At 45.3% G+C, this 288,358-nt stretch overlaps 4 protein-coding genes across 5 annotated transcripts; 2 read left to right on the plus strand and 2 right to left on the minus strand.

Moving 5' to 3' along the window:
• Positions 1 to 61,380: 61,380 nt before the first annotated feature.
• On the plus strand, positions 61,381 to 72,280 carry CFAP161 (cilia and flagella associated protein 161; the record flags this gene model as incomplete). The annotated part of the gene is made up of 7 exons (XM_082618705.1): positions 61,381 to 61,449; positions 62,511 to 62,600; positions 63,127 to 63,359; positions 64,588 to 64,672; positions 67,552 to 67,710; positions 71,453 to 71,526; positions 71,927 to 72,280. 7 exons carry the CDS (start codon positions 61,381 to 61,383, stop codon positions 72,159 to 72,161), a joined length of 945 nt encoding a protein of 314 aa, XP_082474831.1. The 3' UTR covers positions 72,162 to 72,280.
• Positions 72,281 to 105,568: 33,288 nt separating this feature from the next.
• On the plus strand, positions 105,569 to 213,451 carry IL16 (interleukin 16). Of its 2 annotated transcripts, XM_082618481.1 has the most exons (19): positions 105,569 to 105,702; positions 140,629 to 141,041; positions 167,847 to 167,955; positions 173,683 to 173,825; positions 176,172 to 176,282; positions 179,770 to 179,884; positions 185,240 to 185,313; positions 186,571 to 186,787; positions 189,936 to 190,053; positions 192,209 to 192,341; positions 195,222 to 195,309; positions 196,034 to 196,494; positions 200,030 to 200,180; positions 202,764 to 203,862; positions 205,629 to 205,797; positions 207,868 to 207,969; positions 210,233 to 210,491; positions 210,721 to 210,852; positions 212,984 to 213,451. In XM_082618481.1, exons 1-19 carry the CDS (start codon positions 105,663 to 105,665, stop codon positions 213,175 to 213,177), a joined length of 4,128 nt encoding a protein of 1,375 aa, XP_082474607.1. In that variant the 5' UTR covers positions 105,569 to 105,662; the 3' UTR covers positions 213,178 to 213,451. The 2 variants fall into 2 exon arrangements, with proteins under 2 accessions (XP_082474607.1, XP_082474606.1); XM_082618480.1 differs by lacking the exons at positions 105,569 to 105,702; positions 140,629 to 141,041; positions 167,847 to 167,955; ... (6 more) ...; positions 192,209 to 192,341; positions 195,222 to 195,309 and having other exon boundaries at positions 196,041 to 196,494; positions 210,724 to 210,852.
• Positions 213,452 to 217,330: 3,879 nt separating this feature from the next.
• Positions 217,331 to 228,338, minus strand: STARD5 (StAR related lipid transfer domain containing 5). Its single transcript, XM_082618173.1, has 6 exons — positions 228,219 to 228,338; positions 227,489 to 227,538; positions 227,003 to 227,135; positions 223,803 to 223,920; positions 222,856 to 222,949; positions 217,331 to 218,277 (listed from the first exon to the last, which is right to left on the minus strand). The coding sequence occupies exons 1-6, from the start codon at positions 228,315 to 228,317 to the stop codon at positions 218,130 to 218,132; spliced, it is 642 nt and encodes a 213-aa protein (XP_082474299.1). The 5' UTR covers positions 228,318 to 228,338; the 3' UTR covers positions 217,331 to 218,129.
• An 8,405-nt stretch (positions 228,339 to 236,743) lies between these two features.
• Positions 236,744 to 282,334, minus strand: TMC3 (transmembrane channel like 3; the record flags this gene model as incomplete). The annotated part of the gene is made up of 22 exons (XM_082618840.1): positions 282,243 to 282,334; positions 280,860 to 281,006; positions 276,884 to 276,959; positions 270,124 to 270,205; positions 267,312 to 267,418; positions 266,196 to 266,294; positions 265,957 to 266,099; positions 263,301 to 263,448; positions 262,552 to 262,595; positions 258,584 to 258,731; positions 257,101 to 257,210; positions 254,281 to 254,359; positions 252,667 to 252,912; positions 251,688 to 251,816; positions 251,323 to 251,390; positions 249,393 to 249,521; positions 247,332 to 247,442; positions 246,232 to 246,357; positions 245,524 to 245,606; positions 243,353 to 243,391; positions 241,214 to 241,463; positions 236,744 to 237,563 (listed from the first exon to the last, which is right to left on the minus strand). The coding sequence occupies exons 1-22, from the start codon at positions 282,329 to 282,331 to the stop codon at positions 236,744 to 236,746; spliced, it is 3,273 nt and encodes a 1,090-aa protein (XP_082474966.1). The 5' UTR covers positions 282,332 to 282,334.
• Positions 282,335 to 288,358: the final 6,024 nt, after the last annotated feature.

The following is a 288,358-nucleotide window of genomic DNA, read 5'->3' on the forward strand; positions in this document are numbered from 1 at the left end:
GGTAGACACAGACACAGGTTTGAGAGAATCCCAAAGCTATTTGCAGCTTCCCAGGCCATGACCTGGACAATCCCAAGCCCTTTAAGACGCCCCCCCTAGTTCCCCAAATCCAATGACATATGAACATCTGGTCATATATAAGATGTATAGCAAATGTTCCAGAAGCCTCAGTGCAGTTCTAAGCTTTAAAAACTTCAGAAGTATAAATTTAACAAATGTATCAAAGAGATGTAATGATTTACAGATGTAATGATTTAAATTTCATTTACACTTAATGAATTTGTGAATTTGGAACAATACATTTTAAAGTTAGAAATTAGAAAAAAAAAAGAGAGAGAGATTGGTCCTTCCTGCAGCTGGTAAGCATTGACTGAAACAAAAAATTTTAAATGCATTGTTCCAAATTCACAAAACTAAAAAGGTTTAAAGGAAACTTAATTAAAAATTCAGATTTTTTGGGGGGGGAGAGGGGTACCTTTGCAGCATTTATTTACACTTCTGATATGATAAAAGCTTAACACTGCACTAAGACTTTGGGAACACTGTATCAGAAGGCAGTTTCTCATCTCTCATCCTGAAGTTATGTTGCAGTCTGTGTCTGCAGTCTGTTGCAGCCCTGTGTACAGGGCTGGTTGCTGTGTGTTGCTTATCAGTGATCCACCAGGACTCTGAACTTTAAAATTCTATAATTACCGCCAAAGCCTCATACGTATGTGGGCTTTTTGTTTCTCTGGCTTTTTTGTTTTTTGTTTTATAAATTTTGGGTTGTTTTGTAACTTCTTATAAGAACTCTGAGTGCTAGGTAAACCTATTCCCATAGTGAGGCAAAGGACCTTTCGGGTTTGTTTCTTAACCGAGGAAGCTTTAAAAAATACAAAAATACAACGAACCCCTGTCACCCAACTTCTATCTCCATGATCACTTTTCCTTTTTCGGTTTTTTGCTAAAGTGTTCAAAGCTAATCCTAAATGTGAGATAAGTGAAGTTTTGTTGGGCTTAAGAAGACAGCTTCAACTGGGGAAGTAGAATCAAATAGCGTAAGGATAATTGGCAGGGAGAGAGAGACAGAGACAGGGACAGAAAGAGCAAGGGAGGGGGAGAGGCAGGCAGCAGACTGAAATAGAAGAGCATCTAGAATGAGATCACTATATTTATCCCTGTGCTCCTCTCCTGCCCCACTTCCAGTTTTCTCTACTTCCCATCTACTTTGTTCTTTGCTTTGAAACATCAATGACCTGGGTGACCAGAGGCATCTCTAAGCAGAGGACTTTCTATTAGAGTAAAACAAAAGGGAGTCTGCACCCTTTCCCACCTCCTCTTCCTCCCTCCCTCCCTCCTGTCCGCCTCCCCTGCAAGTTCACAGTCTCGCTGCCAGTCCTTCAAAGGACTGGGTGGCTTCCTTCTCCTTTTCTGCACAGAAGGAACTTGACTCTTAGTCCTGGAATGCAGCCATTTTTCCTTTGCTAACAAGGCTTGGGAACACGGAGGGAAAGGAAGGGATAGAGAGAAAGGGATCTGTTATTCCTTAGGGACACCTCACCCTGGAACAGCATTTCCCCGACTCTCGTTCTATAAATGTCTAGAATTTTGAGTAATGAAACTAGGATTTCCACAAATAAAGATCCTCAAATTAGTGTGCGTCATATTTATAATAAATATTGGCCTATTAAAAACTCTGAGATGATTTACAATGATATAACTTGATGTAACTCTGCCTTATCCACTTTAGTAGCAGAACTTTTTTTAGATTACCTATTAATATCTGAAGGGATACTAGCATTGTATAACGTGCAGTTTGGGGAAGGCTGAATGTCCTGAAATTATTCCTTCTAATCTGAAATCACAGGACGGGATATATTGCCTCTCCTAGCTTGTTGAGGGATAGCTCATTCCGTTTGGAGAGTCAGGGGTGATGGAATATCAGAAAGAGAGTCAGAGCAACTAAGGGGATGGCAGGGTCAGGCTAGCAGGAGAACACGTGGTTCCCGAGGGCCATTGTGGCTACTGGTTAATGCCGGCAAAGTTATCAGACAAAACAGAAAGAAGGGGTTACCTGGGTCCTGGGTGGCAGCTCTAGAGCTCATGTAAGATCCTTTAGAGACCTGAGATAGGGCCATGCAGGCCATTATTGGTGGTTTAGGGCACAGGCTTCTCAGCTAGGGTGACCTCAGACCTGCTCCTAGAGCAAAGACAACGTCATTCCTGAAAAAGGAATACAAAGACTGCCAGCCCAAGGGAGTTACTCATTGGCCCAGGAGTTAGAAAAGCAAAAGGAAAAATAATCCAACATTTATATATGTACGTAATAATTATTTTTACAACAAGCATCATCTTTAAAGAACTATCTCTTTACCTTTGCCAAATGTTTTTAAAGTAAAAGGCAGTCTCAAAAGACAGCTCAACGTTTAAGTGATTGCATTGCTCACTTTTAGTACTTTCAAACTATGTCTTTCCCATAGATCTGAACTTTGATTCATCCTCAGAATTTTGTAAACACCACTCTGTTCCTCGCTACATAATTTGTTTTCTTTTAAAAGCCTAGATTCTAAAAAAAGAATAGATAAATAAAGCCTAGATTCTTATAGAAAAATTAAGAAAAAATTGAAAACCTATTAAACTTTTAATTTTAAAATAATTATAAGTTCACAGGGAGTTGCTAAAATAGTATATAAACTACCGTGTGTCCTTCACGCAGCTTCCCCCAATGGTGACATCTTTTATAACTATAGTACAATATCAAAACAGGACATCAACATTGCTACAATGCTGTTAACTAGACTGCACACCTTATTCAGTCAGCAGTTTTTATATGCATTTGTGTGTGTGTGCGCAGTTCTTTGCAATTTTAGATTAGACTCCAATGTTTGACAAACCCTTTCCTTCCTTTGAGCCCTGTAATCGTTGCTTGAGTTCAGATCTCAGTGTTTCTCGCGTGGAGGATTCCAGTTATCCCAGCATCCTCTACACTTCCCTGTACTCTCTCTCACCTATCATATACTCTCCTGGCAGAATTATTTTTCCAAACTATAAACCCCATTTATCTTCCTGCTTTAAAGCTTTCAAGAACTCCCCGTTCTTCCAAAGGTAAAATCTAAACTGATTTCTGATTTTGCCCTTGGATGTCTCTCCCTGGCTCTGTCTCTCTCTCACTCATAATCTGCACTCCAGTCTCACTCCTTGCTGCATTCTCATTAGGTCTGTGCCTTCGCACAGGCTCTTCCTCCATCCTGGAGTGCGCTTCTTGCCTTTGTGCATCTGAAAAATTCCAACTGCTCCATCAAGATTTGCTCAAATGGTACCTCTTTCTGCAAACCTTCCTCTTCTTTGCTCCCATAACTTGCTTTTCTTGCCTCTTGATTCAGCACTTCTTGCATAGCTGTTATACTCATGTAGGTATATGTCAAGAATATATTCAAGCCATAGACTCCTGACTATAAAAAGTGGCTTAAACTAGTGGGGGTTCTTTTTTCATAATAAGATATGCAAAAGCAGGCAGTTCATGGATGGGAAGTACATGCAACAATGTCGTCAGGAACGTGGAGATTTTCTAAATGACTCCACCATCCCCAGAATCTGGCTTGTCCCCTCTTCCTCACAAGGTGGCTGCTACATCTTGCCTACATTCCAGACAGGAAGCAAAAAAGTTGTGTCTGTATCTTTTCATACAATGGCAAATGCTTTTCCAGAACACTGTTCAACAGACTTTTGTTTATATTTCATTGACCTTAACTGTATTACATAGCCATTTCTAGCTAGAAGGAAGGGTTAGATGAGTGAGTACTTAGCTCCCCAATCTCTATAGCAGAGGAAGGCAAAGGGAGAAAAGAGTTGGAATTAGGTGTATAGTGAGTCAACCTACGAAACAGTACCCCCAGTAGACTAAGGACCATCTCCCAGAAGACAGGAATATTCTATTAATTTTTGGCCTGAATCCCTAGTGCCTAGAACAGTATTTGCCCTTGGAATACACTTATTCGAACTCTCACAAGTATTTGAATGAACACATGCATGCAACATACCAAGGATTAAGGAAAACATTTAAGAGTTGTCTTTTTTTTTTTTTAATCAGGCAAAGAAGGTTGTTTCCCATCCAGCAATCTAATGCAATGCAATGCACAGGTATACAAGCGCGAAGGGGCGAGGATTTGTGCTATAAGGAAGAGTTCCAGCAGCAGTCAGGGCATAAAGTCTCAGGTCCATTCTCTGCCTTTCTCTGTAGGTTACTGTGTCTTACTAGTGGGAGGAAAAAGGAAGGCAGATTATAGGGCAAAGTCAACAACGTTTTGGAGTATCCAGTGAGGGTTAGAAGCATGGAGGAGGAAGGAGAAGAGTCAACTCAGAGACGGGGAGCAAGCCTAGGAACTGGCATGAAACACTGGACATTTCTTTCTCTACATTTCAATTCCCTTTCGTTACCCAAGCTCTTCAGTAAAATGAACCTCGCATATACAGCCCTATGAGGTGGTGCTATGGGGGCCGCTGGGGTGAGACTCTAAGGGAAGGTTGGGGTTCCCACATCAACCTCCAGAAGGCCAGCATGGTGGTAGTAACACTGCATGGACATAGATAAACCTGAACTTGCTGGGGCTGGACCAACTGTGAAGAGAATGATGGCCAACAGCAGCAGTGACAGAAGCAGGATGGTGCACCCTGCCAAAGGGATGACTGAGGACCAGACTTGGGACTTATGGCAAGCCCTATCATGCCAAAATACATTGAAGAAGGGAGTCTCTGGCATGGGGAGGAGGGGTGGAAAGAGGGATGCTAGAATTCAGCTCTGCATCGTGACCTTCAGCAAGTTATCATCTAAACCCCACAGGACCTATATCCTAGGGTTATTGTGAGGAGTGGATGAGAAAATGCATGAGAGACACTTAGAATACATTTTGTGCTCAAGAGTTACAACTACTGTCTTGGAAATACCTTAGAAAGTTCTACTCCTGTTCGTACCCTCATTATAAACAAGGGGAAACTGAATGAAAAAGGTGTAAAGGTACAGCAAAATATTACCGCAGTACTCTAGGATAGCTCTGTATTAGCTCGTATCATATTATTCAAAAATTATTTTTGTATCAGTTTCCGCCACTAAGACCATTATGTGGAGGTAGAGGGCTGGCTAAGCCATCTGGTATACCCGACATGCACAGCACAGTGCACAGCACACAGAATCGTCCAACAAAAGTTTGTGGAACTGCATTGTCACACAGCTAACCTCTTCACACTGCCTCTCTTACTGACGTGACCTCTCCCCAACCTCCAACCTCCCTTCTGGCCATTTGGAGTGTCCTGGGAGCCCTGGAGCTGGCGCTTTCATTAAACAAGGACTTCCAAGGGACAACCACCCTTTCCCTTCCTGTCCATTCTTGGGCAAGCCAGAAATTCTCAGTTCACAACAGGAAACCAATAGCTTTGTGCTATCAGAAGACATTTCCTTCACAGCACAAAACGTCTGAGTAATAATTTTGAGCCAGGCTTCACCCATTTCCTGTGGAAGGAGGCAAATGTGCCTATCCCTGTCCTGCAGAGCCCTTGCCTTCCAGTCCTGCAATGATGCAATGCCTTTTGCACTGGGAAGATGGGCCTCTCTTTTCCCTTTGCCACACCAGATCCAGCATCCTGTCTAGCAGACTCATTTGGGACGGTTTTTCAACATTCATGCAAAACAAAGTCACTGTGACTAATTTGTACTGTTGCCTGAGTAGGCTTCATAGGCAGCTTTGGGAGTAAAAACTCCTGGTGTAAAGAAAGTCATCGCTGGGACTTCCCTGGTGGCACAGTGGTTAAGAACCAGCCTGCCAATGGAGGGGACACGGGTTCGAGCCCTGGTCTGGGAAGATACCACATGCCGTGGAGCAACTAAGCCCATGTGCCACAGCTACTGAGCAGGCGCTTTAGAGCCCAGGAGCCACAACTGTGGAGCCCGTGTGCCACAACTACTGAAGCCCGCGTGCCTAGAGCCCATGCTCCGCAACAAGAGAAGCCACTGCAATGAGAAGCCTGCACACCGCCACAAAGAGTAGCCCCCGCTCACGGCAACTAGAGAAAGCCCGCGCACAGCAACAAAGACCCAGCACAGCCAAAAATAAATAAATAAAATAAATAAATAATAAAAAAAGAAAAAAGAAAAGAAAGTCAATTCTTTCTCTGAAAGTCAAGATCCAGTTTGGCAACCAGGAATTCACAGATGTTGGAGGCCATGAAACGTCTGTGGAACTGATTCTCAGTAGCTCCCTTATTACGGATTTGGTCTGTAGGGGAAAGTGACCATTAGACTGTGGGGTAGAAATTAGCTTTGTTCATCCCACTGTCTCGGGGCAGGGGTTAGAGCACCTGGCACAGATGACACTGTATAGTCTAAAACTACTAAAAGAGAAGACTCTAGTCCTCCTTTGTGATCACATTAGATCTTTTAATATTAAGGCTGGAAGAGTTGAGACATTCTTGTTCAGTTGCCCCCATTTTACAAAAGGGAACACTGAGGCCTGAAAAGGAAGATAACTTCCCCAAAGCTGCAGAGCAAATCAGTGGCCAAACCAGGTTAGAATTCAGGTTTCTTCATTTTCAGGACCATGGCATCCCCAAAGATGAATATTTGTTTGTTTGTTTTGTTTTGTGGTACGCGGGCCTCTCACTGTTGTGGCCTCTCCCATTGCGGAGCACGGGCTCCGGACGCGCAGGCTCAGAGGCCATGGTTCACGGGCCCAGCCGCTCCGCGGCACGTGGGATCTTCCCGGACCGGGGCACGAACCCGTATCCCCTGCATCGGCAGGCGGACTCTCAACCACTGCGCCACCAGGGAAGCCCCAAAGATGAATATTTTGAATCCCTTTCTTCTAATACTGTCTTACAAACTTCTTATGTGGACACCAGGGCTCACCTACGAGGTAACAGAACTCTGCATGTTTCTAAAAGGAAAAGCCAGCAGGAGCTCCCAGGTTCTAGAGAGAATTTAGACCAACCTCTTTCTTCCCACATCATCTTAGGCAGGAATCGAAGGAGCAGTGGTATGACTCTGGGCCTCTTCTGAGCATCCCTCGCTGGAGATATTTAATGTTTCCTAGGAAGTGCTAATGACAAGGGTAGTTATCAGTGAGCTCACCTGGTAGAAGGTGACCCTGTCAGAAGGCAGTTGAAGCATCCCTCCTGTCCTGATAGCAGTGGTTCACCACACTGATGGGGGCTCAAGTTGGAAAGACAGAGCAGGAGCGTCGAGCAGCCCATTTATTTGTGCTAAAATCAGCAATGGAAACACTTAGCATAGATGGCGAGGATGCAGAACCTGTAGAAATCAATTGACTTAAAGAAGCACATTGGGGCTTCCCTGGTGGCGCAGTGGTTGAGAGTCCACCTGCCGATGCAGGGGACACGGGTTCGTGTCCCGGTCCGGGAAGATCCCACATGCCGTGGAGCATCTGGGCCCGTGAGCCATGGCTGCTGAGCCTGCACGTCCGGAGCCTGTGCTCCGCAACAGGAGAGGCCACAACAGTGAGAGGCCCGCGTACCGCAAAAAAAAAAAAAAAAAAAAAAAAGAAGCACATTGGGCAGTGCAAAAGCCAAGGCTAAAAGTCCATGATAAGTTCCCTGAAGCAAAAAGGGGATGTCCCACACCTGGTGGGACAGTGATGGTATAGAACGCACAGGCGATCATATGGACTAGATCAGAACCATTCTTCCCAGACTGGTTACAGGTTCTCACCGGTCCCCTAGGGGAAGAAGCTTGTGCCATGGTTGGATATAGGTATGTACATACATTTTCTCTAGTTTTCAGTTCATACAGTGGGCTTCACCATTGTCTTTCTTCTTTTTTTTTGGCTGCGCTGCGAGGCATGTGGGATCTTAGTTCCCCAACCAGGGATTGAACCTGTGCCCCCTGCAGTGGGTTTCACCATTTTCAACATGTGTTTTTGCCTTTACATAAAGTCCAGAGATAAACGCCCATCCAGGTATTATTATTGATAAATACTTCATCAAGCAGGTTCCCAAGAGGGAACGAATGGAACACTCAAATTTGGATCATTTGAGGAGGATTTGATAAAGGGAGTGATTATATAGGGGTGGAGGTTAGGGGAGTGGTGCAGTGATCTGGGGCTTATACAGTTCAAAGGGACAAGGAAAGGGATCAGTCACAGGAATTGGAGGGAGAGGGTCTTATACAGAAGATGCTTTGAGAGGAGCAATGACTTTTGGTCAAGAGACACAGTCAATTGCAGGCAAGTTCAAAGGGAGAAACCTGGAGTACAAATACACTGACCTCACTCTCTTCCTGGGGTCTCCCACTGGCCAAACCCCACAGGAAGGTAGAGGGCCAGGGGGCATATTGATGCAGTGCATACAACTCAGCTTCCTGGCCACAGATGAGGGTGGGGAAGGGTGGAGGTCAGATCAGAAAGGCCAACAGGGGCTTCCCTGGTGGCACAGTGGGTAAGACTCCATGCTCCCAATGCAGGGGGCCTGGGTTCGATCCCCGATCAGGGAACTAGATCCCACATGCATGCCACAATTGAGTTTGCATGCCACAATTAAGGAGCCCACCTACCACAACTAAGGAGCCCATGTGCCACAACTGGGGAGACCGCCTGCCGCAACTAAGACCCAGTGCAACTAAAGCAATAAATTAAAAAAAAAATTAAAAAAAAAAAAGAAGAGCCAACAAGAGGCCTCTGGCATGATCACTTGGACTGGACAGTCTCTAGCTGACACTGGCTATTAGCTGTGACATCTGCCATGCCTACAAGTCTTTTAGGGAGATTTGTGCAAGAAGGATGAGGCCAGACATGTTTCCCTTATTTTCAGTGAGGACCTTGGACCCAAATCCCTCTGTGGACCCTGGGGCCCTGGCGAGCTACCCAGGCCCACATGTGAGCCATAGAACTCTCCTGGCTCCTCTTCCCTAAGCCAGAAGTAAATAAAGGCTGAGTAGCCTCTTTGGCCCCTTTCCCCAAGGCCCACACCCTAATCTTGGCCCTTGATATCCAAGGGTGAGAAGAGGCAAGGCAGAACAAGGAGAAACATCTCATTAAGGGGAAGAGAGTGTTTCATCCTAAAGTTTGGAGCAGCTGGCCTAAGCCGCCCACTGCTGTTCTTTCCTGGGGTGGGACCCCTCCCAGGTGGGAGACAGCCCCAGGCCTGTCACACTCCAGGTGCACCAGAGTCAACTTCTCCAGCGTGGAAAGCCCAAGAGAAAGACCAGGTCATTACAGAAAGTTAAAAAAAAGAAAAAAGATTGAGCTAGTTTTATAAATTATAAAAGTAATACATGCTTGTGGTAAAATTTTCGAAATTAAAAATACAAATGGTCTAAAACAGAAAGAAAACTTTTGCCTCTCCATCCTCCCGTGCCCAAGGCCCACTCACCATCCTCATTTCTTAGAGTTTAAAACTGTCCTAGGTTCTTATGTGTCCTTCTGTAACTTTATATATGATTTAAAAAGTTTTAAACATTGGCAGGATCACGTTATACACGCTCTCCTGCATATTGTTTTGTTTCATTTTAGGCACCCGACCGATATCTAGGCTGCTGTTAAGCTGCTAGAACTATAGTCACTTTCTTTCTTTCTAAATTAATTAATTAATTGATTGATTGATTTTGGCTGCGCTGGGTCTTTGTTGCAGCGCGTGGGCTCTCTAGTTGCGGCGCACGGGCTCTCTAGTTGTGGCGTGCGGGCTTAGTTGCGGTATGTGGGATCTTAGTTCCCTGACCAGGGATCGAACCCGGGCCCCCTGCATTGGGAGCGTGGAGTCTTAACCACTGTGCCACCAGGGAAGTCCCCCTAGAGTCACTTTCTGAAGATGGTCCAGTCTTGCTGATGTCAGGACTGCTGTGGTCCCCACTTCCTCATGTGGTCATCCACTAGCACCTTCTTCCTCTAGCTGACCTCCGTGGGTCTTTATTCTTTGGAACTGAAGAAAGCCCCATTGATAGAAATTCTTATGAATCTTCCATCATCAGGTACAATCCATTTGCTTACCTACTCAATCCACAAGCTTGAATGTTTGCTATGGTTCAACCACTCTTCTAGACAAGGGGACTATGGAGTTAAATAAAGCATAGTCCCTGCTCTGGGCTTTGTCTGAGGAGGGAACCAGACAAGTACGGATGACTCTAATCCAGTGTGACAGATGACTTGATAGTTGCTCTGAGTGGTCTATCACTATCTTAGTGATAGTGAATAAGATAATATGAAAAACCAGATGTTGGGTACCTTATCTAGGTTGGGGAGGAAATCAAGGAAGGCTTACTGGTAGAGGTGATTCTCTGAGTTTTCTCTTAAAAAAGTAAATAAGAATCAGCTGCAACAGGGAAGCGGTGGAAGGGGCAGCCCTGATAAAGGGGTCAGCAGGAGCACAGGCCTGGAAGCAAGAAGCAAACCTATTGATGTTGGAACATAGTGTGTGAACTCGAAAATAGCAAAAATGCGTTAGAGAGGTAGGCAGGGGCCAGATCACAGTGGATGTTATAGGTCATGGTAAAGAATTTGCATTCTAACTAGTAGGTAATGAGGGTGATATTTAAGGATTTTCTGCAAAATAAAAAAATAATAATAAAATAAACATAATGGTCAATATATTAGTCAAGGCAGACTTAGGTTATCCTATAGTAACAAATTAACCCTGACCAAGTCCCAGGGAGGTAACACGACAAAGGTTTACTTTCTGTTCTTGCCACTTGTCCAGAAAAGATCATCTGGGGGCTCTGTGCCATACAGTCACTCAGGGATCTAGGTAAAAAGAGGCACCGTTGTCTCGTAGCAACACCATTTGGAACATGGTGGTGACACTGACAGGGAAAGAACAACTAGGCTTTTCAATGCCTGGAGCTGGAGCTGACTCGCATTCCTTTGACTCCCATTTTAAGAATTAAAACTAGTCACATAACGCTGCCCCCTCAACTGCTGAGAAATCACAGAGGAGCAAATGGAACAAGGAGGAGAACCACCAATTCTGCCACAAAGAGAATCTGGAATTGCTAAATCACGGTGATCAGAATACATGGAAGATGGGGCTTCCCTGGTGGCGCAGTGGTTGAGAGTCCGCCTGCCGATGCAGGGGACACGGGTTCGTGCCCCGGTCCGGGAGGATCCCACATGCCGCAGAGCGGCTGGGCCCGTGAGCCATGGCCGCTGGGCCTGCGCATCTGGAGCTTGTGCTCCGCAACGGGAGAGGCCACAACAGTGAGAGGCCCATGTACCGCAAAAAAAAAAAAAAAAGAATATATGGAAGATGGATTTCAATGGTTTAAACCCAGTGGGGGAGGAATTTGTGGCAATAACCCAGGAAAAAGATGGCGATGTCCTGAATGAGGGAGGCGGTAGGAGGGATGGAGAAGAAGGGAAGGAATAAGGAAATATTTAGAAGGTACAATTGACAAAACGTGGCATGTGATTTAATGTGAAAAGGTAAAGGAATTGAGGGTGACCTGTGGGTTTTGGTCCTGGGTAACTGGGATGGGAGTGAGGCCATTCCACGATGCTAAGGAACACTGAGGGGGCCAGCTGGTGGGAAGATGAGTTCAGTTTTGGGTATGTGGAGTTTGTGGTACCACTGGGATGTCTGATGGGAGGCGGGCTTTCTAGCAAAATTGGATATATGGTTCCAAAGCTCAGAAGAGAGGTCTAAAGAGGAGCTATCTAGATGTTGAAATCATGAGTATAAGAACTGGTATAGGGACTTCCCTGGTGGTCCAGTGGGTAAGACTCCATGCTCCCAATGCAGGGGGCCTGGGTTTGATCCCTGGTTGGGGAGCTAGATCCCGCCTGCATGCCGCAACTAAGCAGTCCACATGCTGTAACTAAAGATCTGGCATGTCGCAAGGAAGATCCCACGTGCCACAACTAAGACCCGGCACAGCCAATAAAAGAAAAAAAGAACTGCAATACACGACAGTGGGTGAAAAATATGTATGCACTGAGGTTTTACTACGTTGCTGATCTGCATACTTTGTATGTATTATTTTATGCAAACTTAAACAATCCTAAAAGGTATGCATTATTATTATCCCCATTTTAGAGTTGAGGTAACTGAGTCAGAGAGGTTAAGTAGCCTTCTCAAAATCACCCAGCACAGCAGAGCTAGGATTCACACCCTGGCATGTCAAACCCCAGAACTTGGACCCTGGGCTTCCCAAAGGGAAGGAGATTGATCTCAGTTGTAGTTGACAAATAGAGGACAAAGAAAGGCTTTTCAGATTGGGGCAATTGCATCAATAAAGGCCAGGAGCTGGGAATGAGAGTGGGAGGGGTGGTGAGCTGGGGATGTCTGACTGAGGCTGCAGCTGAAGCTTCATCTTGATTTTAGGCACATAGCACTGCTTGGCCTGAAACTCTGAACAGGGCCTCCCCTCCTCCAGCCATGAGCTTTTCTCATCATATTTATAAGGCACGGTTCAACATCTCTATCTTGAGTGCATGTGCCAGGCAGTGTGTTAGGTGTTCGAAATGCAAAGGATGAGGTAAGATACCTAGTCAGGTGTCCTGCCTTGTGTTTGAATCTAGATGCCAAAGTTTGTGTTCCCTGCCTCTCATGTAATTGGTTTGAGCCTGCATCGGGGTGTGCTACGTGATACAGTCACCCTCAGTCCAGCGAGTGCTAAGAGCAGGCCAGCTACAAACTCAATGGCTGGCAGTAGACATTCTCTGCAGGATGTATCGGAGGGACTTTTAGGTTTGGAATTAGGAGATGTGGCTCCCATGAGACACTCTACTCATCAATAATCATGTGACCTTGAACAAGTGAGCTAATTTCTCTGCCTCTCTACCTTTGAATTGGGCATAATTGCACTTACCTAAAAAGTACCGTTGTTGGGCTTCCCTGGTGGCTCAGTGGTTGAGAGTCTGCCTGCGGATGCAGGGGACACGGGTTCGTGCCCTGGTCCGGGAAGATCCCACATGCCGCGGAGCGGCTGGGCCCGTGAGCCATGGCCGCTGAGCCTGCGTGTCCGGAGCCTGTGCTCCGCAGTGGGAGAGGCCACAACAGCGAGAGGCCCGCATACCGCAAAAAAACAAAACAAAAACAAACAAACAAAAAGTACCATTGTGAGTATTGGATAGGATGGTGTGACAGCCAAAGCAGGGTGCAAAGAAGCCAGGGGAATCGATTAAAGTCATTGTTCTGTTCTTTTAATTCCATACACAGGCCGCATGTGGGCTACTTGAGACCTTTTACTTCTTTGGGTTCTCAAATCCACACTCTGCCCGCCCAGCTGATGGTCATGCATGTAGTGCATGCAGAGGTGTGAATTACAGTTTATAAACTCACTGTAGTACCACTGAAAAATTTAATTGGAGACTGTTAAAAGATGATGGAAGAAGACAATTTCAGTGATACAAACAAACTTTATGTAAATTTCGTGAAGCAGACAGTCACCATACGGAAAACTGCAAAATGGGGCGGAGGGTAGGAAGCTTTTACAGGATAAAGAATAAAGAACAAGGAAGAGAAAAATAGAAAATATCTAATTGGCTGGGGCCACATAGTCCACCTTGTTCGGGATGAGAAGGAAGAAGGAAATAAGCAAACAGTCCAGAGTTGGCTTGGCATTTGGGGACTGGCTCACTGGATATCCTGCGTTTCTGGTCAAGCGGAGCATTTACAGAGACACGAAAGTCACCTAACTTTCGGTTTGCTGAAATGGCACCCTAGGCAGGAGCGGCTCCAGCTTGGTGGTAGAAATTTATTTCAACAAGATGATGCTCAGAGCCTGCCACGATTTAGCCAGAATCACATGTCCAGGAAGTACACCAGGACTAAGCCCCCATCTGTCTGATGTCCAACCTTTTTTAAAACAACTGAGGGGGCCTCCCTGGTGGTGCAGTGGTTGAGAGTCCGCCTGCCGATGCAAGGGACGCGGGTTCGTGCCCCAGTCTGGGAAGATCCCACATGCTGCGGAGCGGCTGCACCCGTGAGCCATGGCCGCTGAGCCTGTGCGTCTGGAGCCTGTGCTCCACAACAGGAAAGGCCACAGCAGTGAGAGGCCTGCGTACCGCAAAAAAAAACCCCAAAAAACAACAACAAAAAAACCAACTGAGGTATAGTTGATGTACAATTGACATCTAGCCTTATCCTTTCTATGCCTCATCTACCTTGGCTTCCAAGTCCTCAGTTTCTTCTTCCTTTTCAGAGACAAATGTGTTCTGCTGGCTCTAAATTTCATCTCCCCTTGCTGACCCAGATCTGCTGAGTAAGTCTTCAGACTCCTTGGTCAGATATTCAAGACCTTTCAAACATCTACCCTCAATTGCCCTTTCTCCCACCATCACCTGCTATTTCCAGGTACACACCCTCTTCTTTCAGGCTCAATTCTCGGTATATCCAGGGACAGTGGCCAAGGCTGGCTTCGAAGGTGGCCCCTGGTGCTGGGATGGTATATTCCCTGCCAGTGCCCTTCAGGGAAGAGCTATGTGGATGGCCTACCCATGTCAACTGCCCACAACCTGGGATAGTGACCATTTTCATCTCAGAATAGAGAGGCATGTACTCCAGGCAGCTTTGCAGACCACCCATGGGCATATGAGACAGTCTCTGAGCACCCTCTGGCAGCTCAGCCAGAGGACAGCGTTGGGGTAAGCTCTGGACTAAGATTCAGCAGTGTCCCTCGGATTTGTTAATAGTGCAGCAGAATAGCAGAGCTGACAGGCCCCTCAGACTCTCCTGGTCCAACATACTTATTTTGTTTTTGGCAAAGAGGAAAACCGGAGAAGTAAGAGCCTGTTGTTTTTCAAAAGTTATTTTTGAAAGTCCGTTTATTTTTGCATTTATGAAATTGATCCTATTTGGAAATGACCTTCCTGACCCATACCTGCCTTGGTGTTTTGTGTCAGTTAATTCCTTGGGACATTGAAACTCTTTTCTGATCTCGGAGTCTGGAGACAGACAATTTGGTCTAGACACAGCTGCATTGTCTGTGTGGGAAGCTGAACTCAGTTCTCTCCACCCTGAGGCTTATGTTCTGGCTCAGTTAGCAGCTTTTACCATCGCCAGGGTCTTCAGCTGTCTTTGGTCAGGTGAACCCTTACATGTAAGCACCTCCTAACAAGCCACCTAAGGAAGTTCCTTCATGAAAACAAGTTGGGCAAATGAAGTGTTTAACTAATAACTAAACAGAACCTATTTTTCTTGGACATTTCTCCATAAAGAATTTAAAAAGGATACCAATCTGACAAACGCTCCTATAGCAATGCCTCTTTTGGGGTATGTGCATCTCTATTCTGAGATGAAAACGGTCACTGTCACAGGTTGTGGGCCGTTTATAGGGGCAGCCCATCCCCACAACCCTTTCTGAAGGGTACTGGCAGAGAATCCACGAGGACAGCCAGTGGAGAACAAGATAGCTTTTAGAATAAATAGCTTATTTTTAGAATAAATAGCTGAATTAAAACTTGACTTTCAAATACATTTATTGACTTTCAGGAGGTGAGAAATTTAAGGTACCTCTTAAAGAGCCAAGAAACCCATCTTCCGGTCGTTGCCTATGAATCTAGTCCATGGAGCATGGATTACCAGATGCCCTATTTTCCATTTCAGCAGGTACTTGAATTTGATGCCTGGTTATGCTTTTTCTTTAAATACATGATTTTTACAAGATTGGCCAAATTATTAAACAGGATTTAAAACATTACATCTGGTACTATCCCCATATTGTTTTCTGGTGGTAGACTGTCAAGGAGAAACCATGATACAATTTACAAAAATTTGCTTTGAAGACAAACGAGCCAATAAGAAGTATACATCTCTTGGAGTTTGATGGGAGATTCTCTGGATGGGCTCCATCAGAGGCTCTGTGATTACAATGCAGGGTTTGTCCCTGCCCCCGAGCTCCTAACATATGTGGTGTTGGCCAGAAGGCCTGCAAAGGAGGCATCTGCCAGCTGAGTTTCTTTTCTGTGAAAATGAAAAGGGAAACAAGTGCTCTTGTCAAGCAGACATCCTTATTACTGATGCCAGTAAGTAGGGGTTAAAGGGGGGTTAGCTGTCTGGACAATAAACAATTTAAGATCATGTCAGAATGTAATAGTTTTGAGGAAAGGCCAAGCAAATAATAGGAATAATGGTGTTGCTTTAAGATTGTTTATAACATCTCTTAGTTTTTTTTTTTTAATTACAGGAAAGTAGAAAATAAAAAGTATGGCTTTAGACATAGCCCCCACACACGAACAAACTCACAAAGAATAACAAATAAAAATCTCGGAGCACATGGAAGAGTGTGGAGTATGTGCAAAGGTCCAGGGGTGGAGGTAACATTGTGAGTTTGAGGGAGTGAGATTGAGTCTGGAGTCTTGCTCAAGATAAGCCTGGTGGGGCTGGTAGACCACACTATGGCAGCATCTTATAGACCATGGTAAGACGTTTGAGTTTTATCTTGGACCGATGGGAAGCCTTTGAAGAGGTACCAAGCAGGCTGCATGTGGGTGTAAAACAATCAGAATTTTCAAAAGTTGCATTTTGAAAAGATGTCTCTGGCTGCAGAATGGGGAATGGACTTGGGATTGGAGGGGTGGGCAGGAACAAGAGAGGATACGAAGTACCATTTAGAGGGACTTCCCTGGCGGTCAAGTGGTTAGGACTCCGCACGTCCACTGCAGGGGACATGGGTTCAATCCTTGGTTAGGAAACTAAGATCCTATGCCATGGCATCGCATGCCATGCCCCCAAAAAGAACCATTTAGAGGCTCCTGAAAAATTCTAGCCAGAGGTCATGCTGGTCTGGCTCAGGAAGACATAGTGTGAATTATTTAATCTGTTCCTTGCAGCTGGATTCTTTGGTTGTTTCCATTTATTTTGTCTTGCTTTTGCCTTGTTCTCTGTTATAACCGACAGCACTGCAATGAGCATTCTTACACACATATCTTGGTAATCTTTGGTCTGTGTAATAGTAGGGCAAATTCCTAGCTGCAGGACATGCATGTGTTTCACAAATAAGTGAAATGTGGTAGCTATTGCAAAACGCCATTCCAAAATGTTGCATCAATTTATGCACTTGTGATAGGAGTACCAATGTTCTCACACCCTCGCTAGCATTTGTATTTTCCCCAATCTGAAGGATGAAAAGTGGCATCTCTTTTAAAACATTTTCCTTTTTTAAAAAAAATTATAAATGAGGTTGAATACTTTTGTATGCTAATTTGGTCATTTGTATCTATTTTTCTGCGAAGTGTCTCTTCACACCCTTTGCTTTTTCAGTCAGATTGATGAGCTTTTGAAAAATTGATTTGCCGGGGCTTCCCTGGTGGCGCAGTGGTTGGGAGTCCGCCTGCCGATGCAGGGGACACAGGTTCGTACCCCGGTCCGGGAAGATCCCACATGCCGTGGAGCAGCTGGGCCCGTGGGCCATGGCCGCTGAGCCTGCACGTCCGGAGCCTGTGCTCTGCAGCGGGAGAGGCCACAGCAGTGAGAGGCCCGTGTACTGCCAAAAAAAAAAAAAAAAAAAAAATTGATTTGCATTCATACTTCATAAATGAAAAAAAATTAGTCTCTATTTCATATGTGCTCCAAATATTTCACCCAGTTTGTTATATATTTTGTTTTATTGGTAATTTTTCTTTTTGTTATGTGAAAAGTCACACATTTTTACAAAATGATATGAACCAGTTTATTTTTTTCTTTCTTTATGGCTCTGGACTTAGTGGGTGTTCATCACTTCGAGAATATAAGACAATTCCCAATACTTTATTTTAAATCTTATGGTTTATTTTTTGCTTAGAGCTTTGATCTGTCAATTTTTTATTTTGATATAAAGAGTAAAGTAGGGATTCAGCTTAATTCTCCCCAAAGACTTAGTTATCTCTACATCATTTTTTGAATAATTTCTAATTTCCCCATTAATTTGAAATACCAATTTTATTGTAAATTAAATTCTATGTGTAAAGTCTATTTAGGAGCCATTTGTTCTAGTCTTTAGTAAAAAACAAGTATAGATATATATATTTATTATCATAGCTTGATAATATATCTTAGGGATAGTTCTTTCCCTTCCCTCTACCAGTCTGTTACTCTTCTTTTTCAGAAATTACCTGGGTTATTCTGCATGAATATTTTTCCAGATACATTTTACTTCTTAAGTTTCGAAATAATCTTTTTGATATTGCATTTGGAAACTCATGACCACAGATATAACTCTAAGAAAAGAATAGAAATTTTCAGTCAAAGAGCAAGATGTGTCTTTCCATTTACTTGTATTTTATTTCATTATATAGGTTCTGCACAGTTCCTGCCTAGTTTATTACTAGGTATTTTATCTTTTTAGCTAGTATTGTACATGGGAGATTTTCTCCCATTATAGTTTATTATTAGTTACTATTTCCACAGAAAACTACTAATTTTTATGTATCAATTGTGTAACTAGTCATCAAATTCTATTTTTTTAAAAAATATTTATTTATTTATTTGGCTGCATTGGGTCTTAGTTGTGGCATATGGGATCTTTTGTTGCGGCACGCGGGCTCTTCGTTGCAGCGTGGGCTTCTCTCTAGTTGTGGTGCACGGGCTCCAGAGTACGCAGGCTCAGTAGTTGCAGTGCGCAGGCTTAGTTGCCCTGCGGCATGTGGGATCTTAGTTCCTCAACCAGGGATCTAACCTGCATCCCCTGCATTGGAAGGCGGATTCTTAACCACTGGACCACCAGGGAAGTCCCATCAAATTCTATTTTTTAAAATTAATTTTCTTATTAAGATATGGTTCACATACTACAAAATTCACCCTTTTAAAGTGTATAATTAATTCAGTACACTTTAATATCCATAAAGTTGTGCAACTATCACCACGATCTAATTCCAGAACATTTTCATCACTCCGGAATGAAATTCAGTATGCATTAGCTGTCACTCCACACCCACCCTTCCATCCTCCCCAACCCCCGGCAACCACTAATCTACTTTCTGTCTCTATGTCTGTGCTGAACATAATAGAATCATACGACATGTGACCCTTTAAAAAAAATTTTTTTAACATCTTTATTGGAATATAATTGCTTTACAATGGTGTGTTAGTTTCTGCTTTATAACAAAGTGAATCATCTATACATATACGTATATCCCCATATCCCCTTCCTCTTGCCTCTCCCTCCCACCCCCCCATCCCACCCCTCTAGGTGGTCACAAAGCACCGAGCTGATCTCCCTGTGCTATGCGGCTGCTTCCCACTAGCTATCTATTTTACATTTGGTAGTGTATATATGTCCATGCCACTCTCTCACTTCGTCCCAGCTTACCCTTCCCCCTCCCCATGTTCTCAAGTCCATTCTCTACGTCTGCATATTTATTCCTGTCCTACCCCTAGGTTCTTCAGAACCTTTTTTTTTTTTTTAGATTCCATATATATGTGTTAGCATACGGTATTTGTTTTTCTCTTTCTGACTTACTTCACTCTGTATGACATACTCTAGGTCCATCCACCTCACTAAAAGTAACTCAATTTCATTTCTTTTTATGGCTGAATAATATTCCATTGTATATATGTGCCACATCTTCTTTATCCATTCATCTGTTGATGGACACTTAGGTTGCTTCCATGTCCTGGCTATTGTAAATAGAGCTGCAATGAACATTGTGGTACATGACTCTTTTTGAATTATGGTTTTCTCGGGGTATATGCCCAGTAATGGGATTGCTGGGTCCTATGGTAGTTCTATTTTTAGTTTTTTAAGGAACCTCCATACTGTTCTCCATAGTGGCTGTATCAATCTACATTCCCACCAACAGTGCAAGAGGGTTCCCTTTTCTCCACACCCTCTCCAGCATTTATTGTTTGTAGATTTTTTGATGATGGCCATTCTGACTGGTGTGAGGCGGTACCTCTCTGCAGTTTTGATTTGCATTTCTCTAATGATTAGTGACAACATGTGACCTTTTGTGTCTGGCTTCTTTCACTTAGCTTAATATTTTCGAGGTTCATCCGTGTTGTGGTATAAATCAGTATTTCATTCCTTTTTTTATGACTGAATAAATAGTCATAAATAGACTGAATAATAGTCTGAATAATAAACAGACTGAATAATAGTCTGTTGTGTGGATTGACCACTTTGTTTATCCACTCATCTGTTGAAGGAAATTTGGATTGTTCTCACTTTTTAGCTATTTTGAATGATGCTGCTATGAAGATCTGTGTCCAGGTTTTTGTGTGGACATGTGTTTTCATTTCTCTTGAGTACATACCTAGAAGTGGAATTGCTGGGTCTTCTAGTAACTCTGAGTTTCACTTTTTGAGGAACTGCCAAACTGATTTCCAAAGTGGCTACACCATTTTACAGTCCCACCAGCAGTGTATGAAGGTTCCAATTTTCCACATTTTTGCCAACACTTTTTATTGCCTGTCTTTTTGACTAGAGTAGGTGTGAAATGACATCTCATTGTGGTTTTGATTCTCATTTCTGTAATGACTAATAATGTTGAATGTCTTTTCATGTACTTAAACTGCTATTTGTAGAAGTGTCTATTCAGATCCTTTGCCCAGTTTTTAATTGGGTTATTTGTCATTTTATTATTGAGTTTAAGAGTTCTTTATATATTCTAGATACAAGTTCCTTACTAGATAATAGGATTTACAATATATACATGTGTCCCAAGCCAAGTCAACTAGAATCCACCTTGGAACTTTCCTACTAAAACTGTGGGGAGAGACATTCTTTCTTTTTCTTGCTATTCACCAACTTAATTAATTAATTTATTTTGGCCACGCCATGCCTTTCAGGATCTTAGTTCCCTCACCAGGGATTGAACCCGGGCCCTTGGCAGTGAAAGCGTGGAGTCCTAACCATGGGACCTCCAGGGAATTCCCTCTTACAGACTTTAAATATGAATTAAGTGAGAGCTTCTTACAGTCATCTTTTCTAGCTACAAGGAGAAACCCTCATGTAGTTGGAGAGAATGAGGCCGACATGAAGAGAGTAGAGGTAAGTCATGGCAAACTAGTCAGTTCTGACCTGTTTAAGCTCTGGTTTCCAGCCAGGCCTAAAACAAAGATACGCCTGGACTTTTCACATATGTGAGTCAATTTAAAAAAAAATTCGTTTTATGTTTTTTTCTTACGATACTGAGTTGGGTTTTATCTCTTGCAATCAAAAGTCCCAAGCAGTCTAGGAAATCTAAGCATTTCTGTTCTACTAAGGGTTATTTTTGTTTTAAAAAATCAAGAATGTATATTGGAGTGTGTCAAGTGCCTACTGGGGTAGTCTTATGCTTTCTCTCCTTTGATCTGTTAATACAATGTATTATATTAATAGATTTCCTAATACTGACTAGATATTTATTCCAAGGATGGGTCCACTTGGTCATTTAAAATTATTCTTCTAATGTACTGCTGAAACATATTTGCTGATTTAAAAAAAATACTTGAAGTCAGTATCTGTAAGTACAGTTTGTCAATGGGGAGGGATTGGAAAACTGATGGATCATGATTCACATCCAGGTGGCTGATAAATTTTGTTTGTCCTATTAATATTTCAAAATTGGGGGGTTAAGCATAAAAATCCAGCTCTTCTTGAAAAACCAGGTCGATTCTGTGAACCTGAGTCTCTGGAGAAGACTGTCTGGGGATTGGAGTGGTGGCCACCTTAGAAGTGGACATCCTCTCCAATCCCTGCAGGACCCAGCACTCACAAGTGTGCGCTCCGTAGTTTCAGTCAGTCAGTGTCACACATTTTCGTCACCTGTCTGGTCTGTGAAGTCATTTGAATTTGTGACTCCTCCGTTTTCTTTTTGTTCTGTCCTTTTCAGGTATTCATGGCTCTGGAACGGAATGATGTGTTCTCTGGAAGGGTGACAGAATTCACCGGTGCAAATATTGGGCGTTGGTGCTTATTATTAGCATCTCTTTTATTCTTTTCAGAACTTTTTCCCCTTCCCAAATTGTCTGGGCCTGTCGGCCTACCCATCATAGCTACAGTCAGAGAATAGCTCACTGTGTCCTCTGCCTTCCTGTGGCCTGAGGGCGCAACGTGGGGAGGGAGATGTCAGTTTGTGGGCAGCCTTGCCCCAAGGCCTAGACTTGACTTTGATCTGAAATGTTTACTGGACCTTTCCAGGGCTCACTCAGCAAGCAGGAGGGTGTGCATCTGTTTCCTGGCGGTGGGAGACCCATCTTTGACCTTCACGTCATTTTCCCAACTCAGCTCTGTGCCTGGAGACTGTTTTGGCAGCCTTAGACCTCTTTCCAGCTCCGCTGGCTGCCCAGGTGGTAAGTCAGGGCTCCTACTGGCAAGGGTTTTGCACATTTTCCCCAGGCTATGCAATCACCGGCTTAGGTGAACTTCACTCCAAGTTGGAGGATATTAGTGAGAATTCCCAAGCTTCTCTGCAACCCACCCAGCTTTCTCTCTTTCCCACCAGCTTGGAAGGCAGAGGAGAGAAGTTGGGATTTATGCCTAATTGCTCCAGCATCTTCCATTTTTTCCCTTTGTCATCATTTTTGGAAGTTTGCGGTTTCCAAAGTTAAGGAAACTGAGTTTGTGGAAGTTAGTGTAAAGGCAACAAATGATCATAAATGCTCTTCATGGCAGAGTTGCTCCCTGCATTGGTCTGGAATCAGTGAAGGAACGTTGACTTGTAATCTATAGCGATGACTTTTAGTCACCCTGTAACCACCTGAAACAATTTGTTTAGATAAAAATTCAGCGTCCAGACAAAGTGTTTTGTAAAAAAAAGGACTCAATTGTATAGATTCATGCCTGCTTGAGAAAGGACTCATGAGTCTCTGAGGATGGAACAGAGATGAAGGAATCTTGGATATTTAAGAGGTTGGACCCAGATCTTATGCTTCTGTGGCCACTATAGCCAGAAAGTACAGTTCAGGGACCAGTGACTGTATAAACATGGGCTGTGACTGCAGGGAATTGTAGTGGACATCTACTGCTTTTGTCTGCTCAACCCTTTTCTTCATCATATGCTAACAGAACTTGACCTCCTGCCCAAAAAGTTGGACACAAGATCCAAGCCAGGGAAAACACAGTCCTCTTATGGGGTTTTTCAAATGGGATCTGGAAGAGAGAAGCCTGATTTTCTTAATGTCAGAGTGCTGTGGTCAATGTGAAAAGTGAATCAGAAGGGAATGAAACCAACATGAGAAGCCACGAGAGGAAAAACAGAGTTCAGGGTTCCACTGATTTCTGAAGCTGGCTCCACCCTGCCTTTCCCATGATTTGACTGTTGACTTGGTAGATTCCAACTTTATTAAGCTCATTTGAATTGGGTTTGGAGAATCTGCAGAGTCCTGACTAATGGACTACTCCTTGGGGACAGATGTGAGGGGTTGCATGTAATCACAGAATTTTACATTGGCTCCACACCTCTGAGTCCTAAAGGATTTAAGTCATTGCTTTGCAATGGAAGATGTTAGAACAGATTCTCTGAGTTAGAATTTCGGTGTGACTCCTGTTGCTTTAGTGAGCATGATTTTTATTTTTGGTATCTGAATTTAAAAAATGGTAATTACGGTGGATACTTGAGAGAACAAGGGAGCAGATGAAGGAAGAATTAATTCAGAGTTCCCTTGCAGAGGAGGATCCCAACATGTATGAAGGGTTGGTGGTGTCAGGATGCTGTGTCTAGCAAGAGCCATAAGGAACTAGTCTGCTTCTCCTCAAAGCCTTTGCAAACCATCCATGGGGACCCAAGCCAGTCCTGGTCCTCATGATTGGTTGAGGAATCCCTCAAGGTCACTCGGGCTTGATCACCTTGCCTTTTTTTCCTTGCCGTGTGTATCTTTACTTGCTATTCCCCTAGCTCTTAAGCCATGTGGACAGTAGAAGCTCATTTATTGAGCTTATCACCAACAGCATCGAGTCACATGACTGGGCAGGGAAGTGTGGATGTGGCACCACCTGACAAATACGGTTTTTTTTTTTTTTTTTGGGCGCACCACACAGCATGTGGGATCTTAGTCCCCTGACCAGGGATCGAACCCACGTCCCCTGTATTGGAAGCATGGAGTCTTAACCACTGCACCGCCAGGGAAGTCCCACAAATACCCTTTTACTAGAGGGGATCTGGGAAGAGATTTCTTCCACTGCCTGATTCTCCTGACCCAGGAGTGGCATATGACCCTTTAGCTATTGGTAGGGAAGTAGTCATTAACCGGTAGGATAGTCCAACCAATTTGGGGAAGGTAGAGTCATGCAGTCCCTCTTCTTTATTATTTGCATTTTTTAAAAGTTTTTATTTATTTATTTACTTATTTTATTTATTTATTTTTGGCTGCGTTGGGTCTTTGTTGTTGTGCATGGGCTTTTCTCTAGTTGCGGCGAGCAGGGGCTACTCTTCGTTGCGGTGCACGGGCTTCTCGTTGCAGTGGCTTCTCTTGTTGCAGAGCATGGGCTCTAGGTGCGTGGGCTTCAGTAGCTGTGGCACTCGGGGCCTAGCTGTTCTGCGGCATGTGGGATCTTCCCAGACCAGGGCTCGAACCCGTGTCTCCTGCATTGGCGGGCAGATTCTTAACCACTGCGCCACCAGGGAAGTCCCTATTATTTATATTTATTGCTACCTTATCTCATTCTTAAACTATGCAATAAAAATAGTAACAGACACCATTTTTGAACATCCACTATATGCTAGGCCCTTTATATGTATATTACTACTCCTCATTATGGACTTGAAGAGTGGTTTTACAGTTGAAGAAACTGAGGCTTAAAAGTGTGAAAGCTTACCCAAAGTCTCATTGTAGGAAGTGGCAGAGCCGGGATATGAACTCAAGTGGACTGATTCCCAATCAGTGTTCTTTGTACTCATCCAATGGTTCTCTCCTTTGGGGAGCTTTCAAATAACCCCAGTGCTGGGGCCCCACCCCAGACCAATACAACAGATCCTCTGGGAGGTGGGAGCAGGCACTGATAGGTTTTTCAGGCTCTCCAGATGATTCCAATGGGCTAGCTGGGTGGAGAGCCATTGGGTTATGCCATGCTATCCTCCCTCAATGCCATTTCCAGTTTCTCAGAGTCATCCTCATCTTTTCTCTTTTCCTTGTACCCCACATCCAACCCCTTAGCATGTCCTGTTGGCCTTACCTTCAAACATGTGCCTAGAATTGCATACTGCCCGCAGTTTCCACTGCTACCCTCCCGTATGCATCTTCTGGCTGGACCATTCAATTGCCTCCTTTCTGATCTTCCTGCTTTGGTCTTTGCCTTCCTCCAGGCCATGGTCAACACAACAGCCAGAATGGTTCTTGTGATATATGTCAGGTCATGCCATTCCTTGCTCAAAACCCTCTGATGGCTTCCCTCTCTTCAGAGTAAAACCCAAAGTCTTTTCCAGAGTCTACAGCATCCTTTCTGATCTGGCTCTGCTACTCTCTGACCGCAAGTCCTACCAATTCTCCTCCTTACTTATTTCCCTGCAGCTAAATTGGATTCTTAGCTGGTGCTGAAATATGCCAACTGTTTTTTGTGATAGGGCCTTTGCACTTATTCTTTCCTCTGCTCAGATCAGTCTTCCTCCAGATAACCTTGATGCTCACTGATTCAGTACTCTTGTACCTTTGCTCAAATTTCCCTTATCCAAGAGGCCTTCCCAGACCACCCACCTAGGATAGTTGCCTCTTACCACCTCCTTCTCTCTGCATCCCCTCCCCCTTCCTCATGACACCTGACACTACCTAATGCATTTATTATTATTTTTTGCTCCGACTTTCCTCACTAGAATGTCAGTTCCATGAAAGCAAGGACTTGGTTTTGCTTATTGTCCCATCCCTAGCCCCTGAAAGCATGCCTGTTCAATGAATATTTGTAGAATGAATTAAAAAAAATAGAGTGTCACATTTTCTAATGCAAGAAATTAGAAGAGGAAATAAGACTAAGAAAAAGAAAATAAAGCTGTGGGTAAAGATAATGTCCAGAATATGTTCCTTATATCTTGTATATTTTGCTCAAAGGTTGAATGCAAGTTTGACTTTTGGTCTCATAATCAACCAATGCAAAAAGGAAAACAGCATTAAATATCCTTAAGGAACCCAGAAGCCTGCTACACAGGTGGAACCCAGATATTCCTAAGACTAAGATCTAAGACAAATGACCAATGTAATCCTCATCAAAGGATACAGTATGAGAAAGTGGACAATAGACCTACAATAAATACAAGGAACTTCACAAATTCTCTGAGCTAGAATTTCAGTGTGACTCCTGTTGCTTGTTTGAGGGAAATGCTCTACTTGTTGTTGACAGTACTGAAATATTTACATTAAATCTTTATCTAGCTTTTTCTAGCTGCTATTTTTTTCAAGATTCCCATTATATCCAGGCCTTTGTCCAATTAATCACCAAGCCCTTCTGAGCATCATGATGATGCCCTATCTTACTGCCAGAGGATTTTGGAACCTCCCCAGCGTGACCAACTGTCCTGGTTTTTCTGGAACAGAAGCGGTTACAGAGATGTGGGACTTTGGTGCTAAAACCAGAAAGCCCGGGCAAACTGGGACAAGTTGGTCAGCCTGCCTCTTTGTCTCCAGACTGTTGTCTGTGTTCTTCTCTTGTGAGGAATTCACAGAGTTAAAGAGTGGGTTACTTTGATCTCTGTGATGCAAGGTATGTGATGTAGGTAGGCAGAGTTGTTGTTTTCTTTTTCTGACCTAGAAATAAATAAAAAGAGCAGAGTTTGAAATGTGGGATAACATTCCAGAACTCATGATCAAGAGTTCAAGGAAGTGGGTAAACCGAAGGGGTTATCAGGAAGGTTTGAGGTGCAAAAGCCTAGAGGTCTGCTCCAGTTAAGGAAGACGTACAGTGTGTGGTGACCGGACAGCAGGGGAGAAACAAGGATTTAGGAATCCAAGGAGGAGAGAACACAGGCCCCAGAAAAAGGGGCCACCAATCAGTTGTTGGTGGCCGGCTGGGGAGCTCTGGGGAAGGAAGCAAGCCTCCGTTTGAGGGCCTCCAGGCCATGGAGACATTGCCTTTCTTCCAGCTGTGAACACAGATCAGCTTAGAGAGGCCTGTCTTTTTTTCTTTTTTTTAATCGAAATGTAATTGACATATAACATGATGTAAGTTTAAGGTATTCAACATGTTGACTTGATTCGTTTATTTATTGCAACATGCTTAGCTTTAGCTATCCCCTCCATCACTTTATATCATTATAGTTTCTTTTTTTGTGGTGAGAATGATTAAGATCTCGTCTCTTAGCAACTTTGAAGTTTATAGTAGTCTGTTGACTATAATCTCTATGCTGTGCATTAGCTCTCTGGGACTTATCTATTAGCTGAAAGTTTGTGACCTTAAACACCATCTCCCCCTCCGCCCTCGAGGCCCCTCTCCCCACCTCCCAGCTCCTGGTATCCACTCTTCTAGTCTCTGCTTCTCTGAGTTCGGCTTTTTTAGATTCCACAAATAAATGAGATCATACAGTATTTGTCTTTGTCTTCCTGACTTATCTCACTCAGCATAATGCCCTCGAGGTCCATCCGTTTTGTTGCAAATGGCAAGATTTCCTTCTTTCTCAGGGCTGAATGATATTCCATAGTATATACATAGCACATTTTCTTTATTTACTCATCCACTGATGGACACTTAGGTTGCTTCCATGTCTTGGCAGGATGGGCAGAGAGGGAAAAACTGGGCTGTGAGTCATTCTCAAGAAGCCCCAGCCAACCCCACAGAGGCCTCTGAAGCTAGGAGGACCCTTCAGAGTTGTGAGTTGGGGTCAGTGACATATCTCTGCATCTAACAGTCATCGGATATGAGGAGCCCGAGGAAGGGAGTATGGCCTTGGACAAGGCAGCTGTCATCGGCCTAGCCTCTTTCAGAAGAGGGCTGACCACTGGCAGCATGTCCAGCAGCTGGGGGACTCAGTCCATCTGTCTTTAAGGGGGATCTGGGCTGCCTGTCTCAGCGTCCACTGCTTATCTTGTTATTTTTACTTTTCTTGTTAGTTGTCTTTTTATTTTACTGCCTAGAGAAATAAGCACTTTCTGCAATTTTCAAGGGGAACTGTGCCACGGATGGCTCTCTCCTCCAGCCCCTACTCATCCAGGCTTGGGGTGTTTGTATGTCTGCTGCAGATTTAATCCTCTTCCATCCTGGGAGTGCTTTTTCATAGGTTCAACACAATTTGGCCCTATCTGAACTGTAGATTGCAAGAAAAAAAAAAGACATTATTGGCATGTAAATTAATTGACTCATTCATTTGTTCCTTCATAAATATTTATTGAGCACCTACAGTGTGCCCAGGCATGGTTCCAAGAGTTGCAAATACAGTACTTAAAACTTACATTCTAGAGGGAAAGGCAGACAGCAAATGAACACACAAATATATACTATAGTGATAGACAAGGATACATTAAGTGGGAAAAAAGTCAAATCAGGTTAAAGAGAGAATGGGGGAAGTAAGGTAGGGAATATTATTTTAAATAGGGACCTTTTCTGATAAAGTGACATTTAAGCAGAGACCAGAAGGAAATGAAGGTGTAATAAATATGAGTCTCTGGGATAAGAGTGTTCTAGGCAGAGGACACAGCATAGGCAAAGGTCCTGAAAGCTTGGCATGTTCAAGGAACAACAGAAACATCAGTATGGCTGGAGTGGAGGGAGGGAGGGATGGAGGGAGGCATAGCAGGAGATTAGGTCACAGAGGTAGCTAGGGTCAGATCAGGTGGGGCCCCACAGATTCTCATAAGAAGTTTTGTTTTTCATCCTGATCAGGATGTGAGCCATCGCTGAGTTTGAGGACGCAAGTGAGATGATCTGACATGGGTTTTAGAAGGAGTGGAACATAGAGGGACCAGACTGGAGGCAGGGATGGCAGTCCAGGAAGACAGGAGGCCCATCTGGGATGACGAATGCATCACATATAGAGCCCCAGGGCTGGATAGTCAGTATCGACTAGAGAGTCAGTATCGGTGGTAAAGGGGTCGGGACTGAGCCCTACAGCTCTCCAGCATGTAGAGGCTTGATTCACTGGATGGAATGCTGCTAAGAGCTCACCTTTCCCAAGGTACTACTGCTCATGTGGTATTTCCCAGATTAAAGCAATGTTATTTGTCATTTCATTGAAATTTGGGGGAGTAGGAAAATTAAACACAAACTCAAATCTTGTTTTCTTTTTCTCATTAGTTGTCTATTTTATACATAGTAGTATACATATGTCAATCCCAATCTCCATTTCATCCCACACCCCACTTCCTCTCTTGGTATCCATACGTTTGTTCTCTACGTCCGTGTCTCTCTTTCTGCTTTGCAAATAAGATCATCTGTACCATTTTTCTAGATTCCACATATATGCGTTAATATACAATATTTGTTTTTCTCTTTCTGGCTTACTTCACTCTGTATGACAGTCTCTAGGTCCATCCACATCTCTGCAAATGACAAAATTTCGTTCCTTTTTATGGCTGAGCAGTATTCCATTGTGTATATGTACCACATCTTTATTCATTCCTTGGTCTTTCTTTTTATTGAAGTATAGTCAACTTATAATGTTAGTTTCTGTTGTACAGCAAAGTGATTCAGCTGTACATATATATATATATATGTATATATATATATTCTTTTTCATATTCTTCTCCATTATTACAGGATATTGAATATATTTCCCTGTGCTATACAGTAGGACCTTGTTGTTCATCCATCCTATATGTAATAGTCTGCATCTGCTCATCCCAAACTCCCAGTCCATCCTTCCCCCACCTGCCTCCCCCTTGGCAACCACAATCAAATCTTGGTCTTGACTGGGATGGTTAAATAAGATTGAAATGAATTGAATTACTTTTTTTTTTTTTTTTTTTTTTTTGCGGTACGTGGGCCTCTCACTGCTGTGGCCTCTCCCGTTGCGGAGTACAGGCTCCGGACGCGCAGGCTCAGCGGCCATGGCTCATGGGCCCAGCTGCTCTGCGGCATGTGGGATCTTCCCGGACTGGGGCACGAACCCGTGTCCCCTGTACCGGCAGGCGGACTCTCAACCACTGCGCCACCAGGGAAGCCCTGAATTACTTATTTTGAAGAAGGAGGTCAATGTACTGGGCTTTTCTTCTTTTCTTCAGACCCTTCCAAGGATTCTACATGTCGGTTTCAAGGCTAGTCCCTCCCACAGCAATGCCTGCCTTTCCATTTGGAACGTTTACAGACTCTACCATTCCTTCATCCTTCTGGCTGCACTTGTTCATGGCGTGGCTGTTTTCCTTTGCTACGAACTACCTGTGTTCAATAACTCTGTTGTCCTCATCTTCACATCCCTCGTGGCTGGAGGCCAGTTTCCTGTCCTCCGTAGACTCTCATTTTCTGTGAAACGTAAAATTTTCTATTCCTGAACATAATTTCTTACTTTATTAAAATACTGTCTAATCCAGTTTTTGGCAGAGGACGCTCTGGGCTGTGTTTATTGGCAATATTATTATCTACTTAAGCAAAGGAGAAAGAAATCAGAGCTATTTAATGAGGTCCAAAGCCAAGGCAGTCCCTGGAGTTCCCTTTGGTCTCTGCCTTTTCAAATTACAATCGAAACTATTATTGTGTGTAAAGAGAAACAGAGCACAGGATCCCTTTGAAGAAGGGAATTGCTGTGTTTCTTTTGGGACGTTGATCAGCGTCTGTCATGTGGCAGTCAAGAGCTCCCCTGTGTCCTGTCAGGTGTTAAGTTCAGCCCCTGAAGTATTTGGAACAGAGTTTGTCTCTGTTTGGAAGCCGTAACTAGCCTAACGCATCCTAAGTCTGGGGCCAAGAGTCACGTTTCTCCAGATCACCCCTCCTACAAGATTTATTTGCAAAGAAGTGTTCCCATAAGGTTCAATTTATTCTGTTTGGTCAAACTGTGTAGTTCCCCGGCAGGTTAAGAAAGGGGAGAACAGAGCTTCAGGACATGGGGAAATTATAACATTAGACTTTGGGAAAGTGACTGAAACCCTCCGTATACATATACATATACGTCACTTTATATTTTTGTAAAGCTCACCAGTGCTTTCCTGCCTTCACATTAGGAAATATATTGGTGTCCATTTAAGACAAAAACTGTCTGCCTTCTTGGAGACTGAGTGGCATGTTTCATAAGAAGTCATGATTGGGACTTCCCTGGCGGTCCAGTGGTAAAGAATCTGCCTCCCAATGCAGGGGACACGGGTTCAATCCCTGGTTGGGAAACTAAGATCCCACATGCCACAGGGCAACTAAGCCCACGCGCCACAACTACTGAGCTGGCGCACCTCAAATAGAGAGAGAAAACCCGCACGCCACAACTAGAGAGAAGCCCATGCACTGCAAAGAAGGGCCCACATGCCTCAACGAAGATCCTGTGTGCCACAACAAAGACCTGACACAGCCATTAAAAAAAAAAAGAAGTGATGATTTCTTTTGAGGAAACACCTTGATGAGATGAGGTGGAGAAAGACAAAGCCCCCTCAGCACAGCTTGGGTGGCAGGGATGAATTGAAGGAAGCACCGAATTGCTCTGCCTGATCATGTGGGAGAAATTTGGGTTTCCTAAGTTTATCCCCAGAAAGAGAGAAGAGCAGGGGGGCTTATGTATACCTGCAGGATTCCTTTGTCTTGTTCTCTGTTTGAATGTACTTGGCACATAGTAGATGCTCAATAAAATGTTTGCTGACTCAACGGAAGGAAGGGGGGATGTGAAGAACTCTTGGGGAAGGCCCTGATTGACTTCTCATCATTGCCAGGTGCTGGTATACAAATGTGAAAAGACGTCATCACCATCCTTCAGAGCCTACAGACCAAGGCCAAGAAGAGACACACGCCATATAAGCATGGCCGCTAAAACAGAGGTATGCACAAATTCATTTGGAGTTAGAAGACCCAGTTCTGAGAGGTAGGTCTGCTTCTTGCTAATCTGGAAACCCTGGAGAAGTCATGCACCTTCTTTGAGACTGGGGAAAGTCCTTGCCAGAGAGGCGAAAGTTTATGCTTGATAGCCAACAGGGTAGGACCTGGAATGCAGGTGTACCAAGGACTGGTTCGCCACCCCTTTCACTGGACCATGTGGCCTCTCACTGCTTGGACGTTCAAGAGAGCTCCAAAAGGAGGAAAAGATCATTGCATGTCTGAACTTCCCACTATGTATGGAAGGCTTATGTATGATAAAAGTTAAAAGCACCCATTTTCTTAAGCACGATTTTTTATGACTATCACTCTGATGAATAAACCAGGGATTTGTTAGAGAAACCCTTTTCCACTAACTGGGGAATTCATTAGACCAAAGATAATAGCGACAGCTTTATGCCAGCACATCTGTGGGATGTGGAAGAGAACAGAGAAACCTGTTAGAAGGATGATTCTTGTCCCACAGCAGATTTCCTAATCTGTTTTTCCTAATTCTTCAAGCTTATGAATAATTCACCGAATAGTCTGAACTTGCTGTAGAGACAATTTTTTAAAAACCTCCACTCTTTGCCTTCGATTGCTGTATGACAAATTTCTCATTCCTTTTCCTTAGTGGCATATCAGGCAGATCTGAAGCCTTGGTATAAAACTTCATGATCACATTAAATTGAATTCCCACTCCCCTCATTGCCCGGACTGGCTCCAGCCTGAGGGACCTGGAGTGGATGGGATTGGGCTTCACTTTTACACACCTGTGCTCCCTCTTCGGGGTCACTTTCTCCTCCAGTGCATTGAGGATTGATGCTACTAGGGCCCTCTCTCTGTTGATGGCTGTTTCTCCATCATGGCTGTCTGGGTAGCAGGTGCTCAGATGATGGCTCCTCTGTGGGGCCCATGTGTGAGTCTTGTGGAAGGTCCTTTTGGAAGGGGCCTCTGACCTTCACAATTCCCTGATATAGGAGATCCATTCTGGCCTGGCCTGACCTCTTTTTACTCCCCTAAGCTCTGACCTTGATGATCTATCCAGAGTTTCCCACTGATGAGGTTCTTCTATCTGCTGGCCATCCCTTTTGAATGACATACAAGCAAGAGGTCAGTCTTGACTGCTTTTGTTGTGTCTGCCCCTCTATGGGAAATCCATGTATCCTTGACCCTCCAGATTGTGGGAATTCAAACGGCCACTCCCCACCCGCTTTCCATCTGCCATTCCTCTCCAGTTCTCTTTCCTTCCCACTCCAATAGGCATGGAAGCATGTCACCACTACTCTGACTAAGCAACCATTCAATGGGAAGAAAATGTTAATATCCCCCTTTTCAAGCCCCCCAGGCACTATGTGTGGTGCCCTGGGACCACCCAACATTTGGCATTGGGAGTGGAAAACCCCCAGAACTTCCCACATAGTTCGGTGACTTCTGATTCCAACCAATTTTCCAGTTTCCTTCCCTGTCCCCTGGTCGTTGTCTGCTTGATAGATAGAGTGGGGGTAGGGTGGGTGACGGGACTCAGCTTCCTCTTAGTCATCTCTGCAGGGGGGATGAAAATTATTTGAATTGCAAACTATGTTTTTCCTCAGCAGAATTTCTCAGTTGCAATAAAAATAAAGTTCCACGGAACATCCTACTACAATTAAGGTAATTAAACATTCTCACGATATCAAACAAATGTATGAATTAATTCAGAGTAATGCACCGATGCAGCAAATGAAGCTTCAGCCTCAGGTGCTCTAGCCTCCCATGGACCCCTTCCAAGGCCCTAGGAGGAGCCCTGGAAATGTGTTCGCCTGGTCGTATGTGTTTACACAATTTAAGCAAATAGGACATTTTTAACCAAATTTGGGTGGAACGACTGTCTCTTTCCACTTTTTCTTCCTCTCTATCCCTTTCCCCTTGTGTCACTTGGTGTTGGAGTGACAGGTCTACTTGGGAGCTGTAATTGACTTAGAGATACATCTAGTTTGAGTTTGGTGGGATACATTTTTGTGATTCACAGCCCTTCTAAGTAGAGTTAAATCTGTTGCTCCCCACCCTCTGTAGAAGAATGGCTTTTAGGAACACTCATTGTCTGATTCATCAGCACCATGTTGTCACCAAGTGTAGGGCCAGGGGTTGTACCCCATGTGAATATGCCCTACAGCCACCAGCACAGGACGTTATCTGGGTATCAGTAGAGAAACAAAGTTTGAAATACACTCAGACTCGGCCTAGATTGTTTTCCACATGCAACTATAAAATACAGTCAATTCCAAGGGATCTGCCCAAATCAGGAAAATAAATTCCGATTTAAACTTAAGATAAAAGCAGCATCGATTAACGAAGATGAATTTTTCTCATATACAAAAGAAACTGGACCAAGAGGTTTTCCCAAATTTTACAATTCTAAAACTCTATGTGATATTGCTTTATATATATATATATATATATATATATATATATATATTTATTTATTTATTTATTTATTTTTCGCTGCATTGGGTCTTCGTTGCTGCGCGCGGGCTTTTCTCTAGTTGCAGCAAGCGGGGGCTACTCTTCTTTTTGGTTCGTGGGCTTATCATTGCGGTGGCTTCTCTTGTTGTGGAGCATGGGCTCTAGGCACAAGGGCTTCAGTAGCTGTGGCATGCGGTCTCAGTAGTTGTGGCGCACGGGGCTTAGTTGCTCCGTGGCATGTGGGATCCTCTCAGACCAGGGCTTGAACCTGTGTGCCCTGCATTGGCAGGCGGACTCCTAAACACTGCGCCACCAGGGAAGTCCTGATATTGCTAATAATGGGTTGTGAAGCTGAAAAAAACTTTCATAACTCATTAACAGTAATAAACAATTTTGATCAGCCATGCCAGAGGAAAGACTGAATTTGTTTTCTGTTCTTGCTACAGAAAAGGATACTGAAAATGGCCATCATATGAAGAAGATACCAAAGAGCATGCAGCCAAAGACGTAGGGATAAAAGTATTAAAGAGGGGTGTCAGGCAGTTAATGAGTGAAAACTGTGTTATTTTTTTCAGTGTTGTGAATTTGTTGCATTTTTGCCCTTTAAACAATGATGATTTGTTTTGATTCCCACTCTTCTCCCCATTTGAAAAGGTCACTTTCATACCTAGTTTTGTTTTGGTGATTTCATATTCTTTCTCTTAATGATGGTTCCTTAATTTTAGCTTCAGGTGTCACGATTGTGGATCAGCCTTGGTTATCTACTATGTGTTTGGTGTTGCAAGACATTGCTGGAGGTGCCAGACTTGGTCCTTGCATACAAAGGTTTTACAGTCTTGTTAAAATAGTTGTTTTCCATGTCTGAAGAGTCTTATAGTGAAATGGAGTCTCCACCTTGCTACAGGTAGGAGTATAGTTGGTTGGAACTCTTTCGGGTTTGACTCAAAACACTGCCTAATCTTTGACCTACACTCCTGGAAATTATCCTAAACAAATAATTTGTAAGGAGAAGAAGCTCCTTCTTCATCATTGTTTTACTATGTAAAATCTGTGAGGCATCTTAAATATCCAACCTTAAGGGAATTATTTAGAAAATGATGGTGCCTGTGTCTTCATCTTCTCTTCCAAGTTGGGCAATCAACTTGGAAAAAATGCTTATACAGTTGTCCCATATATATCCTCAGGGAATTGGTTCCAGGATCCCTGTGGATACCAAAATCCACAGATAATCAAATCCCTTATATAAAATGTCATAGGGACTTCCCTGGTGGTGCAGTGGTTAAGAATCTGCCTGCCAATTCAGGGGACACGGGTTTGATCCCTGTCTGGGGAAGATCCCACATGCCGTGGAGTAACTAAGCCCATTTGTCACAACTACTGAGCCTGTGCTCTAGAGCCCTCAAGCCACAACTACTGAGCCCGCATGCCACAACTATTGAAACCCCTGTGCCTAGAGTCTGTGCTCCACAACAAGAGAAGCCACCATAATGAGAAGCCTGCACACCGCAAAGAACAGTAGCCCCTGCTCGCCCCAACTGGAGAAAGCCCACGTGCAGCAACGAAGACCGAAAGCAGCCCCCCCCAAAAAAAGTCATAGCAGTTGCATATCACCTAGGCACATCCTCCCATATACTTTAATACCTAACACAATATAAACGCTAGGTAAATGATTGTAAAGACAGTATAAACACTAGGTAAATTATTGTAAATACAATGTAAATGCTATGTAAATAGTTGCCAGTGCAGGGCAAAATCAAGTTTTGCTTTTTGGACCTTTCTGGAATTTTTTTTCTTTTCAAATATTTTCCATCCTTGGTTGGTTGAATCTGCAGATGTGAAGCCCGTGGATACGGAGGACTGACTGTATCCCATATTGAGTAAACGTATACTACGAAATGATTTGCACACCGTGACCACAATGTGTGAAAATGTCTGCGTTCAGACAGTGATTGGAAGGGAACAGGAGAGTGGTTGTTCCATCAAAATGATAGGACTATGGGCGATTTTGTTTTCTCTTTGCTTTTTCTTCAGTGCAGCCATGCTGTTTTTTACATTTGTTTTCCAAGAGAAGAGACTCCAAATGCCCTGGGTGCCTGCTGTCTGGGCTCTTCCCATTTGGCTCTTTTCTTTCCTCTGCACATTCTGATCTCCCCAACCATGCCCACAGGAGCACACTCGTGTGCACGCACACACACATACACACACATTCTAATACACACTCACATGCACTTCCTAGCCACTTTAGTCTCCCCAGGCCCTGGCATCTACAGTGCTGGCTCCAGAAATTAAAACCCCTCACACCTACCCTCCCACCCTGCAAAAGGGCTGACTTTTCTGGCCTGAGCTGAACCGTGTCCTACTGGGCATGGCCCAGGTCTTCCCAGAACAATGAGAATGCAGGCTGCCCTTGCCAGGAGTTGCCCCTACTTCCATTATTGTTCTTCCAGAAACTTCTGCCTAACTCTGCCTCATTGCCCACATAGCACCTGTACATGCTAGAAACGCTTTTCCGTGTCTAAGTTTCTAGAAGGCTCCATTCATTTCTTCAGGTTACTAGAAAGGTGACCAGCATATCTGGTATCATCCCAGCATATTCCTTAAAATGATCGCTTCATAGCTGGAGGGAAATCAACTAAAAACATACCTTGCTGCTTACTTGCTGGGTGACCCGGGCAAATCACTTTCCCTCAGTTTCTTCTTTTGAAACATGGAAAGAGCTGGGCCAGACAATTTGTAAGATTCCTTCTGGCTCTGATTCCATCACTTACGACCCGTGAATACTTCTTATTAGTTCCGTTTGGGGATCGGCTGCCACGCTGTGCCATGTGATGAAGGATGACCCTCCGGAGAAGGTTTCGGATGCTATAGGGACAGCAGTTAGGGGCAGATCGGGGGAGTGTGTATTCCTGCCTGGTAAAGTGTGTGGCTCCAGGGCAGCCATTTTCTATACAAGGAGTTATTCTTCATTTTGTTTCTTGAGTGCAGAGCAGAGTAACAAAGCTAGAGTTCTGCTTGTGGATAAAAATCACATGCTTAATGGAAAAACTCAGTGCTCTTGTGACAAAGGGGCAGACTTCAGGATGGAGGCAGGGATGGTGAGACAAGGAAAGGAGACCCCTCTTCCTCTTACTGAGCAATGAAGAGAACCCAAAGCATGAAATCAGGAAGCCTATGGGAAAACTGTTAAAGATGTTGGGGAAGATGAGGGCTTAGTGAAACTTGCAGTTGATGAAAGGGTGCCTTTTGCTGATGCGATCATGGTTCTAGAAACAACATTAAGAAAATGGAAGATTTTCTTTAAGGAACTGACTCTTCCTTTATTTTGTGGTCAGTACAGTCCATTGAGCTGGGTACACAAAGTCAGCCTCTGACAGAGACAAAAGAAAAGGTGGTGAGAGGGGCCTCAGGGAGAACGCAATTGTGATTAACTGAAAGGTGGGCACCCAGGTGATGGGACAGTTGAGGGCGAGTCTGGGACAGCCTACAGTTAAGTGACATTGGACAACTTCAGTAGGTGGTATTTTCCCCCTCTGGAAAAACCCAAACGAACTTTTTGGCCAACCCAATATTTAAGGTGAGGGCAGGTCTTGATCATGGCTCTTAAGAGGATCTGTCTTGGCTCAGGACCAGGAAGGCAGTACCCTGGTTTATGGGAAAGGAGGAGCCAGTGCTTTGGGAGAACTTATCTCTCCTTCTTCCCCAGATGGAGTCAATGTAGCTTATTGATTGATTAATTTATTGATTAGTCTTTTTTTTGTATGTATTTAAAAAATATTTATTTATTTATTTGGTTGCACTGGGTCTTAGTTACGGCAGGTGGGCTCCTTAGCTGCGGCTCGCCAGCTCCTTAGTTGTAGCATGCAGCTTCCCCAGTTGTGGCATGTGAAATCTTGGTTGCGGCATACGTGTGGGATCCAGTTCCCTGACCAGGGATCGAACCTGGGCCCCCTGCATTGGGAGTGCAGGGTCTTATCTACTGTGCCACCAGGGAAGTCCCTAGTTATTAGTCTTTATTGAGCCAGGCCTTATGCTGAATGTTGGGGATATAGAAATGAAGTGTCCTTCAAGAAGCTCTTGAGAACACCGTGAGAGTTCTATGAGGTCACAGCATGAAGTACATGCAAGAAGGTAAGGCAAGACTCATTGTCCCTGAGGGGAGAGATAGCACAGGTGAGCCCAGGTGAGCCCAGATGAGCCCAGGTGAGAGATGCCCCCAAGGAGGTACCACTTGCTAAGGCACACATGCTTTCCACTGGGAACAACTGAGTTGCCCAGGACACACACATGACAAGACTCAAGAACAGGACCAGTCACTGGTAGAATTAAAATTCAAACCCAAGTTAGTATGTAGCAGTTATGACATACTACACGTTCAATGCTAAATTTTTCAGAATGGATGTAGAAAATCCCTGCCCAGTGAGCTCACAAAATTAAATTTAAGGAGCTTTCACATTGAGTTACTTGCGCTATCGACCAAATGTTCAACAGCTTCACTGGGGAGAAAGCATGAAGAAATGGGCTTGTGTTCTAATGAGGAAAACATTCAGGTTCACTGTAGGATGAAGACTCATTATTAAGTAACTAGAAGGTTTGCAGACTTTGTTCCAGGAGATCTGGGAGGATGGAATAAAGAACTCTCAGGGGCACCAGGCTCGCTTGTGGCAGGAAACTAGATTAAATGGCTTCTAACTTGACAATTTAACAGGGATCACTGTGGCCTTGAGTTCCTTTTCCACATTGTGGGCTCAGGAGATGGAGGCTCATGAATTAAGGATCTTTTCCACTGAGCCCCAAAAGCTGAGGTCTGGACAAGAGTAATGCAGCGGAAACCACCTACTGAAGGGCCTGCAATAAGCTGAGGGTTGGTTAGAATCTTCTCTGTCTCCCAGACACCAGGGTGCCATCTGTTTGAAGTTAAGAACCAGAAAACTAAGCTATGATGATAGAAATCAGAACTGAGGTGAGGACTCAGGGGACGCATTGGAAGTGGGGAGGGGGCACGGGATGGAATTTTCTGGGACCGAGGACGTGTTCTTTATCTCCATGGGGATATACATGCTTTTGAAATTCATCAAATCGTACGCACAAGAGGTGTGCATTTCACTGTAGGTAAACGTTACCTCATTAAAAAGATACAGAATTAGTAGGGAAAATTATTTAAAAATATGCCTGATGGCTCATACCTCAAAAGGGAAAGAATATATCCTCAGGCTATGACCCTAACCTTGAGAGGGTCACAAGACAGGTAACACACAAGACCAGATGCCAGTGACCCTGGGTCGATGCCCTGGCTCTGGGGGCCATTCATTGTGGATAGCTGTGCTTCTCTCTCTTTGCCTCTGCCCTTGTTTATAAACTAAGGGAATTTTACAAGGAGGTGGCTAAGCTCCGACCATCTGACACTTCCTGTCCCCACTTTCTGAGACACAGGCTAGGCTGGATGAGCCATGGGTGTAACCTGATTTGGTGATTCCTGTGATCTGAATCTCTTCCACATGTCTGGTCAGTCAGCCCAGTGCAGGGAGCCGGGAGAGCAATCTGATACCTCCAGGAAGTCCAGTGCTCCCTTGTTGCTAAAATTAGAACCAGGCTGCAGCTCAGATCAAGGCCATTCCTCTCCCAGCCCCTCGGTGAGCTAACACTTCTCCCTCCGCCCTGAGCCACACAAATGCGCTCATAATTAGAGCAACCATCATGTGAGCGCCAGATGACCCAGTGCCCGGGAGAAAGCAAGCAGCAAGGGAGCTCTAGCCTCGCAGAGACCCTCTTAGACAATTAGGAGAGGAGTAGGCGGAACGAGAAAAGAAAAAGAGGGAAAGAAAGAAGGAAAGAAGACAAAAACCATACTTACCCCTTGGCTGCTGCGCTGTGTGTACCTCCCGGCTTCCCCCAAGACAGCAGTGCATCCTTCTTTTTTTCTTTTTAAAGAAAAAAACAAAAAAATGAAATTATGATCTTCCCTGATCATGCATTTCAGTAGCTGGCCTCCATCTGTGTGCCAGCCAGGAGTGGGTGATCAGGCCGGGCTTGAATCCTAGCTTTGTTATAGATTAACCAGGATCTTGAGCAACTTACTTAATTGTTTGTACCTCTGTTTCTTTATCAGCAACACAGAGAAATCTAACTCAAAGGGTATTGGGAGAAGGGAACGAAGTGAAATATGTATATATATATGAGAGCACGTTGGAGGTACTTGGGTAGACTGACTGAACCCAAGTCTAGCTGGAAACATTTGTAGATGATTTTCTGGTCTGGCTGGTCTTGGATTCGGCCTCAGGGGATCTTACTTCATCGTAAGCTGCTCTAAGGGTAGTTTCTTTATTCCATATTTTCCCAATCATCCCCGAGGTTCGCATGCAGAGGGCAGAACCGAGGGTACCTCTGACCGGTACCTTATTGGTTGACCACGAAATGATGACAAGCAGCTTCTTAAGAGCTGCTTAACTTACCTTGGCCCTGTGGTACCCAAGCTCTCAGTGCCATTTCCTCTGCAGTGAGAGGGGCTAGATCTGGCCTGCAGAGTTGCTGTGGAGATCAGAGGCAGTCTCTATGGAAACAGCCTAATAGAGTGGTGGGCACACAGTGGATGTGTAAGAGGATAGTCATTTAACGGGATGAGTTATTAAGGGTGTTTTTTTTTTTTTTTTTTTAGAAAACACTTAATCAATGGATTAATTTGCTGCTCTGGACTTTTCAGCTGAATGAAAACATAATCTAATTTCTTTTGGGGAAACACACGTTGCAGTTTTGTACTTGACTGCCAGGCCGTTCAGACCCATAACACCACTCTTACCGTTGCTGCTGTCAGCAGTGGTAATGACAATGGCAATGATGAGAACGAGAGGTCGGGGTCTGCACTAAGTTCTAGCTTCGGGCTCAGCCGGCATGCATCTTCAACCTTATCAACCAGACACTGTTGAATACAATGGAATCAGAACTGCCCTGGCGTGGCTGCTGAATGTCCACAGCGGGGCTACCTGGGATAAAGCTACAACACATACACGGGAAGGGGAATACAATTACTTTTCCTTCTGGGCATCCTGGTGGTCCCCTCCTTGGACCTTTCCATGCTCTGTCTCTGAGCTCTCCTTTTCTTTTTCTTTTCTTTTTTTTTTTTTTTTTTTTTGCAGTACGCGGGCCTCTCACTGTTGTGGCCTCTCCCGCTGCAGAGCACAGGCTCTGGACACGTAGGCTCAGCGGCCATGGCTCACGGGCCCAGGCGCTCTGCGGCATGTGGGATCTTCCCGAACCGGGGCACGAACCCGTGTCCCCTGCATCGGCAGGCGGACTCTCAACCACTGTGCCACCAGGGAAGCCCTGAGCTCTCCTTTTGCATGACAGCTACCAATAAGGACCACAGGAAGTCTATCTTTCCCAACCCCGTGATGTCTGTGGTGGTCTGAGGTGACCATGGGGTCTCGATTCTCAGGTTTCACTGGAGGCAAATATACTGAGAGACCAGCCCTTCTTCTCATCCAGAAGTGCCTTCAGGGAGTCACGTGAGTGAGAGGAACTAAGCCCACCTTTCGGGAGGTTCTCTAGCTGCAGTAAGCACAAAAAGGAAAGAAAAAAGATAGAGACAGTTCCTTCTAGACGTACAAATCTCAACCTGAAAACCCTAGTGGTATCTCAGCAGTGGACTCGTGGTGAGGCACTGCTGTTCCTCAGGTGCATATGAGGCCCCAGAAGGCAAATACTCCCCTCTTTATATGGAGACAAAGCAGCCAACTTAGGACTGAAGATGGTAAGAATGTTCTCTGTGGTAGCCACAGATGGGAGCACTTAGATTTTAGTTTCTCTGGGCCTCAATTCCTCCCATACAAAGTACGTAAGGAGGTGAGTTGAAATGGTCAACTGCCACCTCTCTTTCCCGCCTGTGAAACTCACAGATGGACACCCCAATGCTCCCAGCCTCGCCTAGGGCAGAAAGTAGGCATCCGTGTCTGCCATGTTGGTGGTCTCGCATTTAGTTGTTCCCTGGGGCTGGGTCCTGGTGTTACTGTCCTTTTCTTGCTCCAGGTCTCTTTTGTTGCCTGTCATGACATCTGTGTGGCTCCTAGATTTCTCTCGAGTCTCCTTTGAGGCTAACCAGGGCTGGGCATGCCCTCGCGATGAACAGTGGGTCCCTTGACTTCATCCATGGAGGGACGCATACTGTGTGCTTGAACACAGAGCCCTGCCCACTCAGTGCGTACCAGCCCCTCTGGAGTCTGCCCCCTGAGGAAGGGGTGGGTTTCCTGTCTGAACTCCTGGCTCACTCCCTGCTTCTACCAGCCTTGAGCTGTTGCAAGCGGGCCACCAAGTTCTTTAAGATGGATCTAGGTAGGGTCTTTGAGATCTGATATTAAACAGACTCATACCAACTGTTTTTTTTCTCTGGGTTCTCAAAACTTCTACAAATGTAGGGAAAGCCCTGGATATGGGCCACGCTAACTCATTTTTCTTGCAGAAATCCCTTCTCTCTTTGAACTGCATTCGAACACAGGAATTGTCCATCTGAGGACATTTGTGTCCTTTTGCAAAAAGCCAGTTGGAGCTGCTGCTCCTTGGGTTACCTCATGTCTGTTATATAAGGGCTCACTTGATAAATTTCTCCTTGAACATGGTGCCAGGAAAAATTTCTCTTTCCAATCTGATTCCAAAGCTTTTGTACAATGCAAAATACACGGGTCAGCGCGTTTCCCCTTTCATCCAGGAAACTCAGAGATAAATCCAGCAATCAACTGTAGTAAACAAGTCATCCCAGGTGCCTTGAAACACATTGTTCTCTTTTACTCTAGCTTTTGCTCTGAGTTGTGTTCTGTTTCTAAAGGTTCCTTAGATTCTTTGGGGGAAATAACGAGGTGTAAATGTCCCCTCAATAAGTCCATGCATACATACACATGTCCATGACACAGATGTACCCCACCCCCCATCCCTTTCTTACCATCTCCATGCCAGGCCCTGGGAGTGCAATGATGAAATGGTGCCTCCTGTGAATTGCTAACAGTTGGTCTATTGGGAAGATAAGCAGATGCACAGAGAACTTGAATGTAAGGCAGAATAGGGTCAACGCTGACATCAAGGGACGAAGAAGAGTCTGGAGGTGTTCTGAAGAAGACAGAGTGACTCCAGAAAAAGACACCAGAGTGGGAGAAGGCTTCTGGAAGGGAGGGCATTTCAACTAGATTGGGAATGATGGAAAGGATTTCAAAGGCCTAGATAGAGAAGGAAGAACATTTCTGACTGAGCGAACAGTTTCAGCAAAGACCGGTATAGGAAAAAATAAATTGCACCTCCCACATTTGGCAAAAACATCAGGAATCTAGTTCAGTTGGCAGGTAAGACCCATGAAGGAGGCAGTGGGAGGGAAGGATAATATTCTTTTACGGTGATATGTACTTTGCAATGGATAACCAAAATTTGGCTTCAATATATCCTTTTTTTTTTTTTTTTTTAAGTTTCACCTCTGGAAATACAGGAGGAGGGGTTTGGAGGGCCAGGCTCGTGAAGCTTACCTTGGACATAAGAACCAAAGTTTTGTTGTTTTTTTTCCTTAAGGGGTGGGTGGGGGTGTTGATGAGGAGGAAAGGGAGGGGCCCGTGAGTGTAAATTACAGCAGCGGTTCCCTTAACAACGCCTGCAGATGGGTGAGTTTCCGCGCAGCCGGGTTCTCGGTTCCTTTTCTGTGGCTGAAGAGGAACCATGAGGGAGTGAGGGATAAGCGGTGATGTTTATCTTTCCAGCTCTGAAATTTCAAATGCTGGAATCCCCCAGGGTTGGGAAGAGTGGGTGTGGTCACTTCCCACCATTGCCGAAGGCGGGGAGATGCAGCCACTCCACTGGGGAAGAGGGGGTGTGATTTCCTCCCAAATAGGAAATTTATCTCCCGAACGGGAGGCTGCAGAGAGTCATCAAGGACTTATCTCCAGAAGCAGATGACCAGAGAGGAGCCCTGCCCAATCCTTTACCCCAAAGGGAATGAGTTAGCCGGAGGAGGGAGAGTGAGGGTCACCAGCTGAGGACCAGTGACATGGAGATCACCCCTTTCATTTGTGTGTTAAAGAAGAATTCTTCCTGCCAGACTCTTCCAGGACCCTCAGCAGGATCCCAGCAGCCCCTCTCGAGATACTCGATTACATTGGAAGTGGAGGACGAAGGTCACTTCTGTCATTGAGAGCAAAGGGAAATTTTAGTCCTTTCTTCCGACTGAGTCCAGAATTCTGGGACAGGCATCTCAGGTCTTAGAAATCATGCTCTGGAGACTCCAAAAGCTCCACAAGTAGCCTGATCTGCATGGCTGCTGAGATGAAGCATCCTCTCCCTCTCAGCACCCTTAGAACATTACAATGGGGGAGCTTCCCTGGTGGTGCAGTGGTTAAGAATCTGCCTGCCAATGCAGGGGACACGGGTTCGAGCCCTGATCTGGGAAGATCCCACATGCTGCGGAGCTACTGAGCCTGCGCTCTAAAGCCTGCGAGCCACAACTACTGAGCCCATGTGCCACAACTACTGAAGCCCTTGCGCCTAGAGGCAGTGCTTCTCAACAAGAGAAGCCACCGCAATGAGAAGCCTGCGCACCACAACGAAGAGTAGGCCCTGCTCGCCGCAGCTAGAGAAAGCCCGCGCACAGCAACGAAGACCCAACGCAGCCAAAAATAAATAAATAAATAAGTAAATTAAAAAAACAAAACAAAACATTACAATGGGAAGGAAGTCCCATCCCTTTTGATAGAGGTGGAAACTGAAGGCCAGAGGGGCTAAATGTATGTTAAGTCAAACTTATTAATGATACTATTTCAAAAATCCTTACTTTTAAAAATCTATTTTATTAGACATAAAGGTATGTCTCCTGCCCTCCTCATGTCTGTCATATTTCTAATTTTTTTCCTTTTATTTATACAAGTAATACACTTCTCTGCATCCATGTTGTCATCTATGAAATGGGGGTGATCTTTACCTCATAGATCTGTTAGCTTCAACTAAATAAGACAACACACACAGGTAAAGCATGTAAAACAGTTCTCGAACATTCAATAAAAGTTATCACAGGGGAGAAAATTTCCATTTTTAATTTCTTTCACCTCTGCCTGCCTCCCAGGTTTTTGGTATAGTCTGGGATTTTTGACTATGAAAAAAAAATTAAAGTTTAATGCTTATTATTATTAAGTATTTCTTCTTCAAGAATGATGTAACAAGACATTATTTTGTCACTCTATTCACTATAATTATTTCATCTTAGTTCTATGCTTAAATTATTTTATGCCTATATAATACATATTTTTTCAGTGTTTATATAATAAGTCCCTTTATAAAACAGCCTCCCTATTATTGAGTTCTTTAATTTGATTTATAGCCCAATTGCATAATATTTTTCAGGAAAGTTACCTAAGAGGCATATTCTGAACTGATACATACCTTGGAATGTCTTTCTGTTGCTTTAAATCATGAACAACAACTTGCTGGGTTTTGAAATCTTGCTTTCCAGACTTTTCTCTGCTCAGAGTTTTATTGATCCAAGTGGACGAGGAGTTTCAGGCCAGCTCCCTTTTTATTCCTTTGCCTACAAAGTTTTATATGCCTAGATGATTATAGACATCTTCCTTTATCCTTGAATTAAAAAGAAAACCTTTTCTTTCTTAGTTCTCCTTCTTACCAAAAAGAAGTTTAAGTTGACCAGGTATTTCTCCCCAGATATGCATTTGTGATCCCCCTGGGCCCCCAGTTGATTTGTCCTGAATGTGGATGGCTCTTTTTTTTTCCCATGGTGGAGGGCTGGCTGATCAAGTCTGTGTTACAAGTTCAAGGATTTGGCCACTACCTTGGATGGCTTGAGGATGGAGTTTAGGAAATCCTTGGATCTGTATGTTTTGTTTTTCGTAATGCTACTTTACTGGTGCAAAGTTTCCATATCAAATTTCTGATCCATTCACTGTTCCTTTTGTGAACCGGTCCAGCCAGGGCTGGTAGCCAAAATATTGACAGCCAATATTTAACAGCCTGCCCTGACCAATCAGAAAGAAGCAGCTAGTACAGTGGCAGAGGCCTAGGGACCGCCTCTTATGCTAAGTATTTATCCTTAATTGTTGAATAATGGTGGTGAGGGTGATGTTTGGGTGGCCTGGTGGGGGGTGGGGGGTGGGACGGTCTGGGGAAGCCACTGCAGCAGAGGGACACTAAGGCAGTTTGGGGTTAACGGCTATTTGCCAATCAGTATGGAAGTGAATCAATATGATAAAACTGGTATAGCGATGCCAGTCCATGCCCAACCCCTAGTGTCAGGGATGACTCCTTTGGTCTGTTCCCCCAGGTTCTCCATTAGTGCCTCTGCTTACTTGGGGTCCTTCTGGCAGGGATGCTTTGCAATGCTTCTTGAATACCAGTAGCATCCTCCAAAGCTCAGAGTAAGGACAGACAATGATTGGACATTCTCCAGGAGTCTAAGCATGTGCCTGAACCGAGCCCATCACACCGCAGCCTGTATCCCTGCTCTCTTCCGTGATAAAAGGTGTAGCTCTGAGGGTAGTTTGGGGGATGGCAAGGACCATCTGGATATTGAACGGAGATTGGCATTTAACCGTTATTGAATCTCATCCTACCCTAAACTGAGCCAGAGAATGGCTCTGTCACACTGCAGCCAAACTGTCAGGAGAATGGTGCCAGGAAGTACAGATTTATTCGACAAAAATAAATCCTCATCCAGGGAGCGGGTCAGAAAAATAGTGGCCATAATCTTGGCACCTAAGCTTTGGGGTGAAAGTTGGGTCAGAGAAGGTGCTGGGACTTGGGCCATGGCCAAGTTCTCTAGGCCAGTTCCTGCACAAGACCTTCTGCAGGAAACATGGGGGGAGATGGTCTCTGCAGAGTATTACATAAACCCAATATGGGAGACTTCCCTGGTGGCGCAGTGGTTCAGAATCCTCCTGCCAATGCAGGGGACATGGGTTCGAGCCCTGGTCTGGGAAGATCCCACATGCCGCGGAGCAGCTAAGCACGTGCGCCACAACTACTGAGCCTGTGCTCTACAGCCTGCGAGCCACAACTACTGCAGCCTGTGTGCCTAGAGCCTGTGCTCCGCATCAAAGAGAAGCCACCACAATGAGAAGCACACTGCACACTGCAACAAAGAGGAGCCCCCGCTCGCCTCAGCTAGAGAAAGCTCGCGCACGGCAACGAAGACCCAATGCAGCCAAAAAATAAATAAATAAAGTTATTTAAAAAAAGTGTTTAAAAAAAAAACCCATATGGAATTGGCCCCCAGAAATTCTGTAGGCATTTGGTTTGCTTCTGGAGAGGGCAGGCTGCTGTCTTTGGCAGACGAACCCAAAGGGACACTGGTTTAGCATTCAGGTACTCCAAGACCCAGGGCTGATAGGCTAGGACATGTGATGGGGTAAGGGATGCAGGTGGTGTTGGATTCTTCAACTGGGTATTAAGTTAGGAGGGAAGAATTGGGATCTATGGGACTGAGGAAATGCTGTAGGCATGGAACATCCCAAGGGTTGAGAATAAAGGGGGATTCCTGAGAGCTTGCTAGACAGGCCCTCAGAGAGTGCCTGGGTTGAAGGACCAAAAATCTCAGTTTACCACAGGACTGTTAGCTGGAGGAAGGGAGGACAGGAGAAGCATGTCCTGATGACGCCGATGGTGACGTTACAACAGGCAACGTTTATTGAGTGCTTAGTGTGAGCCTGGTACTATTCAAATCCATTGACTCACTTGTTGGAATGAGTGGACAAAAAGGTAGTGTTACTATCCCCATGTTATAGATGAGAAAATAGAGGCATAGAGGGAGGCCAAAACCTGCTCAAAGTCACCAAACGAATTCGTGATGGAGTTGGTTGTCAAGCCCTTTTCTTCTGGTGAAAAATGGGCAAACAGACTCCTAATCCAGTAATAAAAATCAGGCATTTTTCCGCAAAGCAGAGAAAACAGTAGAATTTAATATGAAAAATGGGGATTGGCTCAACCAAATACTGCCAGGGGGCATCCAGAGACAGGAGCTTGTAGCCAACTCCCTCCCCCAGCTCTTTATTCTCTCACGAACGTAGTGCATCTGGGTGGCCAGAAAGCTGTGGCAGGGCCATGGGGCAGTGGACACGGCTTCATGGACGTTAATCCAGTTTCTTTGGCAACTGAACAGAGGCAGGCTGAAGTGCTGGGGGCTACTTTCAAGACGGGGGATTCGGAACCCCTTAGTGGAGCAGGTAAGATTGAAATGAAGTTTAAGGTCACCCACAGTGAGGTACACCCACATTTTGTTACCAGTGTGGAAGACATGGCATGGGTTGGCCACTTGAAACCCCTCAGAGCATCTCTCCCTTGGTGTGGACAAGTCATGCCTTTTAGGAAAGAGTTGCAGATCATGGGCTCTGGCTGGCTGGAGTCATAACCCATTAGGTCCAGCTCTATCCAGCTGCTCCAGATTCCTCTCACAGAGCAGCTGCCCGGGGAACCTCAACCCTTCCCACTGGGGTAGGCAAGGCCATGGGCAATGACCCAAGAACAGATGGCGATACTTGCCAGGCAGAGCCGGACTGTAGGTCATTTCCAACTCATTCTGTAGGAGGTCATTGGTCCATGTTCCCCGAGAAGAACTTACCGGGAAGGTGCATGTTGGTGAATCTAGAATTTCTGGACAAGTTGTGAGAGTGAGAGAAATAGTGGGCAGGTTGTGTACGGGCTTGGTAGGAGTAGCTGAGTACTCCTCTCTGGAAGTTCTGGACGTGCTGTTATTGCCAGCAGGCTGTGGAGTTGGGATCAGCCCTGCTGCCAATTCCCGCTTCCAGTGCCAGCTAGGGTGTGAGGTCAGATCAGAGCTGAGGACAATGGGAACTTGTTCCCTCTGTTCCCTCCTTGGGGGTGGGGTGAGGAAATGGGTTTAGAGAGCCCTATAGCCTGAGCTGTGGAAAGTCTCAAGGCATGGAAGGAGACATACAAAGGGAAGCTGGGAGCTACAGGGAAGGTGTTTTCTCCCACAGGGGGGCCTTAAGCTGTGCCAAAGGGATGCAACCCATGAGTTACAAGGCACACTTTTGACCATCTATGGAAGGTCCTAGAATGATTGCTTTTGGAGATCACACACTGAGGAGTCATATAAAGGAATTCTTTCCAAATGCCTTATATTGAAGTCTTACACTTTTCCAGTCTGGAAGTTTGGAAAAGTTAAATCCGCTCACCGTGCCCCCCAGTCGTGGGCTAGAGAGGAGCTGATGATTTTTAGTGTTAGGTTGAAGGGCGGAGTGTATTAGCTGTTGAACCCAAGGGGGCTTGGGCATGTAGACTGGCCAGAGGGCTACTCACCAGGAAGGACACAGTGGGATCAGGGCCTTCCACCAGCCCACATGGGGGTCGGGAAGAGTGGCATGACCCGCTTCTTCCCTTGACATCCAAACATCATCCAGGAGTCACTAAATTCACGAGAGGGTTAGAGTTGGTGCATTCTTTTTTCCCTAACACAGGGCAGAACTGAGAAGGCAAGCTCAGGGGACCCATAAGTGTTTTCAGACATCCCTCTAAGCTTCTGTACATGGGTATTAATTTGTATAAAATTGTGCATAAATAGTGTCATACTGTATATGACGTTACTAGTTTGCAATTTACATGGTGGATTAGTTTCCTACAACTGCTGTAACAGATCTTCATAAACTCTGTGGCTACAGGAGAAGTGTTTTGCCCCACAGTTCTGGAGAAGCCTGAAATCAAGGTGTTGGCAGGGTTGCTTCTTCCAGAAGGTCCAAGGGAGAATCTGCTCCATGTCTGTCTTCTAGATTCTGGTGGATTCCGAAAATCCTTGGTTTCCCTTGTCGTGTAGATTCATCACTCAAATCTCTGTCTCCATCTTCACATGGTGTTTTCCCTGTGTGTCTGGATCCAAATTTCTGTCTTATAAAAATACCAGTCATTGGGCCCCATTTTGTAGTCTACTGGAACACAGTTCAAGTGTTTCCTGGATCTGTGTCTCCTGGCCTGCAGTCCTAACAAACCCCCCAAAAACTCATTTTTTGTCCTCAAAAAAAACCCCACAAACAAACAAAAGCAAACACTGGTCATTAGATTAGGACCCTCCCTAATCTAGTATGACCTCTTTTAAACTTGATTACATCTGCATAGACCCTATTTCTAAATAACATCATACTCATAGGTACCAGGTAAACATGAATTTTGGGGGGACAACATTCAACCTAGTACACATGGGCACCTCTTCATGTAAATAAATATAGATACTCATTATTATTATTATTATTATTAAAATATTTATTTATTTATTTATTTGGCTATGCCAGGTCTTAGTTGCGGCATGCGGGATCTTTTAGTTGTGGCATGGGGGATCTTTTAGTTGTGGCATGCAAACCCTTCCCTGACCAGGGACTGAACCCAGGCCCCCTGCATTGGGAGCGTGGAGTCTTAACCGCTGGACCACCAGGGAAGTCCCACTCATTATTATTTTTAAGGGCAGTATAATATTTCACTGGAGATATGTATCATCATTTACTTAAACCAATCTCCTAAGGATTGACATCTAGGTTATATTATTTTTCTTTTTGGCTATTTTCAGCATCTGATATACACTCATGCATAGATTTACACTTGTATAGTCATTTTTCTTAGAGAAATACTGTAAATAGGTTTGGTGATCCAAAGGGCATGCACTTTTCTTATCTTGCTATCGCTCCTTTTTGTTTACATATTTATCTTGACATCTCTTGACCGAGATTCTCACGGAGATAGCCCCAGCGATGGATGAGAGGGACCGTAGGCTGTGGGAACTTTGCTCTTACACATGGAGTGTGGGAGCCTCCAGAGCATTCCATGGCCTCACTGGAAGCTCATTTCAATGCCACAAAAGCTTCTGTATCTGACACATAGCAGGCATTTCATCAGTGTTTATCAAATGAACATGGGTATTTATGGAAAACAGACATTTTCCAGGGAAAAACTAATAGACTTTTTTGAGTGCTGCATTGGTAGAGAGAGGACATTTCTGTATGTTCGACAGTGAGTTTTCTTTGGGAACCAAACACACGGGGAGGATGGGAGAGCAGATGCTTAGGGAGGTGGGGGCCAGGTCCTGTTCTGGCACTGTCGTCATGGTGGGGCCTCTAACCAGCATCTGTGGGGATGCTCTGTAAAGAGAACAGCTCCTGCTGTAAGATGTGTTCTGACTTCCGTTCACAATGCGGGGGTCTGACCGGGACGGCAGTGGCCAGCCCCCATCTAGGGCTCAGCGTGGTTTTCAGGCTGGATTGGGTCACAATCTCTCCATCTGCTCGGCCTGTCCCAGGGTACCCAGGTTAGAGGAATGGAGACATGCATTGACCAAACAAACACCAGCCACCTTCTTCCCCCAGAGTCGGGTGGAAGGAGTGTGTCTTGGTTTGTGGGTGTGGGGAGAGGGCCTACTATGAGCCTGGGAAGACATCATGGGTCTTCAGGAGGTGAGAAAGTAGTGAGCACAGGACAGGTACTCCGGAAGCTGGCTGGCAGAAGTGAAGGAAAACAGTTCACCTGGGATGAACAGGAGAGGGCTTCTTGCCCACCCCTAAGATTCAGAGCATGCGCTGAGTAGGAGAGGAAAGAATCTTATCAATCAGGCCATGATGCTGGTGGGGAAACCGAGGCCTGCCTGATGCCCCAGGGATCTCATTTCAGGGTTCACGTGAGATCTGGGTGGACAGTCATTCAAAGACAGTAGCAGACAGGAGGTGGCCAAATCTGTGTGCAACCAGTCTCTGTGTTGGGTGGGTGTTGGGTGGGTGTAGCTGGGTATTTTCAGTAAATAACATTTATGACTGTATCTAAGGGTAAGCGTGCTTGTGCTGGACTGTACTGAAGATGGTCCCAAGGGAGCTGGGAAGGGGGAATACATAACCAAACAATTCTTTGATCCACTTGTACTTCTGGACACCTATGTATCAGGCATTGTGCTAGTTGCTAAGGATACACCAATGAAACCAAAAGCCACCGTCCTTGTGGAGCTTACACACTGGTTCAAATTGCCCATTGCCAATAAAAACTTCTAATCATAGCAATTTGCAGAGAAAATACAAAGTGCATTGAGAGCCAGGAGAGGGGTAACTGGCTTTGTCCAGTCTGGGGATATTGTTGAGGGAGATGACCTTTGGGATGGACTTGATGAATGAGTAGAAATTACATAGGGAAGAAGTGTCTTGAGCAAGGAAATTCAAATAGAGGAAACATCAAGGGCAATAAAAACATCCTGTTGGGAAAGCTCAAATATTTTGATACTCTTAGAACATACTGTAAAACAGTATTATTTACAAGAGGGGAAGCTGAGACTATTATAAGTAGACAGTGATTTAATAGGCTTTTGACATTTGAGTGGTTCTTAACCTCAATGTTTATCACTTCTAGGGAGATGCATTGTAATTTCTAGAAGCCCAACTTAACAACTCCCTTTGGGAACAAAGACCCACTCATAAACTGGGGTCTACAAGGGGTCTCCTGCCTTGAGTCCATAGTTTCCTCGTTACGGACAAAAAGCTGTAGCCAGGAGGTGCCACACGAGGGCGCAGTTGCCCAGTTATCGAATCCAACTCACCTCCAAAGAAAGGTCAGAAAAGACCTTGTCCTCACAATCTCTTCTGGCTGACAAACTACCAATGAGCACGAGAAGTGGACCACAGTGATTATATAAAAGCTGCCACACCTGCTGAGTGAGGTGCTTGGAGGAGTTCGAGCAGAGAGTTGGCTCCCATTCTTGGTCCTAACTTCTCGAACCACTGAGACCTTTTATCCACTAGTCCTGCTGTTGGGACACAGATCAGAGCTTTAGTTTAGGTGTGGATTACCCCTGGGCCAGAATGTCTTCAGAGGGTTTTCTTTTTTTATTATTGCAAAAAATTGCATGCTCATTATAGAAAAGAAAACCAAAACAAGCATTCTCATATGGAAAGCCTGATGCAGGGACTTCCCTGGTGATCCAGTGGCTAAGTCTCCACGCTCCCAATGCAGGGGGCCCGGGTTCGATCCCTGGTCAGGGAACTAAGATCCCACATGCCGTAACTAAGAGTTCAAATGCTGCAAATAGAAGATCCCGCCTGCCGCAACCAAGACCCGGAGCAGCCAAATAAATAAATAAATATTTTTTAAAAAGAAGCCTGATGCCCCCTCCATATCAGCTATGTATATATATGTGTATAGATTATATATGTACAGATTATGTAGATTATACATGTGTATGATTTTATATGATATTATATATTGTATTATATATAGCATGTATGCATATTTTACATATAGATGTACAAATAGATCTTCATGCATGTTTATAAATTATTTTTCCTATGAATATAATAAAAATACACATTTTAAATGAAAAACGGACATCTTACATTATAAACTCTTGTAATCTCATTTTAATTTACAATATTATGAACATCTCCCAAATCATTAAATATTGCTCTTATATCATGATTTTTAATAGTCGCATAGCCTTCCAAAACATACATGGCTCTGTAATTTACTGAAACAACCCATTATTATTGGATACTTGGGTTGTGTGTTCTTTGCAATTTTTTCCTGTTAATATACACATCTCCTTGGTATAATATCTTTAAAATGGAATTTAGAGATATCTAGTACATTTATTTCTAAGGCTTTTGATGATGTAATGCAAAATTGCCTTCCAGAATCATTGTTGCAGTTTTCTTTCTCAACAGCAGCAGATGAGAGGGCTTCCCAGAAATTCTCAGGGTATTTATCAGATTTTGATAAACAGAATAACCCTACCCTAGTTGAAGCTACAGTTTAGTGCAGCTCACAGAAGTCCCTAGAAGAATATTTGAAGGAGAAATTCAACAACTCAAGGATTGTGGTGTGTGTAATTTCTCTCCCCATTCTTAGAGGGTGTGCTAGTTGTATGATCCAGGGAGCACTGGATTTGGAGGCAGTGGGTCCAGGGCTCTACCCAGGCCATGCACTGGCACTGCCTCTGTGCTTCTGGGCAGTTAAGATCACCCTACTGGCCCACAGAGCTCACCCTAAGAGAAGGGAGAATGATACCTTTATAGGTAATTAACTCCCCATATGGAATTTTTCTACCACACAGAGCCATAATATTAAACATTACCACCTTTACTGTCTATTTGGGAATTACGTACTGAAGACATGCTTCATCTCTCAGCTTCTTACTTGGAACCTCAGCGTCTAACAGAAGAAATTAGTAGGAGTCCTGGAGTCACTAGCTGTGTGACCTTAGCCACTTCTCTTCCCCTGGCTGGCTCTTTGTTTCCCCACTTGTAAAATGAAATATCCCTTGAACTTTAAACTTGTGAATCTTGCAAACAGAAAACTCCTTGGTCAAGCCACTCCTGATGTCGGTCTTTCCAGTTCAATAAGCAGCAGTAGCTACTGACTGCTTGCTCTGTCCTGGACACTCTCATTTATGCCTCCCAATAACCATATGAAGTGGGTTTTATTATTTCCTCATTTTACAGATGGAGAAACTGAGTCACAGAGAGGTCGTGACTTTACCTGAAGGTCACACAGCCTGCCAGTGGTTAGTTCTGGGATTTGAACTAGGCATGTTTCACTCCAGAGCTTGTGTTTTAAACCACAGAGCTAGCCATAGAACATAGAATTATTTTCCGACTTCCTGTAGTGGTAATACTCAAATAAAATGTTGTGTGGAAAGCGGTGTAACACCTGGGGATGCTATGAAAATACAAGGCCCTATTTTTCTCTGTTTTCTCTCCTTTCTTTCTTCCTCCTCTCTTCCTGCAGGCTGTGGTAGCTTTTAGTTCTGGCTCGGATGCTAACTTGGGTATTCCCCATAACCTCTCTGTGCTTCCGTTTCCTCATTTGTGAATCGAAGGGGCATTCTATCTTTTCCCGTCACGTTAAAGGAACCGGAAACGCTGACCGCTTGGGGAAATGTGTCTTTACATTGACACCCTCCAGAATTTCCTGGAACTGGTTCATTTCTCCACTGTGTCCTAGGGTACTGTTAAGTGTTTGCATGGTTGCCTTGCTTTCAGAACACATTTGTAATTACTGGCTTTCATATTGCAAAAGAATAGGAGAAATGGACCCAAATGGATTTATCCTTGTTACATTCTAAATCTTGCCTTCAATGGGTAAAATGCTTCTATGTATATCTTTCTGGAGCGATAAAGGCCAGAACTTTCTTTTGACCAGAAAGACAAGATTAATGGGTCAGTGGTAAAAAGATGAGTGGTCCCTCGGATGGGGACCTGTGAGGGCTGAAAAGTAGAAAAAGCCCTGGACTGAGAGGAAAGTGGCATCGATTCCAGCCGCTGCTTTTCTTCCTGAAGAACTCCTGGCACTGAGTCCCGCTCTGTAAGCCTCACTTTCATCACCTGTAAAGTCAGGCATGAGACAAAATAAATCAGCTCTTTTCAAACTAGGCTCTGTAGACTCTCGGTGTCCTCCAGGGGGACAGGGTGGACATTTGGGGCTCATCATTTGAGTCTCTCTGTTTTATGTAATTCATTTATGTAATTCAGTTCTGGTTGGAAAAGGGGGCTCTCCTACTTTAAAAAGGGGGAAAGAGTTTGAAATGAATTCCTGGTACTTTTAAAACAGAATGACACTCCTAGAACCTAAACATCCTCCTTGTGCTTTGAGATCTGGAAGAGACAGCTGGCAGCCTTGCTTCCATGCCTGTGGAAAGTGCAGAGTCCTGCCCAGGGAGCTTCTTTTCTCCTGGTCACCCCTTCCCCTGGGTGCTGGTGCTTCTCCAGACTTCCCCACCCCGATGGGGAAGAAACTGGTTTTCTTCTTGCTCTCCTAGGCAGCCCATTTGGCTTTTCCTATCTCCTGCCGCCAAATCCTGCCCTTGGCATTTCCAAGCCCACCAGGGAGAGGAGTAGAACAGAAGGGCTTCCTCTTCATAGGGTACACCCTCCTCAGAAGTCAGGATTGTAAACAGAAGGAAATTTCTTCTGCTTCCAGGACTTAAGAGTACATGCAAGCCTGTCACCCAAGAGGTCAGCCTAGATGGAGGGGGACGGCCGGTTTTCTGCAAGATTGCCGAGGGCAATAAAGAGGGACTGAGAGACTTGAGGCCCGCAGGTTTGCCCCTGGAGTGAAGGCTGGCTTCTTGTGCTTGCATCTGGACAGGGAGAATTACAAGTGCATTGTGGGTGGTCTTTTCCCCAGGGGTCTGGTGCAACCAGAAGGGAAAACAAGAGGGGGAGACACTTTTCTGGTCACACGCTACCCTGTGGTCTTTGGAGGGGATAGAATAAATGGCGCACTAACAAAATGGTGATGTATTATAGTTCCATCAGGACTTTCAGTAGCCTGCCTACTTGTCCAAGGATGGTTATTTGCTGACATCCTTTCGGAGAAGTGTTTCCCGCACTGACCCTCTGGCACCAGGCCTCCCACGTGTACTTATTTGTTCAGAATTGCGTCCTCCTTTTGACTCTCCACGAAGGCAGGGCCCATGATTTCCTTATTTAATCCTGAGCACAGTGCTTGGGGCTCGGTGACTCTTGGCTGGGTGAACAATGGATTCTCCCACCACACAGTCGTTTTCCAAGAGCTCGCCATCCTGACTTGAGCAATTTTATCATTCCTTTCTACCTCTTTACTTAAGCACACCCATCACCTCTCCCCAGGTGGTCTCCTAACTGGGACCCCTGCCCCCTACTTGGCCCATCTGCCTGAAATTCACAGCCTATAGTCCCAGCAAACTTCCAAAGCTCGACCCTGCCCTTTGTCAATTTCCTCTTCGGAAACTTTCATGGCTCTCTTTGACTTAAAGAAGAGAATCCACAGCCCTCGCCTCTGTACCACAGGTCCCCCCCCCCACCATCTTCTCCCCACTTACGTTCATTACTGTGTGCCCCTTTCCGGACCCTAGAGATTCCAGCTTTTTTGCCCTGCTGCATCCTGTTTCCTCTGTCTGTCAAGTGCTTACCTTGGTTCTTTTATCTACATGTCCAAATCCTACCCATTCTACATAGTGTTATATCATTTGAGCCGCACAAAATCTCTTAAAAATTATTCTTGCAAGATGATTCTTTTTTTTAAATTAATTTATTTTATGTATTTATTTTTGGCTGCGTTGGGTCATTGTTGCTGCACGCAGGCTTTCTCTAGTTGCGGCGAGCGGGGGCTACTCTTCTTTTTGGTGTGTGGGCTTCTCACTGCAGTGGCTTCTCTTGTTGTGGAGCACAGACTCTAGGCGTGCGGGCTTCAGTAGTTGTGGCATGTGGGCTCAGTAGTTGTGGCTCGCGGGCTCTAGAGTGCAGGCTCAGTAGTTGTGGCACACGGGCTTAGTTGCTCCGCGGCATGTGGGATCTTCCTGGACCAGGGCTCGAACCCATGTCCCCTGCATTGGCAGGAGGATTCTTAACCACTGTGCCACCAGGGAAGCCCCAAGATGATTCTTTTTAAAAAGTATTCCACAGTGAACTTAGCTTGGGCAATACCGTATGTATCATCTTTCTGTGGGTTTATAGAGAGCGCCGAGACATTCAAGGCTCTGAGAAGGACTACAATAAGGATGCCTATTTAACCCAGCCTTTCTCAAACTGATCTACAACAGAACTCCTTCCCTCTCCACAGCTGTTAACATACACAGAGTATTTTGGAAATGCTTCCTAGAGAGTTAGCTCTAAAATTATCCTTAACTCGTTTTTATTGATGAAGATGCTGAGGCTCGGAGACAAAAATGTTGCATAAGCTGAGTGAAAGGAACTTCAATCCCATTTTTTTCCTTTAGGACACAGTGATCACTTCCAATGTTTCTTGTCCAATGAGGACTTGAAAACTTATTTTCTGCAGCCTGGAAGTTACTTGCTTCTAAGATTATAACTCTCATTTCTCTTTCTCAATATCTGAACTTTATCCCAAAAGTTCTAAAAATGATCTTTTCTTTTCTAAAAATGATCCTGTCCAAGTATTTCTTTGGCTTTTGTTTTCCTGACAGATGTTTCACAAGTAAGTAACAAAAGGCTCCAATTAACTTTTTCCAAGAGCCTCATCAAATGGTGAAAGAAAAGTAACAAATGAGTTTTCAAGTATATACCTGGTTTATGTCAAAATTATAATAATTCTAAAAGGGAGGGAATGGTGTCCTAATTTAAACAGATATTTATTGCTAGACCATGAACTGAGTAAATTACTCAGAGTCGAGCAATGTATGTGTGCATTTCTGTTTTAATATTAGCTTTGAGCAGTTTTGAAGAATATAAATTTAAAATACTCTATAATTGCAATAAAATAAAGATTTCATAATTTTTCAAAAATAAAAGTAAAAATTAGTAAAAAGCTCTTTCAAAAAACTCCTTGTATGTTTGTTTATAATTTTGTTATTATCACCTGGCTTTTAAATCCACCTGTGTTGTAAGTTGTGAGATGCTTCTTTATGTTACTTTATCATATTAAGATTTATTTAGGGGGTCAGGGGACCTTGTGCATGTTCAGGGCTATACCCCTGAAGAGTGACATCAGAGGGCTGCACCCTGTTGGGGAATAGACCTTACCTAACAAGTCTAGCCAAAGTCACTAAACAGATACACAAGTGGATAAGCAAACAACAACAACAGGCACTGTGGGTGGGGAATCAGTACCCAGAGTTCCTACAATATGTTATCTAAAATGTTCAGGTTTCAACAAAAAATTGTGAGACCTGCAAATAAACAGGAGCATGTGATCCATCCACAGGGAAAATAACAGGCTTTGAGAGGGCCCAAATGTTGGACTTAGTAGACAAAGACTTCAAAGCAATTATTATAAACATGTTCAATGAACTAAGAGAAACCAAGGTTAATGAATTTAAGGAAGGTATGATGACAATGCCTCCTCATATATAGAATATCAATAGAGAAATGATAAAAAAAAAAGAGGTAAGTGGAGATTCTGGAGTTGAGAAGTATCATAACCAAAATGAAAAATTCACCAGATAGATGGAATAGTAGATTTGAGCTGGCAGAAGAAGAAATAAGCAAACTTGAAGATAAATTAATAGAAATTTTATGCAATTTGAAGAACAGAGAGAAAAAAGAAGGAAGAAAAGTGAATATGGCCTTACAGAAACAAGGACATTATTAAGTGCACCAACAATAAGGAGTTCTGGAAGAAGAGGAAAGAGAGAAAGGGAGCAGAATAATATTCAAAGAAAGAATGGCAAATCCCAAATTCTATTTAAATAAAACAGTGATCTACCCATCCAAGAAGCTCAACAAATTCCAAACAGGATAAATGCAAAGAGAGTGCCTCTCAGACCATGGTCAAAATGGTGAAAGACAAAGACAAAGAGAACATCTGGAAAGCAGCAAGGGGCTGTACAACACACTTAGTAGACAAACAAGGGAACCCCAATAAGATTAATCATTGGCTTCTTATTAGAGACAGTGGAGGCCAGAAGGCAGAAGGAGGGCATATTTGAAGTGTTAAAAGAAAAAACTGTAACCAAGAGTCTTATACCCAGTAAAACTATCTTACAAGGATGAAGGTGAAATAGGCAGACAGGTAAAAACTGAGAGAATGTGTTGCTAGTGGACCTGCTTTACAAGAAATACCAACAGAGACTCTTCAGGTGGAAAGCAAGTAATACCAGGCTGTAATTGGTATCCACATGAAAAAATAAAGATAATTATGTATGTAATTTACAAAAGAGCATAATTGCACATTTTTAGTCCTGACTGATTTAAGAAGCAATTGCATAAAGCAACATGTATGTCATTGTATTGTTGATCCTGTAACATACAGAAGTGTACAATACTTGACCATAATAGCACAAAGAAAGTAGGTGAGAGCAAAGCTGTCTTGGTGTAAGGACTTAAGCAAATAACTGAATCATTAGAACCTTAATAAATCATATGGAGATGAAAGTTGCCTTATCATACTCCCAATTTTACAGGTAATATGGAAACAAAGAGAAAAAACATGGACTTTGGAGTCAGAAAATCTGAGTTAAGTCCTTGCTTTGAGCAACTGTTAGCAGTTTGAACTTCGATAAGCCACTAGCATCTTTGAGTCTCAGTTACTTGATTTATCAAGTGCAGTTAGTGGTATAATATCTGACTTACCTTCTTTGTCCCATTTATCCTTTTGAAGGATCCTAGCATTTGGTGCTGTACTGAAAAAGCTCATGGATTCACAAATGTGTGAGAATATTCCTATTTGTGTCCCAAGCTGCAGGCTGCCAGCTCAAATCCAAGTTCATCTCCAAAGTCCCCCTTCCCTCAGTCACCACCCATAGATCTCCTTACTCTCATTCTCACCATCCCCCAAGGCAGAAATGAATCTTTCTTTAAGTGCCTATGGCCCTTCATTGGCACATCTTTAATTGCACTCATTCCATTCTTTCTGACATAATTTGTTTTCATGAACTCTCTTCTCTTTTAGGCTGAGGTTGCTGAAGGGAAGAAAGGTCCCTGTGTCTTTCATTTCTGTCCTCTCTTAGTAGACACTAAATAAAGGTGAATTACTGAATGCATTCAATCGGCATCAAGCCCTGGGGAGTCCTGCAGTACCTGTTTACCCTTCCTACTCATAAAATTATATTTTGTTTAAAAAATGTTGGCTCCAGCATATTCCGGTTTTATCAAAACTTCTTGCAAATCATAGGCTTGTCCTTGCACTTGGTACCTGGGGGAGGGAGGAGGAATGTTGTAACGTCTGTGAAAATAAGAACCGCCCCAGAAGCATATAAACAGAAATAGGCTAGCACGACATGTTTCTTACTTTGGAGGCAGTGAAAATTTTGAGTAATTTTCTCTTCCACCTTCTTTCTATATTATTTTGGTTTCCAAATTTCTACATTGAGCTTGTATTATGATTAGGATGAAATGGCTGCTTGCTGATAATAAAAGTAGGCTGCAAGCAAGCTATGCTTCCATTTCAAAGCTCCTCTTTGCTGCCCCCCAAAGCAAGGGATACTCTACTTAAAAGCAATTTTCGTTTAGATTCCAAAAGAAAAAAAAAGTTAAAAATTTCTCTCTAGCGAGGATTTAGGACAGTGAGGTCTGTAGGCTCGAGTTTTTTCTCTTGCCTTCTTTGCAATTAAACTCGAGAAAAACCTAAGCAGGGAAGTGAGGCGCAGGGTTGGGGGGCGGAGGGGGGGCGGTGACAGCCCCTGGGATGGGGCCGCACCAGAGCCCAGCGCAACTCGTGTGTCATCACTTATTGGCTAGCAGGGTCCCGGACCTTGGCCAATCGCAGGGGGCCGGGTCGTCATGGCGACGGGGAGGCTAACACAGGCGCTGTGCCCCGGAAGCTTGTTCGTGGGAGAGCAGGGGACGATGGCCCAGAACCTGTACGGTCCAGGAGTCCGGATGGGCAACTGGAACGAGGACGTCTACCTGGAGGAGGTACGGAGGGAGTGGCCGGGCACGGCCCGCCCACTGCCCGGGGACTCCCCCGCCTGGCCTAAGTTCGGGCTCCTACTTAGAGCATCCCAAGCCTCCTTTCGCACCCAGCACACACCCAATGTCCCTAAAATCCCAACTCCCTCTGAACGCCCTAAGAATCTCACTGGCTGACCCGCAGGTCTCATGCCCTTCTACTCTTGCGGTACGCGGGCCTCTCACTGTTGTGGCCTCTCCCATCGCGGAGCACAGGCTCCGGACGCGCAGGCTCAGCGGCCATGGCTCACGGGCCCAGCCGCTCCGCGGCATGTGGGATCCTCCCAGACCGGGGCACGAACCCGTGTACCCCGCAACGGCAGGCGGACTCTCAACCACTGCGCCACCAGGGAAGCCCCCTTCTACTCTTTACGCGCGTCTCTTGGCCTCCCAAACTCTCAAGGCCCCTGCCTGTGTCTCTCCCTTAGTCTAGAGCCCCACTAAATTCCCTCTGTTCCGCAGAGACTTACAGTCTCCGAAGCTGCGGTCCAGGTGAGCAGGTAGACTGTAAGCAGAAATACTGCCCTTACCCTCCACCTTGTCCCACATCCCCTCCTGAGTGTCCCCGTAGCATCCCTTTCACTGACCTTATACTCATTGCCCTGAATTGTCCTATGGCGGTCTTAACAAGACCCTGGGCCATCCTTTTATGGAACTAGTTGGGTGGGGAGACACTTTCGGTGTCCATCATCATACAACTAGCAGAGACCTCAGTAGGAGGGGATATATGACCTCCAAATGTTACTCATCGTTGTCACTGGTTGGAGTAATTATAGGTGATGTTTCTTTTTTGTGTCTTTCTCATTTTTCTAAACATTCCACAATGAAATAAAAAATAAAGTAATGCTAAAAAAGTAATGCTAAAAAAAGTCCCCCATTCCCATTATGCTCACATTTCTTTTTACGTTCCCAAATTTTGCTTTTACAACTTGTTGTGCTTTGGACCTAAAAGCTCTCAGTATCTCTGTTATTCAGGACTATTGTTGACCCTGACCCTTTGGGTTTCATTCATTTTTCTCTTTAACCAGGAGCTCATGAAAGGCTTCTTAGCAAAGAAGGACAAGGGACAACTTCTCATACAGAGAAACAGAAGACGGAAAGAGAATCTTTTGAGACCGGTAATTTTAAATTCAAGCGTTGTTTTCAAAAGTCTATCAAATTAAATGTGAGAATAGGTTAAGCCAGCAAAAATTCCATAAGTGAGTTGTCCCATAAGTGAGTTGTCATTTGGAAAATACCAATTCTTCTCTTTAGATAACCACAATGTTGAAAATTCCCTAAGATTTTAGAAACATGAGAAGTTTGCTATTAATTTTGTTCACCTGCATTTTCCAAATTAAGAAATGAATAGATTGATACATGCACGAGTAAAATGCCCTTTAGTTGGTTCTCAAGAAAATTTCTAGGAATGTTGAATAAATTAATAATGGAATCAACCCATGTAATTTTTCATCAGCTTTATTTTACTTCGTTTGGGATTATCAGGGGCATTGATTTGGCAAATTGGGAGCAGATTGGTGGCAGGAAAAGGAAGAAGAAAGATTTCAGGAAATTCAAGTCAATCCCTTCTTAAAATAGGGTACATCTTCACTGGCTGTGAAGGAATTGCATGGTTTATCTGAAAAACTCCTATTTAAATTGTAGATGCAGCTTTCCATATCTGAAGACGGATACATTCGCTATGGCGACAAAGTGATGCTTGTGAATCCTGACCACCCTGAGACAGAAGCTTATCTGTTTCTGGGCGGGGACCTGAGCTTGTGTATGACTCCAGATGAAATTAAAGCCCGTCTGAGTGACGAATTAGAGGTGCCCTGTGGCCTGAGCGCAGCTCAAACCAAGATCCCGGTTGGCAGAAACACTTTTACCATTTTGTGGTAAAGATACGTTAATTTTAGGCTCATTTTCATCATAAATATCTGTTTTCACTTGCAGTCTAAGGATGCCCTGGGATTAGAGCAGTGCTGATTAGAGGCAAAGGTTATGTGAATATTCTCTGTGATTCTCATCTTGCTTTCTTATCTTGAGAATGATTGTCAAGGGGCCTTTACAATCCTGTTACTTAAACATCAGGATAATGGGTAATTTGATTTCAGTTCACATCAGGATAATGGATAATTTGGATTCAATTCAAAATGCTTAATTCAAAAGTATTGGATCCAGGGAATTAAATTCAGAATCTGCCCAGAAGCAAAGTGGGTTTTCCTAATAACATTTCATAAGGCTTTGAGCTCATTTGAGTGCTTTCATTGTTTTTAATGCTACTCTGTTATTTCTACATCAGAAATATATAGTTAAATGCAAGGTAGCAGTACATGGGGATTTGCTGTTTTAAAATTGTCCACTAAAAATGTACTTGAATTTTTGGAGATGAGCATCTAAATCCTTAGAGAATAGATAATTACAATTAAAAGTCATTGCTTTCAGTTTGTTACTAAACTATGATAGAAAGTTTATGTGACAGGGATATAACTAGTCCTTTAAGTCTTTATAGAGTTTTTGAATACACATAATTTATGTTAAAACAGCTAAAAATTGATCACAATTTCTGTTTCCTGGAAGATTAAGAGGGAAGAGTGTATTAAGTGTCTACAGATTTGTTACCTTGCTTCTTTCTAAAGTTGTCAGTGTATGGGGATGTCATATATAGAATAGGGAATATAGTCAGTAATATCATAATAATTTTAAATGGCCACAGATGGTAAGTAGATTTATTGTGATCATCTCCTAACGTGTATAAATATCAAATCATGATGTATACACTTAAAACTAAATATAAGCTTATATATCAATTGTACTTCAATTAAAAAAAGATGTCAGTGGACTTGGACCAATTCATTAGTGTAGGACAGTATGACTTGCTCAGTCCACCCTAGGCTTACAAAGTGGGAACACGGTGTGTTCCGAGTGTGTTGGAAGACAGTAAGGTGCCAGCAAGACTTGAAGGCCAAAAGAAAAGACCTTTTGGTAAGTGACTTGTTTCAGTTATGGTACATGAATAGACATTACTAAGAAAATTATAAACAAAAGTGCATACACAAAAAATAGAGCTGTAGAATGATCCTAATACAGAGAATTTACATTATATTAATTCTCCACTGACAGTGCAGCTGGAGAGGTCACTGGTCAGGTCCTTAGATACGGGCAGAACTTTCGCCTCGGGATAGCAGGAGGATTTGCAGACAGAATGGTAAGTCGTAATACTGCACGTCTACTTTGGACCAGTCATTTTTGTTTCCATGTGGGCTATTGGCTACTTACTGAAGCGGACAGAGAACTCTATGGGCATGGGCTCCATCTCTGGCCTCATTATGGTGTCAGCCTGCAGCTTTTCCAAGGCAGTCTGGGGCCAATTCTTTCCTTCTAACCTCACGAATTACAAAAATACATCCTTAAAAGCTAAAGGGGGGCCTCCCTGGTGGCGCAGTGGTTGAGAGTCCGCCTGCCGATGCAGGGGATATGGGTTCGTGCCCCGGTCTGGGAGGATCCCATGTGCCGCGGAGCGGCTGGGCCCGTGAGCCATGGCCGCTGGGCCTGCGCGTCCGGAGCCTGTGCTCCGCAGCGGGAGAGGCCACAACAGTGAGAGGCCCGCATACAGCAAAAAGAAAAAGAAAAAAAAAAAAAAAGCTAAAGGGTAAGGGGGAAAAAAACCCTCTTTGCAATGCAGCTGGTAAAAAGCAAAAATTTATACCACCTCCACTTGTAAGTTAAATGATCAGATTATGTAATAATAATCTGACAGCTGTTTAATGTCACCAGTGCTAACACATTTGCTTAAGTCCGGGAGCATAAGTCTTTGATCTTTACCTCTACCTTGGGAATTAGGCAGCGTAATAGAACCAGATAAATATGGATTTGAATTCCAGCTGAGATGCATACCTAAGGGTTGAGACTTTGGGTAAGTTATTTAACCTTTTTGAGTCTTTCTATAAAATGGAGATTATTTACTTACTACGTGTTTAAGAGCTTCACATATGTTAACTCATTTATTCCCCCCAACAAGTCTTTAAAGTAGGGACTATTTTACCCGTGTTTTACTGATGGGGAAACTGAGGCACAGCAAGTTAAGTGACTTCGCTCCAAGTCACTTGGCTACTAAGTGGCAGAGCTGGTATTATATATAACATTTTTCACTGAATCAAAGATTCCATTATTGTATGATGTGGCATCATCATCACCAGCAGTATCATTATTATTTTCATACTACCAAGAAATCAATGCTGGCAATTAAATTCTGACACACCATAGATGGTAAGCTGCAGCCTGATTTTAAATGTGAAAATTAGAGGAAATACCCAGTTGCTGAAAGAGGAAGTAAATCATCACTCTCTCATCCAGAGAGTAGCCCTACTAACATTTTAGCTTATTTTATAAAGGGAAAATCTTAAAATATAGGGAAAATTACAAGTATTACAACATTTAGATTATTTTTTTCTTTTCTTTTTTTGTTTCTCTCTTTCTTTTTATTTACCTTCTTTTCCCACCTCTCCCTTCCATCTCTGCTCTCCTTCTCTTTCCCCTAAATCATCTGTTCTTTGCCTGTTTATTGACTTGGGCTTAAATATCTGCTCTTCCACAGATTATAAAAATTTGCCATGTTTGTTGCTAATATTTCCTCTCATTTGTCAACTTGGCTTTTAAATTGTAGTTCTCATCTATTTTTAAGTGAAATCTATCAGTGCTTTTCTCTGTAATTCCTTCCATTGCTCAGAGCCTTTGAAGTCTGCTCCAAAGATATGATAAAAAGAATAACTTGTATTAATTTTTAAATGTCTAAACTTGAACTGTTGCTTAAGTTTATTCTTTCATCCACTTGGGATTTATTTTGATAAAGGCCTTGATGTGAACATCTAAATTTCCTCCAAATGACGAGTCAGTCATATCTGTGTTATTTCTTGAATAATTATTCCTTTCTTCACTGACACATGCTGCATGCATTAAATTATTATACATGGCTTTCTATTTGGATCCTTTGAACTGGAGTTGTTTATTTTCATTCCAGGTCACTTTGATGACTTGTAGGACTAGTTCTGTATCATTACACTTCTTTGTCTGGATTATGTTAGGAATTAATCTTTCAGTTAAATGTAGTAATAATTTTTTTAAGTCCCTCTGCCCCTGTGGGGGGAAAAATCACTTGGTATTTTGATTGGCATTGTAATTAAGTAAGTGCACATATTTAGTAGCTTTACAATATTTGTTCTTCTGAGATGTCTCTCTGTTTCTTCAATTATTCTTTTCTATCTCAGTAAAGTTTTGTGCTTTCCTTCACATGGATCTGACACTGAGCTCATCAAGGTTATTCCTTGGTATCTTCTATTTTGGAAGCTATTGAAGGTAGGTCCTTTTGACAGTTGCAGCAAAAATAGAAGATAGACATTGATTTTTATACTCACCTTGGATGATATCACTTACTCTTACGAATTCTAGTTGATTCTCTTAGGACTTCTAGGTAGACAGTCGTCTTATCTTCAAATGATGACAATTTTATCTCTTCTCAAATTCTTATACCTCTTATTTCTGTTTCTTGTCTTCGAATTAGCAAGCTCTTTCAGGGTATTTATGAAAAATCTGTTGATGGTGGCCTTGTAGAGGCCTGATTTTTGTTCCTGATTTTCTTATTGTTTTTCTTTTTTTTGTGGTACGCGGGCCTCTCACTGTTGTGGCCTTCCTATATGTATATATGTATATGTATAGCTGATTCACTTTGTGATAAAGCAGAAACTAACACACCATTGTAAAGCAATTATACTCCAATAAAGATGTTAAAAAAATAAAATAAATAAAAATTAAAAAAAGAGGAGGAGTGCATGAGATGGAGAGGGAGGCTGTGTTTGGTATTCCAAGGAAAGGAAAGCAGTTGCCGGTGATGTGAGGGCGGGTGGTCTCAGCCTCTGAGATGGCCTTTCTGAGGGAGAGGAAAGTTGAATGTTCTTGTACAATCCGTAAGAACAGGGTTTTTGAAAACTGCTTTTGAACACACTGGCCGTCCAGCCAGTTGACGGCTCCCTACTTCCCCAGCCTGTCGGGTAGCTGTGAGGTAGTCCATCTGCTTGCTGTCGTTTTCAGTTATATTTATCAAGTGACCACAGGACCCTCATGAAGTCGTCTAAGAGGTCTTGGCTCCAGGAGGTGTACCTGACGGATGAGGACTCCTACCTGAACTGCTGGCAGGCGGCCTTCCCTGACCCCCAGCTACGCCTGGAATATGAAGGCTTCCCCGTCCTGGTGAGCGCAGCCTGGGGAAGACAGACGTGTGCGCGGATGCTGTGAAGTGGGTGCGATTTACTCCTGTGTGTGAAATGGAGGCTTATCAGGGCTCCGATGCCTTATATGCCTCACACACTTTCACCCTCTCTCTCTTTTTCAAAAAAATATTTATTTATTTATTTATTTATTTATTTATATTAAAAAATTAAAAAACAATTTTTTTTGGCTGCACCGTCCGTGCAGCATGCAGGATCTTAGCTCCCTGACCAGGGATCGAACCTGTGCCACCTGCAGTGGAAGAGCAGAGCCTTAACCACTGGACCGCCAGGAAGTCCCTCTTTTTCATTTCTAACTCAAGTTTGGGAGGCACCGTTTTGCCCCGTGGCAGCATCCTGCCTTGGTGTTTCTCGACACTGGCGGCGCACAGATCACCTACAGAGCTTCATAAAGATACCGCGGCCCAGGCTCTGCCCCTGAGATCAGGCTGAGAACCACTGCCCCGAGATTGTAAGAATGATGACACTGCTTTCTTTCAGGCCTCTGTTAAGTCCTCATTTCTAAAGAGACTGGGTAATCTGGGGGAAGTGAAGGACAGGGGGCAGGCAGACGCACAGGTGAGCACATTGCTGGACGTTTTCTCAGGAGCCTGGACCCTGCGGACAGGAGCACAGTTCTGGATAGAAAGGCAGGTCTGGTGGGCACAGAGCTGTTTTGAGGACCAGAGGCCATGCTACTTGCTTGTGAGACATCCAGCAGACGGAGACTAAGGAGTTGTTGGAGGTTATTGGGAGAGTTACTGGATTTACAGCCAGGAAGGACTTAAAGAGTTGGCCGTCCAGGAAGGGGCCCCCAGTTACCAGCCACTCTGAACCCACCTGACGCAGTAGGCTTCTCTCCCGAGCTCTGCAGGCAGACCCAGGTTTGCAAGGGTCTTTCTCCCAGCACGGAGAATATACAAGTGGTCCACAATGATGCGTGCTTGACAGATTTCCTCTCTTCCACTGGTCTTTGCCAAGCTTTGCTGTCCTTGGAACTGCCTCTCATTCCCATGATTTAAAGTGGCAGTATCTCAGTTTCATTGTCTGTAAAATGGACATAGATGATGATGCCTAACTTATGAGGTTTTGTGAGGATTAAGCAGTTAGTACATTTACAGTGCTTATTAGAAAAGTGCCTGGCCCAGACAGCACTCCCAAGCATTCATTGTTTTTTTTTTTTTTCTTCGCTTCTTGTGTTTTTTTATTTTTTATTTTTTTATTTTTTTAATTTTTTTATTTTTTGCTTTATAACAAATTTAATCAGTTATACATATACATATGTTCCCATATCCCCTCCCTTTTGCGTCTCCCTCCCACCCTCCCTATCCCACCCCTCCAGGCGGTCACAAAGCACCGAGCTGATCTCCCTGTCCAAGCATTCATTGTTGTTATTTTTTTTTTTTTTTTTTTTTTTTTTTTTTTTTTTCTTTTTGCGGTATGCGGGCCTCTCACTGTTGTGGCCTCTCCCGTTGCGGAGCACAGGCTCCGGATGCGCAGGCCCAGCGGCCATGGCTCACGGGCCCAGCCGCTCCGCGGCATATGGGATCCTCCCAGACCGGGGCACGAACCCGTATCCCCTGCATCGGCAGGCGGACTCTCAACCACTGCGCCACCAGGGAGGCCCTGTTGTTATTTTTTATTTATTATTTTTTTTGCGGGGCGCGGGCCTCTCGCTGTTGTGGCCTCTCCCGTTGCGGAGCACAGGCTCCGGACGCGCAGGCTCAACGGCCATGGCTCACGGGCCCAGCCGCTCCGCGGCATGTGGGATCTTCCCGGACTGGGGCACGAACCCATGTCCCCTGCATCGGCAGGCGGACTCTCGTTGTTAATTTAACGGTGGTTGTTCTATTGTTGCTGTCATTAGGTTAGAGAGGTTGGGGAGTTCAGACACCAGGAGCTCATTTCTCTGTTGCTAACTCAGTCCACAGCCCGAGGCAGGTCTCTGAGCCACATTCAGACACATCTGCAGAATGGGACATTTCATACCTGTCCAGCTGCTGTCCACCTGTCAATACCCTCCAGTCAGAGACCATCAGGAGCACCTGGGGTTGAACGAGTCGGCTTTATTACTAGTTGCAGTGACGGAGAACGTGCACCATGGAAAACCGTGGGGCGTCTCAGTAAGAGGCTGGTATACATGGTCCGAAAGGATACATGCACCCCAGTGTTCATTGCAGCACTGTTTACAATAGCCAAGACATGAAAGCAACCTAAGTGCCCATGGACAGAGGAGCGGATAAAGAAGATGTGGTACATATAATACAATGGAATAGTACTCAGCCATAGAAAAGAATGAATTAATGCCATTTGCAGCAACATGGATGGGCCTAGAGACTGGCATACTGAGTGAAGTAAGTCAGACAGAGGAAGAAATATGATATCGCTTATATGCGGTATCTGAAAAGAAATGATACAGATGAACTTATTTACAAAACAGAAACAGACTCACAGACTTAGAGAACGAACTTACGGTTACCAGGGGGAAGGGTGGGAGGAAGGGATAGTTAGGGAGTTTGGGATTGACATGCACACTCTGCTATCTTTTAAATGGATAACCAACAAGGACCTACTGTATAGCACAGGGAACTCTGCTCAATATTATGTAACAACCTAAATGGAAAAAGAGTTTGAAAAAGAAGAGATACATGTATATGTATAACTGAATATGTTTGTTGTACACCTGAAACTAACACAACATTGTTAATCAACTATACTCCAATATAAAATAAAAAGTTTCAAAAATAAAATAATTAGAAAGAAAGGACAAGTTATAGAATTGGGGCTGTGGTTGGGAGATTTTAGTGAGGGTCTCAGGAAGTGGGGCTTTGCCCTGGATTGGAATCTGTCAGGAAGCAGGGCTGTCTCAGTACATCTTATCTATAGAGGGCAGGCCAGAGCACGGCCAAAGCTGTCATGAGTAAGGAAGCAGCAGTCACTCCTATTCTCTAGGAGAGGAGGACATTTGGTATTTTGTGGCTTGGACAATGCTCATGTTTTTGCTGTGTTCAGACATGATCACAAAGTGGTCTTCTTTTTGTCTTGACCCATCGTGGTCACAGCGTGGCCTTGTCTGATGTGGGCACTGTGTGAAATTGATCATATTCCACAGGAGAACACTAAGGCAGAGCCCTGGGTGCCAGGCCAGTTCCCGGATGTCAGGGGCTGCTTTTCCCCATCTCACACTGCTTTTAGCTTACGTGAGTCAGGATTTTGAAATAATATGTCTTTTATTTTCTGATTATAAACAATAAATGTTCACTTATGGAAAGTCAGGAAAGTCCAAAAAATAATATGATGATTACCAGTAGTTCCATCTTCTAGAGAAAGCCATTGTTATCATTTTTTTCCATGCATATGTTTTTTTAAAATTTAGTTTTAATTTTTTTAAAAAATAGGACATCAGGAATATTCTTATTTTTTCCACTTAACACCACTGACCATATTTCAAGTTGTCAAAGATCTTCTCCAATATGATTTTAAATGATTGTATAATGTTACATCATATGTGTATCTATAATAATGTATTAATCTATTATGATTTGGCTTCTAGGTTATTCTCTCTCTCTCTCTCTCTCTCTCTCTCTCTCTCTCTATATATATATATATATATATATATATAAATATATATAAATGAATATATACTATATTTCCAAATTTTTGCTTTTAGGAAACTGGAGGCCTTAATTCATAATTAAAATAACATACTCTCTTTATCTTTAAAGGCAAATGCAAAAATTCTTATCAATCACTGCCACACGAATCGGGGACTGGTGGCCCACCGGCATCTTTTCTTAAGGTATTGTATAGCAGGGTACAAGGAAATGCCATGCCAGAGGGCAGGGGCTGTGAATATAGGCAAAGAAATTCAATTTAAAGAGGATGGCCACGCACAGAAAAAGTCCTTTGATGAAGAAATATCGCCACATAGAACTTTGATGGTGTGAAAACTCCTATTAGAGCCCCTTCTATTATACAGGTCCTTCCCCACAGAGGACTTTAGCTATAATGGGATCCTATATACCTGGTCCTTGCCCAAGTAGGATGAGTCTTGTTGGCAAACACATAGTGTTTTAGAGACCCCCCCCACAAGAGCTTTATGTAGCAGTCTGTTGAATTACGTGCTTTGAGATGAACTTAACAGCTTACTGAGGGTTGTAATTCCATTTCCAACCAGTGTTAATTCTTTCTTGCCCCAGTACCTATTTTGGAAAGGAAGCAGAGGTCGCTGCGCACACATATCTGGATTCACACAGAGTTGAAAAGCCAAAGAACCATTGGATGTTGGTGACTGGGAATCCCAGGAAGGACTCGGCCACCATGTTGGACCTGCCTAAACCGCTGGCGGCGGAGGACACCCGAGTCCTGGAGCAGGTGACGGAGCCGGGCACCAGGAACGCACCTGGCGCGCATGCGTGCACTCGTCCGATGTAGCTTTACAGGATATCTATCTCGGCCATGCCTCAAGCTATTCTTAAGGAAGGCACAGAACTCTCTGAACATTGTATTAAAACAAAGGCTGTATTCAGATTATTGAATTAATGGTGGAGGTCTAGGACACAGGAAAAAACAAACAAACAAAAAACCTTGCCTTGGGCCATAGCTCAGAAATGGTCTTTGAAAGTGACAGATGATATTCCTTTGTTGATGATCAAATTCTGAAGACTCAGCTTCCTTTATTTAGATCCTACAGCAGCAGCTTCTATAAGGACTGTATAAAACTCGTTACTTTTAAAAAATGTTGCTTTTTAAAGCTATGTCTGTGTAATGAAGCTATCGGAACTTGACTGAATTTCTGGCACCATTCTCTTTCCCCTGACTCTGTACAATGTACTAAGAAATCAAAAATGGGTAGCTGTGGACTGTGGCCTTACTTTAGAGTTGAACATTTTCCCCCTTGTATTTTTGTGTCTCCTTCTAGCTTGCGGGGGTGGGCTCAAGACCTCTATTTGACCTCCATTATTTTGTAATGATTGTCATATTGCAGAATGTCCTTATTTCTACTTTATCTTTGAAACCAGTACATTAGTTGTGGCATTCACATCATCAGACAAAATACATATATATCCTTCCACGTGTTTGTCCATCTACTCATTCTTTGTCGAGTACGGAGCACCTATGATGTGTAAGCTGTTGTAATGGGAGGAAGAGATGCCCAGCCCAGGAAGTAAAGGTGAGGGCTAAGGCTGGTTTGCTTTTAAATACCCTCGGTCCTCCGTATCTGCGGTTTCGCATCCGTGGCTTCAACCAACCGCTGAATGTGTAGTATTATGTTTATGATCTGCTGTTGGTTGAATCTGCGGCTACGGAACCTGCAGATTCGGAAGCCACATTAAGGAATCTGATCATCCTAGGATTTTGGTATCCTCGGGGGCCCTGGAAACAATCCCTGGGGATACCGAGTGACGACTGTATACCCAGAGGCGGAAAGTAAGTCACGGGTTATGTAAATGCGTTTCAAATTGATGCGGCTTCAAGCCAATGTGGCTTGAGCCTCTTCCAGGAGACAGGCATTTGCCCTTCATGTGCAGTAGGAGTTAGGGCGGTGGTTCCTGCCCGTGTCTGTGCACTGGTTTCAGCTGGAGAACTTTAGCAATTACTGATGCCTGGCCCTAGCCCAGAAATTCTGAGTAAATGGTCTGGGGTGCAGCCAGGGCAAGGAGCATTTTCAGTGGTCTTCGGCTGACTCTAATGCATTGCCAGAGTTGGGATTCACTGCATCAGGAGAGGAGAAGGAAGCGACGGTTCCTTGGGGGCGGTCAGGAAAGGCTTTTCTGAGCGGGCATTAAATCAGAATTTCTGGGGTGGGGCTTTAAAAAACTAAAGATGCTTGGGCCTACCTCTGGAGATTCTTATTTAATTGACTTGGATTGGAGCCCAGGTATCAGCATTTAAAAAACACTTGCTACTTTTAAAAAAATGTGCCGCCTGGGTTGAGAACCGATGACTTAGCTGAGCAGAATTTGGTTTGCCTGTGTATCTCCAAAGGGTGTAACCAGAACTGGAAGTTTAAACAATCTGCAAGTGTCTAGACCAGTTCTGGTGCATTCTTGTCCTGCCATGAGGTGTCCACGGAAAGCTTTCAGACAACATGGGGACTCACATTGCTTCCTTAAGCCATCTTTCAATGGTTTCTTGACTGAATCGCCAAAGAGTTTTAGTCCCCCAGGAATACTGACCAAGTTTGCAAGCATATAGTTAGGGACAACTATGGTGTGACTTCCACCTGGCTGATGGCAACTGTAAGGCCCAGTCATTTTAATTCAAAGATGTTAAAATATGCAAAAGAAATCCCTGTACATCTTAGAATAGGTGAAAGGCTATAACCAGAAAGTTAGTGCTGTTGAACTGGGCAAACACTCTCACCTGTATATTACCTTGTGTGATCACATCAGAGCTGCTGCCTTGGGTCTACAGAGTGCATTCAAAATTATTAAGGGGTTTTTACACTTATTTCCTTATTCTCACTATTTTCTGGGCTTAGATTGGATATTGTTCATTGCCATAACCCCATTTCTTGAGGAATATCTGTTGACTGAATGAATGAATCCATATCCTTTGCAGAGGTGACAATAGGGACAATAGGCTTGTAGAAGTTAAGTGATTTGCTCAAGGTCACATAGCTCATAAGTAGAATTGGGCAGGACCAAGTCAGATCTTCTAGACCTTCGTCTAAACCAAAGTTTTCTAACCGCACACTCTCAATTTTGGGGGGTCCAGATAATTATTTGTTGTGGGGGACTGTCCTGCACCTTATAAGATGGTTGGCAGCATCCCTAGCCTCTACCTACTAGATGACGGTAACACACCTCCACTTGAGACAACTAAAAATGTCTCTTCTCGTTGCTAAATATTCCCTGGGGGAAAAAATATGCCATTTGAGTACCACTGTCCCTTGGTCTTCTAGATCTTCTTTATTTGCCATTGACAGAGGATGCTGTAGAGGGATTTTCCTTTCTATTTTTTTTAATAGAGGTTAGAATATATGGTGTCTAGGTAGCTTCCAGGTTTACTAATAATCTGCTTCTGGCATCTGACTTGAGCTTTGGTGGAAACCTAGAATTTTGTGTAGGTTGGGCCTCCAGGATAAGGTTGCTATGTGGACCTATGCATAGTTCACCTTGGTACACACAGCCAAGAGTGGTATTCAAATTGTTAAACAACCTACACAGTTTTTCCTGAATATCACTGGGCACCAACCTAACAAAACAAACTCCAGCCACAGTGCTGGGGTAGGGTCCTCAAGGCCCCCTGCTGGGCCAGACATTTACTCTCTAGTTTCTGAATTGCAGGGAAGTCCAAGGGTTTCCACCCCCCCCATGGAGATGCCAGGGTTGCCCGGGGCATCTGAGGGACTTGGGTCAGTAGCTGTGTGAGAAGCACACAGTATCTTAGTAGTGGTCTTCAGTGTGGGATACACAAGCTGACCCATTGAGATGTGAAAGGAAAAGTTTAGAACTTCTATGTATACCATTATTTTACCCTGTAAAATACATTAATATGTGCTTCCTACTGTTCAAAATGTTAGTTTTTTTTAATGCACATATAGTTTAGTAGGCATGAATAAAATTTGTAAATATAAGTGTGTGTGTGTGTGTGTGTGTGTGTGTGTGTAGTTAATGCTCAAAGCTTACCAGGAAGGGTGTACAATAACACAGTGTGGAGACCATTCTGTGTGCTGTGTGTCGTCGTTTGTTATACAGAATGTGCCACTGAGTCAGTGTTGCTGCGTAGCTCTGTCCCCAGTCATGGACTACAGGCTCCCCCTGCCCAACCCAAGGTTCACTTTAGCTCAATTGCACAGATTTCTATCCATCCTCCACTGTGTGCTGGTTCTCTTACTAGGATGGTGGAGACAGCAACAAATAAGGCAAAGACCCTGCAACTGGGGGCAAAGGGAGAGGAAAGAAGAAACCACCAGTGATTATGCCCCGAGCCTTCTATGATCCCTGTGGGAGAACAAGGAGATGCTCGGGGACCAGGGAAGGCTGCCCTCGGATGACACTTGAGTGAGAAAGGACACCACAGAGAAGAGCATTCCTGGCCAGGGAGGCCCGAAGTGGGGTGGGGGGCGTTTGGAGCAGTGGTGAGAGGGGGGCACTTGGCAAGGGGCCAGTTCACAAGGGGCTGTGTGAAGAGCTGCTATTCAACAGGTCCACCCAGTAAGTCTGCACTGGCTGTTAAAATAGTGTATCCCTCTGTATTGGTTGGAAAATAGCTACTGACCCAAGTCCCTGAGATGCCCCTGGCAACCCTGCCACCTCCCTGGGGAGGACCCTTGGACTTCACTGCAATTCAGCAACTACAGAGTTAATGTCTGGCCCAGCAGGGGGCCTCGAGGACCCTACCCCAGCACTGTGGCCGGAGTTTGTTTTGTTAGGTTGGTGCCCAGTGATATTCAGGAAAAACTGTGTAGGTTGTTTAATAATTTGAATACCGCTCTTGGCTGCGTGGATCAAGTTACTGAATTTGCATTTTATCTGGAAGGTGGTGGTCAGCCTTCGAAAGAGTGTGAGGACGAAAGGGGCATGATTTTGCTTTAGAAGGAGTATTATGGAAGCAGCAAGGAGGTAAAGGGGTCCCCGGGGACAGATGAGCCTCTGAACTAAGGCAGTGTCAGGGGCCGTGCACAGAAGGGGATGGGTTGGAGAGAGGTCAGAGAGAGAGAGAGAGAGAGAGAGACAGGACTCCAAACCTGGTGTATGTAAGACCAAGAGAGGACGAGGAGGTGGCAAGCAGGTCTGGGGGGCATGCCCATCCCTGAGACTCAGGACTCGGGAGGACCAGCAGTTGTTCAGGGAATTTGAGTAGTTGCCTGGAGACAACGTGATGTAGACTGTTTGTCTGTGGTCCAGCTGCAACCTACAGTGTCTTCCTCAGTATGATGATGTCCTCTGCCAGGCTGGTTGGACCCACCAAAACCCCAGCTAAATCCTTGATAATTGGCAGCAAATAAAACTTTAGGATTGAGTAGTACCTATAACTCCCTGCCAGGGGAGCACGGAGGAGTCCGGCAAGCCTGGTGGCCAAGACTGGCCACTTCCCAGCTGCAGGGATGTTACCTCTCTGAGAATCAGTGCATCAGCTGTGAAATGGGGAGGGTACTGGCCCTTGAGGGCTGCTGGGAGAACCGGATATGTTCAGTTATGTGAAATCAGGTGCTCTGAGTGTGTAAGTGCTTCCCTGTTTCCCCTCTGCCTTCGTAAGTGAGTTTAGTACATGGACATCCAAGTCAAGGAGTGAGTTTATCTCCATCTCCACACTTGGTTCCAACCTGGGATTGGACCCCTTTTCTTTCCCACACACAGTACACCTTTGTGCATTTAATCGAATCCAACAGACCTCATGACTTTTTTGTATCAGGTACTGAGCTAGACCCTGGGAAGTATAAACATGACTTTTTTATATCAGGGCCTCAACTGGGAGATGATGCTTAAGAGATGAAGAGAGGTTATTCCTGTTAAAGAAAAAAAAAAAAAAGGCATAACCCAAAGCCATTGACTTGGGGGAAATGCAGAATGTATTAGGAAAGCAGACGGAAGTTCACTTTGATTGGAGCCTTGAGTAAGAGACAGGAGGTAAAGCCTTAAAAAGAAAGGCCAGGAGCTTCCCTGGTGGTGCAGTGGTTAAGAACCTGCCTGCTAATGCAGGGGACACGGGTTCAAGCCCTGGTCTGGGAAGATTCCACATTGCCGTGGAGCAACTAAGCCCGTGTGCCACAACTACTGAGCCTGCGCTCTAAAGCCTGTGAGCCACAACTACTGAGCCTGTGTGCCACAACTACTGAAGCCCACGCACTGCAACGAAGAGTAGCCCCTGTTTGCCTCAACTAGAGAAAAAGCAACACAGCAGCAAAGACCCAATGCAACCAAAAAAAATTTTTTTTAATTAATTAATTAATTTTTAAGAAAAAGAAAGAAAGGCCAGAGTGTGGAAATTTGCATTTAATACAGTATGTAGGGGGGAGCCACTGCAGGTTTTGGAGCAGGGGAGAGATAGGACAAGAAAGGAAGGTTAATCTGGGAGGGACAGGTACAAGGTAAGTTAAAGGCAGAGGTTATTTCTGAATCCATAATCACAAATGAGGAGACCATTGAGGCTTGAACCTATGGAGGGCAGAGCCAATATTCTTACTGATGGGTTTTAGCAGATGAATTAATCTTTTTCTATTATCCCTTCACCAAAGGCAAAAATAGTAGAAACATTGCTTTTTCCATTAGTAAATTCGCTAAACATCTCTTGATATTATCTGGAACTTTAAAAAAGGAAAATAGCTGCTTTATTTTTAAGAATAACCACTTAGAACCATTTATAGATTTGATAATAATTCAGTAGAAGTTCAGTTATTATGGAAATTTAACATAAGGAGAGTCAGTTAAATTACTGGCTTTGATTCCTAAAGGGAGACCATGTTGTAAAGAAGACAATTGGTTAATGTATAAAGAACTCTTATAAGTGAAAGAGAAAACCACAATCATCCCATTAGAAATATAAGGCGCTGGGGCGGAGTCAAAATGGCAGTGTGGGAAGATGCCTAATTAGCGTCTCCCCAAAACTAGGGCACCTGCCGGCCGCTGGTGGGGACCCTGACGCCCAAGGAGATGGGAGGAACCCCCTAGTGAACCGGTAGGATGTGGGGGGACTGAGCAGGGAGGAGAAGTGGAGGCCAGACAGGATCAGCACCCCTGTGGCTGGGGAGATCAGGAAAGGCAGGTGGGAGGGGCCCTTCAGGAGGAGCAGGAGAGGAGAGGAGGGTGTTTGCCCCGCCCACTCGAGCCCAGGAAGCCTGCTGGGCTCCCAGGTGAGGTCCCCCGCCCTCTGAGACCAGGGGTGGGGGGTACGCCTGGGCTCCTTCTGTTCTGTTGAGTCTAAGCCCCACCCCCCCATGGCCCCCAGGGCCTTTTCCAGCCCTGTGGGTCCTAAGCATAAGCCCCGCCCACTACCCAAACCTCGCCCTTGCTTAGCCCCACCCTCCACAGCCAAGGCATTTCTCCCCACACTTTTTTTTCTTTTTCTGTCTTCCTTTTTTTTTTGTCTCTTTTTTCTTTTCCCTCCTCTTTTTTACTATTGTACTGTTGTACCTTCCGGTTGTTGATTCATCTATATTTTTATTTTTATATTCTAACATATCTGTTAGTTTCCTAGTCTAATTTTATTTTTTACTTTATTGTTTTCTCTCTCTCTCTTTTTATTTTTTGCCACACCATGTGGCTTGCGGGATCTTGGTTCATGAACCGGGGGTCAGGCCGAAGCTCGTGCAGTGGGAGTTCCGAGTCCAAACCACTGGACTAACAGAGAACCTCAGACACCAGGGAATATTCAGAAACCAGAAAAAGATATCACAAAAAAAGAAAATTATAGACCAATATCACTGATGAACATAGATGCAAAAATCCTGAACAAAATGCTAGCAAACAGAATCTAACAACACATTAAAAGGATCATACACCTTAATCAAGTAGGATTTATCCCAGGTATGCAAGGATTCTTCAATATACACAAATCAATCAATGTGTTAATCACATTAACAAACTAAGGAATAAGAACCATATGATCATCTCACTAGATGTAGAAAAAGCTTTTGACAAAATTCAACACCCATTTATGATAAAAACTCTCCTGAAAATGGGCATAGAGGCAACCTACTTCAACATAATAAAGGCCATATATGACAAACCCACAGCATCCAATAAGCATTTCAAAGCAAGTGCAAATGAAGATAATGAGATGCCATTTTTTCTTCCTCTGAAGAAAGGCAGTGACAAAACCATAGAGTGTCAGAGCCCACAGGGACCAAACCTGATTTGACTTCACCTGGTCATTTTACAGGTAAAGAAATAGGCTGGATCCCGGAAGGGACATACTTAAGCCCATAGGGAAGACGGGCAGGGTTAGCCGAACTCCACCTCTGTGTGACAGTGACTGTTGAGAGGTCTGGGCTAGTTAATCTCACAATCAGTTAAGTCCTTTGGAGAATGGAACGAACTAGGGTAAGATTCATACAGGTGCTGAAGTCTGGATGGATCTAGAAGGTATTATGCTAAGTGAAATAAGTCAGACAAAGACAAATACCATATGATCTCACTTATATGTGGAGTGTAAAAAACAAAACAAACAAAACAAAATGAAAACAGACTCACAGAGACAGAGAACAAATCAGTGGTTGCCAGAGGGGAGGGGGATGGGGAAGTGGGTGAAATAGGTTAAGGGGATTAAAAGGTATGAACCTCCAGTTATAAAATAAATAAGCCACGGGGATGTAATATACAACATAAGTAAAATGGTCAAGAATATTGTAATAACTTTGTATGGGGAAGGACGGTTACTAGACTCATCGTGATCATTCCATAATGTATGCAAATGTCAAATCATGATGTAGTACACCTGAAACTAACATAATATTGTACATCAACTATATTTCAATTGAAAGAAAAAAAGGAAAAAAGAAAGAAAGAAAAAGAAGGAAAGAAAGAAAGAAGGAAAGAAAGAAAAGAGACTGGTTTCTCTCCTGCGGATTTGGTCTTGCAGTTTTCCAAAGCAGCCACAAGATGTCAATATTAAAAATGCTAACAAGTCAGTGCTGCCATTGCTCAACTGCTGAGCTTATTTTCAAAATACTAGGGAGTTTCCAGTTTTCAAAATGTACATTTTAAGAGGGGAAAAACCATAAAGGCCTTGCAGTCAGGGTGTCAGTTCATTGTTTTTCCTTTTAAAACAAATGGTGTATTAGGTGAATGTAAAGGCTGCTTACCAAATGTAAAGTAGATAGCTAGTGGGAAGCAGCCGCATAGCACAGGGAGATCAGCTCGGTACTTTGTGACCACATAGAGGGGTGGGATAAGGAGGGTGGGAGGGAGATGCAAGAGGAAGGGGATATGGGGATATACGTATATGTATAGATGATTCACTTTGTTATACAGCAGAAACCAACACACCATTGTAAAGCAATTATATTCCAATAAAGATGTTAAAAACAAACAAACAAAAAAACACACATCATTGCAAGGGGTTGAGCCGAGGGACATTCAGGTTAGGGCACAGCCCCTTTGGGACTCTTCATAGGCATTCCATCTGAAGTCTGGAAACTGCTTTTTTTTCCCCAGGAAACTGTGCTTGGCACCCAGACCCGGGACCCTGCACTCTGCAGCTGCCCTAAGTGAGAGTAGCATGATGTCCGGGGGGTGATTCCAAAGCCGTCTCTGTTCCTTTCCAACCTTGCCTAAGTCCTCCTCATGGCCAAGCCTCAGTTTTCTCTGCTGGGTTACTGACTTCCTCTCAGACTTGTTTATAAGATTGAATGAAATGACATAATGTATTCTCGAGAGAGGCAAGAGGGGATAATGGTTATAAGCTCCCCTCTGGGGTCAGACAACTCAGTGAGGATACCGGGCACTTCCTAAGTGTATGACTTTGGAAATCACTGCACCTCTTTGAGCCTCCATTCTCCCATAGGTTAAAAGATGGCTAACATGTCTCCCATCTCATAGGCTTGCTGTGAGATTATGTACACTAAGCATTCAGCAGTCCATCCAGCACCATGTCAGTAACAATACTAATTATCATTATGACTTGGGTATCTCACACATATCTCTGCTGTCTGTGTGCTACCTGGCATTGCTGCATCCTGATTTTTTTTTTTTTTTTTTTTTTTTTTTTTGGCGGTACACGGGCCTCTCACTGCTGTGGCCTCTCCCGTTGCGGAGCACAGGCTCCGGACGTGCAGGTTCTGCGGCCATGGCTCACGGGCCCAGCCGCTCCGCGGTATGTGGGATCTTCCCGGACCGGAGCACAAACTCGTGTCCCCTGCATTGGCAGGCGGACTCTCAACCACTGCGCCACCAGGGAAGCCCCCCTGATTTTTTAATATCCATCTCCTCCACGTGACTGTGAGCTCTTCAAATACAGAAGCTGCACGTATGCATACATGATCTTCATCTCTGTACCCTCAGCATTCACACTACTAAAATGCTCGCCCTCTCTCCCCCCTAATTTCCAGGTAAATCAGTGAAAGCTTGGAGAGGTAAACTGTGTTGCCCAGCATTGCGCACGAATTAGCACTCCCTCTGCACAGCACTTGTCGCTCTGAGTAGTCATTGTGTGTTTATTCCTCCATGTGCCATGCTTGACTGCAGGCTCCCTAAGGGCAGAAAGACCGATTTGGGGTTCCATCCCTAGTGTTAGAATATGATCATCATGGTCATCATCATCGTAGCTAACATTTATGGAGCACTAGGGTGCCAGGCACTGTTCTATGTACCTTTTCATGTATTAATCAATTGAATCCTCACATATAACTTGTGAGATGGTGTCATCATTATCTGAATTTATAGGAGGGGAGACAGACAGAGAACGGTTAACTTACCCGATGCTGTACAGCTAAGTAGGGGAGCCAGGCAGTCTGGACCCAGAGCCAGAGCCCTTAATCAGTGAGTGGTGCTGCCCCTCAGCCAGAAAGCTTCTGATGCATTTCTGTTGGATTGAACTGAATCAGTAAGACTGGAAATTGAGCAATATTACAGTGCATTACGGGGAGCCACCCTACGTATGCCTTCGAGTTCTGCATTCAGAGCTGCTTTAAAGGTGTCCTCCAAGGGGGCCCGGGAGAGCCATGCCGGCAGGACACGATGGAATGAGTGGGAGGGAGAGGGCAAGGAACCTGGCAGCTCCAGAGCCATTCAGTCCTGGCGGCAGCAGGGAGCAGTGGCGGGGGGTGCGGAAGAGACTGGGAGCTGCCACGAGTCCATGGTGGGACCACAGGGGGCTCTTCTCAGCAGGAGGCAGTGCTCAGTTCCCTGGGCACCCAGGCTTCCTTGACACACCTGGAAGCTCAGTCACCCAGCTGCATCCTGCAAACCTGGAGGGGTGGTGTGTGGGCTTCATCTTGGATACCAGCTCTGGATGAGTAGAGGCTGGAGCCCTGTGCTGAGCCAGACTGGGGACGTGTCCAGTCTCAGTGGAGAGAGCATTCCAGCTGTCCCCATGTGTCCAGGAGGGCGCCGTGGGCCATGCTGGGCAAACCTTCCCTCTGATAGACCCAACTTCCTGCCGCTTCTCCAGGCCTCCCAGGGCAGCCAGGCTGCCTGGTGTTGAGGCTGTGGGTTCTTCCTGGGGGCGGTGAGTGCATCAGGCTGACCCACCTAGGGCTCTACCCCAGAATGCTGACACTGTGGGCTCCATACTCTAACTCACTGCTGGCAGGTCACACACGAACCCCTCCCTCCCTCCTCCCCCAGAGGGAGGGGAGATGGTGTCTCCGTGGTGTCCCCAGCTATGGGGCAAGAGCCATCTCCCCTCCTCTCTCCCTGCAACATCGTCTCTGTGCTGTGTTATTGTTGGCTGGTGTGAACAAGGTTGAACACCTGCCAAACATCTGCTCATGTCTCCTGTGTGTGCTCCCAAACAGACAGGCAGGAAGCAGCACCACCCCTGGACCAAAGTGCCAGGGGCTGTGAGCCACCGCACAGGCACACCGCCTGGCTTGTCTGGGGCCGGTGGGATCCCCTGGGATCTCTGGGGGCTTGCCAGGTGGTGGGAGAGCTCTCGTTCTATGTCCTTCCCCTCTTCCCCGGAAGGGACAGGACTATGGGATATTCAACAGAAGAGAGGGATGGCTGGGGGTAGGGAGAGGGGGGCTATGTTAGAATTCCCCCCACCCTGGGGAGGCAAAGACAAGGGTGGATGTGGGAAGGAGAGTGGCTTTCTGGGTGCTCCAGGAAAGGGACCTTGAGAAAAGGTGTGAGCTCAAGCAGTTTATTTGGTGTGATCCTATTTGAGACGATGTGAAACAAGGAGGAGAAGAAAGTCAATAAAAGGCGCTTTATTAAGCAGTTATCGTTGGGGGCACCTGGGACTCCATCCCACTGAGGAACCTGAAAGGCAGCCTCATTCCGCCACCTGGGAGGTGGGCACGTGGGGAGATTTCTTCTTCACCTCCCCTCTGCTGTCTGGAGAGCGGCCCCGAGGGCATCAGCTTCCTGACTTTTCTGCCTGCCCCAGGGAGTGGGCTGGCAGCAAGCCTGCAGGTGCAGAGGCCCCAGTGCTTGCAGTGGGACGCCACCGAGGGGGATGGGCAGGACACGGAGGGTCCATCACACCAAGGGAGAAGGAAGGTCAAGGATGAGGCTAGTTGGGCATTGACGGAGTGGTTGGTCCTCTTCCCTCTCTCCTCTTTTTGTTTCTCACTCTCTCTACCCCTTTCGCTGTGAGTTGCCCATCTCCTACCCTCTCTGCCTCTCTCCTGCTCTCTCCTGGGGTCCTCTCCCTTCTCCCTCTCTCTGTCATCTCTCTTACTCTCTCCTTTTCCATTTGTACCTGCCTCTCCTCTCTGCTTTACTTATGTAGCCCTAATCCTGAACAAGGAAGGGATGCAATCATAAAGGAACTTCATTCTATTTCCCAAGGAAGGGCCCTTCCTCCTGTTCTATGGGACTAGGCAGTTCCTCCCTGTCTCCTGGATGAATACTCAACTAGTCCCTTCAGCGGTAAAGTGTCCTTTAACTACTTTATGTTGCTAAACACTTAAACATGGACTGCGGTTAGCAATTAAAATGTCATTTTCCCATGTAATGATCAAATGCTGGACTTGATGGAAAATTGAGCCTTCCTTCCTCCTGCAGCTCGGGCCCCTGATGGCAGGAGGTTCCCTGGGTAGGTCTTCTCCCCCATCTTACCCACTGCACTTTCTGACCCTTTTGGGGTTGGAGCTTGGGGGAAGAAAAAGAGATCAGGACATCAGGAAAGTTCTTTGCTGACCGGCAGTGCTGGGAGACCCAGCTTCTGCATTCTCCCATCTTGGCTGATGGCCGTGGTGAGTGTCTGTCTTTTTTTTGGCCGCACTGAACACATGTGGGATCTTAGTTCCCCGACCAGGGATCGAACCCACGTCCTCTGCAGTGGAAGCGCAGAGTCTTAAGCACTGGATCGCCAGGGAAGTCCCAGTGAGTGTCTATCTTGAGGGTGCTGCTGAGTCCTCTGGGCGTATCTCCCACTCCTGGGATCTTATTTAGAGTTTCCTGTGGAAGACAAATGCTCTTCTTCCTTGTTGCTTGCTCTCAGCCCCTGGGCATCCCCCATGTTTCTGGGTTCTTCCTTCTGAGGTCTGTTTACTCTTCCAGGACACCTTCTGGACAGAACCTAAAATGCCCACATTCAGTCTCTCTTATGTGATTTACAGGAACAGTCATGGATTCTTGGAGCCCCAGCACATCCTAGGTGTGCAGATCCATCCCAGGGCAACCACCTGTTTAGTCACCGGAATAGCGTCCCTTGATCTCCCGGGCAGAGGTGGTCCCTTTGCCCTCCCCTCTCCACAACAGACCAACTCCCTGAGAAGACTCACTCTCCCTGCCCGTAGCCCCTGCAGGGATCTGGTGAGGACGCACCGCCGGGCTGCTCACTTCAGTGCCCCTAACCGCCACTGCAGAGCCTGGCATTCAGCTAGTGTGGAGTCGGTGTTTGTTAAGCGGTTGAGCGAGTCCTTCGGCTTTGGGCCGGGCGGGGGCTCTGGGTGTGCTGGCTGGGCAGGCCCCTGGCACAAGCACCTTAGAGGAGTCTCTTACTGAGGTTGGTGTTCAAGGTCAGATCCAGCTCCCATCTGCTCTGTGACGTTAGATGCTGTCTTTAGCAGAGAGGGGGAGCGTTAAGGGCTGGACCAGGAGACCCAAGCCTGGAACAACGGGAATGCCCATGACAGCTTTGCCTCCTTTTGGTTTGCTTCGTACCAAACGAGCCATTGAGAGAGCTGGAAGAGCTGAAGGAGAGAATGAAGCCTCAGACAGCCTTTTGCTTCGGTGACACAGCACACTCAGGAACTGGGACGGCTGGCTTCTCTCGGTACTGCTGTTCATCTTTCACTTGGCACAGGGCTGGTATGACACCCTTGTGCAAGTTCTGCTTCTCAGAAAGCTGAGGTTTCCTCCTGTCATGGCCTCTTTGCCCCGTCACTGTCACCAAGTCTTCCTCAGTCCCCTGAGCCTTCTCGCGTCTGTTCCTATAGTTTTCCAAGAAAGTTGATTTTCAAGGAAAAACCTTTGGCTAGAAGGTTGTTGGTTCAATAGAGTCCATCACTGTGACTTCTATTGCTTCCCCCTTTGCAGGAAGCAGGTTGATCCAAGAGAAGATTCTTAAAATGAAGTGTGGTAGGAACCTGACCGATACCAATATGTTTAAAAAACGTCGGGGCAATTTCCACAATGGGAGATTATATACTGGGTTGAACCTATTTTTTATAGGCAACCATGGCTCAAAATTGGTAATTTTATATAGCTCAATCTAATATTTTGGTGCAAAATATGAGTTGGGCATCACGGACTCTTGTCATACTTCAGTGACGAAGGTGTTGTTAAACTTGATTGAGCCATGTAACTTTTCTGGATCTCAGTTTCTTTGTCTCTTTGATGTTGATACTGAAATAAACTATTGATTCCCCCCCCCAAAAAAAGATAGGGACAAAACAGCTGTTTCAATCAAATGCTTCATTATGAGGTGTGTTCATTTTACTCATTCATTCATTCATCAAGCCCCTGGTTGTGGCCCAGGTGTTGGGGTTAGATATTCCTTGGCTGGCACAGTCCTAAAAAAAGGTTTCATATGGTCATCACCACGTGCCTGCACACCACGCCGAAAAGAGAGCTTTTGGTCCGCATCATCTCTTGTGGACTCCTTCATTCCATGCCCCTGCTCGCACCTTGCTTCACACCCTCAGGCCATTGCCTGCATGGCTGGCTCTGTTGCTCTTCTTGTCTCTTCTCCATGCCTGCCTTAACTCTTGGTTCCTATCCACAAAGAACCTTCTCAACCTTCCTGTCTTCTTGCCCCTCCCTGGGGTCTCCCAGGACTCATCACTTCTGGTACTTGAGGCTGAAGTGTTCACAGTTTTGTGAAACAAACAAGTAAATGTGACAGGGTTGGGACATCTACTCACAGTGCAATTTGAATGTGCAAAACAAAGGACTCTTTCTTTTTTTAACAAATACAACTTTTCCTTGAAAAATATTTCATTACTTATAAAATGCAGCAGAGGTAGTAGTGGTATTTGAGTAACAATATAACTTACAAAGTGCAAAAAATATTTTTGGTGCCGTACGTTTATATAATACAATAAATAATAATGCTTTTTCAATGTGGTATCTTGATTAAGCAGGATTTTGTGTCTTTCTTTTATGCAAATTCATTTAAAAAGTCATTAAAATGTATACCTTTAGCGATTTTGTTTTATTTTATTTTATTTAACTTTGTATTTTATATTGGAGTATAGTTGATTAACAATGTTGTAATGAAACAAAGGACTCTTATACTCTGCAGCTACCATGATTTTCTTCACAAAGCCCTACCTTTGGGTAAGGGGATGATGGGAAGGGGGCTCATTAGATCTAGTGCAACCCTGGGATCTTCTTCCAGTGCAATAACTCAAACAGACCCTTTAGGTAAAATTTTTGATCTCTTAAGTTTGTCGTCATTGTCTTTCTCTACCCCTACATGGCATGTGGGGTATGCAGAGGGCTTACCAGGTGTGCCTGGCAGCAGGGGAGAAGGCAGGTCCTCCAGTCCACAGTCTGCCCTGTTGGATCTTTGCTGAGCTCTGCCCTGGGACACCTGGACTGGTAACTGCTGAGGGGTGACCAGCTCCCTTCCCTGGTATTTGTGGACACTGATGATAGGAGTCTGTGGTTGGAATGATTAGTGATCGGGCCTCTCCTTTGGCCTGGTCAGGACTTCTTGGTCTTTCCTGGTTGGCCTAGCATCACATCAGTTCTCAGTGCACTGTGGCTGTCTTTTTTTTTTTTTTTTTAACACTTTTTATTTTACATTGGAGTATAGCTGATTAACAATGTTGTGATAGCTTCAGGTGCACAGCAAAGCGACTCAGCCATACATATACATGTATCCATTCTCCCCCAGGCTCCCCTCCCATCCAGGCTGCCACATCACATTGAGCAGAGTTCTCTGTGCTATACAGTAGGTGCCTGTTGGTCATCTATGTTAAATATAGCAGTGGGTACATGTCAACCCCAAACTCCCTAACTATCTCTTTTCCCACCCTTCCCCTCCGGTAACCATAAGTTCATTCTCTAAGCAGCACCTCAGCATCATCTGAGTTCTCAGTGTGCTGTGGCTGTCTTGATGTCTTCAGGGATGGGTTGCTTTGTCCCTGCAGCAGGGACCTGTCTGGTAAGCTCTCCAGCAAAACTCTCAGCTAACTTCTATTTTTTTTTTTTTTTTGCAGTACACGGGCCTCTCACTGTTGTGGCCTCTCCCGTTGCGGAGCACAGGCTCTGGACGCGCAGGCTCAGCGGCCATGGCTCACGGGCCCAGCCGCTCCGCGGCATGTGGGATCTTCCTGGACCGGGGCACGAACCCGTGTCCCCTGCATCGGCAGGTGGACTCTCAACCACTGCGCCACCAGTGGGCAATCCTTTTCTTGCAACAAATCTAGCTTATAGAACCACTGTGTGACTGGAGATCCAAAAATCCCATGTGATGCGTCAGAAGCTGAATCAGTAGATTTGCCTTCCTGCTTTACTGGTCCCTATCTGTTTGCCTTTCCTTCCACCTCCAAGCACGGGTGTGTGCCTTAGGCTGTCTAGGAAAAGCCTGGAAACAAATATGAAAGAGAAAAGCACATTAGTACATTTAAAATATTACTAGTATCTAAGTGCTACCATTAAATACATAAGACTGTGGGAGAACAGAAGAGGGAAGGACTGTAGGATGCTTTATGGGATTAGAAAGACTTCTCAAAGGAAAGGCTAACTCAGGAGAAGGAAGGGCCTGTACACTAGTGCATCATCTTGAAAGAGATTCTTGAAAGACCTATACAGAGAATGCAGATTTCAAATGATCAAGTCAGGTGAACTGTTAAGAACTGTTATCTCCCAAGCAAATGAATTGCCTGTTGATGTAAGTATTTGTAGTTTTCTTCTGATTAAAAAGTAATAGGGCCTCCCTGGTGGCGCAGTGGTTGAGAGTCCGCCTGCCGATGCAGGGGATACGGGTTCGTGCCCCGGTCTGGGAGGATCCCATATGCCGCGGAGCGGCTGGGCCCGTGAGCCATGGCCGCTGAGCCTGCGCATCCGGAGCCTGTGCTCCGCAACGGGAGAGGCCACAACAGTGAGAGGCCCGCGTACGGGAAAAAAAAAAAAAAAAAAAAAAAAAAAAAAAAAGTAATAAATACTCATTGTGGAAAACTGAGGAAAATAAAATAAGTATCCCTAATTTTTAGTGTGTTCCCTTAACATATATTTTGTTTGCCATAGATATGCTGCCAGACTCATCTCAGTCTTTATATGAGCAAGCAAGTGATGTGTTAGACCACTGAATTTGGGGGTTAACTTATGACCATAATATACCCTAGCTTATTCTGACTTACTTAGAAATTGATAGTAGAAGTAAGGTGTTGCAGTAACAAAAACCTACAATACCTGGCATCGATATATTGGTTAGGTAACCAGCAGTGAGGAAAGAGGAGTGGAGGAAACCACCAACCCTTCTCATGCAGTGGTGAAATATTTGACTAGTCTCCTGTTATTCCTTGGAAGGCACATTTGGTTCCTAATGAACTTGTAGCTCCAGGAAAAGTGATTGGAACCTAGAATGTTGTTAGTTGTGTTGGTTGTTACTGGCTCTGTTTAACAAGGTATTACAAGGCAGAGATGCACACAGAAAAGAATCGACTCGTTTCCAAGAGTAATAAGAGGGAATGGAGCAAGGCCAGAAATGAAGGTTGGAAAAATTAACTGCCTCTAGATGATACAGTCAGAAATGGGATTCAGAAAGACTTCTGAGTGGCCAAAGGCAAATTTAGGTTAAGGGTGTGGTACCCAATGTGGTGTCCAGTTGGAATCAGGGCAGAAATCAAATTAGAGGTGTGGGTCTGACACCTATTATTAAAATTTTGCTCTGGTTATTATGTCTCAGAGTACATAGAAGAAGGATGTAAACTTCACACTTGCTGCTATAGGTTGCCTTAAGGCAGCCACTGTTGTATTGAGGGAAGGAGGCTTGGGGATGTGAAATAAAGAAATAAAGCAGATCTAGGAACCAGCTCTTGAAAAAACAGTGGGTGTGGTTCCCGGAAGATGAAACTGGAAACTGACTACTGAGTTTGAGAGTCATACGGCCAAAAAGAGAACCCTGGCCTTAAAAAATCCTGTGATTGTTTGAGACCTTTAACCCTCTAGCCACCCTGAAGCTCCAGCCATCTACAGGCAGCAAGCAGGCTGAGAAAGCTATGCAGCCCCCAAGGAGGACATACTTTCCAAAGTTGACTTCAGATGTGGCCAAGGAGGCAATGGAAAATGAAGAACTTTCCAAGAGGGGTCCTTCAAGAACAGTAAATAATTGCAGTGCCCTCCTGAGCGCAGAATACAGGGCTAGTCAGGGAACATCCCCCATCCTCAGGCTGGAAGTCTTCACAACGGCTGTCCAGTAGGATTTCAGAATGTCTGTGGACAAATGAGTACTGGGTTCCTCCCATTTTTCTCCTCTTTGAATGGGAATGCTATGGTAATTGACTACTAGGTGTGTAGAGGGCAGCTAAATTGACTTTTTAAATCAGCATTTGGCAAACGCCACGGGTCAGATCCAACCTGCTCCTTGATTTTGTAAATAAAATCTGACTGGAACACAGCCATGCCCATTCATTTACAGATTGTCAGTGACTGCTTTGGGGCTACAACGGCAGAGTTGAACACTTGCAACAGAGACCTTATGGCTCACAAGCCTAACACATTTACTCTCTGGCCCTTAAGAAAAACTTTGCTGACCCCTGTTCTAGAAGGAGTCTTCTCTGGACCGAGGGCAGCCACACCTGGCTCGATACAAGGACCACTGTGCATCTGCTGGAGATTCTGATCTTTTGAGCTGGGGGCTGTGACTCTATGGGACTGTGGGTCATCGTTCATGGATTGGGAGTGTTTTCTTATGGGGGAAGGAAGGAGAAAAAGGATATTGGTGACCAGACTGTAGCTGAGACATTGAACGCTCACTGAATATCCTTGTGCTCTTTCTAGCTGCCCGCCAGTTGGGCATGGTCAGAGGGTAAGTTATAGGCAATAGATCATGAATGAAAATGACATGTGTCACGTCTGGCCTGAGGCATTGAAAAGTCCATGTGAAACAGGAGGGAAGGGGGCAGGGCACAACCTTTAAAAGAGTGACAGAGCCATAGTACATGATGAAACTAGTGAGAACCAACTAGGTCCAAGAAGGTGGAAGATTTGACTTCCAGTGGACCTTGAGCCTCATTATACACTCATTGTAATATATTAGCATAAGCTAAGTGACACACCCACCAGTGCCATGACAGTTCTGAGGCCAACCATAAAAGGCCAAAAGTGGGTGGTGGCCCAATTCCTGGGAATCCCTGCCCCTTCGCCCAAATAATTGGAATAATCCTCCCACTCATTAGCCTACGAAATTACCCAGCCCATAAAAATTAACCACGCTGTATTTTGAAGTCTCTTGCCTTTTGCCTCTTGCCTTCCAAAATGGCCCACCCTCTGTCTGTGGAGTGCTTCTCTCTAAATAAATCTGATTCTCACCTATTACTTCGTCTCTGAATTCCTTCGCGATGAGGAAAGAACCTTGAATTCACTGGGAACCCATGTATAAATCTCTATGCCCTCTTTATTTTTTATTTTTTTTAACATCTTTATTGGAGTATAATTGCTTTACAATGCTGGGTTAGTTTCTGCTTTATAACAAAGTGAATCAGCTGTACATATACATATATCCCCATCTCTCCTCCTTCTTGCATCTCCCTCCCACCCTCCCTATCCCACCCCCTAGGTGGTCACAAAGCAGGGAGCTGATCTCTCTGTGCTATGCAGCTGCTTCCCACTAGCTATCTGTTTTACATTTGGTAGTGTATATATGTCAATGCTACTCTCTCACTTCGTCCCAGTTTCCCCTTAGCTCCCACCCCCGTGTCTTCAAGTCCATTCTCTATGGTTGTGTCGTTATTCCTGTCCTGCCCCTAGATTCATCACAACCATTTTTTTTTAGATTCCATATATATGTGTCTGTCAGCTTACAGTATTTGTCTTTCTCTTTCTGACTTACTTCATTCTGTATATAACTCAGCAATCCCACTCCTGGGCATATACCTTGAAAAAACCATAATTCAAAAAGAGTCGTGTACCACAATGTTCATTGCAGCTCTATTTACAATAGCCAGGACATGGAAGCAACCTGAGTGTCCATCATTGGATGAATGGATAAAGATGTGGCACATCTGTGCCCTCTGGTCCTCTGTTCTGGAACTCTGCACGCGTCATGTTGAGATGGTGGAGACGAAGGAGACAGCCAGGGTCCGCCCCCGCCCCCCCACCACAAGTCACCACTTGGAAAGTACTGCCTGGAGAGGGGCCTGAGTTGCATCAGATTTTGTGTTGATGAGAAATAAACTTCCGCTGGGGTTAAGATACTGAGAGTTGAGGACTGATTTTGCTATTGCAGCTGAAACTGCTATTCTTTAAAAAATTTCTTTTTATTGAGGTGCAGTTGATGTACAACATTAGGTTCAGGTGCACAACATAAGGATTAAATATTTGCATATATTGTGAAATGATCACCACTATAAGTCTAGTTAACATCCAACATCAGACATAGTTACAGAATTGTTTTTCTTGTGTTGAGAACTTTTGAAATCTAGTCTTCGTAACTTTCAACTGTGCAATGCAGTGTCATTAACCTTAACCAGCATGCTGTACATTACATCCCCATGACTTATTTATAACTAGAATTTATACCTTTTGACTCGCTTCACTCATTTTGCTCCTCCTCCCCCCGCCGCCCTGGCTGCCCACCTCTAGCAACCACTAATCTGTTCTCTGTAACTACGAGCTTGGGGGTTCTTTTGTGTTGTTGCTGTTTTTTCAGATTCCTCATATAAGTGAAATCATACACTATTTGTCTTTCTCTGTCTGACTTATTTCACTTAGCCTAATGCCCTCAAGTACCATCCATGTTGTCACAGATGGCAAGATTTCATTCTTTTTCATGGCTGAATAATATTCCATTTTGTGTGTATGTGTGTGTGTGTGTATCTCAATGAAATGAAATACATATGTGTGTAATATAATATATATAAAAACATAGCATTTTCTTTTCTTTATCCATTCATCCATCGATGGGCACTTAGGTTGTTTCCATATCTTGGCTATTGTGAATAATGCTGCAGTGAACATAGGGGTGCATGTATCTTTTCAAATTAGTGTTTCTGTTTTCTTTGGGTAAATACCCAGGAGTGGAATTGTTGGATCATATCGTAGTTCTATTTTTGATTTTTTGAGGAATCTCCATAGTGTTTTCTACAGTGGCTGTACCAATTTACATTCTCACACACAATGCACAAGTATTCCCTTTTCTCCATATTCTCACCAACACTTGTCGCTTCTTGCCTTTTTGATACTAGCCATGCTAACCGGTGTGAGGTGATATCCTGTTGTGGTTTTGATTTGCATTTCCCTGATGATTAGTGATGTTGAGCACCTTTTCATATGCTGAAACTGCTATTCTGTCTGATATAATATACATCACACCTATGTAATAGTGATAATTTAAATAAAATTGAGTTTATGCTTCTATTTAATTATCATTCAAGTATACAATTTTATATTTATATAATTAATAGCTTTCCATACTATGTAAAATAATCTTTGAAACATGACTTTTAATAACTTCCTAATATTTCATTGTATTATTTCATTGCTAATGCACAATGCTTAGGAAAGTATGGTGAGAAAGACAAGTTTCTGCCTTGCGTGTAAAGGGGTAACTTCGTGCAATCTTTCTGAAATGCAATTTAACAACATGTTTACCTCCTGTGATCCATTAATTCTGTATCTGGAAACTTATCATCAGGAAATAATAAGAGAGGTGGACAAAAACGGATAAACAAAGATTTTTGTTTTAGCTTTATAATATCAAAGTTGGAAATAATCTAAACATTCAACAGTAACCAAAGAGTTACATAAATGACAGTGCCTCTCCAGGCGTTGCCTGTTTGTGGATGTGGTTTGTTTAGCATCAGATGCTTTCAGCTTGAGACACAACATAGATCTGATCTAATAACTGGCAGGTTGGATGCCGCTGCCTTTCACACTGTACCTATTCATTCCCTGCTGACTGCCTTGGATCAGGGATGGGGCTGGCCAAGGCTTGTCTCCTTTTCATTTCTTTGGCAACTGATGACTTCTGGCTGCAAAGATTCTTCAGATGGTCTCTTGGACATCAAACAGCGACAGCCCAACATTTGGTTACATAAAGTGCAAATGAATCATGAACACGTGGATTATATTTCCGTTCAAGTACACAGGGATTTCAATTTATGGGAAATGGACTGTGGGCTGCACAGATTAGCACTAGGTTTGGGAAATTGGTCAAATCCCTGACCAGACCCTCAGTTTAGTTCCTCATGTCCATCTGTTCCCCCCACCCACTCCCCTCCTTAGCACCCTAGAAAGGACAGCTGTTCCGTTCCAGGGGATGCTAAAAGCTAGTCTTTCCTCCAAGAAGGATGAGAGGCCAACTTAATTTGCCAAAGGTTCCTGAAGTTTATTTCTTTTGTCCCAAAGCCAGCGAAGACTAAACAAAATACAAAATGGACCCTCCTTTCCCCTTGGCTTCTGTGTTGGAACTTTCTTAATTTTTATTTCTCTCTTTAGTTTCTTCTCGGCCTTGATGTTGCATGTCTCTTCCATTGTTGATCCCTTATATGTTGGAATTTCCCAAGGCTTCCTCCTGAGCCCATTGTTCTTATCGTATTTTCTAGGTTACTTTAAACCTGAATCCTTGGCTTTGAGTACTTTCTCTACACCTATGATGCTCGGATTTCTATCCCCAGCCCAGGTCTCTCTCCTGACCCCTGATTCCTGCATCCATAATGCCCAGAAGGCATCTCTACTCTCTGTAGCCAACAGATGTCCAAATTGCACTCATCCTTTTCCCCCTCATTCCAGCCATTCTCTCTGTATTCACTATTTTAGTAACCGGAAGGGCTATTCAATCACCAATGCCGTGATATGATTAGTGCAGAAAATTTTGAATCCTCACTGTATGTCAGCCACTGAGTTAGATAAGGGGACGCAAAGATGATTAAGACCTAGTTCTTGCCCTCAACGTACTCATAACCTTGTGGGGTAGGTGGACATATAAGTGAATAATTATAGGACACTGGAAAGCATACAAATATGCAGAGGCTCTTCCACAGCATGGGAAAGGGGCACCACCACATTGATGCCTGAGCTGAGAATCAAAGGGTGAGTTAGGTGAAGTCGGAGAAGGGGAGAAACAGCAGGGTGGGAGCAGACAACGAGTGCAGTTTCAGTACCGTTGGAGTTTGGAGTCTGATGCAGGTAAGGGCTTGGCTGAGGCTGCAGAGGTGCACAGGGGCCAGATAATGGAGGTCTTACATCTCTTGTTCATAGGTTTGGATTTTATGAGCTAGTTTATGTGGAATCTCAGAGGAGTGTTTTTTTTTTTAATCTTTTTATTTTACATTGGAGTGTAGTTGATTAACAATGTTTCAGGTGTACAACAAAGTGATTCAGTTATACATATACATGTATCTATTCTTTTCCCAATTAGGCTGTTAACAGAATATTGAGCAGAGTGCCCTGTGCTATACAGGAGGTCCTTGTTGGTTATTTACTTTCTATATAGCAGTGTGTACATGTCAATTCCAAACTCCCTATCTATCCCACCCCCGCACCCTTGCCCCCTGGTAACCATAAGTTCGTTCTCAGAGGAGCGTTAGGTAGAGAGTATAACAGTTTGACTTCTGAGGCTGTGGGAGAGTATGAATTTGAGGAGAGTAAGACAGAGGAGGGTGGAGAAGTTGAGATGCTAGAATTATCCTGGCTACATGTATGAGAGCCCAATCCAGGGAGCGTTTGAGAGATGTTTGGAGTGTACACTGACTGGACTTGAATTGAGAGTAGAGATAAGGAAAAGGAGTCAGGGATGGCTTGTAGATCTGGCTTGGGCGATGGGGAATCTGCTCATGGTGCCAGGAGAGAAAACACAGATGGTTTCACAAACATTCTCCACATGCTGGATCATAATTCCTGACCCTCTCCTGTTTCATGTCTCCATACCACGGTGCGTGCCGGTTCCGCTGGTGCAGACGGGCTCAGCATCCTGACTCACCTGAACTCACCTGATGAGAGTCAGCTCATCGGTCCAGAGCCTCTCCAACCTGGCTCTGCGTGGTCTGTGCCCTATTCTGTGCCCCCACGTCTCCCAGGACTAGGCTTTATCTCTGAACCCACCCCACGGCCGTGTACCTGTCTCGGTCCCCGCCATCACTCTCTATCAGAGAGCCCCTGAGGACGGCAGCTTGGCACCCATCCAGTGGCTGCTTGCCGGCTGCTGACTGCATCTTGGGGAGATATGAAAGCTGCTCTTTCTGGTTATCAGGTTAAAACTCCACGCATCAGCAAGATGAAAACAGCACGGAGGGCATCTGAGCTTTGATGTTATGACTGTTGCTCTGGCGTGGGCTCAGGGAGGTTTGCAGCATGGTGGTGACCGTCTGATGGTGTGAGCTGGGGCTGTAGCGACTTCCTTGGGCCCTATCTACCTATTCGGTGAATAGGGAGTTTCACCTGTGCCAGTGGTTGGCCGACCCTTTGGAGCCAGAATCCGCTGACCATGGGGTGTGGGCTCAGGCCGTTCAGAGACCCACGTGGGAGGAGAAGGGCTGGTGGAAACGAGGAGCAGCTGTATGAGCAGCACAACGGCAACAAGAGGCCACAGAGAGGGGAGCCCAGATAGGGACCCTGAGCTGTAAGTGGAATCCTCGCAGAGGTCGAGCACGGCAAATGATGAAGGTGTTGAGGACACAGGGTAGGGTAGTCAGGCTAGAGCAGTGGAAGGAAGCGGACAGGGGACAATTGGCCCTAGAGAAGCAGTGTGCTGTGTCCACCGCAGACAGCGCAGGCTTGGAGACAACCGCCAAGAGGCAGGGGGACCGATGGCCTCCCTGGTAGTTCTCCTGACTGTGTGGCCCGTGTAGGGGGAAGGTGGTGTGACGTGGCCTGAGAGGAGTTGGGAGGGCACCTTGAAGGGAGTGAGACTGCCTTTGAGGTGACGCTTAATGCCACCTCCTCCATGAAGTCTAGTCTAGTATGTTGTTATCACTGGGGCTCCTGTCCCCCCTTGAGCTCACTCCAGACTCTTAAGCCAGTCCAGTTTGCCCCCGCACTGTGTCCTCAGCTCCCGATGTCCTCCCACTCTGCCCTTTGGACACTGGCCTGGGGTCTGGTCTTGGAAACCTGGCTCTTGGGCTTCGCTTGAAAATAAGCTCTGGCCTTTGGTGCCAACTCTCTGTACTTCAGACTGCCTTGGAGGGGACACCTGGCCTTGGGTGGAGGTTGGGGCTCTTTTGGGTTGGCGTCCATCCAAGTACATCCAGTTTCCCCTGGAGAGGTGGGATTCAGACAGTGGTCCTTTGTCTCCCTGGCTTAGCACTCTGTCAGCCTCCATCTCAGCATCCCCACTGAGCCATGGCCTCCCCCAGGTCTCCCCAGCTGGACCACTGAGTAATTTCTCCACTGCAATACTAAACTCACTCGACCTTGCAAATGGTGCATTTATTACCTATCCACCCCGTCAAGGGAGAGCAAAGACATGACACTCCTGGGCTTACCATGGGGCTTTCATGTTGGTTCTGGTTCCCAAGTCATTCCTATGTCCCCCTCCTCCCCACTCACTGGGTCCCCTATTGCTTCCTGCATCCCTGCCTGGGCTGGTACTGGAGTGACTGTCCTTGCTCCCTGTGCTCCAGCAGACCGCCTGGCTGAAGCTCACTGGTCAGTCAGCCAGCCAGAGAGTGGCCGCTAGTATCTGTGGATAACTTGTTAGTTTCTTCCCTACCTTCTTGTCTAGGTTGGAGGAGATAATCAAGATTTGATGAAGCATTCTGCAATGTGATGCTGACCATGCCTGCCTTAAGGACCTACTGTACAGCACAGGGAGCTCTGCTCAATATTATGTAACAACCTCAATGGGAAAAGCATTTGAAAAAGAATAGATACATGTATACGTATAACTGAATCCCTTTGTTGTACACCTGAAACTAACACAACATTGTTAATCAACTCTACTCCAATATAAAATAAAAAGTTAAAAAAAGAAACAGAGCTTTAACAAACAGAAAAGGGAAAAAAAGAGGTCACAAATGTAACGTGACTAGTACAGTGCCTGACACAGAGTGAAGACTCAGGAAGTGGCCACTGTCATCATCACCACCATCACCATCCTCACCATCATCATCTCTGTCATCATCACCATCCTCCTCCTCCTCCTCGTTGCTCATTACAATTACTTGCATATAATCTCTCCCTTTCCCACTGTCCAGGCCCAGTCTAGGTGAGCATACCATCATATGGAACTCAATCAGGGCAGCTGGCAGCCAGTGTCTTGAAGTGAAGGGTCTGCTCCCAGAGCAGAGTAAGCATGCTTTATACCCAGAGAGAGAGAGAGAGAAGACAAGCTGTAGTGCAGGGAGTGAAGCCAGGGGCCCTGAAGCTTGGGGGTCACTGAGTTCAGTCCATTCATGGTCAGTCTTGAGTTGGGGAAGGACTACGAAGAAAGAGCAGGATGGGAACCACAGGGGGCAGAGCTGTGGGGAGGGAGACAGGAGCAGGAACAGGTGGAGGGTGGCCTCGTGAATGCTAGTGCCCGCTGAGAAGATGATGATGTCCTACCAAGAGGTGGCTTGGGTCAGACCTGCGAGGACGGATGAGGGTGTTGCTGAGAGCAGGCATATGAGTCACCTGTGCTGGTACCCCTGCAGCCTGGTGTCTGGATCAACACAGGTGCCTTGGAAATCCTGGCTGCCTTGAACTGACTACCCGATACCAGGTATCATTGGGAGTTTCTTCCCTGTGGCCTGTGCTTGTTTCTCAGTTGCTCTTGGGGACTCATATAGAGTCAACTTAATATTTGTGGAATTTTGTGTATCAGTTGTGGGTAAACATTGATACATATGTATGTGTGCGTGTGTATATGTAACACACACACACACACACACACACACACACACACTGAAAAACCTTTGCAATAAGATAGGAAAAGTCTTCCAGAATAAAGCCTTTATACCTCTGGGTCTGCAGAAAATATTTTATGATAAATTAAAAATATAAGATGAGATAAGATATTTACAGATGTGCCTTCACAAGGACCAAGTGTGTGAAAGATTGCGAAAGCAAGTTCTATCCATCTCTGTGACTGCTGGGATGTCTCCTTGCTTGGGGAACTCCTGTGGACAAAGGAGACCAACCAGGGCATCAATGGGCTTCTCTAGATCATCTTAGTGTGCAGTAGACTGGCCACTAAGGGGTGGTTGAATGGGATTCTGGGGGCAGAGGAGTGGTGGGCATGGGTGGCCTGAGGACTCTCACATTTCTGTGATCCTGTGTCCCTTAGCCAGTCCTTTCTGCTCTAGGTCTCATATCTCCACGTGTGTGATGAGGGGGTTTCTTTAGGACTGCTGTTTTCCAGATGTGCTCATCAGAGCTCTAGCGGGCTGCTGAAGAGCAGTAAAGTGGGAGGCTGGGGCCCAGGATCACCCTGTCTTCAACCAGAGCAACTGATGTTGCTCTGATCTGTTTTATCTACTGATGCTCCATGTAAGATGTTTGTACAAAGGGATCTGGTCCTCCTAAAATGCGGATTAGCTCATCCCCAAGCCCTACCACCTCTGACTTTCATGGTTCCATGACTATCCCAGCCAAGGCTTGGAGTGGGTACTAAAGATCACTGCCTTCCCATCTGGGGACATGAGGGATTGGTCCTTTTCACTGATGCAGTTATCTATTTAGTTCTTGACTGAGAAACTGTAATAGGTGTATTTCTTTTTTAAAATATTTTATTGAAGTATAGATGATTTGCAATGTTGTGTTAATTTCTGCTGTACAGCAAAGCGATTCAGTTATACATATATATGTGTGTGTGTATATATATTCTTTTCCATTATGGTTTATCACAGGATATTGAATATAGTTCCCTGTGCTATACAGTAGGACCTTGTTTTTTATCCAACCTATATATACTAGTTTTCATCTGCTAATCTCAAACTCCCAATCCTTCCCTCTCCCACCCCTTCTCCCTCTTGGTAACCACAAGTCTGTTCTCTGTGTCTGTGAGTCTGTTTGTTTCTCGTAGATGTGTTCACTTTTGTTGTGTTTTAGATTCCACATATAAGTGATATCATATGGTATTTGTCTTTCTCTTTCTGACTTACTTCACTTAGTTTGATAAACTCTAGGTCCATCCACGTTGCTGCAGATGGCATGATTTCATTCTTCTCTATGGCTGAGTAATATTCCACTGTATATGTGTATACCACATCTTCTTTATCCATGTAGTAGGCACATTTCTGATCATTACATGAGAATACCGGGCACCTCACCTCCATTGTTTCTTAGTTCTGTGACCTCAGGCAAGCCTCTCAACTTCTCTGAGCATCCACTTCCACCTCTGTAAAAGGTGGGAGAGCAGTGAGGATTAAAGGATGCTATATGCGATAGGGTAGTTCTTTCTAATCTGAGAATGAGTGTGGACTGTCACTCTTAGGGGCTTAATAGTTAAGCAGGCTCTGTGGTTTCCAGCTCTGTCACAGGTGACCTGACGGAATTTCAGCACTCTTTTCCTGAAATTTTTGATCACCCAATCTCCCAGTTTGGTCTGTATGTTTGCTCTTCTTTGAATGTTGTAGGAGGTTCAGTTTGCCCTTAAAATGAATGTTTAAAAATTATAAAGCATTGTAAATATCAGAAATTGTCACAATAAGTCATCTCTATAATTTTCTGAGTGAAAAAGTAAAATTTAAAGGCAGTAAACGTTTTAAAGTGAATGGGTTGGTTGAACAAGAAAATTGATTTTTAGGTGCATTTACCATCCACAGGGATTAAAGGCATTTGGGTTAATGATTACACATGGGATTGAAAAATAGTTTACTGGCTTTCACTGAGCCACCCCAAGCTCCCTTGGGGTCACTGTCATGCAGGCTGTCACATGTCCCTCCATGCAGTGTGGCAGCCCCATCTGTGGGCACGTGTGGAGACAGTGCTGACCTCATCTGAGGATAGAACAGGCCACTTGCTGCTCTGGCCCTGGTGGAGAATGAAGAGGCAAAGCCTTAGAGGTTTGTGACCTTGGGGTGATGCCGGCAGACAATGGCTCAGCTTGTTCTTCGGTGTTAAATGTAACTTGACAATATCAGCAGGGAACCCAGATGCCCAGGCAAAGGGGGAACGGGAGGATGAGGGCTGTGGAAGTTGGTCCCTGGGCTGCTGCAGGCCACGAATCCATTATGTAATAAGGCTTGGGGGAGCTGGACTTGGTTTGGGCTGTTCCCCTTTGGGAAGGGGCCCATGCTGGAACCTGATGGCAGCAGTAGTGTGTGGCTTGGAAGAATGGAGCAGGGACAGGCCACAGGCCAGTCTTCAAGCTAGAGGCCCCTAAATTTGATGGAATATGCAGTCAAGGGTAGGCTCCAGGTCCAGCAGGGAGTGGACAGGCCAGTCAACAGAAGCAAGAGGAAGGCTTGACAGACTCGGCCAATACATGGGGTCTGGGAAGACTCAGGGCTCATCCAGGCACAGCAGATCCTGCATCCACAGCAGTGAGCATCCTCGTGAGCTCACCAGCCCAGCTCTCTGAGCCTCCAACAACCTGGCTGCCTGGTCAGAATTGGCTCAGGACGGGGTAGGGCTCACTTTGTAACTGGAGGTGTCTTTGTCTATAACACTGAGGGGCTGGGGGACACAGGGACCAGCCAGGGAAGGCGACCCTATCCTCTGAAGTAAGCGTGATCCAGAGGGCTTATTAAAAGTGTGTGTGTGTGGCGGAGGTGGAGGACAAAGGGCAAAGGCCTAGGGTCCTAGTACGGGGTCATTGCAGGTAGAGGCAGAGGCAGAGACCAAGAGGAGGACAGAGAGCTGGAACGTGGGGGTGAAGTGCCATCTCTCCCCAGGTGATTTGACCAGTAGGAGATAGGACCCCCCTATTCTTTGGTGCAGACCCTGGGCAACAAAAAATATCCTCTCAGTCATCTTATGCAGGGGAAGGATATCAAGGACAAGGCTTTATTTATGGGAAGAGGCCTCCACGAATGTGAGACCCCTCCATTATATTCCCTTATACTTTGTGGTTATATCTGAGATTGTGTCATTTGACCCCATCTTCATTCACTTGAGTTGGGGGTATCTTCTGAGGGTAAGGAGCTGTAAATATATGTGTGTGTGTGTGTGTGTGTGTGTGTGTATATATATATATATATATATATATATATATAATCATATCACGGCATCTACTAATAGACTATTTTCAGACAAAAGTCATGTATAAACATGCAGTCTTCCTTATTTCTCTGTTGTTGAACTTAACTCTTAACCTCCCATGTCTGTGGATGATGGAAGATTGGTTTTGCCAATCCAAAGTAAATTTAGTCATTCCTGGTTTACTCCTGATTTTACTCAGGTCTCCTCTGGGTACCTACTCAGCCAGTTGAGGGTCTCCCTGCCTGGTTTCTATGTGATATGGTGGCGTTGGGGAAGGTGCACACAGTCCTTGGTCCCCTCGCTGAGACATTCACGGTAGAGGGAACCGGCCAGCCTCTCCTTTGTCCTAGAGGTTCCATCCCCACCATGTTGGCTGCCGAGGTATCTGGTTCTCTCATCACAGAGGTCACCCTGCTTCCTCCACACTCAACTGTGCAGAGGTCCTGGGTCAGCTGGGGCATTCGGGCATTCTGGGTACCTCTTCAAGGCACAGGGAACTTTCAGCTACACTCTCTCCTACCCAACCCTCCACCCTCCCATGGGAGACTCAGGGGATTGTCCCAGGATTTGGTCTAACTCTCCCAGGTGGACATTTCCACTCTGAGTTGGCTCAGGACACTCGAAGGAGACCCTTTCCTCCCAGTATTTCAGGTAGAAAGTGGGACACAGATCTCTGTGCTAGGTCTTGTCCCCAGTGTGTATTACCTGTGTGTCTCAGTGCCAACCAGGAAGGAGCAGAAGTGAGGGGCTCCTTCTCAGGCCCCAACCTGCAGTCTTTGAAACTCATCCTCTCTTCAGTTGGGCAGACTTTTATCTTCTTTTAAATAAGAAAATAGCTTCTCTTATATCTTCATATGTTTTTCCCAAATCTGTGGGTTTATGGTATAAATTTTGTGCTTTGTATCCTCCAGGCTTTGCTCTTTGTAATCAAAGCCAAGCTTCTGGCATTGAAGAAACAAGCAAAATAAAAACAAATCCAAATGTGTTAGTGTCTTATTGCTGCTGTAACCAATCAACACAAAATTAGGAGCTTAAAACAATACAAAGCATCTTATGTAGTTCTGGAGGTCAAAAGTCCAAAATGGGTCTCCCTGGGCTAAAATCAAAAGTGTTGGCAGAGTTAACATTCCTTTCTGGAGACTGGAGGGGAGAATCCTTTCCTTTGCCTTTTCTAGCTTCTGGAGGCTGCCTACATCCTTGGCTTGTAGCCCCCTTCTCCATCATCAAAGACAGCAGTGTAGCTTCTTTAAGACTCTCTCTAACTCTGACCTCCTCCTCTGCCTCCCTCTCTCACTTTTAAGGACTCTTGTGATTTTATTGGGCCCATCTGGACAATCCGGGATAATCCCTTTATTTTAAACTCATCTGATTAGTAACCTTAATTCCATCTGCAACCTTAATTCCTGCTTGCATGTAACATAACGAGTTCACAGGTCCGTGAGAACAGCATGTGGACACCTTTGGAGGCACAATTATTCTGCTTACCAGTCAAATAATAACTCCTTTGTCAAAGGCTTAATTCATATGATCAAAAGCTATGACTTTCAAAAGTATAGCTTTTGTTATTGATTTAACAAAATCTACTTAGGAGTTCCAAAGCCAGTGACTTGATTTAAAAAAAACAATTTTTTTTTTCACCTATTATCCTATAGGTGATACAGATTGGAAGCTATTACTGTTCATTGACCTGTGGGGATAACATAATGGATATCGGAATGCTCAATGGATGTTGGGAAGCTCATGAAGAAAAAAGAAATCCCTCAATTTTAGGTCTCCAAATTTAATCTTGTTTCATGTATATGGATCATACTACACAACCTGTGTTTGTAACCTGATTTAATTCACTTGAAAATGTAAAGCAGATATCTTTCTATGGTAATAAATCTTACTTTATTACATCATTTTAATTTCTGCAAAGTATTCCTCTATTTATCTAGCCGGCTTCCCATTGTTGCTGCTACTGTGTATCACTAGAATGCAAGGCCCATTTCTGGCCCTTATAGTCCTGCATGCATAGTATAGCTGGAGCATCCTGCAAGTTCATGACCTAGGCAGTTAGGTGGTTATTCAAAGCAAAGTAGAGCAGGCAGCAGAGAAGTGCCAGCTCTGGATCCCAGCCCTCATCCTGGGGTAAGGATGACTCTAGGGGAGCTGTTCTGACTCCAGGTGCTGATAGCAGAGGTTTTTCTGGCACCCTGCAGCACTGCCCTGAGAAATGATTATTTAAGGGATGTGAGGGGTGAGGAGGTGGGGGAGGGGTAGAGTGGTCACAGTGACCTGGAGGTGCTTTGATCAAGTGACGGTGATTCGAGACTATGAATGGTGAGAGTGACATTGGTCAGGGGGCCAGAGGCAGCCATGGCAGGGGCCCATCCCTGGAAGACGTGGGCCACTTGGCAGGGGACAGGTAACCCAGGAACTGGACCAGGCTCTGTCACGCTTGCTCCCCTGGTGACTTTTCCTCTCTCTATCAAACAGAGCAGCCTTTCCCTTCAGTCTGCTCTCACATTGCTGCATCCCGAAAACCGTCACATTCTTCTGCAGCTTTCAGCTGAGTCTTTGCCCACTTATTGTATATTCTTTTGGTCTTTTTGGTGGGGGAATCCAAGGATTTATTTAACCCAGCAATCAAACTGGTCATTTCAAATAATAGTACATCTTGTCCAAGTCTAAAAATAAATCCCCCTGGTATGGGAAGGCTAGCAAGGGGAAGTTGGGTAGAGCAGGCTGCAAACGTTTTATAGCCCAGTTACCCAGGGCTTGAGCCCGCTTTTCTTTCATCCCTCCTTGTCCTGACACGGGCGGGAGTCAGAGCGCCTTCTGTTTGTCTTGTTTAGAGTCAGCCTCCACCTTCCCCCAAGCCCAACTGCCCTTCTCAGGACACAGGCTGCATTCACCCTGCCTCGCACTGCCCCAGCCTTTTGCAGATTTTATGAAAGGCGTTTTCACTTGGATTAAACAGGCACTGTGTTTGTGTGCGGCGTGTGTAAAGGAGAAAATGAATCACTTCGACTTTGGGCAAAAGGACTGGAGGTGTCGTGTTTGTCCTTCGCAATTACATAAACACATCAGAACCCATTAAAAAGAATAAAAAGATGTAGGGTGGGGAGGGGGAAAGCCGCGTTGAGGGCTTGGGATGATCTAACAAGTTTAGCACATTTCCCATACGTTCGATCTCAGAGAGCGTGTTCTGCCCGCTCACGACAGACTCCGAGGCCAAGGGAAAGTTTGAGGTTTTACATTTCTGTTTGTGGTACCGGAAAAGGCTTATGATCTGAGGGCTTGATTCAGTGAAATAACATCGCCTTCTACACATTTGCTTCGCAAGGAGGGCAGGAGTTGGAAGCGACCGTTTTGAGATGTTAAAGATTTGCTGGCAGAGGGAAAGGGATTTTTTTTCCTCCCTCCCTGCCGAGGAAAAACAGTTCTAACGAGGAGTTACTTTGTAATTTTAACTCCCATTCAAATACTCCCAGCCCTAGAAGCTGCCGTTGATCCCCCGCGACTTTTTTTTTTTTTTTTTAACATCATTGTTAGAGTATAATTGCTTTACAATGGTGTGTTAGTTTCTGGTTTATAACAAAGTGAATCAGTTATACTCAGAAGGGACCGGTCACGGCGCTCCCTCATCCCTGGAGCCCCCGTCATGAGTTTGCAGAAGAGACTCTTCCTTGGAAGGGAGAACGGTGAGTGAGGTTGCTTCTCAGGGGCTTCACGGGGAGGTGGGGATGGAGGGTTTGACTCTTTTTTTGGACACAGAGAGGTGGAAACCTAGGGAAGCATAATTTTGCTTATGCCGTGTGGTGTGGTGTGTGTGGTGTGTGGTGTGTGTGTGTGTGTGTGTGTGTGCATGTGTGTGGTGCAGCGGGACACAGCCCCTCCCAGTCTGTCTGCGTTGTCCTCACCGAGGCTGGCTGAATGCTCACTAGGCTGCTTGGTGGAGGGGTGAGAGGTGGATGTATCACAGGACCCCCAAGGGGTATGAGAGTGAGCCCTGGCCAGGGCAGCTGCTTTCTACCTGCCCATTTTTCCTCTGTGAGTGGTCCTGGCAACGCTCAGGGGGTGGGGATATCAATATCTAAATGCCCAAAGCTGTCAGGGTCCCCATGGCTGGGCTCCGCTACTAGCAGGATGCAGAACAGAAGGGGGAGCTGCTCAGCACCTGGGGGAGACCGGGGAGCAGGTCTCTGGAGCAGGGGGCCCCCTGAGCCTCATGGATCTGAGCCCTGGGAGGGGCGCCAGGTACCCTGGCCAGACTCCCTGCCTTGCTGCTGGTACAGCCCCGTGCATCAGATCATTTCTTATGACAACCTCCTTCTTTTGCTCCAGAAGCATAAACAAACAGGCATCAGGGAAAAGGATTTTAACCCCTCAGCCCAGCTTTTAAAGTCAACACTTGGCAAAACTTCAGGTCTGTCGTAACTTTGGCATAAGAGAATAAACACGTGGTTTTCTTTAAAACGGAGAGCAAGGCAAGTCAAAGGCACATTCTGACTTTTTCTGCTCCAGGAAGATATGACAAAGATGGCTAGAACCCTGGGATCCATTTGGTTAGGTTCTATTAAAGAATTCTCTGAATTCTGAAGAAAGGCAGTGGAGCACAGGGGCCAAGAACCCGGGCTGTGGGGTCTGGCTACCGGGGACGGAATCTTGGCTCTGAGATGAACAGGCTAGTTGGTGTGGGGAAAGGTATTTAACCTCGCTATGGCTCAGTTTCCTCCTCTGCAAAACAGGGGTCATAAATTCCTACCACACAGGACTATAGAAGCAGTAAATGAGATGAAGCTGGTGAAATGGCCCGAGCAGCATCTGTGCGATACAGAGAACGTTTCAGCCCCCCAAAGCAGTTGCTTCCCTGTTCGCCTGTCGTGACACAGGAACCCTCACAGAGCACCCAGCCCTTGGGGATGAAAGAAGGAGTTCTCGAGGGTCCCAAGTGGCCATGGCCTCCCTCTCTTGCAGAAGGTGGGCCAAGCTTCTGAGATAAAGTACAGGATGCATTTTCTTACACTGGGGAATCTTTGAGGACTGGACTTGACCTGGTATTTAGTAGGTGCTTGATGTTTGCTGAAACCATTTTATTCATTTTTATTTCCATGGGGTCCTGCCACTTCCTGTCCCTGGCTGCATCACCATCTTTGGTTGGGTTTCCCTGGTGCGTGTAGGAAGTTCACTGGAGAGTGTCCCTGGGCACCTGGGAGGGGTGAGGGAAGCAGAACTGGACAGAGGGAGGAGCTGGGCTGCTGCAACACAAGCCTCAGCCAATCCAGCTGATCCCATGGGGCTTTGCACCCTTGCAATGACCCATCACTGCATGTGGGCTGCCCTGGGGAGAGGCCGCTGCCTTCAGCTGAGGGTAAGTCCTGGAGAGAGTTTCAGCTCTGAGCTGTCCCAGGCAACGTTTGTGCCAGCTGTGGGAATGAGTACTCAGTCCTGGGGCAACAACTCACAGCATCACTCCTCGACGGTGATCACGTCCCTTCTTTCCTGAGTTCAGCAGCTGGAAGGTTGGGGGTTCAATGCACGGACACCTGTTCAGTTACATTCTTACACAGCACTGTGACCTTGGATAAGCCCCTTCCCGTATCCAGGACTCACTGTCGCTGTCTGTAAGGTGGATGGAAGGTGTTTAGGAGAGATGGTCTCTAAGAACCCTTCCAGTGCTGCCTTTCCCCACATGCAGATTCTGAGCATGTGACAAGGTGGTTGGTTGTACCCCCAGCAATAGTCGGGTCACGTGATCTCCTCCACAGGTGCCTCCATTCCTTCCGGCAGAAAAATGGAATCAAGATATACCTGGGGGCCCTTGTGAGTCCCCATGGCCAGCTGTCAGCAGGGAGGGGCCGGGCCTGTGAGATGCAGAGGGAGGGTCTGTGTAGGGCTGGAGGGCAGGGGGTGGGGTTTGAGGAGAATTCTGCTGTGCTTTCTCCCACCTCACCCCTGCTGTTCTCCCCAAAACAAAGTAAAACCACATTGGATGCTGCCATCCATCTTTAATGGTAAATAGGTATATAATGTTGCCTGGGACAGGCATGGATGTAGCTGGCTTTATTTTATTGCCTTTCCCACCCCACCACCAATTTTCTATTTATTTTTCAATCTACAAAGAGTGAAGTCACTATCTCAAACACTTGGAATTCATTCTCAACAGATTATTTATTTAGAGCAGTCTGTGCTTCAGGCATCGTGCTGGGCTCTGATGATATGATGGGAGACTTGAGATAAACAATCATACAAGCATCAATATAATGACAAGAGGGTTAGTTTTTTTTTTTTTTTTTTTGGAGTATAGTTGCTTTACAATGTTGTGTTAGTTTCTGCTGTACAGCAAAGTGAATCAGCCACACATATACATATATCCCTTCTTTTGTGGATTTCCTTCCCATTTAGGTCACCACAGAGCACTGAGTAGAGATCCCTGTGCTTTACAGTAGGTTCTTATCAGTTATCTATTTTATACATAGTAGTGTATATATGTCAGTCCCAATCTCCCAATCCATCCCACCCCCACTTTCCCCCCTTGCTCTCTACGTCTGTGTCTCTATTTCTGCTTTGCAAATAAGTTCATCTGTACCATTTTCCTAGATTCCACACACATATGTGTTAATTTACAATATTTGTTTTTCTCTTTCTGACTGACTTCACTCTGTATGACAGACCAAAGAGGGTTAGTTGCAATGAGAGGCTCTAACCAGGGAACCGGCCTAGTCTAGTGGTCAGGGCGGGCCTCCCTGAGGAGGTGCCCTTTGAGCTGTGTGCAGGTGTGTGGGAATGAGGTCAGGTGCAGAGGTAGGGAAGCAAGCTCTAGGTAAAGAGAACAGCGTGCCGAAGAATAAGGATGAGAAAAGAGAACTGTCTCAAATCTTACGAGCTTAACTTTGTCACTGTGAGCTTTGTAAGCATCCTTCCATCCAGTCTGTTTTCCTTGCAGAATCTTTTAAAAAATCATCCTGGTGACTTGTTAGCTCAGGGGAAAAGAGATTTTGCTGGTGAGGCCAGGTCTCAACAGCCCTCTCTCCGTGTGTCAGCCGTTTCTCTCTGTTCCCCACATCTGGTGGCCAACCCCCGAGGGTGCCTCCTGGAAATCTCTCTGCAAATACTAGCACCTCCCTCCACCTGGGCGCTTTCAGCACCAGGCGCTGATTTAGGACCCTGATGGGCACGGACTCACTGCATCTTCCTCCCACAACCCTATGAGGCCAATGCCTTGTCTTTATCGTACAGGTAAGCAAAAATGAGGCCTGGGGAGCTTATCCAAATGGTGAGTGGCAGGACTGAGATTTGAACCCAGGGCAGGTATGTTTCATTCTAAAGCTTGAGTTCTTAGCATGTGGCTGAAAAATAACAATAGTGATCCTGAGGTACATACAGACTGATTTCCGTGCTGACGTTTCCACTTGGGGTTAGGGTTCTCAGTTCCTGCGAAGTTTTCAGAACCATCACCATTATGGCCCCCACATTATCAACTCTTTAACTTGCTTTCAGTTGTATTTTTTCCAAAATCTTATTATTAAAAACGTTCAAACATACAGGAAGGTGGAAAGAACTGTAGTCAGCAAGCACATACCCACTATCTAGCTTCTACAAGTAACACTTCTTTTGCCTTCTCATGTGACCATCCTCCCCTCTATCCATCCACACATGCATCCATCTTATTTTTTTAATATATTTCCAAATAAGTTTCAGGCACCACTGCACTTCACTTCTAAACAGTTCAGCATGTATGTAATGAAATCAAGTTCAGGATTTGACTACTATTCTTCTTTTAGGTAAAATTTACACACAGTGAAATGTACATATCTTATGTGTACCATTTGATTAATTTTTTTTTTTTTTTTTTTTTGCGGTATGCGGGCCTCTCACTGCTGTGGCCTCTCCCGCTGTGGAGCGCAGGCTCCAGACGCGTAGGCTCAGCCGCCAAGGCTCACGGGCCTAGCCGCTCTGCGGCATGTGGGATCTTTCTGGACCGGGATACGAACCCGTGTCCCCTGCATCGGCAGGCGGACTCTCAACCCCTGCGCCACCAGGGAAGCCCCCATTTGATTAATTTTGACAAATAGATACACCTGTGTAAGACAAACTCTTAGCATGGTGGGAACATTATTCTTACCCCAGAAAGCTCTTTCATGCCCCTTCTCAGTTGCTTTCAGTTTTTCCTAATAATATATAACATGTCACTAGATTTAAGGGCCTGGTTTAATAAAGTACAGAACCTGCTTTGTCCTGCCTTGGCCGTGAGGGCAGAACCCTTGGTGGTAAAGGCTCCCAAGTCTGCTGGGGAGGCCTCACAATGGGTTCAAGTGCAGATTTTGGCTGGGGTTTTGGGAGAAGGGGACAGCACAAGCAGAAGGTTTTGGGGAGCTGAGGTGAAGCAGATATAGTTAGTGGTGCAGACTGGGCATGGGCTTAGGTTGGGGCTCTGGGGTCTGTCAGGGGGTTTAGGCACAGGCCAGGATGGAGGAGATGGGGCAGGTGCCCTTTCATGGGAACTGGACCCTGGGGAGAACCATGCCAAGGCTCTGTATATACTCGTGTGTCCTAGGGCCTCACGGGGGGTCCCCACGGGGTCAGGGTGAGAGGGACCAAGCTGTTTTCACTGGGGCTGCCTTATATTTCCTGATGCAGTCCAGACGGGTCCAGGAATTGGAGCCAGTATGTGCATCTGTCACTGGGAAAATGGACACAGAAGAAACCAAAATGGGTACCATGCAGTGTAGTGCGGATACGTTTCGAGCGTCTGAACAGCTGTGATGGAATGAGATGGAAATGGAGAGGGTCCAGACGCAGGGACTTGTGGCTCCTGCACCCTGCATTCTGTCCTTCCCACTGTGGATGGCGTCTGGGGCATCGCGGGCGGAGTGCTCTTGAAGGAAGGCAGCGCTGAAACTTGTGGAAACACCACCACACATCAGGCAGTGACAGAATTCTTATTTAAGTCTTATAATCACACATGTTACAAAGGAGACAACTGCAGCTCAGAAGGGGGCGTGGCTTATCCCAGGTCACACAGCCAGTCAGCAGCAGCCTCGTGGTAAGAGCTCAGGCCTCTGGACTCCTGGACCAGTGCTCTTCCCGCACATACCCTGCGGTGGTGCGCATATGCATACCTGGGCATGCAGTCAGTTACATCCGTCTGTCTCTACGTCTATATTATATCTGCGGCTATGCATCTGACCACAAAGATCCCTCTCTCCCTCCTTCCTCCTGCCTTTTTGCCCTGTTTCTTTTCTCCTTCTCATCTCTTCCTCTAACAGGTATTTAACATCCACTTTGTGCCAGGGACTGTGTAGGGCGAGAGAGAGAGAGAGAGAGAGAGAGAGAGAGAGAGAGAGAGAGAAGACACAGTCCCTGGCATCAAGGATCTCACAGTTACCGGGTAAGACCCAGACGAGAGAGCTTTGCGTGTACAGAAGAGCAGCTCCTTTTTCCATTCATCTGTTGATGGACATTTAGGTTGCTTCCATGTCCTGGCTCTATGTGGTACATATATACAATGGAATATTACTCAGCCATAAAAAGGAATGAAATCGGGTCATTTGTAGAGATGTAAATGGACCTAGAGAGTGTCATACAGAGTGAAGTAAGTCCGAAAGAGAAAAACAAAGATCGTATATTAACGCATATATGTGGAATCTAGAAAAATGGTACAGATGATCTTATTCGCAAAGCAGAAATAGAGACGTAGAGAACAAACATATGGATACCAAGGAGGAACGTGGGGTGTGGGAGGAATTGGGAGACTGGGATCGACACATATACACTCTTGATACCATGTATAAAATAGATAACTAATGAGGACCTACTGCATAGCACAGGGAATTCTACTCAATGCACCGTGGTGACCTAAATGGGAAGGAAATCAAAAAGAGGGGATATATGTATACATATGGCTGATTCACTTTGCTGTACAGCAGAAACTAACACAACATTGTAAAGCAACTATACTCCAATAAAAATTAATTAAAAAAAAAAGAAATTGCATTCTCCTCTCCACCGCCCCCACCCCCCCAAAAAGAAAGGCAGCTCCTAATTCCATCAGTGAGTTGGGAGGGAGGTATCAGGGAAGACTTCCTGGAGGAGATGACTCTGAGCCAAACCTTGAAAAACACAGGAGAGCTGGCCGGGAAGCAGGGGCTCTGGGAGTTAGAGAGCGCAATGTGTGCCGAGGCGCGGAGGTGGGAGAAGGCACGAAGAGTCTGGAGGAACTTCAAGTCAAGGGAGACAAGTCTGTGACCTCGGGCAGGGACTGAAAATTTTTACTTATTGAGTCAGTCCTGTCATGACAATAACAAACGAAGAAAAGAAAGCAGGGATTTCTTCAAATTTAAAAATGTTGCTTTCTGATGCAAGGCAGGAAGCGGCATTCCTCAGATAACTGTGTGGGCAGGACTGCAGGAGGGGGACTGGCAGCCTCCCCGGCTGGCCAGGCTTGCTCCACCTCGGCTCGCCCGCCCCTTGTCCTGTGTGAACACGCTCTGGAGGGGGCCGGGCCCCCCGGCTGGGGGAGCTCCGGCATCCTGTAAGAGCCAGAAAAGACGGGGCACTTGACTCTCTCTAAACCCTTGGACCGAACACAGGGTTCCTGCGAAAATCTTACCGAGCGGAAACATCCCCAGCGCCCTCTCCTCCCCCTGGGTGTGTCATGCATTAATACCTGGCCTTTTCTTGTGACCTGGTGAAGGGGAAGCATGCTGTGCAAACCATCCTGATCTTGACCTTGAAAAAGTCCCGCCCAGACACCAATCCTCCCCTCCTGGTTTGGTGTTTAACCCTTTCTCAACCTCCCAGCCATGTGACTGCACTGCCAGGGATGGATAGGGATTTCCAGATTGCTCAACTTGCAACGGTTTATTTATTCAACATTTATTCCAAGGGCCAGGATTGCCTGGACTTTGTTGTCAGATAACCTTGGGTTCAAAGGCTGGCTCCGTGCCTTGGGAAAGCCATTTTAGGGCCCGTGCTTCCTCTTTCTCCCTACCTCGTCTGGAAAATAGGGATAAGGAATAGCACCAACCTGACAATTAGAGCTGGGAGATAGATGCCGCATTGTCAGTACTTAGTGCAGTGTCTGTCTTAGTCACAGAAGTGCTGCACAAATGACACTTGTCCCTATTATTATTATTATTACTATTTTTGTCCGCACCACGCAGCATGAGGGATGTCAGTTCCCCGGCCAGAGATCGAACCTGTGCCCCCTGCAGTGGATGCTCCGAGTCTCACCAGTGGACCGCCAGGGAAGTCCCAGTTGTTACTATTATTCATCAGTCAAGGTTCCGTATCTCCAATTGTTTTTCTTCATCCCACAGCTATGAATGAAACCGAGTGACTCTGCTTGTCCAATCCAAAGGGTCATTGGTGCTCTCAGAAATGAACTCTTTTCCCTTGCAGAGAACATTCTCACCCTGTCCCCATCAGTGACCTTGAGAGACTAGGAGAGAGGGTGTGAATATGTTTTTTAAGTTCCGTCTAAATCTGAGACTAATCACATAAATTAGATGAAGAAAATGTCTGCCAGAGCTCTCTGTAAACGCCACAATACAAACGAGTGTAGAAGCTCATTACATGGCATTAGTCATTTATTTATTCATTCGGTTTGGGGTTGATTCATTCAGTAAGTGTTTACTGAGCCCTTCTGGACCAGGCATGTCCTAGGACTGGAGACCCTGCAGTGAACAAAGCTGGTGAATTCCTGTTTGGGGTGCTTGACCGTAGATGGGGCACAGAGGTACAGACTAGAGACCGAATAGACTACAAGACACCTTCAGATGGTGACGAGTTCTATGAAGAAAAGGAGACGTGATGGGGAGTAGCTGGGGCCTAGTGTAGACAGGGTGGAGAGGAAAGGCCACATTTAAGATATCAAGGCAGGAAGGAGACAGCCATAGGAAGATCTGGAAGTGGGAAATTCCTGGAAGAGGAAACATCTTGGACAAAAGCCTTAGAGTGACATGGGCTTGGCTTGTTCAGGAAAGGGGAGACTAAGAGGGGCAAGACCATGTAAGTCTTTCCCGACGTGGTAAAGAATTTGGACTTTATTTTGAAAAAGCAATGCAAAGCCTTGGGGAGGAGTAATGGGTGGGCCCCAGGGCTTTTTAGGGCAGTGGCACACTGCTCTGCATGACACAATAATGGTAGATACGTGATGTTATGCATTTGTCAAAGCCCATAGAATATGCAACCCAGAGAGCGAACCCTGAGGTAACCTGTGGAATTTAGTTAATTACAATGTCTCAGTATTGATTTATCAATTGTAAGAATGTGCCACATTAATGCAGGATGTTAATAATAGGAGAGACCATGAGTGGAGCATAAAGGAACACTGTACTTTCTGTGCAATTTTTCTGTAAACTTAACACTGCTCTAAAAAAAAAAAATCCTTTTTTTTTTTTTTTTCCGGTACGCGGGTCTCTCACTGCTGTGGCCTCTCCCGTTGTGGAGCACAGGCTCCGGACGCACAGGCTCAGCGGCCATGGCTCACGGGCCCAGCCATTCCGCGGCATGTGGGATCTTCCCGGACCGGGGCACGAACCCACGTCCCCTGCATCAGCAGGCGGACTCTCAACCGCTGCGCCACCAGGGAAGCCCCCCCTTTTTTTTAAATAATAAAAAAATTGTTTCAAAAAGCAGTGCAAAGTCCTAGCAGGGTTTTATGTAGATGAGTGCCATGATCCATTTTATATTTTCAAAAAACCTACCTGGTTATGGTATGGAAATAGATTATGGAGGCCCAGTGAGAAAGGTGAGTGTGGTAATCAGGCAAGAGGGAATGGTGGTCACGTTAGGATGGTGGCAGTGAAGACGAAGAGAAGAGGATGGATTTGGGATATCTTCTGGTAGGGCCAATGGGAATTGCTGATAAATTGGATGTGATGTGAGAAGAGAGAAGGAGGAGAGAGAAGGGGCGAATCACGAGAGAATCAGAGAGAAGGAGGAATCCGGATCGGAGGGCTTATCCTGGCAGGCACTTTCCTGAGAGCTTTACAGTCATTACCACATTTAGTCTTACAGCAACCCTGTGAGGTAGGTCCTAGCGCAATAACCGTCCAATGGATGGCTAAGCCAGTCCCCAGAGAGGTGTCCCTTCTTGCCCATAATCACGCACCTGGCCAGGGACAGACGCGAGACATGAATCCAGGAATTCTGGCTTCAGAGCCTGTGTTCCTAACTCCTTGATATGATTTTGTTTTGTTTTGTTTGTTTGTTTTGCTTGTGCAAATGAGTGGGTGATGATGGCGACTACCAAAATATGGAAGCCTGGGAGGAGTAGATTTTATGGGGGAAATCAAGAGTACTGTTTGATGACATAAATTCTGAAATACCTGTTAAACTGTCAGAGGACATGTTAAGCAGATGGTAGGAAAAAAAGAGTTTAGAACCCAGAGGAAAGTCCAAGGCTGGGATGGGAATTTGGGAGTTGTTGGCACATGGGCTGCTCATACACGCCAATGGGACTGGCTGCAGTGGCTTGTTAGAATCGTATAGTGTATTAGTGATGAAATATTACTTTGAAAGGATACAAGCCCAGAATGGACACAGTGAGAGACAGGAAGGCCAGAGGAAGAGCAACATGGTCTATAAGGAAGTCAGCTAGACTTGTCATATAAAGCAGAACCTTTGGTTTGAATCTGCATGTAATGTAGGGTGGCAGGAAGAAAGGAAGAGCTCTGGAGGAGCAGTCAGGAGACCAGCAGTTCCTGACTGCCTGACCTTGACCAAGGCCATGCAACTTCCCTGGGCCTCAGCGTCTGCGTCCATAAACGAGGGTGTATGAAGAAATGGTAGAGTCCTGCTCTCAACCTTGTGTGATGTAAGTTGAAAGTGCTAAATGTGTCTAGGATATATTATCATTATATTATGGTGTTCCATTTCTAGTTGGAACTGTTCAATTATATTCTGCATCATGACAGTACAGTTCTCATGACCTAAAGTTCACAGCATAAGGAATCCCTGAGGATTTTCAAAGAATGCTAGATGCTCCTGCTCAGAACTCTGAGCAGGCTGGTCAGTTTGTTGGATTATTGTGCCCATTTTATGGAGGAGGAAAATGAGGCTCAGAAAAGTAAAGGGACCTGCCTCAGTTGGCAGAGCTGGCTTGTTCAGAAGCTGGGGTCTCCACCCTGCTCTGACTCCAATCTCTGCCCTCTTTATCTTGCTACTATTTGATCAGAATAGATGACCCCGTTGTGGTGTTTTAAAAAGAAAGCACTTTGCCTTTTGCCTTCTGACTATTCTGACTTGCTACAGCAAACATGTATTACTTTTGTATTTGAAAAAAAAGCGGGGGGGGGAAGTATCAGAAGAAAATATAGACATACTTAAAAAAAATGAAAACATCACCGTATAAATAGAAGTCTTGGTATAATCCCAGAATATGCTGACTCTCCAGGGGGACACGATGCAGGAAAGGTCTCCTGATCACATGCACTAATCCAATCCTGATGGGACATGCAGAAGTGTCTTGTCACTTTATGCCGTGATTTCCAGCACGCTCTATGTATTCTAGTTTAGATCATTGGTTATGAAACTTTAGCAAGCCTCAGAATCCCCTGTTAAAAAGATTTCTAGGCTCCATGAGCTGGAAGGACCAACACATTGAGTGGCCTTTCCCCTGGAATGTCCACTTCCTCCCAGACCTCGCAGGCAGCTTGGCCTGTGGCTACATCCAGGGGCTGTGAGGCTGCTCTCACACCAGCAGCTGTGCGCCCCCAGAAAGGCAAGCAGCTGGTCCTAGTTGCTCCACCTCTAAAATGGGTACAAAAATAGCACCTACTTCACGGAGTTGGTGAGAGGATAAAACCAAATAAAGCGCCCATCAGAATGTCTAGTACACAAAAAGTTATCTGCATATGAGAGCCCTTCTTTATATAATTGAGGATGGAGATGCATGTGCATGTGTGTGTGCACACATGTGTGCGAGTACGTGGGGGGGGTCACATGGAGGTGAATTTTTTTTTTTTTTTTTTTTTTGCGGTACGCGGGCCTCTCACTGCTGTGGCCTCTCCCGTTGTGGAGCGCAGGCTCTGGACGCTCAGGCCCAGCGGCCATGGCTCACGGGCCCAGCCGCTCCGTGGCATGTGGGATCTTCCCGGACCGGGGCACGAACCCGTGTCCCCTGCATCGGCAGGCGGACTCTCAACCACTGCGCCACCAGGGAAGCCCTGGAGGTGAATTTTGAATGATTTTCATGCAAAGGCAAAACAGATAATGCTGCAAAGAGCACATGGTTATTTCTTTTTTATGTTTTTACTGTTTGATAATTTATGAAACATTTTTAGATACTTTATTACATTTTTGCAATATTCTTGCTATGTTATTACATTTTTGCAATATCTGTGTTGACAACATTAATGAAGAAATCCATGGATAATCGAAATTATTTTGATGGAAACTTGAACCATTTCCCTAAAGAAGTAGATACAAGAATAATTATCAGAGAGTGATGTTCTAATTCATTTAAAGCACACATTGAGCTGTGACAGATGCATGAAGGTGCCAAGGTGAGGGAGACATTTGCCCAAACCCTCAATCTCCTTGGTGTCTTGTATTCCAAAAACAAAACAAAAGCATATGGTTACTTCTCACAGCAAGAATTTGCAGAGCTGTTCGCAGGGGCTCCCTCTCCTGTTGTCTCCTTCCCTCTAAAAGCCTGCAGTGGGAGTTTTTTATTTTTTTGGCTGTGTTGGGTCTTCGTTGCTGCACGCGGGCTTTTTCTAGTTGTGGTGAGTGGGGGCTACTCTTCTGTTGTGGTGCGTGGGCTTCTCATTGTGGTGTTTTCTCTTGTTGCAGAGCACGGGCTGTAGGTGCTCGGGCTTCAGTAGCTGCAGCATGCGGGCTCTAGAGCGCAGGCTCAGTAGTTGTGGCACACGGGCTTAGTTGCTCCGCGGCATGTCGGATCTTCCCGGACCAGGGATCGAACCCGTGTCCCCTGCATTGGCAGGCGGACTCCTAACCACTATGCCACCAGGGAAGTCCCACAGTGGGAGTTTTTAATTCCATTTGGCAGATGAATAAACCAAAGCTGAGACGTGACCAAGATCCCATAGGAAGACCTTGGCCAAGCTTGGCATGTAGCTCGGGCGGTCCCCATTTCTCACCCAGGTGGGGCTCTCCCAGCTGCATCTTCTCCCCTTTCTTCAGGCACTAAATGAGCTTGCCTTTGGAGACTGTCAGGGCACAGAGGGAAGACTCCTTTTTCTGGAACAGGTCCTGGAGGGCACTGATATGATACAGTCTCCACCATGAGGGAAACCACCCTGTGTCCGTAAAGGTCTGGGCAGGAATGAATTCACCTTCGGAGAGTGAGCAAGCATGTATCATCTGAAAATGGAGAGGCAGGGGATTTCCCTGGCGGTCCAGTGGTTAAGACTTTGCCTTCCAATGCAGGGGGTGTGGGTTCGATCCCTGGTCAGGGAGCTGGGATCCCACATGCCTCAGGGCCAAAAAAAACAAAACATAAAACACAGGCAATATTGTAACAAATTCAATAAAGACTTAAAAAAATGGAGAGTAATATTCCATTGTATATGTGGCACATATATACACTGGAATATTACTCAGCCATAAAAAGAAACGAAATTGAGTTATTTGTAGTGAGGTGGATGGACCTAGAGTCTGTCATACAGAGTGAAGTAAGTCAGAAAGAGAAAAACAAATACCATATGCTAACACATATATATGGAATCTAAAAAAAAAAAACAAACGGTCATGAAGAACTAGGGGCAAGACGAGAATAAAGACGCAGACGTAGAGAATGGACTTGAGGACATGGGGAGGGCAAAGGGTAAGCTGGGACGAAGTGAGAGAGTGGCATGGACATATATACACTACCAAATGTAAAATAGATAGCTAGTGGGAAGCAGCTGCATAGCACAGGGAGATCAGCCCGGTGCTTTGTGACCACCTAGAGGGGTGGGATAGGGAGGGTGGGAGGGAGGTACAAGAGGGAAGAGATATGGGGACGTATGTATATGTATAACTGATTCACTTTGTTATAAAGCAGAAACTAACACACCACTGTAAAGCAATTATACTCCAATAAAGATGTTTAAAAAACAATGGAGAGGGCCTCCCTGGTGGCGCAGTGGTTGAGAGTCCGCCTGCCGATGCAGGGGATACGGGTTCGTGCCCCGGTCTGGGAGGATCCCATATGCCGCGGAGCGGCTGGGCCCGTGAGCCATGGCCGCTGAGCCTGTGCGTCCGGAGCCTGTGCTCCGCAACGGGAGAGGCCACAACAGTGAGAGGCCCGCGTACAGCAAAAAACAAAACAAAACAAAACAAAAAAACAATGGAGAGGCAGGAAGTGGATTCAGGTACAGGTGACAAGGCGTAGAAGGGAGGCTGTGGGGTCTGGGAAGGGCAAGGCTGGCCTCCTCACACCTGCACTACCAGATCGCCCCCCAGCCTTTCTGCCAGTGAAACAGCCTGGGCAGTTGATCCCCGGGCCCCAGCCTTGACTGCACTGCGGGTGTGAGCAGAGCAGGCAACACTGACCGAGGCCCAGGCTTCCTGCACTTTAGAAGTTACTCCACTGCGCCCCAGACTCAGCCCTGCCGTGTGGAACTGCCCCCTACACCCACTGACAAAGGCAGCTTTATCCCCAAAGTGCTTCCTTTGTGACCGTGGGCCTTGTTCCCACAGTAGTGGCTGGATCTCCAAAGCCTTGCATGGAATTCCCCGGGCTTCCTACGAGTCGCACCTACACCCTCATTAAAGCCCCCAGTCAGCCCTGAAACATCTGGTGGTGAGCAGAGGAAAGCATTTCATTTGTTAGAAGAGAGGGCCACACAGAAGTCCCAGCCCGGCATGTACAAACAGCTCACAGAGACCGTGCTTAGGAGAGATGTGTGGGATGGTCATTAAGGGGCAGATGGGTTAAATGTCACCCTTAGATCAGGCTCTCCAAGGGGACATGCGGGGGAAAAGCACTCTGGTCATGCAATGAGAATCCTGATAGGACACACAGAGCGCCTTGTCCCTTTGTGCCGTGGTTCTCAACATGCTCTACGTAAGTGAAGTCCTCGGTTCTCAAAGTTGAGCAGGCACCAGATGATTCTGGAGGGCTTGCAAAAGCAGAGTGCCAGGCCGACCCCCAGAGTTTCTGATTCCGGAGGACTAGGTGAGCCTGAGAATTTGCATTTCTAGCAGAAGTTTCTATGGGCTCAAACTTGTTACATAACTTATTTTTTCCAGTGATTTCCTGGAGGCATCCCTTTTGATGCCCACAACTGGCTTGGGGACCAGACTAGCTCCTGAGAGCCAGTTTCTTATTTTAAGGACAGCCTGGCATAGAGAGGCAGCATGATGCCATGAAAAGAGCCTGCCTGGGCTTTGGAGTTGGGTGGATCTTGATTAGACTCCTGACGTGATACCTTGCTAGCTAGGTGACCTCTGGGAAGGCGCTGGATTTTGCTGAACCAGTAGTGGGCTATGACCCAGGGTCACCAGGTCTGGCACATAGTAGGTGCTCAGTGAATCTCTGTGCAGTGACCTTTTCACCTGTAAAATGAGTATGGTAATATTTACAAGATGGACGGCGAGCTAGTGTGAGCTGACGTCATGCCAGGCCCTTTGGAGGCACTGTGGTTGTTACCTTCCTGCCCTCCCAGCCACTTCCAGGTTATCCAAGGAAGGCAGGGGTCAACTGGGACCCCAGCGAGGAGCCTCGCTGGGCTCTGGGGTTCTGGGCGGCACTGGCCTCCTGGGTGTTCTCTGCCAGCCCAGCAGATGGTGGACTTTGTTCTGAGCTGAGCTTCCCAGCGCTGGCAGCCCGGCCTTTTTGGACCAAGCGTCTTCACACAGAGAAGTCAGATGGCTCAGGTCGGGAGTCTCCAAGTGAGCCGGTGCCAGGTTGGACACATTTGCCCTGAGTCACCTGTCCAGAGCAGGTTGTGAGAACATTGTCCGACTCACAGCATCCCAGCCATCAGCGCCTGAGATCCGATTTGAGACCAGCCTCTGAGTGAGAAAGGAGCATCCATTTCTCATTCTTTGCCGGCTCTGACCCAGGCCCGGGCCCTGGCTTTCCCGGGATAAATGGTTCCGTGGTCCCGGCTGGGCAGTTGGAGAGCAAAGCCAAGGAGGGGCCAGCCCCAGGGGCTGTGAGCAGAGAGGTAGGTGGGCCCGGGTGAGAGAAGGTCCCTCAGGCAGCGGTTCTGACCAGGTGGCAGTTAATGGACGCAGGAGGCTGGCTTCTCTGACCTGCATGGGGACGGGGCCCGGTTGCTGGAACTTGGGCTCCTGTTTGGAGGCTGGGCTGGGTTGGGCAGGGGGGGAAATGGTCACTGGGGTAGGAAATCAGGTGCCACCTTTGGTTGCAGAGGGAGGGGGGAGGAAGCCGTTTGGGAGGTTGGCATGGGGAGAGGGCTGTCACTTGTCCTCGCTTTGTAGCCCTGGGAGCTTCTGGTTCTAGGATTTCCGCCTGAACTGCCAAGACCTCATCCTTGGGACTGGGGATATGGAAGGCGATGGAAGGAAGGATGGAGAGACCAGAGGAGGCCTCCCTGCTGCTCACCAGGCTTCCGCTCTCCCAGGCGGGCATGGCGCGTGGGCAGCCCTGCCACTGGCCTTGGGAAGACTGTCAGTCACTCCACTTGCTTTAGATGAGGGTCCACTTGCTTTAGACTAATTCCGCGTGGTTTCAGTCCCACGGTTGGCACTCTTTTGGTTGGTAAACCTGCTTGCTTTCTGTTGTCAGAGGACTCAGCAGACTCCTTGCTCCATGAGGTCACAGCGCAGCATCCACTTCCTTCTCTTTTTTTAAAATTTGAATTAATTAATTAGGCCACGCAGCTCGCCATGCGGGATCTTCCCTGACCAGGGATGGAACCCGCTCCCCCTGCAGTGGAAGTGCGGAGTCTTAACCACTGGACCACCAAGGAAGTCCCATCCACTTCCTTCTCTTGCCAAGTGAAATCCTCCCATTTCGCGCAGAGCCCGTCCAAGGAGCCGAGCGCCAAGCCTTCCTTACCTCCCCAAGCAGCCCGGGATCCTGCCCTGTGGCTTCTTTCCCTTTCTCCAGGCTGCTGGGAAGGACAGGATGGCTCCATTCCTTTCCTCTCCTCTGTTCTCTTTTTTGACCTGCAGTTAAGTGGCGGTCAACATTTATGACCACAGTTGAGGGTACCTCCTGTATTCCACGCATGACGAGGGCATGAGCTATCAGGGTGCGACAGCCCCCTCCTTGAAGCCCCGGCTATTCATTTATTCACCTCCACTGATGTTTATTAATCACCCTGAATACCCAGTCATTTCCTGTGCACTCTTCCTGCCCCAGGCTCTGTGCTAAAATCTTTTCCTGCATCATCTCATTTAAGCCTTAACAGCAACCCTCAGTTAGGTAGTGTATCCCCGCAAACTGCGAGACGAGGTGACTCGCCCAGGGTCACTCAGCTAGAAAGTGGCACTGAACCCCAGCCTGTCTGACTCCAAAATCTACAATCTTAACTGCTCTGCTACATGCCTCAACAAATATTTCTAGTTCCTAAACACAAAGATGGTCATATATCCACAGGGTAAAAAAAAAAAAAAAAAATCTGAGTTGGATTATAATTACCTACAGCAGATGTTTTCTAGTTCTTTTTATCCATGGAAACCTTTTTAGAATTGAAATCTTTCATAAACATTCATGTGTAAACAGTTTGGAGCAGAATTATTCAGACTGAAGGCAGGCTAGGAGTTTGAGACCTGTCCTCTTGCCAAACTCCCCACTCCCCTTTCTGGGCCCCAGCCAGGGTACCCCCGGGGTTTGGAGGTGAAGTGGGGAGGGTGCACTTTGAAATGAAAGCCACTCACTAGCAGGATAGTGTCTTCATTCCTTAAGCACGACTGCTCAACTACGTGAATTGGCCATTTGACCCTTTCCCCCCTGCTCACACCCAGACTCCAGTGTTGCCAAGAGATCTGCTCTGATCTGAATACAGGGGGGGTCTTTTAGAGCTTTGTGCTTTTGCTTGTTGTTTTGTCTGCTGGAAATGCTCACTCTTCTGTCTTTCCTTCCCATGTGGAAGACCCTCATTCAGCGTTCAAGCCTCAGCTCAGGGGCCGATTCCTTGGTGACACCATCCATAAAGTCACTTCAGATGGTGGCACTTGATTCAGACCATTATTATGAAACTTCCCACACTAGGAATATTATCCATGTACACATCTGTCTTCTCTCACTGGTCGTAAAGGACCATGTCTTCATCCTTTACATCATCATTGCCTGGCACACGACGAATCTCAGAACATAGTTGTTGCAAAAATGAATGAACACTATCAACATAACAACAAAGCTAACTCTGAAAATAGCACCTTATATTTGCATCGTCCATTTGGGCTGGCAACCCATTTTAATATATAAGATGTTTTTGATACTAAGACACAAATCAGTGTGAATAGCAACATACTGTTATATGCAGGGAGAAAAAATACCCCCCAAGGCAAAATAAACAAACTAAGAGCTCGGACTTTGGCTAGGAGGACTTTGGCTAGGAAGGCAGCCTGAAATTAGGAATTTACTTCAAGTTCTTCTCTTGGATCCCAATTTATATAAGGACAAATCTATGTGGGTCCTGTAAGCTAAGCAAGTTATGGCAGAAGGATTGAGGTGGTCTGCATGAAAGAATGCAGAGCAGGGTGCTGAGGAAGGCTTGTGGAGGAGCAGGGTGCCTGGGTGGAAGGGCAGAGCCCATTGAGAGCTGTTATGCTTGCACATTTGGAGATGCTGGAAGAGAGTGTGTGCCTTTTGCGGAAGCAGCTCATAAGTCTGGCAGTGCCTCTGTGCAGTGCCCCAGATGCTGAGGACCACCCAGAGTGGGGACCTCCACTGGTCTTGCTTCTGGATGAGACTTGGCATGCACATCTGGGCCAGAAATGTTTCTCAGGTAGACAGCTACAGCAGCTAGGACAGGGCTGCCCTACCTGGTCGACGGGAGGTTCCCCCTCCCACCTCCCGCAAACGTGTTCTCCAAATGATCCAGAAGCTCTCTTCACTCCTGGGATGGCTGGCACTAGGGCTTCCTCCCTGCTGCTCACAGCAGCTCTCATCTGGCAAGGGAAAGCTCCAGTCAACCTGAGCCCTTCCTCAGTCTTCCATCTGCATATGAAAGATTTGAGCAGAAAATTTCAGGGTCGATCCCACCTCTCAAATCTGGAGAAGCACAGGTCTCTGAGGAAGGACGATCAAATGCACCCAAATCAACGTACACGTGAAAAGATTCAGAGGCTCAGAAGGGACCTAAATGAGGAACCAAATCACATACCCTCAAATGAAAGTACTGTAGGAAATCAGAGAAAACTTTAGAGTAGTGGTTTTCAAACATGACCCATTAGTGCACTGCAAATCAAATTAGTGGGTTGAGACCAGCTTTTTTTTTTTTTTTAACAGAAAAAGAAGAATAGAGTTTATCAAAATGCATCAGGTTCTTAGAAAAATCATTTAAAAATAATTTTTATTGAAGATTAGTTGATTTATAATGTTGTGTTAATTTCTGCTATACAGCAGTGTGACTCAGTTATTATTCTTTTTCATATTCTTTTCCATTATGGTTTATCACAGGATATAGTTCCCTGTGCTATATAGTAGGACCTTGTTGTTTACCCATCCTATATATAATAGTTTGCATCTGCTAATCCCAAGCTCCCAATCCATCCCTCCCCCACCCCCTCCTCCTTGGCAACCACAAGTCTGTTCTCTATGTCTGTGAGTCTGTTTCTGTTTCGTAGATATGTTCGTTTGTGTTGTATTTTAGATTCCACATATAAGTGATATCATATTTGTCTTTTTCCTTCTGACCTACTTTGCTTAGTATGATAATCTTCAGTCCATCCATGTCACTGCAAAAGGCACTATTTCATTCTTTTTTATGGCTGAGTAATATACCATTGTATATATGTACACACCTTCTTATCCATTCATCTGTCGATGGACATTTAGGTTGTTTCCATGCCTTGGCTATAGTAAATAGTGCTGCTATGAATATTGGGGTGCATGTATCTTTTCAAATTATACTTTTGTCTGGGTATATGTCCAGGAGCGGGATTGCTGGGTCCTATGGCAACTTTATTTTTAGTTTTTTGAGGAACCTCCATACTGTTCTCCATAATGGCTGCACCAATTTAAGAAGAATCATTTTTATATTATCTTTGTCATGTTTTCACCTTATTATACCATAGTAAGTGTGTTGTTTCATAAACCTTTTTTTTTTACTATTTGTATTTATTTATATATTTAAAACTATTTATATACATAGACATCTTATGTGTTTATGTGGTACATACTATGATGTAAAATGTAAATTCTTACTGTAAGTCAATATTTACAAAGTTTCAAGAACAGTACTGTAGAAAGAACATAGGGTGGGATTTGGAACGGCAGAGATGTGTTAGGAGAGCATTTTCAGCCCCAAGTATTCTTGATCTTCTCTTTCAACAAGATGGTCTTGTCCCCGTCATCCAAGGCAGGGATTCCAGACCTAAGTCAGCTATGAGGTGATCTTTCCCTTTTCCTGTCCTCACCTGTCCTTAAATCGATTAGAGGGGTTTAAGCAAGGGAAAGAATTGGAAAAAGTGGGAGGCACTCTGGGCTCACGTGCCGTCCCTATTCTCATCCTCCAAGGGTGTTCAGAGTCAATTCCAGCCACACTGCAGTGGTCTGAGCACCTGGGGCAGCTGCTGACAGAGGGAGGAGACCCATGGCCTTGACTAAGCAATGTCTGGGCACACACTTCCCCTGCACTGAGCTCTTTGTCAAAAGCAAGCAGTAAAAGTGTGTGTGTGTGTGTGTGTGTGCGTGCGTGCGTGTTGTGTGTTGAGAGAAATAGAAAATAATATTAAAAGAGATGATACATAATCTCTTACCAAAACCGAAACCCCAAACAATCGTACACACACACACACACGTGTGTGCACACACAATGGCAGCAGTTGGACCACAAAGTCCAACAGTTCTTTTAGGCCAAAGACTCTATGATGATTTGTAGCTGTTATTTTGTTTTTCTTTGAATCTCCTCTCAGTCGACTTAGACATCATTGGATATCAGTTTAACACCCCTGCAGTTCCTTCCCCAGGAAGGGATCTTTGTTGTTTATCCAGGGGTATGTCTTGAGCATCTTTCTCAATCCAGGTCTCTTAGCAAGTAGGTCATATTTTCAGTTTGTTTGTTTTAAATTTGCTTTTTTTGTTTTGATCTTTTTTCTTTTCTAGATTGTAATTCAGTGATGTATACAAATTTATTACCAATTTATGATATTGCCACTTTGCACACAGAAGGGCACCTGGGACAGCCCTAGGTCTGGATAAGGGTGTGGTTTTAATTCAAAGAAGTGTTATCTTAAAATGGGATCTGAAGAGTGATGAAAATTTAGTGTCACCTAGGGTTATAGAGAGCAGGTGAAGCATTGGGAAGCACCTGCGCCTTGGCCGGCAGGTTAGAGAAATCCAGGGCTGCTCAGGAGGCTAAAGGGCTTACTTGTGCAGTGGACAGAGTTCAGGAAAGGAGCAGAGTGAGATCTGAAGAGGGTGGTCGGGGCAGACCCTGCTGATGGAAGAGCAGATATTTGGGCCACAAAAGGAGGCTAACTCTAAGTTAAATCTCAATCAGTGACGGTTCTCAACAGGATTTTGAAGTAAATGATAAAAATAATTTTTAAAGAGATAATATATAATGTCCCCCAAACAACCATTTGCTCTGAACTGAGAGGTTGGAATCCGGAAGAAGTGAGAAGGATTCCCAGCACCTGTAGGGAGAGGCACCAGGTACAGTGTCTTTCTTGGAAAGGATGAAGAGGAAACATCTACGCTCAAACATCACTTTCAACAATTCTTTAAGGAGCCATCCATAATATAAAAATACAACGTGAAACCTCTAATTCATTAAGGACAAGAAGGAGTGAATGGCTTGCTTGGAAATCAAGAAAAGGAGGCAGTAAGAAGCTACATAAAGAGAGCAAAACAAAGCATATCAGAAGGAAGACGTCTCAATTAAGATATGATATAAGGTTGTATATTAAATGTGTATAAGATATACAAAATATAGTATAAGATATAAGGTTATATATTAAAATATGAAGTCTTCCAGATTCAGCTTAAAAAAGGGAAATTAAAAAAACCCAAAGAAACAAACTCTCCCTCCCACTCCTATTATATCCCACTTGTAAGAGACATGTTTAAAACTAAATCACGTGAAGTTAAAAATAAAGTGATGAGGGCTTCCCTGGTGGCGCAGTGGTTGAGAATCCGCCTGCCGATGCAGGGGACACGGGTTCGTGCCCCGGTCTGGGAAGATCCCACATGCCGCAGAGCAGTTAGGCTCATGAGCCATGGCCGCTGAGCCTGTGCGTCCGGAGCCTGTGCTCCGCAACGGGAGAGGCCACAACAGTGAGAGGCCCGCGTACCGCAAAAAAAAAAAATTAAAAAAAAAAAATAAATAAAGTGATGGGCAAAAACCATGCAAATGCAGATTAAAAGAAAGTGGGGTAGCAATGTTAATTCTGTCAGACAAAATAAAAACCGAGGCAACTGTTAAATAGATCAAGAAGTACTTTTTACAAAATGATAAAAGCACACAGTGGAGATATGAAAATCAGAGAACTTTATGCACCTAAGAAAGGCACTGAAATATGTAAGATAAAAATTTTTTGAAATATATTACAAATATGGTACCAGATTTCAATGCACACAACTCTAAGCTTTTTCAGATTAATTAGACAAAAATATAAATAGTTGATGACTTATAATATTGAATATATACACATATTTTAATATCACATTTGAGTATATAAATATTTGAAACTCCAAACAGAGGAAAACCATTCTTTTCAAATGCGCACTGAACATTAAAAACATTTAGTTACATCACATACTGGCTTACAAAATAAACCTCAATAAATTCCAACAAATAAAAAATGTCCAGGGCACATCCTGTGGCCATGATGCAATTATATTGGAATTTTCTAGTAAAAAAATTACAAGAACAAGAAGGCTAAATCTTGGAAATTTAACCAAAAGAAATTAACAATAGCAATAGCAGTCTTCTAAAAAACTGAGTTTAAATTGGAAATCAAAGCTGCAATTACAGGCCATTTCTAAAATAACAATAATTAGAGCATCATGTTTCAAAATTCATGGGTTGTGGCCAAAGGGATATTCAGAAGAAAATTTCTAGCTTTTTATAATAATGGTGATTATGACAATGGTGGCTATAATAACTAGCCAACAAACTGTGCTAAGGGATTTACATCCAGTATTTCAATTTATTATCTATCACAAAGTTGCTGTGAGGCGGCTCCTACAATCATCCCCATCTTGCAGATAACAAAACTTGAGTCACAGAAAAGTTAAGTAGATTTTCATGTTCGGACACTTATTGGACTGGGATTTAAACTAAGACCTAGTTGGGCTCCATGCCAGACCAGGTAATCATTGCATGATATGCTGTTAAAATAGAAAGAATGGATTGGGGGGAACTAAATATTAAACTCTAGAAGATGGAGAAAAGAGTAAAACAAATATCAGAAAAACAGGAAGGAAAAAGGAATAAAACTTAAGCTGAAATAAATACGTTGGAAAGCAAACTGAAAAGAGTAGATGTTTTTACTAATTCTAAGAATGAGTCCTTTGAGAGGGCCAATAGAATAGCTCTCTTCAGTCAGGTAAATCAAAGCAGAGAGGAAGGAGGACCGGAGGACCAACTGAAATGTACAACATTGGCCACAAGAGACAAAGCATATGTATATAATAGTTTCAGAGAAAAAAATTTAAATTGTGAATATGTAATGGACAACTCTATACTAATAAATTTGAAAATCTTGATGAAAGGGTCATTTTATGACAAGGTAAGTGATCAAAATTGACAAAGGAAAAGATTTTTGAAAAATTGAATAGACCAATAACTAAGGAAACAATGGAAAGTTTCAAAAGTGATGCCAGGACCAAAAGATTTTATGGAAAACTATTTCAAACTTTTACTGGATATATTTTAAATTAGTAAACCATTTCAGACCCGGGCCCTCGGCAGTGAAAACGCAGAGTCCTAACCACTGGACCTCCAGGGAATTCCCCCCAATTCCTTTTATAATAACCTAAGACAGCCCAAAGTGGGACGATAGGCCTTTTCTTTTTTTTTTTTTTTGCGGTACGTGGGCCTCTCACTGCTGTGGCCTCTCCCATTGCGGAGCACAGGCTCCGGACGTGCAGGCTCAGCGGCCATGGCTCACGGGCCCAGCCGCTCCGCGGCATGTGGGATCTTCCCAGACCGGGGCACGAACCCGTGTCCCCTGCATCGGCAGGCAGACTCTCAACAACTGCGCCACCAGGGAAGCCCTTATTCTTGATATTGGTCACATAATATTCCATTGTGTGAATGTTCTATAATATATTTAATAAAATCTCTCATTGATGTACATTTAGATTGTTCCTACTATTTTACTTTTTTCTCTTTCTTTTGTAGTCCATCTATGTGTCAGGCACTCAGCTGAGTCCTTTTCAGAACTATCTGCTTTCGTTCCCACAGTGGTTAGCATTGTCATGGCCAATTTATGGGTGATCAGCAAGTCATAAGAGAGTTCAATACTTGGCTTGAAGTTGCACAGGTAAGGGGCAGACCTGGCATACAAACTAAGGCCACCTCCAGAGTCTAAGACCTTGGCCAGGACATTTGCGTACCTGCTTGTCACTCCTCCCAATTGCAAGCATCCTTGGGGTAGCTCTGGTCAGCTGACTGCTTATTTCGTGGTAACAACATTTTTTTAACCTTTTTTTGCAAACATTTTATTTATAGGTAGATAACATATGGTGTTTTTTTTAATTGAAGTGTAGTTGATTTCCAAAGCTGTGCCAATCTCTGCTGTACAGCAAAGTGACTCAATTATACACATACAGACATTCTTTTTTTATATTCTTTTCCATTATGGTTTATCACAGGATGTTGAATATAGTTCCCTGTGCTATAAATTAGGACCTTGCTGTTTATTCATTCTAAATGTAATAGTTTACATCTACCAACCACAAACTCCCAGTCCATCCCTTTCCCTCCCCCACAACCTTGACAACCACAAGTCTGTTCTCTATGTCTGTGAGTCTGTTTCTGTTTTGTAGATAGGTTAATTTGTGCCATAGTTTAGATTCCACATATAAGTGATATCATATGATATTTGTCTTTCTCTTTCTGACTTACTTCACTTAGTATGATAATCTTTAGTTGCATCCATGTTGCTGCAAATGGCATTATTTCATTCTTTTTTATGGCTGAGTAGTATTCCATTGTATATATGTACCACATCTTCTTTATCCATTCATCTGTTGATGGACATTTAGGTTGTTTACATGTTTTTGCTATTGTGAACCGTGCTGCTATGAACATAGGAATGCATGTGTCTTTTTGAATTATAGTTTTGTCCTGGTGTATTCCCAGGAGTGGGATTGCTGGATCATATGGTAATTCTATTTTTAGTTTTCTGACGTACCTCCATAGTGTTTTCCATAGTGGCTGCACCAACTTACATTCCCACCAACAGTGTAGGAGGGTAACATTTTCTCCACACCCTCTCCAGCATTTGTTATTTGTAGACTTAAAAAAAAAAAAAAATTTAATTAATTAATTTTTGCTGTGTTGGGTCTTCGTTTCTCTACAAGGGCTTTCTCTAGTTGTGGCAAGTGGGGGCCACTCTTCATCGCAGTGCGCGGGCCTCTCACTATCGCGTCCTCTCTTGTTGCAGAGCACAGGCTCCAGACGCTCAGGCTCGGTAGTTGTGGCTCACGGGCCTAGTTGCTCCGTGGCACGTGCGATCCTCCCAGACCAGGGCTCGAACCCGTGTCCCCTGCATTAGCAGGCAGATTCTCAACCACTGTGCCACCAGGGAAGCCCTATTTGTAGACTTTTTAATGATGGCCATTCTCACTAGTGTGAAGTGGTACCTCACTGTAGTTTTGATTTGCATTTCTCTAATAATTAGCGATGTTGAGCATCTTTTCATGTGCCTGTTGGCCATCTGTAGGCAACGACATTTATTGAGTGTCTCCTATATGTGAAGCCCTCTTCCGAGCACTGGGATTTAATGAAGAATCCGTCTTAGCCAGTCCCTCCAGAACAGTGGTGGGTGGATGTGCCTTTCTTGAATTTGTCTAGGTTCTTTTTGAGGTTAATTATATTTTCGGCCTTTTCCATCTTGGAGGGAATGCATGCTGAGGGGGAATAGTCCTGTCCATCTTCATCCTTTGTCTCAGAGGCCTGGGTTTTTGGGGGGCATCCTGGTGCTCTGACATGTGCCTGCACGTTGATGGATTTGATCACCTTCCAGGATGCTGAAAGTGCAGAGGCCCCTGTGAGGGCCTCCTCTTAGAATTTACACGCCTTTACGATTTTCCCGAGGAGCAGATTCCAGAATGTCTTTCCACTGGCTCTGACTTGTCATCTACTCTTAGGTGCAACCCACTATGACTCCTTATCCCTCTGATGTCAGTCGGTTACTTGGAATCCTTCCTTCTGTGGTACTAGAGGGGATGTTTCCCCGGTGTTTAGTCATAGTTCTGCAGAGAAGCAGACCAATAGGAGGTAGATAGATACATGGATGGATAGATAGATAACAGATAGATATAAGGAAGGAGATTTACTATGAGAGATTGGCTCATGTGCATACGTAGGCTGAGAAGTCCTAAGATCTGCTGTCTGCAAGCTGGGGGCCCAGGAAAGTGGGTAGCGTAGTCCAGTCCAAACCCAAAGGCCTGAGAACAAGGGGAGCCAGTGGTATAAGTCCTGGTTTGAGTCCAAAGGCCCAAGAACTTGGACCACCGATATCCAAGAGCAGGAGAAGATGGCTGTCCCCGTTCCAGCAGAGAGAGTGATTTTGCTCTTCCTGCACCTTCTTCTTCTAGTCAGACCCTCAAAAGATTGGATGATGCCCACCCCGTTGGATGTGGGCAGATCTTCTTTATTCAGTCTACTGGTTCAAATGCTAATCTCTCCTGGAAAACCCTGACAGACACAGCCAGAAATACTGAAAACCCTTAGCCCAGTGGAGTTGACATATGAAATTTACCATCACACCTGGGATCATTTCACCTTATATTGGTGTGGGAAAGGCCAACTGAAGGCAAAGGAACTTTTGAGATGTTCATCCACCATCCCTTCCTTCCTTCCTTCCTTCTTTCCCTCCTTCCTTCACTGGACATGCAAATTCCCCTACTCTGTGCTAAGCCCTGTCAAAGGTCTGCAGACAAAAAATAGTGAGATATGGTCAGTGCAGAGGAAGAAAGACCAAGGGTATAAAACTAACTTCAACACCACCTTCTCACTTTACCAGCTGGGAAAGAGGCTATGAGGTGCTGTGCCATTTGTCTTGTCCTGTGACCAATGTATACAGACATACACACCACCAGTCCCAGCCGCATGTCCCATGAAATCCTATTAAAGATATTCTTTTAGAAAGAAAGGAGCCATAAATTTCCTCCCTTCATTTCTTATCTCTGAGTCACTCTTTAGCTGAAGACAAAAAATACCCCCTGGGCAACAGTAACCAAACTTTAAAAATTGCCTTTGAGGGCTTCCCTGGTGGCGCAGTGGTTGGGGGTCCGCCTGCCGATGCAGGGGACACGGGTTCGTGCCCCGATCCCGGAGGATCCCACATGCCGCGGAGCGGCTGGGCCCGCGAGCCATGGCCGCGGAGCCTGTGTGTCCGGAGCCTGTGCTCCGCAACGGGAGAGGCCACAGCAGTGAGAGGCCCGCGTACAGCAAAAAAAAAAAAAAAAAAAATTGCCTTTGATATAGAACACTGTTGGAGAATTCAGAAATTTGAAACACATTTGATCAACTGGTTCCCCTTTCTCTATATGGTTATTTACCGTCTCAGAGTTCTCCAGTCAAGTGAGTGAATTCTAACCAGATGGAAGTACCTTTCCTCCAGTGGGTTAGTTTTGCCCAAAAGCTAAAAGGCACATAACAGTTTTTCTCAACAAGTGCTTTCCGAGGGAACAAATGAAAACGAAGGAAGGAAAGAAGAAAAGAAAGAAGGAGAGAAGGAAGGACTTTACTGATCCTTCTCCCTCGCCCCCAGTCTGGAAGTTTTTCAGGACCCTTGAAAGGAAGAACCATCCATTTCTTTGCAAAAAAGCTTTATGCTTTTGGCTCTGCATTTTCTGTACAGATGACTGCTAAGCCAAGGTGGGCCTAAACATACATTGGGAACTGTGATGGTGAATTGGTTCGTATCCCTTTTGACCACACAATCTCCTCATATGTGTGATAGGGAGACCCCTTCTGGCCCGAGCATTCTGTGGAAGCTCTAACTAAAGAGAATGCTCTCATGCCCCTCCCAAGGGAGCTGGGTCCTGGGTGAAGTGGATCCTTTGGATTTTTCTGCTGGGAAGGGGAAGCAGCTGGTCCTTTTAGCTTAGCCATGTTGGAAACCTCAGCTGTGTGTCCCTGGGAAGCCTCTGGAAGAGACCCACGAGACAGTCTCATGGAGGACCCACGGTGGGCAGAGCACATCTGACAAGAGTTTGGCAAATGCTCCTGAAGCCCAGGGTAAAATCAGAGAGAGCTTATTAGCTCTGATCTTTTGAAGATGGCTGGAATCAGGGAATGGCACAGGCTTGCCCGCCCCGCCCCCCGCTCTGCTGACATTTGGTTCCTTTAGGGACCAGGAGCTGGTTCCAATGTCCTGAGAACAATTACCAAAGCTAAGCTGAACGCGGTGCTGTGTTTTCAATTATTGTCCCCCTCTCTCTCTCTCTCTCTCTCTCCTCTCTCCTCTCTCCTCTCTCTTTCTCTCTCTCTATGCCAGGCCTAGAGGCAACACAGTCTCCCACAGAAGTCCAATCCTGGCTTCTCCTCTACAATCCCTTTGCAATCGTTCCCTTTCTTTTTTACATTTTCCATAATAACAAGGCTCATTTTGAAAACCCTCTTTGCTCTGGACCGAAGGGTTAACCCCTCATCCCCTGTGCATTGCCCATCCCGCGGCTTCTGCCATCCCACACGACAGCCAAGGCCGCAGACGTTGCGGTTCTCTCTGGAAAAGCTTATTTTAAAAAACTGACAGTCCTCATCAGAAACTCCTGCAATGGTCCCCTGGGATTAGCCCAGTTTCCACCAAGGACTATTATCCCTCTGCTCTCCTAAATCCCACACGCAGCCAACTTTTCCACCACTGAGTGAAGCGCACAGCCTTGTACCTGGTCCAGAAGGCCCCCAAATGTTTGTGCCCTGGAAAATGCCCAGTGGGTGAGCTCGCCTTTGCTGGGACAGATATTGTGGGTTAGGAGGGGACATGGGGGAGAGAGGAATTGGGTTTGCAGTCTAAGAATCCATGCAGACGGTAGCAATGCTTGGTGAAAAAAGAAGGCAACAGGCCTTTCTTTATACCAGAGCCAGGAACTGAAGGGGAAAAGAATTTGGGCCTTGACTGGGGGTGACTGGCACCTCTCCTAGGCTTGGGATGGGATAAAAGACAGTTTCAAAAAACCCCTTGGCCCTTGAATGTCACTGTTTTCTGTAACTTATGCCAGTGGCATCAGAGAGAAGAACAACTGTGCCAGCAGGATTTTTTTTTTTAACATCTTTATTGGAGTATAATTGCTTTACAGTGGTGTGTTAGTTTCTGCTTTATAACAAAGTGAATCAGTTATACATATACATATGTTCCCATATCTCTTCCCTCTTGTGTCTCCCTCCCTCCCACCCTCCCTATCCCACCCCTCTAGGTGATCACAAAGCACCGAGCTGATCTCCCTGTGCTATGTGGCTGCTTCCCACTAGCTATCTATTTTACGTTGGTAGTGTATATATGTCCATGCCGCTCTTTCACTTTGTCACAGCTTACCCTTCCCCCTCCCCATATCCTCAAGTCCATTGTCTAGTAGGTCTGTGTCTTTATTCCCGTCTTACCCCTAGGTTCTTCATGACATTTTTTATTTTTTCTTAGATTACATATATATGTGTTAGCATACAGTATTTGTTTTTCTCTTTCTGATTTACTTCACTCTGTATGACAGACTCTAGGTCCATCCACCTCACTACAAATAACTCAATTTCGTTTCTTTTTATGGCTGAGTAATATTCCATTGTATATACGTGCCACATCTTCTTTATTCATTCATCCAATGATGGACACTTAGGTTGCTTCCATCTCCTGGCTATTGTAAATAGAGCTGCAGTGAACATTTTGGTACATGACTCTTTGAATTATGGTTTTCTCAGGGTATATGCCCAATAGTGGGATTGCTGGGTTGTATGGTAGTTCAATTTGTAGTTTTTTAAGGAACCTCCGTACCGTTCTCCATAGTGGCTGTACCAATTCACATTCCCACCAGCAGTGCAAGAGTGTTCCCTTTTCTCCACACCCTCTCCAGCATTTATTGTTTCTAGATTTTTTGATGATGGCCATTCTGACCAGTGTGAGATGATATCTCACTGTAGTTTTGATTTGCATTTCTCTAATGATTAATGATGTTGAGCATTCTTTCATGTGTTTGTTGGCAATCTGTATATCTTCTTTGGAGAAATGTCTATTTAGGTCTTCTGGCCATTTTTGGATTGGGTTGTTTGTTTTTTTGTTATTGAGCTGCATGAACTGCTTGTAAATTCTGGAGATTAATTCTTTGTCAGTTGCTTCATTTGCAAATACTTTCTCCCATTCTGAGGGTTGTCTTTTGGTCTTGTTTATGGTTTCCTTTGCTGTGCAAAAGCTTTTAAGTTTCATTAGGTCCCATGTGTTTATTTTTGTCTTTATTTCCATTTCTCTAGGAGGTGGGTCAAAAAGGATCTTGCTGTGATTTATGTCATAGAGTGTTCTGCCTATGTTTTCCTCTAAGAGTCTGATAGTTTCTGGCCTTACATTTATATTTTTAATCCATTTTGAGTTTATTTTTGTGTATGGTGTTAGGGAGTGTTTTAATCTCATACTTTTACATGTCCCTGTCCAGTTTTCCCAGCACCACTTATTGAAGAGGCTGTCTTTTCTCCATTGTATATTCTTGCCTCCTTTATCAAAGATACGGTGACCATATGTGCGTGGGTTTATCTCTGGGCTTTCTATCCTGTTCCATTGATCTATATTTCGGTTTTTGTGCCAGTACCATACTGTCTTGATTACTGTAGCTTTGTAGTATAGTCTGAAGCCAGGGAGCCTGATTCCTCCAGCTCCATTTTTTGTTCTCAAGATTGCTTTGGCTATTCGGGGTCCTTTGTGTTTCCATACAAATTGTGAAATTTTTTGCTCTAGTTCTGTGAAAAATGCCAGTGGTAGTTTGATAGGGATTGCATTGAATCTGTAGATTGTTTTGGGTAGTGGAGTCATTTTCACAATGTTGATTCTTCCAATCCAAGAACATGGTATATCTCTCCATCTATTTGTATCATCTTTAATTTCTTTCATCAGTGTCTTATAATTTTCTGCATACAGGTCTTTTGTCTCCTTTGGTAGGTTTATTCCTAGATATTTTATTCTTTTTGTTGCAATGGTAAATGGGAATGTTTTCTTAATTTCATTTACAGATTTTTCATCATTAGTATATAGGAATGCCAGAGATTTCTGTGCACTAATTTTGTATCCTGCCAGCAGGATTTTTTTAAGCAAAAAAGAAGTTTTATACGTTTGTCTAAGTGAATAGATAGTGTGGCTTCAGGCATGGCTGAATCTAGGTGTTCATGTGGCATTGTCTAGGCTCGCCCTTCTTACTCTTTCTCTCTGTCCTCCTTCCTTTCTCTCTTTTTCTTCCCCTGTGAGCTCTGTACCTTCTGTGTTGGCTTCACTCTCGGGCAGCCCTGTCCATGTGGTGGCATCGGCAGCTCTGGATTTATATCCCCTCTGTATAGCACCAGCAAAAGTCCAGAAAGATTTTAAATTTTGATTGTCTTTCAATATTTCAAATACCTAATGGACCAGTGCTGGCTGTGACCAACACACGCACGCACACACACTTCCTTCTCCATGAGTCCCAGGTGAACTACGGGGAATCCTCATGAAGCTGAACAAAATGCAAAGAAGTTTGGATATATTAATCCCTACAGTGGTGCTGGTGTTGAGAGCTACAAATTCTGGGATGTTGCAGTGGCCGAATGCAAAGGAACGCTGGTGCTGGGGAATGGTGGCAGGAAGAAGAACATTTATAATTTGGATTTGAAAGATGACATCCAGAAGTAAAGGCTAGTGATGAGAAGAAGGAAAAAGATTTAAAAAATAACTACTCTAAAAGCTTGAATTCTCTGTATTCTTCAGCCAATAGATCTGAGCATTGATATTTAGGTTAATGAATCCTCTAGAAATGAAGCAGGTTTCGAGCAAGCAGACCATGCCCTCTGGACTTGGGTTCATGACTTTGGTAAAATGCAGAACTGATTAAAAAAAAAAAAAAGAGTTTCAGTGGTTTTCGGGGAAGGAAGCGGACACTGTGGGCTGTGGCTCAAAGAGGAGGTGAACCTGAGAGCAGAAAGAACAGAGTGTAAAACGTTTGTTAAAGAAGATAGGAAGGACAGAAGAATGGTCCATCGTCAACATTGTGCCTGTTGCTAACAGCATTGGGCTGTACACTTAAAAATCTGTTAAGATGATAGATCTCATGTTAAGTGTTCTTATCATAATAAAGAAAAAGGAAAAAAAGATATGAAGAGGATAAAAGAGAAGCAGGTAACAAGAGGAAGATAGGGATTCAACACATAGTTTTTAAAAGACAGACAATTTGAGTATGTTTACACGCTGACGATAAAACACAGAACAGAGGGAGAGAATGAGGTGAAAGAAAGATGCTAATAAATGGCCATGTGGAGTGGTGGTAAAGATGCAGGCTCCAGAGTCAGACTGCCTGTTTGAATTCCTGCTTTCACTGCGTTCTAGCTGTGTGATCTTGGGGAAGTGGCCTAACCTCTCTGTGCCTCAGTTATCTTTTTTTGTAAAATGAGGGTATTGATGGAACCTACAGTAGATTTTGTGAAAACTAAATGGTAAAGCAATTAGAGTACATCATAAGCACTACATCAAAGTAGTGATGTACATCAAAGCAGTACATCATAAGCACTAAATAAGTGTTAGCAATTATAATTTTTATTGTTGTTAAGTCTAAAGAAGCTGAGTGGGATCCCGAGAACGGATGGGTGGGCTGACCTCAATAGGAGGGCAAACGTTTCACTACGAAGGGTATGGACAGGTATGTATGGATGGCAAATGGATTTGTATATTCGATGGTGGAAATTTGGGAGGGATTGCTATCTGAAAACTTCTGTGTTTCTATGAAGCAGAAGGTGACATTACCTGTTTATGATGAGGAGAGAGGTAAATCTAGTTTTGAAGACAGTGAAGTCTTGAAATAGTCATTATTGAGAATGGATGATCAACCTAACCATGGAAACACAGTACAGTTGTTGGCCAGAATGTTTCATGGCACCAATCTGCTCAGGAGTGGGAGTGTCCCCTGCAGGGCTCAGAAACCTGCAAGCAGCCATGGAACTTAGTGGAGGATTGGATTCATCTGTGCTTAGGGTTTTGCTATTACAGTAAGTCCCCTACAAACAAATGAGTTCCATTCCGAGAACGCGGTCGTAAGTCCAATTTGTTCTTTAAGTCCAACAAAGTTAGCCTAGGTACCCAAATAACACAATCGCCTATCTAGTACTGTAGTGTAATAGGTTTGTCATACTTTTCCCACAAATAATACATAAAAAACAAACAAAAACAGAAAGAAAACAGTTTGAATCTTACAGTACAGTACCTTGAAAAGTACAGTAGTACCAGCTACATCACCACTGCTTTTACACTTGCTTCCGGACATCCTGGGCTTGAGATAAAAATACTGTACTATGGGGCTTCCCTGGTGGCGCAGTGGTTGAGAGTCTGCCTGCCGATGCAGGGGACACGGGTTCGTGCCCCGGTCCGGGAAGATCCCACATGCCGCGGAGCGGCTGGGCCCGTGAGCCATGGCCGCTGAGCCTGCGCGTCCGGAGCCTGTGCTCCACAACAGTGAGAGGCCACAACAGTGAGAGACCCGCGTACCGCAAAAAAAAGAAAAGAAAAGAAAATACTGTACTCTATACAGTACTGCACAGTAAAGTACACAAAAGCACAACCACTTGTAGAGGATGCACGCACGTGACAGTGTACACCAGACCCGTGAACTAACTCATGTGATTGGACAGGCGAACACATGTTCGCATCTTCGAAAGTTCACAACTTGAAGGTTTGTATGTAGGGGACTTAGTGTGTTCGAGATGGAAGGACACAGAGTGCAGGACTTTGGGATATTGGCCAGAGGGTGCTTGATGAAATGGACAAACATTGAGTTAATTTATACTAAAGCATCAAGAAGAGTGCCTGATGTATAGAGTAGGCTCTCAAATAGTTATCCATTCACTCATTTTAATTCATTGCTATTGGCTGCTATAGATGATTGGTGGATAAATTGATAAAATTCAAAGGCTAATACAGAAAACAATAAAATGGTGCAACTGGGTATTGAAAAGCACTGTCTTCTTTTAAAAAGCAGTTCTCTTTGGGGCGATTATATAATGTGAAAGGGCTCCTGCTTGATGAAATGCTGGAAGGCCTCTGCTTTTTCTTATTCAATACTAGTTATGCACGAACAGCAGTACCCGTGGGCCAAGAACATCCCACAGTTTGTTATTCTGGCAACAGGCTTGTTTTGTGGCTTGGTCTTGAGTGAGAATTTCCTTGGATGCAGCATCAGGGCCCCTTTCACCACCTGCCTCACGGAGACTGAATTCGTGGCAGGCCCCCCAAGGTGAAGCGGAGCTGAGCTGGGCTGGGCTGAAAGTGATGCTGTTGACCTGATGGGTGAAGCCAGTCTTTGATCCATCAGCCTGTGAGAGTTTGATCCCATGGAAATAGGTGACAGAGCCAGAGACCCTCGGCCTGGCTGCAATACTGGCCAGGTGTGACCTTGGTCCCAGGGAAGGACACACAGGTTTGCCAGATACCTGTTGTGTGCTAAACCCTTTGGCACGAACTGTCCCTGATTCACCTTGTTTTACACTCAAAACAACATTGACAGGTCAGCGTTTGGTGAGACTCCCAACCTTCCTAGTTTGTAGGCTCTTCATCTGAGAATTGAGCGCATAGACATCAGTGGTCTTCAGCCTGGGCTCTGTGAATTCTCAGGTTTCTGTGGAGAAGATACAGACGTTACCAGGGGTAGCAAAAAGGGACTGGTGGGTGCAGCTTAGTCTTCCTCTTTGCCCTGACCTGCTCTAGAGTCTGGAGTTCCCTGTACACTTTTGACTGAAGAACGGCTTTTACATTGAAAAATCTCACAGAGCACAGGTCTCTGTGATCTCTAAAATTCTTCCTGGGATCTGATCACTGCCTCTCCTGCAAATGCTCTTTGCGGCTTTGCATCTGAGCCTCCTTCTCTGTGCCTTGGTGTCCCTGTGTGCAGAAGGAGGGTTTGGATAAGAGAAGCTCTGGCCTCCGTGATCCTGGGAGTGGAGGGCGTGGTAAACACTTGGGCTCACCGAACCCCGTGTGGCCGGCACCCTGGAAGGGCCAGTGATACTGAAGGAGGATCTCTCCATCTGTCCTGTCTCACGGGCACCACACCCAGCCCTCGCAGCTCAGTTCCAGGACTCAGGTCTCTCTCCACTTGTCCACATCCAGTCACACTGCCTCTTCCCATTTTCTCTTTCCTCCAGGGACCCATGAAGTGGTGGCTAAACCCAGTCTGGTCGCCACCCGTCCACCGAGGGCCAGAGATCAGGAAAGGAAGACGGGCAGCTTTACTTCCTCCCTCAGGATGGAGCCTCACAGCCATTCTGGAAAGAGCAGAAAATCCACAAAATTCTGGTCCATCTCCCGGTCCCTGATCCTGTGTAATGCCAAGACCAGTGACGATGGTTCAAGCCCCGATGAGAGATATCCTGATCCTTTTGAGATTTCCCTGGGCCAGGGCAAGGAGGGACTTTTCCTCTCATCTGTGCAGCTGGCAGACACGTCAGAGGCCGGGCCCGGCAGCGTTCCTGATCTCACGCTGTCCTCCGAGGCCGCTCAACTGCAGGCAGCTGGGAGTGATGGAGGCCAGAACTGTAGGAGGATGTTCTTCATGAAGGTATGCCCAGGATTTGTGGGCCTGGAGGAGCCCGCAGTTGCCTTCCGGTGCTGTGAATGAAAGGCTTCGTGTCTTTTTATTCCAAAGTCAGAGAGGCACAGAGTTCTCATTCGGAACAGGGGAAGAAGTTGAAGGCAGGGCCCACTGGAATGATGCCAAGGAGCACGGCAGTGAATCAGGCTCAGTTAACCTTCCTGCTTGAGACATTCTTTGAGATACTGTGTCAGCCCCAGGTCAACTGAGCCTGGGTCCCTGCTGGAAAATGCCAGGTGCAATTACACTGGGAAGGGCTCCTCTCCATACAGACAGTATCCAGCACACCACAGGCAGCTCAGATAGAATCCAGTCGAGAACCTGATAGAAGATGACTTATAGGGCCCGGACTGAGAAGGAGCCGGAAGGTCAATCAGGGCAGGGAGTACAGCCTGAGTGAGTTTGCACTTGAATGCTGACCGAGAACGTTCCCCAGGTGCCCCTTGCCAGTTCCAGCACAGGTGTGAGTGAGGGCTGGCAGGCAGAGCCGTAAGGGAAAGGGGAGAGGGAAAACGAAGCAGGGTTTGGAGACTTGCCAAAATTCAGAAGGTTTTCTTTTCTGTTAGACCGTATCTCAATTTTTGTTATTATAGCAAGGTGGAAATTGCAGGGTACTGTGAGATACAGGCTGATTAAAGAATTTCACTCTTGAATTAGTCTCTATAAGTCCTATGCCCTCAGCCTTCCATCAAAGGCAGGATTTCTCAAGGGTCCAAACAGCCCTGAACCTTGGAGCCAGTGCAGCTCATTCAGGGATGGGCCAGCCCCGAGGGGCTTTTCCCACACCTTACTGCCAAGACCCGCTGGGCACAGTCACGTGACTGTCAACAGCAAATAGGGAAGGTGTTCCGGTACCTTTGGAGGAGATGCGGTGCTTCTGCATCCTTCCTTGAGAAAGAAAATCATTGCTTCACACGTGAATAGTAAACACCATCATGTAACGTTATATAACAGGTTAACAGGTCCGGCGCAATAATCTCCAGACACAAGCAGCTACCTCAAGGGACCCACCCAGCCTAGGTTGCTCCATCACCCACAAGGTGGCTTCTGTTGATGTGACCTGAGCTCACCCGATAGGGTAGAAGGAGGGAACAGCAGCTCAGTGGGTTTGGGGGAGCCTGGCCAGGCTCCTGGTTTGCCACCAATGATGTGACGAGTATACAATCCACCAACTGAGAGTCAAGTTTATTAATGACAATAACAATTTATCCAGGTTAGAGTTCACATAAAAGAAATTTTAAAATCATTTGGAGTTTCCAGCGGACTCCAGAACGAACTTTTCACTTGCTTCTATTTAACTGAACAAGCATTTCCTGAGCACCTGTTACGTGCCAGGCACAGTAGGGATCCAGCCCCTGCCTTCAAGGAACTTGTCTCAAGTGGAGGAAAAAAAGTACACCCCACCGGGGCTGTAGGAGGCTCCAAAGGAGGCGGCACATCTCTAGGGGTGGGTATCAGTACATTTAGTCAATGTTTACAGAGTACCAACCCGTGCCAGGCACTGTTCTAGGGAGTAAGACAGACTCAGTCCCTGCCCTTGGGCAGCTTTTATGCTCGTGGGGGGATACAGATGTGAACAACTTAGCATATGTTATAATATTAAAGAGTGAAGGGCTCTGAAGAAATATTAAGCAGGATAAAAGGATAGAGAGTGATGAGGAGGGGTCGCTGCCCTTTTTGAAAAGGTGATCATGAAGGCTTCTCTGAAGAAGTGACATTTGAGCCATGACCTGAACGAATAAAGCAGAGAAGGGAGTCATACGAACATCAGGGGGAAGAGTGTTCCGGGCGGAGGGAACAGCATGTGCGAAGACAGGAAGAGAAGAGTGTGCTTGTGGAATGCTGGAAGAGAATAGGGTGCATGGGCGGTTCAGGGAAGGGGAGAGCGGGGGAGGATGGAGTCGGGGTGGTAGCCAGGCACCACACGTGGAGTTTTACTCTCAGAAGGATGGGGAAGCCTTGGACAACGGAGCAGGGGAGTGACCCGATCCTTTTAAGGAGCACTCTGGCTGCTGAGCAGAGAATGGAGCGTAGGGAGGCCGGTTAGCAGAGCTACGACAATAACCGAGGCCGGAAGTGACGTGGCTGGACTGAAAGGGTCGTGGGAAAGGCACTGAGGATGCTCAGGGTAGGCATTTATTTTCAAGGCAAAGCCAACAGGATTTGTCGATGGAAGGGTGGAGGGGGGAGAGAGGCAGAAAGCTTAACTGCAAATTCTGACCTGACCTGTCCCGGGGAAAGGAGGTGCCCTGTTCTAATATGGGAAAGACTCAGGGCTGCAAAAATGATCAGGAAAAGGTGAGATGTTGCCAGAAGGACGCAGGATCTGACAAAACAGGGTTGGGTGGAAGAGAATCCTAGGTGGAAGGAACTGTGTGAGCAAAGATGTGGAGGGCAGGAGGCACCGAGTGCTTATGCATGGGCCACCGTGCACAGGAGAGTGTGTCTGGAGCTGCGTTTTGGGAGCCTGTCCAGTGACAGGAGGCTGGAGACCCGGGGAAGCTAGATGAACAGGCATAGGACAGGAAACTGGCAAGGGGTCAAGGATAAGCTCCACCTTTTCGTCTCTCTGTGATTCACATGTGCACCGTAATTTGGTTTAAAAAATGTTTTCACAGCTCTATCTCATTGTCTCCTTCCTGGGAGGAAGGAAGTCACAGCAGCATTTGTATTTCTGGGGGCGAGGGTGGGCAGTATGGCACAGGGGCTGGCGGTGTGAGCTCGTTAGTCTGACTGCTTGGGCTTGAGTCAGGCTTTCCCAGTTGTGTGATCCTGGACAATTCACTTTAACTTTTTATTTTATATTGGAGTATAGTTGATTAACAGTGTTGTGATATTGATAGTTTCAGGTGTACAGCAAAGTGATTCAGTTATACGTATACATGTGTCTATTCTTTTTCAAATTCTTTTCCCATTTAAGTTGTTAAGTAATATTGAGCAGAGTTCCCTGTGCTATACAGTAGGTCCTTGTTGGTCACTTTACCTTTTTGTGTGCCCATTTTCTCATCTATGAAATGGAGAATGTTAATAATGATATATGAGTTTTCTTAGGATAAAGTTATAAGAATTTACATAAGAAAATCCACAGTGCAGTGCACATAGTAATTGCTTAATAAATACTATTATTATTATTTCTGTTTTAGGATGGGGATACTGACTGGCACTGAGTAATTAAGTAATTAATGAATTCAATAGCATATATTAAATGTGCCAGGCTGTGGGCAAGACTTGTAGCTTTGCAATGCTCATAGGCTAATGAGGAAGACAGGGATGAAACAGATGATTCCTGTTTCGGGGCGTGGCTACAGATCTGTAAGGGAAATCGTGGGGATGCTGAGGAGGTATGTGCAGTTCTATCTGGGGAAGGGCATCCTGGAGGGGGTGAAAGCAGGATCTCCAAGTAGACAAGTCCAGATCATAGCAGTGCGAACAGGCAGAGGGACAGGAAGAAGTCTCAGAGGCTGGAAAGTGGTTTGTTTGCTGAGGTTGGGGGAGGAGTGATGTGCCTTTGAGTCAAGTTCAAGGCAGGGATGAACTGGGAAGGCAGAGAGGGGTACTGGCCAGCTCAGAACCCAAGATTGTTTTTTTCTTTTTAAGGAGCACAGGTGATCTTTAACTATCCATTCATGAGTTCTAAACAAGTAAGTGTTTCAGTTGTCTGAGCAGGTCCTGTATCAAAAGTGCCAGGGCAGAAAGGTCAAAGCTGACAGCTTGTCCCAATATCCTTTTCTGGAGGAGCCTCTGTGTATTCAGTAACACCCCCCTCCCTCTCCCTTCTCGCAGGGACACTCTAGCCCCCGCCCGGCTCCTGCCCTGCACCCAGGCATGACTCAGTTGGCCCAGATGGACGCCTCAGCTTCCAACAATGCCATGGTTACACTGATTTCAAAACAACATCTGGAAAGAGGCCCTGTGACATCAGCCTCTTCTCTAGAAACGCCTAATATGAAAATTAAAAAAGAGGAAGTTAGATAAACAGCCAACTGAAAAAAAAAAGCCTTATTGGATGTGTTGTGCTTGGCATAATTAGGACTAAGTAAATCATCACCCAGGGATGTGTCAAAGTTGGGCAGGGGTGTGCAGAATCTGGAGTAAGCGTTTGGGTCTGTGCATTAAAGGACTGGCAGGGTCCTTTTTCAGGAGGAGCTTCCAGACCCTTGGGGAAGAATGTTCAAAGCCAGATTCCCCAACCAAATAAACAAAAACACAATGTATCAGATCTAGACTTTTCAAAGGAGGGAATGCACAGACTCCTTGGCTACTCCAGACCCACTGTCTTTTTCCAAATGGCAAGAGTATTTTTAAATACCCTTTAAGTAGGACGTTGAGGCAAAGGGAAGGGAGCCCACTCAGGTGGGACTGAAGCTTACCTAAACCACCTTCTCTTTCCTCTGTCTTCTCCTTTCTCCTTCATCCCTTTCCTTCTGTTTCTCAAACATTGGCAAAGCACCTGCTACGAGCTCTCCTCTGGGGATGGAGAAACACATTTGATACTATTCCTTCCCTCAGATTGCTTGCAGGCGTGAACATAATTAACCCTGTTCCTTGTCCCCTCCCCTAAGCTATGGCTCTGCGGGTTCAGTTTCCTTATGGAAAGGGTCCCAGGTAGAGGATGAGTAGTTGGGGAATTACATCCTCGAAGGAGCCTTCAAGGTTACCTTTCATTTTCCCAGAGCGTTCTACAGTCATAGGATTTATGTCCTTCATTATGGAACCTCCCTAGAGGCGAATGGGCCCAGGTCAATCACTGTGGCATCTAAGCAATCTCAAAACAAGAGAATGGCTTAGGTCAAGCTGACCTAAGGGACCTGCTTGTCCCTCCAGGAGGCTCAGCATGTGTGGACGAATGCTGTAGGTAGGGCTTCCTTGAAGGGAGCCAGAGCAGTGGGGTGTGCGGGTAGGATTGGGGCAAAAAATGCAGAGGGGGACAGTGGAGGGAGGGGAGAGAGAGGAGGTGGTGGGTATGGGAGAGAGATACCACTTCTGCATCCCACAAGTCAAGCTTGACTCCAGATTTACTAGGAGTCCTTTTAAAGAAATTTTTGTCTATTGCAAGGTCATAAAGATATTCCCCCGTGATGCTTCTAGAGGCTTTGTTGTTTTACCTTTCACATTTAGATCTTTAATTCATATGAAGCCGATTTTTTTTTTTTTTTTTTTTTTTTTTTTTTGGTACGCGGGCCTCTCACTGTTGTGGCCTCTCCCGTTGCGGAGCACAGGCTCCGGACACGCAGGCTCAGCGGCCATGGCTCACAGTCCCAGCCGCTCCGTGGCATGTGGGATCTTCCCGGACCGGGGCACGAACCCGTGTCCCCTGCATCGGCAGGCGGACTCTCAACCACTGCGCCACCAGGGAAGCCCTGAAGCCGATTTTTGTATACCTTGTGTACACATTAAAAATTTTTTTTCCTATATGGGTATCCAATTGATCCAGCACTATATTTTGAAAAGCCCGTCCTTGCCCCACTGTACAACAATGTCATCTTTTTTATAAGAACTATATCTATCTATCTATTTCTGGCCTCTCCATTCTAAGTATTTTTTCTTTTTCTTTTCACTGATATCACACAATTTTAATGATGATAGTTTTAGAACAAGTTTTTTGATATCTGGTAATACAAGTCCTCTAGGTTAGTTCTACAAACTGGAGTTGACAATTCTGGTGGGCTTTTTACTAGAATTGCAAACTAGAGTTGATAATTCTGGTGGGCTTTTTACCCTAATCCTCCTGTAGATTTATTTGAAAAGAACTGACATCTTTACAATATTGAATTTTCCAATCTGCTGACATGATGTATTTCTTCAAAGTTTGGCTGCAGTTTTTTTGGTTTTCAGCATACACAATTCTTTTTTTTTTTTTTTTGCCATTTTTGAATAATCACAGCTCTATTTCTTCCTTCTAATATTTATACATGTTCCCCCTTTATTTCACTGGGCTAGGGCCTACAGTAGAATGTAAAATAAAAGTGGTGATAGCAGTCATCCTTATCTTATTCATGAGCTTAAGGTGAAAGTTTCATTATTTTGCAAATAAATATGTTTGCTGTAGGGCTTTTTTTTTGATTTGTTTTTTGTAGATACTCTTTATTGGGTTGAGGAAGTTTCCTTCTATTTGCAGCTGGAAAAAAAGTTTTATTTTTCCCCTCATAAATTGTTGAGTTTTATCAAATGCCTTTTTTTCTGCATTAATTGAAATAATCATATGGATTTTTCTATTTTATTCTTGTTAATGTGGTGAATTACATTGATTTACTTTTTTGAATGTTAAAACAATGTTGCATTCCTGGAATAAACTCAAGTTAGTTCTGGTATATTATCCTTTTAATATAACTGTGGATTTGATATGTTAATGTTTTGTTTGTGATTTTTGCCATTTGTGTTGTGAGAGAGATTAACCTAAAATCTTCTTTTCTTGTAATGTCCTTGTCTGATTTTCATATTATGAGTATGTTGGCCTCATGAAATGAGTTAGGAAATATTTCGTCTTTTCCATCCTCTGGAATAGTTTGACTAATATTGGTGCTATACTTTTTTATTTTTAAATTTTATTTTACTTATTATTTATTATTTATTTATTTATTTTCAGCTGCTTTGGGTCTTAGTGGCGGCACACGGGGCCTTTCGTTGCGGCGCACAGGCTTCTCTCTAGTAGTGGCGTGTGGGTTTTCTCTTCTCTAGTTGTGGCGGGCGGCTCCAGAGCGTGTGGGCTCTGTAGTTTGCGGCACGTGGGCTCTCTAGTTGAGGCGCATAGGCTTAGTTGCCCTGTGGCATGTGGGATCAAAACCGTGTCCCCTGCATTGGTCTGGAGATTTCTTTGTGGAAAGGCTTTAAACTACCATTGAATCTATTTAATAGATAAAGGAATGTTCTGATTTTTAATTTCTTCCTGTATCAGTTTTGATAAGGTGCATTTTTGTTCTAGGATTTTTAAATCTGAATTTCTGAGTTTATTAGCATAAAGTTGTTCATAAACTATTAGTACATTTTAATTGAAATTTTTATTGAGATAATTGTGGATTTACATGATGTTGTAGAGAATAATACAGAGACATGCTGTGTAGCCTCTCCCAGTTTCCCCCATAGGTAATATTTGTAAACTGTAGTACAATATCACAGTCAGCATTTTGATATTGATAAACCTACTCATCTCATTCAGATTTCCCCAGTTTTATTTATACTTGTGTGTGTGTGTGGACATGGATGTGTGTTTGTACTATAGTGATGTCCATTTTTCATTCCTGATATTAATGCTTTGTCTTCTCTCTCTCTTTTTAAAAATTCATCATTCCAGTGATATATCTATTTTATGTCTTTTCAAAGCTTTTGATATTGTTGAATTTCTCTGTCCTATGTTTTCTATTTAATTAATCTCTACTCTCATCCTTAGTATTCCTTTCTTTCACATTCTTTAGGTCTAATTTTTTGTTTTTATTTTTCTAGCTTTTTGGAGGAAGCTTGGATAATCTATTTTCAGCTTATTTCCTTATCCAGTGCTATAAATTTCCCTCTAAGTTTAGTAGTTTCATCCATAAATTTTGATATTCTATATTTTCATTATTTTAGATAAGTAGGTAAATAGATAAAGATGTGTATATTTTTCTCTTGTGATTTCTTGTGTAACTCATCATTTATTTAGAATTGTATTGTTTCATTTCCAAGTAGTTGAGGACTTTCTAATTTTTCTTTTTCTCTCTCTATTCCTAGATTGATTATTCTGTATTCAGAGAAGAGAACATATTGTGGATAACTTTACTCAGTGGAATCTGCTGAGACAGAATATATATATTGTTATTGTTGGATGCAGTGTTCCATATATGTCAATTAGGTCAAGTCCGATAATCACATTTTCCAGATCAGTTTTATCTTTACTGATTCCATTCCTTTATTAGCTACTGAGAGAAGTGTGTTAAAGTCTCCAGTTATGATTGTAGATTTACTTCTCCTTTTAGTTTTGTCAATTTTTGCTTTATATATATATATATATATATATATATTTTTTTTTTTTTTTTTTTTTTTTTGCGGTACGTGGGCCTCTCACTGTTGTGGCCTCTCCCGTTGCGGAGCACAGGCTCCGGACGCGCAGGCTCAGCGGCCATGGCTCACGGGCCCAGCCACTCCGCAGCATGTGGGGTCTTCCTGGACCGGGGCACAAACCTGTGTCCCCTGCATCGGCAGGCAGACTCTAAACCACTGTGCCACCAGGGAAGCCCTGCTTTATATATTTTGAAGTTATATTTTTACTGTGCATACACATTTAGCATTTAAAAATATTTTCCTGGTGGATTAACACCTTTATAATTTTGGCATAGTCCTCTTTAGTCTATCAATTACTTTTGCAGAAAACTGATCTGATATTAGTATAGCTTAGCCTACTGTCTTTTGGTTAGTGTTTGCATTGCATATCTTTTTTCCTCTTTTTATCTACAACCTGTGTTCACCTATATAAAGAATATTTCATGTAAACAGCATGTAATTAGGTTATTTTTCTTCCATCTTACAATCTTTATCTTATAATAGTGAGTATTGATACCATTTACATTTAATGTCATTGCAGATGAGTTTGGGTCTATATTTACTCTCTTAATTTTTGGTTTCTAGTTGTCCTCAAAGTTTTGCATTTGTTTTTTTTTTTTATTCATCTCTTCTTGCCCTCTTTTAGATTAATACTTCCTTTTTACTACTCCATTTGCCCTTCTTTTAGCTTCTTAGTTATACATTTTTTACTATTTTTTAACCATTAAAATATACAACCTATGTTCTTAATGATTTAGAGTGTCCTATAAATTTGTACTCTTATCAGTTCTCAGACAACACTTAGACCTTAGACACACAGCTCCGTTCATATGTCCTACTTTTTTTTTGGATATTATCGTCATGCATCTCAAGTCTACAAATATTGAAAACTCAAGACTAGATAATGATTATTGTTCTGTAGAGTCAGTATTCATTTCCATTAATTCACACATTTACCAGTTCCATCATTCTTCATTCATTCCTGCATTTCTGTGCCTCTCATTGCGATCACTTTCCTTCTGCCTGAAGCAGGCCTGCCTCTAACACGGGCAGGATCTGGGACAAGAGAACCAATGGAGATCTACATGCCAAATATCTCCATGTTTAAAAGTTATAAATCAAGGTAAAAATATGTTTAAAAATTTACGTTCTGTCCTCCTCCCTTGACAAACATACCTTCATAAGTACTTGGACAGCCAAGTTCAAGTAAGTTCTTGGATTTCTCAGCATTTTGCACTGGAATGTGGTGGCACAGGGAGAGACTGTTCTTGGCTCTTGGCCACCGGCCATGCTCCCCTTCTTCTACTACCCACAGCACAGTCCAGTACCACAAGAGGTCTTACCTGCAAGAACGTGGACACCTGCAATTCTCTAATCATCACTGGCCCCCCACCACTCCAGCAAACAGCCACCCTGGCACCCCTCCAGCCTAGGGCTGTACACATGAGTGGTATGATTTGCTCTTGATCGGATAGACCCAGGGGAGAGAGACAGGTTGCGGGCGCAAGGTCCTTTGCTGCAATCTGATGCCTCCCACCTCATTTGTTTCTCAGTTTCCCTCTAGCTAAATATTAGCAGATCACCCAAAAGGCCTGAAGCCAGCATTTATCTACCCTGGATCTGGCATTCTTTTTATGGCACTGGATGAGGTTGGGTACTGGCACATAGTAGTGGCTCTATAAATATTTGTGGGAAGAACGGTTGTTGCATAATTGAGTATAATGAGGCCACCCTTAAGGCCTAGAGTCTATTGACATAGCCTGAGCTGGCATTGGTTTTTTTGAGCTAACACATGGGTTTACGTTGGACATTGCTTTGAGCATTCCCATTGGAGTCACTGGACACTCGATCTGGGGGTCTGGAGTCACTGGGCACTCAATCTGGGAATAAGAGAGCAGCAGATGAGGCCAGACGTGTGGGAGGGCCTCCCTCTGGGGCTGCCTTCCTAAAAGGATACAGAATGCTTTGATCCACATGGGAATGGCCTCTGTAGTGTGGAAAACCCTGCTTTTCTTTACAAATTCAAATTATCGGTTAGGCAAAGTCACCACTCATGCAGAGTGACTCAGGATATGATGAGGTCAGATCAACCGTCAGAATCTCTGGCATGTGCTGTTGCGGGGAGAGAGGGTGGTCGAGGCCCTCTGTAAGCAGACAAGTTTCTTCGTCTTGCTGCCTGCGAGCAGCTCAGCCTGTGGCTTTGAGGCCCAGCCTTCCTTGGCAAGTGGCAAACCCAATCCTTTGGCCGCTTGCCTCTTCCTGCCACAGAAGAGCAGCTTGTGGAGGCTGAGAGCAGCCCCTGGGAGGGAAGCTTGGGACTCCAGGACTCCCACGGAGTAGCCACATCCCCTGTGTGTGGGGAGGGAGCCTAGAGTGGTCCACGTGCAGGAAACTGGAGGGCCGGCCCACAGGTACGATTAAGGAGCACTTGCTGTCTTCCAGACATCACTTCACGTGATTTCTAGTTGCTCTTTCCATAGTCAAAGGCATTTGGAGCTATTTGCTTGGAAGCTGGTCTTCTGAACCTCATTGGTTCTGACAGGACACCATTTGTTTAGGGAAAGGGGGTTTGGTGGAGAGAAGCAGGAGGAGAAGGGAAATTGGGAAGAAGTAGTAAACCGTCTACCTTTCCTACTCTTGTTTCTCAGTATGGCCCTTCATATGTACATTACAGGCCACCTAAGGCTTCTCCCTATTCTTTGCATCCATCCCACTAGTTACTATCTCCAGGCTTCTGCCCTTGATGCCCCCGCTGCTTGGAATACCTTCTGCTTGGAATACCTTCTTGACTCTTGTCTTCATGAATCCATGTCTTAGTCATCCTTTAAGGCTCAGCATGAATAGAATATCGGTCATGAAGCTTTTCCCGATCCTTCCTTTATTCTTTAGTTTCCACTATCCCTACTTGAAACAACCTTCTCCCTCTGGATTTCTAGGCCATGCTGTGCCTCCTTATTTAACTACAGTAACTTATGACAGAAACACAAATGTATGTGTTCCCACTGAAGAATGAATTCTGGGTAGTAGTCACAGGAGAATATCTGAAAAAATGTTAAAACCTGTGTGAGTTTCCATCACATGGATGTATCATAATTTATTATTTTGGGATCTTAAAAATATTTTGTCAAATACTGAGAATATAAAAATGAATTTATAAAATGTATATGCACTCTAAAAAATAAAGTTGCCCTAAATACCTCTCTATCAATCATCAAGTTGAAGGAACAAAACTTACCATGAACTTTGTGGTCCCTTGAGTGCCCCTACCTGTTGCCATACCATTCCCACACCTCAAAGAGGTATGCACTATCCTTAATTGAGGGGCTTTCATTCCCTGGCTTTTCTTTAGAGTGTACCATATCTGTTTATATTCCTGAATGATGGATTCTCTAGTTCTAGCTACCTTTTTTGTTTTTTTGTTTTTCCTGCGGTACGCGGGCCTCTCACTGTTGTGGCCTCTCCTGTTGTGGAGCACAGGCTCCGGACGCGCAGGCCCAGCGGCCATGGCTCACGGGCCCAGCCGCTCCGCAGCATGTGGGATCTTCCCGGACCAGGGCACGAACCCTTGTCCCCTGCATAGACGGGTGGACTCTCAACCACTGCGCCACCAGGGAAGCCCTTAGCTACTTTTGATTAATCTTTTCATATCTTTTTAAAATCCTTTTACTTTTGACCTTCCTATGTCACTATTTTCAAGTAGACAGCATATAGTTGGGTCATTTTAGATTTTTATCTACCCTGTCAATCTCTCTATTTTGGATGTATTTAGATTGTTTACATTTAAAGAAAAATCAGTGTGTTTAAATCATTTACATTTCAAGTAATGATTCATATGTTAAGGCTTAAGTCTGCCACCTTATTATTTGTTTTCTGTTTGTTTCCTCTATTTCTTGTTCCTTCGTTGCTTTTCTCTTGCCTTTCTGTGGATTACTGGAACATTTTTCAGAGTTCTGTTTGGATTTATTTACAATATTCTTGCGCATATCACTATGTATAATTTTCATAGTGGTTGCTATGTTATCATATTGTTATCATATTGCTATGTATTGACATATTGGTACAAGCGTTTTGCTATTTTGAGTGAAAACTGACTTCATTTAGGCCCCTTTACTCTCTTCATGTCTTAAATATTTCCTCTATATCTATTGAGTACCATATCGGATGACGTGACAATTTTCCCTTCAACCACAAATATGATTAAAGAAACTCATGAAGGGAAAAATAATCTATTATGTTTACTCCTGTTTTTACCAATTCTGCTGTTCTTTCCTTCCTGAAGTTTCCAGCTGTTTTATCATTTTCTTTTCATTTGGAGAGCTCCTTTGAGACATTCTTTAAGGGTAGATCTTCTAGCAACACATTCTTTTAGTTTTTCCTACATCTGAGAATATCTTTATTTCCTCTTCATTTCTGAAGGGTATTTTCAATGAATATGGGATTTATAGTTGGCATGATTTTTTCTTCGCTTGAAAAATATTGTCTTCCTTCCTCCTGCCTTCCATGTATTCAGATGTGAAATCTGTCTTTTGACTTGGTGGTTTTTTTGGGAGGTAATGTATCATTTCTCTCTGGTTGTTTTAAAGAAGTTTTTTTCTCTGTCTATAGGTTTTCAGAAGTTTAATTATGAGGTATCTTGGTATTAATTTCTTTGGGTTTCTTGAATTCAGTTCTCTAATCTCCATCTGCTTCTTTTAAAAAAGCTTCTATTTCTTGGTTGATGTCTCTTAATTTTTCATTTGTATCAAGAGAATTTGTCAATGATTGTTGAAGCATTTCAATGATGACTGCTTTCTAATCCTTGTCTGATAATTCTGACATCTGATTCATTTTTGTAGTGGCATCAGTGGTTGTCTTTTCTTATTCAGATCATGTATTCCTGGTTCTTGATGTTAGAAGTGACTATTAATTGTATCTTGGACATTTGCATTATTATGTTGGGGTCACTTAATCTGGTTTAAATCTGCCATTTTAGCAGGCAGCCACCTGCTTACATTTAACATATGGTTCTGGACTACTTTTGCGGGCTCTTGTTGTAATGACATTTTAGTTTTAAGAGCCCTTGCTATGCTATTCTAGTCTGCTTCATTTTTCTGGCATGGCTAGAGCGCTTGCTTAATCCCTGCAGTTCTGCCTGCTGGGATGGAGAGAGCTTCTCTGGCCTGCTGGTATCATTGGTGACCATCTGCTGCTCAGGGTGAGGGTGGGCAGAAGCTTCTGGCCCTGGGTCTCCTTTGCCACTAGCTGGAGGGCAGGAATACTGATCCTGCCCACACAGGTGGATCGACCTCCTGCTTGTGCCCCAGTTATAGACTGGGGGCTGGGTCAGCCTGGGGCTTTGCTGCTGCCGCTGCTGCAGGTAGATTGGACCACCTGCCAGTGCTCTAGTTGTGGAACAGGGGCTGGGACACCCGCCAGGGTTCGCTGCTGCCAAGACAGACATGTCACACCTCCTGTTGGTACCCTGGTTGTAGGGCAGGGGCTGGGGATCCCACTAGGTCTTTGTTGGTGTTTCCGATTTCCTGGTCTTTTGGCCAGAACAGAGAGAGCATTGCTGTTTGTTTGCTTGTTTCTTGTCATTGCCTATTGGCAGTTCTGGGTTGCAGGCCTCTCCAGTGTTTGATTTGGGTGTATAGTTCTTTATAAGAAACACAAAGAATTCACCAGGCTGTCATTCATCAAGTTCTGTGGTCACTCGCCAGTTAGCCTTCTCCTTGCTGGCATTCAGAATCTTTTTATTGTTATCTGTTGAATAATTTCCAGGGTATTTAGTTGTATTTAGCAGAGAGGAGGAAAGTGAGTCGACACCATCTTGTCCTAGAACCGAAAGTCTCAGTTCTACTTATTTTTGAAGATGCTATGATCGCAATTGCACAGACTTACTTCTGTTACTCCGTGTTATGTTCCAGAAATTTATTCATGTTATTCCATTTTGCTGTGGTTCATTGATCTTCACTGCTTTATGGTATTCTATTTTGTGAACACACAATTGATTTATCCATCGTACTATGGACGGGCTTTGGGGATATTTCCCTTTACTCCTCTGCAGAGACTGTACTGCAACGGTCACTCTTGTACGTTTCTCCATGTGCATGTCTGCAAGTTTCACTAGGGCATAAAAATAGATGAGGAAGCAGTGAGTCTTAGGGTTTGAATATCTTCATTTGTACCAGATGCGCCAAATTATTTTCTAAAGTGATTGTGGCATCTTCCCTTCCATCAACAGGTGTAAGTTTCTTGATTGCTCTGCATCTTCATCAGTTTTCTTTTTAAAGATTTTTTTTTGATGTGGACCATTTTTAAAAGTCTTTATTGAATTTGTTTCAATATTGCTTCTGTTTTATGTTTTTTTGGTTTTTTGGCCATGAGCCTTGTGGGATCTTAGCTCCCTGACCAGGGATCAAACCCGCACTCCCTGCATTGGGAGGCACAATCTTAACCACTGGACCACCAGGGAAGTCCCCATCAATTCTTGATATCATCTGGCTTTTAAACTTTCCAGTCTGGGGCCTATTAAATTGTCTTTCATATTGATTGTAATTTGCATTTCCCTAATTACTAGTAAGGTTGCACATACGTCCACATGTTTATGGAACTTTTGAATTTCCTCTTATGTGATAGGTCCTTCTAAGCTTTTTTTTTTTTTTTTTTTTTTTTTTTGCGGTACGCGGGCCTCTCACTGTTGTGGCCTCTCCCGTTGCGGAGCACAGGCTCCGGATGCGCAGGCTCAGCGGCTACGGCTCACGGGCCCAGCTGCTCCGTGGCATGTGGGATCCTCCCAGACCGGGGCACGAACCCGTGTCCCCTGCATCAGCAGGCGGACTCTCAACCACTGCGCCACCAGGGAAGCCCTAGTCCTTCTAAGCTTTTTGTTTTTCTTTTGAGTTGTTGGTCTTTTTCTTTTCCTAATTTTTAGCGTGTCCTTTTACTCCTTTAGGTGATGAGCAGAAGTTCTTCATTTTAATGTGGGAGTTGTCAATCATGTCCTTTGTACTTTGTGCTTTTTGTATCTTATTGGGAAATTTCATCCTTTTCTAAAGTAAACACATTCTCCTATAATGTCTGTTCTCTTCTACTGTCTTCTGAGCATCTTATAATTTTGCCTTTTGTCGTTATGTTTTTAATCCACCTGGAATTGATATTTGTGAAGTGTAGGGGTACATTATCACTTTTTCCACATGGTTAATCTGTTTTCCCAGCAGGTCTATTGAAGTGCCCCTCTTTCCCCACAGATATAAGTATAGTATTAGTTCTCTCACAGATCAAGTTTCCTCATATGAACGTGAAGCTGTTTCTAGGCTCTCTGTCCTGTTCTAGAAATTTATTCATGTTATTCCATTTTGCTGTGGTTCATTGATCTTCACTGCTTTATGCTATTCTATTTCGTGAACACACAATTGATTTATCCATCCTACCATGGACGGGCTTTGGGGATATTTCCCTTTACCCCTCTTCAGAGACTGTACTGCAACAGTCACTCTTGTACGTTTCTCCATGTGCATGTCTGCAAGTTTCACTAGGGCATAAAAATAGATGAGGAAGCAGTGAGTCTTAGGGTATGAATATCTTCATTTGTACCAGATGCGCCAAATTACTTTCTAAAGTGATTGTGGCATCTTTGCTACTGTTATGTTGTCAGTTTGCTACTGTTATGCCAAAACTCTACTGTCTTGATCATTATGTTTTAAAATAAGTATTGTTCTCTTGTATTGAAATTTCTCTCTCTTCGTGCTTATTAAGGTCTGTGTCTTTCTTTGAGGCCCTTGGCTTCTTGATAAAAATTTAAGGGTCAGTTTGTGATGTTCTAAAAAACACTTGAAATTTTGGTTAGTACTGCATTAAATCTGTAAATGAATTTGGGGGAGAACTTACATTTATAGAATAGTAAGCCTCCCATTTTCATGAACATAATGTACCTCTCCGTTATTCAGGCCTTAGTTAATGATTTTCAGTAAGTTTTGTAATTTTTTTCAGAAAGGGCTTACATATCTTTCATCGGGTTAGTTCCTAGGCATTCTTTATTTTCTGGTGCAATTGTAAATGTCATCTTTTTAATAATCCTATTTTCTAACTGCTATTTCCTGGAATATAGAAATGCACTTAAAATAGTTTTTGAAATTAAATTGCTTCCAGATTATTGTAGATTCATATGAAGATATGAGAAAATAATACAAAGGGGTCCATATGACTTAGTTTCCCCCAATGGTAACATCTTGTAAAATTATAGTATACTGTCACAGTCAGATTATTGGTATTGAAGTAGTCAGTATACAGAACAATTTCTGTTACTACAAGGATTCCTTATGTTGCTTTCTTAGAGCCACACTCAGTTGTCTCCCACCTGTACCTCCGCCTTCACCTATGGCAACTGTTTCTATACTTTTGTCATTTGAAGAGCTTTGTGTAAATGGTACCACACAGTATGTAACGTTTGGGGACTGGCTTTTTTTCACCTGGCATAATTCTCTGGAGGTTCATCCAGGTTTTTGCATGTATCAGTAGTTAGTTCCTTTTTACTACTGAGTAGTAAGCATTGCATGGCAGGGGTGTGCAGTCATCCCTCGGTATCTGCAGGTTCTGCCTCCACGATCCCCAGCTGGTTGCACCAGCGAATGTGGAACCCACAGATAGGGAGGGCAGACTGGACATAAGGGACTTGAGCATCTGCAGATTTGGTATCCTTGGGAATCCTTGAACCAATCCTTCCCTAGAACAAATGTAACACAGTTTGTTTAACCATTCACTATCGAAGGACATCTTTGGTGTTTTCACTTTGGGGCAATTATGAATAGCGATGATGTTAACATTCCTCTATAGGTTTGGTGTGAACACAAATTTTCTGTTTGCTGGGATAAATGCCCAGGAGTGCAATTTTCGGGTTGTGCCATAGTTTTGTGTTTTAGTTTTAAAGAAACTGCTGAACCAGTTTTCCAGAGTGGCTGTACCATTCTACATTCATGTAAACAAAGTATAAGTGATCCAGTTTCTCTGTATCCTCCTTAGTATTTGATGTCACTATTTTAAATTTTAGCCATTCTGATAGGTGTGTAGTGATATCTCATTGTGGTTTTAATTTGTGTTTCACTAAGAGCTGATAATGTTAAGTATTTTCATGTGCTTGTTTACCATCTGTATATCCTCTTCAGTGAAATGCCTGCTCCTATCTTTTCCTCATTTTCATTTTTTGAATTTTATTTTATTTTTTTATACAGCAGGTTCTTATTAGTTATCTATTTTACACATATTAGTGTATATATGTCAATCCTAATCTCCCAATTCATCCCACCACCCCTGCCCCCCACTTTCCCACCTTGGTGTCCATACTTTTGTTCTCTACATCTGTCTCTATTCCTGCCTTGCAAACCGGTTCATCTGTACCATTTTTCTAGATTCCACATATATGCGTTAATATACGATATTGTTTTACTCCTTCTGACTTAACTTCACTCTGTATGACAGTCTCTAGGTCCATCCACGTCTTCACAAATGACCCAGTTTCGTTCCTTTTTATGGCTGAGTAATATTCCATTGTATACATGTACCACATCTTCTTTATCTTCATCTGTCGATGAGCATTTATGTTGCTTCCATGACCTGGCTATTGTAAATAGTGCTGCAATGAACATTGGGGTGCATGTGTCTTTTTGAATTATGGTTTTCTCTGGGTATGCCCAGTAGTGGGATTGCTGGGTCATATGGTAATTCTATTTTTAGTTTTTTAAGGAACCTCCATACTGTTCTCCATAGTGGCTGTATCAATTTACATTCCCACCAGCAGTGGAGGAGTGTTCCCTTTTCTCCACACTCTCTCCAGCATTTGTTTTTTGTAGATTTTCTGATGATGCCCATTCTAACTGGTGCAAGGTGATGCCTCATTGTACTTTTGATTTGCATTTCTCTAATAATTAGTGATGTTGAGCAGCTTTTCATGTGCCTCTTGGCCATCTGTATGTCCTAGTTGAGTGAAATATCTATTTAGATCTTCCACCCATTTTTTGATTGGGTTTTTTTTTTTTAATATTGAGCTGCAGGAGATCCTTGCTGGGCAGAATAATCTTGGTTGTAGGTTCTTCCCTTTCATCACTTTAAAAATATTGTGCCACTTCCTTCTGGCCTGTAGAGTTTCTGCTGAGAAATCATCTGTTAACCTTATGGGAGTTCCCTTGTATGTTATTTGTCGTTTTTCCCTTGTTGCTTTTAATAATTTTCTTTGCCTTTAATTTTTGTCAATTTGATTACTATGTGTCTCGGTGTGTTTCTCCTTGGGTTTACCCTGCCTGGGACTCTCTGTGCTTCCTGGACTTGGGTAGCTATTCCCTTTCCCATGTTAGGGAAGTTTTCGAGTATAATCTCTTCAAATATTTTCTTGGGTACTTTCTCTCTCTCTTCTCCTTCTGGGACCCCTATAATGAGAACGTTGGTGCATTTAATGTTGTCCCAGAGGTCTCTTAGGCGTCTTTGTTTCTTTTCATTCTTTTTTCTTTTTTCTGTTCCGTGGCAGTGATTTCCACCATTCTGTCTTCCAGGTCACTTATCCATTCTTCTGCCTCAGTTATTCTGCTGTGATTCCTTCTAGTGTATTTTTCATTTCAGTTATTGTATTGTCCATCTCTGTTTGTTTGTTCTTTAATTCTTCTAGTTTTTTGTTAAACATTTCTTGCATCTTCTCAATCTTTGCCTCCATTCTTTTTCTGAGGTCTTGGATCATCTTCACTATCATTATTCTGAATTCTTTTTTTGGAAGGTTGCTTATCTCCACTTCATTTGGTCGTTTTTCTTGGCTTTTATCTTGTTCCTTCATCTGGTATATAGTCCTCAGCCTTTTCATTTTGTTTATCTTTCTGTGAATGTGGTTTTCCTTCCACAGGCTGCAGAATTGTAGTTCTTCTTGCTTCTGCTATCTGCCCTCTGGTGGATGAGGCTATCTAAGAGGCTTGTATAAGCTTCCTGATGGGAGGAACTGGTGGTGGGTAGAGCTGGGTGTTGCTCTGGTGGGCAGAGCTCAGTAAAACTTTAATCTGTTTGTCTGCTGATGGGTGGGGCTGGGTTCCCTCCCTGTTGGTTGTTTGGCCCAAGACAATCCAGCACTGGAGGCCACAGGCTCTTTGGTGGGGTTAGTAGCAGACTCCAGGAGGGCTGATGCCAAGGAGCACTTCCCAGATCCTCTGCCGCCAGTATCCCTGTCCCTGTGGTGAGCCACAGCCACCCTGTGCCTCCGCAGGAGACCCTCCGACACCAGCAGGTAGGTCCGGTTTAGTCTCCTATGGGGTCACTGCTCCTTCCCCCTGGGTCCTGATGTGCACACTACTTTGTGTGTGCCCTCCAAGAGTGGAGTCTCTGTTTCCCCCAGTTCTGTCAAAGTCCTGCAATCAAATCCCAGTAGACTTCAAAGTCTGATTCTCTAGGAATTCCTCCTCCCCTTGCCGGACCCCCAGATTGGGAAGCCTGAGGTGGGACTCAGAACCTTCACTCCAGTGGGTGGACTTCTGTCACGTAAGTGTTCTCCAGTTTGTGAGTCACCCACCCAGCAGTTATGGGATTTGATTTTATTGTGATTGCGCCCCTCCTACCGTCTCACTGAGGCTTCTCCCTTGTCTTTGGATGTGGGGTATCTTTTTTGGTGAGTTCCAGTGTCTTCTGTCGATGATTGTTCAGCAGTTAGTTGTGATTCAGGTGCTTTTGCATGAGGGAGTCCATCCTTGGCTGTTATTGGCAAAGAGAGCCCATGATTTTTTGAGGGGGCAGCTATTTTGCATGGAAACATCACTACAAAGGTAGTGACATCTAAATTGATTCTTGAAGAATGAAGGGGAGCCAGCGTGGGTAACTATACAGATAGGACAGGACACATAGGGTCTACTGATAGGATGTGTAACTAACTGGGCTCAATGGAGGCTTGAGTCAGTTTGAGTAGTTTTTTTTTTTTTTTTTCCTTAGAGTATAGTTGCTTTACAATGTTGTGTTAGTTTCAAGTATACAGCAAAGTGAATCAGCTATACATATACATAAATCTGCTCTCTTTTTTTTTTCTTTTAGATTCTTTTCCCTTGTAGGCCATTACAGAGTATTGAGTAGAGTTCCCTGTGCTCTACAGCAGGTTATTATTAGTTATCTATTTTATATATAGTAGTGTGTATATGTCAGTTCCAATCTCCCAATTTATCCTTTCCCCTTCCTTTATCCCCTGATAACCATAAGTTTGTTTTCTACATCTGTGACTCTACTTCTGTTTTATAAATAAGTTCATTTGTACCCTTTTTTTTTAGATTCCACATATAAGCAATATCATATGATATTTGTCTTTCTGTGTCTGACTTACTTCACTCAGTATGACAATCTCTAGGTCCATCCATGTTGCTGCAAATGGCATTATTTTGCTCTTTTTTATGGCTGAGTAGTATTCCATTGTATATATGTACCACATCTTCTTTATCCATTCCTCTGTTGATATATATTTAGGTTGCTTCAATGATCTGGCTATTGTAAATAGTGCTGCAATGAACATTGGGGTGCATGTATCTTCTTGAATTATGGTTTTCTCTGGGTATATGCCCAGGAGTGGGATTGCTGGTTCATATGGTAGTTCTATTTTTAGTTTTTTAAGGAACCCCCATAGTGTTCTCCATAGTGGCTGTATCAATTTACATTGCCACCAACAGTGTAGGAGGGTTCCCTTTTCTACACACCCCCTCTCCAGCACTTACTTTTTGTAGATTTTTTGATGATAGTCATTCTGACTGACATGAGGTGATACCTCATTGTGGTTTTGATTTGCATTTCTCTAATAATTAGTGATGTTGAGCATCCTTTCATGTGCGTTTTGGCCATCTGTATGTCTTCTTTGGAGAAATGTCTATTTAGATCTTCTTCCCATTTTTTGATTGAGTTATTTTATTTATTTATTTTTTTGGTAGTGTTAGAGAAGGAAGGACCTTCAATGACATGCCAGGGAGTTTGGATTTGATCTTGAATACATCATAGATTTAATTAGGAAGTTTCATGCATACCATCTGCATTTTTGTAAAATCATGCTGTCAGCAGAGTGTAGAGGGGTTGAAGTGAGAAAAGACTGGGGGCAGGGAAATTGTGAATCAATGAATGAATGGATAAATATTCCATTTTAAGTGGTTTTATTGAGATATAACTCACACACCGTACAATTCACTTATTTAAAGTATACTATTGAGTGGTTTTTAGTGTATTTACAGAGTGGTGCAACCTTCGCCACTATCTGATTTTAGAACGTTTTCATTACCCACAGAAGCAATCTAATACCCATTAGCAGTCATTCCTCATTAACCCCTCCCCACCACACTATTGCTCCATCCTTAATCATCTACTAATCTACTTTCTCTCTCTATAGGTTTGCCTATTCTGGACATTTACTATAAATGGAATCATACAGTGTATAGTCTTTTGTCACTGGCTTTTTTCACTTGAGTAATGTTTTCAGGGGTCATTATGTTATATCATATATTAGTACTTCATTCCTTTTTATTGCCAAATCATATTCCATTGTATAGATATACCATATTTTATTCACCTGTCCATCAGCAGATGGACACTTGGGTTGTTTCTGCTTTGGAGCTATAATGTATAATGCTGCTTTGAGCATTTGTGCACAAGTTTTTGTGTGGATGTATATTTTCTTCTCTTGAGTATATACCTAAGAAAGGGATTGCTGGATCATCTGGTAACTGTATATTTAACTTTTAGAAGAACTGTCAAGCTGTTTCCAAAGCATCTGCATCATTTTTTATTTCTACCAGCAATGTATGAGGGTTCTATTTTTTCTAAATCCTCCATATATTAGTGGATGTTAAGTGGGTGTGATGATAGCCATCCTAGTTGGTGTAAAGTGGTATCTCATTGTGGTTTTGATTTGCATGTCCTTGATGGCTAATGATGTTGAATCTGTTTTCATGTGCCTCTTGCCTTCTTGTGTATCTTCTTTGGGAAGATATCTAATCAGATCCTTTGTCCATTTTAAAAATTGGATTATTTGCCTTTCTATAATTGAATTGTAAAAGTTCTTTATATATTCTTTTAAAAAATATTTAATTTATTTATTTGGTAACATTTTATTTATTTATTTGGTTGCGCCGGCTCCTTACTTGTGGCATGTGAACTCTTAGTTGCGGCATGCATATGGGAACTAGTTCCTTGACCAGGGATCGAACCCATGTCCCCTGAATTGGGAGCATGGAGTCTTAACCACTGAGCCACCAGGGAAGTCCCTCTTTATGTATTCTTGATACAAGTCCCTTATCAGATATATGAGTTGAAAATATTTTCTTCAGTTCTGTGGGCTGTCTTTTCACTGTCTTGATGGTGTCCTTTAGAACACAAAAGGTTTTAATTTTGAAGAAGTCCATTTATCTGTATTTTCTTTTGTCACTCATGATTTGGTGTCATAGTTACCAAGTCTTTCTCTAACCCAAGTTCATGAATATTTAGTCCTATTTTTTTTTCTAAGAGCTTTATAGTTGTAGCTCTTACTTGTAGGTCTATGATTTATTTTGAATTAATTTTTGTGTATGGTGTGAGGAAGGGGTCCAACTTCATTCTTTTACATGTGGATATCCAGTTGTCCCAGACCATTTGTTAAAAATATTCTTTAAAATACTTTTCTTAGATCCCATAGGCCATTGTAATAGCCTAATCTAAAAGGTATACTATGAACTAGAACATAGCCAGCAAGAATGGATGTGTTGGGGAATTTTGAGAAGGTAAAATTACAAGGACTTTGTGGCTGTGGTCATGTAGGGACCACGGGAGGAGAAGCAGGACTTTTGGAGGACTCCTAGGTTTCTGGTTTCCACCCTTCCTCTCCATATCAGGAGGTATGTGGCCTCAGCATCCCACATGACCATGTGACCATCCCAGAACCAATCTGCTGGGGCCAGTTATTTATCCTTATGACTTAAAGATCAAGTCTGCTGCTGCATGATCAACCCAACCACAGGAAACAAGCCTTGATCAGGAGGGCAGTTGGATTCCATTTTGTGGCTCCCTTAGACTGGAGCAGCTATAGCGTCTCACTTCAAAGAGAAAATGGAAAGGCTTGTATGTAAGAGGAATGCAGTCACCAAGCTCCAGAAGCATCAAGCTGTGTCAGCAATGTTAAGGGTCTGTATACAAAATGAACCCTTCTAACAGAGTAATAGAGCCTTGTAACCTTTGGGGAACAGTTTAGACTCCAGAATAATGTTGCTTGTAGAAAAAAATGCCCCAGAATTCTGCGTCTTCATTCCAGGTTTATTCCTTGGTTACATGCAGATCATGGGTTTTTTCCATTTCTTGGAGTTGGCTGTTAAGTCCTAGCAGTTATGTGACTGGTCCTTACTTTGGGAGGGCTCTCTGGACAGTCTACCTCATTCCCCACTCAGGCACCAGTGGGACTGATACATGTAGAGACTCCCACCCAGGTAATGATGGGGTACACCACCCACAGAACTGCTGCTCTGGGTTGCAGTCTCTGAGGAGAACAAGGGGAAATGTGTCTGGAAATGACTTTGCCAGCCTCTGACCTCAGTGACAAATCCTTGGCCTCAAGAGCAGCCCCACCTTGGGAGCAAGAATAGAAGAGTTCTGTTCTGTGGACTGGTGGGGGAGCTGTTCTGTGCAAATGTTCGTAGGGGCTCCTACAGAGACTCCTTTGTTGAGAAACCACTCCACCCAGGACATCCTTGCCAGACGGAGAGGGGCCAGGGAACCAAAGGAGGATGTTTTGTCCTTGTGAATGATCTTCTGACATGTGATCATTTCAGAGAGGACAGTAACCCTTTTGCTCTTTAAACATAATCATCAGTTACATTCAAAAGTATGGAGCCGAACGTGGTTATAGAAGTTGTTTAGTCCACCCCTTCACCTTACAAAAGAGGATACCAAGACCAAACAATCAACTGACCAGTCCAGGGTCATAAGAGGCTTAATGCTGCTGGCCTCATGACTCTTTATCTGCTCTATCCCACTGTGCATATCTCGTGGAGAAACATTATGCTCAGGGTTTTATGATTAAAAAGAATGAATAGGGCTTCCCTGGTGGCACAGTGGTTGAGAGTCCGCCTGCCGATGCAGGGGACACGGGTTCGTGCCCCAGTCCAGGAAGATCCCACATGCCGCGGAGCGGCTGGGCCTGGAAGCCATGGCCACTGAGCCTGCGCGTCCGGAGCCTGTGCTCTGCAACGGGAGAGGCCGCAACAGTGGCCGCAACAGGCCCACATACCGCAAAAAGAAAAAAGAAAAAAAAGATACTTAGTATTCTATGTTTTGTGTTTACCTCATTTACTTATTTATCTTCATCTTACTAGATATTTGGGGGGAAATACATTTCAATTGTACTTTGCAAATAAGGCTTCACTTCAAACAAGTAGACATACTGGCTGTTTTATCAGCGAATCCAAAAGAGCTACTGAAATAACATGTTATTATTTACTTTCATAGTCTCACTGGAGAACATGAAGAGGTGGGAATAATGCCAGAGGGCCGTCTTGATATTAGAATTAGGACATGACCTCGAGAATCTATTGGAGCTAAGAAATATCTTTTGACTACCATATCGTATGAAACAGCTAATTCAAAGAACCAGTCATTTTGCTAAGTCCTAGAAATATGGAGTCTCAAGAATTCAACTGAACTAAACCACCTTCCATATAATCCCTGTTCTCTCCTTTAAAACATTTCCTGGGCTACCCTGGTTAGAGAAGATAATTTTGGTCAGGTTAATATAGCGCCATCTGCTGGTGAAAAGGAAAATGAATGTCTAGGAAGATGAGTTCTCTGATTTTAACGTTGATGTGTACAAGAAATAAAAGGGAATTGATATGTGGTTTCTTGCAGGATCCCCTTGTGTCAGAACTGGATACAGTTTTAAAAAGAAAAAAAGGCTGTGAGTGGACTTCTGGCTTCAGACGGTTACAGAGTACACTTTATTAACTCCCCCACCTCTTAGAAATTTCTATCAAAAAAAACAAAAAACAAAAAACTACCAATAGGGAGAAAAGCATGTCAGAACAGGAAGCCACGGAAAGGGGCCAACCACATTCTGGAACCCATGAGAACTTTCTGCATGACATAGTGCAGGTGAGACTGGATTGAGGGAAGGGCTTGTTAGCCTGCCGTTGACCACACGGGAGGGAAAGGCCTGGGGAATGAGTGGGACAGGGGCCAGCAGACCCCTCAACCCCAATACCTACCAGCTCACAATGCTGGGGGCTGGAGGGGAGGATGGGTTACTTGGTGCATAGTGAGAGGCAGCGGTAGATCCTCCCTCCTTCCACTCTGGGAAATGTACCAGGTGCTGGAAGTCGGCAGGCACTTGGCACACTTTGGGAGGGCACTGCCAAATTAACTGGCACTGCCAAGCCTGGCTTTGAAAAAGAAAGACCTGTCAGAAAAGGGTGGCAGGTACCCCTAGCAAACCTCTATGCTAAAACACTAAATCCCAGGTAGCATTTGAGCCAACTAGCGTTTCTAGATAGGATAACCAATACCCCTAAATTCTATACTCAGCAAATCATTCAAGTGTGATGACCACAGGAAGACATTCTCAGACATGAAAATATTCAGAGAGCTTTCCATCTGCACAGCTTTCCTGAGAACACACACACACATACACACACTCTCTCTTTCTCTCCTAAGGATTATGGTTGTGAGGAATAAAACCAACATAACTCAAGAATTAAGTCAAGATCATTGTGACTAATAAAGTTATGCAATAAAAAAAGATACAAAAAGTAGTTCTGGGAAGAGAAGTAAAATAATTAATACCATTATCCTCATTGTTAACCTCTAGCCTTCTGTCCATCTGTCCTCTGTTTCTAAAATACCAGGGTGAGGAGAGGGTGCGTGAAAGTTGTTTCAGATTCTCATCTTAGGGTCATATGTTTTCTATTTCATCACTGACCCTGATAGAGAGATGAGTTCAAGTACGTGGTTTAATACATACTACTTATAGACTCAGTACAATGAGTTCCCAAATTATTAGTATAAAAAAGCAGGGAAAATTGGATCAATATGGCAAGGTAGAAAAAGAATAACAGAATGATAACCAAATTTAATTTAAGAATATTGATTTTTCAAGTCCTAAATGAAATCTTCACGGAGAGAAATCAGCAGTATAAGAAAATTGTAATCCACTCAAGAATGCATGGATGGTTCAATATTAAGAAATCTCTTTATATAATATTCTTTCAATGACTGTTTCTAAGTGCCTATAATGTGCCAGAACGATGGAACTTACTTGATCATCTTCTCTAACACATTCCTACCAGCCTCCCGTTCGCGTCAGTCTCTAGTTCTTTTCTTGGTAGCACTTATTATTCTCTGTCATTATCTTTCACCTTTATCTGTTTGCTTGTTTGCTGTTGGCCTTCCGTCATGAAAATGCCTTTTCTCAGTGCCCTTCTCTGTCTTGTTCACAGCTAAATCCCTAATGCCTAACAAAGAACCTGACATGTAATAGCTGACATAATCATTCAACATTTATTGCATTAGTTCAACATTTATGCAATCTCTATCCATTCTTTATTATAATTTGTATTCTTTGTCACATAAAGATATGATATTTTCATATTCTTTATTAACTGAATTAATATATCTATGAGTTAATGGATGACAGTAATTCTAAGTCCCTGCTCTCACAGAGCCTGTAATTTAGTGGAGGAGACAGACAATCTGACAAGTACTTCCACGGTCAGTGTCGAAATCTCAGTTTTTCTGTTCTAAGTTGCTGAATAAAAGATGGAAATTGTTTTGCAGGAAGCTTCTACACCTTCCTCTCGAGAAAAGTCTGGAAAACTGGATGCACAAAGTAGTAACTTCCTGTTTCCCAAAGCCTGTCACCAAAGGACACGCAGCAACTCAACCAGTAAGTGTGTCATTGAACCATCTACAGGAGCAGGGCTTAGATCTTGCTGAATATCGAGAATATCAGTGATGTTGGAGATTTGGGGGAGGGTGGGTCTCTGCTTGTCCAGCTGGACTAGCCCAAGATGGTGGTCTGCTTACCCCTCTGAGAGCACCCTTCATTGCGTGTGAATGTCCTGGCCAGCTAGAGCACCTCTGCCCTTGCTGACAGAGCTCTCTGTGGTTTAGTCAACTTCTCTTCTAGATGGACTTCAAGTGCCAAGTTGGGAAGACCTGACACAGAAGATAAAAGACGAGGGCTTTACACCTGCTCTGTCATCCAAGATGCTCCTTGGTCTTAGGAAGGCCACTGTCTCTCTCAGGGCCTCTGTCACCTCATCTGGAATAGGATGGGAGCTGGGGCTGGAAGATGTCGTGATTCTTGGTTGTTGCAAAGAGAATGGTGCTAATGCAAAGTCGGGAAAATGTGAAGAATGCAGAAAAGCATGAAGAAATTAAAACAGTGCCAAATCCTAATTAGAGACAATCTATGTTAACATTGTCAATTATTTCCCTCCTGTGCCTATATACGCCTATAGAAAACACACACACACACACACACACACACACCCTTGACCTCACGTCATTGGGAATTCTTTTGTAAACACTATTTTTAGTGGATAAATAGTGTTTCATTATGTACATAATCTAGTTAGCCTGCTCCCTATTATTAGATAGGTAAGTTATTCTCAGCTTTTTGCTAACATAATTAACATTACTGAGGTTGTCCATGAAACTTTGTCTGAGTTTACAGTGATTTTCTTAGGTGAAATATACAAGGCAGTGGACTGATGTGTGGTTAGGAGCTCACATTTGGCAGCCAAGGCACTTGGATTTAGATCCTGCTTCCAGAAATAATTATCTCTGTGACCTTGGGCACATCCCTTAAACTCTCTAAGCCTCGTGTTATTCTGTTGTAGGATGGATCATCATTATATTAATCATTTCCTATTTTTGGACTGCTAGTTGCCCTTTTTCATCACTTTTTTTCCTTTAGCATAATATCCTAGAAATGGAGGTTCAAAAGGTAAATATACCTTAGATTTTTATCTGGGCTTCCAAATTTCCAGAGCTAATACTCTAATAATGTATACAAATACCAATTTCTTCAATCATAGCCCACACTGGATGATAATTTAAAAAATATTTGCCATGCAGGTTTTTCTCTATTTCCCTCTTTCCCTTTCCCATTGTCTGCTTTTTTGGTGTGGTGGGGTGGGGGGCTTGTTTTGCACCCAGGAGCAGCTTCACAATTTGTGGGGATCATTGTAAGATGAAAATGTGGGACTCCTGTTCAAATATTATGAAGAATTTCAAAATGGCGACAGCAGAGCATTAAACCAAGCTGAATACCTTCTAAGTCTGGGGCTCTGTGTGAATTCACAGGTCGCATGCCCGTGAAGCAGCCCTGCTTACATCCCAGGCACTGACTCTTTCAGATGGCGTCATCCGGGTGCCCTGGCCCTCTGGTTTCTAGCTGAGTTCAGTCGATGAGAGGATCAATGGGAGACTGGAGGGTGGAAGGGAGAACCGCTGGGGTGTTTCTCTGCTCCCTCTGCTTTGGTGGCTCTGACAGTGCCCTGGTCCCAGCACTCCCTGGCCTGGTGATGCTATTTCCTCTCTGTGCCCCTTCAGGTCTGGGATGGTAATAGCTTCCAGCTCTTGGTAATTCCTAGGTACCTCAATAGGCCTTGTTATTTTCTTAAGCCCCATCTACTCTTTGTAAATGGCCCCTTTATTCACTTTCTCAAAGTCCTACCTGAGTGTGCCTTTTGCTTCTGTCAAACCCTGACTGGTTCACGTGCATGTGAAATCAGTGGAAAGAACACCTCTCTACACAGGTGCAGTTCAACATTCCTTCATTTGTTTATTTCCCTTCTTTTGAGTGCGCCTATTTTTCTATTGGGAGGATCATTATTTTATCACTAATTTATGAAAAGTCTCTTGGTAAAATTAATATTGGGCTGCTGTATTTGCTGAACATACTTTCCTCAGTTGGTTATTTTTCTTTTAATTTAATTTTTTAGCATGAAGATGTTCTCATCTTTATCTAATCAAATTCATCAAATTTTCCTGTCTAATGTTAAAAGTTTCTTCCACATCCAGAGAACTATTAAATATTTGGCTGTGTTTTCTTCTAGTTTTTTCTCATGTATACTTATTTAATTATTACACTATGACACCTTTAAGTTGCTTCCAGTTTATCAACATTTACAAAATAATTATAGGGCTTCCCTGGTGGCGCAGTGGTTGAGAGTCCGCCTGCCGATGCAGGGGACACTGGTTCGTGCCCCGGTCCGGGAAGATCCCACATGCCGCAGAGCGGCTCGGCCCAGTGAGCCATGGCCGCTGAGCCTGCGCGTCTGGAGCCTGTGCTCCGCAATGGGAGAGGCCACAACAGTGAGAGGCCCGCGTACCGCAAAAAAAAAAAAATAAAAAAAAAATAATTATAGATACATGCTGTACACGTTTCTTTTATCATATTTGGTTACATATTTAGGAGAGAATCATTGAGGTTATATAATATGAAGATTATTAAGTATACAACCACATCGATTAAATTATTTCTACATAGTGTTGCTTTTTCTAGTTTTTTAAATGATTTGCCTTTTTTTTTCAAATGTATTCTATCTGTAATTTATTTTTGGTGTTTGCTATGAAGCAAGAATCTAGATAGATTTTTTTTCTAGGTGGCTGATTCCAGCATTACTCATTGGTAGTTTCTGCCCATCCGTTTATTTTACACTTTTTGTTTATTTTGTTTATCTCTTGCAAATGATATGCACTTAGATCTCGAAAGCAAATCTGGCAATCTTTTTAAAGAGAGAAGCTTAAGCCATTGACATTAGTATTATAATTAATATTTGCTTTTACTCATGTTCTTTTTATACTTTCTGTTTTTATGGTTACTTGTCATTTGTTTTCTGCCTCTTGCTCTGTGTGTGTGTGTTTAGTTTTTGCAGTGATTTGTAAGGTTTATTTAATTTTTATCACCACTTCCAGTTTCCTTTAAGTTTAATCAATTAGGTTTAATTAATTAATAATACTTGAGACTATATTTTCCAAATTGTCCCCCTAATGGAAGATGGTGTTATTTACCTCTAGTCCCATTCCCATTTATTTTTCCATTTCATAATTCAATGTAAACTTATATTAGAAACTCACGTTATTATTATATAATCTTCAAAATATATAGTTTCCCTGTCAAAAATTATTTTGGTTTTTGCATTAGATTTTATAACCACATTTTCAGTGAACTCACTCAGTGCTACATGTTAACTGATTTCAACTTCCTCCACTCAAGGTGATAATCTTGATGTATTTCCTTGCTGTTGGAGCACATCCAGTAATTTTTTGAAAGAGTAGGAGAGGGCTCAGACCAGTTAGTGCTTTCGAGAGACTGCTCGTCCTGACTCTGGGCCTATGTCCTTGCTGACTGGAACTCATAGTGGGAGCAGGAACCACAGAAAGCCCGAATTTGTTTGTTTGTTTGTTTTTTGTGGTACGCGGGCCTCTCACTGTTGTGGCCTCTCCCGTTGCAGAGCACAGGCTCCGGACGCACAGGCTCAGTGGCCATGGCTCACGGGCCCAGCCGCTCTGCGGCATGTGGGATCTTCCCGGACCAGGCACGAACCTGTGTCCCCTGCAATGGCAGGCAGACTCTCAACCACTGCGCCACCAGGGAAGCCCCCGAGTTTTTTTTTTTTTTTTTTTTGTCTGGATCAGTGAGGGTAGAAGCAGAGTTTGCCTGGCCTGTTCCCCCTGTGCTTGCCTGTGGCTCTAGGTGCTTCTGTCCTGTGGACCAATCCAAGTTGGCCACGTGTTTGCTTGTCCTTATTCCCTCTGAACCCAAATGGTACACCGCTGCCGTTCTTCAGATGGCAGTCACCTTGCACTGCTGTGGGCAGAGAGAATGGGAGACTTGTTTTGGTTTCCTCACGATGAAGTAAGGAGCTGAACTCCCTCAAGTTTCCTCAAAAGCTGGACGCATCGCCTGGGGAGCCTGATAAACACAGAGACCCCCCCGCGCCCAGACCCCATCTATGCAGACATGGATTCAGTAGGTCTGGGTGGGGCATTGAAATTTGCCCCACTTATGATATACACCCAGATAAACATGATGAACAGACAGATTTAGGACCATCTGTAGCCCCTCCTCCCAACCCCGCTCCAGGATTCTTCGTCCCCTCTTTCTGGGGCGTGGTTTTCTGAACCTCCTGTCTTCCTCTCTCTCCTGGCCCCTCTGGGGTCAGAGGGTCTCTGTGAGTCAGGGAGAACCACCTCCTTGTGTGGAGACGGCTGCTGGGAGCAGCTGTCCTGGCAGGGAAACATTGCCCCAGCCACTTGGAGTGCCAATGGACCAGGACACCTCCTTTCCCCCCCAGGCCTTTGTCCCTTCCTCCTCTTCCCTTAGGGATCTCACATCTCCAGGAATGCCCATTCTGTCCCATATTCTCAGCCCACCCTGGGCTTCAGCCTAAGTCTTTCCCATTCTAAGAATGAAAGCAAACCAAAGCCTCTGCTCCAACCTCCCTTCTTCACTCTGAACCACCACCCATCTCGTGTCTTTCTCTTGGGGAATTTCCCACCAAAGCCTTGTCCACTCACTGTGGAGGGACGCTAGGAAAATCGGCCCCTCTCTGGGTGCTCCCTGCCCAGTACCATGGCCACTGTTCACATCTCGAGCGCTTGGAGTGTGGCTCGTCCAAATGCTCAGAGTGTAAAAGATGCGCCCAACTCAAAGACTAAGCACACAACCAAAAAAAGGATGCAAAACACCACATTAATAACTTTATGTATTATATGTTAAAATGACAGGGTTTAGGTATATTGGAGTAAATACAGTACATGATTAATATTAACCTCACTTTTTCTTTTGACTTTTTTTTAATGTGGCTACTAGAAAATTTCAAATTACATCTGTGACTTGTATTATATTTCAATTGAGAAACACTGATCTAGACAATGAGGGGCCATAGCAGAGAATCTCTGCAGATTTTTCCAGCTGAAAGAGGTAGAGTTCCCGGTTGGGTGAAAGGAAGTCTGGGGTTTTCCCCAAAAGAAAAAGAAGATGATGGTTTTGCATTTTCTTAGATCCCCAAAGAATCAAGAGTTGACTCTGCCTGCCTGTGTTAGGGGTATGTATGTGCCTGTGTGTGACTGTGCGTGTGCGTGTGTGTAAGAAGCAGTCAGGTGCTGTCGGGAGGTTGGATGTTGCCATGGCAGATCCCCCAGGCTCCTGCCCGGTCTCTCCTCTGGCTCTACCTGTCTGGGGGCATTCATCCTCTCCCTCCTCTCCCTCCTCTCCCTCCTGGGTGGAGATTGAAAACCCTCTGGCAGCAGGGACTGGAGTTGACAGAGCATTGTGATTTCCTGAGAGCCCAGCATCCTGCTTGACACGTAGGAGATGCCTTGCCAACTGTCTCGAGTTGAGCTGAGGTGAAATGGAAGTGACAGTCCCACCTGCACCCTGCGGTGCAGACAGCATGAACGGAGCTAATGCTGACTACGTCTTCATTGGCCCCCACTCTGCATCCTGCACCCAGCACTGGGCGCTCCATGGTTCAGGTTCACTCTGGCCGCTGGTTCATGAGGGCTGGCCGTTGGCCGGGGCTGATGTTGTTCTCCCTTGAGCTTTGCTTTCTGACAGCACAAATGATTTCTTCCTTTTTTTCCTCTCCTGGGTTAGGTGTTAATCCCTACTGCACAGGAGAGATTGATTTTCCAATGACCAAGAAATCGGCGGCTTCCGCAGACAGGCAGCCTTATTCCCTCTGTAGCAACAGGAAGTCTCTCTCTCAACAACTGGACTGTGCAGCAGGAAAGGCTGTGGTAAGAACGAAGGCAGGGGACCCTGGAGAGCAGGGAGAGGGGGGAGGGGTCCGGACTCAGCGGTGGCTGAAGAGACCTTCCTAGTGGTTTGATGTCCACAGAATTACAGAGGGGAGGGGCTGGCTTCATGAGTGTGGGCGCCTTCAGGCAAAGAACCACATCAGGAATGGTCACCTATGAGTGCCGACGGGTGCCAGGCACTTGTGACTGTGGATGCTTTGATGCTATGAGGAGCTAATGTGCAGCGAACATTCCACCCATGCAGACCCTGAACTGGCACTTTATGTGGATCCGTTTATTTCATCTGCACAGCGATCCTAGGAGGAGGGCGAGGGAAGTGAGGACAAGTTAAGGAAGACATGTGAATTCACAGTGCTAATAAGAGTCCGCCCTGGGACTCGAAGTCAGAGCTTCAGGATTCCAAACCTGTGCTTTTAGCCCCTGTGATATAGTGACTTGCTTTACACATTTTGCCTCTACAGTAAGTCCCCTACACATGAACGAGTTCTGTTCCGAGAGCGTGTTCGTAAATCCAATTTGTTCGTGAGCCCAACAGAGTTAGCCTAGGTCCCCAACTAACACAGTCGGCTCTATAGTACTGCACTGGAATAGGTTTATAATACTTATCACACAAACAATACATAAACAAAAAACAAACACAAAAAACAAAGGAAACATTTTGACTCTTACAGTACAGTACCTTGAGAAGTACAGTAGTACAGTACAAGAGCTGGCATACAGGGACTGGCATCGAGTGAACAGGCAAGAAGAGTTACTGACTGGAGGAGGGAGAGGAGGTGGGAGATGGTAGAGCTGAAGGATCGTCAGCAACAGGAGACGCAGGGCGAGCTGTGATGTCACTCACGCCTGACATGGATGGCACACACATTTGCATCTTGGAAAGTTTGCAACTTGAAAGTTCGTATGTAGGGGACTTACTGTAATTCCTGAGCTTAGAAAGGAGGGTAACATTAGCCCCATTGTACAGTGAGGAAGCAGAGGTTTGGCAAGAGGAGTAGCGGTCTGAGTTCACACATCTTGAAAACCTAAGGGTCCAGAATTGAAACCAAGCCCTGTGTGGCTCACCAGTCCATGTCCTTCCCACTATGGGGCACGAGGTTGCAGTCTGGGAGCCAAGCAGGTGTGAAGCACAGGGTCCCCTCACTTGTCGCCCCAGCCAGCCCGTTGTGTCCCTGAGCCCCGGCCGAGGCACAAGGCACCTACCTGCAGTGCCTCCTGCTGCCACCTGTGAGCATACAGTGCCCTCCGTCTGCATCACCCTGTCCCCTTCCCTCACCTCTAGCCTGCAAACCCTACCCCATCCTTCAAAACCCTTCTTAGCACTACTTCCGCTGCGAGCTCTCCTGAGTCCTCCAAGTGCTTGACCCTTATACGTTTCCTGACGCCCATCGTAACGTGTCTGGGCTTCTCTTACAGACTCACCCAACATGCCTTGTTGGTGTCATTACTTATGGTAGGGTCTTAGCTCCCCTGTAGGGTCCATAGTCAAGCCATGTTTGATTCTCCCCACACGGTACACATCAGATGCTTGAAGATTTCATTTCTCTCTTCCATTCCCTTCCTTGAGCTATTATGCTTTTCTCTCACCAGTGGGAATCATCGGTGTTCCAGTGTTAGAAAAAGACAGCTTCCGAAGTGACAGGTGACTTTACAGATAAGGAACCCGAGGCACAGAGGGGTTAAGTCAGTTCCCCAAGGTCACCAGCTGATAGTTGGAGAGCCAGGCAGCCGGGGTCCCAAGTCTGAGACCTAACCACCATGCTCCTTTGCCCCTCCCCGCGGCACTTCCTGTGGGGCGCAGGGCGTGTGTCTATTTGGCACCCCTGCTCCTATGCAAGTGGGTAATCCCCTGTCTGCCTCCCCCTGGAATTTACATTCTGAGTTTTCACTTCTTTGGGTTCCTGACCCTTTGCCCACCACCCTGTGCCTAGCACAAAATGGGGTCTCCATAAATGTGGCTTGGATTCTGTTGAGGGTGTCTGTAGCTGTTGGGTTCCCAGTCTGGGCTGGGGACTCCGGTTATGGGACTCGTTGTCCTGGGGCAGCGTGGTCTGTGTCGTGAACCGGGACCCACTCCCATGACAAGTCTTAGTGAGCCTCTGGCTGCTGGTCCACAGGGAGATCAGGCTCCTGGGACCACCAAAACAGCCCCCCTCCACCAGACACCCACCCACACCCCATTCACCATGCTCTGGCCCCTCTCCCTCAGGAGAGAGGGGATCAGAGTCCTCTCCTCGGCTGGGCCTTCCCTGTACCTACTCCCGGCAAGGCGTGTGCTGCCATCCTGTTGACTTATCCTCTCCCCACCCTGGTCCCTTGTTCCAGGGCCCGTCAAGGCCAATGCGGTCGCTCAGCACAGCTCAGCTCATGCAGCCCTTGGGGGGCCTCCAGGCATCCGTCATCTCCAACATCGTGCTGATGAAGGGCCAGGCCAAGGTGAGCAAGGACTGTGGCCAACAGAAGTTACTGGGTTGACACGGGTTCCTGAGGAGCTGTCATGTCACGGGAAGGGTGGAGAGAGGGACTGGTGATCCTGGTTCAGAACATGAGTGTTCGGATGCTCTCATGCTGGCACAGGGAGGGGCAGTCAGGGTTGCTCTGCACTGTGCACGTCATAGGAAGACAAATGCTCCCCAGTTTTTCCCTGGTGTAGTATTTTCCAGAAGTTAGTTGTACCTGATGATTGACTTCAAAACATCATCATAGTCAGTTCAGGCTGCTATAGTAAAAATACCATAGACTGGGTGGCTTAAACAGCAGGCATTTATTTCTCACGGTTCTGGAGGCTGGGGGTCCAAGTTGAAGGTGCCGGCAGATGCCACATATGTTGAGGACTCCTCTCCTGATTCACGGATGCCTTGTTCTCTCTGTGTCCACACATAGTGGAAGGGGCAAGGGAGTTCTCTGGGGTCTCTTTTATAAGAGCACTAATCCCATTCATGAGGGCTCCACATTTTTTCTTTTTTTCTTTTTTTTTTTGGACCAAGGCAGTGCTTTTCTTTAGAATAAATATATTTTGTAAACAAAGCAAGTACATATATAAACAAATTAGCCTTTCTTTTCTTTTGTTTTTGCCTTTATTTTATTTTACTTATTTTTTTATTGAAGTATAGTTGATGTTCAATATTATATAAGTGTCAGGTGTACAACATAGTGATTCACAATGTTGAAAGGTTATACTTCATTTATAGTTATTGTAAAATATTGGCTATATTCCCTGTGCTGTACAATATTTCCTTGTAGCTTATTTATTTTATACATAGTAGTTTGTACCTCTTCATCTTTTACCCCTACCTGTCCCTGCCCCCTTCAGGAATGCTCCCCCTTTATGGCTTAGTGACTTCCCAAAGGCTCCCCCTAACGTATTAATTTGGGATGGGGGCATAAACATTCAGTCCGTGTGTCTTCCCCAAATTCAGATATTCAGACTGATTTTTGCCCCACAACTGAGAAATATCAAAAGGGGGGCACAAAAGCAGTGTAATGGTGGGACATCCCAAATGCTCCTTGGCATTGCTTCCAGGACATGCCATCCCATACATGGAGTTGACACGGGCACTGAAGAACTTCTGAAATAGACATGGCAGCTGCTGCAAAGTTCTCAGGCCAGCCCAGGGAACCGAGATGCTTAAATGATGGAAGGGTAGGTTTCTACCCACCTCATATGATTTTGGTGTGTGGTGTGAGGGAAGATCTGTTCATCGATATGGTCTTCCTGGAGGAGGGCTCCATATGTCTGGAGTCCTCCCCTCCACCCCCATCCCTCCTGTCTCCTGGGGACTCAGCAGAGATAAATGAGGAGACACAAGTGGGAAGTACTGAGATGATTGTTCCTCTAATCACAAGGGGGTCACTCTCACCAGTGCTGATTTTCTCCAGACAGCCCCTCTTTCTGATTTGTAAATCACAATGCTTGTCCCCTCTTGAATTTAGGTAGAAGCATTTTTAATGTAGTTGACTTTTAGATGGTTTGCAATGCTCAAAAGGAGGCAGAATGGAAAAGAGTACCAACACTCACGCAAAGATGATCAACAATGGTGTCAGTCATCTCGGTGTGCATAGATTGTACAGTCAGTAAATAGATTTCGTGGGCAGATGTGTCACTGGGTGGATTGAAATGGCCTTGATGGAGAGCCGTAAGGTGTTCGGTGTCAGAAGTCTGGAGTACAGAGCAGGGGCGATGGGTTAGAAATACGGTGGGTCTCCCACTGTCCTCCTGATACACCTCCACACCGAAGACCTCATCATTAACAGGGATAAGTAGGAGGAGGAAGAAGCAGAGCTAGAAGCTTCCACCAGTGCCTGAGGTAGTCAAAAACAATAAAACCAGAGACCAAAACCCAGGCATTGTGCTAAGGGCTTTGCAAGGATCATTCCTTTAATTCTCACAAAACCCTATTAGTATCTCCTGTTAATAGGTGAGGAGACTGAGGATCTGGGACTTACAGGACTAGCCCAAGGTCACTTGGTTAGTGAGCAGATGAACCAAGACAATGACCCAAGACTTTCTGACCCCTGGATCTTGTTCTTAACCACTACACCATCCGGCCTCACCAGGGTGGGTGAAAGTTTGGGTCTAGAGCAATTATTTCAGCCAGGAAGAAGTTGGGAGCCCATACAGGGAGCCCAGAAGCTGCCTTACCTCTCATTTTCCTACGTCCATGCTACTCCTGGACACAGCTGCTCTTTCCCATCCTGGAACAGCCACACCTTCACCAGAAGCTCACACCAGCACTTTGTCCACACAGCTTTCATGTCTGGCCCCTGCTCGCCATGCTCCCTTAGGGTCTTGAAGGTGGCTGCCTGGCCTGTCATCTCTGTGATGCTGGGGCAATGCACACACTCGGCTCCGAGCAGCTGCTGGCCTCGGAGAAATTGCCCAGGAGCAGTGATGCTGTTACTTGGCAGCCATCACTTAGAGGGGTCTTCCTGGGAGCCAAGTTGCTTACTGCTTCCTGGCATGCTTGCAAGGTGAATCCAAAGGCCCGGCCTCCAGCCAGCTTTCGTGCCTTCAGTCTATAACATATGTTTCCCGAGCACCTGCATCCAGAGGGCAGACACTGACAAATAAGATGCGTTCACCACCTCCGGGGAGCTCACAGTCTCCAGAGGAATTCATTGCGACCCAAGCTAAGCCTTCTTGAGAAGAAGGATGCTCTCAGTCATCAACCAAATAAAGCAGGCTGTGTGTGCACCTCCTTCGCTGCTCTCTGGGTCTGCCTAGGTGGTTGTCCTAACTCACTGCAGGTCTACAGGCAAAGCTGGACCTGCCCGCCTTTCTCTTCCTGCTGTCTGTCGACCTCACTCACATCTTTCTCTTGCTTCCCCGGCCTCTGGCCTCCTCTCTGCTGCCACCTGGCAGCTCCTGACCTCGTGGTACTGCAGGAGCAGGAGGGAGAGCACAAGATTGTAGTAAATTCCTTGAGAAGGGGCGGGGGTGGGATGCAGAACAGAAGGGGAGTGAACAGCTTTTGGTAGGAGAAGAGATGCTTCTTCCATTGTCAGCTGCTGCTTTTATGATTACTGGGGTTGGTGTGTTAGTTGTGGTTGCTGGATGTCTTAGTTAATATTCAAACACAACGCTATGAGTTTGGCGATGTCAGCATCATTTTCCAAGGGGGTAAATTGAAGCTCAGAGACAGGAAGTGATCTGCCCAGAATTGCTAGTCAGGGTGCTTGCTAGTCTCCATTCAGACTCCCCCTGTGTGGGGAGCATCAGACTCGTGAGAAAGCTCCAGACACGACACAGCCCAGCGTGGCCTTTTTTCCCATCCTTCTGTTAGGTCCCAAGACCTCTAAGACCAAGGACACCCCTCTCCTCCCTGAGTCGTTTGTTCAGCGCTGGGGCAGGGCCTCAGGACATGGCAGCCCGGTGAATGACATGGAACACTCCGAAATCTGACCTTCTCCTTTTCTTTCCCAGGGCCTGGGCTTCAGCATCGTTGGAGGAAAAGACAGCATTTATGGCCCCATTGGAATTTACGTTAAAACCATCTTTGCGGGGGGAGCAGCGGCAGCCGATGGAAGGCTACAAGAAGGTAGATTTCCCAGCCTTTACTAGGTGATGTTGGTGGAATCAAAAGCAGAATCACTAGGCTACTGGTAGAAGCTACCGGGAAAGTGAAATGTGTCTTGAGCCTTCAGAATCCAGCTTGTGTGAATTCGGGGGTCTGCAGGCCCCGATGGCTCCGTCAGGCCTGGCACGTTGGCTGGGTGTGTTTGCACACTCAGTCTCGGTCCTGTTACTGGCCTGGGTCAGAAGACCCCTTCCAGCCCTCTTGCGCCTTTGCTTGTCAAGGCCCCTCTGCGTTGCTGGCAGCCATCGACATCCCCCTTGTTTCGTTTTCTCTGCCCTCCCCAGCCCACAGACACGGGGAACCAGGCCCAGGGCTTCCAGTGAGTCCTCTGTGAGCCTGCCCTGTTCTGGCCTCTAAGAATACAGAGGATTATCAGACAGGTTCCTTCTATTAAGGAGCTCAGGATCCGCCCAGCTGCCCCCCCCTCCCCTTCTACCCACCCTACTCCCATCCACTACCTCCCTCCAGCTTTTTCATCTCTTCCAGGGAGGGAAGCCCCTGGCCATCCTGAGAGGAAGGGGCCCAGGGTGCTGAGGTGTCCCCTGAGTGCCCCTCCCTGTCCCCTTGTCCTGGAGGGGAGGGTTTTCTCCCCACCCCCAATCCTACCCCACAGTCACGTGTAGGCTTGGCCCCAGGAGATCTCCAGGTTCTAACTGGGAGGCAAAATTCCGGGGCAGTTAGTCAGGGAGCAGAGGGAAGATGCTGCAGGTCTGACACTGGGCTACACGTGGATCTTTAAAGAGAAGTGATTTCACAACCTTCTTACCTTCTCTGTCAGGCCAGTTTCTGTAAACTCTGCTGCGAGCCGAACCACCCTTAATAACCTAACTTGTTCAGGGCAGGGTTGACCAGCTACAGCCTGCAGGCCACATCTGGCCCACTGCCTATTTTTATAAGGCTCCCGAACGAAGAAGAGTTTTCATGTCTCTTAAATGGCTGAAAAAAAGTCAAAAGAAGTTTGGATTCTTTTGTGAAAATTAAATTCAAATTTCAGCCTCCTTAGAAAAGTTTTATTGGTACACAGCCATGCTCGCTCATTGACCTCTCGTCTATGGCTGCTTTTGTGCAGTGTTGAGTAGTTTCGGCAGAGAGCATGTGGCCTGCAAAGCTTAAAATATTTACTATCTGGCTCTTTATAGAGAAAGTTTGCCAACTCTAACATTATGCGTACGGGTTTTATTGTATGGGCAGTGGGGAGCATTTGAAGCTTTTTATAATTTGGGAGGGACCAGCTAGGACCAGGGTTTTTAGTTGATTCAGGAAGCTGAGTGTAAGATGAAGTGGGCTGGCTAGACACCAGAAGCAGTAAAACCAGTTCAGAGGCTATTGTAAGAGCCAGGCTCCAGCTCTTAAGGGTCTGCCCTGAGGCTGTAACCCTGGGAGGAGAAAGATGCTGATGGGGGAAACAACGGCTTCTGTGGAGGTGGCAAATGAGGTCAGAGAACACGTAACGGCGTCTGATCTTAGTAAACTAGAGAACGATGATGAATTAGATATAACAGGAGGTGGAGGAAGGGGAGCAAAAGAAGGCAAATGAGGGTATTTAGGTTTGAGCAGCAGAGCGGAGTGAAGTCTCCAGGTGAGCACTAGGTGGCGCTGTCCAGCAGGCGAATGAAAATTTGGGTTCCAGTTCAGGAAGGGAATAAGGGTTGAATGTAGATTTTTAGGGTCATTTGGAAAACAGCTGAAGTTATGGAGTGGATGCAGGAAGCAGGGAAGAGAGGAGAGAGAAGAGGGCCGAGGTAAGGCTTGAGGGGGATAGCTAAATCAAGAGGCACGCAGAGGAGTCATTGAGAGAAAGGAAGGAAAGTGGGATCAGAATCTTGAGACGGGCCGGTCTGCTTCATTATCTTCTGTACTTTTCTGTGTTTGACTAAAAGGTGGAGGAAGAATTGAAGTGGCCAGAAGAGAGAAGCCTGCCCAAGCCAAGCTTCATTCTTTTTCTTTCTGGGTATTTGTCTCACTTAGTTAATAGTGATCGTAAGAATTCGGTGAAAAGGACACTCAGCTAGTCTGCAGTCCTTGATTCTAGCCTCAAATAATTGACCAAATTGCCTTTTGTAACTTCTTTCAAAAGTGAAGTTTTAGAATATACCCTTGAATTCCCGGGGGATGTCAGTTGCAACAAAAGTTTGGTGTCCAGATCAAGGCTAAGAATGTTTTATTTGTATTCCCTTTGCAAAAAAAATGATTGTGTAAGATTTATAAGGCAAAACCGAGGCTATTCACCTTCCACCAGATATGGCCAAATAAGGCTAAGGACTCTCTGGAGGGCCCAGAGCATGTGGCCCCCTTGGGATGGACATTCTAATCATCTGAAGACAAGTTCAGCCTCTTGTGTCATAAAGAATGGATGCTTCTGAAGTGTGTTCTTTGTAGATCCTGCCTTCAGCACGTACTTAGTTATATTTTGATTATTTTTAATTTGTCAGTTGTCACACCTCAACTTGGAATCTTATAAGGACAAGGACCGAAACTTTTATTTTTCTTGTCTAGTTTTAGCAACTTAACAGGTTAATCTGATCTGAATATGCTTCCCACCCCTTTATTGTCATAGACACAAGTTGGCTAAAACAGCACATCCGAACTCTAAAGAAAGAAATGGAAACACCCACCTTCTAAGACACAAAGAAACCACTTTACATCTAAGCATGACATTCGTGACATTCCCAGGAGTTGATGACGTGATAGTATAGGGAGCTGCTTATGGGGCCCAAGATCCAGGGGCTGGGGCAGGAGAGGCGGTCTTGGGCCCTGGGACCCTCTGAGAACCTGTAGAAAGCCTTCATACTGAAGAGCTGCCCTCATGAAAGGCCAGCAAGCCCAGGGAAGCAACAAGGAAACGTAATTTTGTCCTTGGCCCTTGGGTGGGGAAAAAACATCTCGCTCGAGAAAATGAAGAGCCAAACCCGTGTCAGGGTGAGTGTGCAACCTCAGCCGTCAGCCCTTGCAGCTCAGGACTCCCGAGCTGAGGAGCTAATGTTACTGCTGGTCCTGAACCAGTCCTGAGACCCCGGGGTGCCTGTTGAAAATAAAGGAAAAAAATAAAAGTAGCCACCTGAGGGGTGTGGGAATTCCACAGAAAAACAAGCTCCCCTTAAAAATGAGTTGAAAATAAAGATTACAATTGTTCAGTCAGAAAAAAGAATGAAATCCTGCCATTTGGGACAACATGGATGAACCTTGAAGGCATTATACTGAGTGAAATAAGTCAGAAGAGAAAGACAAACACCATACAATCACACTTATATATGGAATCTAAAAAAACAAAACAAAACAAAACAAAAAACCTAACTCATAGCTATAGAGAACAGATTGGTGGTTGCCAGAATGGGGGAGGGGTGGAGGGTGAATTGGGTGAAGGCGGTCAAAAGGTATAAATGTCCAGTTATAAAATAAATAAATCTTGGGTGACTCTAGTTAGTAATACTCTATTGTATGTTTGAAAGTTGCTAAGAGGGTAGAGCTTTTTTTTTTTTAATTTTGTTGAAGTGTAATTGATTTACAGTGTTGTGCTAATTTCTACTGTACAGAAAAGTGACTCAGTTCTACACATATATATTCTTTTTCATATTCTTTTCCATTCTGGTTTATCACAGGATATTGAATATAGTTCCCTGTGCTATACAAGAGGACCTTGCTGTTTATCCATCCTATATATACTAGATTGCATCGGCTAATCCAAAGTTCCCAATCCACTTGGGCAACCACAAGTCTGTTAAAAGCCTAGCTCTTGAAAGTTCTCATCACAAGGAAAAAAAACTTGTAACCAGGTGTGGTGACTAATATTAACTAGATTTATTGTGGTGATCATTTCTCAACATATAAGATCTTTAAAAAGATAAGAGAAGGAATAGAAAAACAATAAGAACAGAACACAATGAAAAATAAATGGCTGTGAAAAAAATAACTTTTAGAAATTAAAAAAAAGCAAAGTCATTGAAAAAAAAAAAAAACCAAACTCAACGGATGGGTTAAACAGTAGATAAATGCAACTGTAAGGAGAACTTGTGATCTGGAGATTATCCAGTAGGCCACACAGAACAATAGAGAAGAAAATGATGAGCACTAGAGAAACGTGCAGAATAGGTTGAGACGGTCCAAAATAATCTAATGGGAATTCTAGAAAGAAAGAATAGAATAAAAGAGGGAAAGTGATAGGCGATGAGATTGTGGTTAAAAATTTTCCAGAATTATCCAGAATTTTCCAGAATTATGCAAACTTCAGTATGAGGTAGCACCCTAATACATCCTAGTGAAACTTCAGACTATCAGAGACAAAAATATATATATATATTAAAAACAACCAGAGAAAAAAGATGGATTCTCTACAATGGGACCATAATTAAGTGACAGCAGATTCACCCAATGGCACGCAGGCCAGAAACCCGTGTAAAAAATAATGTTTGCATCTGAATTTCCCAGCACAGTGTTAAATACAGAGACAGCGCTCTCTGTTTATGTACTGAATAGAGGGAATGAATGGGCGAAAGTGGTTTTCCATCCCCATAAAAATGGATCTCTGGATACAGAAAAAATTCTTCTCTTAGGTGTATAGGAGGAAAAAGCTCTGAGTCCTAACTCCTTTTACCATATGAACTTTGGACTTCTCTGAGCCCACTTTCCTCTTCTGTAACATGGGCCCTACATTGCATTCTGGAAACATCACATCCAACCCACATTTACTGGGCACTGTGGAGGCCTCACCCAGAACTGGCCCTGGGGATACAGCCTCTGACGTAACAAAGCCCCATCCCCAGGGAGAGACTTTCACAGTTCATCGATGACCACCGGGGTGACAAGGGCTGTGAGAGTGGTAGGTTCTGGGTGCCACGAGAGTGCAAAGTCTGCAGAGACCAAGAGATTAAGAAGTGGTAGGTGAAGAAGGTAGGAGATGTACATTTTAGTTAGGAAGATGGCACGGAAACAAGCATGGAACTGCACAGACCACTGTGGGAAAGGCAGGTGTGTGGCATCAGGAAATGGTCCAGGGGAGCGAATGGCATGAGGGGCTGAGAGGCAGGAGGGAAAGAGGTGAAACCCAGAGGTGGGCAGGGAGCCGATTGGGCCAGGCCTTGTGTGCCTGGCTAAGGACCCTGGATCTCACCCTGGAAAGTAAGTGGTGCCAGAGAAGGCCCAGCACCACTGCCTTGCCCACCTCCCAGGGGGAGAGCCCTGAACGAAAAGATGTTCTCTGTGATGCTTTGTACATCTCACAGGAACCTGGACGGGGGGTGGGGGCACTAGAGTTTAAGGGATAACGCCTCCTGATTGGGCAAAACTCTTCTCAGCTACAATTTCTCCCTCTCCCAACAGGTGATGAAATTCTGGAACTTAATGGGGAATCGATGGCTGGACTCACACATCAGGATGCTTTGCAGAAGTTCAAGGTGACCATTTATTATCAATATATGGCCAAACTCTGGGGCCTTCAGACAAAGGAAGCAAGCTCCCAGCATCACCCTCCTTCCTTCAAACCTACAAATTCCAAATGTGGGCTCCTTTACGTGGGGCATCTTGCTGACACTGATCTAGGCACATTGTTCAAAAAAGGCCTTACTCTGAAAATAATAGTGTAATCAGGACTGTTGTCGGGGGCTGTATCAACTATTTCAGGTTTATAGAATGGTTTTATTTTATTTTTTTATTGGAGTATAATTGCTTCACCATGTTGTGTTAGTTTCTGCTGTACAATGAAGTGAATCAGCTATATGTATACATCTATCCCCTCCCTCTTGGACCTCCCTCCCACCTCCCCCCCCCATCCCACCCATCTAGGTCATCACAAAGCACCGAGCTGAGCTTCCTGTGTTTTACAGCCAGTTCCCACTAGCTATCTATTTTATCCATGGTAGTGTATATAGGTCAATCCTAATCTTCCAGTTTGTCCCCCCTTCCCCTTCCCCACCTGTGTCCACATGTTTGTTCTCTACATCTCTATTCCTGCCCTGCAAATAGGTTCATCCGTACCATTTTTATAGCTTCCACATATATGTGTTAATGTACGATATTTGTTTTTCTCTTTCTGGCTTACTTCACTCTGTATGACAGACTCTAGGTCCATCCACGTCTCTACACATGTCCCAGTTTTGTTCCTTTTTATGGCTGAGTAATATTCCATTGTATATATGTACCACATCATTATCCATTCCTCTGTCGTTGGACATTTAGGTTGCTTCCATGTCCCGGCTATTCTAAATAGTGCTGCAATGAACACTGGGGTACACATGTCCTTTTGAATTATGGTTTTCTCAGGGTATAACATTCTATGTATTTATATTACAATCTTTAAAGTTTCGAAGACAGTCACTGAAAGATATTTTTTGAGTCTCCATCTAGTTAGTTCAATTCAAGACTCTATCTCTTTGGCATATATATGTATATATTTCGTATGTATATACGAAATGTATATAATGTATATATACGTATGTATATAAGATGTCATATCCATATCCAGACATACAAATATATGTCATGTATATGTATACACACATTTCTGTATCTCTCACACACACACACACACACACACCCGCATGTGGCCACATTTCTTTAAAAAGCATTCTGCTATTGTTCCCCACAAAGGCCCGGGCTTTTGCCCTTGCCCCGAGCTGCTGCTGGAAGCCGTGGCCCTCTCTCTTTCCTTCCAGCAAGCCAAAAAGGGCCTCCTCGCCCTCACGGTGAGGACCCGCCTGACGGCCCCCCACTCCCTAAGCAGCCGCCTATCCCCCACACTGTGCCGCTCCCTGAGCTCCAGCACCTGTGTCACCAAGGACTGCAACTCCTTCATCCTGGAAAGCCCTGAAGCGCCTGCCAGCAGTGCCAAGCCCAACTACAGGATCCTGGTGGAGGTGTCCCTGAGGAAAGGTAGGCTGGCCTCCTGGGGGCCCCGCTGTCCTCCTCCGCCCTCTGCCTGGGCCTCCCTCCACTGAGCTATCTCCCAGACTTTCTTTGGCTGGAAACAGGCCCAGGCATTGTCCTTTAGCAGATTTTACGGCTGCTGTTTAGCCCCAAGGTCTAGGGCTCTGTTTGTTAACAGAAGCCCGGGACACACAATCCAAATTCAGTCAACATGTCCCAGTGCAGTGGATAAAATAAAACAAAAGGAAGCAAACACAAATCTCTCTCTCTCTCTCTCTCTCTCTCTCTCTCTCTCTCTCTCTCTCTCTCACACACACACACACACACACACACACACACACACACACACACACACACTAGACCAGGGGTTGTAGCTCTATAGCTAATCTGCTAAGAGACCTTGGGCAAATCACTTGCCCTCTCTGGGACACTTTTTTTCTCACTTGTGCCAGAAAATTGAGATCCTCTCAAGCGCAGGCATTTGGGGATTGGCATCTAGTCCCTTCACACCCCCCAAGGGTGGATGCTAACTGCAGGGGGCTCAGCAAGACTCCCCTGCCAGATTGCAGCTAGGCTGAGACCTGGAGAATGAAGAGGAGGCGGCTCCCGCAAAGGGACCAGCTCAGCTTGTAGGGACAGAGGGAAAGCCAGTGTGGCTGCAGCGAGGTGGGCAGCCTGAGAAGTGGTGTTGGAGAATCTGGTGGAGGCAAAGAGACAGACCCTGTGGGACTTTGCCGCTAGATTCTCTTATAATTGCAATTGGGAGTCTTTGAGGGATTTCTAAGCACAGACATAATCAATCAGCTTATGCTTTAAAAGAAACATCTCCTAGGCGTCTGTAGAGAATGGCCTATAATGTGAAAAAATGGAGGCTTGGGAACCAGTTGCAGCCATTGGATCAGAGAGGATGAGAACGGTAGGTGAAGATGGGTGGGTGGCTTTGAGATCTGTTGTAGAAGAAGAATGAGGAATGAAGAGGGTAGACAGCAGGCAGCCTGAGGACTCAGACATCCCTGAGCCCCCAAGCCTGGCATGAATACTAGGCACAGGTCAGTACGTGCTGGCACACGCCAGCAGCTGTGTCCAGGACTCCCGGCCTGAGTTCACTGAGCAGGACATGGGGAAGACATGGCTCTCTTCCTTCCCCTGTTGGTCTCCGTGGTCCCTGGCCTTGGGGTGGTTTTTCCTCAGATCACTGGCATCAGAAATACCATAGGCAGGGTTTTTGTTGGATTGCCATATGTATATGACACAGCTTCTTAATCTCTACCCCCAGAGATTTCGCTTCCACTGTATTAGAAGAGAGGCCCGGGGATCTATAACTTTTATATAAGTACCCCAGGCAATTCTGATGCCCGCAGGGCTTAAGAACTCTCACTCTGGTCAGGAAACCTGATCTCGGCAAAGAGCTCTGACCTTTGTTTGTGGACCATATCACAGCCAAAGTTCTTCATCCATCAAACAGGGTTGCTAACAGTTGCCCATGGCTACCCTCATGGGACGTTGGGAGGACCAGCATCAGAGGTGAAAATACTCACAACTGTGCTTTGTAAATCACAGGTGCCAGGAGCAAACCATAAGAAGGTCTTTCTCGGGCTTCCCTGGTGGCGCAGTGGTTGGGAGTCTGCCTGCCGATGCAGGGAACGTGGGTTCGTGCCCCGGTCCGGGAAGATCCCACATGCCACGGAGTGGCTGGGCCCGTGAGCCATGGCCGCTGAGCCTGCGCGTCCGGAGCCTGTGCTCCACAACGGGAGAGGCCACAGCAGTCCACTCCATCTGGTCCTTCTTACCGGCTACCCCTCATTCTCCAGTCCTTTTGATGCTGGCCAGCCCCAGGCCCTCCTCTCCCACACACTCTGCGGGACCCATCCAGCCCCATGGTCCTAACACCACCACCTCCACGTTGATACTTTCAAACTTCAAACTTCTACCCTGCCTTCTCTGCTGGGTTCCAGATTCATCTACCCAACTATCTACTCCCCATGTCTACTTGGCTACTTCATAGGCATCTCAAGAGTGCCTGGGGCAAAACTGCACACCATCCTCATGATTCTGGTCCTCCATAGGCATCCTGTTTTGGTAAACCAAATCATCACCCACCCAGTTACTCAAGCCAAAAAGTCTCAGAGTTCTTCAAGCTAAAAAAAATCTCTACGAGTTATCTTCATTTTAATTTATGAAATCCCCATATTGAATCCATCAGCAAGTCTGTCTTCAAGATGCGTTCTGTGTATATCCATCTCTCTCCAATTTCACTAGCGGTAAAGTCCAAGTCACCACTGCTGGGTGAAGAGTAGCCTCCTAACTGCTCTCCTTGTTCCCATTCTTGCTTGACCCTTCATAGCTCTTTCTTTTCCCAGCAGCCAGTCATATTTGGGGAAATAGAAATTAGATCATGTCACTTCCTGCTCATAAGTTTCCTATGGCATTCCTTCTCAATGGAGAATAGCGTCCTTTCACTGACACATCCTTGTTGACAAGGTTCCATTTAAGCTGGCCTCCCTGTCCTGAATCCTCTCATACCACTCTCTCTGTGATGGGCTACGTTCCGGCCACACTGGCCTCCTTTTTGGTCCTGCAGCATGGCCTGCTTCCTTTCACCTTGGGCCTTTGCATTAGCTGTTACCTTTTTTGGGAATGATCTGCCCCCATCACCACATCCCTGGCTCCTTCTTGTCATTCGTATTTTAGCCTAAATGTTGCCCTCTCTGAGCCCTAAAGTGGTCATCATTTTGTGTTCTAGTGCATTCCCTATTAATTCTCTGCATAATACTTATCACTCCCTGACATCTTCCTCCCTCCTTCCTTCTTTCCCTCCCTCTCTCCCTCCCCCCTCCTTCCTTCCCTTTCTCCCTCCCTTTTCCTTTTTTTCCTTCCTCCCTTCCTCCCTCCCTCCCTCTCTCTCTCCCTTCCTTCCTTCTTTCCTTCCCTTTCCTTAATTGACCTTAGCATTCTTATCTGCCTTGGTCACTAGTTGCTGACCCTAGAGCCGTGCCTACTCACAGCGATTCTCCATAAGCATGGGTGGAATGAATGCATTCATGAATAGGAGACACCAATGAACCCAGGACAGGTTTGGCACCTAATAGACTAGTGCAACCCTGGGAAAGCTCAGTCACCAGTCCCCCTACCCCCATCCCGTTCTGCCTTCCAGAGGCTGGCGTTGGGCTGGGAATCGGCCTGTGCAGTGTCCCCTATTTCCAGTGCATCTCAGGCATTTTCATTCACACACTCTCTCCGGGATCCGTGGCGCATCTGGACGGACGACTCCGGTATGTCCTGATTTCTGTTTTTGAAAAGACCCCTGATTTACCAAGGAGGGAAGGAATTCCTTAGTGCATCAGGAGACTGACTGGGAGATGAGATATTTAGAATGATCCAGGGATAGCTCAGAGCCTTTGTCCTCAAAGTGTGGTCCCTGGACCAGCGGCATTGAAATCACTTGGGAGTTCCTTAGAAATGCAGAATCCCAGGGCCCTCCCCAACCCACTGAATCAGAACCTGCATTTTAACTAGATCCCTGGGAATTTGTATGCACGTTGCAGTGTAAGAGGCATTGTCTCAGAGAATATCAGTCCGAAACAGAAAACATGAAGTTAAACATACTTTAATTCAGATGTAAATAATACAGACTGTAGAGTGACATAAATAGGAGCTTCAAGGAGGTTTACTTGTGGAGTCAGTCTGTATGGAAAAAGAAGTTTACTAAGCAAATCAGTAGTATTAACTCCATTTCTTGGTAGCATAAGCAGAATATTTTCGGGCATTCCACATATATCTTTTTACAAATAACTTCTAAGAGAAGTAAAAATCTAAATTTTATTTTCAACAAGGGATCTGAGTTTGGTAATTACATTTTATTCCAGTTTAACTTGTTACAGTACTTTATACTCAGTCCAACACTCATGTGTGGTATAGCTTCTCTCCTATAGCGTAAGAAGATATATGCTATATATTTATATGTATCCCAGATCATATATCTTCATGTATATCTTCTTTACTGGGCTTAGGTTTTGCTGAATCATGAGAGTTTGGCCATATGTTAAAATGTTTTCCTATCATTGTAGTATTGGGGTTGGCTAAAAAGTCCGTTGGGGTTTTTCCATAGGATGTTATGGAAAACCCCAAACGAACTTTTTGGCCAAGCCAATATATGCAAGCCCTGCTTAGGGTGGTATCTTGATGGAGCTTCTGAATTAGAGGTGGGCTTGCTGCTGTCATGGGCAGGAGGGTGACGGCTGATTTGCTGAGCTGCTGTGCTGTTACCTGGGACCGAGTGGCTCAGTCAGAGTGATGGCCTTAGTCCTAATATCTTTAGACAGAGTCTTCCCTCCTGGACCTGCAGCTGGGTAGGGACTGTTCTGGAAGCTTCCACTTTCCTTGGCATCAGGTGCTGTATGGTCTTCAGTTACCTCAGTGAAAATGTGTACTTTCTTAACAAGAAGGAGAAGGGGAACTAACTCAGTGACAGAAATGTAGAGGGAAGGGGCAGCCAACCACAGCAGGAGGAAGTGTGAAATCAGCCACAGAAGACCTGAGTTCCAATCCTGGCCCTGCTGATAACCAGCTAGGGCAGAGGAAGGCAAATGGGGGCCCATCATCTGTTGTTTTTGTTAAATAAAGTTTTATTGAAACAAAGCCATGCTCATTCATTTACATATTGTCTAAGGCTGCTATTTTTAGGCTATGACATCAGAGTTGCACCATTGCCACAGAGATGGCATGGCCTGCAAAGCCTAAAATATTTACTATTTGGCACTTCCCAGAAAAAGTTTTTTAATCCCTAAGTGACGTCTTATTGAGGAGATAATGTCACCCTCTCTGCCTCATTTTCCCCATGTATGAAGCAAGAGGACTGGATGGTACAAAATCCTCTGTGTATCGATGCAACCTTATTTTTTCTACCTCATTTTTTCCCCCATTTCCCGCCTTACAAGAATGAACTCCATTGCCTTCCCTCTTTATTTCTTTTTGCAAGAACCTTGGCTGCTCCCCCATCCAGTTATTTCTTCTTTACCTTTTAGCACGTCCCATCTGCTCTTCCTGTTAACCATTCTGCATATGGGAACATTGAAGCCCCAAGAGAGGATGTGAGCAGTTAAATTGTGGTTAATTGGTTAATCCATTACATTGGTTAAACAACGCCCTCCATCTTGATCGAGCTTAAGTTAAATGGAAAGGGCAGAAAAAAGTTATAAACTTACACTTGGTATGCATTGTCTCCCACTTTGTGGTCATGCATGAAGGGGGTGTGCGATATGTCACTTTGGTCGGCCCTGTACTGAGTTTCAGTTGGGAGGTGAAGGAGGTCTCCTTATTGCTGTGAATTTGAGGTCTCATCACACAGCCCAGGCAGGACTGGGACCTCGGGGAAGCACATGTCCTGCCGATGAGTTTGCTGATGACTTCCTGTTGATGCCTCTGCAGGTGTGGTGATGAACTTGTGGAGATCAACGACTCCCCTGTGCACTGCATGACGCTCAATGAAGTCTACGCCATCCTGAGTCACTGTAACCCGGGTCCAGTCCCCATGATGGTCAGCCGACATCCGGACCCACAGGTGACAGCCTGCTGGGCATCCTCTTCTTCCCAGGCCCACTCTCTCAGGACTGAAATGAACCAAGTGTCTGTCATAACAAGCGTCTGCAGAGAGGCCCCCTGACAAACTCCTAGACACAGAGGCGATTGGTGTTAGCTCAGGGAAGCTCTTGCAGCTGGGTTACAGGCTCTAGGGCAGGAAAATATAGACCCAGGGTTCCTGCTAGTAGATAGAAGAGATTCACTCATGCATGCATCCAGTGGGTCCCCACTATGTGATTGTCTGGACCCGGGCACTGAGCACACAGGAAGAAGTGGGCTCGTAGCATGCATGCCTGCCCTCCAGAAGCTTACATTCTCGCTAGAGAGACGAACAGAGAAATCATTGTGATACAGAGTGGTAAGTACTATGAGAATACAGGGATACAGAAGGGAAGGTGAGAGAAAGCAAGAAATATCAGAAGTTAGTTTTCTCCAGGCAAAGAATTTGCGGAAGGTCATTCCAGGCAAATTCCAAGAATTTGCGGAAGGTCATTCCAAGCAGGAGAGTCGTGAAGGGACCTGTTGTGGAAGGCGAGGGGTAGGTTCTCGGGGCTGGGATGTAGGGACTGGAGGAGAGCATCGAGAACGGAGTTTGGCGAGGCACTGGGGTTACGTGGCAAAGGGATTTCCACAGGATGCTAAGGTGTTGTTTGCATTTTATTCCGTGAGTGGTAAGGAGCTAGGGGAGGTCTCTAGCTCTATATGTAACATGTTCAGGGTTTTTTTTTACCCTTTGATTGCATGGCAGAGGACAGGATGGAGTAGGTGGAACTCGGAGTTTTTCAGAGGAAGGAAATGGATGGTGAGGACCTGAACTAAACAGCAGATGTGGGAAGAGAATAGAGAAGAAGGGGCAACAAGAGGCCACCGGGAAGAATCAACAAGATCTGTTGGCTGATTAGCTCTGGGGCAAGAGACGGGGGAGCCTAGGAGGACTGGAGTATTTTTAGATGAGAAGACCGAGGGATGGCAACACCACCACCGGAGTAGAGAATCAGAGGAGGGAGGTGGGCTTGGAAGGGAAGAGAAAGATCTCAGTGTGGGATAGAGAGAGATGGAGGTGACTGGGGGAGGTTTAGAGATGCCCATAGGCCATTAGATTTAGGACTGACAGTGACTGGTAAGGGAGATCCAGGTGGGAGCAAGACTTGAGAAGTGCGGCCATGGGTGTGGGTGAGGTGACTGGGGACCCTGGTGATAGTCACCATCACTATTTATTTCATCCTTAGTGTGTCCCAGCTGGGTTTGCCAAAGACTCGACATATACAATTGCATTTAGTTGCTATACATCCCTCTGAAGTCGGTATGATTTTCCCCTCCAATTCCTAGATGAGGAAACTGAGGCTTAGAAAGGCAAAGGAACTTGCCCAGTGGTGGAGCTACGAAGTGGAGAAATGACTATTTAAATCCACAATAGCCTGTGTCCTTAACTAGTTGGCTCCCAAACTCCCAGAAGAGGTAGGACAGAGAACGGAATGATGGGCAAGATCCACACGTGCCTGTGTGGTGGGATTCAAACCCAGCCCTGCTCAGTTATTTTATTATTATTATTATTTTTTTGCAGTACGCGGCCCTCTCACTGCTGTGGCCTCTCCCGTTGCGGAGCACAGGCTCCGGGCACGCAGGCACAGCGGCCATGGCTCACGGGCCCAGCCGCTCCGCGGTACGTGGGATCTTCCCAGACCGGGGCACGAACCCGTGTCCCCTGCATCGGCAGGCAGACTCTCAACCACTGCACCACCAGGGAAGCCCCATTTTCTTCTTTTTTAAGGCTGAATAAGATTCCATTGTATGTATAGACCATATTTTGTATATCCATTCATTTGTTGATGGACACTTAGGTTGCTTCCACCTTTTGCTATTGTGAATAATGCTGCTATGAACATAGGTGTACAAATATTTGAGTCCCTGCTTTCCATTCTTTCTGGGTATATATCCAGATGTAGAATTGCTGGATCATGTGGTAATTCTATGTTTAATTTTTTTGAGGAACTGCCATACTGTTTTCCATAGTGGCTGCACCATTTTACATTCTCACCAGCAGTGTACAAGTGTTTCAATTGCTCCATATCCTAGTCAACACTTTTCATTTTCTATTTTTCTGATAGTAGCCATCCTCATGGGTGTGAAGTCACATCTCATGGTGGTTTGGTTTTGATTTGCATTACCTTAATGATTAGTGATGTTGAGCATCTTTTCACATGCTTATTGGCCATTTGTATATCTTCTATTGGCTATTCAAATCCTTTGCCCATGTTTTACTTGGATTGTTTGATTGTTTTTGTTTTTGAGTTGCAGGAGTATGATTTGCAAATGTCTTCTCCCATTTCCTGAGTTGCCTTTTCACTCTATTGATTGTGCCCTTTGTTGATTGATACACAGAATATTTTCATTTTGACACTGTCCAATTTATCTATTTTTTTCTTTTGTTGCCTGTGCTTTTGGTATCAAACAACGTATTTCTTAAAACCCTCTGTTCTTGGGCTTCCCTGGTGGCACAGTGGTGAGAGTACCGCAAAAAAAAAAAAAAAAAAAAAAGAATGGTATAGCTCCCAGAGGTAAACTCTGAAATGGTAACTTGGCCTAGTTTTGCAGCAAGTAGTGGAGAGAAGGTTGGAGAGTTGAGAGGGGCTATCTTGGGAACCCTATTATTGACAGAGTTTGGACTTTACCTAGAAGATACTAGGGAACCATTGATGCCCAGGGTGTTTTTGGAAATGGAATTTGTCAGCTCTTTGTAGAGTGGGTGTGAAGGAAAGAAACTAGAATCCAGGGGCTCAGCTTGGGAGCTGGTACAGGACTCAGATCCTGATGCAAGAGTTTCCACTGTTTGCTTGAGGAGGTGATGGATATTTTCTAGGTCTCTGAACAGCAACTCAAAGAAGCTGTGGCCCAGGCTGTGGAGAATGTCAGGTTTGGAAAGGAGAGGCATCAGTGGAGTCTGGAAGGTAAGGAAACAGTGAACTTGCATCTGCAGTATCTTTGTCTTCTTAGAAAGCTTGAGTTTAGCCATTAACTCACCCTCTCCAATGGATCTCCATTTTACAGATGAGGAAATGGAGTGTGGGAGTCTGGGTTCCCCCGGAAGCCGACTCTGACATGGTGTTTGGCCTGCAGGATGTTTATGCAGAAGCATCCTGGGCTTCACACCTGTGGAAGGGAGGGGAGTCACAGGGCTGGGCAGAGGGACGAGCTGAGCTGAGATGACACCTGACAGCTTCCGCCAACCCCTGGAGCTCAAATGGCCCATCAGAGTTGTCCTGTTGGCAGAAATGGCTGGGCCTTTCTAGCCCCATCTCCATCAGGCTTTGGAGATGGGCTGCCCCTCAGGCGAGGTAGCTCTCTGTAGCCAAGGTGGTCCCTGGAGGGGCTGATAGCTAGACAGCTACAGGCTATCTACTATCAGCACTCGGCACAGCTAGGACATCAAGCCCTTCCTTGAAGGGCCATCTAGGGGGTGCATCTCAGTCTCCATCACATGGAGACTCAGAGAGTCTGAATGATTTTCCCAACCTAAAGTCACTGGTGCTGGGCACCAGACCCAAGACTGCCGAGCTCCAAACCAAAGTGACATTGGAGGAGAATCGGACAGCCTGGGCAGGCAGCGTGCCACCCGCGGCTCACCTTGTGATCAAGGCCAGGGGTGGAGGTTCCCTTATGCTTCCAATGCAGGTGTCAAAAGGCTGGAGAGCAGCTGGCACGGGCGGCCGACCTTGGAGAAAGACCGGGAGAAGAACTCAGCTCCCCCGCATCGCAGGGCTCCGAAGGTCATGATCCGCTCCAGCAGTGACAGCAGCTACATGTTGGGGTCCCCCGGGGGCAGTCCCAGCAGTGGCGGAGAGCAGCCGCCCTCCGACTTGGAAGTCAGCACGCGCAGCCCCGGCCTGCCTCTGGGGCCGGAGCCAGGGGTGCCTCCTGGGGCATCATCCGGGCCGCCCCAGGAGAGCCCGGGCGGCCACCCGCCACTGAGACTGAAGAAATCCTTCGAGATTTTGGTGAGAAAGCCTACGTCCTCCAAGCCCAAGCCTCCACCCAGAAAATACTTTAAAAGTGACAGTGACCCTCAGAAGAGTCTAGAAGAGAGAGGGGACTCCCTGTGCCCTCCTGGACACACCTTGCCCACCTGTGGCCAGGTAAGAGTGGTGTCCGATGGGTTGAGCGTTCTCCCGCGCCAAGCAGGGTTGATCTTGAGCATTCGCAGAGCGTTAGCTGTGGGCAAAGGAGGATTCTCCTCCATCAGAGAGAAGAGGCTGGGCTCAAGCTTAGGGCCGACTGTGGAAAGAGAGGTTTGAAGCCCGGCAGATCTCAACTGAAGCCCCAGTCTTGTTGATTGGCTTCTGTGTTCCCATCCATTACACACTGGAATTCAGGGTTGTTTTCACAGCTCTCTAAGCCTCAGTTTCCTTATCTGTTAATTGGGGCCAAGTTTAGAGGCTCCCTCCACGGGCTAGCATGAGGATTAAATGGAACCGACCAAGCGGATGCCTGACAGACTCCCAGGCATAATGGTGTTCATTGCTATATTGGCTCTTCCATCACACCCCTAAAGACCTCCATGTCCTCCCATCCCACTCCCCTATGGGAAGGCAGGCTGACGGCCAGGCAGCTTCTACATCCTGGGCTGTTTTTATGCCCAGGCGCTGTGCTTTGTCTCAGTTAAGCCTGACAACCACCTGGGGATGAGGGTGCCCTTCATACAAAGAGGAAACCGAGGGACTTGCTCAAGGTCACATTGCCAGTGGGTCACTTTATCACTAGGCTAGGCTGTTTTTCACTTCTTCCCCAACAGCTGCCTTCTCTGGGCAGGTGGAACTGGGAATCCCCTCTAACAATCTGTAAAGGAGGGTTGGTAAATTTCAGCAGGAACAAGAAACCCCAGAGAGGAAGCGATTGAGTAGGAGGGGCGAGAGTGAAGAAGGGAGAGGAAGCCAGGTTACTGCAGAGGAAGCACAGTTTTGCAGAGCCGGCAGGATGTGGCTGGTTAGCAATTCATGATGAAGTTGCCAACGTGGATCTGTTCCCCTGCTCCTCCTTTCTAAGCAAACATTTCATTTTCCTACGAGCCTGAGACCTATAAGTCCAGGAGGGCAAATTAGGAACAGAGAGGCTGAGAAGCCAGGCTTTTTACTTTGTCCCTGGAGACCCAGAAAAGGAGCGGATTTGCCAGAGCAGGTCTGCCCCAGCGATGCCCTTGGGCCACCTGGCCGGATTGGACCAGATATGGGGCAGGGCAGTCTCCCCAAGTGAGGCTGCTGGAGGAGGAATCAGGGTTTCTGCTTCAAACTTCCTTCTTCTTCTGCAGAAGAAGGAGATCTGCTGCAAGCAAAAGTCCCTTGTCTTTGCCACGCTGTGCTGCCTCTTCAGCATCCGTCGCGCCAGCCTGCACCCTCCCACCTTCTGCTGTGTCCCACGTGGCCCACAGACCCTTCTACGGCCTTTTACAAAAGCACAACCAACACCACATTATTGTCCTGGGCGTTGGGGGTACAGAGAAAGGATTGTAGCACAGCAAAAACGGGGCTGTTTGCTGCGCGTCATTCTTAAAAATCTCCACTGCCATGCCTGGGGATTTTTCACTGGGTGTTTCTCTCCTTGGCCCCAGTGTATAACATCTCTCCATCCTTCTCTCCCTCCCTCCACCTCCTCCTCCTCCCTTTTCTCCCTCTGTCTCTCTGTCTCTCTCTGTCCCCCCACCTCCCCCTCCCCCAGTCTTTTCTCTCCAGGGTCCCAAGACCCTTCTCAAGCTTTTATTACAACCCCCAAATCTTTTTCATCTACTGTAACTCAAGGGGACTTAACTTTCACTACCAAAATGACCTTCAGGGTATTCCCTTCAACAGAAAACCAATCCTCTCCCTTCTGGAAAATCAGCTTGAACTATCACTTGTGGTTAAAAATCACTTTCTCCCCTAAGTCCACATCTCTGTCTTCTTTCCTTCTTTCGCTTCTCTCTCCCTCTTTCACCAAGCACTGTGCCAGGAAATACTATTTAGAGCAAAATTCAAGTAAAATCAAATTTATTTCAGGAGCTAATTTTAAAAAAAAAACAACTCCCATGTAGAGGGTGCAACATCAGGTGTGCTGATGAAAAGACAAAACACATCTGTGTCTGTTCCAAGATGCAGAGTTGCTTTGACGACTGTGGTTGGTACCCAGAGCATCGGCCTATGAAAGTGTCAACCAATCATGGATATAGACAAGTGTCACCTCATCTTTCAGAGTTCCAACTGGGCGAAATTAAATTTCAGCCACATATCATTTTTTCCTGCTGATGAGTGTCTTAGATACCGTCAGTCTAATATTTTAAGCTTCTAATGCCACGGCCAAGCCTTGCTTTTACGAAGGACTACTTCAAGGAACGCAAAGATTCCTTTGAGTTAGTTAGTCTCTCAGTGTTTCCAAAAATCCCCCCTAGACTCAGTTCTACACTAGGGACCTTGGGCTAGGACAATGCTTTGGGAACATATTTCTAACTTCTGTAGAATTTTCATTGCTAAAGAATGTTTCTTGACAGAAAGTAGGTATTAACTCTCAGGCCACAGGCATTTTCAATGTCTTTTTTAGTCCCAAATGGTGCATTTGTTCCTCCTTCCTTCCTTCTTTTTGGGAGGAAGCCTGCAGCCTTGTCAAATAGCCAGCCCGTCATTCCACCTGACCCTGGAATGAGCAGAACACAGATGCCATCCACGGCAGCATGGCAGAGTATTTTCCTTGCAGAAAAATTTAGGCAGCATCATTTTGATGATGTCTGCCTTTTTTTTTTTTCTGGATTGGTATTTTGCTTATTCCTTCTACTGTGTACGTCTATGTCTCTGGAATACTCTTCCTCAGCTTCTCTGCCTAGAAAATTCTTACCCTTTGCTCAAGAACCAGACAAAAAGCACTTCTCTTGGGAGGCCTTCAGCACCTCTCTGGGACAGAACTGGTGCTGGCTGCTTCCTCTGGGCCCTGACAGCATCTCTTTCATGCCGTACGAAAACCCAAACTCCAGTCAAGCATTGGATGGTTACTTGGTGCTTGGTCCATCTCATCCCTAGGCTGGTTTGTGAAGGAGCCTGAGTCCACATTCAGGCTTAGTGGGGAAAATGATTCTGCCCTAGAATGATATCACTCTGGGGGCTGCAAAGGGAAGTGATGGCACAGGTCCTGAGTATCTGTCATCCTTTGCAGCATGCTTTCTAAATAACTGAATAATGAATCACAATGTAGAAAGCGATAGACACATTTTCCTCCAAGCATTCTAACCTTAACTTAGTGAAGATTAGAGGGCAGTTCTTTGCCTGGTTCTCTTCCCTCCTGGGACGGGGGGTAGTTTGGCAGAATGCAGTGGTAAATGAAGCAGTGACAGTCCCCCGTCCCCACTCCCAAGCCTCTTTTCCCTGTCACAGAGAGCCCAGGATCTTCACATATGTCAATAGGATGAGCCCTTGTTCTGGACACCAGCTCTTGGGAAGCAGAGGGATGCTCTGGGCCTCTAGGAGGTGCTGGCTCCCTGGGTCAGCCATGCAGGCACCACAGTGGAGGAAAGGCCCTTGACTGACAGGGCCGCTGAACTTCTCATTAAAGCATCTCAACGTCAGCTCTCCAGTCCCAATCAAAGTGTGCCTTGCCTTCTCACAGCTGGAGGCTACCGTTTTGACACGGTCTTGCTTCCTGTTTACACCACAGGAAGCCAGCGAAGTACTGCCACCGCTGCCTGTGCAGGAAGGCGCAGCAGGGAGAAGCCCTCACGCCACTGCCTGCAGCCCAGGACCTGCAGTCGGCCCGCAGACGACGTCCTCCTCAGAGGGCCAGCCGGGGAGGAGAGGAGGCAGCCCAGGTAGGTTTTCAGTTAGATCTGCCAGGAGGAAGGAACTTCCAGATCAAGGTCCGGTGCTAAGGGAAGAACGTGAGTTTGCCCAGAGCATTGGAGGATTCTGCACAACTCGACAGCTGGACTTGGGCCGATGAACGGTCAGGAGTCCCCTGAGGCCGTGGGACTGCAGGACCGTGGGGTTGCTGTCCAGGGTGGGAACCTCCTGGCTGGATCTGTGATGCTGTGATGGGGGCGGGGGATGCAGGGGGAACTCGGGCCAATCCAGACAGTCAGCTGGAGAAAGGGGCCCTCGGGGAAAAGGTCCAGGGCACGCCCACCCAACCACAGTGAGCAGCTGCTCCCTCTAGGGTCACAGCGTTCTAGTAAGCTGCTTTCAGCATTTGCAAGTCTGGGAACGCGGGGTCAGAGAGGGAGGAATAAACAGCATGTTGCTGGTGGTCACCGCCTCCTGCGGGGGGAGGGGGGGCGTGGATGGGAGGGGTGTGCCCACATGGTGCCCCTGGCAGGGCTGAGACCTGAGCTGAGTATGCAGAGCTTTGTTAGAAAGAGCATCGGACTTGGGGTCAGGGAGACCAGGGTAGGAAACCTGGCTCTGTCCTTCACGAAGGTGATTCTGGGCAACTTTCTTTACTTTTCTGAGCCTCAAGTCACTCATCAGCAAGCGGGAAATCACACAGCAGCCCAACACGTGATTCAATTCAGCAAGCGTGTACTGAGTGCTGGCTTCGTGAGGCCCTGTGCTAGCTTCTAGGGAGGGAGGGAGAGGAAGAGATAGAGATAGAGGTAGAGACAGAGACCGAGACGGGGGGGGCGGGGAGAGAGAGAGAGAGAAGATATGAGAATGAATGAGAAAGAGAATGAGAGGAAGAAGAAAGACCAGTCCCTGCCATCAATGAGCTCCCAGCAGTGGCAAGGTAATAACTATGTAGGTTACAAACCTACATAGTTATTACTCGACCTGTTTGAGAAACACTACGTGAAAAGCACAAGGGAGGCTCTCAGAGGTTAAGGGACATTATGAATGGAAATAGCTGGCACGTCTCACCCAGAGCAGCGGGCCCTACCACTGGAGGCTCCTCCCCCCCATCCCTCCCCTGAGTTACCCCAATTGAGGAACTTGCCAGGGAATGCCTTGGTGTTCTACTGGCAAGAGCTCCTCCCCCCAGTTTGCAGAGGGCTCTCCTGTAGAACGTCTGACTCCTGAGTCTTACGACAGGCCCTGCAGCAGAGCAATATGTAAATGCAGAACCAGGCTGAGGGGTAAAGCCCCCGGAGTCAGTACTAACCACCCTGGCCTTTGGGATGATGCAGAAGGTCTCCTGGGAATCTTCAAGGCTTAGTGCTCTGCATGGTTTGCATACCTTGAGGGCTGGCGTTGAGACCAGGGGCAGGAGGAATCAGCCCTCCTTAAACTGGGCTGCATTCTGATGCCAAGCATACCCCAGAGCATGGAACCAGAGCAGCATACTCCTAACCAGGGAGAGATCAGACCTGGGGTGACCCAAGGGCCATGCATCTACTTGGCTTCTTGGCTGTGCAGGACTTGGGGGCCGGCCTCCCTCTGTTCCTGGGAAAGAGTCCGGGCAGACTCCCCTGTTCTGGCTTGTTCAAGACTGGCTTCCAAGAAAGACTTCCATAGGCGCCCCTCCCCACCAGTGGTGAGGGGCTGAACTTGACTAGGTGTGCCTGATAGAGCAGGTTGGAATGACCTGTGGGGCTGCTCCAACACCAATGCCCAGGCTGCATCCCAGGTGTATTAAATCAGAACCCAGGGCTGGACATCAGCATTCTTTAGGTTCTCCAGATTCCAATGTGCCAGCCAAGTTTGGGAATCGTTGTCTCAGAGCTTCTTTCTACCTGGAATCCTCTCATCAGCTCTTTAGGTAGGGGGAATGCTCCTTTGCTGAGCAAGCTGGTTAATTCTTTGAGTAGGGAGAGTAGCAAACTCACATGACCTCAAGGACCAGATGGATGCTTTCATGTGTGAAATGCTGACCGGGTAAGGGCTGTAACTGCGTAGAGCTGGGGTGTGCACCGTCTGAAGGCGTGCACGCCCACTTTTTCTTTTTAATGACATGGTGGTCCAAACCAAATACGGCTGCCAATTTGTGACCCTTGGCTTAAAAGTTTAAAGGTAAGAGGATTGCTTTGGCCTTTAAAGTTCTAATGAGTTATCTAAGAGGCTATTTAGTACAGTGGAAAGAATACGAAAGTGGGGAATCAGGAGACAGGGGTTCTCACTCTGGCTCTGCCAACAGACGACCCCTTCCCCTCATGAATGTTGGGTTCCTCAATCATACAGTGTCAGAGATCAGACTAGGTATTCTGTGTGAACCCTTCTAGCTCTAAAATGCTGGGATGCTGTGGAGGTAACTCACACCTCTGGTCCTCTGGTTCTGTGTCCCTGCCTGTTCACACTTAGCCAGGTAATAGCACCTGGGGTAGCAGCTCACCCAACAAGGGACCCGCCACTTCTGCTTATCGTCTCCTCTAGCACCCTTGCTCTTCATCTTTGAAACCAGAACTTAGGAAGAAAACTCACGATCAGGGGTAACGCACAGCTTTGGCCTTCTTTCTGCTCCCCAGTGACGCCAACGTCTCCAGTAAAACACCCACTGCTTAAGAGGCAGGCTCGGATGGACTATACCCTTGATATCACCGCCGAAGACCCTTGGGTTAGAATTTCTGACTGCATCAAAAATCTCTTTAGCCCCGTCATGAGTGAGAATCATAGCCACACGCCACTGCAGCCCGTCGTCACGCTGGGTGAGGAAGATGGGATTCAGGGCCACCCAGATGGGACTGTGCCCAAACTGGACACCACCAGTGGCGGTCCCACAGTTTACAAGTCGGCAGACGGCAGCACCGTGAAGAAGGGTCCTCCAGTGGCCCCCAAGCCCACCTGGTTTCGCCAAAGCTTGAAAGACTTGAGGAATCGTGCCCCAAGGCAGCCCCCAGAGGCAGCCTCCCCCAGCCAGCCGACACACACCTCCAGGGAGCGCCCCGGGCCACCCCTACGGGCCTCCTCTTCCATCAAGCAAAGGATCAGCTCCTTTGAAACCTTTGGCTCTTCTCACCGGCCTGACAAAGGAACCCAGAGACTAAGCCTCCAGCCCTCCAGCTCCTCCGGGGAGGCAGCAAAACCTCCTGGGAAGCAAGAGGGAGGACGGGCTTCTCGGGCTCCTGGTGTCTCAGGGCGAGGGGCTCCCCCCGCCGTGGAGCAGCAGCGGCCAGAGCCAGAGCAGCTGCCCCCAGCCTCCCTCGCAGCCCTGGAGGCCAGCGACCCCGGTGTGCCGGAGTCCCCTCCCCCCGGACAGCAGCCCGGTCAGAAAACCCTCTCCTCGGACCCCGACCTTCTCTCAAGGCTGCTGGCGACACAGATAGAGGGGTCTGGAGGTCCAGGGGTCAAGATACCAAGCCAGCGGGCACGGAGCTTCCCCCTGAGCAGGACCCAGTCCTGTGAGCTGAAGCCACTGGATGAAAAGACCAGTAAACTCTACTCCATCAGCAGCCAGGTGTCATCGGCTGTCATGAAGTCCCTGCTGTGCCTTCCGTCTTCCGTCTCCTGTGGCCAGACCTCCTGCAGCCCCAAGGAAGGGGCGTCGCCCCCCATGGCGTCCAGCGAAGATCCTGCTGCAAATAGCTCTGCTGAAGCTCCTGCCTCAGACATGGGCTTCTCGCTCAAGTGAGTGTCTCTGCCCAGTGTTGAACTTTCTTGTCTTTCTTCCTCTTATAATCCTCTGTGTCTTGTAAAAAGTCGCTCAGGTTTGCTAAAGGATTGTTCCACCTGTTCTTTTATGCACGCGTGCACGTGTGTGTGTGTGTGTCACACCTCTGCCTTCTGTATTAAGGAGTTTTCACAACACTCGGCCTTGGGAAGGGTGGGAGGTGGGGGACAGAACTGGCCCCCTGGTGAATAACACGTGCGTATTTGCAACTAATGAACCTTGGACATATCCGGCCATTGCTCAGGAAGACCAGAACGAGGCTAGGAGATGATCCCTTGGGGGTTCTTGCTACCTCCCTCTCTCCAAAGAAATCCACCTGTACTCTGCACAGGGTTCAGCCCCCTGGCCTGGCAGTTCGGACACCTGAGTCCCAGTCCCATCTCCCACACTGACGCCCTGACCACGAGCTGGTTCCTTCTACACTCCCCCTCGGTTTCCTCTTCAGTTGAAGTTAGGAGCTGGGCAAGACCTGCTCCACAGAACCAGGGGTGTGGGGGGCTCTGAGCAGTGCCCCAGAGCTCCTGCTGCAGGGCTGGGATTTAGTCTTCCCTCTTGAATCGGAACAACTGTGCATTGATCAGTATTATGTATTGTTCTTATATTGCTGAGAAATGTTTGAGACTCACTGACCCAGATGTTCCATCAGATTCCAGCTACTGTGAAGTTCTATCAGGTGCCAGCTACTGTGAGGGAACAGGAGAGATCCTCCAAAACAGCGGTCCCCAACCATTTTGGCACCAGGGACCGGTTCCGTGCAAGACAATTTTTCCACGGCCCTGGCGGGGAGGGGGAGGTTCAGGCTGTAATGTGAGCGCTGGGGAGCGATGGGGAGCGGCAGATGGGGCTTCGCTTGCTCGCCCGCCGCTCATGTCCTGCTGCGCGGCCCGGGGGTTAGGGACCCCTGCACCAAGATACATCCAGATCAGGGGCTGAAGAGCCAGACCAACTCAAGCATTAGAGTTGGTCAGTGGTAGAATCGTAGCCTTTAATATTGAGGCTTCCCAGGAGCTTGCTCTTTCTGGCTGAGAGTCTGTTCTTCTTCTGGAACTGCAAGGCTCACCATTAGAATTTACTGCTGTGAGACCCCCTCCACCTTTTAGCAGTAAAGATCTGTCAGTCAGAGGAAGGAATAATCCCTATCACCCAAACCACAGTTGCATGCAAAATATGAAGTGTCATTGCAAAAAAATAGCTACACGTACCAAAATGAGTTCAAAAGAAAAAGGAAGGCCAGCTGCTAGCTAAGTGGGCACCATTTGTAGTGATTAGGTGCTAAGGTAGGATAGGCAGGGTCTGACAACATCTGTGAAGGAGGCCAAGGTGAGTGTGTGTGTGAAAGGACACACAGATGTCCTGTCCCAAGCCACCTAGACGGCTTGGTGGCCATCTAGGTGCAGATTTGTCCAAAGCATCAGTTATACTCTGCGGTGAGGTGTTGAGGTTCTGAACACAGACTTTGGAGTCAGACACACCATGACCTGTGATTTCAAATCCCAGATCTCGGCCTTTCATAACCACGTGACCATAGACAAGTTATTCCCCCTCCTTAAGCCGCAATTTCCTCATCTGTGTAGTGGAGGGATGCTGGTATCTATTTGTGCATTTGTTGCACCCAATAATAGAAAGAACATTAGCACCGTCTTGGAATAGAGCAATTATGCTAAGGATGTTAGCTCTTATTAATGTCATGATTCATACTGTGTGTGGATCCTCCCTGTGAAAGCCTTTCGGAGCTGAGAGAATACACAGAGGGTCTCGGTGAGCCCATGGAAGCCGACGACTCTGAGCACTGCGCTCCTCAGTCTGGTCAATCAGTTATCTCCCTGCTGAGCTCCGAGGAATTAAAGAAGCTCATAGAGGAGGTGAAGGTTCTGGATGAAGCAACATTAAAGGTAGGTTTCTTTTATAAGCACTTACAGAGACGAAGGCCTTGCTATGAGCAGTCTGGTCACCTCAGGTGGGCCGGGGTGGGGAAGCAGCGCACGCTGCCCTGGGCTCCTTGAGGTCGAGAAGGGAGTTCCCAGGGGCTGACACCAGACTCGGGTTGTATCCTGCCCGGGGCCGAGGGGCGGTGTATCACTGGACCACCGTACGACCTTCTGGTGTAGGGAGCTTTGTAGCTCATGAAGTGCTTTCAATCATAGACTTATTGTATCTTTTTGACCCTTTAATAAATGAGGAAGGCGAGGTTCAAGGTCGCAGAGCCTCGGTTTTCTATCTCCACGTTCCATGCTCTTTCCACGTCCCACGGGCTGCCTGCCCAGTGTGCGTCTCCAGGAGATGCTGCGTGGGCGTGAGCCATCCATTGCAAGTTCTGATCTCTTGCCTGAAGACTTGCCCTGCACACCGAGAGGTGACTGATCCCAGGGCTCGTAAGGGTTCCCACACTTCAGTCAAGTCATTCTGAAAGTCCCACTTCCCCTGTGCCTTCTGAGCACGACCCAAAGGTGCGTGGAGAGGAAGTGGTCAGGCAGAGCTGAGGCCCATTCAGCTCAGATGAGCACGGGCTCATGGGCCTTGCATCCGCCTGGGCTGCCCTAGTCCACGCAGGCTTTTTGTGCTGGAATCATCCAGACTGGGATGAGAGGATAAGGAGGCACCATAGCTGGTGTTCCCTAGATCCAGGGTATGGGTGAGTCTGACAAGATGCCCTGGGCCGGGATTCATCCTCTGGGGCTCTCACTCATCACCTGTGCACTGGGACCATCATCCCCAGGGCCTAATTCCAATGAAATAACAGAGGCAAAATTGTTGTGTAAAATACAAAGAGAGGTCCTGCCTGGGGTGTTCCTGGGACAGTATTTGCTTTCCAATTTGACAAAGGACTCTTATAGGGCAAGTAAGCTGACACTTGGGTCAAAGTTGGGAGATTTGGGCCAGTGCTGGCGTAGAGGCGGGACAGTGAGGTCCATTCATCCCTTCATCCTTCCTGGGTCTTGGGCACTCCAGATCAAATGATCATCGAGCCAGCTGCGCAGCAGATGCTCTGGTGGTACCACAGCAAGCGAATTCTTTGACATAAGCTTATTCCCTTGCGCTAAGGCACAACTGGCGGCCCGAGAGCCTGCAGGTATATTTTATGTGGTCTGCATGGTGCTTTTAAAAAAAGTATTATATTCTAAATATTATCAAACCTGAATCAAACCCTGGATTTCTGGCTGCTCTCTTTTTATAAAAGGAATGAATGATCTTGTGGCACCGGGTCTGCATTCCCATGTAGCCGTGGGTCCTCTTAAGCAGATGTGCTCTCAGTTCTCTGCAGTTCCTGTCGCCCACATCTGCCCATTTTGCTCTTTTAAGGGATCTGCCTGGGTCCTGTATGCATTTGAGTTTGAGACCCCTCCACCATCGAGACCGGAATGAGGGTCTCTGACTTTAGACACTGCAGAGCGATTGTTCTGGCTCCAGCTGAGCCCAGGTGCAGGCCGGGAAGTACTGTGTGTGCCTGGCTGGGCTTGTGTGTGTGTGTGTGTGCATGCGTGCGTGTGTGTTCTAGGGCAAGGAGTCAGCTGGGCTCCTAAATGCAGCTGCTGTGCCACATGGAGCAGCCGACTTCTGCAAAACAGCGCTGCCCACAGCTGTGCTGACCCAGAGTCCTACAGGCTGACCTCATCTTGTCCCACGCCAAAGTGGCAGAGCTGTGTTATCTCACACGCTGGGATTCCCAGCTGACTTAGTAGCGCCCAGCCCTATTTCCATACAAATGTGGATGTGGATTGCGTGAATAGGAGAGGAAAAGAACTCTATTGGTTGCCTTATGCACATTTTTTTTTTCTTCTGAGCTTCCTATGACTCCAGGAAATATAGTCTTCTCTTTACAAATGATGAAATGGGTCTGACGTACCTGGGAGCGTGGCCAAGCTGGGGTTTGAGAATGAATCAGCCTGATGTTGGAACACTTGTTAAACTGTTCATGCTGTTGCAATAAAATGTTTTTTAAATATATATACTTCCTTCTGCAGCAATTAGACAACATCCATGTTACCATCTTGCACAAGGAGGAAGGGACTGGCCTTGGGTTCACCTTGGCAGGAGGAGCAGATCTAGAAAACAAGGTGATCACGGTGAGTGGCCCAGCCATGGAGGCGCGTCAGAGCCAGAGGTGATGGCCCTGGGAGGGGGGAGCACTTACTAGGAGAGATCAGAGGAATGCATGACCCCAGGCCCCTGGGTGTGAGGTTGGGGCAGGAGCTTAAGATCCTTTTCAAGAAGCTTTACAGCCAGGATTGAAGACCTGGCTGTGATATGTAGCACAGCACACCTAGATGGAAAGAGGCCTCACCTGGACAGAAAGAGCCCTTGGGAAGGCAGGTCCTGTACAGGAGGCTGTTTTCCTGGGTTTGCCCACTGGGAGATTGGGGGTGTTAACACGCACGATTGCGAAGCAGATCTGATGGTTGGTTGAGGGCAATGGGGCCCAGCTGGAAAGATCAGGAACAGCACAGCGCAACCCAGGATGCACATGAGGCTTCAGATCTCACGGTCGAGCCCCCTGTTCTCTCAGGACCCACTAGAGCCCGGGGTAAGATTGGGGAGGGCCGTGGTCCTGGATCATCTGCATCTTTCCCTGTGGACCCTGTTTTCTTGGTCCACACAGTCTGATCAGCATTGGCTGCTGCCCTCTGCCCACTATTTAGGCTACCTGCACCTGACCCAGATGGTTTCTGGTCATCCATCTTCATGGACCCAGCTGTGACATGGCTGCTCCATCTCTCCAAAGCTGAGTGCACTGGTGTCACCCCCATGGCTGTGTTGTCTCAGTATATCCTTCACGTGGACTCATCTGAACTCCCTTGCTCAGCTGAAAACAAACGCTCCAGCTCACAGGAGCAGCCAGCGTTAAACACACCACACCCCCTGGCAGTGGTAACTTGGCCCATTCCTATTGGTCACTTCGGAGTCAGTTGTGTGTGAGCACCAACTTCCTTCTTTGTAAGCAAGCTCTCTATCACACAAAAGCACGTAAAACCAATGAGGACTTTTTCTGACACTAAGCACGTAGCAGAGCATCATAAAGACGTTCCTGATGGTGCAGTTTGCTTTCTATTTGAAGAGAAGAAAAGAGAGCTTGCCTGTGGGAAGAGTACTTTGGATCTATGGGTCTTTCCTTGAGTTGGGACCTCTCTGCATCCCATTTGCTCGCCATCCCTGAGACACTGCCTCAAAAACCAGGAGCGATACACACCAGCTGATCATAGGCACCAGACTTCCCCTTTCTCCTTCCGTGTTTGAGCACTTCCCTTCCTTTCCAGCTTCATTAAAAGAGAACTAACATTGAGCACCGTCCATGACCAAGAGCAAGCTGGGCTCTCATTGGCACGTTCAAGTCACCTTCCCCATACCTCAGGACGGGGGATTGGTGGCATGTATGCTTCATTTATAGAGGACAGACTGAGATGCAGAGCAGAGATTCTGCTTCCTACTTGGGTCTTATAACCAAGGGATTTTGACCACATCTGACCCCATAACAGACTTTTTCTAACACTGAAACAGTTTAGAGAAACAAAGAACCTTGTTCAGATGATAACAGCAAAACAACACGTAGCTGAGTTTAGTGATTGCCCATCCATGCTGTCATTCAATCCTCTTAATTAAGCAATTAGAATTTACATCATTAAAAAGACTGAGGCAAAGACATGAGATTTTTTTAATCCCACATATTTTTCAGAAAGGGAATGGGGGTGGGCGATGGTCCCTTTTAACTGGAGTTAAAGGATCAGAATTTCTAGGGTAGGAGTTTTAAAAATGTCTAGACTGCCTAGGATAGGAATTCTGCATTCTGCAGAAGATGGGGCCTGAGAATTTCTCTATGGAAAAAAGGATGCTTTGCTGAAACTTTTGGGGGTCACTGTATTATACGGCCTGTTCTTAGAGAATTATCATGCCAAATAGCACTGTAGAGTCTCTAGGATTTTTTTTAAGCTGTAGGCATTTTCAGAGCTTGTGTTTTATCCAACGTTCTTAATTTTCTTAGACTGCAGAAACTTTTCTTACACAATACCTATTAATATGGCACAGAATGAGTGCTTGAAGAAAACCACTCTGGGAAATGCTGATGTAGAGCACATAAGGCAAAAGATTTTAACTGAATGTTAACTAAGATTGTAGTGATATAGTCCTGGACATTGTGTTGGGAAGGATTCTGAGGGCCAATCTGACCATTTTTGCTAATGATCTCTGGTCTGGGTGGAGGAGGGAATGCTGGCTAGCAGCCCTAATCTAGGACACCTTTCGTCTTATCTTTTTGGCCTAAGGATCTGCTGGGTTTGACTAATGACTAATCCGATATGGTGATTCCTGGCTCCTGACTTCCTTTGGTTTGCTCAGGTTCACAGGGTGTTCCCCAACGGGTTGGCCTCCCAGGAAGGGACTATTCAGAAGGGCAACGAGGTTCTCTCCATCAACGGCAAGTCTCTCAAAGGGGCCACACACAATGATGCTCTGGCCATCCTTCGCCAAGCTCGGGACCCCAGGCAAGCCGTGATTGTCACAAGGAAGCCAACTGTGGAGACCCCGCCCGACCTCAACTCTTCCACAGATTCTGCAGCCTCAGCCTCTGTGGCCCGTGACGTTTCCATAGATTCCTGTAAGTTCTCCCCACATGGTGGAAGCCCCATGGGCCACATCACCTTTGGACAGGTGAGGCCCATGCCAGCAGGGCTGCGCAGTCATTTGTGGCCCCCAGAACACGTGGCCTGCCTTGTATGCCGCCCAGCACGCATGCCTGGGTTTATCCGTACACATGCACAAGTTTGCCGGGCGCATCAGCCAGGCTCACTTGAGAGCATCCCTAACAGTCCCCTGTGTTTTCTCAGCAGCAGCAGCAGAGGCCACAGTCTGCACAGTGACCCTGGAGAAGACCTCTGCAGGCCTGGGCTTCAGTCTGGAAGGAGGGAAGGGCTCTCTGCAAGGGGACAAGCCTCTGACTGTTAACAGGATCTTCAAAGGTGCGGTGTGTGTCTGCCTCTCAGCCTTCGCTCCAGTTGCAGGTGTCCGGCCAGGCCCCCCAAAGGCTTCTGAGCACCTTCTAGGCCATGTCAGTTTCCCACAACCCCAGGCCCTTTTGGGAGGCAGGCAAGCCTGTTAAGGACTCCACTTTGCTTTTTCTCCCTGTTAAGGCTCAGACATCCCCTTAACCCCCCTGTTTTACTGGGTCCTTGTACGTGACCCAGCCCTGGGCTTGGTTCAGCTTGGCAGGGCCAGGGCTAGGGTGCGGCAAGTGAGGCACTGCCCTGGGTGCAAAATTGAAGGCGGCACCAAAATATTCAGTAATCAAGATACATACTGTTTCAGTGCAATATTTTTAAAACTCGAAATTAATTCAAAAAGTCCACAATGAACAAAATATCAAGTTGTAAAACAAAGACAGAGTCTGACTTTCCAGGTGCACAACTCAGCCTTACTCACCTCACCCTAATCCTGGACCTGTCAGCTCCTACCTTTATTCAGAATTTTGAGATTTTGTTCATCATGGACTGGGGAGCACGCCAGCCTCTAGTGGGGGCTCACTTGGGTTTTCCTGTGAAAATCATGAATGGCCTGCAGCTGTCACAGGCAATCACCCTGATTCTTCACTGCCTCTCATGCTGGACCCCCCTGAGTCACAGAGCAGGGAGCTGTGGACAGGGGGTCACGTGGCCTGTGCTCTGGTCTAGCTCTCCTTCTAACTTGCTGAGTGACTGTTGCCTTCTGGGCCTGAGGCTCCTTACCTATAAGAAGAGGTGTGGGTGTGTGTCTGAGGGCTCTTAGTACTGGGACCAGAGGCCCTCCCAGTTCTCCCCGTCCCCCAGGCGCCCCCACTGCAGACTGGTTTTGTTAGCGGGAAATCTGTTACAGCTGTTGAAACCCAGGGGGTGGACCAAGGCTCACGTGGAGCTTCCCCAGAAATCCACGTTGACTCCAGTTCTGCAAAAGATATTTTTAACTTTGAAGGTCAACTTGGAATGAGCGTAGGGCTCAAAGTCGAGAGACCTGGATTCCAGTGTTAGTTCTGCCCCTAATGGCAGCATGACCCTGGGCAAGTCCCTTCACCATCTTGGCCCCATTTGCTTACATGGGGATGTAAGGGACCAAGGGAGGTGGATTCTACAGCTGCACCACTCAGCAGCTTTGGAGCTTGTGTGAGCTACTTGAGTCCTTGGTTTCCTCCCACGTGAAAAGGGAATACTAACAGAGCATACATACCTCATCGGACTATTGCCATAAATGCCAAGTGTTAACACAATGCCTGTTACATATAATTGCCCAATATATTTTAGCTAATTTTTTTTTTTGAGAAATGTCTGCTTAGATACTTGGCCCATTTTATTTAGTTATTTATTTATTTCTTGGCCGCGCCGCACAGCATGCAGGATGTTAGTTCCCCGACCAGGGATCAAACCCACGCCCCCCACCCCCGCAATGGAATCGCGGAGTCCTAACCACTGGACTGCCAGGGAAGTCCCTAGCTATTTTTTTTATTATGATCATCATGACTATTATCTTTTACTCTTATTAAATATTTGCAGATATCCTTGTGTCAAACAGATGGGAAATTTTCTTTCAACATCGGCAGTAAAAGAGCACTCTTTCCCTACGTAACTCTGAAAGAGTGGGAACCGTATGTGACTATGTCCTCTTTACGTGGACCCAGGGGTCTTCTCCAGGCCATTCAGAACCAAAAGCACTGTGAAGATTGTTTCGTGAACATCCCACCAGCTCCATTCCCTCACCACCCAATGCGCGGCCACCTCATTAGGAGCAGAGACACCACATGTGCGGGGGAGGCTTAGAGGAGGACCTGGTTCCCCGGGGAGGTCTCCCCAGCCAGGCTCTGGCTTGGAGCTGCTCGAAATCCCCCTTCTCTGGGGACAGCATGGTCCCCACCTCTCCCAAGGGCCACAGAGAGCTGGAGCCTGGTGTGCCAGCCTTGAAGTCACCGTTTTATGAGACGTCTCATTTCAGAACGACCACCGAGTTCTGGAGGGATGGGTGCCAGTTGCCTTCTGAGCTGTCCCAGCTCCTCAGAGACCAAGGGTAGGAAGTAACTGCTTGTTCCACTGTCACTTGTGGGACCCATTCTCTTCTCTCTCATCCCAGGGGCGGCCTCAGAACAAAGTGAGACGGTCCAGCCAGGAGATGAAATCTTACACTTGGCCAGCACTGCTATGCAGGGCCTCACACGGTTTGAAGCCTGGAACATCATCAAGGCGCTGCCTGATGGACCTGTCACTATCGTCCTCAGGAGGAAGAGCCTCCAGTCCAAGGGGACCACAGCTGCTGGAGACCCCTAGGCCCAGCGCCAGAGCTGACACCAGAGCCAACTGCGTGCGGCTCTCCACAACCGCTAATTCTCAGGGTCACTGCTAACCCCACCCCGATGGGGGAAAGCACAGGCGTGCTTCCTGGTGGCTGCTTGCCCACGTCTGGACGGACCTTCTGGAACATCACCCAAAAAGCGGGTTGTCCCAGAAAGTTAGGGCAGAGTCACACTGGGGTGGCTGATACAAACTACAGACTACGTCTAGAGAGAGCTTACTGATTAATATTGTGGTGCTGTAAATAAAACGGATATATGACAATTGGATATGAAATCCATGTTTTGCTTTGCAGATTTTCTAAGGACTATCACTGTGTCCTGATCCACCCCAAACAGCACCCTTTGTTTTTCCCAGGACTCTGCAATGGTGGCAGATTTGGAGGAGACAGCACGTCCTGGTCCATGTGACATCAGCTGGCCCAACTCAAAGGCCGGAGGCTGGAACCACCCGAAGGGTCACTCACTCACTCACACATCGGGCCGCTGATGTTGGCTGCTGGCTGGGAACTCAGCTGGACCTGATGTTGGCTGCTGGCCGCGCATTGGGTGGTGAGGGAATGGAGCTGGTGGGATGTTCACGAAACAATCTTCACAGTGCTTTTGGTTCTGAATGGCCTGGAGAAGACCCCTGGGTCCACGTAAAGAGGACATAGTCACATACGGCTCCCACTCTTTCAGAGTTACATAGGGAAAGAGTGCTCTTTTACTGCCGATGTTGAAAGAAAATTTCCCATCTGTTTGACACAAGGATATCTGCAAATATTTAATAAAAGTAAAAGATAATGGTCATGATGATCATAATAAAAAAAATAGCTAGGGACTCCCCCGGCTATTTATACACGGCAGGAAGCCTCTCCTTGTGGCCTGGGCGTCCTCACAACGTGGTAGCTGGGTGTCCCCTGGAGAGTGTGAGAGCCACATCGGAGCTGCATCCTTTTTAAGACCTTGCCTCTGACATCAAATAACATCACTTCTCCTATGCTCTGTCAGTCAGAGCTGGCACAAACCTGCCCCGGTTTAAGGGGAAGGGAAAGATTGCTGGGGCTGTTTTTGGAAGATACACTCTAGCACACAACACATTTGCAAAACTGGATTTGGTTGGGTTGGAGAAGTGCTCCTAGCCAAGGTGGTACCCGCTGGCAGAGCAAGTAAACAAACAATGGAAACTCCACGTGTGCTCAGCTGTGCCAACAGGATGGACTAGCGTGAGGCTGAGAGAGTACAACACAATGGCTGCCCTTTGACTCCCACGAGCCAAGCACCGTGTTGGGTTAAGTGGACACTGTCCTTAGTAATCACAGCAGTGTCTACAGAGTGTGGTATTGTCCCACTGTATAGATGAGGGTACTGAGACCCAGAGGTAAGAGGCAACTTGTCCAGCTGGTGAATGACATGGAGAGTGAGTCCTTTCTTCTGTGGTCTGGGAGAGACTAACAGGCCAAAGCTCAGGACAAGGAAATGCATTAGCAACACCCAGCACCCCCTGATGAGGCCCAGACAGTGCGTCAGTCCTGCTCCTGGCCCTGCTCCCGTGAATAAGGGTGTGAGGGAGGACCTGGCAAAGACCACAGACATGACACAAAAAGTCCTTACTCCCAGGCCAGTATCAGAAGGGCCATCTTAATGTCATCCAATAGCTTCTCCAGGGTCCACAGGGGGCTAAGAATCTGCTTCCTGGCAGTGAACTCTTAGAAAACTCTCCCGGGGAATCATAATCTTCATGCAAGTCCCTTTAGTGACTTCACCACAGTGGGTGCCAGCTCAGTGCCCTATTCTTCCTGAGAAATTATGTGCTCAGGGTCATCTGTGTCAAGCTCTAGAGGAGACAAGAACTTGGAGATAACCATTTGTGTCAGCTCCTTAGATTTAAGAGAAATGCTGAATTTGAACATGGTCTGACAATGAAAGGTATGACCCCATTCAACACCCATCCTACCGGATCTTACTGTGTGCCTGTCCAGGGCTGGGCAGCCAGGCCACGGGATTCAGCGGGCACACCCCTCACCCCCACAATCTCACGTCTGTACACAGTGATGTTTCCTATAATCGGGTTATTGTTTTGAGTCTTATCAAGCAGCCAGGTGATGAAGGTGGACCAGCCAGGTGATGAATGTGGACCAGCCTGGGGAAGGAGAAAGAGTCTTTCCATCAGGACTCAGAGGTGGTGACATGGATGAGCACAGTGCCAGCCATGGGCCTGGGACACAGAGAATGCCTCCTTGGGCATTCTTGGGAGCTCAGATGAATCAAGTGAGTGGGGCTGTATGAGGATTCACATGCAGCCAGCATGCGCCAAGGCCCTCCCACGAACCCCTTCTGTCTCTGAAGACCCCCTTCTGTCTCTGAAGACCCCCTTCTCCCCCAGCTCAAATAGAACCACTGAGGACGCTGCCACTGCCAGCTTTCCAGTTTCAAATCAAGAATCAGCAAGAAAGGGACTTCCCTGGTGGTGCAGTGGTTTAAGAATCCTCCTGCCAATGCAGGGGACACGGGTTTGAGCCCTGGTCCGGGAAGATCCCACATGCCTCGGAGCAACTAAGCCCACGTGCCACAACTACTGAAGCCCGCACCCTGCAACTACTGAAGCCTGTGTGCCTAGAGCCCGTGCTCCACAACAAGAGAAGCCACCGCAACGAGAAGCCAGCGCACCGCAACGCTCGCCGCAATTAGAGAAAGCCTGGGTGCAGCAACGAAGACCCGACACAGCCAAAAAATAAATAAATAAATTTATTTTAAAAAAAGAAAAAGAATCAGCAAGAAGGTCTTAAAACGAAAGCTCATCCATTTGAGCGTCATGCTGCTGCAGTTTACAGATGAGGTTTAGTGTGCCTTGGCCACCTTCCTCAGAGTTGACAACAGGCAGAGAAAACAGTGCCTTTGCAAACAATGATTCCAGTCATCCCCAACACCGCAAACACACAAACAACAATCCCGGATCTACTTTAACTCTCCAGGGAAATGAGTCCATCCAAGAGTCTCTCCCAGGCAGCCCTCGTTCCTGGCTTTGTACAGCATCTCACTGATTCACCATCATCATCTCATTTGCATGGACTGTTAAGCAGGCTACCCCAGGACTGGTATTCATGCCCCCAGATTTTCTTTAAAGAGAGGAAGCCAAAGCACAGGAGTGTTAAGTGACTGTCCGAGGGCATCATTTCTAGCTGGCAGGGATGAGACCACTTGCATGTTTTCTGACTGTTGGTCCAGTGCTCAATCCAGTTTAACCCACTGCCAGCAGATGCACGTAGCAGCAGTGCGGGTGCAGTCCATGCAGTGGGCCCAGTGAGACGTGTTCTTGGGAGGCTGACCTCCCCTCCTGGCCAGAGGGGGCAGCACAGGTGGCTCCATCTTGGTAAGACCACCACCTTCCTGGGTCTCCTGGGCTGGCGTGCCCAGAATTGGCTGGGTTTGGGAGATGAAACTGTGATGAGTTGATACAGAACAACGTCTGGCACAGGGTTAAGGACCCATTAAGTACTTGGCGAATGAATGAATGAAATCTAAGTACATACAAGAGTCCTGTGAAGATGTCTTGATGAGAAGAGGGAGTTAGCTGGATGATCTTCATGGCATGATTGTGGGATCTGCAGCTGCATTAGAGTCCAGAAAGTAGGCTTTCTAACCCCCTGACACTGAGCTTTCACGTTTTAAAGCTTGCTCAGACCTCGGCACATTCAGAAGACAGGCACCCCAGGACTCAAAGGTGGGGAAGCAAGATACTCTGATACAAGGGGAATGTTTTCCATCTGGAGGCGCAAAGGCTGAGGACTCTGGAAGTTTTCTGCACAGGGTGCTAGTAACCTGAGAAACTGCAGTACGAGTGCACTCTGGTCAAACACACGTGGGGCCTCCCTCACCAGCAAGTTGGTGGGCCCATGGAGGAGCTTGTGGGGAATGTTGGAGAATTCCACACAGGACTGTGTGGCCCTGACAGGAGAGAAGGAAAGGGAGTCGTGTGGCTGCTGAAGCCCCTTCCAGGTGGCAAGGCTGTGCTCCCTGGTTCCGATGATGCACCGGGCTGGGCATAGCCTTTTCCGGGTCGTTTCATCTTGCAGCAGGGCCTGGGGGGGATTTTAGCCAGCACTGCTGGGGGTGGGGCATCTGCTCTTCTGTCCTTCCCGCTGACAGCAGTACAGGCTCACCAGGTCCTGGAGGCCAGAGGACTCCTGTTCCATCTTCTATAACAGACACAAGAACCGGCAAATGCCCAGGGGAGAAGAGGCTCTCCTCCAAGTTCCCCTTGTAGGTGCCCTGAGCCCAGAATCAATTCCAGAGCGCTGCCTGGGCAGATTCAAAGGGCCTGGTTTCCCTGGGGCGCCTGAAAGTTAACTCATGCCGGGGAAAAAGAAAGAAAAATGATTTGAATAGAAGAGACAACAAAAGGAGTATTGAAAGTGTTTTTTCCTGAATGCTTATCTCATTTTTTAAGCATCATTTTGCCAAGCTGACGTCTTTTAAGGGGGAAAGTCTGGCACGGTATCAGAAACATACATCCGGATATCTGTGGCACAGGACTGAGAGCTTGAATGCTACCAAGGGGCTGAGCCAGGTTTTCGGGATTGATGGTGATTCTTCTCAACAAACGGGGAGACGTGGTCTCTGAGAGTGATCGGCACAGAAAGGCTTTGGACCCGCGAGCGCCGCACGGTGCCCGGGCAGAGTCCCTGTCCGGTGGCCGGGGGACTTGGGGGGCACCCTGCTGGAGGAGGGGTGCTTGGGAAACAGCAGCCCCGCCCAAGTGGAAGGAGGCGCAGGAGGGGCCGGGGCCGCCTCTGGCTGATGTCCCTGGAGATGAACTGGTCACCGGTGGGTCCCAAAGGTAGAGCGGTTCCAAAGGAGCCCGTGTTCTCCCAGGCTCTCCAGCTGCGTCCCAACAATGGCAGCTCCGCAGGAGTCATGGCAGTTCTCGGCCCACCAGCCAGGACGTCAGCCATAGAATTTCTTCACTGCTTTCTGGAGGTTGGCGTAAAACCCGGCCATGCTGCGGGGAAAGAAGGAGTCCACCACGCCCTGCGGAAGGTAACCGCTGAGGTCGGTCTGGAAGAACGTGACCAGGCTGGTCTTGTCGGGCTCCCTGTGAAAGCAAGGCCAGGGCTGTTATGTGTCTGGAGCAGAGAAGCCCGCCCAGGGGAATGGTCCAGACCCAGGGTTTTCACTGGGTTCACTGCCCAGGGCGTCCCTCTGGACCTGCTTCTTTTCAGGATGGAAGCAGGTCCTCTCGTGGATGCTTCCATGGCCCCGCCAGGCCACTGAGCGAGGACCACCCCCCAGTTCCAGCCCAGGAAGGTCATTCGTTCCCTGTGCCCGATTCACTCGGCAAAGGCTTTCAGAGAACTCACTCCTGTACCGGGTCCTGGGAGGAACAGACACAATGCTGCCCTCTGTCCATGTAGGGCAGCGGTTCTCCAAATGGTCTGGCAGCTCCTGGGGGCTCCTGACACCCTTTCAAGGGGTCTGCAAGGTCAGAGCTATTTTCATCACAGCACGAAGATGTGCTTTGCCTTTTTCACTCCCATTCTCTCAGCGTATACTTCACTCTCACAAATTTTCTCTTGGCCAGGACCATGAAGGCATGGGCTTCGTGGAGACCACTGCGTATTTTATTTGAATGGAGCTGTCAACAGCTTCCGGAGGAGGTTTCCAGAGGCTACATGAGGTGTGATATCACAACAGACTGAATGCAGAAGCAGATATGAGCTTCTGTTAAACCTGACATTGAAGAGATTTCCCAAAATGTCAAACAGGGCCACTCTTCACTATTTTTCCTCTTTTGAAAAATATGGTTACTGTTCACAAAAATATTTATGTGAACATATAATACATGTATTATCATTATTTTAAAATAAATGTTTTTTAAATATCCCAGTTTTAATTTCAAATGTAGTAAATACTGATGGATATAATCCACATGAACAAAAGCCCTCTGATGCCCTGAATAATATTTAAGAGTGTAATGGAGCCTCAGACCAAAAATGTGAGAAGGGTTGACTTAGAGACCTGACACATAACTTGCGCACATGTGAAGGGGCTTCGGCTGGGGGTGGCAGAAGCCCCGAGGGAGGCCACAACATGGAACATGGCACAGACCTGTGCTGAAGTCGAGAGGCAGGGTCCGGTCACCAACCTAGCAACTCAGCGGACCTCCCTGGGCTGCAGACGTAGTGGCCTCATGCTCAGGGGCACAAGGGCAGTGAAGCCCACCAGCGAGAGTCAGATTCAGTGAGGGGCACGCACGGGAGGAGGTGGGACCCAACTTGGTAGGGACAAGGGGTCTTCAGTGTCACAAACTTCCCGATTGCCAGGACAACAAAGGCACGGGCTTTGCAGAGACCATTTGGCGTTTCATTTGAATGGAATTGTCAGCAGCCTCAGAATCTCATCAGGAACCCCACGGAGCACTGCACCTGCCCATCAAATGTTTCCTGACATCCTGGAGGTCAATGGCTGAGAAGTGGAGACCCTTTAGAACCTTGCCCTCCCTCCCAGATGCACAGACAGGGCCGGGGACCAGCAGATGAATGACAGTGCAGGACGGTGCTGGCTGGGCAGGCGTCTCTCCTCTGCTCATGCCTTCTCTGCACAGAGCCTGAACTCGGGGCGGGGGTGGGGGGGGCACAGACTGCCTTCCATCCCAAAGCCTCAGCATCATCGGACTCTATTCCAACCCCCAGCCCCTCCACCTTTGCTGGGACCGTCTGTCTTCTCTCTGATCCTCCTCTCCGGGCTCACTCAAGCCCTCATACCTCTCAGTGCTGTCCTCTTTGGCCTGAACAGGTGAGGGGGAAAGTCTGCCCAGTGACCATGCTTTCCTCCGGGTGAGGACGGGGCTTGGTAGGAGGTAAACATGCAACAGGCCGGGTGGAAGAGGCAAACTCGGTACCTTACAGAGTGGTCACGGTGAAGAGTGCTTCTCGCTTGGACATCATTAACAGAGAGGGCAAAGGGGGGCTCAGAGAGATGTTGGAATCACCTGGTCTCCCCATGGAGAAGGCTGGCCTAGATAACGGCGTCCACCACTGGTCCTTGTTGTTAAGGATCCGTGAGATAACACGTGCAGAGCGCTCAGCAGACTCGCTGGGCACAGAGCAGGGCTGCATTCACGATGTGATTACGCTGCCCCTGCTACAAACACCAGCACCCCCCCCCCCCCCCCCGCCTGGAGAACAACCAGAACCCGACAGCTCTGCCCTGTCCGCTGCAGCCACTCAACTCAGGCACCACCATCCCTCACCTGTAATTAGCCCCCTTGCTCTGGCTTACCACCCCGCCCACCCCAGAGGCATCGCAGCACTGGACACCCAGCTCAGAGCACATACTGCTCCAGACTCCCCACCAGCTCCCCATCCGACTCCGATGGCAGCGCCCATGACGCCAAGGTGTGGGCACTGCTGCCTCGGTGACCGGATCTCCTTGCCTTTCCCCCTGCTCACTGCCATCTGGCACAACGGCCTCCATGCCGTTCCCTCAATGCCCCTTGCCTGCCCCCACCTCAGGGACTTTGGACCTGCTTATCCCTCTGCCAAGAACCCACTCCCCCCAGCCCCCTTCCATCCCCAAGGCTCCCTGTGCTGTGCTTTGGTCAAACGTCCTATCAGGGGGGCCTTTGGTGACCCCCCAGATGTCTAGCTCCCCCATCCCTCCCTGGCACCTTTATCTGGTTTCAGTTTTCTCCAAATCATTTAAAATCTGATCATTACAAGCACGTACATCTGATATAATTATGGTGCTTGTGTTTTGTCTGTCTACCCTGCTCCCACTAGAATCTGAGTTCCAAGAAGGCTTATCTGTTTTGAGGGGTCAATATCTAGATTAAGAGCACAGATTTTGGAGTCAGATGCTATAGCTTGACCAGCTCCTGGCTGTGTGATTTTGAGTAAGTTAGATAACCTCTCTGTGCCCAGAGTCCTCAGATAAAAACTGAAGGTAATAACAGTACCTTAGAATTGTTATAAGAATAAAAATGAATTAAATTATAAAATATAAAGAATAGAAGAGTGCCTGACACACAGGAGGGATGTGTAAACACGTGCTGCTGTTCCTGTCACGATTAGTGTCATTTCTTGAATCCACAGCACCTAGAACAGGCCTATATTCATAGAGTGATGGGAACCATCATTGTCCCAGGTTTCAGATCCACATAAAATGCTTTCAAGCGAGCTGAGTCAAAACCTCCACACTAGGGACTTCCCTGGGGTGGTGGTCTAGTGGTTAAGACCCCACGCTTCCACTGCAGCGGCCAAAAAATAAAACAAGCTATATATATATATGTATGTATATGGAACATATTGGGAAGAAATATTTGTAACATATATAATAAAAATGTTTTTAAAATGTCTTAAGAAAAAAACCTCCACACTAGCTGGGTTTTGTGGGATCTTTCTGGCTCTAAGTGACCCAGCTACAAAGTCTGTGCAATCAACTCTTGCTGTCTGGAATGAGGCATAGTGATACTCATCAAACTGTGTGTTCTCCCCAAGGAAGATATCCATAGAATTCAGCCCCTAAGGGGAAAGTGCTCTGACTCTTATTCTGAAAATTCCTGTGTGTGTGTGTGTGTGTGTTGTGTGTGTGTGTGCGCGCATGGTGAGGGGAGCTGTGTTGGCTTGCAGCTATGCTATTATTTTCAAACTCATAAAGTTTTGCTACGTTTAACAGAAGTCTGCCACAAGACGTCTGAAAAGCCAGCTTAGCCAGAAGTGTTACGTGGCGGTGTGGGATGTGGGTTTTCGGTACAATGCTATGGCACCAAAACCCTTCTCCTGGGATTGCACGGTGACGGCATCGATGTTTCCCCTGCTGGCGTCTGTTTGTGGGTTGCAGGGTGACAGGGACAGAGCCTCAGGTACAGTCTCTTTCTTTGTCAACTTGAGTGGTTCCCAGGATAAACCAGTGACCTTTGGGTTATTATTACATGGAAAGCTCCTGGTAAAAACCTGGTCCTGGTGGTCCAGTGGTTATGTCTCCGCGCTTCCACTGCGAGGGGCGTGGGTTCGATCCCTGGTCAGGGAACTAAGATCCCGCACGCTGCTCGGTGAGGCCAAAACCAAAAAACCAAGAACCCAAAAAGAACCTGGCCATGACCTGCGAGAAAATGGGGACAGAACCCTTTCTGAGCTCAGTTCTGGGGCTGACTCACGGTGTGCTCTGAGAATCGCCCTTTAGCCCCGAGCATCTCCACCCTATTCCTCGGTGAGGGGTGAAGAGCCCCGTGTGGGATTCGGGGTGAGGACAGCTAAGCTCTTGGCTGCTCCAGGCTGGTGGAGAGCACTAAGAACATGGAGGAGAAGCCTGGGTGCCCGGGGCCCGCATGGCCAGCCTGCGACCTGCACAGACCACCTAACTTCCCCGAGCCTCAGTTTCCTCATTTGCTAAATGGCACTGTGACATCTGCTCAGCTTGCCTGGGGCCGGAGGGAGGGTTCCCCACGTCAGAAATAATGACACTTCCCCATAATTCTTTCCCACGTGCCTAGAACTTTGGCGTGTTACGTCACCAATGTGTATGTATAGGGTTCTGTAACATCAAGGCCTACAGAGTGGCGAGGCATTTTTATTACTGCAAATCATCATTAATGCTGCCTTTGAGTAGAATGCCCTCAGTGAAGCCCCAGTTAGGTCTGGGCACATCATTCAATCCAAGAGGTTATCCTTACCCTGGCAGAGGTCCACAGAAGCAACCACAGGGATGGTTAAATCCTCTCACATAACCTGGCTTTGGGGGACATAACAGATGCTCCACACTGGTAGCTGGAAGACAGAGAAAGACGGTCAGTGAGCTACAACTTCGGGCAGTTGGGCCACTGCCGCTGAAGGGCCTTACCGGGCACTCACGGTGGGTACAGACCAGTCACCTGGAGCCCAGGCGTCAGAGGACGACCCTGCCACTTGGCCCTGAGCTCTTCCTACTGCAACCCCCCTGTCCCTCACACTCATACACACGTTCACACATACTCGTGCGCACACACACACGCACACACTCATGTCCACAGCTTCCCCAAGCCTGCTGGAATATTAGAGAAAAGAACATTTCAGACTATGAGGCTTGGGGGCAGGAGAATGAAGGGACCGCTCTCAAATCGCAGCCGAGAGAGGTGTGGATGGACACACAATCTACCCCCGTGTGGAAGATTCAGAAGAGTGGCAGGTGCTGTGGCTTTCAGCGGGAGGCACCATCAAAAGTGCAGAGGCAGGAACTCTGTTCCTCGTGGGAAGGAGGAGAGTGGACAGCCCCACAGCCCTCTCGGGAAGGTGCTCCGTGGGTGCAGGGAATCACCGCACCCTGGGGTTCCCTGGAGCCAAACCGTACCCCGCATGTCTAGCGTACAAACTATGCGCCTCAGCAGGGATGAAAACGGGGTGCTGACGAAATCTGCGATTTATAACTAAAATTACTAGTGTGTGGACTCTCCCACCTCAGACCTCCCTGGCACAGAATCTCCCCAAACCTGACAAGGGGAGGCTGGCACAGAAAAAGGGACCCAGGCTGTGAGTGCTCCAGGGATTTCCAGCTGGTCGGCTTTCCTTGAAGAGCTGGGCGGGTGTGGAGGAGACAGAACCCAGCATCCCACGAAGGCTTTGCAGCAGCCCTGCCATCACTCACCATTGGAACTGATGGTCCCGTCCTCATACGTCTTGACCAGCACCAGGTCCACAAAGTCTCTGGGAGAGATGAGCTTCATGACGGCCGAGGGGGTGGTGGTTCTGCTGACGCACTGTGTCTGTCAGAGCAAAGGGGGATCCAGCTGCGTCTGATGGCCGCGCATGTGCTCCCCGCCCCAACTCGACTCGGAGCTCACCACCCTGTCCCAATACCCCAGGGTCTGGAAAATGGGACTGACAGCAGGGTGGCGCTGTGACCTGGAGGGTCTAGAATGAACTTTCCTGGATGTGCCAAGGGTCATGGCAACACACCCAGCTCGTAGAATCCAGGGTTGTGACACGGGCTGCCCATGGCTGATCAGGACGACTCTGAGCTTATGTCTCAAAAGATCATGAGAGTTGCCATTAATTGAGCAAGTAGTAAGAGCCTGGCTGGACAAAGCTCTCAGTCGTCCTTTGCAACTGAGAAATAGGTTTCATGAACCCATTTAACAGGTGAGGAAACTGAGGCTTGGAGAGGTGAAGGAATTCACCACAAAGCTCAGGGTGGAGATGAGGCTTGAATAGGGCCAGGAGTAGGGTGAGGCAAGAAAGGCCATTCCTTCCTAAGGCCAACCTGGTACTTGCCTAACCCTGAGAGCAGTGCCTCCTTAAATGTGTGTCCTGGGCAGCTTTCTGGTTTCTCCCAGCCCCAGCCCTGGGAGGGAGCACCCCTTGAACTGCACTCCATCTCAGAATATCCCACCAAGTCCATTCTCCCACTTTACAAGCCAAGGGCCCTTCAAACCCACCCCATGCTTTATCCCATGATTCCCCTCCTCCAGCAGGACCCCAGTCCTTTCAAGGTCACAAGGTACAGGTCAGGCCCGAGGATGGGACAGTCCTGGGGAGACCTCTGGGGAGCAGGCGAGAAGGTCTCTTGCCTCTTTGGCTATTAAGACTAGGGGCACCGTGTGTTGCTGAGAAAACTCTGACCCTGGGTATAAGTCTTCCAGGTGGGCGTGCAATCCCTGGGGGCACTTGAGAACTTTCCAGCGGGCTCTGGGAGCACTGGGAATCAGTTTCCAGATGGCTCATCCTCCATGTGTCCTTCCTAGAATGACCTGCCTGAGAACAGCCTGCACCTTCATGCAGGTTTCCCTTTCCCACTTGAAAAAGGTGCCACATACCCTACCCATCTGGAATCTTCCAATCATACACTGTCCTAGGGTGTAAAATCCCCCAGGTGGCCAAAGGGACACTGAGGGATGCTGATTTCAATATTTAACCAAGGCACTGCACACTGGAGTTAGAATTTCCATGTTTTCCCCTCTCTTAAAGCATGTATTCTTTTTAAAGGCCAAAGCTTGTTGCTAGAAACAAGGTTATTTTGCCTTTTCTGAATTCTAGTAGTTTGTAGTAGGAATGGCAGAAGTGATGAGATTTAAAAAAAAAAAAAAAACTATACAGCTTCCACTCCTGATTATTGCTACAAAATCCATCAATCCTGAAAGACAGTGTCTGGAGAACAAGATGAAGAGGACATATTGGTAAGAAATGCTGAAAGCAGCAGCACGTGTTATAACTGCCACAAACTTGTGGCATGGCTCTGTATCTCATCCATCCATCCATCCATCTACTATCTATCAATCTTAGAATTAGAATATTTGAGATTTGTCAAAATCATGCTGTCATTCTGTTATTACATTTCCATTATGTTTCAAAGGGCATTAACCCATGTTTCCTCAACTTCAAGCATTTGTGTATAATTATTTGTATACTATCTTCACAATTTTTTCCTATCTCTGGTAGCACCTATCCTGTTATTCACTTAATATTTTTACCTAAATGTGCTCACTTTTTAAAACTTAAACTTATTTTAATAAGGAAGCTATTTAACTACTGGAAATGAAAAAAAGGTACCACTTGGCATAAATAAAAGACAACTGTAAATATATATATATACACACACAAGGGATTTTTGGGTTCTAATTCTGAGCCTGAGGCCAGCTGTCTGTTTGTTATAATGGAGATTCGCAAGTGTTAAACAGGTGTCAAAGGCACATTAGCACCTATCCCAGACTTTTCCCTTCAAGTTATCAGAGAGATTGAAGAAGATTTGAAATGGGGTGACCTCGCTATGTGTGATTCAATTTCAGCTTTGACTGTTAAAGACCTAATACACTGTATCACCTAGTGCCCCAACATTATGTGCCCCACCCTTCAGGAAACACTGACATAATTTGTGATAATGAACTGAAATGTGAATTCTTGGTCAAGGTTAAGAACACTTGGGTCCTACGGATTGACCAGTAAAGAACTATGGCTTGAGGTTTCACAGCACCATCTACAGAAACACCCAAGAGGGTACCATGTCCACAGATGTCAAAATCAAGGCACCATTCAAATCAAAAAAAGCTGGCAACATTTCCCCAGGGCAACTTTTTCATTTGTTTTGGCTATGTTTTGTTTTGTTTTTTTCTCCTTAACTTCTATAATCAAAAGGAGGTGGATACTTAATACTACAGAGGATCCCAGGGCAGGACAAACTAGATCTTTGCTGTCCAATATGGTAGCCACTAGTTCCATGTGGCTATTTAAATTTACATCGAGTCATGAAAATTAAATAAAATTAACAATTTATTTCTTCAAACTAGACACCTTTCAAATGCTCTGTGGCCACATGGGGCTAGTGGCTACCGTATTGAACAGCACCGTTGTAGAATATTTCCATCATAGCAGAAAGTTCTCCGGGGCAGCACCAGAGTAGATACCACACATTTTACCAGTGGAGCAACTGTCATCCAGCATCTGCCACCTGGCACTGCGTTACAGCTGGCAGAGAATCCTGACTCTTTGGCCAGGACTCAATTCATTACCATGGTCCCAGTAACGGGCAATATTTCAAACTAGAGCTGATGTGTCCAATCCAGGAACTGCTTCAGCATCCTCAGAGCTCATGTTCACTCTGCACTCCTGCTTTCACCATCCACTGCTATGTTCTCTCAGCTCTGTTTAGGGCAGCTCTACCTCTCTGGGTCTCATTGTTACCTACCTGTACCTGGGCCGAGGCTGGGTTTGAGTGTCAAACAGTGGGCAACCTGTGTGCTGGGCATCAGGGGCTCACGGTGTACTCCTCTCGCCTAAAGGTGTCACTGGCCCCCCGAAGAGGGAACAGAGTCAGGTTACTGTCTAGTGATAACAGTGTTTAGAAAGACTTACATCAGTGATGCTTTCGATAATTTCAAAACTGTTCACATTCTCATCCCACTTATCTCGTAGGGTCCCAGCAAGTGGCTTCACACAGTCCCACACCTGCTCTGGTGTCCCATTCACAATGCCTTCTCCTCGGTACCTGGAGCACAAAGAGGAATGTGACCCCAAGGCATCAAACTTGTTTATCCTGGGATTATATATAAGGACTAGAAGTCACGTCTGTCACTGTTCTTTAAGACAGCCTTGCAGAGAAGGGGCTGACATTTACCAGCCCACCTCCCCTCAGGCCTGCAGAAATGGACGGACGTCAAGCTTTCATAAGAATATAGTTTGAGGAAATGATGTAGTTAAACACGGAAACTTTTCTGGAAGATAACTGGCAAGTTGATTCCAGGTGCTAGGGTTGACTGGAGTCTCTTAGGAAGCAAACCCACAGAAACAGCAGAAAAGGTGTGGCACCTTTGATAAGCTTTGAACAAGGGGTGCACTTACAGGTTCCCTGGAAACTCCACAGACGGCCTCCAGGAAACTGAAACTCCGTTCTGTCAAAAGGCACAGAAATGCAAAATTTTAGAGCTAGAAGGGCCCTTGGGAGATCACCAGGCCCAATCCCCTGTTTTATGGAAGAAAAGTCGAGAGCCCCAAGAGGTGCAAATCTCCAAGGTACCCAACTGACATGTAGCAGAGTGGGGACTGGTCCAGGACAAAGCTGCCCCCAGGAGGATGTGATGGACAAAGGGATCTTATATGGCTGACTTGAAGAGCGCTGGGGAGTTTTCAAACCACCTTAAAAACCACCATGCATCTTGTTTCCTCGGGCAATTTAGGTCTGTTTGTTAAAAATCCTAAGTGTCCAGTGAGCAGCACCATCCCTCTGCCACCCTCCTGGGAAGGCAGAGAGGGGCTCCTGCTCTGAGGAAAGGAGTAAAGGCTTTGGAGCCTGGTGCTTCCGGTTCCATCCTAACCATTTACCAGCCAGGTGACCTTGGCCAAGTCTTTCAAAGAAAGGAACGGATACTTATCTCCCGGGGGCGGTCATTGTGTGCAAAACAGGCCCGATATTTTTTTAAGGAAACAACGCCCAGTGCAATCTCCTCCTCAGTCTAGCTCTGGAGGATGGAACGCAGAAAATCTCCAGGAGAGAGCAGCCTGGGGGCTTCTGGAACCCCGGCCCCAGGGAGCAAAGGCCTCTCGACCCCTTCCTGCCCAGCTCCTCACTCACGCCTTCCCGGCAAATCTTCCATCCTGACTCGTCTCGCCGGTACTGGAGCATCTTCGTCACCACCGCCTCGCTTATCTGCGCGGCCAACGCCGGATCCATTGCGCCGAGAGCTGCGCGAGGTTGCTGTGGAGCAGGTGCGGTGTACGCTGGCGGCCGGGCACTTAGGTATGGGAGGCCGGAAAGCCCGGGCCAGCAGAGGAGCCCAGAGTCCCGCCCCCAGCCCCGCCCCCGCTCTGGGATTGGCCTAGACCATCAGACAGACCCTGCCCCTCTCTGAGATTGGCAGGGCCGGAGATCACCGGCCGGTCACTGCAGGACGCCCTCTGCCCTGACGCGTCCAAGGCGCGCCCCGCACGGTCCTGCAGGACCTGCTTTTCGCCTGTCCCAGCTCAGGGAGGGGCTCTGGGACTCCGGAACTTGAGACGGCCAGTGGTGGAGAGCCAAGTGGGCCGGGCCAGGTCGTGGGCAACGTCGTAGACTTGTGTAAGGAGCGTGGACTTCTGTCTTGAATGCACAGAGGCTTTCAGCCAGGCGGGACGATGGAGAAATTTCCATCCGAAATACCTTTCTAGGGCGGCCGTTGCAGGGGTGCAAGAGGGAATGAGCGTAGAGACTGGGAGGCCCGTTAGGAAGCTGCAGCGATAGTGGGAGAGATGGGGGTGGCCTGGAGCAGGGCTGGGTAGTGGGGGTGGAGAGAAGAGGACCCCTCGTAAAGTGCTTAGAAGGTAGAACGTAGAGATCTCTGTGACAGATGGTGGAGACCGGAGGAGCAGGAAGCATCGTGACTCCCACCTTCTGGCTTGAGCCACGGGTGGCTTAGCTGAGCTGGGAACAAGACAGGCTGGAGGGGAAACATGGTGCGTTCAGTTCTGGGCATGTTCAGTTGAAGGTGCCTGAAAGACCTCTGTGTGATGTCCGGGAGACAGTGGGATACGCTGGCATCTGGGAGAGAGCTGGGCTCCAGATAAGAGGTCGCAGGGTTCTGTGCCTCTGTGTGGCATCTACCTTGGAGGGTGAGTGTGGGGGGGTCACATCCCTCCAGCCTCCTATCCTATCCTCCTCTTCAGCGCTATAACCAACTAAATATTTGAAAAGGTCAACAGTGAGATCAGTTTGTATTTTCTGTTGTGTGTGCTTATTTCATTTAAATGTTTGAAAAAAAATGGTGTAAAGAAAACGACTAATTGAAACCCCTTTTTGAAAGATGTGATGGGCCGCCAGGTGTTAAGAAGCCGGATGGGGAATTAGGGAGTCCAAGTTCTAGACCTGGTTTCACCCACACTTTGCCGTGTGCTTTTGAGCAAGTCACTTAGCCTGTTTGCTTGTAGGTATAATGGGACCATAATGAATGTCTCCCCATGCCACTGTGATAGGCAAGTGAAGAAATGCATGTGAATGTACCTTGGAGCCATTAAAAAAAAGAAAAGGACCAATAAGTTAACCATGGTTAAAAAATTAAGCACATCAAAATCTCATAAAAAGTCAGATCATAGTCTGAGGGAAAAATTAGAGCGTATTTTAACTAAAAGGAAGTTTTCTTAATGTACCAAGTGCTCTTACAAATCACTAAGTCATTTTCAAATAACCCAACAGACAAAAGGAACGCATCCGATATGAACAGACACTTAGCAGAAAAATAAATTAGCATGGCTAACAAGGATACGAGAAGATGCAGAACCACCCTCATAGTTAGGGAATTACAACTTAAAACAAGGGGACACTTTTTGCACCTATCTGAGGGACAGATCTGAAGAGGTTTGTCCCTCAGAGGACAAAGGACAAACAAGAGGCTGACAAATCTGACAGCGGTTAATTCCATGTTGATGAGTGTATGGAGAAACGGTTGTTTTTATACAACTTTATACAGTTGTTTTTGCACTCTGTGGGTGAGAGTGTAAATTTATGTAACCTTCTGGGAGCAAAATAACATGTATTAAAATTTTAATTTACTTTTTGTTTTGACCCAGCAACTCCTGCACACAAATGTATAAGATTGATCTTGCAACTGGAAACAACCTAGTGTTTGTCAATAGATTAAACAAAGTTACAGGATATCCATTTATTAGATTATTATGTAGCCATTAATATAGTGTGGTCCAGATGAAAAAAGGTGGGGCTGGCACAGACAGGAACTGCTCAATAGAGCCAGCCTAGGGAACTAGAAGTATGAGCGGATATGAGTGGACTGCTTTAATCAAGAGCAATTCACTCTCTATGAAGGAAACAAATGGTATTTTCAAACTTAACTTTAAAATAACTTAAAATTATTTAAATTCTTACCCCCACCAAATAAAATGTTTATATGTGTACTAATGGGGAAAATATCCACTATATATATTTTAAAAATGTAAATTGAAGGACAGCAGTACTGTAGATAAGAATAAGAGTCAGGGCTCAAGTCCGAGTGCCCTGGTTCAAATCCCAGTGTCACCATTTACTAGCTGTGACCTTGGTGAATCACTGACCATTCCAGACCTTTGCATCCTCATTTGGAAAATGAGAAAAATAGTAGTACTAACTCATAGGGTTGACATGTGGGTTAAAGGACTTAATAAATGAATAGCAATGAGAAGGGTGCTTGGCATACAGTAAGTAAATATTTATATATAATATCATAGTATGATAGATATCATATATCATGTATATATATCTTGAGTGAGAAAGAGAAATAACTAGAGATGTGCTTATATATGATTATATTTTTATGTTTACATATATGTTATGTATGTTTATATATGTACTATATATATATAGTTTGGAATATTCACTTCTAGAAAGGTATAGAATAAACTGTTAACAGGAGGAGGTAATGCCACAGGACACTTCTTTTTCATTTTATATCATCATATACTGCTTAATATATTAATTACTAACATGTAGGTTTGCTTAAATTTAAAAAGCGTTATTGGGACTTCCCTGGTGGCATGGTGGTTAAGAATCCACCTGCCAATGCAGGGGACACGGGTTCGAGCCCTGGTCCAGGAAGATCCCACATGCCATGCAGCAACTAAGCCCATGTGCCGCAACTACTGATGCGCTCTAGAGCCCACGAGCCACAACTGCTGAGCCCATGTGCCACGACTACTGAAGCCCACGTGCCTAGGGCTGGTGCTCCGCAACAAGAGAAGCCACCACAATGAGAAGCCTGCGCACCTCAAGGAAGAGTGGCCCCCACTTGCTGCAACTAGAGATAGCCCACATGCAGCAACGAAGACCCAACGTGGCCAAAAATTAAAAATATAAATTAATTAATTTAAAAAATAATTTTAAAAGCATCATTAAAAAATTCAATGTAGAATATTTCTAGAAAGCTGCAGCTCTGGACCCTCTCAGTCTGGAGCCTATTAGAATTTTGTTTGGGGATAAAACACTATGAAAACAAAGCTGCGGGAAAGTAAGTCTTGCTGTAGAAAGCGACTTTTGTTAGACATCGAACGCTTAAGAGATTTTTATACTTACAAAATGGAGCATGGGTTTTAAATTTTTTCTAGCATTATAAGAGACTTTAATCTTTGCTGCCAGAAAATGCCAGTCCTGGGTATACATGAAATATTTGGAGAAGCAAACTGTTTAACCCTGAGGCCTGTACACACTGGCAGCAGGAGATGGGTGAAGTTGGGACAGCTGTAAGCAGGCCTCTGGTCTGTTTCGCCTCTGGAGGCCAGGACAGGGCAGGGTGAGCATCTGGCTAGAGCCGGGGAGCTGCCCACAGAGCTGCTCAGCCCAGCCTGCGTTGGGCTCTTTATTTAGCAATCTCCTTGAGTCTGCACTTCAGAGTTGACAGGGTAGAAGGAATAACTGACGTCTGTAGATTCCATTGATCAGATCCCACCCATGAGGTCCTTGGGCATCCAAGTCAGCCAGTTGCCCAAAGCAGACCTCACTGAAGTCCTAGATGAATTTTAAATAGGTGTCTATGTGGCAGGGGGCCCAGAGACTTCTAACCCAAACCACCGCCAGACCATCAAGGGGATGGGCCCAAGTGTCCAAGTGCTCCAATCCTAAAAGCTCTTGAATGGAGTATTTGCTTTCTACCTAGTCACTGATGAAGAATTGTATGTGTGTTTACTTAGTTAGCTCAGGCAGCTGCTAGGTGAATCGAGTCTGTAAGCATACATATATTTACGTATTCACTGGCAAGCCACTGTCCGAAGCACTTTACCTGTATTGTGCCATTTAACCCTCACAGGTAGAGACATCTATTCCCACTTTATAGGTTAAGAAACTGAGGATCACATGGGGTGTCCAAGGCCACACAGCTAGTAAGTGGCAGAACTATGGCAAACACCACGCCCAGTTTCTGTTTCTGAAGGTCACATTTTATACTCATGCTTTACTGATTCCTACTTCCTATAAGGATATGCACTGGTTACCATGAAATGGGTAAAGATTAAAACACATACACAATAACCTACGAACTCTAAAAAGGAGGAAAACACAAAAACACACACAGAGTGGCAGGAAAACAGGACTACTACCTCAGACTAGGGGACTTAGTCTTCTAGAAGCGTGTAGAAAACTTTTTTCTGAGTTTCCTGGCATTCATGAATTCAGAAACAGGAGTGACAGAGGGAATCATCCTCAAGTTGCTAAGATATTTATTAGACTGCTTTTTTCTGAGAAGTTTTGGGTTTTTTTTTATTGTAGTATAGTTAATTTACAATGTTGTGTTAGTTTCAGGTGTACAGCACAGTGATTCAGAATATTTTCCATTATAGGTTATTACAAGCTATTGAGTAGAGTTCCCTGTGCTATACAGTAGGTCCTTGTTGTTTATCTATTTTATATATAGTAGTGTGTCTCTGTTAATCCCAAATTCCTAATTTATCCCTCCTCCCTTACCCCCTGGTAACCATAAGCTTATTTTCTACATTTGTAACTCGATTTCTGTCTTGTAGATAAGTTCATTTGTAGACAGAGGCAGACAGAGAGGCAGACAGAGAAAGAAAAACATCATATGATATCGCTTATATGTGGAATCTAAAAAAAATCATACAAACGAACTTATTTACAAAACAGAAATACACTCACAGACGTAGAAAAGAAACTTATGGTTACCATAAAGGGAAGCGGGTAGAGGGATAAATTAGGAGTTTGGGATTAAAATATACACAGTACTACGTATAAAATAGATAATCAAAAAGAACCTACTGTATAGCACAGGGAACTATACTCAATAGCTTGTAATAACCTATAATGGAAAAGAATCTAAAAAAGAATATATATATATATGTGTGTGTGTGTATAACTGAATCACATAGCTGTACACCTGAAACTAACACAACATTGTAAATCAACTATATTTCAATAAAAATTTTAAAATGAAGAAAAAAATAAAAGTACCAGTATCCACTTCTAAGTCAACACGAGCACATGTGCCATAGAGCTGTATAAAAGATGTTTAGTGCAACATTACTTTTATCTGCAAAGTGGAAATGACTTCAACGTCCATCAGTAAGAAATGGATAAATATCGTGTAGTTTATTCAAATGGTGAAATACTACGTAGCAGATAGAACAAGTGAGCTTGATCTGCATATTTCTTCAACAGACCTCCGAAACACAAATATGTACAATATGTGCAGTATAATAGCATCTACTTAAGTAAGACATACTTACATATTGTTTATGGATGTGTAAACATACATACTTACACACATGCACACACACAAAATGTATAGCTATAAACGGTTGGCTGAATGGACACATGCCGTGTCATGTGTCACGTGCCTTGGCAGCCTGGGGGGAATGAAACTAAGTGTGGGGATTAGAGTAGCTTCTGATGACATCTGTCCTATTTTCTTTAATAATAATAACAAAATGACTAGATGGAAATAAAATTTCAATAGCTGTTGACACAGTGGCAGTATGGGTGCTTGTCACTCTAGTCTCTGTGCTCTTCTGCATCTTTTAAATTTCTCTAAATTAAAGACATAGCCCATCACTTTGTTGTGCAGCAGAAACTAACACAACGTTGTAAAGCAACTATACTCCAATAAAAATTTTTTAAAAATAATAAAATAAATATATTTTCAACCCTACAGAAAAGTTTCAAGAACAGTACAATCCCATACTGTTATGATCTGTATACTTTTCTGTAATACTTCAATAAAAGAAAATTCAGACAAAAAAAAAAAGACGTAGCCAAATATTAAGTGCTGGAGTGCATGTGAGCTACATTGCTCACTGAAAGGTGATGAACGTATCTGCAGCTCTGGAGAAGTATTGGCAAAACTCGTGTTTTCTTAGGAATGCTGCGGTGCCTGCTGGTCCCCTAATCCTAATGGAATCCTCTCTGCTCTCACACAGACACAAGTACTCCTGCGGGTGCCTGGAGGCAGGGCCAGCCTTTTCCAAAATATGTTTCAATGTCCCAGGGAGCTCTTGGCTACAGCCCCAGACTAAGCATGTAGAAAAGCGTACCCTCATCGTGGAACTCTGTGGGCACCTGTATCACAATAGGATGTTCCCATGGCATGTAGAGCATTTCATCTTGAACAAGCCACAACCTCCTGGATCTGTCATGGTCAGGAGGTCATGACATGAAGTAATTAAGCACTGTCAAGCAATTGGAAAATACTGCACACTTTTTTATGAATTTGGGGAGGAGTGTTCATCTGCGTCTACTTTTAAATGGCATTACTTATACTGGATTTTTCCTTGGGGTTAGAATTAGCAGTAGATCTTGGAAGATAATCCTGTTACCATGTCATTCATGATTCACTCATTAGTACGGTCCATTTATTTATTCATCCATCCATTCACATGCAACAAATGTTTATTAAGTACCTAGGATAGGCAGCATTCTGAGGTGGCCCCCAGGATTCCTGCTCTGGGTGTACATTTCCTATAAAATCTCCTGTTGAGTGTTTTTGAACTTGTGAATCTGATAAGATTTCACTCCCATGATTAGGTTCTGTTATATGGTAAAGGTGAAATTATTTAGAAGATGTAATCAAGGTCTCTGACCAATTAACTCTGAATTAATCAAAAGGAGGTTATTCTGGGTGGGCCTGACCTAGTCAGGTGAGTCCTTTAAAACAGAGTCCATATCTTGCCGGGAGAAAGAGATTCAAAGCTCAGGAACCCCTCTCTTGCTGGCCTTGAAAATGCAAGGAGCCATGTTATGGAGAGAGCCATGTGGGAGGGAAATGTGGGCAGCCTCTGGGAGGAGAGGGCCTCAGTCTTACAACCTCAAGGAAATGAATTCTGCCAATAGGCACATGAGCTTGGAAGGTGACACCCTAGCCTCAGATGAGATGTCAGCTCTGGCCGACACCTTGATTGAGACGCTGAGCAGAGTACCCAGCTAAGCCATGGAAACTGAGATGATAAATGAGTGTTGTTTTAAGCCACTAAGTTTGTTATGCAGCAAGTGAAAGCAAGTACAATATCTGTTATATGTCAGGTACCGGGGCTGCAGAAATGAATAAACACCATTCGTCTCCCAAAGGCACTCACCGTCTGTTGGAAGAGACAGAAAACTTAAAAGACACAATTTAAAGCGAAAAGTTACCATGGAAATAGGAATAGGGGTGCACGTCTGGTTAATCACGGAAGGCTGAACACTCATGGCTGCCAAACCCCCGCATATGCCAGTGAAAGAGGCATTGACCATAAAGGTGAAGAGAACATCAAATGGGGAGGGACAGCTCTGTTCCTTCCCTGGGGCTCACTGGCTGGGTGTCATCAACCTGGAATTTTCTGTGGCTGTGCATTCCTCCTCCACCCACCACATGGAGGAAGCCTGTCAGCAGTAGGAGAAAACAAAGTCAACAAACAGACATAGAGTTGAGAGGTGAAAGAGAGAATCCTGAAGATGTTTGACACCCGGGTCCAACTGAGCCTGAAGCCAGCTTGATGCTCAACCCTCCCAGTTAAAGGAACCAGTAAACCCTGAGGATTTTGTTACCTCCAACCCAAGTATCCTGACTAATGAATACAGCTAGATAGTTGGGTAAACAGTATGGTAAGCGCTCAGTAAATTTTAGTTACTCTGGTTGTTACTAAACTGATTATTGATATGACGTAATTAAGCACTGTGAAATCTTTAAGGGCAGCCACCTCATTTTGGGGTGCTTATCAGGGAGGACTGAGTTTTGTATGCTGAAAGAGAACATTACAATACGAACAGGCCCCTCCTAAGATTCAGGACAAGGGCAGAGACGTGGGGTGAGTCTTCTGTAATTGGATCAGCTGTCTGGCTTGCCTATGATTTGGGGTCACCCTGAATGGAGGTCAAGGACTGAGGTTTCTTGAAATGATGGCCTACAGTGGCTGGACCCAAAGAGACCTCCTGGAAACAGACCCCCACACTTGTGTATGGTGGCTGTAGATTAGGGAGTCATAGCCCTGTGGGTCTCAGGGCCACAGCCAGCAGGCCATGTGCCTGGATATGCCCCACTGATCTCACCTACTGGGTGTGTTTGTCTCTCTTCCCAGCAGGGGAGGGACCATACACTTGTCATGCTACACGGCATTCCAATAGGCCTCTGATCTCTATGAATGGGACACCAGAAGAAGGTCCTAGACATTTGAACAAATCAGGTCATTCAGATCTGTGGTCAGCTCCTGCCTAGATATGGCCTTCCTCCTGCCAAACTGGCCCGCAGACCTCGGAAACTTGGGCTGGCTGCGGGTGACCTGGAGACACTGGTCAGTGCTGCTGTTCTGCTGGTCACTGCTGGATGCTGCCGACATGGAATCAGATTCTGTGACGGATGGCTCGAACTTGGCCTTAACTCTGGGCTTCAGAGGGTGCTGAGGGTGTTGGAAATTCCGGTAGCGTGGCTTTTTATGCACATACGTCAGCCGGTCAAGCTGACCCTCAACACCATCATTCCAAGATTTGTAATGTGTCCGTCTCTGGAGCTCAGGAGTCAGGGCCTGACTTTCTAAACTTTTGCCAACATAAAAATGAGGAACCCCGTGGAGGTCGGTCAGGGAGCGTGGGTAGAAAGTCTGTCTGCTCATTTTTCTCCTCTGCATCTCCTCCTCTTCTTCACTGAGCTGTGGAGAGGCCCAGGGAATACATGGTTGCATGTTCCTGGGGTACATCTCCACAGCGTCCCCAAAGATGTCTACCTTGAAACGTCTTTCTGGCCAGAAAGTTGAATGGTTTTTTTGGTGAAGGTCACGTTCATTAACCATATAGTATCTGGGGGCACGGGACCTACAACCCCGTGGCACCAAGGCTGAGACCCTTGATCCATGGTCGATTTGCTGAAGGTCTTTTCGGAAAAGAGGCTCTGAGTGAACGTCTTCGATGTGCTTTGTAAACATTCCAGGTGTGCAGGATCTCTTCCTGTAAAGATCACTTGTGCTTGCACACAGGCCACGTGGATACCTGAAAGACAGAGGTGGTTAAACTCCTGCAGCCTTGGTGCTCACAGACCCCTATGCTGTCCCAGCACTGCGAGCCAGAACAGCAGTTCTCTGCATTTCCACCGAAACTTGTTCTGAAATGTTAATGGGTGTCCAGTGGGGAATTTCCCAGTGGTCCAGTGGTTAGGACTCTGTGCTTCCACTGCAGAGGGCACGGGTTTGATCCCTGCTCGGGGAACTAAGATTCCACATGCCGTGCAGCGAGGATCAAAAAAAAAAAAAAAATTTCTAATGGGTGTCCAGTGGATTGCATGCACAGGAGGCTTCGGGGAACTGGGCTAAATAGATTTCTTTACTGCTGGAATTCTCAGAACCCTTATCGTAATGATGTGCACCGTGAATCTCCATGGAGGGCAAAGAGTGTTGTGCTGGTGTATTTCATCACGGAGACCTCCTTTTGTCCAGGAGCACATAGTGGGCCTAAGAACTGTGGAGCACATGCTGGGAACACTGCCCCTCACTGTCTCTGCCATGCAGCTGTCCAGGTTCTTGGACACTTCCTCCCCATAGCCTATGTGGACAAAGAATGTCACCTGTCATTTCAGAAAACAAAGGATGTAAAGCCATCGGTCACTGCAGCTGCCCTGACGGTGTACCCTACGGGGAGTTTGGGATGGAGAAAAACAAGATACTGGCCCTAGATAGTTAAGATGTGTATCAAAGGAATAACTTCAATGAGCTCAGACTCTTGCATATTCCCCTAGAAGATAGAAAAGCACTAAAATCATTAACTTGAAATGTCTGTCTTTTTGTGATTAGCAGTAAGGCTTTGATGTCCAACCACGTGGGTTTTTTTCAGCAAAAACTGCTGTATCTCCTAGCTCTTTCTTTGGAACGGTCCTTCAGAGCCATCTGAGAGGCCGTGTCCCAGGCCATAGTCCTCAGTAAGTCCGCCAAATAAAACATAATTCTCAAATTTTAGGTTTTTTTTCAGTCGACTCCTATCCAGGACTATTGGAATCTCTCCTCTGTACCAAAGCCCAATAGATACATGAAGACAACTCCTAATATAGCAAGATTTTGAATTCTTTGTTCACTTAGTCATTGTTTTTACAAACAAAACAACCTCACCCCTTACCCCTGCCAAACAACTCTCCTATATATTATCTATATTGCTTTCACTGTGTTACATTCAGGTCAGATATAATTCTCCATGTAAGTTAGGGTCAGTGCATCCTTCTAGATGTCCTACCTCCCTGAAAAGAATGCAGGGTTCTACTGCTTTCTTATGTGTAGGTACAACTGAAATAATTGACCCATACAAATGCAGAAATGATCTTGCCCATAACTTGGCCAGCCTGGAACTAAAATATAAAAGATCTTGCCGATAATATAGCCAGTCTGGAGTGAAAAAATAAAAGATAAAAAAAAATTTAAACAACAGCGTCCTACTGTATAGTACAGGGAACTATTGATATATTCAGTATCTTGTAATAACCTATAATGGAAAAGAATATTCAAAAGAACATATATACATGCTTATATAACTGAATCACTGTGCTGTACACTTGAAACTAACACTGCTGTGTAAATCAACTATATTTCAATAAAAAAAAAAGAGAGATAAAGTCCCAACTCCAAAGAGGCTCAAAGGTCTTAGTGGTCTGTATTACACTTCTTTCCAGCATCATCTCTGGCTTCCCTCCAGGCTCCCTTTGCTTCAGTCATTTCCCAAAGATGCCTCACTTCTTCATAACATCATACCTTTGTTCATGCTTATTCTCCACTATGGTACATTCTTTTTTTTTCTTTTTGGTTTTTATTTTTAAATTTTTTGTGTTTTCTTTGTAACATTCTTTCTATATCCCCCCCCCAAAAAAAATATTAAGTAGAGATTGGTTAAATAAGTCATAGCGTATCTAGACAGTGGAATAGTAATTGACCTTTTCCTCCCCATCTTTATTGAAGTATAACTGACAAATAAAAATTGCGTATGTTTAACGTGTACAACTTGATTTAATATATGTATCCATTGTGAAATGATTACCACAGTCAAGCTAATTAACACACTCATTATCTCACAGAGTAACCACTTTTTGTTTTTGTTTATGACACATGTCATTGTCTCCTTATTTTTTGTTTTTATTTTTTTGCAGTACGCGGGCCGCTCACTGTTGTGGCCTCTCCTGTTGCGGAACACAGGCTTCGGACGCGCAGGCTCAGCGGCCATGGCTCACAGGCCCAGCCGCTCTGTGGCATGTGGGAGCCTCCCGGACCGGGGCACGAACCCACGTCCCCTGCATCGGCAGGCGGACTCTCAACCACTGCACCACCAGGGAAGCCCTCATTGTCTCCTTTTAATACAGGGATTTAATTGACTAAGAACTGAAAACTTTTAAAAATAAAACTGGTATATGGCTTAGGCAATACTGTCTATAACCAACCAAGAACGCTCTGGAACATATTCTAGTTTCTTTCTTAATAAATAAAAAGAATCGTACACTGTGACCAAGTGTCGCTTATCCCAGAAATATAAGAATTGTTTTTTTTTTAAGTCTTAATTTAAAAAAATGGCTTTTCATTAATACCAGTTTATCACTCAACACTATGGTACATTCTTGATTCTTCTCCATTTGGTGAGATCTTACTTAGTTTTTAAGGTCCAAGTCCAATATAATTTCTCCTATGGAATATTTATCCATTCTCCATGTAGACTTTATCTCAATCCCCCTTGTCCTCTGAAAACATACTGTTTATCACAGAAGCATAGCATTGATCACATTATCTAATATTTAACTACATCCTTCTCTCACTATACTTTCAACTCTTGGAGGCAGAGATGTTTCTGATTAATCTGTATTATCCATCACAGAGAGTACGACAGAGTTGGTTCTCAATAAAAGTTTGTTGAATTAGATACTAGAGAATTCTTTACAATACAAACGTGTTTGGATTATGCTAATTTGGAATTTTTTGAGTTACAGTGTTATTGCCATTGACAAGCAAACAACTAATATTCTAATTAAAATTAATCCCTCTATTCATTAAACCAGGTCCCCAATGGAAAAAAAAATTTTTAAGGCATTTTCTTTTCTTAGGCTATAGAAATAAATACCCTAGGTTGGCAGGAAGGTTTGCTTATAGGTTATATGGCAGAAGGCCAATGAGGAAGAATTTGTCCTGTTTGACAAACTTTGTCCCCTCATTTCTTCTCAATAGCAGCTGTCAACAGTCAGAAATGGCCTTGTGGCCTTCAGGCAGAAATGGAATTTAATGGCTCTTACTTCCTAAACCTGTTAGGGCCTTTGAAGCCCTAATGGTTTTTTTGTTTTGTTTTGTTTTTGATGCACAAAAACTGAACTATAACTTTATTTTATATTTGGAAATAAACACAACAAAAATAAGAACGAATTTTTGTCCTTCTAAAACGCTCCATCAGGTCTGGATGACTGGGACAGTCTCCTCTGCTCTGAAAGACCTGTGTTCTTCTCGATGGGAAAATAATGCTCTGATCTCCTGCTTCTCTTCATCACCTAATCCTTCCTTATCCGTTGCTGTCCCTAATATTGCAGCATCCCTAATGGCTTTTTATCCTGCTCTTTATGGCTCTGGGCCATCACTGGTAAGTATTACCCAGGAGGCAGATTTCCTGCCAAGCTGCAGTTAACTCACCTGGTAGAGTTGTGCCCGGATCTGGAGATGCCAGGAAGAGGCAAGCTGGGACTGCCAGGTCCTGGCTGGGGACTCGGGGGCGTGGGCCGTGTGATGATCTCCACCCTGCTACTCTTGCTACTTGATGAGTCGAAACTGACCACATTGCCATTGTTTTGAGGTGTCACCGAGTGAGCCGAGGACAGCTGGCTGCCGAAATCGCTGTCCTTTGGAAACCTCTTGGTGCTTTCGTCTTGGGTTTGGATGCGGGCTGCAGGAAGAGAGAGGGTGAGGGGAAGACAAGCTGAGGGGGGACACGCTCAGGTTGGTTTCGCTGCAAGTGTCCTGACTTCCAACAGGTGGGTCTACCAACAGTTGTGTGCACTTGCAGATACTCCTGACCCCATGGATGACAAACATTTCATAATTCAAATCATTTTTTCACTGAGAGTTGGAGCTGGAAGGGAGTGTAGGAGGAATCAAATGAACCCTGAGGCTTGAGACATGCACCATCTGATGCCCCCATTAGCAAAGTGGGTTATTCATCAGCTTTGGGGCTCTGGTTCTTTATCTATACAATTGATACGATGAAGCTTAGATGATAATTATGATTCTTTGGAAACAGTTCACAGAGCATTCTGGAAAAAAGTGTGGTCTTGGGCTTGAAAAATATTAGATGACAATATTGTTATCCTGAGAAAGTCCCTAGTTTCTGAAGGCAACCTGAACTAAACTTAATTATGCTTCATTGGCAAATAATAGTTGATAATTACAGCCGAATTTTATAACATGAGCTGCAGTCTCTTTCCATAGCAGTTTAAAAAAATTTTTTTATTTGATATTGGAATATAGTTGATTAACAGTGCTGTGTTACTTTCAGGTATACAGCACAGTGATTCAGTTACACATGTACATGTATCTATTCTTTTTCAAATTCTTTTCCCATTTAGGTCGTTACAGAACATTGAGCAGAGTTCCCTGTGCTATACAGTAGGGCTTTGTTGGTTATCTATTTTAAATATAGCAGTGTGTACATGTCACTTTCCATAGCAGTTTTTATCTGTAGGCTTGCTCTCTGAGGAAGTGGATGGAGCAAACACAACCCTTAGGCCTCATGACTCTTATTCAGGTATTTTCTTGGAAGGAAACACATCCCTCCCAATTAGCTCTGCATTGAAGCAGACAAAGGAGTTGGCCAAAAAGCCTTTTTGGGTCTCATTTTTGTTTATTTTCTGAGGAAGAATATGGACTACGTACGCCATTTTGCCGTTGCCCACTGATCTTATTAGTGGCTCCAAGTGGCAGGCATGTTTCCTTTGAGCTGCACCTGCTCACTTTCCCCTCCCTTCAGCCCACACCAGACTTGTGCTCCTTGTATTATCATTCTTTCTTTTTTTTTTTTTTTGTGGTACGCAGGCCTCTCACTGTTGTGGCCTCTCCCGTTGCGGAGCACAGGCTCCGGACACGCAGGCTCAGCGGTCATGGCTCATGGGCCCAGCCGCTCCGCGGCATGTGGGAGCCTCCCGGACCGGGCCACGAACCCGTGTCCCCTGCATCGGCAGGCGGACTCTCAACCACTGCGCCACCAGGGAAGCCCGTATTATCATTCTTTCTACAGGGAGGCTCTTTCCTTTTCCCTCGATGAGCCCAGATGGGAACAAGTGTGTCCAGGTGCTGCTGGGGAAGATGGGAAGAAGTGTGCCCATTGGGTTTGGATTTCATACTAGGGAATCTGTTTTCATGGCTGGACCTGCCCACCTGGCATTGCTCTGCAGGCAGGGACAGAGAGGACATGACCTAAGGGGCAGAGAACTGGGGAGGGGGGCTTGCAAGGAAAAAACGGGCCACTGAGAGGAAGTACACAAAAGTGAATAAGGCCAAGATGTTCTTATGGGTTTTCTTCAGATTTTTGTGCTTCTTTTTCTCTCCTACTTCAATGTTTCCTTGTGATTTCAGATGTGTTTTGGGGTTTTTCACAGGTCTGGGGCTGATGTAAAAATTATAGATATAAACCAACATTTATATCCCTAGATTTTTATTGTGTCTAGTTATTTGTGAAAACCACAGTTGAGTAGGAATGTTTATTCGTGATGAACCTTAAACTGCTGTTTTTTAAAATGCTCACCAACTGAGACATCGGGGATTTTTGTTTGTACTTACCTTCTACCATTTGGGCAACCTTCTTCTTATCTTCAGATCGTGCCTAAAATATAAATGATAACCATATGTTTGTTTCGGATTTAGCAGGAAGGAGTAACAAATACAGTTAAGTCCCCACATATGAATGGATTCCATTCCGAGAGCGCGTTCATAAGTCCAATTTGTTCCTAAGTCCAACAAAGTTAGCCTAGGTCCCCAACTAACACAATGGGCTATACAGTACTGTATTGGAATAGGTTTATAATACTATTATAAAATAATGCACAAAAACAAACACACACACACAAATAATACATAAAAAACAAACAAAAAATAAAGAAAACATTTCTAATCTTACAGTACAGTACCTTGAAAAGTACAGTAATACAGTACAACAGCTGGCATACAGGGGCACGTTCACATCTTTGAAAGTTCTCAACTTGAAGGTTCGTGTGTAGGGAACTTGCTGTACTATTCTTGGGGGTAGGGGTGGGGAATGATGTAGGTATCACTGCTAATCCTTTGGGCTATGGCTGAGCTACTGCCATCACCTGGGGACACTGTGCTCTAGTCCTAAGCCTGTTACTTGAATGAATAAATGCTGACACCTGAGAGCTGAAGTTTTATCCCTGGCAAGTTTCATTTTCAGGGGCAGCTCTTTGACAGACCATGTTGAGACTATGCTAAGCATGGTTTGGCTGAGACACAAAAGAGAAAATATGGATCAACCACATGGGAGATGTGTATTTCCATAAGAATGCCCTTTGCAACTCCAGATGCATTTCCTTTTTTTTTTTTTTTTTTTTTTTTTTTGTGGTCATGCCATGTGGCACGTGGGATCTTAGTTCCCTGACCAGGGATCAAACCTGGGCCCCCTGCAGTGGGAGCATGGAGTCTTAACCACTGGACTGCCAGGGAAGTTCCTAGATGCATTTCTTATTTGACTATATATGAAATGAGTTGGTGTTTCTTTACATGAATTGATATTTGTGAGAGTTGTTTTTTTTAAAAACGGAGAAATGTGGAAGTTTTTTGCGTGGGGTTCTGGGGCTGGGTGAAGCGGGTGAGGTATCCAGGGGTCAAATTTAAGGAGGTGCTCACTCTTAGGGCTGTGGGAGTGCAGGGTCGGTGTGACCCTGAGAGTCTGTGCCTCTAAGTTTGGCAGCCTGGTGCCTCGCTTGCCTCACCCCGGTCCTGGCCCTGGGGGAGCACCTAGGGTGTGCAGAGGAGGAGAAACTGTGGAAGGATTGGGGAGTGTTGGTTTCCCTCTGACTGTTCTGAGATGTATGGTTTGAGCCCCAGATGGGAGAGAAGGTATAGTAAGTCCCCCACATATGAACCTCAAGTTACGAACTTTCAAAGATGTGAAAGTGCGTTCCATCAGCATCAGGCGTGAGTGAAACTGCAGCTCGCCCTCCATCTCCTGTTGCTGACGATCCTTCAGCTCTACCATCTCCCACCTCTCCCTCCTCCAGTCACTAACTCTTCTTGCCTGTTCACTCGATGCCAGCCCCTGGATGCCAGCTCTTGTACTGTACTACTGTACTTTTCAAGGTACTGTACTGTAAGAGTCAAAATGTTTTCTTTAGTTTTTGTGTTTGTTTTTTACACATTATTTGTGTGAAAAGTATTATAAACCTGTTACAGTACAGTATTATGTAGCTGATTGTGTTAGTTGGGTACCTAGGCGAACTTTGTTGGACTTAGGAACAAACTGGACTTACGATTGCGCTCTCGGAGTGGAACTTGTTCGTATGTAGGGGACTTACTGTAATGACAACCAGAATTTAAAAGATATGAAAAAGGTGGGTCTTTGGGTCCAAACAGTGTCTTTGGGCTCAGATGTCCAACTCGACATGGGATTAGGGAGGGACCCTTTCTCCCTGCCCAGTCAGTGCAGCCAGCAGAAGAACCCAGTACATTGCAAGTTTGGTGTGGCCACAGGAGGGGGAGATGAAGTGCTGAGGGCATGAGCAAGGCCTCTAGGAGAGGAGGCTCATTCTGGCAATTGACGGCCTGGGTATTCTTAGAAATAGCCCTGGGAGATCCTGGCTGGGGAGGGGTGGCCTTGCACTCTAGCACGTGGCCAAGAGTCCTAGTAATTTGAAAATGTGACCTCACTGGTATTCCCTGGCCAGGGAAATCAGTCAGATGGTTGATGCACATTCACGATAGCAAAGGTTAGGTAATACTTGCGTTTTGTATCTGCATTCTGAGCTGGTGGTTGCTGAGCTTTAAGGATCTTGCGATGCTCTGAAGGTAATAGATGAGCATGCTAGGGCAGAACAGCACAGGGCGGTGAGTGTACTTCATCCCCCTTGTCAGGCTTTTGTGTTCCCGGCCAGATGTGGGCTACCCACTTACCACCCCACCACCCCCTGAGGACAAAAGGTATCAGTGAGTTTTCAAGCTGGCAAGTGCTGGGAAGGAGCTGCTTTCCTTTTCTCTCTCCTGATTTTCAAAGCAACCTCCACTGACCTGGAATTCTGCATGGATGACAGCAATAAGGAAGGAGTGAAGATGGGAGAGGCATGTTACAGTGTATCATGGTAGGAGTATTGGATCAACTACTTGATGTTATTTCCCCTTTAAGTTAAAACAGACGCAAGTTAGCTGCACTGTAAAATTCCATGTTGAGATTAAACTTCTGGAAAATAAGATAATGATAATCACATTCAACCCCATGGTCATGGCCACAGCGATCGCCGAAATGCTGTTGACGAATCAGTCATGCTCTACCTCCCTGGCCCCTGTGTGATTCAGCATCCCTGCTCAGATCATCAGGCTCCGTAAGTGACTTTTCAATGAGCTCATTGAATTTATACAGTTATTGGAAAGCAGTGCTTTCTTCTTGGCCAAACACGCAGAAGTTCCCCCAAAGCAGGCAGGAAAGTACTCACAAAAGAAGCAGCACAGCTGGCAGGACAACCACAGGGCTACTGATGTACCCAACCACAGAGCCAAACCACGCGGGAAAATCCCTCTCAATTGTTTCTGACACGATGTCATAAATTTTCTCTTGTCCGCTGTGAGGAAGAAAACCATAATTCCAGATTATATTGCTTTTGGCAGAAGGATCCTGCAAGCCATTATAAAAAAGAAAAAAGGCTAGCTAGCTGGAGTCCAACCCTCAAAGTCAGTTTCAAAGCTAAAGTAAGTATCTGATGAATGTGAAAGATACATAACATTCCTGAAATGATTTCATCTGAAGTAGTCATTTAATTAACCTGTAGGTTTGAAGATGGGGTCAATAACTACATGGCGTGTGTGTGTGTGTGTGTGTGTGTGTGTGTGTGTGTGTGTGTGTATGTATAATGTATACAAAGATAGACTCTAAATGTTACGTATACGTTGTATCAAAACTGACTTAAAGCAAATGCTAGGTGAAGATAACTCAAGGGACTTCTGTCTTTTTTTTTTTTTTTTTTGCAATACGCCGGCCTCTCACTGTTGTGGCCTCTCCCTTTGCGGAGCACAGGCTCCGGACGCACAGGCTCAGCAGCCATGGCTCACGGGCCCAGCCGCTCCACGGCATGTGGGATCTTCCTGGACCAGGGCCTGAACCCGTGTCCCCTGCATCGGCAGGCGGACTCTCAACCACTGCGCCACCAGGGAAGCCCGGGACTTCTGTCTTGATGCAGCTAGATAATGTAGAATCAAAAGTGACATGGACTATCTTTTAATAAAAGCTTTCTGAGTTCTGGAAGGGAAAGATTGACCAGGTAGAATTTCCTTCTAGCCTTGGAGCAATGCCATTTCCCGTTTTGATTTGAAGTGGGCTGTATATTTTAAAGATGAGCACAGAGATGATCATACTTGAGGGCAGCCTGCTTAGCAAGGAAAGGGAAATGGTCTTGGATTCAAAAGACATGAGTTGGAAGTTTTTCTCTGCTGTTGACCTGTTCTGTGAGCCAGAAGGAGAATTCAGTTTAATGCAGGGGTCCTTCCTCTATAGCTGTCAGTAGCTCCAGGCAGAGTGGACTGAACTAAGAGAACTTACCTAAAGGGCCCGCAATTTAGAGATGGCTTGTACCGGACAATAGCAAAAATGGTTGGCAGCATGCATAGGAAGAGCATAAACAGGAGCATTGCCAGGTAGAAGTTGTTGGATCTGTAAAGAAACCAAAGGCCAGGCACTGAGTTCACTCTCTGGCCAGCTGCCGATGATGTATGTGCACCCCCCTGCCCCCCCCAAACAAAACCGACACAGAAACTGTAGCCCTGACTCTTTGCAAACAGAAAAATCCTCCTCCCATCACTGCCTAGGAAAGGGTCTGTTATAGGATCAAAGGCAATTTAGCAAACTAGAAATGGATGCTCAACGGGAATTCGTGGATCACCCAGCCCAGCCTGTTCATCTACTAAACGCTTGCTGAGCACCTGTCCACCTCAAACCAAGAGACGGGTGGCCCCATGGCCATCACACAATAAACTTAATTTCATGGAAAAATCTTAGCACCTATGCCCCACCCAGCTGAGTCTTTACCTAGTGGTTCCCTGTCCTGTTCCCAGCCTTGAACTTGTCCCCTATGTCTGAGGATGGTTTGACTCTTTTGTTACGGTTCTTGACTCTCTTACTTGGATGTCTCTCTCAACCTCTTATCGCTCTGCTTCTGGCTGCTCAGGGTGAATGGTCTGCCTGAGTAAGCCCTGGGCCCTAAGCTGGTCTGAAAACTCGGCTGCCCAGGCTTCCCCTGAGGGCAGCACAGGTCTGTTTGGTGTGCAAGGCCCTGTGTATAGTCCTGAAAAGAGAATGAATGCTCTGTTAACCCTGAGACTCTCAGCCTGCATGCTCTCTCTCTCTAATGAACTAGACTGGACTAGAAGAGAACAGAAAATATCAGGGCACATACAATGTGGTTAAGTAGGTGAGTGTTAATTTGTGAAACCTTTCTCTATTTATATACACACATTCTCTTTATATATATGTATAGACACACACACACATATATATACACTCAATATATGTATGTATCCATTTATATGTATGTGTTATGTATATTTGTATGTATATATGTATGCATGTATTTTTATATATAGGCATACACAGATGTCAATGAATATACACATTCATATATAAATTATATATAAAACATATATATGAATATATGCATCTACACTGGTCACTAGGTGAATGATAAATACACTGTCATGCTGGTTATTGTCAAAAAGTTTGAAAGACACTGAAACACACCCACATCAATAACTATTATGTCAAAATAAAATAAATGAGTTCTAATCAAGGTGTTCAAAATGTGATATGAATTCACCAAAATGGCTAAAGTGAAAAATACAGAGAAGAGCAAGTGTTGACAAGGTTGTGGGACAACTGGAACTCTCACATGAAGCTGGTGAGAGTGGAAAGGGGGCCTCTGCTTTGGCACAATAGTTGGCGCTCTCTCCTAGAGGAGAACACATGCGTGGCCTGTGAGCCAGCAAGAACAGTCCTAGGTATGTACCCAACAAAGGACATGCGTGAGAATGTTCAAGGCAGTGTTATTCATTATAGCTAACCACAGGAGGATGGATAAAGAAATTGGGGGGGGTGTCCTCAATGAGGTGATTTTCACAAGCACAATATTGAGAAGAAGACAGGAATAAAAGAGGTCATACTGAGTGGGATTCTATTTACATCAAGTAAAAAACGGTGTGGCGGGGGGAACGAATTACGCTGTTAGAAGCTGGTAGTGACTGGAGTCGAGTACAAGGGGGCTTCTGGGCGCTGTTCTTGTTCTGTTTCTCCATCTGGGGGCTGGTTACAGAGTTGTGTTCAGTTTGTGAATATTCATCAAGCCGGGTATTTGTGATGTGTGCCCTTTCTGGATAATTATTAAACTTCAGTAAAAAGTTGTAAAAGATGTGGCATGAGCTTAAGAAAAGTCATGATTCATTTGAAGGGTGGGGCATTGGCAATGGCTTCAAGGAGGAAAGGCAACTGGAGGGCAGACAAGATTTTGACAGGCAGGGAGTTGGGGAGACCCCCTTGCTGGAGGTCACTCTGGCTAAGGCGAGTGTGGGTGATGTGAGTTCTCTCTGTGAAGCGGACTTGACGCTCACTGACCTGGAGGCTCGGAAGACTTGCTGGTGGGGCACGTTGCAGGTCAGCACGGCCCAGCTGCGCAGGTACATGAGCCCAATGAGTTTGAGGACGTTGAAGGCAGGGAGACATGGCGAGAAGAATGCTCCCATCCTGAAACCACAATGGGAGGCCAGTTAGCGTCTGTTCTCCTCTGGTCTACCTTGGTTCTGAGAGCTTGAGATTTATACTCTGTGCTTAAAGAACTGAAGAAGCCCCTGGAGATCTGAGACCCCAACCTTCCACCTGCTGGAGATAAGACAAGTCACTTCTGCAGATTAGCAGGGAGCCTGTTTGAAAATATCCTCTTGGCACAAGGATGCTAAGTGTCTCCTGCCTCTTCACACTTAGCAAAGGAAAGGCCCTCTTCCGGTCAAGAGGCAAATAGTGGGTAACTGTGGTTTCAGGCAAGCTCTAGATTTTGCCTATCTATGGGGTTGGTGGGGCTACGTTAATAAATTATTGACTTTCAGATTTGATCAACATTATGTGAAGCAGAGCTACTTTTGTTGGACCTTGTGCTAAGCATCCTCACACATTTTGGCCCATTTAACCTTCTGCAACCATAAAAGGAGGGGTAAATATCCAAAGTTTTTAGACATGAAATGTGGGTCTGGGAAAATTAGGTGATTTGCCCAGAGACTAATAAAAGGGAGACTCTATATCATCCAAACTGAGAGACCTTTGAGAGTGACAGATCTGGGATAACATCCCAGGAAAACAGAGGTATACCTACCCTGCAAATAAGTGCCAAATATGGAATGAAACCCAGATCTTCTGACTTTAAGGCTAAATCTGCTTATACTGGATGTTCATGCAATACAATACTTGTGAAGTTTGGACTTAGCAGCAGGAAAATAGATACAAAGAGAGGTTTAATAAGTAAAACTGTTTTTTAAAAAACTTTTGGTTTCTCACATCAGGCAAGACACTTAGCTTCTTTTTTCCTCAGTTTCCTCATATTTAAAATGGAGAAAATAATACTAATTACTTCATAGGGTTTCTATAAGGATTAAACCAGTTATTACAGGGAAAAACATGCCCGACATTCTGGCAAACGTTAAGTAAATATTTTGTATTATTTTTAATACTGTATTTGTGAAAATATTTTTCAAAATAAGTGGACTCTAAGAATACAGAATTTGAGTAAAGGCATATTACTTTATATTCCATTCCTCCTGCATTTTACTGAATGATTATGAAGAGAGATTGTGTCTTCTGAAGGTATGGGACACCCAGGTTCTTCTTCTTTTTTGTCGTTTGCTTGTATTTTAACAAATAGCACTTTTTGTGGTCCAGTAGGGAAAGCCAGAGATGGAGGGTTGGTTAGGGAGCTCTCCGCCGTGTCCCCATGGACACACACGTCCATGTCGATCAGATGATCCCTTTCAGCCTTTAGTATCTTTAGGAACATGATTGCCTTTGGCTGGGGGTTGCCCTGGGTGAGCAGATCTCCCCTAGGATGGGTCTGTCTTTCTGGGGGATAGTCATGCACCTGGGCTCAATGTCCAAGTGAGAGTACGGAAGGAGAGTGGGTAGCTGAAGGCAGGCTCCCCAGCTGTGACACAGCCACTGATGGAAGTCCTCCTCGGGGTCAGCAGCCTCTCCTCCTAGCCTCCCCGCAATCCTCCCCAGCAGCTTATTCTACTGGTTCTTGTGCAGTTTTGTTTGTTTTTCAGTGACCGATAGTGGCCTAAAAATGGACTATTTCCTTCCTCATTCCTTTCTGCAAAATGCTTAGAAAACCATTACTGAAATTACTATATATGTGAAATAGTTCAATTAGAAACTGTTTATGTCCTTTCTTGACTCTTACGACTGTGTTTATTACGGTCATGTCCCATCCAGACTCGGTAAATTAAAATCTTAGCCCAGATTAGATGTAAGCACAGCAGGAAGAAGCTTTGCTACGTACCAAATCATTCCTTGGTTGTAGACTAAATGTAACACGTTCTCTGCTATTTTGAATTCCCCGTATTCAGGCTACAAGAGAAAACGAACTTCTGCATTAAAAAACATTCCAAATTTCTTTGCATAAACCAGTTCACTATAGTCAAATACACAGAATTCTTTGCTCGCCTAGATACGTAGAGATCATTGTCTGTGAGGCCATCCCAGCAAATGCTAAATGTAAGAAAGAAATGGAAACTCAGCTTTGTACAGCCTTTCCTTCTTCCCTCACGTATTTTCTCTCAGCCATGTCAGTTTCCCAGCCTGGCCATCAGGAAAGGATGGATCTGGCCATATGAACTTCCCTAATGGACACGGCATCTTACTTACAAACTTGCTCTCCAGGTCCCAACACCAGTAGTCAGTTAAGTACCGAACGAAAAGTCCTCGGAAGAAGTCTATGAGCAGAATGCTGGCCACAGTGAAGAGCATGTCAATGATGGAGAGCTTCAGCATCTCCTGCAACACAAGGTGTCCTTGGATGCCACCACGCCCTGCCCTTCCCACTGTCCACCTCTTCTTTGGGGTCCTCCCTTCTCTCTTCATTCCCATGGCTTGAGCCACTGGGGCCCCTCCAATGGTGGCTTCATTTTTGGCACATAATGGCTGCTCAACAAATATTTGTTAATTTGAATTTTGATATCTGAGGCCAGCTTTACACAAAGCCAGGGGAAAAGTCTATGGTTCTGAGCCACAGACCACTTGAGGTGTCATTATGGGATATAGTGAAGGTGAAAGGCAGAGGGGTTCAGAGCACAGAGTTTGGAGCAGATGCCTGGGTTTAGGGCTTCATTGTGCTTTTTTTTTTTTTTTTTTTTTTGATGTGGATCATTTTTAAAGTCTTTATTGAATTTGTCACAATATTGCTTCTGTTTTATATTTTGGTTTTTTGGCACGAGGCATGTGGGATCTTAGCTCCCCGAACAGGGCTCGAACCCTCATCCCCTGAATTGGAAGGCTAAGTCTTAACAACTGGACCACCAGGGAAGTCCCCTTCATTCTGCTTTTACTATCTGTGTTTTGGGACCAGTTACTTAAACTCTTGTGCTTCAGTTTCCTCATCTCTGCTTCTACGGATCATAATAAGATTCTAGAGTAAGCACTTAGAACAGGGCCAAGCACACTGTTGATACTGCCTGAGTCTTTACACTGAGTATGATAATTCATTTTGAGACCTGGAAAAACCTAATCCCCCACTGAACTTTATTTTCTTTTTCTATAAAATAGAGATAATGACACTTCAGAGAGTCGCTAGAATTAAGTGATGAAATGGACATGGAAGGGCTTTATAAGGGAACGAGGGAGCCACCTGTCCAACATATGTCTCCCAGCATTGGCCTTGCAGACTCTGGGTGGAAGCAGTGGTCTTGTTGGCCTCTGAGAGAGGCGAGGTGTAAGTCAGAACATTGGCTTGTTCCAGGGCCCAAGTGCTGTTTCTCCTGAGCCCTATCCCAGGCCCAGGCGTGGACCACTTCTCTTCTCCAGGGGCTGCCCTGGTGACAAAGAAGATGGTAGAATCTATCCAATGACTTGTGCTATTTGGGGGAGCAGTTTCCTGTGGAGAGAGGGAAGGAAGAAGAAAAGGTTGTCCAGTTATGTGTAAATAAGAATCCATCATGAACACCAAGGATATCACTGCATGCTTGGGAATAATTTCTCTTTCTTTATCTCTGTTTCTCTCTGTCTCCGACTCTCTGTCTCTCTCTCTCTATCTCTAGCTTGGTTGATAGCCACCTGACTAGAGTTGGTCCAGTAATGAACATAGAGTTGTAATGAATAGCATTGATTGGTCCCCAGTAAAGTGTCAGAGCCTGTCCTAGGTTACAGCATGTTATATTTCTCATTCTCACAAGAGTGTCAGGTAAGAATGATTATTCCATGTTACAGATGAAGGGACTGAAGCTCAGCTAGTAGAACTCAAACGCTCGAGGTCATGTTGCTAGTAAGTGGCAGGTAAGGACCCAGTCTACGCAACATCAAAGCCCTGATGCAGAACCATTTCTCCCTGTGGCCTCTCCTGTCTTATAAGCAGCAGGATTTGACGCTAGGAAGGTATGGCTTGGGTAAACAACCCTAAAGAAACCTCCTACTCCCTGCCTCCTCTTCCCCTACCATTTTGGGATAACCTCACAGGTGGGGCAGGTTTAAAATGACCTCCAAAACTACCCTAGGCTGGGATGGTGGGGCCTGCTCTGAACTGCTCTCCATAAGATATTTATTTTCTCTTGATTTTCTAAGTGAAAATTAGTCCCATGGTCTGCCATTCTCCTGGGATCATTTACAATAGCTGTTGATAAGCTTTCCTGATGGAATTCCAGGAAAGAGTGTCAAGAGACCCAGGTTCTCATTCCAGCCCTGTCACTGACTAGCCATAAATTCTGGCCTCAGTTTCTCTATCTTGGAAATGAGACCAAATTTCCTATCCTTTGTTGAGAAGACCACAAATGAACTGATTTTTGAACATGATGAACAGAGTGCAAATACTAGCAGTGATATTGACAACACTGAGGATGACTCTGTATCTGTGTGTGTATGTGTATATGTGTGTGTGTGTGTATGTGTATATATGTGTGTATGTATTAAATATGTATGTGTATAAGTGTGTGTATGTGTTTGTGCATGTGTATATATATGTGTATGTATATATGTGGGTATGTGCGTGTGTTTGTGTATATATAGGTGTGTATGCCTATGTGGGTATGTGCGTGTGTTTGTGTATATGTGTGTATGTGCATGTGTTTGTGTGTGTCTGTATGTGTATATATGTGTGTATGTACCTATATATGTGTGTATGTGCATGTGTTTGTGTATATGTGTGTATGTGTGTATGTGTATATATGTGTGTATGTGCATGTGTGTATGTGTGTGTGGTGTGTGGGGGGGCAGTGGTTGACTTGGCACATCCCCAGGATGGAGCACTCACCTCAGTGCTCATGCTGTTAACTTTGTCCAAGAGGGCGATGATCAGACTGTAGAGGTTTCCCAGGTACAGCACAAGGACCCTGAAAGCCACAAGCCCACTTTGAATGACCAGACCACCACTCCATGGTTCTAGACTGACCACAATTTGGGAGTGACCACCATGTTTTGGCTAAGACAGTTGTTGGTTGCCACACTTGGTTTCCTTCAGAATCAGACTGTGGGCATTAAAAAAAAAATACAGAATTCCAGAATCTACACTGTTTCAAGAGGTCTGGATGGGGTCTGGGAATCCTTTTATCTCCTTACCAGGTGATTCCACTATAGCCGATCTCTGGATCAGTATTTCAGAACCACTGGTATAGCAGACAGTGTGTGAGCTCAGGAAGCGGGGCTCTGAAGTGTAGTGTGACTTATACGTGTCCTTGTGTCATGCCTTCTGGTTTATAAAGTGATTTTCCAGGCATTATCTCATTTGAGTCTAACAACTCTGTGAGGTCCATATTATTATAACCCCCACTTAAGGGACAAGGGTATTGAACATGGGGAGGGCTTAAGTCACCTGCTCGGGTTCACACAGTTAAAAAGAGGCAGGGTGAGATTTCAGGATCTCAGTGGTCTGGTTCCAAAATACAGGCTGAACCTGTCAGACGGGCTGAATCAGTGAGGGGCTGTGGGCACATCTACACCTGCTCACAGGTGGGCAACCTTGAGCAGGTGGCACCTGCCCACAGCAGCCTCTATCAGCCAGTGATCCAAGACTTGATGCCCATTTCCCCGGAGTTGGAAGGTTTTGGGAAACATGTCGTGGAGTTTCCCAGGCTGCAGCCTTGGGTCTTAACAGAAACATGTCTGGGAAAATGAGATGAGAAAGGAAAATGGCAGGTTTACAAATCTCTCACAGGACAGTGGTTGGCACTTGGAGAATCATGAAGCCAGTGCCAGCTGGTGAAAAAGAGAAAGCAGATGTAACATGAGGAAAAGACTCCAGATTGGAACTTTGAGTCGCCCATCCCCACATGCCTTCATCTCCTCAGTGTAGAGTTTACCACCTGTGACCACCAGTGTGCAGGAGTGAGCAGGGAAACGGGGGCTAGGACACCTCCGGGGGCATCATTCTGACTCATCTTGGCTTTCCCTGTGCACTGTGGAGGGATTCCCTTCAGCTTCCCTTTCTAACTCTGTCTTCACCTAACACAGGGCAGGACCCTCAGAGTCAACTTGGCACTTGTTGTCTGAAGGAAGGACCGAGAGAATTTAACCTTCTGCCGTCTTCGTATCGCATGGCTCTTGTTCTCACTGTGCCCTGAGTAAAAGGTAACTTTGTCTGCTGGTGAGTTAGTGGAACTAAAGTAATATATCCTACTCTTATTTCTAGAATTAGCCTGAATTCATCAGGGGTAAGTCTCTTGAAGCCTCTGTTTCTCTAGTTTTGAACGGGAATAACAAGGCCAATCCGTATAAGAGGACTGCTGTTAGACCAAATGCAATCATAGAATTGATCCTCCCCAATGCCTGCTGTGAGGGAGTTGCTGAGGACGGCACTTCTCTCTCCTAGGTCAACAGAGGAGGTGCCGAGCAGAGCAAAGAGACCAGGGTTCAAGCCTGGGGGGCTGGGAGTCTCTTCCAGAGCTACCCTGGGTGAGGGGCTTCCACACACCCCTTGATCCTTCGAGTGATGCTATTCTATCTCTGAAATGACAGTTGGACTTCAAGATCGTGGCAAACTACAGCCTTTTAGCCAAACCCTACCCTCTTCTATTTTTGTAATAAAGTTGCAAGGAACTTGGCCACACCCTTTGGATGATGTATTGTCTGTGGCTGCTTGCTGCTTTTGTGCCACAACCTCACAGTTGAGCCACAGAGACCGTGTGACCCGCACAACCAAAAATATTTACTATTTGGTCCTTTATGGAAAACATTTGCTGACTCCTGAATGACAGCCATTCTTCCCAAAGTGATCTGTGGGAAATTTGTTCTGTGGAATGTGATCAAGCATTACAAGAGAAAGCACAATCCAAACACTGTAGACCCGGGAGGGATGGGAGGTAAATCAGCGGGGCTCGGACAGTGCCACCCTCTGCGACAGTCACCCTAACAGAGATGGGGATTTTTCGGGAAGACAGTGATGATGCCAGCGCTAGAGAAGAAGTGTGGTTTCAGGGGGCTGGCCCCTCTGACCTCTCCCTCCCCCACCCCTACTCCCCACCTGCTGTGCTCACGTCTGCATTAACCACCTGTATTCACACCCACTGACCATCCCAGCACAGCCCCGATGCTCGATGCTCCCTGATTTACTCACAAGAACCGCTTTGAGTCTACGCTTTGGGGAATTATTAGCAAAGCATGATGTCATCTCACGTCTAGAAAGACAGCACGGGTCTCTCACCTCTCACGGTCAGTCCACTGAGGGACCCAACGTGAGCAATACAGGGCACATTTCCCAGCGTCTTCCTGGTCCTCTTTCTCCTGTATCTGCTTTTTCTGCCTGTTCTCCCCGCTTCCCCTCCCCCTCCCCTCCCTCTCTCCCACCTCCCCTTCCTCCGCTTGTTCTTATCACCACCTTTTCACCCGTTTCTTCTGTCCTGTCCTCCTGGTCCATCCTCTCCAGCCCCCTCCTCTCTCCCTTGCTTCCTCTTCCCCCTTCTTCCCACCATTCTCTCCTGTAGTATCCTGCTTTTCTTGAGACGCAGTCGTAGGGGAAGTCCTGTGCTAAGTTTTGGGGGGAACGAAGCAAGCCCTGGCTCCCGAGGGACTGAGTTCCCACAGTGGGCGGCCGGACGGGTAACCCACAACAAACCATGTCCCAGCGGGGTGGTGGTACCTTGCCAGCTGGAAGCGCAGTGTGGTCCGTGGGTGGTACATCTCCAAGGCGGCGATGAGGTCAAAGGCTGATGGTGCCAGCATGGTGACGAGGGACACCACCACACTCACCTACCAAGAGAGGGTGTGCCCCACTGAGCTCCTCGGGGCCCCGCATCCCAGCCTCCCTCACCTCATAGTTGGTCTGTAGCCTAATGTTTGGTCGGGGAGGGAGGTATTCAGAGGGTCATGCAGTTCTTACATGGAAAACCTCCCCCAAATCTTGGCTAATTAGCTGTTTTCAAAAGGCCACTTTGCCATGGGTTTATTCCTTCTAGGAACACTCCTTAAGCTGAAGACACTTGTACATGCCTTTTGGGATTTACTGGTGTTTCTGCCACCTTCTCCAATTACCATCTCATTCTATTTCTACTTCCCTTACCTTGGATGGAAGAAGGAAATAACTGTAACTGTTAAGAATAGAAAAGGGAAGTCTGAGAGGTAATTTAATATTCTTTCTGTACACGGAAGATTAATTATCTAGAGAATTATGCCTGGCTCTTGTTTCTCTGTACTTATGTACTTTCTCTGCAAATGAAAAAGGAGGCTTAGCTGGTACACAAGAGGTGTGAGCTAAAGGAAGAAATAATTTCTGAATTTACCTTTAAAATATCTATCTACACACAAGCCCATATTTATCAATATATAACCCACCTAATTGACGTAAAACACGAAGAGGTATGGGAAGAGATTACCTAATGCAGCCTCAGATTTTGAAAAATTATTGTACATTGAGGATAAATTGCTAAGTATCACCTTGCCTGCCCGCTTTGTTTTGTAAATCCCAAGGATGATAATCATTTTCATACAAGTGGTCTGAGAGGTAGCATCTGTGCTATTTCTACCACTCAAATCTTTACAGGTAAATTGAGCCAAGTGTTCAGAACAAGAGTCTTGCAATAAATATTAAGAATTATAAAATTGTTTATAACCTTCCTCTTGGTAATTTTCTATTCATGGGAATAGTCCCATAAATGGAGGGGAAAGAGCATTTAAAAAAATAAGCCATTGGTGTGGGGCTGTTTGGGAAGCATTATTTGTGATTGAGAAATATGGAAAGCACCTAAATGTTCAATAATCCCCACATGGTCAACTTTGACACATGCAATGAAAGACAGTGCAGTTGCTAATGCACGTCCAGGTGAAGTCAGTTTCTGGAAACGCGTATATAAAGAAACACGAAGCCAGAAAAGCAAAGCACAGTCAGCAGCAAAACTCAAAGGTAAAGACTGTGCAAATGCCTGAAGGTGTTTTTGAATCAGAATCTTCCTTATTAAGACCAGTGAAATCATTTAGCCAAGGCTGGGTGTTGCCACTCTGGCTCCCAGCTCTTGAAGTCCGTGCTCTAGAAGAAGAGGACTACAATTTTTCCGTGGAGATGTTTCCAGGGAACCCACTTAAGAAACACCCAGGAAACAGAGGGGCAGCTACTGTTGTGTGGGTACCTCGTTCTTTTCCCAGAGCGTCAGCTCCTTCTTGGACTGTGCCAGCTTCTGGGACCGGTCCACCACGAAGTAGATGAGATAGATGCTCCCAGCCAGTGAAAGCAGCACCAAGATGTTGGCGATGACCCTCAGGCAGATGGTCACTGCCCTGCGGGGAGAGGCAGGTATGAGGACGATATACCGGGCTCTGCACGGGGCACCCTGATGCACAGAAAAGGCCAGGGAAGGATGGGAAGACATTTACTGCCAAGTGGATTCTCCACCCTGAAGAATCAGTGTTCTTCCCCCACCCCCCAGAATCCCTCATTTCCTAAGAGATCAACAGTGAGTTATAAATCTAAGCCACCAGCATCAGTGGGGCTTTAAACACACACACACACACACACACACACACACACACACACACGTTCTGGAGCCTGAGTATTTGGGCTTCAGTGTTTGCTTTGCCACTTAAAATTGGAGTCCTGTGGCATATGCACATTTCAGTTATAGGAGCTCAGGTACGGGTGCTCAGGAGAGGGAAGGGGGAGGAAGCAAGGAGGGGAGGGAATGATCCTGCCTCTCATTTCACACCATGATTTCGATATTATACCACGTATTTACTTGGAATTTGTTATCTGTCTTTTCCCTCTAGAAAGCAAGTGCTCAATTGTTAAAGTCTTCTTCACGGCTGTATTCTCAGCTCTTAGAACAGGCCCAGTACATAGAAGCACTTCATAAATATTTGCTGGAGGAAGAAGTAAAGAAAGGAGCTGGGACACGGGCTCCTCTTTCCTCGCCCGGTCTCACTTCCCAAAGGCCTCTTACAATCAGCCGTGATCCTACTACAGTAAGTCCCCTACATAAGAACCTTCAAGTTGCGAACTTTCAAAGATGCGAACATGCATCTGGAACCTGTACCATCCACGTCAGGCGTGAGTGACATCGCAGCTCGCCCTCCGTCTCCTGTTGCTGATGATCCTTCAGCTCTAGCATCTCCCACCTTCTCTCCCTCCTCCAGTCAGTAACTCTTCTTGCCTGTTCACTCGATGCCGGCCCCTGGATGCCAGCTGTTGTACTGTACTACTGTACTTTTCAAGCTACTGTACTGTAAGAGTCAAAATGTTTTATTCATTGTGTTTGTTTTTATGTATTATCTGTGTGAAAAGTATGATAAACCTATTCCAGTACAGTACTATAGAGCCGATTGTGTTAGTTGGGGACCTAGGCTAACTTTGTTGGACTTACGAACAAATTGGACTTATGAACGTGCTCTCGGGACGGAACTCATTCGTATGTAGGGGACTTACTGCATTTACAGTAAGTTTCCAGTTTTAACTGAAAAAAATCCACTCTTCCTGAAGGAAAACTCACTGACTCCAACTGGCTTATCTTTAAGGCATCTGCTTCCGACTTTGGGGTCAGTCTTAGTCCGTTTTCCCTGAAAGCAGAACCTCAGGCAAAGGTGTGTTTGCGAGGAGTTTTACTGGGAAGTGATGCCAGGAAGCGTGCGTGAAGTTCTGGGGAGTGAGACCAGAGAGAAGGGCAGGCGGTACAAGGTGTGAGTGGAGCTGGCCACAGCTGGAGGCAACTACAGGGCCTTCTGAGGGGCCTGTGAAATGGCATCTCAGAAATGCCCGGCCGGGGTGAAAATGTGAAGCATTTTCCATCAGCTCCTGTTCCCTGGTGGTAAGGGCCACTCCAGAGCACTGACTCCCAGTGTTGCACCCAGTCTTTTGGTTGCATGAACACATGTGGACTGGGATCTTGTGGATGCCCCACACTGCAGCCTCAGAGGAGCCCTGGGCAGTGAGCAATGGGTACAGTGGAGGCTCTGAGGGGCATGTGTGCAGCCGGTAGCAGCCTGCATAGCCTGCTTGGCATCAAGGGCTGGAGAAAGAGGTGTGGCCAGGAGGATTTGGAAGGGCACGCGAGGGGTGTACCACCCGCTTCCCACCCTCTGGGTGACCTTGGGCAGGTGACAACATCTCCTTCTGCATGCATCTTAGCTTTTCCTCTGCGCAATGAGAAAACTCACTCCCAAATGGAATGGTAAGTGTCTCCTTGTCTTCTGGCAGAGGAGAGCTTTAGATAAGGCGTCATAGAGCACCAGAGATGGAAGACTTGAGAGTGAGGTCCATTAACACCACCTTAGCGCTTATTCACTTCCTCCTGTCCCCAGATCACGCTGTCATCATTTGTAGGGTCATGCTACCCACGTGGTCCCTGAGGCAGGTCCTGCATTTCTGGTCCCCCCTCCCCATCTCCAGCACTGTTGGTCCTTGTGGCAATTACACCAGAAAATGCACGTGATGGGCTTGCGGGGGGAAGTAGGCAGTCACATGCTAGTTTTCCCCTGTCTCCACCCTCTTCCTTCCACCTCCTGTTATAATATCCTGGATATCCCAGAATACCTCTTACACATCTATTTTCCTCCAGTTTTGACAGAATCAGGAGGACTCAGGATTTGTGTGTGCAAGAGAGATGAGAATTCGGTTTCTTGTTGATTTGTTTGCTTGTAATAATGAATCATTGAATGAGACATTTTTTAACTGGAATGCATTTAGGACGGCAGGAGCTTCCAAATTTGAGGGGACATAAAAACCACCTGTGAGTTTTGCTTTGCGAGACCTGCTAAGAAGGCGGAGCCTTGTCTCTCACCCCCAGAGATGTTAATTCAGTCAATCAGGGTGGGTGCCAAAGGGGTCTGCGTCTGCAGTGCCCGCGGGTGATTCTGATGTGGGTGGGTGCTCTCTTTCCTCTGAGAAGCACGGATGGAGTCCCATCCTTTCATTTCATAAGTGAGGAAGTGGAGGCCCGGAAAAGTCAAGGGAGTTTCGGGGACATAGAAGTTAATGACAAAGAGAGGGCTAGAATCCATCTTCTGACACCCTATGGGGAGTCCTTCCCACCACAACAACCTGCTTCCTCTCAGGGGCTGGGTGTTTCCTCCACTCCCCAGGTCTCCAGCACTCCCCAGGACAGGCTTTCTGCACTGAAGGAACTAATCATGGGGCTTAAAAAACCAGTGAGGATGGACCTAGAGACTGTCATACAGAGTGAAGTTAAGTCAGAAAGAGAAAAACAAATACCGTATAATATCGCTTATATGTACAATCTACAAAAATGGTAGAGATGAACTTATTTGCAAAGCAGAAAGAGAGTCACAGATGTAAAGAACAAACTTATGGTTACCAAGGGGGCAGGGAGGGTAGGATGAATTGGGAGATTGGGATTGACTTATATACACTACTGTATATATAATAGATAGCTAATGAGAACCTGCTGTATAGCACATGGAACTCTACTCAATGCTCTGTGGTGATCTAAATGGAAGGAAATCTAAGAAGGAGGGGATATATGTATACATATAACTGATTCACTTTACTGTACAGCAGAAACTAATGCAACATTGTAAAGCAGCTATACTTCAATAGAAATTAATTAAAAAAAAAGAACCAGTGAGGATATTGGATGAGCAGGAGTGTCTGGCCCAGGAGGACAGGGTCATTGCCTTTCTGTGTCGTCCATTCTGTGGCCGAAGGGCCTCACCGTCACCAGGGAAGCCCTCCCAACCTTGAGAAGAACTCCAAACCCGAGAAGTCACTTTAGAAGTTTTGTCAACAAGCATTGGATACTATTTGTGTCCTAGGACTTCAGAGATTTGTTGCTAAATAAAATTAGTCTTTGCTTAGTTTAACAAACTGGAAATTGGTCCTAAAAATATCTTTTATTATCTAAGTAAAAGAATAGGAAACTGGTCAGCCTCAGACCTCTCACCCTACTGCCAGATCCATGGAAGGAGGAACAACCCCGAAATACTGCTATTGAAAAATTATGGGTTTCCCACATTCCACATTACCAGAAGGACAGATTTTATGGAGAAGAACTGCCTGAAAAGGTGTGAAAATGAGATATAGTCTGGTGATTTTCCTACTAAATTGAAACAGCTTATCAATGAATTCAGGATGGGGAGTCTTCATACATACAGGTTTTTGCTCTTCTTCTTCTCCTGTTCTTCCAGTATAGCCTCCTTTAAAGAAAGACACATACGGTATCAAAAGCTTAGCATCATCGTTAATCATAAATATTTAGAAATAGTTTATGAAAGAAATGACTTATCCAGTATTTTTAATCATAACTTCAATGTCTAGACTTCATCCAGTAAGATTCTATTGATATCAGTGCTTTATATGATAATAGATAGATAAAAAAGGAAATTGGGAAATGGGAGGAAGAGGGGGAGGAGTAAATTATTTAGGTCACTGAAAGGATCTAAATAATTTTTTTCTCAAAAGGGGGCACCATTTAACTGTCTGTGTTGTTCAGTAGATCCAGGTCTCCGAATGCCTTTGACTGCATTATCTTCTAAGGTAACACTAAAAGCTTATATCCCTCACGTATATGTATTTATTCATTTACAAGTTATGTACACGCAACACGGTAGTAATCCATTATGCAAATGAACAAAGATACACACACTGAAATTTTAGAAGGATGAAAGTAAAAAAAAAGCGAAGTTCCCATATTTTTCTCCAGTACACCATCAGATTGTTTGGTGCGTGTTGGAGGCACATTATGTCGCGTCTCGGTGCAGGCTGTGGCTGCCCTGGTCTGTGAGCACCGTGGGAAGGAGACCACGCTGACTCTCCCAGCAGAGGGCCAGCGGCTCACGCTGTGAAGGCTGTGATCTGCAGAGCCCTGATTCCTGGCAGCCTGAACAGGCTCGCTTACTCACCCTGATGCTGTTCACGATGGCAGCGGTTTTGCTCTCTGCCGCCTCTGGGTTTCCAATGAGGTAGTCCCAGGCGCAGAACACCCGCCAGCAGAACGTGTAGTTTTCATTGGACGCGCTGGCGAGGCTCATGCGGGAATTCTTAGCCATCCTGCAAAAAAGGACCAGAGAAAACCATAATTTGGAAAGTTCCATGCACCTCAATGTTCCTTGCAGCACTACAATCGCCAGGACATGGAAGCAGCCTAAATATCCATGGATGAATGGATAAAGAAGATGTGGCACATATATACAATGGAATATTACTCAGCCATAAAAAGACCAAGATAATGTCATTTGCAGCAACAGGGATGCAAACAGAGATTATCATACTAAGTGAAGTAAGTCATACAGAGAAAGACAAATATCGTGATATCACTTGTATGTGGAATCTAAAAAAAGGCTACAAATGAACTTATCTATGAAACCAAAATAGAGTTACAGATGTAGAAAATAGATTTATGGTTATGGGGGGGTAAGAGGGGGAGGGATAAATTGGGAGATTGGAACTGACATAGACACACTACTGTGTATAAAATAGATAACTAATAAGGACCTACTGTATAGCACAGGGAACTCTACTCAGTACTCTATAATAACCTATATGGGAAAAGAATCTACAAAAGAGTGGATAGATGTATATGTATAACTGATTCACTTTGCTGTACACCTGAAACTAACACAACATTGTAAATCAATTATGCCCCAATAAAAATTTTAAAAAAACAGGACCAGAAAGGGTCACGTAAGAACAGCGTCAGGAGCAGGCTCAGCCACTAGGGGGCTGCTGCGAGTCCACGCAGAGCAAGGAGCCCTATCTGGATTCAGCCCCTCTCGCAGCTTGTGTCCTCAGCCAACCCCTTTGAACAGTGTGAAAACAGCAAATTCTTGCGTGAGTCCGGTGCACAAACTCTCCCATCACTGGTGGTCAGGAGGTCCCTGAAGGTGTGTGCATCCACTGCATCTCTGTGCAGCTGTGATTGTGAAACCAAATTCTTTACTCTGAGCTGAGTCCATCTCCTTGGAGCCCCTGCCTATTGAAGTAACTACCCCACCTCACCAAGCAGGAGCACTTCGGATCCCTCCCTAACACGACTTTCCCTCAGATGTATGGGAAGGCAGGGGTCACGATCCCGCCTTGGGTGTAAGTTCCCTGTCTTCTAGACCATCTCTCCTGTTAGAAGCTTTTACTACTCTGTCCATCCATACTTCCTGCTCCCGAGCTGACATCCATTTGTCTCTTAAATTGTAACATCTAGCAAACAGCCCGTGTCTTGAGGCCATCCAGAGGCTAAGCTGGAAAGCTTCTTGTGAACTGAAGGTCCTCGAGTCCCTGTGCATCTCCCTAGGTTTTTGTTTGATGATGATGATGATGGTGATGATGATTGTTTTATCTTTTTTAAATCCCAACCCCTTCTACCTGCACTTTGCAAAGATGCCACAAGGGGCAGTGTGATGAAGAAGTACTGGTACACACGCATCAGAGGGAAGGAGCAGGTGAGCCAAGAGGGTGGGGGCCCGCTTCTCCTTGGGCTCAGAGCCTCTCTGTCACTCTGCGTTTATCTAGCTCCTACACAGAAGCACAGAACGTAACAGCCGTAAGGGAACCTGGTGATATTCTGAGCCAACCTGCCCATTTTACAGATGAGGCCCCAGCCAGTCTGCTTTCTTTGCACTGCACCCTCCTTTCAATAACCAACTACATGTTTGAACTGCATCACAACACAGACGAGACTGGCCTGTGCGTAATTTGTAACTAGGTCACAGGCAAACGTATAGTCAAAGGAGGATGCTTTGCTTTCTGCAACCTCTGGTCACCTAACCCATCTCGTTCACCTCTCTTTTAGTGCAGTTCCTATGAGACAGGCTGGGACCTGGGACCCTTTGCTGCAGTGCCGCAATCCTTGCACATGGACACACCTCCCCATGAGCAACAAAATACAAAGAAACTGTATTGGACTAAAAATAACTGCGTGCATGCACACTTGGGTCAAATGCTGGACCCAAAGGATACAAAGAGACCAAAAAAACCCAACTGCCACTTTTGAAGAGCCTGGAGCAAAAACAGAGGGTCCGGAGCAAAAGCAGGGGGCTGCGCATGCCCCCTGCACACACCACCACCTAAGGGGTGGCAAAACACCTAAGCCACCCTTCTGGCCTGACACCTGGACACACACCTACCCGCACCTCATATAAGAAATAAGCTTGCCCCCGCTCAGGGAACAAACGAGCAAGGGAACCTGTTGTTTGCTTTTGCTCCCTGCTGCTGCAGCAGGGGCCCTAGTAAGGCCTTGCTTGAATTTCTTGTCTGGCCTCTAGTCAATTTCTATTGGCTGGGGAAGGCCAAGAACCTTGGTCGGTAACACCCACATTGTCTAAAATGATGTTACCTGGTAACTCTATTTGATTCTTGTCTCTCCAGACCCAACACAGAACCTGGCACAAAGCTTTAAGTGTTCAATCAGTGTTGGTTAAAATGAGCATACATCTCTTTTATCTGTGGTCTCCTCATCTGTAAAATGTGTAGATTTATGCCTTGACTTTACAGGGTGAGTGACAAGATAAAATGAGATCATATGTATCATTTTGGCATGTATTTTGAGAAACTGAACAGACATACTTTTTTAAGAGAATGATGAAGCTGTAAGCAAACACTGCCATCCCCACCAGGAAATAGGCCAAGGGCAGTCGGTAGCCAGCCCTCCCGATCCTTCTCTCACTGCCATAGTAGCCATAGAAGAGGACTGAGTATTGGAGGTAACCCTGCAAAGAGAGCACTCGGTGTCATTTCTGACTCCCAGGTCCCAGAACATTCACCACCCCCCTCGAGGCAAAAGTGTGGCCAAGCCTGAACCTCACCCCCAAGGACCAGACGGTGTCCAGATCTTGGGCAGATGCAATGTGCTCCTTGGGGATGGTCTTGCTGGCTGTGCTTCCAAAGGGCTGGCCTGCAATAAGCTGGTGAGAGAGGAAAGGATGTCACACGGTCCTCTGGGTGGGAACGGACCAGAAGAAAAGGGGCCATTGATCTCCATGCACCTCTGAAGATGCTGCACATATGAGATCCCTAGGGGGTGGATTCTGCTTGATACTCATTGATGAGAAATTAATCATGAGTGGCCAGATTTTCTTTTTGCCTGATCGGGGCCTGTCTGGGGGTACTCTCTCTAGGCTAGACATGGCTTCTATGGGTGGATGACTGAAGCCACTGGGTTTCTATAATGGCATGGGACATGGCCCCATTTACTTTACAAGGATAAATTTTAGTTGAGAAGTGGTTTTTATTTTAACACAATGTCTGCAAACTGCCCCATAAGCCAAATCTAGCCTGTCGCCACTTTTTGTGTGGCCCGAGAGCTAAGGTTGGTTTGTGCATTTTCAGATGGTTGGGAAAAAAAATCCAAAGAAGAGTAGTATTTTGTGACACATAAGAATGATAGGAAATTCAAATTTCTGTATCTATAAATAAAATTTTATTAGAATACAGCCACACTTATTAGTTACCTAATGTCTATGGCTGCTTTTGTACTACACAGTAGATTTGAGAAGTTGTGACAAACTATACGGCCCACAAAGCCTAAAATATTTACTCTCTGGCCTTTTGCAGAAAAAGTTTGCCAGGCCCTATTTTTTTTTTTTTTTTTTTTTTTTGCGGTACGCGGGCCTCTCACTGTTGTGGCCTCTCCCGCTGTGGAGCACAGGCTCCGGACGCGCAGGCTCAGCGGCCATGGCTCACGGGCCCAGCCACTCCACGGCATGTGGGATCTTCGCGGACTGGGGCAGGAACCTGTGTCCCTTGTATCGGCAGGCGGACTCTCAACCACTGCACCACCAGGGAAGCCCTCCAGGCCCTATTTTAACACACAGATTATCCTTCCCATGAGGGTAATGAGTGCGGTTGTCTAATGCTATGGCTCTAAACGTCTCTACTTTTTAACAAATGGCACTTTTAAACTCACCTGAAATAGTTCTTACCTCTGGAATGACAATAAAAGCACCTGTCATAATCGTGAGCACAATATTAATTCCAAATAACCATCTCAAGAATATGAAATAAGAGGCAACACCAGATCCAAAATGACCTAAAGAAAGACAAGATAATGAGAACGGTTTATAGAAAATCCTCCCAGTGTAAGAACTTCTCTGTAAAGCAACACTGTAATTTTTCTTATAGCAGCAGGACATAGACTAAGAATGCCATAATTGTACCTATCAGGGTGTTGTCCCACAATGATCATTTAGAAGGATTAAGATGTTCATTAATGTCTACCAGTCATATACACAGATCCCTAATCCCTAATGGATTACTTTCCCTTATGTCATATTGATTGAAAATGCTTTTATCAAATTTACATTTCACCTATGTTCAGAAGTATCAGCATCTTTTGAGAATTTAATATATTTCTTTGCTATTTTGCATAGTTCTGAAAATTCCAAGGATATTCTAAGGATTCTTCTGTCTTAATTTCAAAAGAAATAACAGTATGTTACATGTTAACATTAACATCTAACATAGTGTTAGATGGGTGAAGGGGTTATGAGAATTCTCTTTGTCACTTTTCCATACATCTAAACTTATTCTAAAATAAAAAGTGTAGTTGAAAACAAATTCCTATTGAAAAAACAAGGGGCATAGAAGAAGTTGGATTGGGATATGGGTGACACTTGTGATGATTTTCTGGAGCGAGTGGACTTGTATCATACTTTGGAAGAACAACGTCTTGAAATTTTATTTCAAATCTAGCTTATGTTTCATAATAGGTAGGAAAACACAAAACATCACAAAGAAATCCAAAAAATTACCTATTGCAAGGTTACTAAATTAAAATCACTACCAGAATTACTTTCTAGTAAATTTTTAGGGGAACCCTCCATTTTCATTCTATATGTGTATTTTTTTGTATAAAATTGGCATATCTCTATAATATGCATCTTGAGCTATCAGTATATTATGAGCGTTTTCTCATACAAAATATCTCCCTATAAAATGAATTTTATTGTTCCAGCAAACCAATTTTACATAATTGATTTAACTTATCCCCCACTACTTGACACTTAGGAAGTTTCTAACTTTTCACTAAGGTAAATAATCCTGCAAGAATCAATTTCTGTCTAAGGTCAGATTTCCTGGAAGCAGAGCCTGAGAAAAGGGTTCAGTTAACATGATACAATGAGGAAGTGCTCTCAGGATAAAAGGGGTGAGGGAGTCAAGGGAGGTCAGGGGAAAGAGCTAAGCAAAGATGTCATCTCAGCTGGAGCCCAGCTTAGCCTCATCCCATGGGGAGCTCTGGAGAGCAAGTTGCATCATAGAGTTGGTTCCACTTTGAACAAAAAGCTGGACTTGAATACCCCTTTGTCATTGCCTCTAGGCTACCCAGTGGGTCTGGGGGAGCAGGTGATGAGTGCCCAACATCTGGAACAATGTTGGCCAAGGTTCATCCTCTAGAGAAGACAACTATGAGTCATAGAAGCCAACACTCAGAGCAGCTGAGAAAAGGTGGACCAGCCAAGTAAAGGGATCTGGGCTGGGCACCAAGTGTGTCCACACAGCCTAGTGCATTGATTTTGTCGTGGCTGTTGTTTTCTCTGGTTGTGAAGGAGTGGAAGAGTTCTATCAAAGAGTATAAACATTTTGATGACATTTGGTCCAAATTATAACTTTCCCCTAGAAATATCATCCCAATTGACATTTCCACCAGCTGGTATTTAATTCCACTTCAATGTTGAAAATTTCCCCCCCACCTCAATTTTTCATCTTTTAGATCTGTTTATTTTTTATATATGTAAAATTTCTTTTATGTATAGTTAAATACAACAGTACTTTCCTTGATGATTCCTTCTTTACTTTTATAATTTGACAGGCTTCCATTCGGAGATCACATTACTTATATTTCTTTTAATTCTCTAATGGCTTCCTATTTTCTATTTAAATATTTAATGGAACTTTAAAATGAAAGCTCTAATGTTATTCTTTAAAACAGTTGAATTGTCCCAGCATCATTTATGGTGCTATGTTACACTGTTTCAATTCTTGTAGCTTTTATAATATATTTTAACATTTTGGTTTTACAAGTTCATTTGAGTTTTTCCTTTTAAAAAAGTTTTCAATTAGGTTTTTTTTTTCATATGAGTTCATTGTTTTGAATACAAAAAACATTGCATGGAGAATTTTATTGGAATTGCATTCAATCATAAACTGATATTGAGAAAATCAACACCTTCCAAATATTAAATCATTCTATGTCTCTTCACAAGACTTTTAAAAAATCCCGTGGTCCAATTTTAGTTTCATTATTTCAGACTTCTGGTTATATTTATTCCTGGTCTTGTGTGTTGCATTTGTGTGTTTGTACTGTGTGTGTGTTTTTAAATGGGACTGTGACTGATTTATTTTTTAGGATAGTTTTCTAAATGATTACAATCACTTCTCTCCAAATGCAGATTTCTGCATTTTTGTTTTGCAATTGCCCATGTTATCCTTTTATTCACCTACACAGGTTTCCCCTCTATCCTTTTGAGTTTGTATTGTGTCTAAGGCATGAGCTGACAGAGAACTGAAGAGCCACAGTGGAACGTGGGACCGTTTTTATGCCGGGAGGTGGTGGGGACAGGCACTGTGTCTTCCATCTCCACGGACCCATGTCCAGCCTAGGTCGGTGCTACGTGTGCAAGGGCCCCTGGCTGCTCAGTGTAAGGTCTGGGACGTACCAGACCTGTCTCGGGCCTCACTGCTGTCTGGCTACTGGCACCGCATCCCCGCCCCATTCCTCCAAGTGCCAACACTTACTCTCGATTTTCTTTATCCTCATTTCCCAGGGGATGAAGATGACCACAAAGTTACAGGCCAGACGAGCAAACTTCCGCCACAGCTAGACAGGAGGGAGCAGGATTAGAGGACTTGACATTCGTGAAGATGGCAATGCCTTTGTGGAACCAGGGTCCTCAATGGAGGCGAGGCCCGCAGACACACCAGTTGATACCTTTCATTATGATTTCACAGGCCTTTAGGGAGCCCTAGGACCAAAGCAGCGCTTGTCTTCTCTGGGCTCCTGCCCAGGTGAAGTCTCCTGTTTAGGGCTCTGAGCTGTGGTGTCTGTACTGAGGTGCATATTCTCTAGGGTTTCAGCCTGCCTTATTCACACCATTCCTGCTGTGAGGACTAAAAACAGGTAAAACTACTTGAGGAATGATGTCCAAATACACCCCCTTGGTCCCCTTCAGGAGTGGGGCTCAGGAATCCACATGGCTCACAAACTCGCCAGTGATTACAGTTCCCGTCCCTATTTTAAGGACCAAGAGCCTAGAACATATCCTGAAAATAAGCCCCATTGTGTGCCTCCCATCCTGCAGCTGGAGCTCATCTCCCAGCCTCTCTCCTAGCCAAAGTTGCCAAAATAAGGTCTGGAAATTTGTCTTGGATGTTTAAGACACAATCGCCAAAAGTTCAAAAATCTTTTCTTTTTTTTCTCAAAGGAGAATAAAGCAAAATGTGAAAATGTGCCTTGACACTGGGCTTTCTCTCCCACAACATTAGCAAGTGGTTCATTTTAACACACAGACAATGTGGGTTTGTGTTGGAAGCAAATGATATCATTGCAGAAAGAAGGGTTACAAATGTAATTACAACCTTCTGAACTATAAGACAACACGTGGTCCTGATGCAGACATGCATGATTATGTTATCCTGAATATGTCTGCTAAGGCCAAAACGGCTGCTTGTAAATGAAAATCTATTTGAATGTTATCAGAAGTTGGAATTGTTCACTTTCTGCTTATGATTTAAGACCCAACTCAAATACAGCTACTCCCATGGAGACCTCACACAGATTCTCTGTAGCCAGAAATACATTCTTCCATCTGTAAACTTCCCCAGCTATCATCTGGTCTCTGATAATGCTTATCACATCCTAGCTTATATTGCCTTTATATTGTTCATCTGGCTTTTTCTCCTCCAGCATTGAGAGGAAGACCATGGCTTTCTGATTTTTCAACCTCTACAGCATACAGAGGCAGAATGCCCAGTATCCTTTGGCGAGGGTTTGGTGTTGAAAGCATTTGAGTTTCTGGTCCATTGTAAAGTCGTTAAGAGGAAGAAGCACTGGGTGGAAGGCCAGAGACCTGAGTTCTAGCTCGACCTCTATCTTACTGTGTGCCCTGGCAAAGTTATTTTCTTTCTTTGAGATTCAATCTCCTCATCTGTACAAGAAGAAGTAGGATTCAATCAGTGGGTTTCAGGGTGCTCTTTGAATTTAAATTTCAATTGAATTTCAGTGGAAACTTCAATACACAGAACCCACTAAAGCGGAGTAACTTCTGTAGGTAAGAGATGCAAAGCCTCCTTCCCCAGCCTCTGGTGCTCATTTGAGAAGCCAGGGACCCCAAACTCAGTTTAAAGGGCACTGGACTGAATGACGCCCACCCCAACACTCATTCTGATGAGGAGAATCTACACTAGCAAGGAGCTTCCTAGAGGCAAATATCATTGAAAAACACGATTTATTGATGACCAAGATTCGGTAAGGCATGGGGAAAAACACCACACTTATCTGATGATTTGCACTGAATCTCTATGGCAAAAGCCTTGAAACTTTGGAATGAATCACGATTTTAAGAGCAAAGTGCTCAGCCATAAAAAGGAACAAAATTGGGTCATTTGCAGAGACGTGGATGGACCTAGAGAGTGTCATGCAGAGTGAAGTAAGTCAGAAAGAGAAAAACAAATACCGTATATTAACGCATATATGTGGAATCTAGAAAAGTGTTATAGATGATCTTTTTTGCAAAGCAGAAATAGAGACACAGACATAGAGAAAAAACGTGTATGGATACCAAGAGGGAAGGGGAGGGTGGGACGAATTGGGAGATTGGGATTGACACATATACACTATTGATACTATGTATAAAATAGATAACTAATGAGAACCTACTGTATAACACAGGGAACTCTATTCAGTGCTCTGTGGTGACCTAAATGGGAAGGAAATCTAAAAAAGAGGGGATATGTGTATAACTGATTCACTTTGCTTACAGTAGAAACTAACACAACATTGTAAAGCAACTATACTCCAATAGAAACTAATTAAAAAAAAGAAAAAAAATAAGAGCAAAGTGAACACAAAATAAGGCAAAACCAAAAACCAAACTTGGAAGAAAACAGGTCCTAATGGTTATGGCCTGTGTTACTGAGTTTTGGTAAGGGCTTCTAAGAGCACCTGAAGCAGATGTGTTCTAACAACATGTGCAACCGTTTATGAAAAGTGTGTTCATACAGAATGTGTACTGAGCACCTACACTATGTTTCCAATACCGTGGATGCAAATCGTGAACAAGACGTGTGAGATGTCAGCTGATGTGGAGTTTGCATTCATGTCGAGGGGAGGCACCCACAAAGAGTTCAATGCCACATGGAACACAGGCCATTAGGACTGGGGGGATGGCTCTTTGAAACAAAGGGTCAAGGAAGGTCTATCTGGGGAGGTCATACTTGAGCTGAGACTTGAATGAAAATGAGTCAATATTTCAAAAAATAATAAATTGGTAGAGGAGCTGTCTAGGAGGGGAGAATGGCCAGTAGGAGCCTGTGGATTAGCATGAGCTGGGCATTTTACAGAAGAGAATAAAGGAGAGACGAGTGAGATGAGGTCCAGTAGTTAGGTCATGGCCAGATCAGGTGGGTTAGAGGAAGGAGTTTGGATTTGATTCTAAGTGTAATGAAACTCTGTCTATCTATCTTATCTGTCTATCTATCTATCTACCATTCATTATTATTATTATTTTTAAAAATAAGTTTATTTATTTTATATATTTATTTTTGGCTGCGTTGGGTCTTTGTTGCTGCAGGCGGACTTTCTCTAGTTGCCGCAAGCAGGAGCTACTCTTTGTTGCTGTGCGCGGGCTTCTCATTGCGGTGGCTTCTCTTGTTGCGGAGCACGGGCTCTAGGCGCGCGGGCTTCAGTAGTTGTGTCTTACGGGCTCTATAGCGCACAGACTCAGTAGTTGTGGCACACGGGCTTAGCTGCTCCGTGGCATGTGGGATCTTTCCAGACCAGGGATTGAACCCGTGTCCCCTGCATTGGCAGGTGGATTCTTAACCACTGCACCACCAGGGAAGTCCCTATCATTCATTATTTTAATTAAAAGATGGCATGAGTAGTTTACTGTATCAAAGGTTTCCCTGGCTCCTATGTGGAAGAGAATGGAAGATGGCGGGACATGAGTGGAAACACGTAGATCTGTTATGAGGCCAGTCAGTCTATACACCATCGTGGGCAGGTACCTTTAGCCTCTGCAGAGAGGAAGCGTTCTTGCCAAATCATGCCATGACGGCTCTCAGGAAGGATGACGTCCCTTGATGGTATCATGTGAGATACCAAGGACATAGACTATTAGAACTAGAAGACATTTTAAGAATCAAGCATGAAAACCTCATCAGGTTCCAAGTCATTACCCAGAGCAGGGAGACAATGGCAGAAGGACCTAGATGTCCTGACCCTTGGTGTCTGGTGTTCCATGTGCCCAGGGTAGCATTTCTGCCTATGTGACTCCTTGGGTCCTGGTGGTCTCACATGCTCAGACCTTGCTTTCTTATGAAACATAGAAATCAACTGGTGCTAAAGGCAGATTGTCTGTAACAAGGTGTTTTCCTGCTGGAATCAAGGAGAAACCCATGTGCACAGAGGATGCAGGTGGGAAACAGTGGGAGGGGCTCCAGAGGATGACTTGTGTTCTGAAACAGTGATTCCTAAGAGAGGATAGAGTGGCAGCCCTGGCGAGTGGTGATCAGGATCTCAGTCGTGGGAATATGGGAGAAAGCGTACAGTAGTTATATTATACAAAATTTACTATTTGAAAAACGAAGTTATCATCTTTCTAAGAGAAACCAAAGACTGTAAATAGAGACAAAACTCACTGGGCTGCAGGCAATAGCTAGATAGCTTCTGTTTTCTCTACTTTGGAGGGGCTGCTGATCCTCAGGGGTCCATATTAAAATTTCCAGTGTAGGGCTTCCCTGGTGGCGCAGTGGTTGAGAGTCTGCCTGCCGATGCAGGGGACACGGGTCTGTGCCCCGGTCCGGGAGGATCCCACATGCCGCGGAGCGGCTGGGCCCGTGAGCCATGGCCGCTGAGCCTGCGCGTCCGGAGCCTGTGCTCCGCAACGGGAGAGGCCACAACAGTGAGAGGCCCGCGTACCGCAAAAAAAAACAAATTCTAAATATAAAAAGGTAGAGGAATGATGTTCAGAGTGAGAAGGGGGAAAACCAAAGGGTCAGGAAGACATGGTGGGAGGATGGTTTTCTTTGACATTTTGCTGTGTCTCCAGAGGGCAGAAGACACTGTATCTCAGCCATCTCTTTACCCTGAGTGCCCAGCACAAAGCTTGGCACATGGATTAAGCCGAACTGCGTTGAACTGCTTTCTGCAGGACCATTGGTAAAATGGAAACGACTGGGGCAGCTGTGTCTGTTAAGTGCAGGCTGAAAACTTTGGGACAATCTGTAGGTAAGACTGAACATTTGGATCACTTTTCTCATTTTAAAAACTCTGACTCTTAAGAATTCAGTCCATTATTAACTTACACCTTTAATCCACTTTGAGCTCACTGTTACTAAATGTCCCAGGACTTTTTCATTGTTATATATGTTACAGGTTGTCTGAACCCAAGTGAGAGACCTTACATTATTTCCGATATTTTTCCATAGCATTTCATACAGTTTATTTAGAGAAAATGAGAGAGCTTGGTAGCACATATGCTTATCAAAAGATAATTTTGTTTTATATATTTATTCCATAAGCTCCATCATAGTGTGACAGGAATAAAGAGTTATGGATAATTTTGATCATAGGAGTGGATTAGCGTCTTCAGGCAGATTCTGTGAAAAGTAAGAAGAAAGCAAGCCAAGGCAGAATCTTGGGGATTCTTTGATATTTTAGAACTATTCAGTTATGCAAAATTTATGACCAGCTTTAATTTAAACTTTACTAAGAATATTTTTTGTTTCAGAGAATCTAAAAAGAGTGTGTCTGTCAGTTTTTGTCTGTTAAAATAATAAACTTGAAAAAACTACAATATTCAGCATTAGTGGAAATACTATGAAGACAGCAAATTCGTTCATTGTGGATGGCAAAGCTTTTGGAAAATAATTGATTAGTATTTATCAAGAGCCAAAAAAACATGGATCATACTCTTTTCTACAGAGGACGTAGTTTTGACATTTATCCTAGAAAAAGAATTTTAAAAGATAGGAAAAGTCATCTGTGCAAAGACAGTCTTTGCAGGGCTGTTAATACTGACGAAAAATTAGAAGCTATTTAAGGATCATCAGCAGGCACGTAACTAATTAAATTAATAGACATTTTTCTGATGGAATATTACAGAAATAGTAACAATAGGTATAAAAACTACATAGCAACATGGAGAAAAATCCTTGTTATGGTGTTAAAAAAAAAAGCAAGACAAAAATATTTGTATACTCTACTTACTCCGATGTGAAAATAATATATACAATGGCTGAAATGTGAGATTTTAAAAAAGATTCTATCTTGGGAAATAGGGGATTATAGTAGGAGAAATGATTTTTTCTTTGTCTTGGAAACATTTATGAAAACTATTGGAATGTCTATAAACAGATAATTTCAATGTATACTAAAGTTTAACGGCAAGTAACTGAATGGGAAAAATAACAAACAAAAATCTTAGCATTGTATTATAAAATGAACATTGGAATATGCCTGTAACTTTCTCATTATGAAAAATACAGTAAGTCCCCTACATACGAACGAGTTCCATCCCGAGAGCACGTTTGTAAGTCCAATTTGTTCGTAAGTCCAACAAAGTTAGCCTAGGTACCCAACTAAAACAATCGGCTATATAGTACTGTATCGTAATAGGTTGACAATACTTTTCACACAAATAATACATAAAAAACAAACACAAAAAATAAAGAAAATGTTTAATCTTATAGTACAGTACCTTGAAAAGTACAGTAGTACAGTACAACAGCTGGCATCCAGGGGCTGACATCGAGTGAACAGGCAAGAAATAAAGATACTGTACTACTTTACTCTATACAGCATTGTGTAATAAAGTACACAAAAGCACAACCACTTGTAGAGGATGCACGCACATGACGGTATATGCCAGATACATAAACTAACTTATGTGGTTGGACATGTGAATGCCCATTCGCATCTTTGAAAGTTCTCAAATTGAAGGTTCGTATGTCGGGGATGTACTGTACAGTGAATGAAACCTACACACATGGGTGGGCTTAACTCAGGAAAGAGGCTAGATGATTCTCCCAAGGGCAGATATAACCTTTTTCTGATGAGTTGGACTTACCCAGGGTCACACCATTTGGTAAGTGACAGCATTGGGAACTAAAATCCAAGTTTGGGGACATGCAGACCTTCAAGCTCACCATACTGTTCTACAGCTATGAATGATGGGTGTTCACAACCTATGCAGTACAGCAACTGCAAGGACAAGTACAACTTCCCGGGCCCGGAGACCACAGGAAGGGTGGGCATGTCCACGTGTGGGCTCTTTACCTCTGCACCTGCCGCTTGGTAGCCTCGGGTCCTGGTCAGCCTCCCCTCAAACTTCAGCACAATGTCCTTCGCTCGCCTGAGAGAAGAAACACTTGGTGGTGAGCACAATTTTATCACCTTGATAATCTTGGCAAAACACGTGGAAGTGCAGCAGGAATAGATAGTCAAACAGTGGTAACCAGAAAACACCCTTAAAATATTTTCTATAACATTTAAATGCATGAGTTCATAGGAAATGACGAGTGAATACTGAAATCAGTTGCAACTGAATTTCTTAACGCCTTGCCCTGATTCTGGCTGTTGGCTGGGTATTATGGGCTTTGAAATCCTGGGATCAGGTACCAGCATCTCAACTCCTCCACTTAATCTCAGCAGCCTTCCTCCTGAAATTAATTCTTTGGAAGTGAAAGTCAGACCTAGCTCAGAGAATCTGCTTTGAGAAAGGGTGGTGTCTGGTTAATGTGAGCAAGAAAGTTGTGTCTATGTAGCCATGAACAACCTGATTTAGCCCAGACTAACTACGGGCACACTAGCTGACCACTTTGGTGAGTTGACCTGATGGGTCACCTAAATGGCTAATCCTTGAAAATAGACTGAATTCATTAGGATAGATGGTTAAATTCACACTTAAAGAACCACAGGATTAGAAAAAAAAATGTTAATTCCATGGAATGGACTGAAGTCAAAAACTCTTAGGGAAGAATGTCACCTTCAAGGTGACCTCATCTGTGACTACACTGATGAGATCTTCATTAATCCATGGTTGACCACTTAATTATGCACAGTGTTGAAGAACTGCTGAATCATTCAGTTTGTTAGTTGGACCAGTGTACTGGGTAGGGAGTTCATGCATGTATATACCAAGTAACACCCACAGGTTCCTAGTCTTTCGTTGATGGACACAAGGAACTAGCTGACTTCCTTTTCCACAAACAGTGTGATCGCTTCAGAACATGTCTAACCAGAGTGCTGAGCTTTGAACCTCCCTGCCCTCACTGCAAATACTCCACCTTCATAGCCCTGCCAATGTGCTGGCTTCATTCTGGTCAGAACCAGAAATGCAGGCGAGGGTGAGGGTTGATGTTCTACCTTATATAGCATCTAAAAGATAGGGGCCTATATAAGTGAAATAATAATTCATTTAATTTCATTCATTATAATTTTTTCCCTGCAAACATTTTCTGCACACTTGTTTGGGTCAAGTATAGTGGAATACAGAGGTGCATAAAATAGAGTTGTTGCCCTGGAGAAGCCCACTAGCTAATAGGGATGATAGAGACCTGAAACAACAATAGGAGTGGGTGGGTGTGTAAGTGTTGGGATGGGAAGCTGAGTAGGGGGCTGAGGCGGCAGTGAGACAGGCTGGGACCTGGGACCTGGGACCCTGTGCTGCAGTGCTTGCACCTGGACAAACATCTCCTTGAGCAACAAAATACAAAGAAACTATAAGGGACTAAAAACAACTGCGTGCAAGTGCAGTTGGGGCAAATTATGGACAGCAAGATACAAAAAAACCAAAAAGCCCAACCGCCACTTCTGAATGGTCAGGAGCAAAAGCAGGGTACTGCGCATGCGCCCTGCACACGACACCACCAAGGGGATGGGCAGACCACCTAAGCCAACCCTCCGGCCCAATCCCTGCACACACCCCTACCCTCACCCATATAAGGAGCATGCTCGCCTCCCCCTCCGCAAGTGAGTGAGCCAGGAAACTTGTTGTTTGTTCTCACTCCCCCCTGCTGCAGTCGGGTCTCCAATGAAGCCTTGCCTGAATTCCTTGTCTGACCTCTGATTAATTTCTATTGATTAAGGAGGCCAGGAACCCTGGTCATAACAGCAGTGGGGACAGTACCTAACCCAGGCCCCATCATAGACCAATGCTGACTCCATGGCACTGACCACTTGCCTCCCTACCAGGGAAATAAATATATGCTCTGTCCCCCCGTAGACAGAGCTCGCTGCTTTATCTGTGTCAGCAATGCTCCCTTGAGCTCCAAGCAGTCAGGGTCCAGTGCTCTCTGCGCCTTCCACAGACCTGATGAGTCTCGCAGGCCCAATTAGTGAGGCACTGCTCCAATAGCTTCTCAAGGTGATGGGGAGGAAAAGTGCGACGTAGGGATGACAAATGCAGGTCTCAGAGGGTGAGCTGTTCTCTGAGAGCTGGACCACTGGCCTGTGCCTCGCTGGTGTTGGTGTCTTGGAGCCCTAGCTGAGGTCCCTGGCTTACGCTTGTGGAGGAAGGCCTGGTTTGTTCTTTTGATTTTGACAGAAAAGTTATCAGTTGTTTTGCTCTGCCTGCAGGTTAAAAAGACTCACTCTCTTACAGTTCAGATAGTCATTAATCATCAGCACTTCTGTATGATTTTTAAAATTCTGATAGAATACATGACTTTTTTATTGCAGTAGAGTTGATTTACAATGTTGTGTTAATTTCTGCTATACAGCAAAGTGATTCAGTTGTACATATATGTACATTCTTTTTTATATTCTTTTCCAGTATGGTTTATCACAGGATATTGAATATAGTTCCTTGTGCTACATAGTTACATGGCTTTTTTTTTTTTAGAATAAATTGGTAGAGTTCCTCTGTTTCAATAGAATAGAATATTGGAGTTGAGGTCAGGAAGCCCAGCTTTAAAGCTCAATTCCAGCGCTCAGAAGCTTTGCGTCCTGGAGGAAGCCACTTATTATCTCTGAGTATCAGTCTTCTCATTTGAAAAATGTCATCCTTACTCAAAGAAATGGAAGTGACGAGAACTGATATCAGACATGGAGAATTAACTGGAAACTTCTGGGAGTGGAAACTATGGATGACCTTAGCTATCTGCCGCAGCCACCTGCGGGGCAGGCTGGATTTTTGGCCAGACTGGAGGAACAATGCCTGGAGTGGAAATCTAATGAAGGCATGATTTGATGGGAAAGAAATGCAAACCTAATGGTGGACTGGAGAGACAGGGCAATGGTATCTGGAAAGGGGCACTAAACGGTAAGATACGACAGTGGTTCTAAATCCTGTCCACACAGTAGGTGCCTGACGATTACGTGTAATGTCTGTTTCTCTAGGAAGGTCCACTTCATGGGTCAGAGTAGGTCAGTGGCACTGGTCATTAAGAACCATTCTACTCACTTCCCTTGCTGTGATCCCAGGGATCCACATCATCAATTACTACCCACTCATAGGGAGTGACTACTATAGCCCAGATACAAGGCTTAATATCATATGGTTTACCTCATTTAATCATTGAACTGCTATCAAAGGATTTCAATCTCTAGTTTGCAAAAGAATCAACCTGAATGCATGCTAAAAATGCTGGAGCCCTCTGCCGTAGTTTCTGATTAAGTCCGAGGGCAACCAGGAATTTTTGTCTTTAGCAGCACCCTGATGGCTTAACAGCCTAACAGTGCCGCAGGAGGTAGGTGGTCTCCTTCACCTTCACTTCAACTTTACAGAGAAACGAATTGGTCTTTAGAGAAATGATGAAAAGAACCTAATATCACATAGCAAGGCAATGTCTTCCAACCTTCAGCTCTTCATTATTATCTAAACAGACTCTCCAATATGACTCTAAGTGTCCCAGTAATCTAGTTTCCCACAGAGATCCCCCCCGCCAAGAGGGAGGTAATAGCCAAGCAGGTAAAACTAATATTTATTTTCATTCTAGATTGCATACCTAGTGAGTTTAGTTATTTTGTTCATCTCGAAGCATAGTGCTAAAATCTAGTATTTGAAAAGGAGGTAGAAACCCAAAAACTCTCTACCAAGACACACACCCAACTCAGACACACATACACAGACACACACACTGAGGCCCTGTCTGGACCAGGTGGATCCCTCACGTGTCTGTGACTTCTCTCTAAGTCAGATCAAGAGCATCCGACCCACCACTCCAATGTGGATTTTTATGCTCGTTTCCCAGGGCAGGGCAGGGTGGGTGGTTTAGGGGGGAGCGTACTTGCAATAACCCATAACCCTTACCTCAGTGCCCTCAGCTTCTGTCCCATGGTCCAGGGTCGGCAGCGAATGTTTGCCATGAGATCTTTCTGGAACTGTATATTCTGGAAGATTTGTTCTGGATCATGGCTGTCCCCTGTTTCATCAGCAGTAAAGCTGTCATCCAAGTTGCTGAAATGATCGGGGCATTAAGGGGGAAATCTGATTAGAATTGCTTCCATCCCAGATCTTGCCCTGGGTAAGTTTAGCATCTTGCTGCCTTGGGGTCATCTGTATGAAGTTAGTGTGTGTAGAAGGAGAGGGGAGGGATCCAGGGAGTCAGAGAGAGAATTCGGCAGTTGTTAGCAGCCACTGGAACACATTCACTGGGCTCTGTTACTTTGATGAGTCAGTGAAAGAGAAAGGCTTCAAAGGATAAAAGATACTATCAGAAGACAGCGTAAAAGGAACCAGGAGAGTGCTCATGTAGGATTGCCGAATAGCAGCATCTTTGGTGGCAAAACCATTTCTTTTTCAGGCTCATTGAAATAATCAGCTAATTCCAAAGAAAGGACGCCTCCTGTCCCTTAACTCTGGATGTAAAATAAATAAAAACCCAAACTCTCTCATCCAGAGATCCCCCGCTCTCTGTACTCCTGCTTTGATTCACTTGGAATCAGAGATAACAGAGGCAAACAGGCAGCAGTTTCTATGAACAAGAAATTACCTAAGCAAATTTACATGCACAAATGTTTCAGGGAAATAGTTACTCTCTAGGAGAACAACTTTTCAACACATAGCAACACTTATTCCCAGTGAAAATGAATATACTAATCCTAATGCAACTTTTCAGGAAGAGTTAAGGGTATTTTGCTGTGGCTATTTCATCAATGATGCACTTAAAAGTAAGGGAAAATAATTCCTTTGCTTTTCTCTAATTCAGCTTGTTTTTACTTACTCAAAGGAGAATTGTCTACAGTTTCTCCAAATTAATGGAGATTTTAATATACCTTTATAAATATTTAACAAATTTGAAGAATACTCCCCCACTTCTAACCAGCCTGTAGCCTTTTCCAACAGAAACCTCCTTTATTACGACAGACGTATTGTCTGCTCTCTCTTGACAATGCTGAGTAAACAGAGAGAAAACAGATAAAGCGCATCTGTGGGTTTGGCCAGCAATAAAGCCAGGTTGGGGTACAGGCTTTTGGATTCTGATCAGAAGCAGGTAGAGCCATCAGTGTCTGTGTACATCGCTGAGGTTGCCACCCTTTTTGTCTAGTGACCTGGAAAAAGGAGTTTCGGAGTTCATTCTGAAGGAGAACCGAGCAGGATAGGGACTTGGTCCTCTGGTCAGATGCAAGCAGGGGTGACCCAGGCTTTCCCTCCTCACAAACCTGCCCCAGTGGATGGATGGGACTGGCTCACCTGAGCAGCAGGGACTCCTGGTAGAAGTAGTGCTGGCTGGCATTTCTCCGGATGCTCCTATAACGCTGGGATGCCTTTGATGGTTTCATGGGAGCAGACTGGCTGCCCGTGATTAGTACTGGTGGGCAGGGTGCTGGGAAGCCGGCAGGCAGGAGCCTGCTCCAACAGAGGTTTCTGAACTGGATCTGCGAGGCGCTCTGCCCTCCAGTTCTCAGGAGCTGGACTGCACGTCTGTAGCCGATGCTCGGAGCTGGGGAGAAGCCAGGAAGCCAATCATGCATATGTATGTTAAGGTGGCTGTGGCAGCAGAGATTGGCTGGAGTCAAGACAGACAAAGGCAAGAGGCTTGGCCAGGTGATCTAAGAGCACTTGGTGCTGCCCAAATAATCACATTGGTGACCCTTGTGCCCAGAAAGGGCTCTGTGGTTTGCAAAGCACTTTGCATCTATTACCATGACTGGTGTTCACAAAATACTTAGGGAGAATGCAAGGCATAGGTTTTTGTTTTTTGTTTTTAACAAACAAGAAAGAAGCTTAGAAAGGGTAAGAACCTTGTGCATGTTCATGTAACCGGGAAGAATAAATCTAACTCAATATTAGATCTGTTTCTTTGACTTTAACCTTTGTATTCTATTGCTTTGAGTTAAGAATGTTGCCTATAGCCTGAAATATACAGGAGAGCCCATTCTCAAGGCTCTGACCTTTAAGGGTGTAACACTTCTCCATTCATATAGAGATAAAAAGTTGCAGAACAGGGAATAACAGTTGTCTTGTTGGAGATTTACAGGAACATCGTGACCTGACCTAGGTGGACAGCTGCAGGAACAAAGGATTCCTACACAAAGAAGTTTGCAATAACCAACCCCGCCCCTCCCTCACCTTGCCTATAAAAATGCTTTGCTGAAACCCTTTGGGGAGTTCTGGGTTTTGGGGGGGCACAAGCCATCTGTCTCCTTGCATGGCCCTGCAATAAACCTTTATCTGCTCCAGACTCTGACATTTCAGTATTGTTTGGTCTCACTGTGCATCAGGCACACAAACTTGCATTCAGTAACATCCACACAGCAGAGCCCCAGGAGAAGCACCGTCATAACACTTTATTTGTTTTTATTTATCTATTCTCAGCTTCTTTTTTTCTATTTTGTAAAGAGTCAAACCTACACAAATGATAGAACAATACCACAAATATTGTATACTCCTAACATAGATCCACCAATTGCTAACGTTTTGCCACATTTGCTTTGTTTCTATCTATACAGTTTTCCCCCTACACCATTTAAAAGTAACTATCAAGAAAAAAGCTTAGGGAGGGTAAGAATCCTGTCCGTGTTCATGTAATAGGGAAGAATAAATCTGACTCCATATTAGATGTGTTTCTTTTACTTTAACCTTTGAATTCATCCCCAAGTCCAGGACTTTCCCATAGCTTCACCATATAAACCTCCATTTTTTAATTAACACAAGAAACAATTTGCTTGCAGCAAGGTTGATTGTACGTTAACTGAATGGGCTGGTGCAGGACTGAAATAGAAACAGCCTTTGCTATTGAAGACGCCTCGTAGTCAGTACACTAGAGATGCCACAAAGGGGTGAGTCAGTGAATGGGGCAGCCACCAGACAACAGGACAGAAAGGAAATCTATTAGCAACTCCAGGTGTGGGGCTTAGGAGGGGGCCTTCATTCATGCACTCATTCATTCCTCTATTAATTCATTAGCAAATCATTCTTACTGTCTGCCATGCACTAGACTGACAAAGGAAGCCAGAGCCCTAGCCTGGGGCATTGAGGTTCAGAGACTACCAGACAGGTATTTAGACTTAGGGCTCTGGGCATGAGAACAAAGCAGAGGCCGGGGCACCAGAGCTGGCCTTTGCTCAGAGATGGAATGGGGCCTGTGAAGTAAGGTCACCTGTCTGCCAATTTGCCTGAGGCTATTTGACCTGATAGTCTGTCTTAATACTAGATAAAATTTGTGTTTATCAAATGAACAAAATAGCATAGTAACAGAATTATTTCTAGCCTCCTGAGGTTAGTTTTTTTTTTTTTTTTGTAGCATTCTTTTAGAGATCTTTATGTACATGAACTATATCTGAGCATTTCAAAGATTCCTTTCATCCTACTTTTTCTAAAGACCGCTTTTCCTTATTTTGAAATATTTATTCAAAAGTTGAAATATTTTATGCAATCAAGTATTTTGAGCATTTTTGCCTCTTCTTTGCTTATATATATTATACACGTGTATATGTATATATACACGTGTATACATATATATATGCTTGTGTTTTTCAAGGGGTAGGAAAAGATAATAGCAATTTTTGAAGTATATTACAGGGATTTATTAAAACAAATTATGATATGATGTGTTTTTATTAACATCGGTAAAATGAGTTTTAATGTGCTCAAATTTGTCTGTGTTCTTTTTTTTTTTTTTATGGCTTCCTTGGTCTGATTTTTAAAAATTCTTTTTGAAGTCCACCTGGCATTCATTGTGGTGATGAGTGCAAGGTGAGGGGGTCATTGCTACTCCTTGTTCCCAGCACGAGGGACTCAGATTCATTTCCCCAATTCCCCTCTGGGGCCCCCTGCTCCTCTGGGCTCCCAAGGGCCAGGCAGAAAGAGGAAGTGCAGGCAGGGGATGTCGCTTTCTGAATGCAAGGGATAAATTACTGAGCGTGCACCTGACTTCCTCTGACAATTTGATTAGAGTTTCTAGATGTGCTGGGTGGTTTTAACTTAAGCCAGCATGTATATATAGATAAATGACTAAAAATCCCTTAAATGCGAACAATTTAAACACTTTAAAAAATCAGAAAGGATCCAGTGTCAAAATGGGCTAAACTATTATCTCCTAGATGAACTGCTTACAGGTTCTGGGTAGTGGGAGGAGGAAGAAGGTAATAAAGGTTGAAAAGGAGAGAAGTAGCAAGGGAAGCTCTATTTGTATAACACACAAATCCCTTTCAGTAGGAAAAAAAAAAGAATACAATTTTGTTAGAAATCCCAGGAGGTTTTAACAGAAATCATCAGATGGCTTAGCTTACAGGAACAATAACATTCATTCCCTTCCTCATCAATTAAAGACATTTTCCCCTGCTGCTAAGTGAATAGAATTCTGAGACATGAATATCCCCGAGAGGGTACTGAGTCTCATCAGCAACGCCAAGCTCCCTTTTCAAAGTTATCAAGTGTTTAGCTCTGGATTTTACAAGAGAGACTTTTCCATTTCTGGGATATATTTACTTGCCTGTTATATTGTTTGAGAGACTCTAAAAGCTTTTGTTTGAAGTTTAGAAATGCACTTTGGGTCCAGAAAATGTTATTGAGGGAAGACATTCAAGAATTGTTTCCAATTTTCTAAATGACAACGGAATTCGTTGAGACATGAGAGCAAATTGTTATTGTTGAGTTCCTCCTGAAATCACCAGCTGCAAATAAGTTTGAAACTGAGCAGACACTCTGAGATTTCCATGAGGAAAATCATGATACTCTGTTACTCAGTTTGAGAGTTGTGAGAAGTTGACCACAGGGCTGGAGAGGTCCTTTGCTACGCTTGCTCTCTGCAATGAGTGAAGACAGATTGTCACCACCCCAACAGAATCCTGTGGAAGGAAGAAGTGATCCTCATCAGATGGGTGGCAACTGGGATACGAATTATAGAGCTTTCCTGTCCTGCTCTGCAGTTATGCTTCCTCAAAAAAAGAAATTCTTTTTCCTAGCTGATTACATCTAAACACATAAACTGTCCTAGGAAACAGGGAAAAATCAAGCATTCTCAAAAACTGGGGTAAAGGAAAGCAGTTGAATTCCTTGTCAAGCAACCATTTACTAGCTGGCTGAGGTTTTTCTTTAACGATTTTTAGATTGTATTGTCCGTAGTTAGGGGGGACTTTTAGACAGTTCAGCAGTGTTGTCTCTTGGGAGTGGTGGCCTCATCTCAGCATTTCCTTCACATCCTTCACAGAAACGTTATGTCTCCAAAAGCTGATGGAAGCCAAAAACATCTACGGATCGGCTGAGTGAACACAACAAAGCAGATTCTGCACAAGACATCTTTATAATATGTTGACCTACCACCTAACTATGAAGTTTACCATGTTCTTGCTTTAGTCTAAGTGTGATATTTTAAAATCCTCTATTTTAAAAAAATTATATTCGTTTTTCCTTCAATTTTTACTGACATCTCTTTTCATCTTGTTTTTTTTTTGACATATTTTCACTTCTTGCTTTATTGTGACCTTTCAAAATCCCTTTTCTTAAAGTGCAAAGCAATTTTTCCCTTAAAATTTACTTTACTTTCCTCAAGCAAGACTTTTAAACAATTAGATGCCCTTCTCTCTTTATTTCCTTTAGAACCATATCTTCTTTTAGGTTAAAGCATATTTTCGTAGGTCCGTTCATATTTGTTCATTTTCAGATGAGGTCTATTCTGACCCATTTATGCTCAAAAATAGTTCATGTACAAACTCAATTCTCATCTTAAATATTGTACCCATGAATGCCATGAGGATCTTCCTTATAAGTCTTCTGGGATTTTTATACTATTTGTTTAGAGATTTAATAGCCTGAAGCAGGGGCAGCTAGGACTGGAGAAAAAGCAGGCAAAAGTAAAATTTCTTACTGTGTTTCTCTTTCTTTTGCCAACCTCTGGCATCCCTGTTTGTTTCCAAAGTCACTTTCATTCCAGCAGCTTCCAGTGTGGCTGTGGCTGACTGGCTGCCTTCCTGTTGCTACCTTCTGCTGGGTCTAGGATGGGGGTGGGGAGTCCCGCTGGACCTCAAAGGAGTAGGTTGAGGGCTTCTCTGTGGAGGTTGAAACTTGTAGCATCAATGAGAAGCCCATCAGCAGCACCCTTTGGTATTTGGTAGTGAAACATTGTCTTGAATCTCCTGGGCAGACATAGAGGAGGGTTATGGATCTGTAGTGACAAAAGAGATTCTAAACATAGGGTCTTCCTGTCTCTTGAGGGAGGCTCTGTACGGTGGTAACATGGCTAAGCTGGAAAGGTGTTTCCCAGTGGCCCCTTTTCTGGGTGGTTCTGGGCTGTGGTTGGCTACAAGAGATACGTGAACGATCTGGAGGATGGAAGAGAAAGAGCTGCTATTTTCTGCGCTCTCAAGGTTGGCGACGAGCAGCAGGTGATGCGCGGCTCACACACGTTGCCTCTGAGTCGCTAGCCCGCCCCATTGGCGTGGGGTTGTAGCCCAACACTCAACTCCTTCTCCTCCTATCGGGTCTCTTTTTTCAGCCCCTCTGAGCGCTGGACCAGGTGTACGTGCACCTCTGTGTGATAGGCACCAACCACCCCTGTATGTCATCTGCATCTTTGAGGTTGGAGATGATGGGGGACACAGGTGGGTTCTAGTTTGCCCAGGTGGGTTCCGGTCATTCGGCGGGGGTGGGGAAGGGAGGAATCTCTCTTGTCCTCACTCTCCTCCATTTCACACCCAGCTCTCCTTCCTCACTCCCAGGCCAGGCGACCTAGAGCAACTTCAGCCCAAGAGCAGAGGCAAAAGCAACACCTTTGCATCGACTTCACCAGCTGCCATGACTGAAGACCTTCTAACCCCTATTACAAATCCCAGATATTGACTCTGCTTCTCTGGTTGAACCCTGACGGAAAAAGCTTTCATGGCTGCTCTTGCCTCTGGAGTTTTTTTCTTAAATTAGAGATGGTTGTATTGCTCTGCCAGAATTATTCAACTTTCTCCCCAAACCCTGCCTCCCCCACTCCTTTCTCAGAAAGGGCAAAGAGCCAAGTGGGAATTGTGATTAGATTCTTTTTATTTATTTATTTATGGCTGCGTTGGGTCTTCGTTGCTGCACGCTAGGGCTTTTCTCTAGTTGCAGCGAGCGGGGGCTAGTCTTTGTTGTGGTGTGTGGGCTTCTCATTATGGTGGCTTCTCTTGTTGCAGAGCACGGACTCTAGGCATGCGGGCTTCAGTAGTTGTGGTTCACGGGCTCTAGAGCGCAAGCTCAGTAGTTGTGGCGCACGGGCTTAGTTGCTCTGCAGCATGTGGAATCTTCCCGGACCAGGGCTTGAACCCGTGTCCCCTGCATTAGCAGGTGAATTCTTAACCACTGCGCCACCAGGGAAGCCCACGTGATTAGATTCTTGA

The sequence above is a fragment of the Mesoplodon mirus genome (genome assembly GCF_964341445.2).
Source record: "Mesoplodon mirus genome assembly, chromosome: 4".
NCBI classification, from domain to species: Eukaryota; Metazoa; Chordata; class Mammalia; order Artiodactyla; family Ziphiidae; genus Mesoplodon; species Mesoplodon mirus.

Coding starts and splice junctions, on each gene's coding strand:
- IL16 (XM_082618481.1), top strand. CDS start 105,663: ATGAGTTTGCAGAAGAGACTCTTCCTTGGAAGGGAGAACG. Junction 167,956..173,682: donor GACACGCAGCAACTCAACCA/GTAAGTGTGTCA, acceptor CTCCTGGGTTAG/GTGTTAATCCCTACTGCACA. Junction 205,798..207,867: donor TGGATGAAGCAACATTAAAG/GTAGGTTTCTTT, acceptor TTCCTTCTGCAG/CAATTAGACAACATCCATGT.
- STARD5 (XM_082618173.1), bottom strand. CDS start 228,317: ATGGATCCGGCGTTGGCCGCGCAGATAAGCGAGGCGGTGGTGACGAAG. Junction 227,539..228,218: donor GGAAGATTTGCCGGGAAGGC/GTGAGTGAGGAG, acceptor GCCTTTTGACAG/AACGGAGTTTCAGTTTCCTG. Junction 227,136..227,488: donor GTGGAGTTTCCAGGGAACCT/GTAAGTGCACCC, acceptor TTTGTGCTCCAG/GTACCGAGGAGAAGGCATTG.